This window comes from Medicago truncatula, chromosome 4 (assembly GCF_003473485.1).
Source record: "Medicago truncatula cultivar Jemalong A17 chromosome 4, MtrunA17r5.0-ANR, whole genome shotgun sequence".
Taxonomy (NCBI): domain Eukaryota; kingdom Viridiplantae; phylum Streptophyta; class Magnoliopsida; order Fabales; family Fabaceae; genus Medicago; species Medicago truncatula.
The window spans coordinates 49,571,111-49,858,674 of record NC_053045.1 but is presented as its reverse complement, the minus strand read 5'-3'; the positions used below and the strand labels follow the sequence as shown (position 1 = coordinate 49,858,674).

Sequence of the window (287,564 nt, the reverse complement as noted above, 5' to 3'; positions counted from 1 at the left end):
AATTGACATGCATAATTCTTTTATGGACCGGGATTAGATCTGTCCTTCCTCTAGTCCCTAAACATGTCCATATGTTAGACTTAAGAATTTGGAATATGCATATGATATATTATATAAAATAAAGATAAAGGACTAATTAAAAAGCCACTTTTATCCCCTTCAAAACAACTCAACTCTTATTATCTTCTACTTGTCAAGAAAAAAAAAACTCTTATAACTCGTAGAAATCTTCCTTATTCGACCAACTTGTTTTTTCTATAACCATAAGTTCAAATACTACTAATTAACTTCCAAAATCATATGATACTTCCTATTTCCACTACCTTGGTGTATGTGCATATGAACAAGGTGTATATTAATATTAATAAGCCAAGTTTTTGGCCACTTACCCAATGTGGCACTAATTCTTGGAAAACTTAATCAGTTTGGTCTAAAAGAAGAATGCTACTCTATATACTCTAGCGTAGAAAGGACTCGGCGCTAGTATAACTAATCACAAGAAATTGTTGGTATTAGTAAAACTAATCACAAGGTGTATACATATATACTATAGGAGAAGCGGTATTTATACAACAATTTGATGATAACTTTTTAATAATTTTCTCTCTCATACTTACGTAATGTTCTTATTAGATCATCTCCCTTCTTTTTTCTTTTTTCATTATTTTTGACCAATAAAAAAAGATAAAAACAAGTTTGTCATCAAAATTATCGTTAGGTGGATATACAAATATCATTGCTCATACTATAGTATAACTAATCACCAAGGTCTACAGCTAGAGGCTCCGTCAAAAAAAAAAAAGAAGCTATGGCTAGAGGTTATTAATTTGCATTAATAAATTGCTGGTAATTGCTCAAAAACAAATGTTGTTATTAGTACGATGAGCTTCTTTGAAAATTTTGTATGCAGATCATTATATTTGAATTGATATAAATTGGTAATATAGTAGGAGGAACTTCTTTTGTATACTTTTGAGGTCTTTTTGACATATCTTATACTCATTAGGAGCTTATTGTTTTTTAATATATTTTATTTTGGTTTGTTCAAAAAATATATTAAAAATATATTTTTTTAATATATTTTAGGAGCTTCTTTGAGAAATTTTGCGTATGTGAAATATAAATTTGATTATAATCAAATAATTAGATTAAATTATTTGACTTAAAAAAAATTTCGTTTTGTAAAAAAAAATTGATTAGTCCAAAAAAATTTGGATTCAAGTGGCAGATTATGATATTTTTTTTATAAGGCAAGAGTATAATGACATAAAAAATAATGGAAGATAGTCCAACGAAGGGATGTCTTGAAGATTTCAGTCATTGTGAGGTGCTCGTATATATTATTAAAAAAAGAAAAAGAAATAAAAAAATTGAGGGACATAAACCTAACCCAGAAATAACAAAAAAAATTGAGTAACATAAACCTAACCCAGTAAATCCACACAAAGTGTAGGTTTACCCAATCAGGTGATACGAAAGAATGAAAACAACACTAGTGGATGTCTAAAGTGCGACGTATGGACCAACCGTCAACACAAAACGAATTCAAGAACCAACAACTTCTTGCAGCAACAACAAGCATAACATCTCTTTCGAGCTAAACTATCCAACATCAAATAGATTTATGAGGGTTTTTCCTAGCGTATGAATCGTCTGCCAACACAGAGGTGATCCAAGATCATCTGCTCCCTGTAAAAAAACAACAAACCTTTAATGCCCTTTCGGAACAAAACCGTCCATTTAAACGCAGTGTCGCGACCCCAAACTGAGTCAACACACACCGAAACTTGGACCTTCGTACAAGCAACATAAAACAAATTGTAGTCTAACTGCGGCGGAGCCTGAAACAAATGCAACACCTACCCATCAACACAGAGGCGGTAAATCTGAAAACAGATCGCCAGCAACCATCTAGAAACTGGATACAACACCATATCACAACCCTTGGAAAACCTTTCAGTCAACGGCATCGAAGAGGACAACCGGAGAATGTTGGGAGGCAATTGAGGCTTATACCACCGATAGAAAGGTGAACATAACAGAGAAAGAACATACGCATAATGTTGCCATAGAAAGCAGCAACACCGCCATAATAACAAAAAAAATGTCATCTTCATCCAACCACTGGCTTCAATCCAACAACGATGAACGACGTCGACAAAAGCGGATTCAATGATGGATTAAAACAAACTGACCCATTCCAAAACCACCGGCTGCAAACTGCCGGAGTTCGGGAACCAGGGTGGTGCGGAGGGCCATCACTACTCCTCGCACCACCGATGTTGAAAGCTACATCGAGAGATAAGTGAGAGGTGGATTTGTTTATGTGGGGGGAGAGGCGGCGCGGAGGTGTTGAGATTAGGTGAGAGAAGAGATAAAAACCTTTTTCCTCTTTTGCTTTGCCTCGAGAAAATATTTGAATTATGAATTTCAATTGAAGAAGAATCATTCAAAAATACTCAAATTTAAATAATTATTAAAATATTTTTTAACTAAAATTTACTTACTTTACACTCAAACTCAAAGAAAAATAATTCCAACAATTGCAGTTACAGGTTATTTTATTTTATTCATTTTTTGCATCCAAGACGTTCCATGATTTTATGTAACAAAAACATATAATAGAAAATGATGGTTGTGTAATATGTATGCAAAAAAATGTAATATATATGCGTAAATATGAATTAAAAAAACCAAGGACTATTTTTTTTTCTGCAAAAATAAATTCGTTTATGAAAAAAGGAAAATAGAAGACTAGAGGAATATAAACTAAAACCAATAAAATAACAAAGAAAGAAAGAAAAGAGAAAATAAAAAGATAATCATATTACATAAGGGTGTCATTTTTGTATTCTTGAATATAGTCATTTCCTAGAACCACATCATTGTAATAACCAACAAACACAATCGGAAAATGTATTACTTGTTGGTCCTTGGTTTGTTTCCTGACTTGATTTTCCACTAAATATGTAGAATTGATTTTAACCGGACACATGACAATGAGATCACTCTTAACCCCATGTCTAGCATCCATTTTTACATACCTTAAAATTAAATAAGGCTCAAACTACAAATTTCAACCTTCAAATTTATTGCGTGCCCTAGTTTGACATGACAGTTAAGACTAACTTCATAAGCTTGCAAATTGTCATTCTTTTAAACTCACCAAGCTTTGATGTGGGCACGTCCCTTGATGGAATTTTTTGTGCAATACGTGAATCACCCACTCCCATAATCTTTATTTACAAAGGCATCATCGATATTAATAAATTTACATGGATTTACCTCATGTTTTTTTCCATCCGTGTCTTCAAGGTTTTATTTGCTTTTGAAGAGAAATTAAGAATAAATTTACAAAATCATTCTTCATTAGTTGCATGAGAAAAATAAATTAAAGGAATTAGGAAAAAAAGTGATAAATAGTAAATGACATGATAAACAAAAACATTGATAATTAATCGATATTGTATAGTAACTTATTATTTAGGACACCATTTTTTACAACGATATATCTAATTTGGGGCTGATAAGGAGTAGGTAAATATGTTGAATACTCCCATCATCTCAAAATATCATGTCTTGCATTTGCGAAACAAAATATTGTCCTCCAATAGCTGTTGTCTCGCATTTTTTACAATGATTTAGTTTCCTTGTGATGTCTCAATCTTCAAATCTATAGTCTTTTACCCATATTTGCATATGCATATTAGATTTTAAACTTGAAAATCCATATGAAAATGGATCAAAAGGGCAAAAATGACGTGAAAAAAAAATACACCCTTCGGTCACAAATATAAGCAAAAATTCATGTTTTAGGTTCATTCAATAAATGATTTGTATTGTGTAGCAAATGGGAGGTAAGTCACACTTTGCATGAAAAATTGAATCTTAAACAACATATCAAAGATATGGTCGATTAATCCAATACCTGAATATTTTTGATAAAAATGTGATATTAATTTTTATTTTTTTTGCTTTTATTGGTCAAATGTGAATGATTCTATGGGTAGCTCTTGTGATCCGGTGATAGTAGTGAATGATAAGCAACATATTATTAGTTAAGATGTTGTGTCAAATTTTCTTTGTGTGATCGTTATTGATCCAATGTGGATGATCTTTTGGATTTCTTTCGTGATCCAACAGTTCGAACTCAAATGAATGTGTCCAACTTAGCACTATTGATATTCTCAGTTGAGTTAGACCTCAAAGACTTTACCATGTTTTCTTGATTTGTGTGAAATTGTTAAATGTGACAGATATTGCATGAGTTCTACTTTTCGTGGTTATTTCATGTAACCACAATTTTGAAAATTGCCTACAATGAAACCGGTGTAATATTATGACTCATATTTTATAACAAATTGTTTCTTCTGCGGCTGGTAATGTTCTTTTCGTTGTACATAAACATAAAAATATCAACTAACGTATGTGCAGAAAAATATATCAACTAAAATGAAACGGAGAAAAAAATTGCATGTCCAAAGTATACAATTTATATTTGGATCATGTTAACTTGTACCCCTAAATTAAGAGCACAAATTAATTAGAATATAATAGAAGAACTAAAACATAAACTTTCTATTGAAAATATAATTTTTTAAGCTTTTAAAATATTAAATGCACAATTTTTAAAATTATATGTTCATATTTGCCTTCTCAATTTAGGATTGAGATTAAGAGACTTTACGGCAGAACAAACATGATGAGTTTAAATTTTCGTATATTTTATGAGAAAAATAAAAATGAAAGATAAATGATAAACAAGATAAAAGAAGGTAATATAAGTGAGAGATGAACATAAAATCATCGTAACTCTTATGGTTTGAAGTCATTCAATCACAATCTCTTCACCTGCCCTCAAAGCATTTCGCTATGAGTAAATAGTCAATTTCCCTTCTGAAATTTTAGATTTCGTCAATTACTTCCCTGAAATTAACAAATCTTCAATTACCCCCTTGAAATTGCATAACGTTAATCAATTTACCCCCTCCGTCAAATTTTTCTGTTAACTGTTTACGGTTATGATCAAATACCCCCCTGGAATTTTGCACTTATGTGCAAAATGCCCCCTAAACTTGAAAATTTATATATTTTTTTTATCCTTGACTCAAAAGATATTAAAGGCAAACAAATTAACAATTATTGATCATATAAATATATACGGAATGTATGTTTATGCAGCTATTGGTCATATAAATCTTTATGGAAGGTATGTTACTCTCATGTGTTTTAAATATATACATATATAGAAGACTTTTTTTTACACAAGTTGGTAATTATGTTAGAGTATGTAGTCATAAAGTGCACAAGTCTTTGATAATTGTGTGTCCATATGTTAATATCTGCAGAAGGAAGAAGAAACAAGGCTTGTTGATAAATATGAAATATGAATGAAAAGGCTGCACATGACAAAACCATGATTTCTTTGGCATATATTCATTCATTTTCTTGTGAATAGAATTTTTATGACAATAGGGACAATATACTACTTGAAGAACTAAATGTATGATTTTTGGTAAGAAAAAAATCTAAATTTTTAAGTTTATGGGGGCATTTTGCACATAAGTGTAAAATTTCAGGGGAAAATTTGATCATAACCGTAAACAGAAAAATTTGACGGAGGGGTAAATTGATTAACGTTATGCAATTTCATAGGGTAATTGAAGTTTTGTTAATTTCAGGGGGGTAATTAACGAAACTTACAATTTCAGGAGAAAAATTGACTACTTACTCATTTTACTATATTTTTTTCTTTCAATTTTAATAGTGCATTCCCCCTTATGAATTTGAAGAGCCAAAAGGTTTTACCTCGTAGACTGAAAATGTAGAAAAATATAAAATCAAATATTAGTGGGGGGGCGTGGGAAATGCACAAAAGAAAGAAACTAGGAAAAAAAAATACATATATCCTAGACAAAGTTGGAGTGTAAAGTAGTTATCTAATCTTTATCTTATGTCATTCCTATATATATATGAAGCTTTTTCATGTTTAGGAATAGTAACTATGTTTTCTTTATTACAATTGGTTAATTTTGCGAGATATTGTGAGTTACCGTTGTTGAAGGCAAAATTCTCATTTGATATTTTATAGATAACAAATATATTTATAATCATTATGTTGTTATCTATTAATGTTTTTTTTAGATTGTTTCAGTGCTGAACTCACAAAGATAACAAAGCATCTTCATCAAAACAATAAACAAAGCAAAGGATCAAGAATAAACTTTATTCTTCTTGTCTCACCAAAATAAGGAATAAATGATCATAATAATCAAGATTCTTTAAAAGCATTAAAAGGCAAGTCAATCAAGGTAAATCAAGACATTATTTGTACATCGGCCACAAAGCCTAGAAAGGAATTAAATCGGTTAAAAAGGCATCCTTATGATTTCGACCCATTAAGGAATAAAGTGAAAAGATTCTTCAAAGAAATATCTCAAAGTTGTTCCTTGAGAAAAAAAACATATGGTATCATCATATGACATCAACACATCTTATCGGTGATCAACAAGATTACAACTAATAACAACTTGCAAAACGTGTTACTTTGTGCCCAAGCATGTTTTTCATCCAAAACGTGTTATCTGGAGAACGTTCACACTGAATGCTTTTCATGCTTTATCTCCAAGCATGTTTGGAGTGTTTTTTCTTCATTTGAATTAAGTTTTAGCAACTCTTTTTCAGGTTGACCTCCAAGGCTCGTCGGTTTCTATAAATAGAGGAGACTATGAAGATTTATTGCAAGAGTTTGAAAAACAAAATAACCATTTCTCAAGTGAAATCATCACTATTCTCACAAGCTCTTCACAAAACAGCATAAGCTCCGACTCTCTCACTATATATGGATCATAATCATTTGAGTTTATTTTGTCATAATCTCAAACATGTGTTGAGAAATCGTGATCCAACAAAACCCTTCACAATACAAAGTGTAATCTAGTTCTCAAGTCTATTTGTTACAATAGTTTGAGAAAGAACTGTTCCAACCTTTCCTGTGCAAAAGCAAAGAATTGTATAAGCATGTTGAAGTTGATAATAGAGTGTAACTGACTGATCTGGTGTGATAATATAGAAGTTTCTGATAGTTGGATACTATAGTGGATAATCTCACAAGGAGCCTGGGGACTGGAAGTAACTTGCTTCGAGTGAACCAGGATAAATCTCTTGTGTGATCTTCTTACCCTTACTCTTTTATTATTTGCTTTGAACACCATTTACACACTATCATGATATTTTTAATCATCCTCCATAATATTATGGTCTTATTTTAATCCAACTGCTCAACTTTATCCAGAGTACTCTGGTCCATAATTAATCATTAATATTATTTTATAATCACTATATAACCAATATCTAGAATATTTATCTTCCTGGTAGAAGTATTGATTAAATTTCATACTTAATTTGTTTAATCGTTCTAATATTCATTCTCTATAATATTATGGTCCTATTACCTAATATCAAAATATTGTATAATTTTTTTTTAACTAACCACTACCAAGAATTTTCTTGAGTACATAAACTTTGTTTAAGTTTCAGAATTAAATTAAAAAAGGTCACAGTTCAAACCCCTTCTTTTTTGTGATGTTTATTGCTACTTCAATCGTTGTTGTCTTAATGGCTAGGCTCAACTTACGGGTAGACTTCTAGGGGCAGGAACCAGGGTACCTGCGAATCACATACATCCTACTTCACCACCACTTACAATTTTTGTTCATCCATGCATTGTAACATTGTGTGCATATGTTGTTTATTTCTTATACTATCTTTATTATTATCTTTGGAATGATTGTTTGGAATTGTTTTACATATAATTTATAGGTTTGTTATAGTTTGAATCTTCATTTGCGTGGGCTGTTTAGTTTTCATTGTCATTTGTTCCATTTTTCTTGTTGAATTCACAACAAGTGAGTTCGTTTTTGGGAAAAGGAACAAATATTTCAACCGTGAACCATCAATGGTAAATGGGATATTGAGAAATTTTATGGAAACAACGATTTAGGCCTATGCAAAGTTAAGATGAAAACAATTTTGATTCAACTGAAGTTTGTGAGGTCTTAAAGAGAAAGACGTTGATGTCGATCACTCTAACATAGTCGGAGAAGACAAAAATGATAGATAAGGAAATAAGTGCAATTATTTTGTACCTTCGAGATAAAATGTTTAGGAAAGTTACGAAGGAGATGACCGTGACGAGGATGTGAACAAAGTTGAAATTGTTGCACACATGACCAAATCATTGACTTATAGGTGTCTAAAACAACAATTATGTTCTTTCATAATGGTAAAGTTAAAATTTATTATGGAAAAATTAACATAATTTAAATTTACTCTTACTAAGTTAATCATCTGGATCTTTTGAGCACTCAAGGATGCACTCCTTTATGGAAAGAAAGCTGCTCTCATCTTAGACGAGGTCCAATCGGCCATCAGGACCAAGGAGCTAACCAAACTCAAAGAGTTAAAGATTTAAGATATTACGGAATGCTTGAATGTAAAGGAAAACAACAAAAGGAAGAAATATATGTCTAAATACAAATCAAGGAGAAGCAAAAAATCAAAGTTGAAATTCTTCGATTATCAAAAAAATGGTTGCTTCAAGAAGGAATGTTTCGATAAATGGGGCAATGATAGTTTCATGCAAACTGCAGTTTCTCAGTGGATGGTTATGAGAGTACATGTGCACTAGTATTGACTAGTTGGGAAACTGAAAAGTTTTTGGTCATGAACTTTGGATCCTCTTATAAAATGTGTCATGGGAATGAATACTTTGAGATTCTAGATGCAAAAAAAGGTGGAGTTGTTTTCCATCAGAATTATAAAGCTTACAAGGTTCAAGGTATAAATTCCATTTACAAGACGCGAGGTATGTTTCCGAACTTAAGTGAAATTTGTTATCTATAGACATGTTTAATGGGTTATGATATTGCACTAGGATTGACCATGGCATTATAAAAATTTTGTATGGTGCATTGATAGTTGCTAAACGTAACGAAATGTGTGCTTAATACATATTAGATGGTTCTATTGTTATTGCTCATGCATGTGTAGCTAAGCAAGATTATCATGTTAAGACCAAATTATGGCATTTGAGGTTATGGCATGTTAGTGAAAGAGTTTTAGTTGAGATAGTTACACAATTTTTGCTAGGCAATTAATAATAAAAAAACTATAATGTTGTGATAATTGCATACTAGACCAACACCATAAGTAGATTTTGAGAGTGACATGTCTCATTCTAATTGACTGCTTGAGTATGTTCACTCGAATATTTGGGATCTAGAGAGAGTAACTAACTACTCATGGGGATGGTTTTAATTTTCTAATTATAATCTATGATTTTTTCAGAAGAGTACAAGTTCACATTTTGAAAAATAACAATGACACCTTTGAAAAAGTTCTAGAAATGACATACTTTTACATAAAATCAAACATGAACTGGACTAAAAGTGTTAAGAACTCACAATGACTTATAGTTTGTTTCATTGTTGTTTAATGAATTTTACATGAAGCAAGGTATAAAGAGGCATAAAATGGTGGCAAGATCACCACAACAAAATGACTTAGTTGAACTTATTAATACAACTTTTTTAAAGCGTAAGAGATGTATGTTTCTTGCGAGTTGTGCAAAATTCTTAGGGTGGCTTTGTGAGCACTAAAGCTTACTTAATCAACAAACTCAAGATTCATATTGAAGTTTTGGAGTGGAAATCCGACATACTACTCTAGTTTTAATGGTTTCAGAGCTTTGACGTTTACACTTATTAAACAAGACAAACTTAATGCTAGAGCTATGACACATGTCTTCATTAGTTATCTTGAAGGTGTAAAGGGTTACAAGTTGTTCAAGATGGAACCTTAAGGATGATTAGGTATCATAAATAAGTATTAATGCTACTTTTAGCGAAACCCGCATGGGGATGAAGTGCAAAGACCTATAGAACTTAGACTAAAAAACAAGGTTGAAGAAAACTCAATTTGTGGTGGATTCTTCCACTAATGAGACAAGAGATGAAGATGGGGATGAGACTCCAACATCAAATTATTGAGGAGGACAACGAACAAGGACTCTTGACTAGCAGTTAGCTAGAGATATGGAAATGGTGGATATTGGTCTATAATGGAGATATGACTTTGCTGATACGATTGTTTGTGATATAAGTGTGGCTGAAGAGTTGCATGTCTTAGGAAGAAAAAGAACTTTCAAGAAGACAATTGAGAGCAAGGAAAGCCATAAATAGTTAAAGGCGATGGATGAGGGTAATTCACTGGAGAAGAACCAAAACTTCAAAGTTTGTGGAACTACCTAAAAATCATAGAATAGTTAGATGTGAGTGGATCTACAAGAGGATAAAAGAGATTCCTGGATCGAACTTCAAAGTAAAGTCGAACATATGATTGACTTTGATGCAGATGTAATTTCTTTTTTCAAATTGACACGCAAGAAAACTAAACTTTTCCATTATCAGGAAATAAAAAAAGGGTTTTGTTAACAAGTATTCTTAGGGCACTTTTTAAGAATACACGAATAGAAATAATTGATGAATTTTAAGTAGAAAAAGTTACATTTTAAAGTTTCAATGCATTGAATGCACCATTTCCAAGACAATATTTCTTCTTTAGTCTTCTTATCAAGTGTCTTGAGGGCACTTCTTAACATTTCCCATAAAAGAAAAGCAAACTCTTATTAGTTATTTTGAACATTTAAAATTGAAATAGAAATAAATAAATAGAATGAAGATAAAAAACTCGCTTTCATTTAAGGATAATTATTTTTTTTGGGTACACATTTAAGGATAAATTTAGAAATATGATATAAACTATTCATAAATTTAAACAACTGTCATAACAAAATCGGTTATATTTCTTTTCCTATGAATTAGTCAATATATGAACCTATCTATATAGAGGGACTAAGACATTATTTGTAAAATTTCCAAAATTTAGGATGAGAATGAAAACGAAAGTTTTTTATTTTGTTCTTAAGAATCAAAATATAGTTTACATTTCATAAAAAAGATGTAGTTTACATTTCTTTCTTTTTTCCTTATCCTCCAAATTTTGGTTAAGCATCATCACACGGCAACTATTTACCACAAAAACATAAGAAAAATGTAAGTGGTCATAGTATATCATGTACGCGTATTCATTTGCAATAATTCATACAGTACAAAAATTAATAATTTTTTTTGTAAGAAAATAATAGGCCAAATACCTTCCCGATTCCTTTAAATTTCATGTTTGTTTCATATAGATTCTTTCAGTTTCTAAGGTTTCAGATAGGTCCTTTAAGTTTCAAGTTTGTTTCAGATAGATCATTTAAGTTTCTAAGGTTTCAGATATGTCCTTTAAGTTTCGAGTTTGTTTTAGATATGTCCTTTCTATCAACCTTCGTTAAGCCAAAGTTTATTTGATATAAAAGACCTATCTGAAACAAACTCGAAACTTAAAGGATCTATCTGAAACCTTAGAAACTTAAAGGATCTATCCGAAACAAACTCGAAACTTAAAAACCTATCTGAAACCTTAGAAACTTAAAGGACCCATCTGAAACAAACGTGAAACTTAAAGGACCCAAGGAGGTATTTGGCTAAAATAATAATTAAACTTTTTTTTGACAATATAGTACTACAATTAATAAATTGTCCTTTTCTCCCGATAAAAAAATAGTCCTTTTCAAAGAAAAATAATTACTAGTAAATAGTCTTTAATTAAATGTCCATTAAGTAGTCATCGTGAGCAGCTCAGTTGGCTGAGAAAATACGTAATATATGTAAAGTTGGGATTCAAACCCCGACCACCACAAAAAAAATGACACCTTCATCTAATTCGAATGCGCGGCTTGCGTTTGAGTTTAGGTAAAAAGAAAAATTAGTAGTAAAAAATAATTTTGTGGGGAAAAATTACACAAGATACAAAAATGAAAGATTAAAAAATGAATGATTACCCGGTAAATAACATTTATAACACGCATAAGTTTTTCACTCATCCTTGTCCACTACAATCCTCTTTTGATTTCAAACTCGTTATTAGACATAACAACATTAGACAAAACAACACATGATAAACTTTTATGGTATTATTGGTCCTTGTGAGATTAACTTAGTTGGTAGGGATATTGCATAATATATGCACGGGCCGAGGTTCGAACCCTGTACACCCCACTTCTCCACATTTAATTGTGGTGTGAGATTCAGCCACTAGGCTTCTAAACCAAAAAAAAAACTCTTATGGTATTGAATAATTTTTGATTGTATACAATTTTTTGTGGATAAAAAACTATTTTTGTATTTTATATAACTTTTACGTAGGATAAAAAGTTGTGCTGTTGTTTATCGAGGGACACAAATTTTTGTTTTTGTCCTGTCCTTTTACCCGTTTGTCTTGTGTCTTGTCCGAGAAACAGTTTTACAAATTAAATATTATACAACTAAAATTGTCATATCATTTATTTTTTTAACAAATCAAACACACTCGTTGTGTTCTCCTTCACGATTCACCTTTCACCTAAGATATTTTGTCACTAATTAAGTTTAAAAATTGAAAAAGAAAACTTTTGAATTTAAAAAATAAAAGAAAAGGAACTAGCTGAAGTAGTTAAGATTTAAGAAGAAGAAGTAATAAGAAACCTCAACTCAAACGGAAAGCTATGTTGATGCTTCAAGTTTCATCATGCTTCAAGTTTCAACCTTGAAAAAACCATACTTAATTCCAAGCTAATTACCATTCTACCCATTCCTTTATTACTACCTACCTTCATTACCCTTTTGTTCTACTTCCACATCTCTCTCTATATATCAATCTCCATGATGTTATTGTCTCCCACTCTCCCAAACAAAATTTCATTCACAAGCAAACCTTCTATTTTTTATACCATAAACAAATAAAAACCCTTTTTTTATTTATTCAATCAATAAACTCATTCTCATTTTTTCTTTATATTTATTATTCAACCATCTTAATTAATTATCCTCCTTCTTCGATCTACTCTACTTGTTTCTCACTTTCAGAGCTCTACACTTATTTTTTTCTTCTTCTCTGAACCCTAAATTATTATTCAATGGTTACCATTACGAACTAGTAAGAAAAATTAAGAAGAATAGAGAGATAAATTTTTTGTGATTGAAAAAATGCGTGTGAAGGAAATGCACCCGTTGTGCTGCATCTCATTGGAGAGTCCAGGGATCGGAAGTAATTCACCAGAGTCATACACGGCGGCGCTTTCGAGGGCGAGGAGTTTACCGGCGAGTGGATCTGACTGCATTGTTCGCCGTGGAGGATCAGAAGCCACGGTTGCCGGAGTTCTTTACAAATGGACTAATTACGGCAAAGGATGGAGATCCCGATGGTTCCTCCTCCGCAATGGCGTACTTTCTTACTCCAAGATCCGTTCACCGGAGAATCTCAATCTGTTCTCTTCAATCGACGACGTTCACTTAATCGGAGATGTTACCACGTCTCGTCTCGCCAGAATGGATAGAGACGCCGGAAATGCTCTTCGCCGTCAGAAGAGTCATAAACCTTCTTCATCTTCTTCTCCTTCAGTTGTTCATCTAAAGGTATAAGCTAAATCATCATTATCATTATAATTAACTACTATTAATTTCGTTTTTTGATTTGTTAATTGAAAATTAATTAATTAATTAATTTTGATTATGATTATGATAATGGAAATTAATATGAAGATTGATGATATTTGAGTTTATGAATATGTGATCTGAATCACTCGTTATAGTGTGGGTCAGGACAATACTTGGTCTTGCTTTAGCAGTGTCATGTTCAACATTTTGGCGCTACCTCAATGCTATTACCTGTATAAGAGAAACAAATTTTAATTTCAAAACATTAAAATAGTATTTTTTAATATGCGTGGAGTGTAATTAATTACAACTTTACAAAGAAAAGATTTTCATTGATTTCCGGCCATGAAAAATAATCAAACCATGATTCAGATTCAGATTGAGATTGTTCTTCTGGCAGTGTAAAAATAATTAAAAAAAATGGTAACAAAACTTTGGTTACCGAGCAACAATGTGGAAATCCAACGGTTTATAATTTGGGTGAATTTGATTTGAAAATGGTGATTTATGTTCTTGAAATGTTACAGTTTTAACTGGTTGTTAATGTAGAGTGGGTCACATCAACAGGTGGCTGTGGAGGGTAGGGATAGCCTACACAATTGTGAGAGTGCATAGCCCTATCCTATGCCATTTACTTCCGGTCACGTCAACTCTCTCTGCTTTTCTTCATTGGCATTACTTCTTAAATTGGATTTTCTTCTTTCTCCCTCTTACTTTTTCATCATCTCACCATTTTTTCTGCATTTCCAACCTTATCTCTTGCTATTTTAAGCCTTAGAAATCTTCAACCTTACAAATTTGGAGTATGTGTAAATTTCTTTAAGCTTAAGCTTCTTTTTATATTAATTGTGAAATGTAAAATAATTTTTAATAAAAAATAATTATATTTAGAGATAGATAGAAAAGTGAAAGCATAGGAGTATATGGATTTGGAAATGGAAAGGGCCATCTTCTCTTTTGTCTTTGTCAACAGAAATATATATACGTGGGACTTTCCATCTTGTTGGTGGGGTATATTATCCAGGTCAATATAGTTTTTTTTCTTTAAAATAATTCAAATGGGGTGCTCTTATATACTGTTTAAGGTCAAAATTAAAAAAACCATTCTTCTTTAGTTGAAGCCAGTAATATTTATATTTTTACATCATTATCTTCAAACTGGAATCAAATTCGAATGATTCTAGTCAAACAATGGTAGAGTCATTTCATGATATCCGGTTGATAAGGTAAACTTCATTTTCAAACTTTATTGATAGCGTTGTATGTATTGTCAACAAGGTGACATGTTCAATAATCTTCTACTTCTCCAGTTTTTCATTTATAGTTGCTACAGTGTTTCACTAATTTACTCTAAATTAATAAATTAATAAACTTTTTCTTGTCAATAAATCATATACTCAGTATATACCTTGCTTTTGTTTTACAGATCTCATCTTTTAGAGAGAGCAAATCAGATGACAGAAAATTCTACATATTCACAGCAACAAAGACACTTCATTTGAGAACTGATTCAAGGAAAGACCGTGTAGCGTGGATACAAGCTTTGGTTTCAACTCGAAGCTTGTATCCACTAAACGGTCATCATCTATCTCTTGCACCCTATCATATATCTGTATCAACCGAGAGGCTGAAGAAACGTTTGCTTGAAGAGGGTAGCAGTGAAAATCTTGTGAAGGAGTGTGAGCAAATCATGCTTGCAGAGTTTTCAGATTTACAAGAGAAGCTTCAAATTCTTTGTCAAGAACGATCTGGTTTGTTTGATACCATTAGGCAATTAGAGGTAATTTTGTTTTCATTACTTGTTTGTATGCTTTTTTTTACCTTTTTGAATGCTTCTTAGTTCTGAAATTTTCTTCTTTTGCTTCATATAAAATCATAAAATACTAACTTGTTAGTTTACTCTTCATACAACAACTTTACCATTTCAAATTTTGAAGAACGGAACATGTGGATTCTATAAATGATGAACAGTAAATGGGTCCAGTGAATATTTTTATATATATTTTCAATAATATCTTTTCATGAGGTAGAGAACTTGGGTGGATCAATAATTCAATACTGAACCAGCTTGACAAAATCATTCACCGAAATTATTACAAGAAAAATATCCCAAACATTTCTTGTGAAGCATATGCTTTGTTATTTTATTGAAGTAATGAGACATTTTTCCCTAATGCATGAGCTTTCATTGAAGTAATGGTTATATTTCCAACGTTTTGTAGCTCCCCAAAATGTATTTTAAACTAATAACTTTTTTATTATATTTTGTTTTCTATGCTAAATGTAATGAGCTTTCTAGTAATGGTTCCATCACTTCTATGACATGCCAAAACTTGTATAAAATAATTATTTTTTGGAGTTAAAGTTTCAACTTTTCAATTGATAATTGTATATTTGCTCGAACAGTTGTGGTTTTTATTTATGGACTGCTAGCTATTGTTTTCAACTTACTGTAATACCATGTGTGTGTTTGTGTGAACATTTGTCAAAAGTGATGTGAATGAACTATTATAATTGATTTAAAATAAAATTATTTATATTTAGTTGTTTCTATCAAAGATATTTTTAAAGCAAATTTGATGCAAAACTTAGGGTTATAAACACTGTAATCAATCTAACACAAACTATAACTTCTTGATTCTAAACTTCCGAACAGGATCCAAAACATACTATAACTTCATCACATGAAATAAGCTACTAAAGCCATGTTGCAATTAAAATTAAAGTTGCATTGTTGTTTGATAGAACATGAATTGGGTCAAATACATCTCACATCACATGATGTGTTTGGTTCATTTGGTCATGCAATTTTGAAATGGTGTTTTTTGCTAGAAGTCATGTCATTATTTTACACCTCTGGTGGTGATATTATTTGTTTTCTGGCCCTCTCTCCCATCCAAAGAAATGGTCTAAATCATGATTCTCAGCATAAATTACCACTTTCTAGCATCACCTAAAATATTTATTCTTCTTTTGCTTTAATATTTGAATTTTACCATCTCTCCAGTTTGCTGCTTTCTGTATGTTTGCCTGTGTTTAATTTTCTGGATGTGGGAGCTCTTGTTCCTTTATATATGACTTACTAAACAAATATTTTGTTGCTCATCATGAACAGGCAGCTAACCTTGAACCCGAGGGATCTGCTTTGCATGACAGCGAATACCAATTAACAAAGAATGGATTTTCCAGTCTAGGGCGTGGAAAATATAGCGGTACCACTTTTATATGTTTCTTATGCTTGTCACTATAATTTATATCTACTGTATGCCATGACGTTTATGTTCTCTTTTGATGTGATGAGCATATACTTGCATCCAGAATCTCTGTTGCCTTGATAGTGATTATAGGGGCCTATTGTTCTGTCTTATATGAACATGAAAAATATTGCTAACATCATATTGTCCCCAAAATCGTTTTGAATTATTGAAAGTTTCTACTAATTGTTGGACTATTACAGTGATTCTGAGCAAATTCTTCTTGCTCTTATCGTCTCTAATCTCTACAATTTATTTTGTTACTTTTAACTATAGTAGAAATATCAAGAAACACTTAAATAGTTTGGCTAGAGATATAATTTATGATAGAGTATTATGTTCTCGTTTGATCTATGTAGCCAAATCCACGTAGTAAGATAAAGCCTGGTTGTTATTGTATTTTAACTATCTTCTAGATTTAAATTCACATGTATTTCAGAAATCCAATTGATGGGCTGTGAATGTTGGTTTCTTCTGTAAAATTATAGTCTACATGTAACTCAATTAATGTCGGAACCAAAATTTTGTTAATGGCAACTGAAAGTAAATACTTCCTATGTCCTATATCCCTATATCAAATGTCACTTTAGAATCATTGTCATGAATACTGATTGGAATATAAATTACTTGAAACTGGTGCACATAATAGTATTAATTTGGAGGTATAATTAAAATAAAATAATTGATGATGGTACATCGAAATATTTTGGGAGGTATAACTAAAGTGACATATTTTGGGACATTTTTCTTTTGTTAAAATGATACTTAATATTGGAATGAGGGAGTGGTTAACTCAATTTTAATTCATTCAAAGATCAGAAAAATATTTGAAAAATCTATGTTCATTGATGTTTCCTCTTATGTATGCATCTTTTAGTATCCTTTCAGTATTTATTATTTAGTATTGTCGTTCACATATACTATTGGCTATCAGAATGCAGTACAACGGAATCATCCGATGATATTGAAAAACACGAGGTAGAGGAAGTGTCAGAAGAAGATGAAATCTCATATTATGATACTAGAGACTATTTTTCAGACTCTGGTTTTAGGTGTGGGTCAAAAGGAGCACCAAATCGAGTGAACATGTCTGCGGAAGCTGTTAAACAAGGCATTGATATGGAAAATAGTCATGTTGAGACAATGATGTATGATGATTATGGGTATCCTCAGATAGTAAGGCGGAAAAAGCTTCCGGATCCTGTTGAGAAGGAGAAGGGCGTTAGTCTTTGGTCCATGATCAAAGACAATGTGGGCAAAGATCTCACACGCGTTTGCCTTCCAGTATACTTTAATGAGCCAATATCATCCCTTCAGAAATGTTTTGAGGATTTGGAGTACTCCTATCTTCTGGATAGAGCATATGAGCATGGGAAAAAGGTAATATATACAACATTGCTCCATATTATCATTATTCATTGACTTCCAATGCAAGCAAAACAAATTTCGGTACTCAATAGTGCTGAATGGAATACATGCATTGTCCTTCAACTTACAATGTTTTTTTAGCCATTTGATTGGAAATATTGGTATTTATACCTGAGTATCTTGAAAAGTTTTGTTTATGCTGTTACATTTGTGAGTTTAATATGATACATGTAACTATATTTGAACGTTATATCTAACGGAAGAATGATAGCTGTGGTAAAAACATTCATTTGTTTTCTATTTGTTTTGGCTGCAGGAGTTGGACTCATCAGTGAATTTCATTCACATAACTCAAACTGAATTCCAGTTAATAGGTTTTTAAATAGACTATACCTCAATAATTTATTTGTAAACTTGTTTACTCTCTGAGTATTGATCAATTGCCTCATAGTCAACTGGTGCAGTTGCCCACTTTAATGGACTTAGTTCATTTAATATGAATCCATAGAGTTTTGTGAGTGAGAGTTTGTTTGTACTAATCATTTGGCAACATTTAAGAAATATTTCAAGTTTTTCCTTAATGACATATCATTTAATGCTATTGATTGTGACACTTCAACCCTTGAATTGTATTTTCAGGGAAACAGTCTCCTTCGGGCATTGAACGTTGCTGCCTTTGCTGTTTCTGGATATGCATCATCAGAAGGTCGTCATTGTAAGCCCTTTAATCCCTTGTTAGGGGAAACTTACGAAGCCGACTTTCCTGACAAAGGAGTTCGCTTCTTTTCTGAGAAGGTTAGTGCCTTATGATTTTATGAAGAGATTTGGCTGAGATATGCCAGTAGGGTTGTTAACATCGGATAAAAAGTGGTTTCATACGAGTGAATTATTATCTAGTTTTGATTTGGATAACTATGATTAAATCTTGAGGGTGAGTGTTGGCACAGCTGTAGGATTGGTACCTAGTGTACTTTGGGATAAAAAGTGGTTCATTATATAACTGGATTGTTATTTATTTTTTTAAACGATCAATGTTAATAGTTAGTTGTTAAGTTAATATATTTTTCTTTTCACTAAGGATTGGACCCGGATCCTCCTACTCCTTTAACCCTTAACTCATACCTCTTAACCTACCTAAGTAGATTGTTATCTTGTTTTGCTTTGATATATGTGATAAAATCTTGAGGGTGAGCGGTGTAACAAGTTAAGACTGATACCTTGTGGCAACCTCTGCGAAAATAAGGCTGCATATATCTACTTTTCCGGACCCCGTCTGATTGGAGCAACGGTGAGAATAGGTTAGGTTGCTTGGTAGGTACTATGGACTATCTAACATAAGGTTAAGTTTATGCTTTTCTAAAAGCCTGTCAAAATTAAAAGGTCAGACTTGAGCTGATAAAAAAGTCCATTAATGAAATTTCCAACACATTTGGTTTTATAAGACATTTCTTGCAAGTTACAAGCTTTAGAAAAAACAAATTATTTATAGACTTGTTAATTTGTGTGAAACAGGTTAGTCACCATCCAACAGTGGTTGCCTGCCATTGTGAAGGTAGAGGATGGAGGTTTTGGGCAGACAGTAACATTCATTCAAAGTTTTGGGGAAGGTCAATTCAACTTGACCCAGTTGGAGTTCTGACCCTAGAGTTTGATGATGGTGAAATATTTCAGTGGAGCAAGGTATAAATCGTCTAATGACTCTGCTTGGGCGGGGACTATATCATATCACATACAATTGCCATAATAACTGCTGTTGTTTTATAGGTTACTACTACAATATATAACCTTATCCTTGGCAAACTATATTGTGATCATCATGGGAATATGGAAATCCGTGGTAATCGCCAGTATTCCTGCAGGCTCAAGTTCAAAGAGCAGACGCTTCTTGACCGAAATCCTCGCCAGGTAGGAGGTTCTACCGGTACTTTATGACAACTTTAGAGCATGGTCTTTTGTTTCCAATCCATATATTTATTACAAACCCAATTTCTCATTTAGTTTTATTTTTTGTTCAATTTACTGCAACATTTGTTTTTAGGGTAAATTGCACTCCCGGCACTTTGTGAGAAACTTCAGTTAAAATAATTTCATGTGTCAAAATTTACACTTCTACACTTTTACTTTTTTTGAGATACAATATTTAAGTATGAATTATATTTTATATTCTGATTGTAATTTATTTTAAGCGAGACATTTAATGGCAGTGAATGATTTTAAACAATGCTTTCAATAATTTTTTGTTGAACACTTCCACTCCCTAGAGCTTGGTTGGATATAGCATGCAACATCCATCACATTACTTTTTATGTTAAATTATTTTTTATTTTATGTGAATTTGAATTTCTGAGTAATTTTACCGGCACCAAACTTTTACCATGGATATCAAAGAGTTCTAATTTTTTCCTCACTTTTTAGAATTTCTAATTTGATTGATAACTAATTTCCAACACTATATATTTTATTTTAAGACTTTGGACAGTAAACAGAAACTTCAAGTACCCATGTTATCGATTTTGAAGAAACATTTTTATTTTATCTTTTATAATTTTATTGTATTATGGATAATAGAAAAAAATCATATGTCAATGATATTAAGAGCTAAAAATAAAGATAAAAGAGGATAAAATGTTTGATTATATTTAAATAAAAGTGCAATGTGTATTTTTTTTCTCAAGAAAGGTTTTAAACGTCTTTCAGAAGACACATGTGTAAATTTCTAGCATTTAGCTTATTTTGGATCATCTGTTGGCAATTGCATGTGGGCACATTCCAAATTTCTGGAGGAAACTTATCTTTATACGCCCTTTCTTCTAATTAGGTGACTGGATTTGTTGAAGATACAATGGGAAAAAAAGCAGCCACATTATTTGGCAAATGGGATGACAGCATTTATTATTTTGATGGTGATGTGAATGTCAAACCTAAAGATTACACTTCGTCAAATGGAACATTGTTGTGGAAAAGGACTAGGCCACCACCAAATCTGACTCGGTACAACTTGACATCATTTGCCATCACACTGAATGAGCTTACCCCAGGACTAAAGGTATAATGAGGTATTGAATAATCATTCGATATAGAGTTTCTTTTTCCTTATGCATCTCCAATCCATCATATCGCCTTTCAACCGTTATAAAATATGATTCAGTTGGTAGTTCATTTCAATAAATTCTGATATATTTGATCACAAATTAAAGGAGAAGCTTCCACCCACGGATTCCAGGCTGAGACCTGATCAACGACACTTAGAGAACGGGGAATTCGAGAAGGCAAATATGGAGAAACAAAGATTGGAAAAGAGACAAAGAATGGTATGTTAGTTTAATGATTTGTGTGTTTTTGTAACATACCTGCATGCATTCATTCTCTTGTATTTTTTTCTTTTCTCTTCTATTTGAAGTAGTTGTTTGATTAGGAACTTGTATGATGATTAATTTATGCACCTTGCACCAGCGGTAAGGTTGGAGAATCATGAAATGCCACCGTGACTTTGATAAAAGTTGCATTTAGAAGTTAATCAAATTAGAATGACACTCTGATTATGTCAAACTCACGGGCAATTTAAACATGTTGTCCACATTGAACTTTTTTATTCATATAAGATTATGAACTGTCATGCTTCAATGTACTTGTTTGATTATTCATTCATATTCAAACATGCTGTACACATTGAACTTACTTTTTATTTATATAAGATTATAAAATTATGAACTGTCATGTTTCACTGTACTTGTTCGATTATTAATTAACTTATGGATTTTTCTAACATGTGCAAATTTGCACATGTTAAGGATACTAAAAGAAGCAACTTTTTATTGAAAATCACACTTGTTATAAAAAAGAATATATATTTAATGTAAAATACACAAGTTCCAATATAAACTTACTACTTTAGTATCCTTAACATGTGCAAATTTGCACATGTTAGAAAAATCCTTAACTTATTTATCAACCCTAGTTAATGATACGTGGCTTGGTGACCACACATGTGAGAGCGTGTATACATATTTTTTCTGGCCCTTCCAAAACTTTCAATTAGTAACGTGTTGGACATGTTGTCTCTACTATAACCAGATGGTGACATCATTGCTCTTTTGTTCAAAAGATATTAGTTTGACCTATAGTCAGTATCGAACCTTTTTCTTGTGTACCTTTATATTTTACTCATTTGTACTTGTATTTATAGTTGATACCCTTCATACAATTTTTTTAACTGCTGCATATTTTGCCAATGTAGATTTGACCTTTTTATTAAAAATGTAGAATTTACATTATTTTTTCAGTGATAACCGTTGCCCACAATTTGTTATATATAAAAGAAACTTCTTTAACCAAGTATTAATTTGGATGGTTTTGCTTTGCATACAGTCAAGGAAAATGCAAGAAAATGGTTGGGAACCTAAGTGGTTTCGCAAAGAAGGTGAAAATGGAACGTTTAGATATACCGGTGGATATTGGGAAGCAAGAGCTGTAGGATCATGGGATGGATGCCCAAATATATTTGGTGAATTTCAAGAAAGCATAATTGATCCTTTTGATGCATCTTGATTTTTGTTCAGGTAAAATAATTTACATACCAAAGCATGTTGCTCACCTTAAAAATGTTAGATTCTGTTCCCTACGCAACTTATACTCCACACGTGAGGGTACCTCCTTAATTCTTTCAAGTCTTAAATAATGAACATGTTCACAATGGATAAAGATTCTCTTCATTGGAATTTCTTTTCTCTTTTTGAGAAAATAATGGGAAGCTCCTGACTACTCATCTCCACATTATCAATAATAGGACTAATAGTAGATATTGATAATTTATAGTAATATGTATCAATGACCAAGATCTCCACATTATTTTGTTTTTTTCAATTTTTAGACTAATGTTAGTACATTAAACAACCACGTTTATTAATTCTGTTGCAGATGGATGACAGTGAATGCATGCAAATTAATTAGTCGGTGGAGGGTTTATCTTAAACCTTCTTGCATGGCAACAACTTTTTTTTATTGAATGGAAGAGATATATAGCAGCCATTTGGTATCTTTGAAAATGAGGATTTTTGCAGCTATGGTTGGAAAGGTTTTGTGAATTGAGATTGTACTGTGACAAAAACAATAAGGAAGGGAGTACCAGAAATAACTTCAAGCAATTCTATCTCAAAGTTGCTTTTCTAAAATTAAATGACTTCAATCGTCTATGGCTGCTGAAGTTGTAAATTTCTTAAACAAAAGGACCACCTAGCTTTGCACGTGCACAACTCTTTGCTCTGGTCCCAATGAAAACCACAAACCGAGGCTGCAATTACTCCACTAAATGAGAATATATATGAGCAAAGAATTAAGCTTAGCAAAAAACAGTTTTTAGATTAGGATGTTTTCTGTGTTTATTGTGATAGTCTTATTCTTGTTTTTTAAGTTTTGTTAGTATGTAATTATTTGGGCTATTAATTTATGTAATATTATCTTCTCTTTAATCTTGATATAACTACTGACATGGCCGAAAGGCTATATATCGATTTATTTTATATTTGTTTGCATTTTCTCATCAATAAATCATTACAAGATTTCTAATCAATAAAATCATTTGATTTTATGTAACTCTACTCTTTCACGTGTATATTTTTCATTTCACTTGTATACAAAAAAAGAACACACTATAGTGATATTGTGAGGCCTAAAGTTGTCTGTGGCACAAATAATACTTAGCTAAACCTAATTAAAAAGGTATTGGAGAAGAATATATATTCAAAGGTATAGGATAAAACCAAAAGAAAATAAAACTCCCCAAAGTAAACACTTTTCTACAAATGATATGCCCGATATGTAGTTGTGAGGTAGAGAAGTCTCCCAATTAATCTTCTATACTAGGACCCATCCTTGTATAAAACAGAATTAGGAGACTGAAGCTTCAAAGAATGTGTCGTTATCAAGTTGTTGTCTGGATTTTACAGTATTTAAAATTTTCTTTTGCTAAAGTTTTTATTCTTCTTCATCATACTTACATTTATCTGGCTTTGCAGACTCAAATTGGGAAACTTACCCAAGTGCAAGAAATTTTACAACCGGTTTGGTTGTGTTTCTAGGATCATACCCCATTTCAAGAAAATTTAAGAAATAAACTACAATAACCATATAAAGTTCTGAAGAGAAATGTCAGAGGACAAAGGGCATAAATACTTTGATCTTAGCTATGAGATGGTTAAAAACAGTTGAACAACTGACTAACACCATATTTGTGTTAGCACAACACTTGATGCTTGTTCAACAAGCAATGAAAACCAGAAGAAATTTTGTAGTTTCTAGGGTTTATAGATTTGTGAATTAGAGAGAAAATTGAGAGAAGGGAAGGTTATAGAATTGAAGAATGTAATTGTATTATTGAAATTGTAACATATGTACAAGAGTTTAGTTTATATACACAAGTTTGGTTAGGTTGCTTGAAGTACAAGCTAAGTAACAAACCCTAATCTTATGAGCTAATCTCTAACTAACTTGTAACAAATTCATAACAAACTGAATCTAAATGTGATTAACCACTAATTGTGATTATCACTAAACTAAACTTGAATTAAAACAAACCAACAATTTGATCATCCTAATGGATGAGAGAGAATCACTCTCAACGATGATCTACTGAAAATTACGCTGCCTGGCTAAAGAAAGGTATGATAAATACCCCATGGCTCAACACAATTAATAGAAAATCTACCTAAACCGCATGAGAAAACCACAATGAAAACACCATGAGAATCACAAAGAACACCTCCATAAGAAGTTTGACCCAGAGATTGGGCAACCACACCATCAAAATTGATATTAATCCAATTATTAGGAGGAAGAGACTATCTCACAGACTAAATATCATTTGTAACAAGATTTTGTAGGGCACGCAAGGACAAAATATTGTTATCTAGAGTTTCATCAGACACGACCTGTGCTCGAATAATTAAAGCACCATTTGTCCAGGGCGTCTGATTAAAGATAAAATCATTCCTCCTAAACCAAAAAATATCCACTTCCACTGCAAATATCACATATCAACCACTAAAAGAGGAATAGACTCCAAGAAGGTTGCCATTCATTCAAATTTATTTGAGTAAAAGAGTCAGAATAAGTATTGGTCATTCTATGCCAAACAACTTTAGCATGAATACAATCTCCAACAACATGAGATAACGAATCAACTTCCAGACTACAGATAGGAAACAAAGTATATTGAGATATGTGACGTTTTTGACGAATCTCATTTGTCAAAAGAAATTATCGTGTGCTACTTGCGAAAGGAGCAACCTTAGCCTCTCCCAACCTCGCGAGCGCCAAATTTGTTTAATAACTCCCAAAGATGAAGGAAGATGATAGTGAATAAGACTAATATAAGCTCCTCTAAAAAAAAGACTAATATAAGCTGACTTCATGGAAAATCTACTATCATTAGTAATTTAGTACATACCCAAACAAGTTCATCAGATGCCTTCAAATGAAGGAGTAGGAAATAGCAATGACAAATGTCTAAAGGTAACCTGTGACGTAAAATCTAAAAATTTCAATCACATATGAAGAAGATAAAAAATCTTTTACCCGTAAGCACTCACTATTCACTAACTTCATTCTAAAGATGGATGTATACCAACCCCCCTAACTTATTGTATTTTACTATTAACTTATCACAATAACTCACCTGCAATTACTAATAAGAATAATTTTATGTTTAAATGTGTAATATTACACTGTACTAATAAGAATAATTTTATGTCGAAATGTGTAATATTACACATGTACTAATAAGAATAATTTTGTGACTTTAACATGAAGGAAAGGAGCCATCAGGTTTGGTAACAACTTGAATTTCAGAAATTAAGCTAGAATTTCAATGGCAACAGCAATGGGAAGTGACAGATGGAAAGCCCATTTGGCTATGGCAATGGTGCGGTTATTCAATGGTGGTTACCATGTTATTATCACATGGACAAGATGAATGTTGTAGGTGGTACCTGCAAAATTCACTACTGCCGCAACAGTCAGGTGCTTCTTCTCTGGCCTATGGATTAAATTTGATTTCGGCACTTAACTACCCTTGCATTTGAGTAATTTAAGAGTGTATTGTAGCCTTCTTTAATGTGTCAACATCAATTTTCAAAGAAGAGATACTAAACATTACGGCCCAGATCCAAAAAGGATCGGCCAACAATATGAAAATTGTTGTTGACATATCACTGTTGGCTGATACTAGAGCTGTCAAAACGGGCAGGCCCGTTTAGCCCGATTAATTATAGGGTTTGGGCCTTAAATATTGAGCTCGAATTTTAATAGGGCTTTTTAGCCCGGACCTAAAAAGCCCGCTATCCGTTAGGGCCAGCCCGAACGGGCCGAGGGTAGCACGCTAGCCCGCATAATAAAAAAAATCCTATAAATTATATATATTTGTCAAATAATTCTTTACTTAGTTGATTATCAAATAATAAATAAAAGTGAAAATTCAATGAATTGACACAAATATACATGTAATATAAAATTATATTTACTTGTTTCGTTATTTATAATTTTAAAGATCGAATATATAAATATCTATAACCATAACGTATCTAATTTATTTAAAATTGTTTTCCTCGCCGTTTTAGTTTACGACGTTTGTACGAAAATGTTTACAATTTATTTTTGTTCTAGACATTATTTATAAAAAAAAATAAAATTATAGGAGTATTTTATAGTACTTTTTAAAAAAAATATATATATATAATTTTTAATACGGGCCGGCCCGTTAAGCCCGCGGTCCGTGTAGGGCCGGGCTCGGGTAGTATATTTCAAGCTCATTTTTCAACCGAGCTTTTTGGCCCGGCCCGATAAAGCCCGAAGCCCGTTAGGGCCGGCCCTAAACGGGCCGGGCCGCCCGTTTTGACAGCTCTAGCTGAAACACACCAATAAACTAGTTAACTGCCGCAGAAATTCAATTTATTCCATCGATACTTAAGTACCGTGGAAATCTTCCTATGAATTGAGGAACATCTGTATAATACGCTCACACTTATCTGTTCCTTTTTTTCCATTTTATCCTTTTCTTTTTGTTTTGTAGATCATGATTTTGTTTGTCAACACAGGCTCACACAAAATTAGAAAAAAATAATATTGAAACCACATGCATTTTCAGATCTACAAGCCTCATGCGAGGAAGATTTGTGATTATCTTTTGCCCATCCTTTTTCATGGCTCCCAAACTTCAGATGCATCTCACTTAGATTCCAATTCTCCTCTTCTTTTTCAATTGTTTTGGTCCTAATTTACCCAAGGTTTTGCGATGGTAATTTGATCTTCATAACAAATTTTAATTGTCTTTTTTTGTTCGATGAATTTGGGAACTTCCCTCAAAGAAAAAATATTAAATTTGATAGGAAAAGGAAATTTGGGTGAAGATAAAAAATAGTTTGATTGTTCAGGAACATGAAGTGATTGAGAAAAGGAAATTTGATGGGAAAAATTGTTTGGGTGAATACAGAACACGAAGTGATTCCACGATACTTAAGCGCCGATGAAATAAATTGAATTTCGACAGTTAACTGCCGTCGGTTAATTTTTGCGGCAGTTAACTGTCGAGTGACATTTGAGTAATTTATTGGTGTGTTTCAGTCAACAGTGATGTGTCAAGAGCAATTTTCCAACAATATAACAGAGTTCTTTCAACTTGACTCTATGGTGCAAAAAAAGAGGTTTTTCTTTAGGTATCTAACAATTGCTCACAAACATTTAGTAAGTGATAGGTAATTGTCTTTTATTGTCGAATAGTAGTTAACTACAATTTATCACTTTTTAAATTGGCTTAACACATTTAAAAAGTTATTAAACCGATTTAAATGTGGTGTGAATGGTAATTAATTGTCGTTTGTGGTATTTTGTGTAATTTGATGTGATTGTGAGCAATTCTCCTAAAAAATAGCATGGCAAATAGAGGTGGAAATATGTTAAATTGACATACCATGGTCTATAATATAACCTACTTCAAGCTCAAATTAGATTAGATATTTATTTATTTTAAATAGAGAAGGTTAATAATTTTTTTTAAAGTATTCCTTCACAAAAAAATAAAAATAAAGTATATTTTGTTAAAAGTAAGGGGGGTGTATTGGATCATGATTTTAAGGGATTTTAAAAGACTTTTTTTATCATGAAAAAGTCTTGTGGTATTCAATCAAGACTCTTTCCAATTTTAAAAAAGTCTTGTGTTATTCAATCAAGATTCTTTGTCATTTAAAAAAAGTCTTGTGGTATTCAATCAAGACTCTTAATCACTTAAAAAAAAGTTTAGTGGTATTCAAAATCATTCAAATTTCGAAGGATTGTTTAATAAATCAGATTTTGATGGATTTTGTGGGATTTTCTAGTGAAATTTTAGCATGAAAAAGTCTTTCATGAAAACATGAGATTTCTTAGGATTGTTTTTTTTTCTTTTAAGATTTTACTATCTCTCCCTCTCTCTCCTCCCTTCTCTCTTACTCTCTCTTTTCCTCTCTCTCTCTCTCTCTCTCTCTCTCTCTCTCTCTCTCTCTCTCTAGCTATCCCGTAAAAAACCTCTCTCTAGCTCTCCCGTAAAAAACCTCTCTCTCTCTCTCTGATTCCTTCACTCTCTCTCTCTCTCTCTCTCTCTAGCTCTCCCGTAAAAAATAAAATAAAATAAATAAAAGAGTCTTTATTGAGATTTTGTGAAAGAGAGTGTGTTATGATATTTTTTTTCAATAAAATTCATAAAATCAGTTGAAATCCATAAAATCATTTCAAATTTTTTAAAATCTTATGAATTAAATCCATTGAAATCCTTAATAGTCTTTTAAAATCATCAAAGTCATCAAAATCTTGCAAAGTCTTTTAAAATCCTCATGACTTTTTTAAACAAAAATTGTCCTTTAAAATCCTAATCCAATACACCATCCTAAGACTATGAGCCATAAAAGTAATCTTTTAAAGCCATAAAAGCAATTTATTTAAGTAAATACTAATAATAATTTGGGTTTGTAGCATCTAAAATAACATAAACATAGCATAAATTTGCACATGATATAAGAAACATTGTCAATATATAGCCGACATAAACAAAATTTCTTTATTTGATATGAGTTTTTTTTCTTTGATTCGCCAATTCATACATCCATATATGTTTAACATAAAAGTGAGACGATAGAGCAGATCATTTATCTTGTGCACCTCCCCTGAATAATTTATTCAACATTATTTGTCAATTTACTAATAAAGAAGGCCCTACTATATTTAAACAAATTTTATTGATTCATTATTGAAGTTTGACATGAATAGATTATTGGACATTATTTATGGACACATGGCATCATAAATATGGCTCGAGGAACCTTTCAATAGTCACAATGATGATCCCCATGGTTGAGGCAAGATCCTATTATCCCAAATTTGGAGGATTTTCATGTGCATGCTTATAGCTAACTTCAATCTTCAGATACATATATTGATTCTAGCTATATGCGTACCATCTTGTTAAGAAAAAGCTATGTACGCTGGATCAAATGAAATAAACATGGGTTTATAAGTATATATAGTGTTTTATCAAAAAAAAATAAAAAAAAATAAAAAAAAATATATATATATATATATATATATATATATATATATATATAGTTTTCTGTTTCAACAAATAAAAAGTATATATAGAGTTTCCTTAAAAAAAAAGAGTATATATAGAGTCATCACTTTACAAACTGATTTTGTAAAGTTAAGTAATCGTTTTTTTAAGTCTCGCGAATTATTTTGTCATTGTTTTGGTCTCTTTTTTTTTGAAGAAATCAAAATGGATTAATATTAACAACGGTGTTGGAAACTCCTTAGTACAAGGTGTACTAAAGGATCCAACCAGACAAACAACCTGTCACAAAGTATATTTACAAGAGAAAAGTCAGTCGATACCTAGACAAAGTAAAGGGTTCGACCACCAGTTTTGAGAACCGTACATAAAAGTGGTTTTATTAGCTTTTAATCACCACAACGAGTGAAATTTAACTTTATCTAAGAGTTGCTCAATAGATGTTTCAGTGTTATTGAACAGTCTGTTGTTTCGTTCATTCCACACCAGCCAGATGCAAAGAAGTCATAATAGTTGTAAGAACGAACGACGAGTCTTTGAGTGACCTGTATAATGAATAAATTGTTGAAATTGTTCACTAATATTTTCAGTATCTACTCCAGACATGTCAATCCAAGACCAGATATGATACCAAAGCGATCCAAAAACATGACAATGAAGGAACAAATGTGTTGCCGACTCTGCATTGACGCACCCTTAAACACACATGTTGTCTGCGGCCTGAATAATCTCTCGCCTTTGGAGGATAAGTTTAGTTGGTAACCTGTCTTTCAGCAGACGCCACGCGACCATAGACACCTTCAAAGGGACCTGCTTATGCCAAACAAGATGCTCTGATGCGTCAGTAGTAAGAAGTGCCATAGATGTCAAAACGCGATAAGCGTCTCTGATTATGATAAACGTCATTGTTTTGGTCTTAATATCGATTTGACTCAGTTTTTTTAACAAATATCTTTAATTCTCTAAAACAAACAAATATCTTTAATGTCTTAAGGATATTAAAAGGAGTAGTTTACAACATCCTTTTTTTTTTCTTAAAAGAAACATAAAAGATATTGGATCAATTGTCCTATCACACAATATCCTTAGATAACATATGCGTAAAAAAACGTTAAAAATATCTTTGTTTCCTTTTAATAAAAAAATAAAAATAAAAGCGCAATAGTACAATAGATAAACGCGCAATAGTACAATGAAAATGCTATTTATTTAGAAAAATAGCATCAAGAATTTTTCAAGACATAACTGACAAGTTTTAATTGCATGATTTATTTGTTTACTTCCTATTTTTCAGCCACACCTTATTGAATTGTGGCAAGAGTGGTGATACATGTACCACCTGAATACACTCTTTACACCAACACAAAATTCTGACACGTGACAATCTGGACCCCACACAAATAGAAGAGAAGGTTTGGTTGTGAGATGAACTTATCAAAATATCCCTAATGGATAGGGTGTACAATGAGGTGTATGAATAAAGAGTGTTCATGTAACATTTTCATTGTAGCAAATAGTGCATTGTGATTGGCTGATCTTTATTCATGAAGAATTCATGATGTTATTTTTCTATAGATACAACATTGCTCTAGTAGAATATAGGCTAAATTACTTTTTTGGTCCTCTAACTATATAATTGGAATCAGATTAGTCCTCTAACTAAAAATTGATTTATTGCGGTCCTCTAAGTTTCTCACTGTTACTACATTAGTCCTTTCTGCTAGTTTTATTCAAATAAATGTTAGGGTTTATGTTATGTGGGTCCTCCAACTTTATTTATTAGTATCATTTTGGTCATATTATTTGTTAAGGTATTATGATTAAATATTGACTGATATTATTGGTAACTGTTATGGTTCATATGTATGTGTGAAACAGGATGTCAGGTACCTACATAACACAAACCCTAACATTTATTTGAATAAAACTAACAGAAAGGACTAAATGTAGTAACAGTGAGAACTTAGAGGACCGAAATAAATCAATTTTTAGTTAGATGACCAATCTGATACCAACTAAATAATTAGATGACCAAAAAGGTAACTAAGCCTAGAATATATAAACAAAAGCAACAAAAACGTTAAAAAGGATCTTGGACCAAAAAAAAAAACGTTAAAAAGGATCTTGGACCAAAAAAAGATCACGCAATAGCTACAACAAATCAAACAAATCAAGAGAGATGAGAAAAGGATGAACATCGTCTTTTGTTACAGACCACTTATTGTGCGAGGACCATTGAACTACTCTTTATCCCAACTCGCTAAAATACTTCAAATTTTGTTTTGTAGTGGCAAGCAAAAATGTGAAGAGTATGGAGATAAATGTGTGTTTTAGAAACCTTAATCATCTCCCGTAAACTTAGCTTAGTTGGTAGCGACATTACATATTATATGCATGGGGGTTGGAGTTCGAATTGGGACATATCACTTCTCGATATTTAAAATGTATGAGCGTTGACCACTAGACAACTTGACAAAAAAAACTTCAACCCTAAATTTAGGGACTAAAAAAGAAAAAAAAATTATAAGAATCACCTCTTATTTTTAGTCATTCAATACAGCGTCGAATTTAATTTATTTTAGGCTAAACTTCACTTTTCGCCCTCTAAGTTTCAAAATGTTGCGATTTTGGCTCCCTATTAAAAAATGGCAAAAGTGACCCCCTATGTTTAGGGAAATATGCTCTTTTGACCTCCTAACATAAGGGAAATATGCTTTTTGACCCCTTATCTTTACAAAGTTGCGATTATGACCCCTTTTTTAGGACACGTGGCGTCTTTTCAGCAATTTTTTGATGAAAGGGGCCAAAATTACTATTTTTTTTAATAGAGGACAAAACTGCAACATTTTAAAACATAAGGGGCGAAAAGTGCAGTTTAGCAAGAAGGAACCAAATTTGTTCTAGAAGTAAAATACAATCCTTATTTTTTTTTTTTTAAATGTGTACTAATCTCAAGCACACAAGATCAACATGATTAAATTAGTAAGAAAACAACATTGTCAAACAAATAAATAATCGAAACACCCAGCAAATCTGACTCGCCTAATCACCACAAGCACCAAAATTAGGCTACATGATTAAATTAGTTTGACTATGTTTCGTCCCTTCCATCGTGTATGGTAATTGGTCCTTAATTATTTATTCGTTAATAATACATTCTAACACACACTTATCAATATATTTTTTTATTATTCAATTTTTTAAAAAAAAATTAAATTAACCCACCTAATTTGGTACTACGAAGAATCGATTCTGAGACCTTGATGAATTAGTCAAAATATTAATATATAAGTTCCACCAAATTTTCAGAAGATCAACATAATTTGGTGGAATTCATGTTAATTTCAACAAATAGAAAAGAATATGCTGTGTGTTAGCATTCGTCTTTTTCATTATTCACATTATTGAATCGATGGTTGGTATAGTGAATTCGGATAACACTTGTGTAATATTGGGATACCAATGTTATATAACATTGACCAATTAAGGTGTGTCACATGACCAATGTAAGAAAAGGTTAAAGAGGAAAGAGAAAAAATATACATGTGAAGTGCTATCTATACTAATTCATCATAGTCAATAGTAGCAATAAACAATAATAATTTCTTGAGTAAAAAAAACATTTATCTTTTCAAATTAACAACACATTGTCAATAAAAATTATAATACTTAAATGGAAACTTAAAGGTGTATATTAATATTATTAGTTGTTATTACAAAGTAACAAGGAAACCTATGCATGGCAAGCTGTATCTGCTTCCTCTAATTCTATGCCTTCCTCAGCAAGCCTTTTATCCTTATAAACATACCAATTAGCACAAAGCAAGTATATGACCAAATTTAAAACACTCAACAAAGCCAAAAGCCAATAAAAGTTATAAAGCTTTGCCTCATTAAGATTATCAGCAAGCCAGGGCTTATGCTGACTTGTCACCTTGTGGACCAAAGTAACCAATAAAGAGCTAAAGAAAAATCCCAAAGACAATGTACTCAAAAACAAACCCGTGCTCATAGTCTTCATCCCTTTAGGACATTCCCTTAAGAAAAAATCCAATTGTCCTATATAAGTAAATGCTTCACCTGACCCCACAAAGAAGAATTGTGGGATCAACCAAAACACACTCATTGGAATCTCCGAATTTGGATTGTGTGTCAAATTATGCAAATGTGCCATTCTCATACGTTTTAATTCCGTGAGTGCTGCTGCAACCATTGCAAAAATTGAGAAAACCAAACCAACACCAATGCGTTGTAAAGGTGTTAGTCCTTGTGGGTTTTTGAAGATTTTTCTTGTTATGGGAACAATGACACGATCATAAATTGGGATTGTTAAGAGGATGCTACCAATGAAGAAAGCAGTTAGAGATGCTGGTGGGATTTGAAATGATTTTCCTATGTGACGGTTTAATGTTGTTGCTTGTGATACTGAGAATGTGGTCATTTGTGCATATACTGTCCAAAACATTATCGTTGTGGCCCATATTGGTAACATTCTTAAAACCAATTTTACTTCTTCAACATCTGTTAAGGTTGATAGATACCATTTCCTTACCACATTAATTTCATTACCATCTGTTTTTGGGTCCTTGATTGCTGCCTTGTCCAAGAACCTGTGTCACACATTCAATAAAATGTCCAATTAATTCAATAACTATTGAAAAAATATTAAATTTTGTAGAAATAATAGCTGTATGAATATAAATATAGATAATATAATAGACTAGAATCAACTACTATATGGTAAGAAAATTACTCTTTCTTGCTACAGAAAGAGTATATTTTGTTTGTTTCTACAGAAAGATTATATACTTATTATAGTGTGGATTGTGGAACTTTTCTATGTGCGTTGCACAAACCACAAACCATGTCCGTGACAGAGGAAACTTTCTGAGAGAGACAAATTAAGGGGGATTAGAGAATCTATATAATGGAGGACAAATATTGAAATGTGAAAATCCATTGGATACAGCCTTGCCATTGGCCTGCCCCTCGTGATTCTATGGATTCTGATTCCTCTCAGTTTTACAACCGACATTACAGCAATTAATATTGGTATTAAAATCAACACAAACAAGAACATGAGAGCTGTGATCAGGTGGTTAGAGACGCGCGTCGGTAGATTTACCGAGACAAAGTTGTCGTGATTCCAAGAAGCTACAAAACAGAGATTTTACCTTACTTACTGAGACAAATACGTTGAATCTCACACGCACAATTGTGAGATTCTGAATTTAAACCCGAGTGAAAATGTTAAACTAAGCAACATCGACTGCGACAGTTGAGTTAGATTTTATAGGTAATAAAGAGAGAGAAAGTGGATTGCCAATCAAGTTGATATGATTAAGACTTCATGTGTTGGATCTGTTGGCAAAGTCAAATACATGTCATTTGATTAAGATTGATCGGCTAACTAAGAACATGTGCTCGTTAGAAAATATGATGAATTTGAGAAAGGGGGGATATATTGCTATTGGTATGCAGAAAATGACATATATCTAATGGTATGATTAATTACGCCCACCCTCAACTATAGGTTTCCGGTTTTGGGTAGCTAGCCATCATCTCACCATTGAACTTTTTGCATATTCTAGTCTTTTCTCTTCGGAAGATGTCACACTTCCTTCAATTATTTATGTTCCTACCAAATCAAATGACATTTCTAAAAGTATCCAATTCAAAGATTATATTTAGGTATCATAACAAGAAACAAACTCACATGTATATGTTTAGTTTGGTACCATAATAACTTTGTCATAATCATGATATTGTGATTTTGCAAAAACTATAAAATATAACTTTATAAAATTACTATAACTCACTATGATTATGACAAATCTGATGTGATACCAAAATGCATTTATATAGAAGTTGACATAGGTTCAATTCTCTGAATCGGGCACAATAATTTATTTGCCCATTACAAGTTACTTTTCAATGCTAACTTGTCTAAATATGAAAGGAAAATAATGCAAAAAGCTATAGACTCTCAATGTGAAAAAGACATGAAAGGAAAGTAATTTAAATTTGCTGACTCAAGGAGAAGAATTTAGATCAACTTTGTAGAAAAGAATCTTTTGATTGCCCAATTAAGTATTTAACCTATACCTGGAAGTAAGAACAAAATAGTATTATTTTATTTTTAAATGAAATTTCATGCGAATCCTTATTAAATAACTTGAGTTAGTGATTCTATCTTTTTTATTAATGAGGTTAACATCAGAGTTTACCTAAAGGTGTATAATTAGTGTTAAAAAATCTTGTCAGCAGTTAATTCCATGACCCTACTTGATTCTTGAATAATTGTTATAAAGGTAATACTTAGCCGCAGTATCTTAGTTCAAACGGTTCTTCAAGTAGTACCTTAGTTTTCGGTGATTGAGATCTTGAGGTGAAACACACTCTCAGATCCTAGACCAGCGTAAATGAATTAACAATGTTAATATTTTATTTTATTGATACTACAAAACGACATACTACATGTCAAAAAACAATTTACTTGCTAAATCATTTATATTATGGGACCGAAGAACATCAAATAAGTGAATTTGACTCCAACTAGTAACCATATATATTCCAAAAACGTATATAGAACCATATAAAATCATCCAAACAAAACAATAAAAATTATATATTAAAAAAAATGTCACTAGGTTATCAGCAAAAATGTCATCACAAAGAACGCTATAGTAAATTTAAATTCTTACCGAAATTGCTTGCTATGTGGCAACACCTGCTTCTTCTTCCTCAACATTTCATCTTCAATATCATCAACATTAAACAACAACGAGGAATCATATGGCAGTTCCATGTTCCTCTTCCTCCAAGCAGCCACATAAACCACTGCAATCTGAGTCAAAGGACTACCAGCAAGTTTCTTAAACCGATACCTCTTTGTTCCATATAAGAACACACAAAGAGCAACAACAATAGCACAAACACACATTCCATAACCCCAATCTCTTCCAACATGATCTTGAATGTAAACAAGAATTGTCACTGCTGTTAATGAACCTATGCTTATGAAAAAGAAGAACCAGTTGAAGAATTTAACCATGTGATTTTTTTCGACTTCGTTTGTTTCGTCGAATTGGTCTGAACCAAAGCCGGAGACACTTGATTTCAATCCACCTATTCCAAGTGCAGTCACGTATAGAGCTATGTATAGAACCGTTAGTTGAATGTTGTTTGCTGGTTCACAAGATTTGAGATTGCTTTTTGTGCATTTTGGTGGATGTAGGCTTGGAATTATTGTTGATATTGTCAAGATTGTAACACCCTAGTATGAACAAATTTTATATTAAGATCCAAGAGTGAAATTTTAATATAAAGAAAATGAAAAGGGGTCACTTTGAGAAAGCAAATCAAAGATATTTCTAATTTGATTGTAGAAAAAATGGTTGCCCGTAATCGATAATTTATCTTAGAGATAAGTAAAGTCTGATAAATATTATTTTATTTTTTTGAGGGAGAATAATTTTTAATTTAGAGACAGAGAAAACAAATATTTCTAATTTAATTATTTTTTTATTCTAATTGTATAGGAAGAAATGTCTTACAATTGCTTCAACAGTTGCAAATATGGCTATGGTGAGGTATCTGTCAAAGAAGGTATTGAAAAATATTACTAGTGAATACTATAAAACATAGTATAATAAATTATACATCTTCAATAATGAATATAGTAATTCATTTTCTTTCTAGTATTGGTTGAACACAAACCTTCCAATAAAAGTGTCGGCTACAAAACCACCAAGCAAACAAAGCATAAAACATGTTCCCATGAAGTTGGTGACTATGTTAGCAGAGGAAGCATTTCCTAAATGCATAGTTCCAGTCAAATATGTCACCAAATTTACAGCTATGCCCATTGTTGTTAACCTCTCACATGCTTCTACTCCTGAAATATATTATACATTACACAGCACAAAACTAGTAAACACCAAAATTTGAATAAAACAATTATAAAAAATAAAATTGAACAAGATTATATGAAGAAAAAATAAAAATAAAGTACCTAAGATCATTGCAGATGATGTCCAACCACCAGTTTTGGACCTTTCTGCAGGGTGACCCTTGCAGTCCCATGCATCTTGAATTGTTTGCCCCTGAGTTTGAGGGAGAGTACTCATTTGGATATAAGTCGTGAAGTAAAATGGCACTAATAGGAAGAAGTGGGGAGGTATGGCACAAAGGGGATAAATGACTTGTGGCTTTTTATATACTACTTAGGAAAGAGACCATTGATGACTAGGATTTTAAAAAATGTTACACAACAGATACAGCCTACCTATGCCTAACCAATCAATCCCTTATAAAAAATTTATGAAATTTTGGAACAACATGGCAATTATAGGAGGTAGAATAATACACATTATTAATTATGACAATAATTTCAATTTGAATTTGTTATCTACTCTTCGAATCAGCAAGATTCTATTCAACTCTCGTTAGGAGTGTGTAAAATACTCATATTAAATTCAACCTTATCTACACATAGTATATTTTAAGATTCAAGACTAGTATTTTTTTTTTGTCAATTGGTTTAGTGGCTAGAGCTCACACAATTTAATTATGGAGAAGTAAAGTGTCAGAAGTTCGAACTCCGACTACTGCATATAATATGTAATATCTCTACCAACTAAGTTAAACCCCAAATGTATTTTTTGGTTCCCCAAATGAGACCAACTCTTAACACACACTCTTAACACCAACTCTTTTATTGGATGAAACTCATGTGAATCTCACGCTTTGAAAATGACTCTCACATGAAATGGTAAAACCCACATGAGTTTCACCCAATAAGACAGTGAATGTCAAAGAAAGTATTTAGAAATAGAGTGTTCATATCATTTCTCGTAACAACAATATTTGACACTGTTTAAAAAAAACTTATTTTAATCTTATTTTGAAAATAATAATAATAATTGATATAACAAAATTGAAACATAAATCTGACATTGATGGCTAGCTCTTTTAGGTTGTTAGAAGATTTATAATGATATTAGGTTTAAGTTTTATTTTGATGTTATTGATTAGAAACTGACACTTTTTTTTACATTAGTAACAAGTACAGTATTTGGTATGCCATCAGTGTTACTTATAATTTAAGTAGATGATGATTTTTTCTAAAAAATTTATTTTTTACTTATTAAATACAGTTTATTTTTAATATTTTAACGGAGTCCTTAATTTGGTATGGTCAATCCTATCTGAAATCGAACCTAGACACCCACATAAAATGTCCTAACAACTAGCCACTATGGGGACGTCCCTAAGATATATCTAATGTCAAAATTAACTTGTGTGGTACACAGTCAAAAGTGCATACAATTATTTGACAGCGGCTGAATAGGTTGTTACTGATGGGCGTAATCATGTTTTATGGATTAAAACTATTCCGCTCAAAGTCAACATTTTATACGGATGCTATTTCTAAATAGACTTGCAACTTATGACAACTTGCTTAGGCGCCATATTTTGACGGATACATAGGTTTCTTGTTCAGCTGGATGTGACTATGTGGAAGACCGGGATCACTTATTTTTTTCAATGCAATTTTTATGGAAGACTTTGGTATACAATTTGAGATTGACCTGGTGTTTCTTTTGTTTCGCATGAGAATTTACGGAATCATTCTTTTCAGTTCGGTGGGTAAGGAGAGATTTTCCAAAAATTCTCACTCAACATTTAATATTGTTTGTGTAACATCCCAGCTTTTAGGATTACCGACTAACCCCACAAATAAACACGAGTCTTTTCAGCGTGTTCTGTCATCCCTTACACGCTTTTCGAAAAACTTTTCAGAAGGTCTTCCATCCCAAAATTGCTCTATGTCAAACATGCATAATTGTGAAGTTCTTATGATTTGGGTTACTGAAAAGAAGATGCGTCTTGTTGATATAGGTAGTATCATACAATTCTTATAAGTCTTCCTTCAATCATGCAGTCCCATATATGTACAGTCTCAGGATCCCTCTCACTCCGATGTGATTTAGTTTTGCCTAGAAGCTTACAGGAGACGTACCACTCCCCCCGTCACCAGCCTTGAGCGTTACATGTCCACCAAGCGGAGGCGTTACAATTTGGGTTTATGCGCTTTTCACTATTTGGAAGGATCACAGTGACATGATTTTTAATAATAAGTTCTCTCATTGTAACATCTCGAATTTTGGTCAAAGACATTACTTAAAAATACTTTTGCTGAGAAAATATGAGGCCATTTATTTTTTTAAAATAACTATTAGAAGGAAAGTAATAGAAAGATAAACTATAAAAATGAATTAATAAAAAATTACTCTTTAAAATTGATTCTTTCTCAACAGAGACAATAATAGAGTTCAAAAATATTTTAAAAATTATAATATGATAAAATCCAATTTTTGTCTCCGAGTACGCTTCCATCACAAAACAACTTCATATTTCATTCCTTCGTACCTACAACATTATATTAATTATCCAAATTAGTTCATACTCAAAGCACAAGAAATAATGTCACGAAATAGATAATATCAAAACTTCTCAATCAAAAAGAAATAAGAGAGATACAACCAAGTCACACACTTTTTTAAAAAAATTCACGCACTTTAAGAAAAAGTTCACGCACATTTCTTTTGGAATAAAAGAGTTTACTCAATTATCAATCACAAATATATAAAAGATTCAATGCAATTATGCGTAACATGCATGCTCTTGTAACTATATAAATCGGATATAATCAACCTACCACTAAGGCACCACAAAGAGATATGATTTTAACCAGCCACTAAGGCACCACACTTATATGCATATGCAATGTCATGATGATGAAAATGAAAGTTAAATCCCACCACTTAGGTAATTACAAAGTCAAATAAGATACCCGCCACTTAGGCAACACACAATCAAATATTAACACATCATTATTTAACTTATAAAATTTAACTTATATTATCTATTTAACTTATAACACATCAAAACTTCTCAATCAAATAAACTCACATTTTCATCTTCCTCTTTTCTTTTTAATTCATAAAAAATGTAACATTTCTTTTTCCAACAACACATAAACATATAAATCAGAATGAAATAAAATAAAATATATCATTCCACATCACATTCTCATATACAACCATCATATAAAACATAAATAAAGATAATCACTTTTATAGATGATTAAAGTTTACAGACACCTCACTTCTCCATGAGCTCCAACCACTATGCTATTTGACAAAAAAAATAAAAACTTTACCATGTAAATATATATTTGAATTGTTTATCTTTTCAAGAGACAAGAATTTCTACTTCTAATTCACAACATCATCCTAATACTTAGTATGGACGTATGGGAAAAAGCACTTACCTTGTGTGCTTTCATTCCTAAGTCGCCACAACTCTAAGCCTCAACTCATAGCTATGATGCAGACACGATTTCTCTTGCTTCAGACATCATTTTGATGATTGGACCATTGAAAATGAAGAATCATCTGTTGTGATCATGCTTTCCAAAAAATAGCGTGATCGAACGATGAATGAAGGTGCAGTCGTAATTCTATGGTGGCAAGTTTGATAAAAACGAAAATGTTTTCTTTCTTTTGTTCTTCTATTATTTTCTACAAAAGGCAGGGAATGTTAAATTAGGAGAGGATCAGAGGAGGGGACTGAGACGTGACCAACATATAGGTGCAGGTTACATATTTGACCGAGCAATTAGGCTAAAAAACGTGCAGCTTTAACTAATATGACCATGTCAAAATAAAATAAAAAACTAATAAATATAAGACAAAAAGGAGCTTTAGAATAAATTACAAATAAAAATGCAATAGATGGAATAACATTCTAGTTCATTTAACAAAAGTAGAGTAATGTTAAGATTTTCTTAAAATTTTCACACATAAAATAAATTGTTGAGAAATATTTATTTAAAATTATATGTATAAAATATCGGGGCGTTACACTCGTCTTGTCGCCTTATCAGAGAAGATCAACATTCAAACTTTCTTGTGGTTAAAATCACAATATATTTTGTTTGATTTCGACTATCATATTTGAAGGTTGAATATGATGAGCGGGTGTGACAATATTCATGAATCACGTAAGTATTAATTAACAATCATAGTTGAAAGAGTAGTGCTATATTGCGACAACCATTCTCGTCATAGTTTTAAAACCCGGACCGGACTGGCCGGTCGAACCGGTGGCATATCCGGTTCGAGTTGCATGATGGATCGGACATGCACTCAAACCGGTGTGAACCGGTATGACTCGGTCTAAACCGGTCAGAATCGGTGACTTGGTCGGTTTTCTGAACCAGACTGGGTCAATGCGTAAATCTTAGATTTGAAATTAAAAATGAAGAAAGTGAGACAGGAAAGATGGTCTGCTGTAGATCTGAAGAAGGGATAAAACAAAGAAGCAGTTGTGTAAATTTGTTTAATAACACCAGAAATTTAATGGGTGGAACTTAGTCCAAAATATTAGAGGAGGTGAGATGGGTTAGACTAGTTTAAGTGAAACTTAAAAAATGACAAATAATCAACATATGAGATGGGAGGAAGAGATGGACAGTGGCGCTGCAAATGTTATAAGAAAAAGTAGGGTTTTCTCAGTTGCTTCCCTTTTATATTGGCTTTTGTTATGTTTTTTTTTTTTGTTTACTCTTATTTTGACCTTCTTTATTTCATTATTATATATTTTTTGACAAATGCCTTTTTATTTTATTTTATTTTATTTTTGAAAACACAAAAGACCTTTTTTTTAAAATGAATGTTGGTCTTTTTCATAGTAGTGGCCTTGCCAATTTTTATTTATACAAAGTGTTTGGCTTTTGTTTCTATTAATAATTTAATAGTCTTATAAAAACATTAAATAATAATCTAAAAATTATATTTTTACACTTATAAACTCCAAACTAGAATACTCGTCATTCATTTTTAAATTAGAATACTTTTTTGAAAGTTTTTATTTAAAATATTTAATATCAATATGATCTTCTTACTCTAAACTCCAAACTTATTTTCTCCTTTAAATAAAATTATGTTATTTGTCTAGTAATTTTTTTGAATTTTTATAAATGTTATATGTTTTTTTACGCCGAGTCATCTAGTTCAATCTGGTTTAATATTTATATGTATTTTTTTTAAAGTCGAGTCATATGAACGAGTCAACCGATTTAATCTGATTCACTCATGCGGTTCAACCATTGACCTGGTTCGACCAATGATCCAGTGACCCAATGACCTTACCGAGTCGATGACCGGTCCGATTTTTAAAACTATGATTCTCGTGAATATATCACGAAGGACCCTTTCATATCTTTTTTTTCTTTTACAATCACAATTTCATTCTTTTTTTTTTTGGGGACCTTCTCCACTAATTTAGTATTTCAAGTATTTTGTAAATTTTTATGTTAATTCAATCACCCCTGAATTGGTTCATCTTTATTATTTGATATTTGAATGTCTCATGTAATTTCTATTTAACACGTTATTTCGTGGGTTTTTTCGGATCATACTCTCGCGACATTAATCATTTCCCTAATTGGAACTTTTATTTAGATGATCATAGTTGGACTATATGGCACACATCATGATCGATACATGACAAATTGCTTACACTCCTTAAGTAAAATGCTCACATGTCATAGGTGTAGTGTGTGTTTGGTTTGGCGGTGGCGATAATTGATTTTGATAAAATTGAGTTTGAGGGAATTGAGTTTAGTTAAAAGTGAGTTGGATGTGAATTGATTTATGTTTGGATGCATTACCATTAAGTGATTTTTACTAATTTATGTTGTTTGGATAGTTTGTGCCAAAATTAATTTTGCATGTATAATTACCAAAATGGGTTTTCATGTATGTATTTAAATACTTGTTTAAAAAATGTATGTATTAAATAAAAAATATCTTTTCTGTTTTATAATTTATCTTTTGTATCTTTGATATTTTAATGTTAATTTATTAAATAAAATATTGCCTAATAAAATTAGAAGAGACGTTTGTACCAAAAACAAATATTTAGAAATTTAGAAGAGATGTTTTTATGTTAATATTTATTTTAAATTTAAAATATTTTGTTTTGAATAATTTATTTTTTATGTTGGATATTTTTAGAAGGGGAAAATGTATATTATCTTTTCTGGTAAAGAAACCTATGTCATTTAAAACCTAATAATTATGTTGGGCTTTCTGATCCGGAGATCTGCAGGAAATTATAGACATGAAGTGAGGGCAATTAAGGAAGAAAATTAGTTCTTTAATTTACAACCTACTAAAAATGTGATATTTAACCTACACAAGTAACTCTTTTTGTGTATCATACTAAAATGGTTTTTTCACCATTGATTTATTCTTATTTTATTCAATGGCCAAGATTAAAGAAGGGTTACCTCTTTAGTAGGTTATGTGATACAATGTGTGTATTTGCAACATCACCCCCAAATAATATGCAATTATATTTACGGCTTTTTGAATATGAATTAAAATTTTGCTGAATTGTTACTCATTTGATGGCAAAATTTACTCCAAATAGATTTTGATATCTTGCAATTTATTAATTAATAAATGTCATGTATTTGGACATTAATTTACCATCTTTCATTTCAATTTTTTACTTCATCCATTGAAATTTAGGCATTAATTCTGAGCATTATTCTCCTTAAAAAAATTCTGGGCATTATTTTCCACATAAATTTGCCTTCAATACTATGCATTTTACTATATTTTTGCTAAATAAAAATAAAATAAATATCAACAGCGAAGATGAGCTGGGAAGTGAACTTAATAGTATCCTTTTATTGTTTGAATCGAAAATAAAAATAAGTTCACAACCTACAGGCTAAAACAGAAATCCTTTCCAAAAAATAATAATAACATAGTCGATTTGCAATTTTTTACTTATAAGTAAAATAATCAGATGGATCTCTTAACACTTTTGTTTCTTTCCATTACATTCCAAGACAAATTGATATTGTAACAAACTAAACAAATTCCAGATCTCAAAAAGGAATAGAAAGAATTGCAGATCCAGATGCAAAATCAAAAGAAATGAGAGAGAGAGGGGTAGATTCAGTGGAAAATCAAATGATGGTGTGAGTGAAACCAGAGAAAGAAGAAACTCAAAACCTAATAATGGTGGATGCTAGTGAACTAGTGAGAGAGAAAAAAGAAACTCAGTTTTAGTGTTCATGGTGACTTGTTCTTGTTCTTGTTTGGTGAAAAACTAATGAAGAGTGTAAATGATAACAGCTGATAAAAAATATATTGGAGAAATTAATTTGGTTAAAATATAATATTGGGTTGTTTTAGGGAGGTACTTTGAATTAAACAACAATTGGGGCCAATTTAGAATTACACTTAAAACTGATTCACCTCAATTGGGGCCAATTTAGAATTACACTTAAAACTGATTCACCTGCTGCTAAAGGTTAAAAAAAACTTTTTGTATGGTACACAAAAAGAAGAACTTGTGTATGCTAACCTTCACCTACTAAAAAGGTAGGATTGATTTGGACTGGTTGCAAAAGCTAGGATCTTGAGCTTCTCGTAGAATTGAGTTTGGAAGGCAAAAGCAATTTTGAAAAAGGAAACCAAACATGAAGGAAAATGAAGGAACGACGTTCAAGGCTGCCAAACGTGCGTTTATGAGTTGGAAAAGCTCAACCAAACAGACACGTAGTGGAGTTGTGGGGTCTGTTTGGTAAGCTCACTAAATGAGCTTATAACTTATAAGCTCGTTTGACAAAAAAAAACTCTGTTTGATAACGGTTTTTTACAACGGACCTATAGCTTATTTTACGAACTTATAAGCTATTTTTAAGAAGCTATTCCAAATAGCGTTTAAGTTTATAGCTTCTCATCTTTTCTTCCATTTTTACCCTTATTATTTTATCTAAAATCCAATTTTACCCATTATAATTTATTACTATTCTTATAATTTGGAATAACACATTAGTATAATAAATATGCTTATGACCTTAAAAAACAAATATGCCTCGTTAGTACATGTGCAATCACTATATACCAATTCACTGTGTTTTTATTTTTCCTATGTAAGAAATTTTACTTCGTCTACTGTTTACTTGTTATATTCGTTTTGTTATTCAATGCAAATATATCACCTTGATTTTGAACTAAATATACCTATAAAAAAATTGTTTTACGTCTATTTAACACTTACCTTAATAATAATAATACATTTAATTGTTTTATAAAGCAAAAACACTTAAATGAAAATAATTGTAAAATTTAATTTATAATATAAAAGGTATATTAGGTTAATAAATTTAAATAACTTAAAAAAAGTAATTTAAATTACAAAATTCTAAATATTTGAATATAAATTGATATAAATTTTATTATGAATTAAGAATACCCTTTTATGTCATTTTACATTTATCAGTTAGTTGAACCGCTAGTTTTACAACACTTCAACTAACCTGTCAGCTATCAGTCATCAGCTATAAGCTATCAGCCATCAGATATAAGCTATCAGTCATAATCTATCAGCTATAATCTATCAACTCATTTATCAGCTATCCGCTATTTTTACCAAACAGAACTGTGGAAGAATCAAATGACTCTTTTCGAATAAAACTGTTTGTACCTGAGCTCAATTGTTCACGTGGCAGTGTCAATTTAGATATCTTCTTATTCCTAAACAAAGCTTTGTTGCCCTAATTTTAACATAATATTTTAGCAACTTTTCCCTCCATCAAAACCTAACCATATTTCCTAATTTCCCTCCTCCAAACCCTAACCATGATTTCCTAACTTCACTCCTCCTAAAACCTATCTAATTGATTTCCATAAACCATATCTCCTAACTCCCCTCCTCCAAACCCTCACCAATATATTTTAATCCTTTCTCCTAAACCGAAATCTCTTTTTAAAACCATACCTTTCACTTAAACCGAAATTTCTACCTATCTAATTGATTTCGATAAACCATATTTCCTAACTTCCCTCCTCCAAACCCTCATCAATATATTTTAATCCTTTCTCCTAAACCAAAATCTCTTTTTAAAACCATACCTTTCTCTTAAACCGAAATTTCAACCTATCTAATTGATTTCGATAAACCATATTTCCTAACTCCCCTCCTCCAAACCCTCACCAATATATTTTAATCCTTTCTCCTAAACCGAAATCTCTTTTTAAAACCGTACCTTTCTCTTAAACCGAAATTTCTACCTATCTAATTGATTTCGATAAACCATATTTCCCAACTCACCTCCTCCAAACCCTCACCAATATATTTTAATCCTTTCTCCTAAACCGAAGTCTCTTTTTAAAACCATAACTTTCTCTTAAACGTTCCTAAACAAAGCTTTGTTGCCCTAATTTTAACCTAATATTTTAGCAACTTTTCCCTCCTTCAAAACCAAACCATTTTTTTATTTATAAACCTAACATTGTTGCCCTAATATTTAACCTAAAAAATTATAGCCACTTTACCCTCTTTCAAAACCTAACCATATTTTCTATTTCCCCTCCTCCAAACCCTAACCATGATTTCCTAATTTCCCTCCTCCTAAAACCTAATTCCCCTCCTTCAAAACCTAACCATATTTCTTTTTATTTATAAACCTAACATTGTTGCCCTAATTCCACCTAATATTTAACCTAAAAAATTATAGCCACTTTTCCGTCCTTCAAAACCTAACCATATTTCCTAATTCCCCTCCTCCAAACCCTAACCATGATTTCCTAATTTCCCTCCTCCTAAAACCTAATTCCCCTCCTTCAAAACCTAACCATATTTCCTAATTCCCCTCCTCCAAACCCTAACCATGATTTCCTAATTTCCCTCCTCCTAAAACCTATCTAATTGATTTCCATATTTTCTGTTGACATATTTTTTTTCCTCACTTCCTCAACTCATTTACCCTAATATATTATCTTTTATCTTTTATTTATTAAAGTTAACCCGAATGCTAATTGTTGCCCTAATTTAACTTAAATTCAGTGCTTGCTTTTACTGTATTACCCATGTTTAAAATATCAAATTGCAGAAATCTCCTATTTTTAAAAAAAAAATAAAATTGTTTCCTACTAAACAGATAAACTTAAAAAAAAGAATAACAAATTGTTCCTATTTTATTGCAGAAATTCCCAATTATTTTGAACGAAACAAATCCCTCCTATTCTTTTGAACAAAACAAATCACTCCTATTTTTTTTTTAACAAAACAAATCATTATTTCCTGCTGCTTCTACTAATAGATTTTGTTACTCGCATCCTTGGAGGTTGACTGGTCTAAACTCCCATAGAATTTCTGAATCTGCTAATATCATTTGTGTAAGATGATGATATATGCAATGATTTTCAATGTTTTTTCTTTCTCCACCATGTTTTGATCTGTAGCTTTATTTTACAAATTGCAGATTTTGTTGATAGAAATGTGGATTTGGGGATATGCAGGTATGTTTGTTTATTTCACTTTCATTATGTAATTGTTTCATTCTAATTTTTTTTTCTTCCCTTTTTTTGAGTTTGTATAGAAGTTTTTTTTTTTTTTTTTTATAAAATTGCCTCACTTTCTCTGATGGTTCCCACTATGTCGTTGGATTTATCACCAAGAAGCTGTAAGGGTTGGTTCTATCCAGAAAGTTGCAGATAGGCTTCGTTGTTACACTTGGTCATGACTTCTTCATCTCACTTCAAAATTGCAAGTGCGTTTTCTCTCTCCATGCGAAAATTATTAGCTTATCTTACAATGGAATTGATTTAATTAATTAATTCATTAAGTATGTAACAAACAGAGCTCCACAATGATTTAATTGTTTCATTCTAATTTAATTTTTGTGTTTATATAGAAGCATTGTTATTGTGTTAACATTGAGAAGAAAAATCAAATGGATTTTTAGCTGCTCCTCCTCTTTTCTGTGACTAAGGTTAACCACACATCTTTCTTTCCATTCAATTCCTCTATTGTACAAAATAGCTTGCAATAGCTTTTTAGGCTTCTTACAAAATCAAAGTAATTGTTATATGATTGGTGTGGGGTTTGGTTTGTTGATTTTGCAGTTCAGGAATTTTCAAATTCGGGGTTGGAATAAGAGTAGGAGCATTTGTTTAGTTTGATTTTTGGTTATTTGTAATCCAATGACTTTTTGAATTGCATTGCTATCTAATTTATTATCATCTCTTTTTTTGTTTGTTATATTCTAGAAGGAGGTTTATGCGGTGGTGGTTGTTGCAAGAAGGCCCTCGCGGTGATAATTTATACGGTGGTGGTTGATTATACTGATGTGACTGTGTCTTAGATATCCCCTGAGCTATGCAAACTACAAATTAAGTTGTAAACCATGATTCATATCATTGTTTTAATAAGGATTGGCCCAATGCTTCATGTGATATTCTATTGGCTCAATAAGGATCTATCTAAGCATATGATTGTGTCTTCAAAATATGCTTAACTTACCATTAACTATAAGCATGATCATTGCAAAGCATTAATTGTAAATCATACCTTACCTACATAATATAGCTATATATTTCATGTTATTTTAATTTACGGTTTTTATATGATGTTGAACTCCTAAATTACTAATATATTGTGCTCATCATTGACCCGTGTGGTAGCACGGGTTAGCAAATTATGAGGTTTTGCTTGACATGAAGGCAATTTCCGTTATCTGTCGTCTCATTTGCAATGACTATTAACAAGAGTCAGGGTCAGTCGTTGAAACATGTTGGTGTTTATCTACCGTCTCCTGTTTTTTCACATGATATTCTATTGGCTGAATAAGGATCTATCTAAGCATATGACTGTGTCTTCAAAATATGCTTAACTTACCATTAACTATAAGCATGATCATTGCAAAACATTAATTGTAAATCATACCTTACCTACATAATATAGCTATATATTTCATGTTATTTTAATTTACGGTTTTTATGTGATGTTGAACTCCTAAATTACTAATATATTGTGCTCATCATTGACCCGTGTGGTAGCACGGGTTAGCAAATTATGAGGTTTTGCTTGACATGAAGGCAATTTCCGTTATCTGTCGTCTCATTTGCAATGACTATTAACAAGAGTCAGGGTCAGTCGTTGAAACATGTTGGTGTTTATCTACCGTCTCCTGTTTTTTCACATGGACAGTTGTACGTCGTAATATCACGGGTTACTTCGAGAGGTGGTTTAAAAATATTGATTAATGACGACGACGGCGATGATATCGATGTTGCATCAAATGTGGTCTACAGTGAAGTTTTTCGTAATGTGTAAGACTTTTTTGTGTACTGTTCATTTTCTTACTTATTGAAACTATTTGCATGTCAACGAACTTCAATTTCCCTTTCAAAATTATATGTTATTTTAAAGTAACAGGAACTATGTACTAGAATTATGGAACAATAACAAAGTCTTTGATATTGACATTATGCTTTGATTCACGACAATTTTTAGATTCACGCGAACGACAGTGTCTTATTTTTTCAGTGAATATTATCTTTTTTAAATGACACGTGCGTTAGCACGGGTCAATGATCTAGTTAATAAAATATAAAATTGTCTTTTGTGTAGGAACAAAAATCATGAAAATATAGTAAGCGACCTTATGATACTTAAGAAAATTATTTCTCATGCCTCAAATTGTACTCCTACCTCTACAAAGCATATGAAACCCCCTGTAAAGAAAAAAGATATGAAGTCGCCCTTTAAAAAAAGCATACGAAATCCCCATTATACTCATAACAACTTTTAAGGGTGTGTTTGTTTCAAGTTTACCAAATTTATTCCTAGGAATAACATTCCTTGGAATATAAAGATGAGAATTTTATTTCAAGGAATTTAGGAAAAATATGTTTGGTTAGCTTTATAATATTCCTAGGAACCATAAAAATAGGGATTATAATAGGTAAACTATTTATGAATTTATTCCCATCTCCATGGGAACTTTATTCCCACCCTTTTCCTTGGGAAATTTTTCTATTCCCAGGAACATTTTATACCTGGGAATAAAATAAAGTAAACTTGTAACAAACATAGGCATATACATTCCAATCATTTTATTCCCGGAAATCAACAATTATAACTTGAAACAAACACACCCTAAGTGTTTGAGGGCAGGAGGTTATTCATTTATACAGTATATAAGAAAATACTCCCTCCGTCCCAAATTGTATGACGTTTTGGACATTTCACACATATTAAGAAATGTAATTAATATTGTGTAGGAAAAAGATATTATGAGTTGTTTTACAAAATTGTCCTCAATAAATGATATGGGAAAGATAAATGAAGGAATTAAAAGAAGAGAGAGTAATAAATAGTTAAGGATATAATAGGAAAAGTAACATTAATTTTTCATTGATATTGTAAAGCGACATATAATTTGAGAAAAATATTTTTTTTAAAGTGACATACAATTTGGGACGGAGGGAGTATGAGTCTTTTCGCTTTGTGTAAGACTTATCCAAACTAGCATGATCCATAGGTATGTTTTCTGATGAGAGAGTGTTGAAAATAATGTTTTAAAGTGAGTGTTATTAACTCTCCTCACTTTGAATAATTGAATTTTTCGACGTTTCCAAAAACTCAAATTTGTCTTCTTTAAAATGAAAATTATTCCCAAAATATACTAATTTTAAATTTTTAGAAAATATATTAAAAAAATTGTGAAAAATGAAAACAAAAAAGGTGAAATATATATTTTTTTTTAAAATGAAATTAATTTGGTGGGTTGGAGTACAATTTGTGGAGTAGGAGGGAGAGTTTTCAAAATCATTATAGGCCCATTATAATAGGATGACGCTAGCCCATTCTTTTTGGGCTCTAAATAGGGCCACATAAACCTCCTAAGGACATTACTTTTTCACTCTAAGTTTCTTGCGCGCCCTAAATTGTTCGGATTCTAAAATTCGAAATCTTTCAACGTGTTTTAGAGGATTTTATGGGGTATTTATGTCATTCTGCATAGTGCATAGCCTCAACTTGTAAAAAACATTATGATATAATTTTTGTTCATTTATTTCCTACATTTTATTTTAAATATTGGAAATTAAGTGGTTTAATAATACCTAATTTTTCATTTTGAACGTTTTTTTTATTAATATTATATATCCATTGATTACTAAGTTGTATGAATTGTTTTTTATAAAGTTGTATTAAATTGTGAGATTGACAAAGCCACGTGAAACTATGTTATTTTGACAGAAAGTATAATTTAAAGCTTCAATAAAATTTAGTATTACCTTCCTTAAAACAATTTTAGTATTTCCGTAATATTGCTAAAGTCTCTGCTCATTCAAATATATTCACTTAAACTTAAAAATTTATCATAATTCAAAGTTTTTTTTTTTTTTTTAGGATGCAAACAACTCAATGGAGCTGAGCGTCCCCAAAATATGAGCCTCTACAAAAAATATTGTCCAATAAACAAGTAATAAATATATGGCACGTGACTTATATTTAAGGATAATTGCAGCGGCTTGGGTTCAACACTCATCACCCCATAATTTTTGTTTTTCTTTCTTCCTTTTTTGCTTCTTTAATTAATATTTTTAGTATGAGAGGACTTTGATTTATTAAGGGCTTATTTTTACATGAGAGCCGAGCCTCCGAATACGCAAGAACGATCCTGTTAATCAATGAAATACTTTTTTGTACAAAATTGAATTGTACTAATCAAAATGTTTAACTAACATTCCCTAAAAAAAAAAAAATTTTATCTAACATGCACGGGGAAGGGATAGGCCCAAGCCCCCTCCCTATATTGACTATGTATATGTAAAGCTCCCACTTATCCAATATTTTAAATATAGTTAAACTAGATAAAACTAAATTATGTTTTAACATGAATACTAAACATAAAAATATATAATATGTGTCGGTTCATGACCCAAACTAGTCCAATTATATATACCTCAAATTCAGTTCGTTAAGTTAACAAACTTAATCTTCAGCTTAAGTTCAGTTCATTTGGTTCATGAACCAAATACAACGAATCAATTCTCAAATTATGTCTCGAACTTTTTTCAAGTTAGCTCAGCTCATTGTCAGCCCTAGTCATAACTGATTCATTATTTAAACCACGTATTTATCTTTGAGAACTTCCAAGTCTCTTTTTTTCACTACTTTCCTAAATTGCTATTGTCTTTACTATTTACTTTTATTGTTGTGACATCAAATGATTTGTTTTATTTTCTTGCTGAAAACCCAAAGAAAGTTATAATGTCTTAGTCCATGTGTGTTTTTAGAACTAACAGTGGCCTTATACTTGTGACCGCCTTTTGTAGCAGTTTGATCTAATAAACCTGAAATGGTCTTCTTCATTTTGGTTCTGTTAACCTAGAAGGGTCTATTTGGTTACTAACATATTAGACTCATCCATTGATTTGGATTCTTACACATTGATTGAAACTTGTCGTATTTGGTGGTTTGTACCCATTAATTCATTGATGCTCTGGATTTGTTGAGATCTGCAGGTCTCAAGACGTCAGACCTGCCTCCATTTTGATACTGGTATTTATATGTTCAGTCTTTGTGGCTGCTCTCAAATTTGTTCGAAAGAGATTTTATGCTTGCAAATTTATTCAAGAAGTTTTTGGCATGTGAATTTTGATTCCTTGTTGGTGGTCAATCCATTCACCAGTTATGTACCTTAACTACTTGTGATGAGTGATTGTTTGTTATGATATATTAGAGTTGTTCCACTATGTATGATTTTTCACTCTGTATTTCCGCTTGGGTTGTAGCTGGGACAAGTTTAATGCCCCTATCTTTATATCTTTTTGTTTTTGTTTATTTCACTTGTCTTTATTATAAGCAAAAAATCAACATTTTAGATTCATTTATTTAATGATATATGTGGTTTATAATAAATACCAAATTCATAATTAATTGAGTGAATCTATAGTGTAAACTTTTGATTATATAGTGATTGGAAGGTGTATATATTATCTCTTGTCTAAAATAAATATTTGTAAGTTAAAATAAATAATATTCTTGAAAATGAAAAAAAAAAAAAAAAGGTTTAAGACCATTTTACAGATGGATGTGGAAAAGTGGCGGTGGAGTCTGTTTTGGTGAAGCTAATTAGGCCCGTGTAGAGCTGTTAAAACGGGCGGTCCGGCCCGTTTAGGGGCGGCCCTAACGGGTTTCGGGTTTTATCGGGCCGGGCCAAAAAGTCCGATTGAAAAACGGGCTTGAAATATACTACCTGAGTCTGGCCCTACACGGGCCGCGGGCTTAACGGGCCGGCCCGTATTAAAAATTATATATATATTTTTTTTAAAAGTACTATAAAATACTCCTATAATTTTTTTTATAAATAATATTTTTAATATGTTTAAATAATGCCTAGAACAAAAAAAATTGTAAATATTTTCGTACAAACTAAAACGGCGAGGAAAACAATTTAAAATAAATTAGATACGTTATGGTTATAGATATTTATATATTCAATCTTTAAAATAATAAATAACGAAACGAGTAAATATAATTTTATATTACATGTATATTTGTGTTAATTCATTGAATTTTCACTTTTATTTATTACTTTGATAATCAACTAAGTAAAGAATTATTTAAAAAATATATCTAATTTATAGGTTTTTTTTTGTTATGCGGGCTACCCTCGGCCCGCCCCGTTTTGACAGCTCTAAGCCCGTGACTCTCTCTAATTTGCCAAAACTTCAAAAAAAAATAAAAAATACTACTAAGTGGTGATTTCAATTATTAGAATGGCATATATGAAAAAAATATCATTCGTCAACAAATTGAATATACCTCTCTCTACTATAGGATATTTTTTGACAATATACAAATATTAATAAATATAGCTGTACTATTAAATTTATTGATAAATAATACTTCATCTGTCCCAAATTATACGATGTTTTGGGTGTTTCACACATATTAAAAATATAATTAATTTTGTATTAAAAATAAATATTGTGAGTTGTTTTATAAAATTGTCTTTAGTAAATTTTATGAGAAAAATAAATTAAAGAATTGAAAGAAGAGAGAGTAATTAATATTAAATAGTTAATAACTTAATGTTATAATAGAAAAAATAACATTAATGTTTCATTTATATTGTAAAACGACTTATAATTTATGACAATTTTTTCTCAAAAAAAACATATAATTTGAGACCGAGTAAATATTATATTTATTTTCCTTATTACCCTTCTAATAATTGAAATCACCACTTATAATCTTTCTATAATTAATAGCTCACTTACTCAATTGATTATTGCAGTGAAGCCAATTTTATTAATGCAGCAAATCATTTTCCTTTTATTAATTACCGAAAAAAAAAAAAAGTGCATTAGTGGATATAGATTTTAAACTTTGGAATGAAGATGGACTTTTTTTTTTTTTTTGAAAGTGGAATGAAGATAGACTTGTGTAGTGGAAAGATCATGCTCTTAAACACACATTGAAATCATCTTTTTTTTTTTTATTAATATTTTGTTTTCCCACGTTAGAATTTATTGTTGTTCTTTTATCAAAGAAAAAATAATTTACTTCTTTCAAAAAAAATGTAAAATGTAAAATGAATAGGTGTAGTTTTGTAAAGAAATATTTAATGTAGTTGATAATTGTAAAAATATTTTATAAAAAGAGGAATGCTTGCAACACTCAATGTTTGTCCCACCATTTTCTATGATTTAATTTTAAAAGTATAAATCCATGATGATTCAAACCAATAAAAAAGTGAGTATCGGAGAAAGAGTTTAAAGAAAGTATTGCTAGCATTACTCTTATAAAAATGGACAAAACAAATTCTTAAAGGGTTTTATAAAAAAGATAAGTGGTAGTACTGCAATTTTATGTCTTAATACCGTGTTTTGTCAAAAAGTCCTAGACGGATGCAGTATAATGATTTTTTTTGTCAAGTAGTCTAGTGGCTGGAGCTCACACAATTTAATTGTGGAGAAGTTGAGTGTCCAGGGTTCGATCCTCAGCTCCTACATATCATATGCAATATCCCTACCAATTGAAGCTCGGGCCGATAATATAATGATTTTTTTTAACATATAAAATGGCTGATTAGCTTCGTTTACTATATCATCGTAAAATGATTTTGCAAGAGTTTCCATGTGATTTTGTCAAAAAAGAGTTTCATGTGATTTGCTAAGATTTTCCATGTGATTCATGAATAAACCGTGGCGCAACCAAAACGCGTGGAAAATTTTAATTTGCTTTTAATCGTAAATTAACAGTCACGTAGGCTAATCTGGAATCGGTTATCTTGATAAGCTTTAATTATAGACTTGACCATGAAGGGATTAAAGATTTTTCCATCATTAGCGTGAGATGTGTGTATAATTTAAGGACGTACAATATAATAAATCAACGCAACAAATTAAGGTGAGTTGTTATGTAAATACACCCTCTAGCAAGAGTTATAAGCAAAATCAATATTTTAAATTTATCTAATAAATGATGTATCTTAGAAATTGTGGTTGAGTCTAACACAATGTCACAAAACTGACTTTTGAGGTGAGGATTTCCCTCATTCAAAAACACCTATTCATGCCATCTCTCAACTAATGTGAGACCCTAAAACACACTCCATCACGCTCATCACTATTGGGCTTGGTGCGAGGATATAAATGATGGGTGGTCCGATAACGGCAACTCGAAAGCAGGTGGCCCAACGGATCTTGAGTGGGGCTCAGATACCATTTTAAAAATCGTGATTGAGCCTAACACAACCTCACAAAACTAGCTTGTGAGGTGAAGATTGCCTCCACTTATGACACTTATTCAGCCATCTCTCAACCAACATGAGACTCTTTAACAATGTATGTGGTATATATTATAGATCATGTACATAATTTATTCAATGAATCTAAAAAAAAATACATTTTTTCTTATAATAGTGATGGATGGTGTACAACTCAATTGATAGTTGTAAGAGTAATAATATATAAAGGTCGAGGTTCGAACCTTGCATTCCTCACTTCTCTACACATAAAAGTGTGTGAGTGCAACTATTAGATTACTTGACAAAGAGAAAATCACTCTGAGTTCTGTTTGGGCTTAAGTTGTTTAGGCTTCTACACTCCTCCTAACACTCCTAGGCTCAAATGACAACAAATTGACGAGGTAAAACAATACGACTGTTTCTTTTCCCACGCGGACTTCTCAACGTTAGAATCCAAACATGTAGAAAGGGCTTTTTTGAACCTCTTTTTTTTCTCCCACACATTTGTGTTCTAAAATCCAAACAAATAAATGTGGTATGAGAAGTGCGGGGGTATGAAAAGAAATTCACAAAATACTCCACAATGTTGAAATTAGAATAGTGTAATGAACACTCTATCTTTAGATTATTAGACAAAAAAAATTACGGTGGATTCTGTTTAGGCTTCTACACTCGGCTTTTAGCACTCTTAGATATTAGAAACACTCTCTTTTAATGAGTGGAACATATCTAAATGCTACTATTTTATGTGAAATTTATTTTTAAAATACCGAGTCTTAAAACGATAGGGTTATTAGTATTTATCTTGAAATTATAATTCCACATGGTCATATATATTGCTATTATATATAATAATAGCACATAGATAAGCTTATTTGTCTTCTATGAATATTGATATTTTTTTAAGGATAAATATTGATTATACTATATATAATTATAATTAATATATTATAATATTATTTTTACATCTTGATTAATTTTATCAAAAAAAATATTGATATTGTGGTTCGATTCTTTGATTTTTTTGTTAAATTAAAAATATTTAAAATTTTGATAACTGCTTATGTAGTGTCACATCCAAACACTTCAATTTATGTAAGTACTTTTTTGTGTACATATCCAAACATAAATAGCTTATCAAGTATAAGAGCTTATGACGTAAGCTCTAATGTTATAAGCCCTAATGCTATAAGCATCTATATAAGCTTTTTATCCAAACGGGGCAATCTAATTTTTTTTTTTCCGCTCATTAGGTTTGCAATTATTTAACCTAACAAATTTCATCTAAAAAAAATGCATTCGCACCAATTTCATTCCTATCCTCTTGCCTTTTTTTTCAAGGAAATATTTTCTACACTTATTTGATGCTCCACGTTTGTTCTAGAAACTATGAGCATATCAATGGTCACGTTTGACGCCTCCTATTTATACTTTTTTTCTTTACAATTTTTTGTACACTTTCTTTTTTAAGGAAATATTTTGTACACTTATTTAATACTATTAAAAAAATGCGTCACACCAATTTCATTCATATCCTCTTGCCTTTTTTTTTTTTACAATATTTTGTACACAATACTAGAAAAATTCGTCGCATTAATTTCATGCCCCCTTTTTTTTTTATCCAATTTCATGCCTTTATTTCATTCCTATCATGTTTGCCTTTTTTTTTTCACAATATTTTCTACATTTATTGACAACAAAAAATTCCATAATCGAGAATATCAACGACTATATGTTGGACATGGTTCGAGGTGAGGAGAAGGTTTATTTGAGTTATGCTTCACCTATTCATCGTAACTTAAACGGTGATCATATTGACGATGTTCATACACCTGAATTCCTCAACACCATCAGTGCTTTTGGACTACCTAATCACAAATAAGGTTAAAGGTTGGTGTGCCAGTTATGTTGTTGAGAAATATAGATACACGATATGGATTATGCAATGGAACCAGATTGGTTATCACTAGGATGGGAAGATACGTCATTGAGGGGAAGGTCATTTCCGGAAGTAATGTTGGTGATCAGATTTTTGTATTCAGGCTATCTATATCGCCTTCAGATGTCAAGATTCCCTTTAAGTTTCAACGAAGACAATTTCCTTTGACTGTATCATTTGCAATGATAATTAACAAAAGTTAGGGGTAGTCGCTTAAACATGTTGGGTGTATATCTACTAACACCTGTATTTTCTCACGGACAGTTGTATGTTGATGTTTCAAGAGTTACATCTAGAGAAGGACTAAAGATATGATCACTGATGAAGATGGTGAAGATAACCAATGTAACGTCTAATGTCATATATTGGGAAGTATTTCGCAATGTGTGATGAAACTGCATGCCAATGTACTAAAAATTTCATATTTCTTTTACCGAATTATTGATAATATTACCGAATTTTCTTTTATAATATTTTCAGATTTAATATATTTTATGAAATGTTTTATTTTGTATACTATGGATTATAACATGTTATTTTTCTCACCGTTATCAATTATATATTGCATTTTATTATTCGTATGTCAATTCCTTTACGATAAAACCGAGTGAAACACGAGTTAAAAATCTAGTATCATCGTAAAATGATTTGTTATGACTTTCGATGTGATTTGTAAGAGTTTCCATGTGATTCATGACCAAGCCATGGCCCAACCAAAACGCGTGGAAAACTTTAATTTGCTTTTAATCGTAATCAGTAGTAGACACGCAGGCTAATCTGGAATTGGCTATCTTAATAAGCTTTAATTATAGAGTTGACCATGCAGGGATTAATGAAGCTTTTTCTATCATTAGCGTGAGATGTGTGTATAATTTAAGGACGTAGAATATAACAAATCAACCCAACAAATTACGGTGAGTTGTTATGTAAGTATAATAACTAAATAACTAATTTGCTAAAAAAAAAAAAAAAACTAAATGACTAAATTGTTAGCTGCAAGAGCAATAATACGTAAAAATTAAGGTTCGAAACTTGTATTTCTCACTTTTCTACACATAAAAGTGTACGAAGCAACAATTAAATTACTTGACAAAAGAAGATACAGAGGGTTTGGTTTAGGCTTAAGTTGTTTAGCCTTCTACACTCGGCTCCTTGCACTCTTAGGCCTAAATGACAACAAATTGACGACGTAAAACAATACAACTGTTTCTTTTCCTACCCTCACATCTAAGACGTTCGAATCCAAACAAATAAAGGTCGTATGAGAAGTGCAGGGGTAGTAAAAGAAATTCACAAAATACTCCACAATTTTGAAATTATAAAAGTGTTAAGAACACTCTCTCTTTAGATTAATTGACAAAAAAAATTAGGTTTGATTTTTTTTGGGTTTAAATTGTTTAGGCTTCTACACTCGGCTCCTAGCACTCCTAGTCCAAAATGACAACAAATTGGCGAGGTAAAACAATATGACCATTTCTTTTTCTACCTCCACTTCTCATGCATTAGAATCCAAACATGTAAAAAAGGAGTTTTTTGAATTGTTTTCTTTCACATTTGTGTTCTAAAATCCAAACAATTAAAGGTCGTCTGAGAAGCGTGGGGTAGGAACTGAATTCAAAAAAGAGTTGTGTGATTTGAACAACCATTTTAATGACAATTTTTTTACAATCATAAATTTACAAAGAAAAAGAAATATTGACACAAAAAACCAAAGCAATAGAGGAAGAAAGTAAAAACATAATGTGAGTATGAAAGAGAAAGTTGTCACATAATTGTAAAAAGATAGTTGTACAAATATCATTTCTCTTCGCAAAATACTTCACAATGCTGAAATTGAAAGGATGTTAGGAACACTCTTTCATTAAGTGAAACATATATGGATGCTGGATGTACAATGAAATACTAACAAACTATGCACTCATTTGTGATACTGGATTCCTTTTTATTTGTTATATTAATTTCAATTGTAAAAGTTTACTACAACTTCAATTTTTTTTTTTTTATAAAGCATTAGAAAGAAAAAAAAACTTAAATTTAATGTTTCAATTATCTTGTACCAAAAAAAAAATGTTTCAATTATCTTTTTTCATAATTTTGGCTGAACGAAATATTGCAAAATTATATTTTATATTAGTTCCAAATATTTTTAACACAGAAAAATACACTTGCTTATATATATTATTGTAATTAATAGCATATTTTTTTTGTAAAGAATAAAAATAGCTTAATTTATTTTTATGAAAATCAGTTTTATGCTTAAAATTATTTTTTGTATTTGATTGGTAATTGTATCATAGTCGATGGATTAAATTTAAAAAATAAACAAATTATGTTACTGTTTACAAGTGTAATAATATTTTTTAGAGAACAGAATCATATAATGTAATACAAGATACAAGATTTTCATTATAAAAACCGAGCCGAGTCAACCGATTTAATCCGATTCTTTCATGCAATTCGACCAGTGACCCAATAATTCGACCATTGACCCAGTGACCCAGTACCCTTACCGAGTCGATCACCGGTTCGAATTTTAAAACTATGATAATTCCACCTTTCCATATATATTGCTATTATAATAATAGCACATAGATGAGCTTATTTGCATTTTGTATTTTTAATCAAAGAGATAGTAGTATAGTTGATATTGATTACCTAAACCTTGTCTATCTTGAAAATACATGGTGAACAGTGTCAAGTGTATTTATGGTGAACAATAAAAAATAATTTGTCATTTTTTTTTAACAGAGAGGAATTTTGTAACACAAATTTTGAGTTGTGTCGTTAATCTATTTTACAATTTTTTTAAACATATACGTCATTAACCACTTTGACTGTTTTTTATTCTCTCAAGTATTAATTTTAACGGACTAGTTTGTCTTCTTAAAAAAGAAAACTACTCCGACTACTTCATTAAAAACAAAAGTGATTAACCGCATAATGTTGGTTTGATTGTTAAGTTTCTTAAATAAAGAAGGAGGTTAAAAAATATTAGCTATTGGAGAAGTTAAACACCGCTTAGTGTGGTGAAGCAAGGGGAAAAACCAATGCTATATATTCGACTTTGGTTCTTTGTTTTTAGATGCATCAGTCAGTAGCATTTTTAGCTTATATCTGATTTAGTTTAAATATTTGTTTTATGAAAGTGTGGTTGTACTGGAACATTGGGGCTAGAGTGAGAGAAGTCTATGTGTTGTAAGAATTTTCACATAATAATAATTATATATGAACATAGCAAAAAGCAGCTGAAAAAACACTCTTCACCGTATAAATACAGTGGACATAGCCCGTATTGTTGTCAAAATGGTCTGTTTCAATAGAATAGCTGTTTTTTAAGAGTGATACATGTACACCCCCATGTGGCAATACACCCCTTACATCCACGCAAAATTCTGACATGTGACAATCTGAACCCCACACAAATAGAAGAGAAAGTGTGGTTGTGCGATGAATTTGCCAAAATGTCTCTAATGCATGGGGTGTACAATGAGGTGTGTGAAAAAAGGATGTTCTTGTAACATTTTCCGTTTTTTAATATGCAACTTACATGATTATTGGTGTAAAAAAGGTACATTACTCACAAATTTTATATTCTAAATATTTTTTTTTTATTCTTATAAACTCCCATCTTACATGGTTTCAGAAATATTTTTCACTTACACTATATGATAATTTTGAAATAGGAAACCAATTGATGTCAGTCCCTATGGGCTATGTCACTTGCGCTCACAAACATCCAAAACCTAAACATAATTCTAGGGTTATCAATGCCAGCTAAAACTCACTCTTTCACATGTTGCTTCATTTGCTCAATTTCTCCAATATTAGCATTTCAAATTTATAATCGATATATATTTTGTCCATTACTTCTTACACAACTCACCCCACATGGTATACTGCAAAAACCCCACCAGCACTATATAAACCCCTATTCGTCACAAGCATAACTCACACTCTCCTCTCTTAACCTCTAGTAGCTTACTAGTATTTGCAATATACAATACTAGCTATTACTACAAGAGAGTAACTAAGATGGCTTCCAAAACTTGTTCCTCCCTTGCTATTTTCCTCACAATCAACATTCTCTTCTTTACACTTGTATCTTCTTGTGGAACTTGTGGCTCAGGTCCAAACCCAAACCCTAAGCCAAAGCATAAGCCAAGCCCAAACCATTCTGGAGGCTCGAGCCATTCAGGTGGATCTAGCCCCTATGGTGGCTCGACCCCTTCTGGAGGCTCAAGCCCCTCAGGTGGCTCTAGCCCTTCAGGGGGAAGTGGCACCGCCTCGTGCCCACGTGATGCACTCAAACTAGGTGTATGTGCCAATGTACTAAATGGATTGTTGAATGTTACTCTGGGTCAGCCACCAGTGACACCATGCTGCACCCTCCTAAATGGCCTTGTTGATCTTGAAGCTGCTGTGTGTCTTTGCACTGCCCTTAAAGCTAACATTTTGGGGATCAATCTCAACCTTCCTATCTCACTTAGCTTGCTTCTCAATGTTTGCTCAAAGCAAGCACCACGTGATTTCCAATGCTACTAATTAATTCATCATCATGCACGGTGATCATATCAACGTATCTACTATAGTTTGCTTCTTATTGTTTTAATTTTCGTTGCTTTTCTCAATTATCCATTTGATCAAGATTTCTTCATTGTATACTTGCATGGATAATTAACCTCTCGTTATTATTCCTTGGATTCAGTACTATTTGTTTTATTTGGTCAGATTGTAATGATAAATGTATTAATATTCCCGATGCAATTTGCTAGGGAAATTAAAGAAGATGAATAACTAGTGTTATTTTTTATTCATTGAGAAATTACTTATTAGTATATTTTTGCATTGCTTTTTGGGTTTTTGGTCTGTCTAATTTACGTTCAATGCCCGACATGAGAAAAAACAAATATCTGGAAAAAAAAATATAATACTGATGGGAAAAGCAAACAGACATGTAAACGCTGCAATGAGTCCGTGACTAATATGAAAATAAGCAGACATTATAAAAAAATATGCTACATATTATTATGCAACTAATTAAGCATTATTTTTATATTCTAAAAAACATGAAAAACACTCTGACTAATATCTTTTTTCTAATTAAGAATGCATTGATGAAGGGAGTAAAGGGATCATTCAATCTGTGTGCAAAACTAATTAAGCTGTACGGCTTAAACCATTAAGACAGATTTTATTTTTTTTAAATAAATCCCAATTAAACCACAAAATGCAGCAACCATCCAAAGCAAGATATAATTTTGATCACAACTAATATTAAATAGAAATAAATAAAAAATGTCGTTCATAAGACCTAGCTCAACTGAAAATGTCAATATTACTAGGTTAAACACATTCACTTGGGTTCGAACCCGACATCTCGTAGTTATGTGTTTTTAGGTTGTGTTTGTCAAATCGTCTACATACAAAAAATCAAATCAAATCAAAACTAGCAAATTTTAAAACATCCTCCCTTTTGTCTTTAAATATAAGACTCGTAAATTAAATCATGAGAAATAAAAAAATTGATAATAGGATTAAATTTATTAACAATTGATATTATTTTTTAGGCTTAAATGCTCTTTTGGTCCCTTAACTATTTAATTGATATCGCTTTGGTCCCTTAACTAAAAAAAAGATTGTTTGAGGATTTTAAGTTTTTTTTTAGTCTCGTTTTGGTCCCTTCTGTTAGGTTTCCGTTCGGGTTTTAAAAAAAGTTAGCTCCTGGACACGTGTCACCTTGTCATTGGCTCAGAGTTTTTTTTTTTTTTACAAAAAAAATATTTTTTTTTAAAATATATTTTTTTTTGTAAAAAAAAAATCTCAGAGCCAATGACAAGGTGACACATGTCCATATTTAACATTTTTTATTAAAACTAACAGAAGGGACCAAAACGAGACTAAAAAAAACTTAAAATCCTCAAACAATCTTTTTTTTTAGTTAAGGGACCAAAGCGATACCAATTAATTAGTTAAGGGACCAAAAGAGCATTTAAGCCTATTTTTTTACAATTTTACCCTTCATATCAATTAGTTAACGTTTCCATCATGGTGTCCATGAGTGCCAACTCAATGGTAAAAATTTAACTTTGTAATTTTGAGTGCATGTCTCTTACGAGAGAACTGTAAAATTATTATTAATGTCACTAATATTAATACAATTAAAAAATATTTTTTAAAAGAAACAACAGTTAATTTTGTTTTAAATTATTTATGAAAATGGGACAAAGAAATTTATTATATTTAGGTTCTGACAAAAAAAAAACTTGTACTTAGGGAGAGACGAATTCTTTAATAACCACAAATATGCTCTGAATAAATGCACCACTAGAGGGGGTGGAAATGCATTTTTTGGGCATTTCACCTCGGTTTTGGAATCAGTGATAAATATATATTACGCTGGTGTTCTTACATAAGTGGTGTTAAAGGTGTTTTTAACCCTAAATTTGATGATTTTACACTAATTTGTCTCTATAATAGGAGTAAAAGGGGACGTTTCATTCATGTTTTCCTATATAACTGGTGTTAAAAAGGGTTATTTAAACACTAATTTTCCGTTAAAAAGTGGCATATTGAGAAGCTAGAATTAAGGCTGAGAAAACAACCATATTTTAGCTATAGCGAGGCTTATTACTTGATGAAGGAGGAATATGGTATACATTTGGAGGTTATTGCACCATTGAAATAGCAAGTTGTTGTACCAATGTTGACCTTCTTTAAGAAAGTTCAGCTTCTCCAAGAAAGTATGTTTCTTAACATGAGCTATTCTTCCATGGTAACAAGACCAAATAAATAACTTTTAGGCTTTGTTTGGGAGTTTGGAGGGGAAGGGAGGGGAGGACTTTGGGGGGTTGGAAACATATAGAAAAATGGACAAAAAATTCACATTTTTTGAAAGAACAATTTTTTAGAGAATGATAAATTAATACTTATGATTAATATACTTTTAATTTTAAGAATATTATAACAAGATAGATTGGATTTGAAAAATTCATATAAACCCTCCATAACCCCCAAAACCCTCCCCTAATACAATTTTTGAGTTCCCCCAAATGAGGGAGATTTTTTATTATGAGTAAAAAATTAACCTCCAAAGCCCTCTCCTCCCAATGTCTTCTATTTCTTAAATGCTCCTTCCTTTTTTCCAAAACCCTCCCCTCCCCTCCAAACTCCCAAACAAAGCCTTAGACACACTCACATAAAGAGATATCTTCAAAATATTTAATTATTTTTTTATCAATTTTCTTTCTATCATTAAAAAAAAATACTTGTTTATGTGTGTGTGACCAAATACTTTTTGTCGGGTCTTGTGAACATGTTAGAATTTCTCTCGTAACATTAACACTTAATTTCTCATCGAGTTTAAGCTTGAGCCCATAAATTGCAAAACTTTCTTAGTGAATGATCCTCCAGCCACGATTGAAGCAAGATATGTTTTGCAATTTGAAAATGAGTAGTTAGAGAAGAAAAGTGGTATTTAATATAAAAAATGAACATTTAGAGTCTAATTACTAGTTGTCTTTTATGATAGTTTAGAGACTAAACAAATATATTTTCACAGTTTGGAGTCAACTAATGGTCGCCTTAAGGAAAGAGTTAACCTGGTGGACTAAATAGTTGGACAAGAGAATAATATATGACCTTTTAAGTTGATCTTAATAGTGGTATGAAATAAATTAGCGAGAAAAAATAGTTTTTGGACAAATTTGTATGTTTTTTCTGAAAACTAACTTTTACGGTTCACATCAGTTTCCGCTAGAGTGATATGAATTGTTTGTTCAATTATTTTTCTTTTGAAAAAATTATACAAATTACACCAGTTCAAAACCGATTTAAAATGTATAGTTCATTATTTCCATTTTAAAACAGGGGCACATTAAAAACGAGATTTTCCTCAACGAGTGTAACATGTAACATATGTTAATTTCTCTAAAAAAAAAAAATGTAACATATGTTAACACATTTTGCTAAAGCATTTACCAAATTTTTCGCATCCTCTTCCCTTTGACCAACCCTTTGTAATAAGAATTGTACATTCAAAGAAGATAGAAGGAATGACAATTTCAAAACCAACATAAAAATTGGACCAAATTAAAGTTTTAGAAATTTTGACATGTAATACTACAATAAATATAAAGGTTTTAGAAGCCAACAAACCCTAACAAAAATAGAGCAAATACATCGCAAACACTTCCATTCTGAGAGATGTGTGGGCATCGAGGAAAAGCTACTCAAAACATGTTTTTAACGAAAAAATCACTTAAAAATCATTTCAGACTAACCATTTCACTCATAAATATTAATACTTTCGATAGAAGAATTACTCGGATCATTGTTCTGAATTCTGATGTGCTAGCCCTTGAGAGTTTAAAATTCAAATATTAAAAAGTTTCTGATGGATATGTCCATTGAAAAGTGTTTATTAAAACAATTAGATTATTTCCCTAAAAAAAAATTGATTATTAACTTCAAGGAGTGATTTCTCTACTTTATGTGAAGTGATATTTGTTAGAATGATGATACATGTACTTGAAGATCAAAACTGAAAATTAAAAACTTATTTGCTAAACTATTTTTAAAATTACAGTTTTGGAAACTGTTTTGAATTTTTTAGTTTTGGAGACTAAAAAACTAAAACATGTAAAAGATAACAATTGTGAGAAAAGGATTTGTATATTTCAAAAACCGAAAACAAAAACTATTTCAAACATGTCCAAATACTTTTCTTTTCATTTTGTGTATTTGTAATCTATATTTTCTTTTCTTTTCTTTTTTGACCGGTCTGTGTAAATATATTTATGCTTGTGCAAAAATTCAGTATCACGTGGTACCAACATCTCGTGTTGCAAACTATTTCAGCAAGGGTATACAACTCTCTATTTACCACGTCACAATATTTTTGGCCTGAGAAATGACGTCAAGGACAAAGAATATAGAGGAATTTTAAATTCACGGACTTAAATTAGTTTCCGCTCATAATTCATATTACTGCACCAAAAAAACTATTTATCAAAATATATAGTACTATCTGTTTCAAATATCGAAATAATTTCACTTTATTATGCTGGATGTCTCAAGATTAATTAAGGTCCATTATTCCTTGAATTGTGCCAATTTGATTTCTACATAAGTGAGTCATTATTTGAATTTAAAAAAATTATAGAAACATTCCATCAAATAATTAAAATTAGAAATTAGAAATTCATTCAAGACTTGAACTAGAAATTACAGTTACAAAATACAACTGCATTTGCAGTAAATGATGAGTTACTACTTAATTACCAAGTAACAAACAACACTTCATCAGTCATCAATCATAATATAAAAAAAAAAAAAAAAAACAATTAACAAACACAATTAATCAAGAGTAACACTTAATTAAGAGCACTGGAAATCGGTGGGTGGAGTCTTCTCACAAGCATTAAGGATCAAACTTAGTGAAATAGGAATATTAATGTCAATTCCAAGAATGTTAGCTTTGATGGCAGTGCAAAGACAAACTGCAACTTCAAGATCAACTAGCCCTTCTAAAATAGAGCAACATGGATGTTCTGGTGGTGACCCAATCACTGCACCAATTGGTCCATTAAGCAAATTAGCACACACTCCTAATTTGAGTGCATCTCTTGGACAACTCTTAGTGGAAGGACTAGGGTTTGGGTAAGGGAATGGATTTGGATTAGGGTTAGGTTTTGGACAAAAAAAACAACCATTTGCCATTGCAAAGAAAAGCATATTGATGATGGAAAAGAGAACAAGAGTTGAAGATTTAGAAGAATTCATAATTAATTAGTAATAAAATATATGAAGATTGAAATGGCTAATTAAAACTGTAATTGTGTGAAGGAGGAGTGACTGATGCTGTTATTTATAGTGTAAAAAGGTAATTGTATTTTATGATGGTAACAAAAAACATGTGAACTAACCAAGCTGTCTTGGGTTTTAACTGGTAGTGAAAACGAATCACATAAAAGAATAAAATATTCCCACTTTCCAATAGTAAATATTATTTGTTTAATTGATTATGATATGAACCAATTGGCATGTGAGTATAGCACTCCCGTGAACTTCATAGTACATGATATGATGTGCGAGGAACGACCTGTTAATTGATTCTCATACCTTTGATATCTCATATTTTATATTCAACATATAGTAGTATAGTACTATCCCTAAAAAAAAAATATAGTAGTATAGTACTATCCCTAAAAAAATAGTAGTATAGTACTACAATACTGCTAAGAACAATTTATTGTAAAATAAAAGTATTTTTAAGTTTAAAGTTTGTATTAGACTAGTCTCTTTAATTTTTTTTAGTTTTAAACTGATTTTATGTTAGTAAAAATGTGTATCTTGTTCTTTAAAATATAAAATATATGTCAATGTTTATTTTTCATAAAACTCAGTTAAAAAAAAATTATTTGGATGATTTTTTTATAAAAAATATTTTATTTGGATGTTTATTGCTAAGCTAAGTTGATAGGTTAAAATTTATTTCAATATTAGAATTCATAATTGTACCAAAATCGATCGGTTATTTGATTTATAATATTGTTGATGACATACTCATATGTGAAATTAAGTTTGAATTGAAAAATATTAAAAGTAAAATTTATATAAATAAATAATCATGTTTAGGCATAAAAAATAAAAATCACGACAAGACAACTTTCTCTCTCATACACACCCACACTTACATGGAAGTAATATGGTTACAAAAACTAAGCTTTTGAGAATTGAACAATATATGTACCAAGGAATGCTAGCAACACATATTGTTCAACACACTCTATTTGATTGGTTAAAATTCACATGAGTTCCACTAAATTAAGCGATGACATATAAATTTGGTGGAACCCATGTAAATTTTAATCAATCAAAGAGAGTGTGTTGAAAAATATGTGTTAAAATGTATGTTGCTAACATTTCTCATATCTCATATGTAATACTCTAAATTATATGGGTCATACTCATACCACAAATTTTTTGTTAAGGAAATAAAAAATAATAGTTTTGTATTCAAAACAACAACTTTTAAAAAGTTAAATTCATTATTTTTCATCAAAATACACAAACCGACTTAGCCATCTTCCTCCTCAATCCAAAACTTCTTTTCACCATGTAACCTGCTTAGATGGTGGTGCGATGGGTTTCTTGCTCCGCACCACCGACGCTTCCTCTCCTTCTTTACGCTTTAGCCTTGTTACCGTCAGATCCGCGATTTGGTGTTCTTCACATCAGATCTTGTGCTTGGGTCGTTGTTTGCTTTTCTGTTTCGAGGTGGCGGCGCTAGGAGGCTGTGGTTCGTGAAGGTGGTCGGCAGCGGCACCATTGTTCTGCCTTGCTTTCTCACTTTATCCGGTTGGTGGTTGCGGATTCCTTGGTGGTGGGTCGTTGCTGAACCGTTTTTGGCTTCTTCTTCTTCACCTTTGGACGGTCTTGGAGCTCTGGTTGGTTTCAGATCTGTTGAGATCTGCAGTGTCCATGGTTGTTGCTCCGCTGTCACCACGCCGGAGTGTTTGGAAGCTGCTTTTGTTTCGTGTTTTTTTTTTTGTTTTGTGTTGTGTTTTTTTATGTTATTTCGTTGCTGATCATAGACTGGTGGGATTGGATTTGATTTTTTTGCTGTTGAGTGTTTTCGTAAACCCTCAAGGGTTTGGTGTGTTCTAAAACCCGAAAGGGTCTGGTGGTTCGTTTAACCTGAAAGGGTCTTGTTACTGACGTATTGGACTCATCCCTCGATCTGAGTTCTTATGCGTTGTTTGGCTCGAAAGAGCCTTTTAGCTTGTTGTTGATCAGGGAGCTATTGACACTTGGATTTTGTTACCGTGTTGGCGGTCGATCCATTCGTCATTTTTATACTCTAAGTGTCTGGTGCGGAGGTTCACTTTTCATTCTTTTTTTGTAACCTTGTTTTGCGCCCATACGCGGGTTCGCTGGATTGCGCCCGTAGAGTTGATCCACTTGGACTGATTTTTCAAGTTGTATTCCCGTTTGGGTTTTCATTGGTCATGTCTCATGCCCCCCCCCCCCCCCCCCCCCCTCGTTTTATTTTTTTATTTACTATTTGGCCTAAAAAAAAAAAAATTGTACTTTTGTTAAAAAGAGTATAATTTTATTTTATACTTTTAACCAATATCATGAAGCCGTTTTTTTAGCATTTTCTTAATTATATACACAAATTTTAAAATGATTTAAGCCGTGTAACTTTTTCATAATATAAATTTTTTTTGGTTAGATTTCATAATATAAATTTGAACGTTGGATTGTAAATTTATATTGGTTAAAAAATAGTTTTTACTGTTTTTTTATTTGTACAAAAAAAAGTGTTTTTACATATCTTAACCAATATCATTTTTTTTTTTGAGAGAATCTTAACCAATATCATATATAAAATGCTCTTTTAACCAAATATTTCTTTGTTTGACTAAGTCAGAACTTAGAATCTAAATAATAATCTGTTATACTCTTTCATTTAGAATTTATGAAATCATATTCATTAATGTTAATTTAAGTTATTATTATTAAGCATGAGCAAGTGTGCACATTCTATTAATTGAAATTGTTTAGTGATATGGTTATATGACAAACCCTTGTTATTAGTAATAAAAAAAAAAGTTGGGATAATTTTTCTTGCTTTTCTTCATTCGTCATACCTCATGGGATAATTTAAACTGTTATTACAAACAAAAAATGATTGGCTGCCCAATTGGTTGAAGGAAACAAAATATAGCAGATTGTCAATAACAGAATACAGTAATTATTAATTAATCATAATAGAATATGAGGGCTAACAAACTATTCTGTGACTCAACAACATGACTCATCTTCTAATTCTTCAAGCAACAGCCGAAGGCCTTCTAGTAATCCTTCTGACAAGAAATTAAATCAACCAATTGGTTTTTTTTTTTTTTTTTTTCCTTTTCCTCTAAAAAAACCATAGCTCTTTTTTTTTACAAGAAATCAACAACAGCTCTTAATCGCTTGAATGATAAAGTTGAATTTGTTCTTTAAACTAAGTGAGATGTCTCTCTTAGAGAACCATTCCTTTTTATGAAGACAATTTTAAGTGAATGGATGTTAATATACATCTTAGGGCTCCTAACACTTATAAAATGATTTACAAAGGGAATCAAGTTCTTTGTACTTGAGTTTTCTTTTCAATTTTATTACTTCATCCGTTAGTTGATTTTAGTAAAAAAAAAAGTTTCAATTTTGCGTAAATATTCCAATTTTTCTATCACAAAATTTTCATTCTAACTATCGTTCTCTTCTAAAGTAAGAGTAATTTTGTAAAAATATTAATGTCTATCGCAAAAAGGTTAAAGTATTAGAGTACGCTATGCTTAACAAAGCAATGGCATGTTTATATATGCTTGTCAATTTTTTTGTTTTGTTTAGATGATGATAATCATCATAATAATAATAAAATTATGTCTCGTTTTTGAGAGGATAATAATACGTCTCTTGAGGAACTATTATTTGCTATATATGGGGTGTCACGATTTTTTCTATAGGTTAATGTTTCTGAAAAATGGGATTGAAATAGAAAAAGGAATAATTTACAAAGACTTTAATGAAAATGCATTGACAATCACACTGTCTTTCAATTATAATCGCTGGTTTATGAAAAATATTTGAATTTTATCATATCTAATATTAAAATTCATTTTGTCAAAAAAAAATATTAAAATTCATGTGGGTAATGATTTTTTTTTTTACAAAAATAAACGATAATTATTCATTCAAATTGATAGAGTACATCAATACACTACAAATTCAAAGTCGTTAAAAACAAAGAGAATGAATCTCCGAACAAACTCACAGCATCTATGTTAATATATAACTAACAGAGTACTTATGCCTACAAATGTGACTATATTCAAGTCTTCGGAATACTCATGTCTCTAGATCTACAACGTTGACGACGCCAAAATCATTGATTGAATATCCACTTGCTAAAAGCTAACATTTTAACCTGAATCAAATAAACATCGAAATAAAATTGAAAATCATAAACATATCGCACAAAGACGAGAAATCATAAACATATTACCGAGGGAAGTTTTTTTGTCACCAATCCGCCATTAATGTGTATTACTGAAGGATTTGTTTTGAGGGATTAATTCCGATAATAATAACCAAAATTGAAAGAAGGTTAAATGACTAAATATAGGCAATCTTTTGTTTTTTGGGCAGAAAACAAAGACAAACTCAAGTCTTAATTTCGTAATTAATTAATTATGTAGATTTGTGTTCACACAAATTATTTTAAGATCGAGATCTTCAGCCAGATGTTTAAGAGCTGATTAAAAGTACAGATGGAGCCCATTTTTGTTAAACGATGCCCGTGACTCTAATTTGTCCATACTTCAGCTTTTTTTTTTTTTTGAGGGAGTTTTGTCCATACTTCATAAAATGATTACCATTATCATCAATCATATTATAAGAAAAATGGATACCAAAACGCGTTGAAAACTTTTATTTGCTTTTAAAAGTAAGGAAAAAGTAATTAGCACTCAAGGTCACATGCTAATCTGAAAAAATGGATCTATTTTAAGATAAATGTCAAGTCAATAATAATTGACATGTCTAGAAAGGGTTAAAAGGAATATAACGTGAATGGGTTAGATGAATGAAAATGAGTGGGGTAGGTTCTCATAAGTGTTATAATGTATTTGATTTGATTTGATATCCCGTGGTTATATCAGAATGACTTGTGATCCAATACACTAAATTTTTGTTAAATAAAGGTACATCATCCATATTTTAATATACTCGTCGTGATATCAAATATATAGATAATATCCGTCTCTATACATTCATGGTTTGGAAAAATCCGTCTCTACATTCATGGTTTGGAAAAATAATTGTAGTTTGATTTATATCTACATTTAGAGTAACTTTAATATTTATGCACGTATCTATATCGTATCTATTATCCGTATTTTTTTTTTGTTTTAAAAAAAGATAATATAAAATATATTAACCAAAGATTAGTCTCTACTATCCGTATTTTAACCAACATATATATCATTTTAACATAATAAAAATAATATTATAGTATTGATTATTTTTAGGGGGGAAAAATATGAAACATTTTTAGCATTGATTATTAAGATATAAACTAATATATTAAATTTAGTCAAAACATTTTAAATGAGTAGTAAGTTGTATTATGGAATATATTCTACTACTTGGTGGTCTATGTTTAAATTGTGCTTGTGCTATTGAAAAGCTTCAAATGCAAAAAAAAAAATCAATAAAATGAGTTGTGATGATGATATTGTTTTTTTTTTTTTTTTTTTTTTTATATATAAAAGTTTTCATGATATTGTTGTTACTTAAAAAAAATATGACATCGTTATTAAATCCATTAAACTATTGTTATGGCAGTGTGTTAAAACAAATTTAAAAACTTCAAGGTTAAGTTACATTAATGATGAACAAAATTTTATTACGTGTGTTTGATTTGAGTCTTTGAGAGTTGGAGTTTATCCATATTTAAATGAATTAACAAAATTAACCAAACTAAAACAAAGCATACCAAAGAACAAACTAATTTCACACCAAAATAAAACTTATTATATGGATACACACCAACTCTCAAACCAAACTCTAAAAAAACGTTATTTAATTTTTAATCTCTCATCTCTCAAGTATTACATATTTGTGCAATTCTGCTTCCATATTTTTAAACATATTAGTCTCTAATGTTCTCCCCTTAATTTTACTTCCATTTTTGCACACTTCATTTTAGTCTTCAAAATATTGTGATTTAGCAATTTTGTTTTTTTAGCTGCTTTTAAATTATGTAAAATCACAAGATTCGGGGACAAAAGTGAGAAACTAATCTAAAACCGAATAAACACAATATTTGGGAGAAATCGAGCGAGACGTGGTTGAAGTGCAATGTGGATGCCACGTTCCTTGAACGTAACCATATTACAACTTTTGCGTGTTGTGTTAGAGACTCTCGCAGACAATTTATTCGGGCTCAAACAAAATGACAGCTGGCAAATATGACAGTTTTGGAGGGGGATGCAGTAGCCTTACTCGAGACCCTTCATTTTGCGGATGCAAACAGATGGGACCGGGTTGTCTTCGAGTTCGATTCATCTACTCTAGTGCAAACGCTATCGTCTCCGGGCCATGGTGATTCGGAATCCTATGCTATTGTTTCTAGTATTATTTATCAGTTATCTTTACATTCCAATTTCGAGATGAAGTTTGTTAGGAGACAAGCGAACATGGTTCCTCATAGTTTAGATAGGGCGGCCTGTTCTTGGGCTAGTCACTATATTTTTTATTCTTATCTTTCTTGTATTGACATTGGTTGATTAATGATAATAGTTAACTTTGTTTAAAAAAAAAACAGAAGAGAATATAGAAACTATTAATGAGACCTATTTTATCGCATAAGGATAAAAGATGGGGCCACAATTGAAAAATAAAAACGGGTGCGCACAATAGGAACATTTCATGGGACTAAAAATACGATTAGCTCAAAAAAGTAGAACATACACACTATACACATTTAAATATTAGTTTTTCTTCTTCTTCTTCTTAATCTTACAATTTTTAAAATAAAATGGTGCTACAGTAATTCGGAGCTAGACCATAAGGTAAGTAAAAGTGTAAACCTTGTCAAAATATCATTAGAAATTTACAATCAAAATTTGATAGACTCTAGTTAAGTAGGCTTATCTGGTTTTTAATTTTTTTTCAACCCTTAAGATTTTGTGACGCAAACGACAACGAATTGGCGAGAACAAACAAACAACAAAGGTTATATAGCAACGACAACGAGAACCAACTAGATAGTACTAAAACTATAATAATATCACCAATATGCATAGTCATAAACATAGACTAACTGAGGATTTTGTGAAATGGTCGTGTTTTCATGTTATTATAAAGAAGTATTTAAATTTCTTATTGGTACAGAAATAAGTATTTATTTATTAAAGGTATATTTTTACATACTAAAATGTTCATTTTATGTGGGCTCCAAGCCTCCAATATCTATTTTTCTTTCCGTGTTTTCAGTTTTCACATTCATCAAACTGAGAAAGATCTTTTAGAAAACGAGTTTTCATCCTCAATTTTCCATTTTCACTGCACTTGGTGCCTTCCAAATGATACATATTAAAATTCAAAACTATCAACTCATGTCATGTGATACATATACATATCTGAATTATAAATGTGGATATTTCTCACAATCGTAATTTAAAGATTTACCCTCTACATTCAATATGTATCCTTTCTGTGGGAAACCATAATCTGTATTTATCTCTCTCAATAAAATAATCTGTTAATCCTTAATTTAGATTGTATGTGTGTATGAAAAGTGAATATAGTTCAAAACATTTATAATAGACACTTTAATGTAAGTTGCACATCAACACACAAGTATCCAAAACCTATTCTAAGGGTATATACTATACTATATACACTGCCAGCTAAAGCTCATTGTTTTTTTCCTTCTAACATGACTACATCATAAGCTTAACTTATCTCAACCACATTTAATTTTTTTAATACGGCTATTATTGCTTAGGGTTAGTTCCTACTCAACTCACCCCACTTGGCGTTCCAAAACACTATATAAACCCCCATTACCTCTAAATCATATTCACAACCACTCTTCTTCTCTTAATTAAGCTCTAATAGCAACTTAGCTAGTACAAGAATAATTTAATTAAGATGGCTTCCAAAACTTGTTCCTCCCTTGCTATTTTCCTCACAATCAACCTCCTCTTTTTTTCACTTGTTTCAGCTTGTGGTTCCTATTCATGCAACCCTACTCCAAACCCAACCCCAAAACCAAAGCCAAGGCCAAACCCAAACCCTAACCCTAACCCAACCCCTTCAAGTGGCACATGCCCACGTGATGCTCTCAAACTTGGTGTATGTGCCAATGTCCTAAGTGGGTTGTTGAATTTAACTTTGGGTAAACCACCAGTAACCCCTTGTTGCTCACTCCTAAATGGCCTTGTTGATCTCGAGGCTGCAGCATGCCTTTGCACTGCCCTTAAAGCTAACATTTTGGGCATTAATCTCAACCTTCCAATTTCACTAAGCTTGCTTCTCAATGTTTGCTCAAGGAAAGTCCCACATGATTTTCAATGTGCTTAAATGTGCATATGGCGTACACACAAAAAATAATATCATATCAATGTATGGTTGTGCTATTTGTCGTTTTTTGTTGGTTTTTTTAATTCCTTTGATGAGTGTTTGATTCTTGTACGTGCATGGATGGTTATTAACGGCTCGTTATATAATCTTTCCATCCAAAATTTATTTTGTCTTGTAAGAATATTACAAAAAATAAAATCTCTATGCTTGCTTATATATGTATATCGCAAGAAATCTAATATTGTGAAGTGGTGTGATTTATTTGATTGACAAATTAATTATAAAATATTTGTGTGTTATATATCTCATTGAAATATGTCAATTATCTTATTGTTTTTTTTCTTCAAGAAATTAAGAGGAAAGAGGAAAATGGAAATCAAGAAATTAAAGAAAAGAGGAAAAATTGTACCATAAAAAAAGAGGAAAAGAAAACCAGGCGGGTGCATGAAACAGTAAATAAGGTCTTTGACTTAATTACATCATGTAAAAACACAATCAAATTAATGTCCCAAGCCAAAATATAATAGGAGTAATAAATAGACCAAGGGAAATGCTAATTGGTCGTGTTGACATGGAAACCTTTGAAATAGAGAGCCATGGTGTCAGTGGTGGAGCCAGAAAAAAATGTTAGGATGGGCCACTAAAATTAACTTTTGAAAAATTGTTTAAAGTTTCGCAAATTAGACCTATAATTGAATTATTTAAATTTTTCGGGTGGGCCACTACACCAATTTGCGAGAATTGGGATCAACCGAAACCTAAAACCGACATAAAATTGTATAAAATCTCGCAAAATAGACCTATAATTGAATTATTTAAAAGTTTTGGGTGGGCCACTACACCACTTTGCAGGAATTTGGATCAACCAAAACATAAAACCGACATAAAATTGCATAAAATCTTGCAAAATAGACATATAATCGTTAATTTTTTAATTTTTTCGGCCCACCCCAACCCATGAAGGGCTCTGCCACTGCATGGTGTATAACTAGAGATACACTATTAATTAATAGTATTTCAGAGATTATCTCATCTTTATAGGGATATGTCTTTCCAAGACAAAAGAAATGAATATGATTTGAAATGTTCATTGTATAGTGATGAACTCCAATGATTTTAAGACGTTTTTAATCATTTAAAAATGATATATTTAATACATTAAAAATTTAAAAAGTAATTTTCTCTATATAAAACTTAAAAGCTATTTTCATTTTTGAATCTTTAATAAATACCATATGACATTTGTTAGTAAGACCCATAAACTAAAACTCACACTATATATTATATATTGACACCAAGACAATGAAAAGGTTGCATATACCATTGATAGAAAGTCATAATTGAAACCTTTAACCTATGATTCAATCATTTCCTACGTGAGAAGTATATAGGTATCCAAGAATCTGACTTACATTGTTTTCTTTTTGACGTTAATCACATGGTTTTGTGATTTCTCGCACGTCCACAAGTGGACGGAAATGTCATTGTAATAAAAGAGTATTGAATCCATATGAACTTGTGAATTTTTAGGTTGTCTTTTTTTTCTTTCTTTCTAAATATGCAACTAAAAAATGTTTTTAGATTTTTGCAAGATGAATGATTGAAGATTGATTTAAAATATGCAAATGATTGAAAACATCTCGAAATCATTGGAGTTCATCACTACGATAAACATTTCAAATCTTATTTATTTCATTTGTCTTGAGAAGACAAATCTAAGGATGAGATAATATCTTAAGTAGAGTTGTTAAAACGGGCGGCCCGATCCGTTTAGGGCCGGCCTTAATGGGCTTCGGGCTTTATCGGGCCGAACCAAAAAGCCCGGTTGAAAAACGAGCTTGAAATATACCACCTGAGCCCGGCCCTACACGGGCCGGCCCGTATTAAAAATTATTTATAGCCTAGAATTAGATACGTTATGGTTATAGATATTTATATATTCGATCTTTAAAATTATAAATAACTAAGTACAGAATTATTTAAAAAATATATCTAATTATATGATTTTTTTTGTTATGCGGGTTAGCGGGTTACCCTCGACCCGTTCGGGCTAGCCCTAACGGGTAGCGGGCTTTTTAGGACCGGATTAAAAAGTCCTATTAATATTCGGGTTCAATATTTAAGATCCAAACCTTATATTTAATCGGGATAAACGGGCCGACCCATACGGCTCGGCCCGTTTTGACAACTCTAATCTTAAGTATTAATTAATCTATCTCTAGTTATAAAAGAAGTTCCTCGTAGACAAGGCTCCCTATTCTCAAGGTTTCCATGTCAACACGACCCATTAAGCCTGATCAGCCATTTCATCCCAAAAGTTCCTATCATGTTCTCATGTTTCAAAACCATTGCCTAGCCTTATATTTCAACCAACCATTTTCGTTTTTTAGTTTATCGGTAGTTGCTTAATTTTTCTCTTAGGCACACTAAGATTATATTAGTTTTTGAATTCACTTAACAAAATAAAAGAATGAGATTATGAAAAAGTTGTCATATGACTACTTTCCATGATCTCAAGATAAAGAAGACTACTTAGTCATCATCATAGTGATAAGCTTACCTAAATAAAATAAAATAAAAACAAGAAACGTTATTGAATAAAAAATGCAAAGTTACAATAGTTATATGGTGAAGAGTGGTACCAAATCAAGGCAAACTAATCTTATTTATAGCCTAGGCTCTACCGAACTTGTGTATTACTCATTGATTACAAGGCTTATGAATGTCATATACATATGATCATCCAAGTGCTCAAAGAAAAACAACAATTGCATTCCATAGGCTATTACAACCGTAACCTAGGGTTACAGACAACTATAATAGCCACTGCTATTATATCCTTGATCTTTTGGCTTCCTTGAGTGATTGGTGACAATTCTTGTCATTATTTTCCATCATTCTTGTATTGAAAAGGTTTTCCATCATCATCACTTCAGGCTTGGTCAACAAGACTTCAATATTTGAAGGGTAAATGGTTAGAACGAATTATATATTGGGATACTATATAAAGTCTTCTTATATAGGGAGGTGCAGGTTGTCGATATTTTGGCGTTTGTAGCCGTTTGGTCAATGATTACGGAAGGTGGAATATGTAATCGTTGAGCGTTATGGAATGTCAATGTTGGAAGCAGTTACAATTATGTGGTTTGAGTCATTGCCCCGTATTTCTAAGTGCATCCCCTCGTGGAGAGAGGGTGTGTGAAGAAGTATCGGTCCAATGCATAATGAAGCATGCTTGTTGGGCCTAGGACTTCAAGCATAGGCTTTTGAGGACTCCAAAACAGCATCCACCCAAGTCGTCATTCTTGGAGTAAAGAATGATGACTTCGAGAAATTTGATATTCTATGTAATGACAAAGATCATGCTTATGGAGATTTTTATGTTGTATGCACTTCGAGGAGTTTTTAGTTCGTAGGGAATTGAGTTGTAAGCTTGTGATGAGCTCGTGGATCGCAAGGAATCTTAAACGTTTAAGGATGTAGGATAGCACCATGCTTGTATGATACTTAAAATTTGTGTAATAATTTTAAGTTTGGGATGGATGCGTTGTAGATTGGTAGGAACTTGAAAAATATGTTGCTTGAAGAGAGATGGTGGTTCGTAAAGAACTTGATAGTATTATATTGTTTACGCTCATGGGAATCAATTTGTCTTAAGGACGATGTCTGCGAAGAACTGAGTAGTTCGAAAAGAACTTTACTTGCGGGGAGCTAACGGGGTTAACTTAAGAATGGTGCTCACAGAGAGGTTTCCTTTCTGCTCGTTAGTGGATAGTGTCCGTGTTGTAAAATGAGTGTGTGTTATTTCCTCACAAAAGACCTGGTCATCTTTCAATCTCAACATTCAATGTAAGCATCTTAGAGATGAGATTGAGGGGTTGTTGGTTGTCATGTGTAAAGACTAGTAATGTACTTGATTACTTAGGTCATTGAGTGGTTTATCAGTGTTAGCTTTTTTGGGAAATATATTAGTCGTAAGATTGTTCTTATCGTTTGGGTGTCTGATGGACTCTTCGCTAAACTATCGAATTGGTCAGATGCTTTGATATGGACCATTGTTTCGTTTCAATATTGTGGGATCTCTAATTGAACGGTTGATCGAATAATTGACCCATGGGCTTTCAAACGTTTTAGAGGGGGAAGTATAAAAGGTTTTGGTAATTCTTTAAAACACTTTTTACTCTCATCTCCAAATTTTGTTGTCTCTTCTGATTCATGAAGCTCTTGCAGCCACATCGATTTAATGATTATAATGAGTCATGCATTGAGAGACTATATAAAATCTTCATATCTATGGAGGTGCCAGTTGTCGATATTTTGCCGTTCAAAGTCGTTGGTCGACAATTACGGATGACAAAATCCATAATCGTCGAGCGTTATCGAATGACAATGCAGAATTGAGCTTGTTTGTTGTGCCTATGACTACCAACATAGGCATTTGAGCTGTCAAGAACATTATGGTACAATTCCACCAATTGAAAATACAAAATTTTTGCCTCTACCTTCCCAAGTAATTAACGACACCCAAGATAATTTCTTAATGCTATCTAATTTAAGGCCGCAATAGTAAGCACCAGCTTTGGTCCAAATTGTGCACTACAGATAAAATCTAATTTCATCAATCTCCTCGTGAGAATAATTGATCGATCTCAAACAGTGAAACATGATGCGTATATTCACAAAAGCTGGTTTGGGAAGTTCAGGCTAGGTTGTCTTTATTTTGTTATGCAATTCTACAAGATAGAATACGGTGAAAACTCGGGGGTCATAATCACATGATGGAAATTGAATGAAGTGAAGGTTAACAGTAATCCAGCTAGTGTGCTATCAATTCATGGTTGATGTCTTAGTTTCCTAGTTAGGTTTGGTTTGGTTTGGTTTGATAACACCAATTTTCTATCTGTTTTCTCTTTTGTCCGAGGAAACTACCCTTTTGAAACGAGCCTATGAGACGTCAAGAACATGTGTAATTAGAGTTTCACATCATCCATTTGAAAATAAGTATAGACAAGCACTTTTATGAAAACAAAAGAATCTTTCCATGTTTAACCAAGAAACAAACAAATCATGCAAAAGACAAGGAGGTATAGGGATGATATTTTAGTATTTTTTATTTATTTATCCGACATATTGAATAGATCTTCGTTTTGGATTAAGGTCTTGTTTATCCTCCCTTTAGACTTAGTTATAGAGATAATATTCTAGTATTATTTTTTTATCGGACATATTGAATAGATCTTCGTTTTGGATTAAGGTCTTGTTTATGGATTTATTCTCCCTAATTAGTCAGGGTCGTCTTAAATAAGTCCATGTTCTAATCATACAAATTGATCTCCTAATAAAAAGAAGGATAAATAACTCAAAATGAATCATCTTTTATTTAAATACTTTATACACTCGATTTCAAATTAAGAAATTATTTTAGTGTATTTATTTAAAAAGTTAAAGATTTCAGTTTTCAAAGCATTGCATAATGCATACACATATTTTTATTTATATATAAAACTTTATTATTATTTTAAACTCATAAAGAGTGTCTTTATGGCTCTCGCTCATTAACATTTCTTTTTAAATTATAAATGGTTAAATATGTTTTGATTATTATAAATATTCTTATTGTTTCTTTTAGTCTCTTTAAAAAAATTCTTCGACTTTTAGTCCTCTAAAAATCTTCCGCCCACACTTTTGGTTCTTCTTTTTTTCCTTTTAGTTTCCAAAAAGCTTCAGTCAACACGTTTGGTTTTGCTTTTAAGTCATATCTTCTGTGCCCTTTATAGAATATCTCCAAAAAAAATAGAATTTTATAACAAAACATGAATTAAATATGAATTTTTAAAATCCAAAAACATAAAAATTTATGTTTAATTCATCGTAAATTTGTTAAAAAAAATTAAACTTTGGCAAGAGAGAATTGTATAATGTACTAATTACACATGATTGCGAAAAAATTCAAATTTTCGAATGATACACATGAATTAATTTAAAACAGAACCAAAAGTGGTGATAAAAACTTTTGAAAAATTAATAGTCAAGGAAATTTTTTAGAGGAGCTGAAACATTTATAGGGCCAAAAATATATTTATACCAATTATAAATAACATAAAAAATTTGTAAATAACATAATAATATCAAAAGGAGTCATCTATCTAAATCAATTATTTTAGACTCAAGAGCTTTCGGATTTATTGGATCAAATATATATCATCACATTCGTCATTAACAATATATATCCTCAATATTATCATCTTCATTATCAAGTGAATTATTAAAAAAACATGAATATTTTCGTATCATGTTATGATAATCCGTATTTTTATTTTTATTTTAAAGTATTTTCTATTCTCTAGCTCTCCTCCTTTGTGTTTCTTTAGTTTTTACTTAGACTTGTTCATCTCTCAATTGTTGACATGAACTACAAATTACACACTTTTTTTTTTTTGAAGGAGAATTACACACGTTTTAGTTCCTAAGCCCAGAGTAGATAATTAAATGTTTGGTAATAAGCCCAAATTATACATTTGCCTCTAGCAAATGTATGTTGACTACTCAGTGTTCACTCTAATATGGAATATAAACAATAAAAAAAAAATTAAAATATAAAGATAAAAAAAAATAAAAAATTAACCTCTATTATTTTTATGTTATGTTATTATTCTCTAATTACTTTTTAATTAATTTGGATTTCATTTTTCAATTCTATTTCTATGTTGCAAGTTCACATGAGCTGTAATTTAAAAAAATACAACTATTTTTTAATGAATGTAAAAGTAGTATTTTTGCTTATATATTAATACAATTTATAATTTAGACTTCATTAGACAAAAATTACAATTTAAGATATAGCCAATTGTTCCTTGTGGCCTCCATCGGTGAACTTCGAGGATTTTAAGAACAAGTTATTAATCTTCTTAGCATTGAAGTTGAGTGTAATAAGTAGAGTTTTCATAGAAGAACATGTTCTTAAGCTAAAAATTGGTAAATTTGGAACCTGGAAAATTTGGAACTTGTTAAAGTAAAATAAAAGCGCAACTTTTATTTAATGACAAATACTAGTAATTACATGTTAGATTAATATTTATTATTTACTAATTCCTTCGGGTTTAAATCTAAGTTCTTTAATTTCTTCAACGTTAACTCAATGAGTCATTCAACCCTCTAAAAACACAACTATTATTCCTACATCGGAGTAAATATTCTTAGATGGCAACCTTGGAGCCATTACAACAACTAACGAGTATTAACCATATTGTTTTTAATCCCATTGCATTAGAGATGCTTGTGTCAAATCTGAAACTGTAAACATGCATATTGTACAGGAAAATTATATTAATTTTCTCATCTTTTACAACCACTTTCTCATGTTTTCCTTGGATATGGATTCAATCAGATGCACCGGACAACACAGCAAAATTTAGGCCAGTCTAGTTATGTTAAAACTGAAATGGTAGTTTACAAAAGCTTGTAAGTGGTTGACTATTTTAATTTTAACAAAAAAAAAAAAAAAAAAAAAAAAGACAGATTGATAGGAGGAGATATATAATACACTAACTAGAAAGCATAACTCAGTTGACATGGATATTGTATAGTATATGTAGAGGCGAGGGTTCAAACTCTGAACACCCCACATTATATTACATCAACACCAAAACTCTAATTAGAAGAGAAAATTACACATAATTTAGTAGAGTAATTAACTAGAAATAAACTTTAACTTAATTAGCCATGAGCTTTAGAGAGGTGGACAAACAAAACCAGGAGGAGGAGTCTTCCCACAAGTGATTAAAACTTGAAGAGCAAGTGGAAGAAAAATATTAAGATTAAGAACCTTAGCCCTAATAGCAGTACAAAGACAAATTGCAGCTTCAAGATCAACCAATCCTTGTATAACAGGACAACACACATTCTTAAGAGGGTTTCCAATTACAACATGAACAACTCCTCCAAGAACATCCAAACAAAGTCCAAGCTTGAGTGCATCAATTGGACAAGTCCTTGGACTCGGAGGAGGAAAAACAGGAGGGGTTGTTGGCGGTGGATATATGATCGTCGGAGGTGGTTGCAGTGGTGGTGTGACGATAATGGGTGGCACAACAACCACTGGAGGAGGTAACACTATTGGCCTTCCTCCTCCTCCGCCGTGATGTGGTGGATGTTTTGGTTTTGGATGGCTCGGTGGTTTGTGGTAAGGTGGTGGATTTGGCTGAGTGCATGGACCACATGCATGTATCATTGGTGTTATGAAATTCAACATCAATATTTTAAAGATGAAGAATAGAGCTTTTGATTTTGATAATGACATGGTGAATGGTGTGAACCTGACACACACTTTCGTTGTTTTTCTTTGATTTTGGTACTACACTGATATACTAGTATGCTGCTTATATAGTTCAAGCTTGTGAAAACAATGAAGCGGTGACGGTTTTGAATATGAGCATTTTTATTTTTATTTTGAATATGAGTATTTATATTTATACACATTTTCCTTTTATACTTCCATTCAAAATTTCATTTTTTTTTTTTCATCTTTCTCTTCTTACCACTCTACCTATGACATTATTGTTTTAAGAGAAATGTTGTGCCCTAAGAGCACTAGATAAAAAATTTAAAGTGAAAGTTTTATCATGAAAGTTGTATAGTCAACACATTATAACATTAAAAAATAACTTTCTTGATATAAAATTTATCATTTGTTTCATTTTCTGAATTTTTAACAAATATTTTAAAAACACTTGTTGGTAAGACCTTTGTTTTAAAATTGCCTCTATAAGATTCGATCTAAGTATATTGAAATTACAATGCTAAACTCTAACCTCTTATAAAGGTGTATACACTCCTATAGAGTCCTAATTGAACATTTTTCTTTTGATTTATCACCTTAATTTTATGGTGGAAACTCCTTAACTTGGAGTTGTTAATGTTTACGTCCAATATTCAATTATTATGATATATCATCATTTTTATATTTAATCATTTCAAAATGAATTTAAACTTTGAAATAATTTTGTACCAACACCTGACAAAATTCCAAATTATCGAACAAGAAAAAAATATCTAATTTATTCATAATGGAAAAGCTAATATCAAATTTTCAACTTAGTAACATATCCCTAGGCTTCTAAATGGCAGAGATATAATTAGAGATTTTGGAGTTTTGTTAGTGGATTTCTGATTTCGAGAGTGAACCCGTGACTCTTCTTCAGAACAATCCGTGAAAATACTTGCATGGTGTTCTGAAACTAGCTGAACAAGGTGTAATAATATCAAAGTGTTAAATAAGTTTTTCTTCCTTATAAATATGGAAAATGTTACATAGACACCATTTATTCTCATACACCTTTGTACACCTCATGCATTAGGAAGAGAGAAGAAGAGAGAAAAGAGAAAGTGTGCTTGTGCGGGGTCCATGTGACTACGTGTCAGATTTTTGTGTGGGTGTTAAAGGATATCTATGTATCATTACTAATATAGCAAATTTTGATTTTAGTCTTTAAAAAATAAAATAGAATGTTTTTAAAAAATAAAATAGGATGTTTTCATCCTTATAAAAAAAAATTATTTTGTTTTTGATCCTTAATGACCAAGTTATGTTCATATGAATCTCAAGATTATAACACTTTTATGATCAAGATGTATCCATTTTATATTTGTTTATTATGTTCAATTTTTATATATTTATATTATGTTAAAAAGATGACAAAGTTATATCCATTAGGGATCAAAACTAAAACAAAAAAATTTATGAGGATAAAAACATCTCATTTTATCTTTTAAGGATTAAAATCAAAATTTGATATATTTATGAGGATGAAAAACTTATTTAACCCTAACATGAATGATTTCGTTTGCACTGTATCCATTGGTTTTTTTTTCACATAATTGCAATATTCTGCTTTTGACACATCACGATTCCTTTTTGACACGTTAATGAGAATGAAAGAAACGTATAAGCCAAGAGGAGACATGAGTGTTTGGACAATATAAACAAGAGAAATGTCATTGTAGATGTTGAAATAACTTTGCTCTATAAACAATGTTACATTGTATTAGATGTTGCTTACACAAGAAACCATAGTTTTTGTTTAAAGGGTGAAAATAGTTAGCGTCGAGTTAAGCTTTCGAGTCATCAAAAAATTCAATGCTCAAGTATAATTTATTACCTCTCGTGAGCTTGTTTTCAAGTTTGAACTTGGCCATTCTGAAAATCTGCTATGGACAGTAAACCTACTTAAAGCCAAGTTCATATTAACATAGTCAAATAAAGTAATCGGAAATATATTTTAAAATACTAACGAGCTAATTAATAAATAAATGAGATTAAACAATATTTTAAGATTTAACACGATATTTAGAGAGTATGATTTTATTGTTTAAAAAAAAGAGAGTATGATTTTATATGACAAAAGATACCCATTCAATTTTCTTTTGTATGGTTTAGGTTAGGTCAAAAACCTTATTTATTTTCAACTAAATACATAATCCCATGAATTGCTTTCTACTATGCTCGACCTCTTTTCTTGAAACACAATGGCCTCACTTTTCAAAGAGCAGTCATAATTGAACAATTATTTAAGATAATTTTTGTGATAACTTCTTTTTTGTCTTTTTTTATTGGTAAAAATAATCGAGAGAGAAAAAAAAGAATAATAACATAATATGAGTATTAGAGATAAAGTTGACACAAGTTGTACAAATATATTATTTCTCCTTATCAAATCTATCGGAAAGATATTTGGATGAGACATTCATTCTTAGTTTCTACACTTCCTTTGAAACACTCCAAAATAAAAATTTCATTTCAAAGATTTATTGATATTGTGGTGAACACCCTAACGAGTGAAATTATCCTTGTGATCCTTAAAATTAGTAATTAGAGGATTAAAAAGCCTTGAGGTAAGAGAAAATATTTTTTTCTAATCCACTCATGTGCACGAATCGTGAAGTCGCATATGCAGAGTTTTCGTATTTTGTGGCATCCGCAGAAAGTTTCTTGTTACGAATTCCACATGCACAAATTTAGTGTTTCTCTAAGCCCTTTGTTAAGTGACTTCGCATGCGCAAAATCGAAGATCTACATGAATCAAAATTTAGTTTTATGAAGTTCTACGATAGATTCAACCCTATTCTCTCAGACAAAGTTTGGAATTCGACTTGAGAAAGTTTGAAATTCGACTCGAGAATTAACTTATTGAACTTAATACATGAACCAAATGAGTTGAAAATTAAGTTTGTTAACTAAATGAGCTGAACTTAAACTATATATATAGTTCGATTCGTTTGGTTCATTTGTGTGTGTATGTGGCAAGCGTGGTGCGTGTCAAAATTACATGTGCTAGTTTTAGCGCACTTTCTTGTATTATTGTTTTTAGTTTTTTGTAGCTTGTTTTTCTATATTTATTTGTATATTTATGCATGCATAAAATTTGTATTTGTGTCTATCATTTAAACAATATATGTTTGTGTAAGGCTCATTTACCCCCACTATTTTTGGATAGTTGAGCTGAAGTTTTGAATTCGTCCTCTTTGGTTGATTGGTCCCGTTTAACTCTTTAAAAAATATAATGGACGCGGGATGGGTCGATTCGTTTAGCCTACTATTTTTAAGTTGATTGATGACTTACTAGAAAAAATATGTAGTTGATTTATTTAGAAACTTATTTTATGCTTTTGGGTTTATTTTGGTTGGTGGATTTATTTTGAGATTTGTTTTATATTGGTGGATTTTTAATTTTATTTTAAGACTTAATGTTGTTGGATTTATAGTAGTGGCATTGTTGTTATTAATTATGTCGTTGATTTTTTTTAGTTTGTTTGTTAATTCAAGTTAATCAAGTGATATAATCATACTTAGTTGGTTAATCACATTAGAGATTTAGTTTTTTATGGATTAGTTACAAATTTCCTAAAATATAGTTTATATTTGTTAGGGTTTGTTACTTATAGCTTATATTTGAAGTGAGTCTTGGAGTAAATCTTAAAGATTTTCTTAATATATATTAAATATGTCATTATGAGTTAATTCAACTGTCAATATCGAAATTGTTAATCTTGACATGTTATATGGTTACCCATATTCAACCATGAAATTCACTTTTTGTATGTATGAGTTTTCAGGTGGTGTTTATTATTTCTTTTACATATTATTTACAAAACAAATGCTAAATCTTTTTGTCATTGTATAGCTCATAAACTTCACAAAAACTAGTGGCGAATATTGTTTTTCTTTTGCAGGTAAACCGAAAGTTCTTTTCCTAACAAACAAAGAAGTTAATTCTAAAAAGGAGTACAAGGCATATAATAGGCCAAAAGACACCCCAATTTAGATTGTATAGAGACAACAATCTAGAGAATCAACACACCATAGAATTTTCGCTTAATCATAGAAATTTTATTAATACAAGAAATTTCACTTAGATGGAATACAAATTACTTGTCACTATAGTGAGACCATGAATAAGAAGACAAAGATGCTTCAATTTCAAACCATCACAATAATAATGATAATAATAAATAATAACAATCAAGTATGAACGAAATGTTCATAGGCAAAAACAAATAGCAAGTGCTAGAGAGAATATACCAAAAAGTACAAAATCCACACACCACATGAAGAATAAAAAATATATTGTGACACAACCATATTAAGTAGCAGTGTCTATTTAAGCGCACACGAAACCCTTTGGAACTCCCTTTCCACAATAGTTAAGTACCAAGCTCAAATTAATTGGAAGATTAAGGTTAATGCCTAAGACATTAGCCTTAAGAGCAGTGCAAAGGCACACAGCAGCTTCAAGATTAGCAAGACCATCAATGAGAGAGCAGCATGGTGTCTTTGGTGGCTTACCAAGCTCAACATTAATCAAACCCAATACATCAGCACACACACCAAACTTGATTGTGTCTCTAGGGCATGTTGGGTTTTTGGAGGAAGGTGGATGATGAGGGTGTGAGTGGCCGTGATCTTTGTGAGGTGGTGGGGGACATGGAACATATGTGGAGCTTACCACAGTGAAAAATATGATGTTGAGGCAAAGGAGCATAGCAACCTTGGAAGCCATTTGGATTAATGATTAAGATTAAGGTGCTAATACTCTTAGTTTGATTTGGTGTGTGAGTGAGTGATGATGTTTGAGAGAATAAGAGGGGATTTTATAGGGAAGGATTGGTGAATTTGTTGATTATAATAACTGGTTTATTTGGAGGCCCATGTGAGTTACTGAGGGAGCCCATTGAGTGGAAACTTGATTAGTCATCAGCACAAGCTGGCATATCAACATGGATGAGGAAATATGCTCTTCATTTGAGGGAGTACGAATATATATTTTATGGTTAAGTTTGGAACTATCTGCTATATAAATTGCAATTTGTGATTTGTGATTTGTCATTTTGTGATCATATCAACTCAATGAAATCATTTCATACGTATAAGTTGTTGTCAAGTAATTTTCATTAGTTTGATTAATTGAAACTAAATCAATGATAAGGATATTTCAAGAATTTGATTTAACAGTAAAAAGACAAACATTAGATCTAAAGTAGTTTTTTGAGCCCTAAGATCTTAAGACCTTCCTTGGACCTTAGATTGGGGAATTATTCATCAAATAAATTCTTATTATAAAAGAAATGATAGAGAAGAAATATGTTGAAATAATAAGTTTGGAGAAAGGCTAACATATGCCTTTAATGTTAAGGATCCACAAATTGGAAATTGTGTCGATTTATTTATTAAAATGTTGAAAATTAAAAAAAAATCACAATAAATGTACTTTTTTTAGGGATTCTCAATAAATACTTCTTATTTGTGTGGGAATAGGTTAGGCCGAGCTATGCTTTGTAAGGCTTGAGCCTGGCCTGCCAAATTTGTTGAAGGCATAAGTCTGGCATGCTGTCTGTCATATGCTTACTTTTAAGGTCTGAGTCTGGCTTTCTAAAAGTCTGATACGACATGCTAGCCTGTTTAAAGACCTATTTCATATGAACATCTTTAAAAACAATGCGATCTAAGTTTAAATAGACTAGCAAACTAATATATCAATTAGATTAAACTTTCTTTTGATAATCTACATGAGTTTTTAGGGAATTTGACTATATATTGTATCATATTTCAATTCTAGTTTATAATAATACATTTAAATATACAAAAAAAAAAAAAAAAATTAATGTATACTAATAAGCTTAAATTACTGAAAAAGTTAACAAATTTTTATTTTAATTCAAAGTACAAAATATAATATAATAATAAATAATATTATTCATTTTTACTTAAATAGGCCGACCTAATAGACCTAAGAGTCTTTTTGAATGGCTCGTGGCTTGGCCTTTTAAGCTAAATAAGCTTTTAAAAAAACATAGGCCTTCTCTGTTTAAGAAAAAAGCCTAACCTGACATGGCCTGTCGTAGGCTAGATCGTAGGCCGGCTTAGCCTATTCCCATTCCTATGTATGATCCTTAACCTATATTCTTAGAGCATAAGTTAGTATTACCCAAAATTTATAGTAGTAATAAATTTATCAGCAATTGTTTTTGTTTTACAATTGCATGCTCTTTAGATAATTAATTTATGTTTTCAAGTAGTATTTATTGCAAGTTAAAAAAAACATGTAACATAATTCTATTATTTTGTGATGAGTTTTACTAAAGAATATGTTAGTAAAAATTTAAGGAAAAAATGACAAGAAAAAATCTCAAGAGGGTTTTATATTTATAGACCGATGTATAGTTATTATGAATGCATTGAAGGTGTTATTTTTTATACATTCAATTGAATTATACCACAGTATCACTTTGTTATGCTAGTTTTGAAAATATCTACAAATACATATATATTGAATGAGAGAAGTTATTAGATGCATGTTGAAAGAAGAAGAAAAAAATCTCAATAATAGAATATACAAGTTAAATCCTATATGATATCATTGTTTGTGTTTGTCATTTTTCATTTATTATTGAAAATGAACTGACGAGGCCTCAAGATTGTTCTTATTACCCTGTATTTGTCTATTACAACTCAAATCCCGTTGTCAAATATGTAAGAAATTAAATCATATACGTACATTATCAATGTTTTCTATTGTGTCCTACCTTATCTATATCATATTAATTATCTCCTTAAGTAATAATTTTAACAATGTATCATATAAGTATACACCTGTCAGCCTATAAAACATCACTGATCCCAGTTAAAGAAGGTGATTTTAATTTGTTTATGTTGGTTTCAAATTAAACTTTTAGAACTAAAAGTGATTAATTAACAATGTAGCTGATTTCTAAAAAACATGTACGCTGATCATGTGAAAACTGCAAAACATTTGTCACTTAACCTGAAAAATACATACATATTTGAAAGTTGATATGGATGGTAATAGATAGTTGTTGGAAGATGTGGAAATTGAGTAATTGATTAAACACAAATTCCTACAATGGGTAGAATTAATGTAGTGTGAATTGAAAAAAGTGGAAGTTCCACATCGGATGGATCACATATTAGTAGTGTTTATATAGTGGGGGTGTATCTCTAATAGGGGTACATAATTATGTGAACGAAGTAAGCACTAGAGAAAAATATATATTGATATATATTTTATTATTTGAAAATGATAAATTAAATAATTAATTTAATCATTATTAGAAAGTGTTTTCTTAGTCCCTAAGTTTTGCTAAATATATTTTGGAACACAATCTAGAATATTTTGGAACATAATCTGAAATATTTTGGTAGGCAATCTAGTGCATGATCTGAAATATATTTTGATACTCGATAATATATTTCTTTACTGAATAATATATTTTTGTACTCAATATGATATATTTTGAGACTCGATTTGAGATGTTTTTGTACTAGATCTAATATGAGAATTACTTGCTCCCAAAGTTTCTCACTTATTAGTTGTGAACTTTCTCTAGAGAGCTTCTCTGTAAATAGAGAGCTCACACAGTGCATTCTACACACCGAAATTCACAGTTGATGCTTCTTGTGTTTTTCCTCTCTTCTCCCTCCTTCGACTTGTGTTGACAAGTCCTTCCCCTTTTTCTACTCCTTTCTGTCCCTTCGGAATTAAGAGTGTTCTTAAGACCATAGTCCATCTTCGGTTTATTATCCTTTCGAAAATAAGAATGGTCTTAAGAGCATAGTCCTTCAATTGTTTATGTCTCTTTAGAATAAATAATATTTTAAGATCATAGTCCTTTCAGTACAATAAGAATGATCTTAAACATATATATTCTTCTTCTATTCATGGAGAAGTTTGATATTAGAATGGTTGTAGCACCATATTTGAGTGGTTGAAGTACCATATTGATACTTGGAGAAGTTAAAAATTGAATGATGGTAACATCATATTTTAATGGTCTCAACACCATAATAGAGTGGTAATAACACCACATTGGTTTCAACATTAAAGAGTGGTCTTAGTACCATATTAGAGGGTGTTATTTCTCGAACGATTATTTATGGTGCAGTATCTAATCGAACAGGTAAATTGGACTGTTTTATCCTAGAGGCTCACGGTTGTTAGCCTACCTTGCACAATTTCGGGTAGTGCCGTGGTTTGTCTTAAAGAAAGCAACCTGATCGTGACTCAACCCGGTAGGACTTCAAGAAGACTCAACATGGTAATATCTTCGGTGGTGATTTTGATTTTATCAAAAAGGTGTTTCTGAATATGAAATACAACAATTTTAAGACAAATCAAGCTATAGAAATACATCTCTATATTGAACAGGATGAAGTGCTTGTTGTTATTACAACAACACTAACGAAATTCACATATGCTTCTTTAAATCTGTTTGAAATTTATTTTCAAAAATCAGAACCGCACTGTGAATTAATAATTCTAATTGCCAAGAGAATAGGCACCCCAAAAAAGGTCCTAAGTGAAAATCAGCAGCCACCATCAAGAATTGACATTGGTTTACAATTTATTTTTAATACAATTGTGAGAAACCATGTCATATGTCCTGCAATTATATGAACATGTCAAGTGTTGCTTTGTAGCATAACATGACTAAAGAGAAATTCACTAATATGACTAGTTGAATCATTCTAGTTGGTGAATTAAGTGGATGATGGATAAACATTAGCGCATCACGTCATGTTTTCTATGATTATGTTATGTTCAAAAACATATGTTATTGCTGAGAATAAGAAAGTGTTGTTAGAATCTTCTTACACCACTAAAGTAGTTGGCATTGGAGATATGCAATTCATGTTCGAAAAGAAAAATAATTCTCTAGGGCGTGATGTATGCTTCAAAAATAAGAAAGAATTTGAATTTCAGATTTCTACTGAATAAGATTAAGTTGAATCAAACTTAAAGAGAGACTTGTGTACCATGCATTCTTGTGAGAAAAGATTGCACCTTTGATGGTATGTTCAAAATTAAATTCTCCTTATATTTTATAAGTTGTGTGTTTTTAATATTTGACATATCGAAATTTATTATGAGAACAAACTTTTAATTTTATAATTGAGTAACTTAGACTTAATTCCAAAGTTATATGATTGTACAATTTTATTTTTCATAGTCAAGTTTAATGAACCAAAAGTTCATACAAATCATTGTTTAGAGAATTTGAATCTCTAAACTTAATAAATTATGATATGTGCGAACTTGATGGCACATAACCTAGAAATGATAAAATGATATTTTATCATATTTATTGATGACTGCGAATTTTGAAAAATAAAATTGATATGCTTGATATTTATGTTGGTTAGAGTACCCAAGTCTATGAACAAAAATTCTAATTAAGAAATTTTTGAAGAAAATACGATCCAACTTGTCTTTTTTTTTTTTTTTTAACTTGGGTGGGATTGTTTGACATAAGTTCGAATTTCGATCCCAAGAGAGTTAAACTCACTAGTAGAGCCTATGAATGTGAATTCATTGGGTATAATTAGGGAAGCTTATAGGTTTTATGACCTAAATGCTAAAGTGATCATAAAGTCAAGCGATGCTGATTTTTATGAAGTAAGTACCCCTTTAAATTAAGAATAGTGGGGGTGGGGACACTATATCTGATCATATTTCAGTAATCATTTCAGTAATCAGAAATAGTTATGAAAACATCGAGAAATAGTAATACGAGATGTTATAGAACCTCGAAGAGGTAAGAAAGCAAGAATTGTTAAAGAGTATGGACCTTATGGGTTATAGAACCTCGAAGAGGTAAGAAAGCAAGAATTGCTAAAGAGTATGGACCTTATGGGTTATACATTTGAAGAAGATCCATTAAAGCCTTAAAGAAGCTATATCCTCATTGGATGCTGAATTATGGCAAGAAATAATAAACGATGAAATGGATTCTCTAGAGTCTAACGAAACATGAGACTTAGGTGACTTGCCTCATGGTTGCAAACTAATCGGTTGTATTTGGATTTTGGAAAAGAACTAAAACCTGATAGTACGGTTGATGAATACAAGGCTCTTCTTGTAATCGAAGGTTTTAGAGAGAGAAAAATATATTCATAAGAGTACTAGTCCCTTTAGCCGCCGTTCATAACTCGATAGTACTCCAAATGGATGTGAAAGTTGTTTTTTTTTATGGTGAACTAAAAAAAGAAATCTATATGGAACAACCTGAATGTTTTGTGGTTCATGGACAAGAAAACAAAGTTTGTAAGTTAGATAATTCTTTGTGAGGTCTAAAATAATCTTCTAAGGAATGACATGATAAATTTGACATTCTAATATGTAGATTAAAATCTTAAAGGTTTTCTTTTGGGATCAAACCATCAACTTTCTTCATAAACTTTGTTCAACTTTGAATCCATACCTGATACCTCACTAAATTTTTAGTTGATCATGCAAGAATAGCTTATTAGGTTTTTAGTGCAATATAAATCATTCAATTTGTCAAAAACAAAACTAGTGATGATGATGATGATGCAATAAGATTGGAAAGCATGTGCCATGTTTCCGTATTGCATTATTTCATGTATTCCAATAAAATTTGTGAAGAAGTTCCCGTTTTTGGGTCTGTCATTGTAATACGTATGAATTTCATTATAGTTAAAAAAGATAAATATATATTTTATTAAAAATGATAATGATCAACCTATAAGTATTATTATTTTTTAATTAGCAGAGGAAGATGCAAAAAAGGACTGGTGCAAGAAGACTCCACATTCAGATAGAGACAGAGAGAGGAGTAAGAAAGGACGGGCTTAGGTTACACCTAATGGAATTAGGCAATAATCATTTTCACATATTATATCGGAAAACTTTTACGATATACTCGTAAATTGAAGTGTATCTATACTTTTATATTTTAAATTTATAAATCATTTTTCTTGATCATTTTTATAAAATAAAGAGTTATTTATCAAATTATTCGTATTATCATTTTTCTTAATACTTATAATTCATGTGTTACCTCTTATGTTTCAATTTGGATTACGAAGTTTAAATAGGTCGGTCAAGGTTATTCTCACCTCCAACTCCAACTCAAATTACCATATACTCCATCCGTTCCTTTTTAATTGTCACTTTTGAGTTTTTTACACAAACCAAGGCAAAAAATACTTTTTATACTACTTTTGATATAACAATTCATCTTTTTCCTATAATAACCTTCATCATTTAATATATTATTTCATACACTTATCTCTCTACAATAAATAATCAAGGGTAATAAAAGGTAAAACAACATTTAATATTGCATTGAACTTTGAAAGTGACACTTAATTAGAAACAAAAATTTTATGCAAAAGTAACAATTAAAAAGGAACGGAGGTAGTATATGACGTTACTCCCTCTTGCCACCCACTTTGTGATTGCCATCAAAAGCCACATTATGTCCCTCTAGTCTCATGGTTAACTAGAACTTTTACCCGTGCTACCGCCCGGATCATAAACAATGGAGAAGCTAATATATTTATAATAATTTCTTATGCCTACAAATTTTGGAAAATTTCTTTAAACACTATGATTTTAATATTTCTACAATAAGAAAAATTGTTTAAACTTTTTAACTTAACATTAAATAAAATTATTATATTGTAAACAAAAAAAAAAAGATAGTTGCAATTTCGGTCTCCCTAAAAGGCAAGACACAAAAAACAATTGCGGATAAAGTCAATAAGGCAAAATACAAATAAGGTGCCGTATATAGCGGATCACCGGACAAAAGCAAACAAACCTTCCAACATCCCAAAGAAAAAGCTGCCAAAAAATCCAAGCAAAACAGCAACCCAGCCAAAGACAAAATAACATGATGTTGAGGTATAAATGAGAACAAAAGGCCAAACATGACAACAACTATATAGTCATCAAAACAATAGCAAACCCACGAATACTCCTGCATCACAGCCAGCACTATAACAGAAAGGACATGGAGGCATAGCAGAACCGATAGGGAGATCTCACCACCAAAAGGAAAGCAAAAGGAAGCCACCACAGCCGCTGAAACTGCAGTAGCACCTAAACCCAAACATGCCAACCAACAACACCCACCAATCCACATACACAATGGCCTCTCTTAAAATATTGTTCTGTCTAAAAAAGAGGTTTGAATACTCCATTTCCTGTAGGTGTGACTAATCTAGTTCACAGACCAAATTGTGGGGCAGTCCTCACATGCATGTATGACATTGTTATTAGATGCTTCCAAACTTGATAGACAATCCTTCAAAGAACCTTCGTTGTTTGCAAAAATTAGTCCACTCTCCAAAAATTGTGCAAGTCATCTTTGAATCATGGAGAAACTTCAATACACATTTCCAGCTATAGCCAAAGTAATCCACCAAAATCAGTTAGGTGTCATTATTTAGCAGAGCAGTTCGACAAAATCCAAACCAAGTCTAAGTTTATTTTCATATGAATTAAAAGCAAGTGTTAGAACATACGACAATTTACAAATTTAAAAAAAAAAAATTTGAAACTAAGTGCATACCAGAATTCTAGAAGTTACATCAATCATCAGATGCAGTCAATTAGTTGTTGGTAACTTTATGAGTCATCTTATAGTTCTCACTCAAGTCATGCCATGTCAATCATCCTTGAAGTATAACTTACCATTATTCTTTTTGACCATCAATTAGGAAGTTTCAATTTCATTTGAATCCGCAATGTTACATATGTAGCATAAGCAATTTACAACCGAAACTCTCTTGCAGAGCATGCCGATAACTTTGCTTTTCTCTGTTTATAAGTTAAACAAAAAAGTTTTACCACCAGATCGCATAGCATACATTAATTTTTAGCATTACCATATATTTCAAAGTGCACAACACAATTTGTAGCAGTCTACAGTAACATGAAAAGACAATGCAAAAACATGGGTATACGGACACTTGTTAGTCTCCATGTAATATTGAAATTTTAAATGTGGAAAGAAAATGACATACAGCCTGCCTTTTTTATTCCTTTGATTTGCTAATCAAACCACAATTCACGTCACATGTAGAATTAGAAACTTTCTCAACCGCTGTTCAAATGATTACCAAATTTGCATGTTCAAGTAATGTGTATTGTACCATATTACATATATCGAAATCTTCAAATAGAAAACCCAAAAATCAGAAATTGAACAAAAAAGAAACAATGTCAAAGCTTGTGTAAAATAAAACCTTTGTCTGATGGTTGCCTAATGGATTGATCATCTCAGATCCAGAATTTAATGTTGCATGATGCCTTTCACATAAAAAGCTTGGTCCATGAATCTGAACAATAACAAAAAAAAAACAGTGTCTTCATTTGAAGTTTCACAAATCCTATTAAACCATGTAAATGACCAACTGATCAACAGTTAAGAAAGAGGTAAGATGTATACATGTGAAAACAACTCTAATATGTACTACTGTCAACATAATTTCCAGCGTGCTTATTTTATCATCTGATTTGAGTTATTTCCTACTACTCAAAAACTGAAATGAAGTTCTAAATAATTTAAAATATATATATTGACATATCAAAAACAATAATCAGGCACAAAAGTCTTCATAAGAAGTTTCAAAATCCTATTTATTTTCCACCGACTTCATTCTTCCTTTAAGTGAAATATGATATATGGAATGAAGTCTTAGTTTCTTATTAAAATACCCATTTCAATAGGAGTAGTCATAGCCTCTTTTATCTCATTCTTAATAAAAAAAAAAAACATACTTTAACTCATACCAGGAACATTATCATATTTCCATAGCAGTCATCCTTCGTTCAAGGTTCTACCCTTGTCACTTTGTATTAGTTCCATATATGAAACTTATAGAAGATGATAAACAAACAAAGATTACTATTATAACTTAATGTCTACTATAGCAACGACATGTATAGGTAGTTTAAAACTAACCACACTATGAGTTGTGACATATCACAAATCCAATTTGACCAGATGAATTTAATCGATCATCTCCAGGCATGTATGTCTCAATAAATCTATACCAAAGCAAGTAAGCAACGATGAAGATGCCCAAGTTCTTAAATAGAGAAAAATGTTTTGCAAAGATAAAGTGGTGTTAGAGATTTCTAAACCTTAACAAATTGATAGAAATTAGAGAAAAATAGTGAGAGAGTGAGTACCTAAAACTGATGCAAAATATTCAATCTGAACCATCGTACTCCAATCCTCACACTCTGATACTTACAATTTCACCGAATTCCAATTGAATATCACCAATTTACTCTAGAAAGTTATTCAGAAATTAAAATCCTAAAAATAAAAAAACAACGCAATACCAAAAACATCAAGGTTCCACCGTTACGAAGACTTCAATGGCAACGAAATCGGAAAAGTTCAATGCGAAGAAGAAATGGATGGAGCGAACCTTGTATCGAAGGTGCTGGTAAGAAAAAACCAAAAAAACAACATCAGGAAGATATACAGTACAGAAATTACAGCAACAAAAAAATGGGAGACTCATACCCGTCAAAGCATGGTAGAAAAGCAATATATCTACAATACTTCTCATTTGAAGATGTATAATCAAAAGTGACAGAGGGAGAAGAAGAGGGAAGCATGGGGCACTGTAGAGTTTGCATGGGTATTGAACAATAATGGAGAGGTGTGATAATAACATCAGTTTTCCGACGCGCGTGTTACAATTTTCAAGGAGTGAGATTTGATCAATGGTTGATATGCTAACCGCCCCTACTTACAATGATCTAACGGTCTGGATTGATTGGCGCTTAAAAATCTTAAAATTAGGGTTTTAAGTGGTAATTGGAGTGTTAACTAGGATTAGAAATAAGTTAGATTAGATTAGCTGAAGGTTATTATACACTTATACTTAATACTTTGTTACTCCAATCATATAATCTTGGCTTCGCTCACATATGAGGTTCATATCCATTAGACTATGTTTCGATTGGTGGTATGTGATGGAATGGAATGGAGTGGGATAGAGTCATGTTCCATTGTTTGGTTTTGTAAAAAAATAGTGGAATTGAATGGAATGGAATGTGATGGAACCCATTCCATGATATACCACTCATTCATCCAATTTTCCATTCCCCCAATTTGGGATGTATTCAATGGAATGGAACGCATTAATAAGACAATTACAATTTTGCCCCTTTTATTTCTTTTTTTTTTTTTTCATTACTCGTGCTTGGCTCCATTGTTTCATTACATTCTGAATGCAAAAACCTGGTTGGAATCCTAAACGAAGATGATTAGTTACCTGTGACTTATGTTGGTAGCTTAGTTAATGACATGTAATTAATCTTGTCAATTTTGGGGAGTTTAGTTTTAGCCATATCAATAGAGCAGGCAATACAGTATTGTTACATGATATTATTCATTAGAATATTTTGGCTTCATTAAAAGAAAAATATCATAAATGCACCCAATAATTTTTAGAGGTTTCAATCAAAACAATATATGTTTGTTACTCCAATTGTTTCCTGAATGCACCTAACCATGAATAGCTTCTGAAAAAACAATTTAGGCTTGTTTATCTTTCAAAAAAAAAAATTAGGCTTGTTTACAAATCTCATGTTAATATATTCTCAAATGGTTGTTATGAACATGTGACTTTGACTGTGAATGAAGGTAATCGTTTAAAATAACCATGTATATTGGCACTACTAACATGTCAAAATAACCAAATATTGATTGAATTGAGTTGAAAATTCTATTTATTGACGTTTTTTAAATAAAGGGTAAAATTGGAATAAAATATTTATAACTCATTCTGTCGTAAAGTATCCAAATAGTGGAATGGAATCTTTATTCCGTTCCATTCCATTCTGTTCTATTCCGCTCCGTTAGTTTTAAGTTATCCAAACAGAGCCTTAGAGTTTTTTTCTCTTGTGTGAAAGAAAAAAAATAACCACGTGAGTTTTTTATATTATTTTTGACAAATTATCTAGCTGTGTCTTTGGTTGATAGATAGAAATGGGATATGAATTTACATACGCCTAGTTCAACACACAACATGTGAACATCGAGTATTATAATAACCACAATCAGTCCATTAACTGATTAATTACTTAAATCATCATTAGTCGGTAAATTTCAATAAAGACTGCATGCATAGTATATTTTGCCTTTTACACGTGAACATTAAAATAAGGGTATATTACATATTGTAATTGGCAAAGTCGCACTCTTTGGCGCATTATTAGCAATAAGAATGAAACACATGAGGTTATAACTTTGAAAAAGGAAATAGTTATTGTTCACCGTTCTGATTCATCCCCTACTAATATTTGTATGAATTTAACCGTTTCATCCAATGCAACCTTGCAGCTAACAAAAGTGAAAATATATTTGAAGTAAATGTTCATCACTTTCCTAAGATTTGAAGTGAAAATATATTTTAGAAGTAATTATTACAAATATCACTACTCTACTACAACATGTATTTTCCTTATCTATTTACAATTTTCCTTATCTACTCTGTTGCAGCTACATGTCAACAAAAAGACAGAAATAAAAGGTTTGAGAGCAGTAATGGTTCGACACAAGATTGGTATGAACCTATCTTAATTTTATTCTTTCTGGCCATTTAAGTGACTTATTTTGTACTATTTGAACGGTGTCACACTTCAAAAAGAAAGAAAGAAATATCAAGCAAGGCAAGAAAGAGGCAGAAAATGCCAAAAAGGAACTCTCTCAAAAGAGCTACACATTGTTGATTATAAAATCTCAAGATGACATTAAATCATCATGTTGGCTGTTGAGGTTTGTCCTACTTGCTCCTAGTTAAGAGATGATTTTGAGTAGATCCTCTGCATTATTGTTCCCTTTTTCCTTTTATAGATTTTCTGAAAATGTGTACTTAAACTGGTTCTGATGTTTGGTTATTTTCACACGAATCACCAAACATCAAAACTAGTTTAAGTACATAGTTTTCAGAAAATCTATAAAAGGAAAAAGTGAACAATAATGCAGAGGATCTACTCAAAATCATCTCTTAACTAGGAGCAAGTAGGACAAACCTCAACAGCCAACAGAATGATTTAATGTCATCTTGAGATTTTATAATCAACAATGTGTAGCTCTTTTGGGAGTTCCTTTTTGACATTTTCTGCCTCTTTCTTGCCTTGTTTGATATTTCTTTCTTTCTTTTTGAAGTGTGGCACCGTTCAAATAGTACAAAATAAGTCACTTAAATGGCCAGAAAGAATAAAATTAAGATAGGTTCGTACCAATCTTGTGTCGAACCATTACTGCTCCCAAACCTTTTATTTCTTTCTCTTTGTTGACATGTAGCTGCAACAGAGTAGATAAGGAAAATTGTAAATAGATAAGGAAAATACATGTTGTAATAGAGTAGTGATATTTGTAATAATTACTTCCAAAATATATTTTCACTTCAAATCTCAGGAAAGTGATGAGCATTTACTTCCTCACCACCAAAATGTAAATGTGAAGCATTCTTATATATATATATATATATAGCAACATGTTTGGTTTCTTTAGGGCTTGTTTGGATGTTAAAAGGGGAAAAATAATCCATGTAAATTGGGGGAAATTAGAAAATATCATAAAACTGATGTTGGTAATTACAGTAATATTTATCTAATTGTTTCCTAGTCTATCCCTTGTTCTCCCTTTAATATTACATTCGTATCCAAGATGAATCATGAGTGTCTTGAAATACAAATCATTAGTTTTCTCATTTGATAGTTGAGATTACTTTCAAAATTTGATCCGTAAAGAAACCATCACTTTCCCAAGGTTTGGCAAGTTTATTCTAGAAGGTGTAAGAAACCTGCTAAGGGTTAGTTATAGAATTTGGTGACGTGGAGAGCTTAGAAAGGACTAGCAATCATTTCCACTATATTAGGAGTGGGTGGGGTTGAGAGTAGGTACCTTGGATATTTTCAGTGAGATATAGAATGAATAGGCAGCTGTGAGCTGGCCTATAGGAGCTTAGCTCTTGTCAGATCTAGGGATTCATACATTCCCCCATTTCTGTAAATCTCCAATTTCCATCAATGAAGTCCTATTTCATTTCATTTGTCTCTGAATATTGTATTGCGGTTTCTGTTCTTATTTTTGGTTCCTAACAGAGACAGTGCTACTTAACAAAGTAGTGTAAAGGTTATTTAGTAGATGTTGAGTGAAAATCCATTTTCTAGGAGTTGTAAGGTCTGGTAAAAGCATGGTCCCAAAAGTGTAAAGGTTATTTGGCATGTGCTAGAAGTGTCAAGTCAGTTTACACAATATGTCTATGCTTTCTTTCAACAGATCCATTTTGGTGGTGAGTGTGTGGGCAGGTCAACCTAGATTATTCAAATATGTAATAAAAGGGCGAAACTCACCCCCTCAAACAGTTTGAACAGACTTGATGGAGGAGTTTATATTGTAATTCAACAATTCTTTTGAAGTTTTGAAAGATTGTAAAGTGTGAGACTTCAGTTTTAAAGGAAATATCCAATTAAAAGGAGAATAGGCATCCACACAGGTTAAAAAAGACTCTACTGGAGTAGTCCCCACAAATCACAAAAAATGAGTTCAAGAGGCTTAGTGTAAGATACAGTGGATGAAAAGAAGGTAATCTATGTGCTTTACCCAAACAACAAAAAGAACAAAAATCAGAGAGTTTTATTTGGTAAACTAGGTGCAGTTTTAGAACTGTCAACATTATGAGTATGTACATATGTATTACTTGAAATCCTTAAATGATATTTTATGCTTATATTCTATTATGTGAAATATTACCTAACCACATTTGTATGAATGGTGTACACGACGTGCAGGTTTGAGTGTTTGTTGCTAGCGAGTGCTCGAGGATTAGCTTAGAGTCTAGTTTATGGCCTTGATTAGGAGTATCGGGACTTTTGCATTTTATGCTATGCATTTATATTACTGCCGAGACTTGTTATCTATTATGTCTGAGATTTGAGATATTATTGGTGTTGTATTATGAGACCAGATTTGTAATATGTTGCTGAGATATTTTATAATGTTTTCCGCTGCGAGTTTTTATGAAGATCAGGTCATGCATGTTTTGAGAAAATGATGATGCAACATCTTGAATATATGATTTAGGGAAAATTACACTCACCTCCCTTGAAATATGTTATTATGTCACTTACACCCCCTCTGTTTTCACCAATAACACTAACCTCCCTTTAATGTAACAGTGTTAAGCTGGCGTTATTAGAAAATAAAAAGAAAAGCTCAAACTTTTATATTTTGCACTATCTTCCACCAAACAGATTTCATCAAACAAATTTGTTCTACTCTCTGTATGCCTCGTTTGTGAAAGTGACCTCTTTTGGTAGAAATCTTCCAACTCAAACTTTTATGTTTTGCACTGTATAACTTCCACAAAAACGACATCACCAAAACATAGAATTTGGGTAAAATCTGACAGCACAATTTCTTTAGGTTCTAAGGCACCCACTTTTATGATATGTACTCTTATCAAAATTTACACCCAATTTCTTTATACAATGAATTACACGACAACACTAATTGTTTTACATAACTTTGAAAGGGAAGGAAATCCTGCAACTAAAGACTTCTCAACCATAAAAGGGTTTGATATTCACACATTGCCCATCACTAAAGACTTGTTTTTCTTGTTTAAAATCATAAAATCTGTATTGTGAGGTTTGCTGTTTATATAGTTCAGAGGGGAGAATTTTTATCCCTTTTAGTTATATAAATTAAAAACAAACGGTGTTAAGTTGCTGTTAAGTTCCAAAGGGAGGTGAATGTATATTTTAAAAGATCTTAGGGGAGGTTTATGTCTATTATAAAACTAGAGGAGGTGTTTGTGTTATTTAAAGAGACCTTGGGGGAGGTCTGTGTAATTTTCCCAATGATTTATTGTATACGGGGTTTAGGGTGTTATATCTTCTATGTTTGATATTATTAATTATTGATGGTAAATAATTTAAATTAACATTAAACAGTTCAATAAATTATTGACAGGGTCCCAAAAGTTGATTTAATAGAAACTAAGAAAAGCAGTGAGAATACCTCATCTTCAACTGAAGTCGAAATTGATTGAATGATTTGCTGATTTCATAGTTGTTAAATTGGAATACCCAATCTTTGGGCATTCTTCCTAGTTTGAAAAAGTATGATACATTGCTGTCAGCAATATAGTCCAAAGACAATAACCAGCTAGTGAATAATAAATAATCTAAACACAACCGTTAACTAAGGGAGCAGAGAACCAAGTTTCTCAAGCATCAGTTAAATACTTAAATGTAAAGTGCAATCAAGAAATTAGGATTAAGTTTTTTTAGAAAGAAAAAAAAAAATAGAGCTTGATACCATTGATGAACAAAGAAAATTGATTTTGGATAAGAAAATGGCATGTCTTCTTCAACTTAATCCTCTTATAAATAGGTAATATAACAATCTAATTCGTATTGCAAAGAAAATGAAAGAAAAGTCAAAATGTGCAAAACTGTTTCTATCAACTAGGAATAAATAAATTCATTCACTGGAGAGAGAATTTGCTTTAATAGACACAGAAGAGTCGCACCTAATTTCCACAGAAAAATTATATCATAAAATACATCATAGTAGTCACATGGCCCCCTATTATATCCTATTCAAGCTACCCGAAACAATGACATTTTGAATCCTCAAAAATCAGAGAAAAGGCATACTAAAATGGCATAGCATGAAGCTTTTTCTTCCACTTCTGTTCGATTTTTCTTATTATCGTATTTTAATAGTAATATGTACGCTTTGAACGATTTCAAAAGTTTTAAAAATAAAATTACCAATCAAACATTCTATTAAGCATTAACTCGGAGAAGATTGTCTTCCAAATAAAAAACTCAGAAGATTGACAAGAGAGGCCGCCATACATAGAATAGCTACAGCCTGGATTCTAAACTTCCTTATGACATAAAACAAAATGTTACAATTAATAAGAGGATAGCTGCCAAGGACTTCATTACTGAAGAAGATTTCCCCAAAAGTAGTTCAGAAACAAAACAAAACAATAATTGGTAAAATTGTCATTTTTCACAGCCAAAAATTACCAATAAAGATTATAAAAAGGTAACTCATCAGCAATAATAATAAGAAACATCAAGCAGATAAACACCTTTGAGGAGGAAACGCTGAAAAAGTCCCATACTTCATGTTGTTCAGCAACATTAGCTATTGACAGGAGATCCTGAAGTAAGACATCATAATTTAACCAAAGAGATAATTAAAAAGTATAAAAGGAAATTATCAATTTAATTTATTTATTCTTGCAACAAGGAATAAAATACCTGGAGATATTTATCAAGCTGAGCACAGCATTGATGTACAAAGGCATCATAAGTGTTCGAAGAAAATATCCTTTTAGGAGGCAAATGCAACGTGTAATTTGGAATAACTCTAAGATGCCGATGAAATCGCTCAAAATTCCAGTATCTGTGTACCGCCAAAAGATATTATGGTGAGTAAAGTCAAATATAAAGACGGCGAGACTTGATGATATTTAAACTGTTTAATGAGCAGATTAAACTCAAAACAGGGGGAAAAAATTAGAAAACCAATTAAATCATTAAAACCAAAGCAATTTTGAGATTAGAAAACCCCCGATTTATTCTTTTTCCCTTTATTTATTCTGTTTGATACCATATTTTTGTGATCCTGGCATTTTGTTTTGTAATTGTAATTAGAAAACCAAAGAAATTATGCCAGTCACTTAAGATAAAGTCAAAGTACATAGATAAAGACACAGCAGGCAGTTTTGAGATTTGAACCTTTTTATTACGTACGATGGAGCAGTTTAAACTCAAAATAGTAAGGCTGGACAAGATTTCCAGACCCGCCCGAAAACCGAGCACCCCGTAAATACCAAGGCAAACGGGCGGGCCGGTTTCTGTCAACGGGTCAACAAATAGTTACAACTCGGTTTTCCCGGATAAAAACGGACGAATCCGGTGAAAAGAATTGAACCGTCAGAACCCGTAAACCGACCGAAGCTGCAACCACTTACTGTTTATTTTTTTTACTATACGCTAAAAGACTTATCAATCCTAATAAAAAATTACAAATACCTATACATCTAGTTGCTTTTCCTTGAGACCAACAAACCAATGTCAGATTATTAACTTTATTTCTTTTGAACTGTCATCTACTAAGCCTTTCTTTTTTTCTTTATTTTTTTTAACAGCCCTACCAAGCCTTTCACTTCCAGTTGTTAGTAAAATTTACATATGCAAGAAAAAGTCTGTACCTAAAAAAAGCAAACCAAAAAGCTCAAGATGTGGACACTTATTATAGAAAAAGTCTTTATTTACAGCCTTGTATAAATCCAGTTCATACCAAATTGTTTGTGAAATTTGAATCAAATATAATTTGTGCACACTTATTACTAAAAAAATATAAGAAAGAAGTAAACCTTCTTTTTACAAACCAAGTTCTATTATGTGCATCAGTCACTGCAATTGAGTAGACAGCAAAAGATGTGGACCCAATTTTCTCAAAATATGATCCCACAACCTGCAATGTTTTAGTAGACAAAAACAACAGATAACAAGTAAAGAGAGTAAATTATAAACCAATGTGCTTTTTAGAATATTGTTCTTAGATATTTAACTTTAAGCCAAAATTGCATACCCAGCACAGGTGCTTTGGAGCTAATTGCCCCTCTCTCCTAACTATCATGTCAGAAGAACTCTTCCATGAAAATCTTTCACAGCGCGTCTCAAATTCCGGGTTGAAAATTTCTGAAAAAATGGAGCCACCTTCTTGATTAGGTTGGATTCCCAAGGCAGAAGCATTGCTGGACCTCTTTAGCGAACTTTTATACCCTTCAGAAGCAAGGGAATAGAATACTAATATAAACACATCGTACCAACCTAAAATTGATGGGCAGACGGAAGTACTCAATCACTGCTTCGAAACTTACCTGCAATGTTTTGTCAGTGACAACCCACAACAGTGGACATGCTTCCTTTCACTTGCTTAATTATATAATACCTCGTATCACTCTGCCCTGCATTTGAAGACCTGTATGGCCATGCTCCCTCATTTCCCACTTCTTATGTTACTGGATCATAGACAATTGCAACCATTGATTAGAATTTTCTAAACGAAGCACCACACTTCGGCTGTTAAATCACAGTCTCGAACGAGCAAGGCCCAGAATGGTTCAGCAAGCAAATTCAAAGAGACAGGACAAGGAATTTTTAGAAGGGGACTGGGTTTACCTGAAACTTCAACCCTATTTGCAAGTACCCGTCCACCATCATTGCAAAAGCTCGCAAAAAGTATTACGGCCCAATCCAATTATTCAAACGCATCGAATTTTTAGCATATGAACTCGATTTACCGGCGTCCTCCCAAATCCATCTTGTATTTCACGTTTCCTTGCCGAAATCCTGCTTGGGAAGACCAGATATTCAACGCGTTCTGTCTCAAATGTTGATCTTGAGGACAAAATCCGGGCCAACATCTATCACAATCCTACAAAACTGAATCATTTTTTGGATATTGTTTCATTACTGGTGAAAATGTCAAACAGAAAATCAACAATCAACGATCCTACAAAGAATCTTACAAACAGAAAATCATACAACAACAAAATTAATTAGAAATAGAAGGGGAGAATAAAAATTCTAACTTAACTTTGTAGAAGTAAAAACTGAATCAGATGAAAAGGAGAATCTTTTTGGATATTGTTTCGTTCACAAATAAAAATGTCAAATAGAAGATCAACGATACTACAAGTAAAAATTGAATCGAATGAACAAGATAAATTTTTTGGTTACAGAAAATCAACAGTCCTGCAATCAGAAAATCAACAAAAATCCAATTAAAAATAGAGGGATGGAATAAAAATTCTAACTTTATACAAGTAAAAACTGAATCAGATAAAAAAAATCCAATTTTTATTCGATATTGTTTCATTCAACAATAAAAAAAAGAGAATTGCTGTTCCCACATATAGTATGGCTGTGTCACACGAGTAAAATATTAAAATGTCATTCGGCAGTTTGCTACCGAAGTTTTAAGGAAACCGGCGGCAGTTAGCTGCCGAAGAAAACCTCGGTAGTTAACTGCCGAGGAAATCTGAACATAACCAGAACGCAGAAACTCAGTTTTCTTCATTCTTCAAACATCTTCCAAACCATCCAACTTCTCCAAATTCGTTTTTTCAGCAAAATCAAGTGCATCATCTTCATTTAAACACAACTAAGTATGTTGACTCATTTTTAATCATAATGTTAGTTTGGGTAGGTTTTTTTTTTAAAAAAAATGGTAGTTTTCATGTGGTTAGGGTTGATGTAGGAATTGAATTTTTTATGAGTGTGTAACACCCCGTTTCCCAAAATCAATTTAATTATAATTATAAAATCAGAGTTCCACGTTAAACGGCATGTCACACTACAAAATATAAATTCTTAAATAGATTAAAACTATTTAACAACATCCTTCATTAAACTGCAGCGGAATAATCTTTAAATTAAACTCCATTATCCAAAATAATCTTGGCATTAAGCCTCAACATAAAATATTCCATCAATCATAGGGCTACAACAACATTAACCAAAATTTGATACATAGAATGAATTTAAACAATAAAATCCCATCCCACGTATCAGAGCCCTAGACACTTGAGCCACCACCAACTACTCAGGATCACCTGCAAGTTACCCATAGGAAGGGCAACATTTTCAAGCAGAAGGGGTGAGATTCACAACAAAATATAGATAAAGAATACATCAATTGAATCTAACACCCTATCATAAATCATCAACATTATTATTGTTTATATAACATCATTTTCGCATCTTATCTCAATATTAATTCATACACCTCTCAACAATATATACAACTTATCACCACTCCACTAAGACTCCTCTAAACACCCATGCATGTGGTACCAAAAATCAGGGCCGTGACCCACACCGCTGTCGAATGGTTAAAGCATTCTCAACAGGACATAAGTCCTCACCACTACACCACTTTGAGTAACTAGTACTCCACCACTTTGAACGACTAAGCATTCCAGAGCCGAAGCTCTCCCACTGTTATGTTAATGCAACTAATCCCCATAGAGTATATCTACATACCAACCAACCTAGACATATACGTATATATGATTCACCAACCAACTTATACCTTTAAGGGAATTTAATTAAATACAACATTCATTCAGTCAGCATCCATTCATCAAAACCAACCAAAACGTCCAGGGAAATATATATCAGCATACAAGCCATGCAATAATTCAACCAAATACACAATCCAAACAACAACAGAAATTAACCAACCAAATACTGGGCAGCTCGCCTCGCGAGCTCATCTACTCGCTATGGCGAGCTCAGAAAAACAGGTACTCGCCATGGCGAGTTGGAGGCGAACTCGAGGCGAACAGAAATATGGTGCTCTCGGGAAAAAATGACATTTTTCTCACTCAAACCTTAATTCTAAGCTCCCTAATCATCTTTTACACTTAAAACTTGCTCTAGTCCTCTTAAGAATCATCTAGGTACACGAAACTACCCAAAATACGGCTTATAACAACTTTTTCAAAATCCAGATTTTTACAAGGTTACTCGCCATGGCGAGCTGTATCACTCGCGAGGCGAGCGATGAAGTTGTTCACTCGCTATGGCGAGTAATGGCTACTCGCGAGGCGAGCGATGAACTTCTGTACGGGCAGAATGCAGGTTTTTCCCAAAAATCCCATTTTTCCTCAAATCACTCCCCAAATTAGTTTACAGATATGAAATGAAAGGTTTTATGCACCCAGAACCCATTTCTACCATCAATTCTATGATTCCTACACCCAAAACTCCTTAATCAACAAAAACCCAATTTCTCCCAAATCCTCACATAAACCTGTTAGAACACAATCAACATTCAGAATCTATATAATTGCGGTAAACCTCACCCTTACCTTAGAATTGCAGAAAAAATACAGCAGCAATGATTCCTAAGCTTCTCTCCCTTGCACTAGCTTTTCTCCCAAAACCAGACTGTTTTCACGTAAAACTGTTTTCTCTCTTTTTCTTTCCTTTTCTCAACTCCCAAAATGTAACCTCCCACTCCCTAATTAGCAATTAACTCCCTACTAATTATGTTAATTATTTCATAACCCCCAAGATAATAATTAATCCTATTCTTATATTACTTTAATTATTTAATAAAATAATCATATAATAAATAAATATACACTACATAAATCACCAAAAATCACATAAATGACACCACACAATTAAAAATAATTAAATAAAAATTAGAGTGTTACAACTCTCCCCAAATTACTGAATTTCGTCCTCGAAATCTTACCTCAAACAAACAACTCAGGATAAGAGTCCCTCATCTTACTTTCCAGCTCCCAAGTCAAACTTTCACCAGTTGCTCCGCCCCAAACGACTCTCACCAAGGGTATTTCCTTGCCCCTCAATGCCTTTACTTTCCGATCATCGATCCTCAACGGCAAAGTCTCAACTGTGAGATTGTCCCGAACCTGTACATCATCTCTCGGAATAACATGTGAAGGATCTGCTACATACTTCCGAAGTTGTGACACGTGAAACACATCATGCAAGTTCGATAGATGTGGTGGCAAGCCAACTCTATATGCCACCGTTCCGATTCTCTCTGAAATCTGATACGGACCAATGAACTTCGGAGTCAACTTTCTCGATTTCAAAGCACGTCCTACACCCGTCATCGGAGTCACTCTTATAAATACATGATCACCCTCTTGAAACTCAAGGGCCTTTCTCCGTTTGTCATGGTAACTCTTCTGTCGACTCTGTGACGCTTTCATCTTCTCTCTGATCATCTTGACTTTTTCTGTAGTCTCCTGAACCAAATCCGGTCCCAGCACAACACTTTCTCCTGACTCAAACCAACACAACGGAGTCCTGCACCTTCGACCATACAAAGCTTCGAATGGTGCCATTCCTATACTCGAGTGATAACTGTTGTTGTAGGTGAACTCTATCAATGGTAGGTGACTATCCCAAGCTCCACCCTGTTCAAGCACACACACTCTCAACAAGTCTTCCAATGATTGGATCGTTCTCTCCGACTGACCATCTGTCTGAGGATGATAAGCCGAACTCAGCCTCAACTTCGAACCCAAAGCGTCCTGTAAACTCTTCCAGAACCTAGAAGTGAACCTCGGATCCCTATCCGACACAATACTCGAAGGAACTCCATGTAGCTTCACAACACTATGTATATAAATCTCAGCCAACTGAGCTACCGGATAACTAATGTTGATAGGAATAAAATGTGCCGACTTCGTCAACCTATCAACCACAACCCAAATCGAATCATGTCCCCTCGGAGTGTTTGGTAAACTCGTCACAAAATCCATAGAAATGCTATCCCATTTCCACTCCGGTACATCCAATGGTGTCAACAATCCTGCAGGTTTCTGGTGTTCAACCTTAGACTTCTGACAAGTTAAACATGCATACACAAAATGAGCAACATCTCGCTTCAACCCAGACCACCAAAACAGCTTTTTCAAATCATGATACATCTTCGTAGCTCCCGGATGAATGCTTAAGCTACTCTTATGACTTTCCTCTAGGATTAACTTTTTCATTTCTTCATTATCAGGAATACAAATTCTACCTCTGAATCTCAACACACCCTGATCGTCAACCTTGAAGTCACTATCTTCAATACTATTACCAGTAACCATTAGATCAACCAACTTGACATCCACTTGCTGTGCTTCTCGAATACTATTCAGGAAATCGCTGTTAATCTTTAGCATCCCCAACTGTATGCTTTGAGGCGACAACTCACACACCAAACTCATGTCTCTAAACTGTTCCAATAAATCAAATTCTTTCATCATCATAGCAGACATATGGAGTGTCTTCCTACTCAACGCATCCGCGACTACATTAGCTTTTCCCGGATGGTAATTCAACCCAAAATCATAATCTTTTAACAGCTCAAGCCATCTCCTCTGCCTCATATTCAATTCCTTCTGGTCAAACAAATATTTCAAGCTCTTGTGGTCACTGAACACTTCAAATCTGGAACCATACAAGTAGTGTCTCCAAATTTTCAAAACAAAAACCACCGCAGCTAACTCCAAATCATGAGTGGGATAATTCTTTTCGTGCACCCTCAGTTGCCTAGAAGCATATGCTACCACCTTGCCATCTTGCATCAAAACACCTCCTAAACCCAGCTTAGACGCATCACAGTAAACAACGAATGGCTCTTCCGGCTTAGGTAAGATCAAAATAGGAGCAGTTGTCAATCTTTTCTTTAATTCATTGAAACTACTCTCACACCGAGCATCCCACACAAAGGACTTACCCTTACAGGTTAACTGAGTCAACGGCAATGCTAACTTTGAAAATCCTTCTATAAATCTGCGGTAATAACCAGCCAAACCCAAGAAGCTTCTGATTTCAGTCACCGACTTCGGAGTCTCCCATTGCGATACTGCATCAACTTTTGATGGATCAACCGCTATACCATCACCATAAATAATATGACCAAGGAAACTCACTTCACTTAGCCAAAACTCACATTTCGACAATTTGGCATACAACTTCTTCTCTTTCAAAACTTGCAGCACAATTCTCAGATGTTCTGCATGCTCTTCTTCAGTCTTCGAATAAATCAGAATATCATCAATAAATACCACCACGAATTTATCCAGAAAAGCATGAAAAATTCGATTCATATACTCCATGAACACACCGGGCGCGTTAGTAACACCGAAAGGCATCACTTTGTATTCGTAATGACCGTATCGTGTCCTAAAAGCCGTCTTCTGCATATCTTCATCTTTCACCTTAATTTGATGGTAACCTGACCTCAAGTCAATCTTACTGAACACCTTTGCACCCACTAGCTGGTCCATCAAGTCATCAATCCTCGGAAGCGGATATCTATTCTTAATTGTAACTTTGTTCAATTGACGATAGTCAATGCACAACCTCATACTACCATCCTTTTTCTTCACCAACAACACAGGTGCTCCCCACGGCGAAACGCTGGGTCTTACAAACTTCTTATCAAGTAAATCTTCCAACTGTTTCTTCAATTCAGCTAACTCAGAAGCTGACATACGGTACGGTGCCATCGACACCGGCTTTGTTCCGGGAACAAGGTCAATTGAAAACTCCACCTCCCTTTCTGGCGGCACATCAGGAATCTCATCAGGGAACACCTCCGGAAACTCATTCACCACTGCTAGCTTGTCAATCACAGCTTGGTTTTCTAACGACAGATATGCCATTAGAGAAAACATCAGAATTCCATCACGTTCTAACTGCTTCATCTGCTTTGTAGATAAAATTTCAACTCCACTCTCTTCTTCAGCAGAAGAAAAATGCACAGTCTTACTAAAACAATTGATATGAACTCGGTTATACTCTAACCAGTTCATACCAAGGACACAACAACAACAACAAAGACAACATTAAAGTTGACACTCTATCCTAGGTGGCTCAACACGACTCTACTACTTGGCCGGACGGACCAACCTGCTCTGATACCAATTTGTAACACCCCGTTTCCCAAAATCAATTTAATTATAATTATAAAATCAGAGTTCCACGTTAAACGGCATGTCACACTACAAAATATAAATTCTTAAATAGATTAAAACTATTTAACAACATCCTTCATTAAACTGCAGCGGAATAATCTTTAAATTAAACTCCATTATCCAAAATAATCTTGGCATTAAGCCTCAACATAAAATATTCCATCAATCATAGGGCTACAACAACATTAACCAAAATTTGATACATAGAATGAATTTAAACAATAAAATCCCATCCCACGTATCAGAGCCCTAGACACTTGAGCCACCACCAACTACTCAGGATCACCTGCAAGTTACCCATAGGAAGGGCAACATTTTCAAGCAGAAGGGGTGAGATTCACAACAAAATATAGATAAAGAATACATCAATTGAATCTAACACCCTATCATAAATCATCAACATTATTATTGTTTATATAACATCATTTTCGCATCTTATCTCAATATTAATTCATACACCTCTCAACAATATATACAACTTATCACCACTCCACTAAGACTCCTCTAAACACCCATGCATGTGGTACCAAAAATCAGGGCCGTGACCCACACCGCTGTCGAATGGTTAAAGCATTCTCAACAGGACATAAGTCCTCACCACTACACCACTTTGAGTAACTAGTACTCCACCACTTTGAACGACTAAGCATTCCAGAGCCGAAGCTCTCCCACTGTTATGTTAATGCAACTAATCCCCATAGAGTATATCTACATACCAACCAACCTAGACATATACGTATATATGATTCACCAACCAACTTACACCTTTAAGGGAATTTAATTAAATACAACATTCATTCAGTCAGCATCCATTCATCAAAACCAACCAAAACGTCCAGGGAAATATATATCAGCATACAAGCCATGCAATAATTCAACCAAATACACAATCCAAACAACAACAGAAATTAACCAACCAAATACTGGGCAGCTCGCCTCGCGAGCTCATCTACTCGCTATGGCGAGCTCAGAAAAACAGGTACTCGCCATGGCGAGTTGGAGGCGAACTCGAGGCGAACAGAAATATGGTGCTCTCGGGAAAAAATGACATTTTTCTCACTCAAACCTCAATTCTAAGCTCCCTAATCATCTTTTACACTTAAAACTTGCTCTAGTCCTCTTAAGAATCATCTAGGTACACGAAACTACCCAAAATACGGCTTATAACAACTTTTTCAAAATCCAGATTTTTACAAGGTTACTCGCCATGGCGAGCTGTATCACTCGCGAGGCGAGCGATGAAGTTGTTCACTCGCTATGGCGAGTAATGGCTACTCGCGAGGCGAGCGATGAACTTCTGTACGGACAGAATGCAGGTTTTTCCCAAAAATCCCATTTTTCCTCAAATCACTCCCCAAATTAGTTTACAGATATGAAATGAAAGGTTTTATGCACCCAGAACCCATTTCTACCATCAATTCTATGATTCCTACACCCAAAACTCCTTAATCAACAAAAACCCAATTTCTCCCAAATCCTCACATAAACCTGTTAGAACACAATCAACATTCAGAATCTATATAATTGCGGTAAACCTCACCCTTACCTTAGAATTGCAGAAAAAATACAGCAGCAATGATTCCTAAGCTTCTCTCCCTTGCACTAGCTTTTCTCCCAAAACCAGACTGTTTTCACGTAAAACTGTTTTCTCTCTTTTTCTTTCCTTTTCTCAACTCCCAAAATGTAACCTCCCACTCCCTAATTAGCAATTAACTCCCTACTAATTATGTTAATTATTTCATAACCCCCAAGATAATAATTAATCCTATTCTTATATTACTTTAATTATTTAATAAAATAATCATATAATAAATAAATATACACTACATAAATCACCAAAAATCACATAAATGACACCACACAATTAAAAATAATTAAATAAAAATTAGAGTGTTACAGAGTGCATGTAGTTTATAATTGAATGTAGTTGGTTTAATTGATGATTGAATGATGTTAGGGTATAATGTGGGTTTGAATGGTAGCAAATGAACACAATTTGAATATGTTTTATACTTTGCACACAAAGTGTTTGATAAAATGTGTCAACGACAAATTTATTGATTATTTAGTTAGTTTAGGTATTGGATACAATCTTGATTGTAATTTGAAAAAATGTATGTTGAATTAAGTTGAATGCATATTGAAAAAGTGTATATTGAATTAGGTTGAATGTGTATATTGAATTATGTTTAGTTTAGGTTGAATGTGTATGATAATGCATTTGATTTTTTACGTTTGAATGTTAATGATAATGTGTATGATAATGTTTAGGTTTAATCAATGTCTTTATTTTGGTAAAGTGGTTTAATGTGAAAGCGGTTAAGTTTAGGTTATGTTTAGGTTGAATGTGAAAGTCTAGGTTTTGTTTAGGTTTAGTGTTTGTTGATAAAGTGGTTGAATGATATAAATTTTTTATTTTTATTTTTTGTAGATATGGCCGATCAGGACCCCATTGATCCATCGAAGATGATTGGTGGTAGGCGTGCCATGACTCAGAGCCACCGCAGGGAGAGGCAGGGCGGCCACATCCCAAAGAGGGGTAGAGGTCGAAGAGGAGATGGCTCAGGAAGCTCTCAGGCTACACAGCCTGAGGAGTCACAGGTTGTTGACCCGTCACAGCCTGTTGACCAGACTGGGGTGGAGTACCTGAACTATCAGGATCAGGTACATTATGATGTGACGGATGGTGGATATGACCAGGATCATATACCACAGCAGCAGGATGCAGTAGACGAGGATGACATTGTAGCAGCTGCTGCACCGGAGGTGTTACCTACGGACCCTCCATTTCCTGGTGGACCGGAGGACCTGTCATTGCTCCACTCTTATGCCGATCATGTGGCTTTGTCACTCTGGTATAATTCAAATAATGTAAGTGTATTTATTTTAAATGTTTTTTCTTTATGTTAAAATATTTTCTTTAATTTAAATGTGTGTTTGTTTAATTATTATATCCAGCTTTATATGTGTTTTTTTTAATTATATTTTGTATGTTTAATTATTATATCAACCTTTATATGTGTTTTTTTTTTAATTATTTTTCTTTATGTTTAATTATTTTCTTTAAATGTGTGTTTGTTTTAATTATTATATACACTGTTATATGTTTATTTTTTTAATTCTATTTTTTATGTTTAATTGTTTTGTTTATATGTGTTTTTGTTTAAACCATATTTATTTTTCTATTATTTCAGGTTCGTAAGACCCGCGTGCTTAAACCGATTAATCATGGGGCCAAGATTCTCACTCTCGGACGCCCTAACGCGAATGAGAATTGGTTTTGGGATGCGCTTCAGCAGAGCGGGCTACATGATTTGGTATACTTGGGGTACTCCACCGTGCCTCATGCACTGCTGCTGACTTTATGCGAGAGGTGGCATCCGGAGACCAGCACCTTCCACATGCCGATGGGGGAGATGACTGTGACATTGGATGATGTCGCATGTCTGACGCATCTTCCTATTGAGGGGCGGATGTTGGCTCATGGGAAGAAGATGCCCAAGCATGAGGGAGCGGAACTGCTGATGACGTATCTGGGTGTGTCCCAGAATGAGGCTCAGAAGATCTGCAACCAGGAGTACGGCGGGTACATTAGCTACCCGAGGCTGAGGGAGTTCTATACCTCGTACCTTGGTAGGGCCAACGTATTGGCGGGTACGGAGGATGCTGAGGAGCTTGAGGAGCTGGCGAGGGTCAGGACATACTGCGTCCGATGTTACCTTCTGTACTTGGTCGGATGCTTGTTGTTTGGCGATAGAAGCAACAAGCGCATCGAGCTGATATATTTAACGACCATGGCGGACGGGTACGCAGGGATGCGTAATTATTCCTGGGGAGCTATGACCCTCGCCTACCTATACGGCGAGTTGGCGGATGCATGTAGGCCTGGACACAGAGCGCTTGGGGGGAGCGTGACACTGCTGACTGTAAGAAAACTTAAATTTTATATTTATGTTAACTTTATTTTTTTGTTAACTTTTATTTTTTTGTTATATTTTTCCATGCGTAATAATTTATAAATGTTATTTGTTTGCTTTGTGCAGGCATGGTTTTTGGCGCATTTTCCAGGGTTTTTTTAGTGTTGATCTCAACACTGACTACCTGGAAAACTATCCGGTTGCAGCGAGGTGGAAGCTCCAGAAGGGTCATGGGGAGGGGATCACGTATCGGTCACTGCTCGATCGTATACAGTTAGATGATGTATGCTGGAGGTCGTACGAGGAGCACAGAGAGATCCAGGACTTCGAGGAGGTTTTCTGGTATTCTGGATGGATTATGTGCGGCGTCCGTAGGGTGTACTGTCACTTGCCCGAGAGGGTTTTGAGGCAATACGGATACGTGCAGACCATCCCCAGACATCCGACTGATGTTAGGGACCTCCCACCGCCTTCCATTGTGCAGATGTTCGTCGACTTCGGCACTCACACGCTTAAGGCGGACGCCTGGGGTGAGCAGGTAGGAGAGGAGACATGGCGGGCGGGGGATGGCTATGTCTTGTGGTACGCTAGGGTGTCTCACCCTCAGATCTTGCCACCTATTCCAGGAGATCTTCCGAGGCCTGCAAATGAAGAGCAGATCATTGCAGAGCAGTGGCAGCGGTATGAGGCGAGAAGCTCGCCTGACACCTATGACATGGTTAGTGGCGCTGTTGCCTACGCTGATGCGCAGTTAGGCCAAGAGGAGGTCATGAGCATGACCCCTCAACAGTGGTTTGAGGCCATGACCCATATGAGGGAGCAGATCGCGCCGATTCTGACCAGGAGGAGAGCCCAGAGGCCGAGGCGGAGGCACCATCAGCAGGATCAGGACCAGTAGTATTATTTTCCTTTTTTAGTCTTATTTTTTAGTTTTAGTCTTTTGATGACATTGAGTTATGTATATATGTATATTTGTATATTTGTATATTTCTACTTTGATGACATTATTTTTAATTTCATGGGTTTTTTTTACTTTGTTTAATGTGCAAAAATAGGTTGCTTTAATGTGCAAATATAGGTTGCTTTATGAACATAAAACATAAAAATAAGTTGAGAGTAGGAAAAATAGGGACGAGAGAGAACTTGACAGAATATAATATAAGTGTCCCGTTGATTTGCTCGCAATTCGTGAAAGAAGAATTGGCGAAGATTTGAGAGAACTTGAGAACTTTGTGAAGTATGTTCAGTTTTCCTCGGCAGTTAACTACCGAGGTTTTCTTCGACAGTTTTCTTCGGCAGTTAACTGCCGAAATTTTCTCAAATCCGGCTGCAGTTAACTGCCGAGGAAAACCTCGTTAGTTAACTGCCGAGGATCTTCTGCACTACAAAATCTGGCAGAATCTCCTCTCATCCATTATTGATATTATCTTCCAAAATTTCTTCAAATGTCTCTCAAATTCTCTCTAACAAACACAACCAAATCCAACAAACTTTATTCAACAAAATCACAAGTAAGTAATTATAATGCTATTAACTTACATTTTAGTTGTTATAAATGTTATTATTTTTTAGTTTTTGAGTACATTTATTATTTTTTAGTAGATTTACATGTTATAATTAAATTTTAGGGTATATGTTAGTTGATTAATGTTGTTAAAATATTTGCATGATGTTTATGTATATGATATAAATTTTTTTATTTTAGTAAGAGTATATGATTTATAATTTTAGGGTTATTTTTATGAATTTTAGAGTGTATGTATAATGTGTTTTTGATTGATTGTTTTTAGTTTCTTATTGTGTAGATTTAAAACAATGGCGGGGTGGATCGACGTTCATGCGCAATTCAACGGCGGAGAACCTCAGAGGTTGAAGGTTCGGTGCCTTGGTGTAACGTTAAGAGGTCTCAAGGATACACTGACTGAATTCAACCAAGGAGTCAACCCCAGAGACACAAGGATGGTGGAACACATTTGGTATAAACGTCCAACACTCGACGAGGGGAGAGTATCATTCAGTTGGGTGGAATTAACGAACGACGAAAACGTGACGACCATGTTTTGGGAGCACAACATGTTCCAGTGGATCGATATGCGGGTGAAGTTGCTTAGATCAACTGAAGATATCATCAAAAGTTTGATTCCGCCACAAGATCGTCATTAGTTAGGGTAAGGTGCATTCCAACTACAACATTTGTATTCCTTTGAATGAGGTAATTCAAACTTGTCAAACAACAGGACTCAAGCATTTCGCAAGCACCTCATGTTTCTCCTTTGAAAATATTAAATTTTTTTTATGCTGGTTTAGATGAAGGTATTAAGTGTCAAGGATTGAACCTCAATTCGGTGGCACTTGAATACCATCATCTAAAGCAAGCCTCACAAAAATTTATTATTTTCAAAGGGAAAACATGAGGTGTTTGGCGAAATGCTTGAGTCCTGTTGTTTTGCAGGTTTGAATTTATCCCATTCAAAGGTAACACAATTGTTGTGGTTGGAATGCACATTCCAACTGCAACAATTGTCTTACCCTGGATGGGGCAATTCAAACTTGCCAATCTGCAGGACTCCAGTATTCGATGAGCATCTTGAATAATGGTATTCAAGTGTCAAGGAATGCACATCATTCTGTTGACACTTGAATACCAGAGTTCAAGATGCTGATCGAATGCTGGTGTCCTGCTGCTTGGCAAGTTTGAATTTGCCCCATTCAGTGGTAAGATGATTGTTGCAGCTGGAAGGTAAATTTCGGAATGTAATGTAAAATGCAATGTAATGTGATAACATATATTTTGTTTTGAATGGAACAATAATTATCTTATTTTGTTTTCAAATTTATTTATTCCAAATGCAATTTTATTCTAAGTACCATAATGTCAAACAAAATGTGCGCGACACAAAAATAAAACATAAAAAAATCCAAAACAATTAGGCATTAAAAGCCATTACATTCATTCTTCCTCGTCACACAAATCGATTGGCTTGTCCGCTACAGTCCCTGCGGTACCTTGTTTTGGTTGAGGACCAAAATAGCATGTCCTCCCGCTCCTCCTCAACCTCGAGTGATTGTACACCGGCACCTTCGAACCCTTCTTTTTTTCGGAACCATCGCAAACAATTCCATGCCATGTCATAGGTGACTTTTCTTTTTTCGTCTCATCATCGTGAACGTTACCCTGATTTTGATTCTGAGACATATCTACATTTAAAAAAATATGGCGATCAATTCAACCTACACTAACCTAAACTATCCTAACAATTCTAACCATTCTAACCTAAACTATCCTAACATATCATAAAATCAACAAATCAATATAATCGAACCTATATAATCGAAATTTAACAAAAAATAACATACAATTCGACCACAAAGCAACAATGCAATAGGATTCAAAAAACTTACTTGTTTTTGTGATTAAAATTGGCTTCTAATGGCTTCAAATGACTCAAAATCGCACCTTGAAAAATTAAAAACGCAACAATGGAGTTTTGGAAACTCCTATGAAGTTCTGTTCTTATAACATTCTCCTCGGCAGTTAACTACCGAGGTTTTCCTCGGCACTTAACTGCCGCCGGTGTCCTAAAAACTTCGGCAGTTAATTGCCGCCGGTTTCTAAAAACCTCGGTAGCAAACTGCCGAGGGGCATTTTGGTATTTTACTCGTATGGCACAGCCAAACTATATGTGGGAACAGCAATTCTCTAAAAAAAATGGAGATCTACCGATCTGTTGGTTGTTCAAGAGGAGATTGAGAAACCGCGAGTTGAGTTGCCAGATCTAGGGTGCGTTTTGGCCCTACTTTGTTTTTAGGTCTAAAAGTTACTTTTAGAATAAAGTTGAAAATTAAAACTTTGAAGTTGAAGTTAAAGTTGCATGGTATTTGTTGTTTTTTTAACTTAATTAGTATTTTAAGTTAAAATCTGATTGGTAAAGTAATTTTATATTTTTTTATGGTATTTAAATTTTCTGATCATTGTTCAATCTTTCTTCTGTGATTTAAATCGCAACTTTGCCGTCATCGTATTAATGACCACGTTTGATAATATGTGTAACGCCCCAATTTTATTTAATTATTTTTAGTTATTTAAAGTCTTTTATATGATTTTTAAATCATTTATGTTGATTTGTGGTGTGGTGTATTTTATTAAATGGCTATTTTTAGTATTTAATAGAATAAGGGAGAATTAGGATTTATTTTGGAGTTTGGGGGTTAAATTGGAATTTAATAGAATTAAGAGGAGTTAAGGAATAATGGGAGGTTATATTTATTAAAGAATTAGAAAAATAGAAGGCAGAGGCAGTTTTCATGTACAACAGAGAAAAGGGAGAAAAGTCAAGAAAAGGGAAGAGGACCTAGAAGGGCTGCGATTTCGATTACCTAAGGTAAGGGTGAGGCTAACTTGCAATGATTTTAGTTTATATAATTCTGATTCTGTTTGACAAAAGTTATGAATAAATTTGGAGGATTGGGAATTAGGGTTAAGGAGAGAATTGATGATTAAATGATGGAATTAGGGTGAATTGATGTAGAAATGCTGAACAGACCTTAGATGTTTCATATATTGATGTTTAGAATCAGTTTTAAGGTTAGAACAATGGGTTTGGGTGAATTTTTGAGAAAAACTGTAATCTGCCCGTACTGTTATTCATCGCTCGCCTCCCGAGTGATGATCCTCGCCGTAGCGAGTGATGAAGATCATCGCTCGCCTCGCGAGCAGGAGTTACTCGCCTCGTGAGTTGCACCTCGCAGCTCGCCATGGCGAACAAGTTTACTCGCCGTAGCGAGTGTGGGCAGAGAGCTTGCAAGATTCTGTGTTTTTGAGCTGTGAGTTTAACCTTGGGTGTTTATGAGGGCCTGAACATGTACCTTAATGATTAGGCAAAGTTTTAGAATGAGATTGAACTTGGAATGGTGTCAGAATGGAATGGTGAGTATTTTACCCTAACTCGCCATGGCGAGTAGAGCCTCTCGCCTCGCGATTTGTCCCATTTCAGAAGCCTTGTTTAGGATTTTGCGATCTTTTGTCGCACGTGATGATATGAGTAGACCCTTGAGGTAGGAGAGAAGTTATTCTTGATTATACGGAGATTCAGAGAGGATGTTTGTAATGTTTAATGACGTCGACTTAGGTTGATGAACAAATGAGGAGATAGTTATATATTATGAAAGATGTTGATATGAGTCCTACTCGTTGTATATGATGGTTATTATTGTTGTTGTCTCGCTGCTTATTATTATATGTTGTTGTTGAATTGAATATGATTTGCTGCTGATTGTTGGTTTATGCATAAATGCATTCAATTGGATTATACAAGATGTTGGTTCAGGTTGTAAGGTTGCAAGTTGTCGTTCTAAGTAACGGAGTCATAGGTTGTTGATGTTGACCAGGTTGGGGAGTAAGTCATAAGTTATTATGCACAGTCGTTGTCGTTGTTGTTGCCTATGTTGTCGTTGTCGTAGTTGAGTTGTATGTTGATATACACAAGTCGAGTCCTTTCATGATTAGGAAACCGTTGAGGGCTCATGCCTTGGAACGCTCGTCATTCAACCGATGAGGGCTTATGCCCTGGAATGCCTTGTCATTCAAATTGTTGAGGGCTCATGCCCTGGAATGTTAATCATTCAACCGTTGAGGGCTTATGCCCTGGAATTGCCTTGTCATTCAATCTGTTGAGGGCTCATGCCCTGGAATGTTCATCATTCAAATTGTTGGGGGCTTATGCCCCGGAATGCTTAGTCATTCAATGTGTTGAAAACAGTACCACATCGTCGTTGTCGTTGATGGTGATATTGTCGTTGTTGTAGGGTGTGTTGTGGTCGTTGTTGTTGATGGAGATATTGTTGTTGTGGTCGAGTTGTTGTTGTCGTTGTTGGTTGATTTAGTAAGAGTTATTAAAATTGAAGAAGTATGAATATTATTGTTGGAATATATGTTGCTTATTACGTTATTTAATTAAGTTGATGATTTATATATCTATTATTATTGTTTTGTGAATCTCACCCCTTCTGCTTGGAAATGTTGCCCTTCGTATGGGTAACTTGCAGGTATTGAAGCTTATTAGAAGTGGTGGCTCAAGTGTCTTAGGGCTCTTATACGTAACGGGACGGGAAATTGTTGTCATGTTCTCATTCCTTGTGTATCATTATGAACCTGTTGATGTTGATTTTAATCTTTAAAGATATTTTTGTTGAGGCCATGTGCCAAGGATTTATTGGAAGTTGCTTAATGTTGAAAAATACTTTCCGCTGCAATGAACTGATATTTTATCAAAGTTGATTTTAATAAATAGTACTTTATTCTATTTATGGAATTTTGAAAATGAAGTGTGACATGCCCGTTTGGGAATCACTCTGATGCATGTTTTATTAATTAATTGATTTTTTGGAAAACGGGGTGTTACAATATGCATTATTGTTTTATATATTTTGACTATATTTTTCTACCAACATACAAAGATAAATAATATATATAAGATGTTGGATTTGTCTCGATAAATATTTTCAAAATACTACATTTTCATAATTTTTTTAATAGATAATTAAAGATATTAAAAATAAAAAATATGCATACCTATGTGTGAAAGAGTCAAATGCATCATTTGACATGGGATTGAGGTAGTATAATCCAACTTGCAAAACTCATTCAAACATGAGATATAGTTGCAGAAATGAGTAAATAGTCGATTTCCCCCCTGAAATTGTAAGTTTCATCAATTACCCTCTTGAAATTAACAAAACTTCAATTATCCCCTGAAATTTCACAACGTTAGTCAATTTACCCTCTCCGTCAAATTTTTCTGTTAGTGAACATGACGTTTTGCAAATACCCCCCTGAAGTTTTGCACTTATGTGCAAAATGCCCCCCAAACTTAAAAATTTATATTATTTTTTTCTTAAAAACAAACAATTAATAGTTAAATATTAAAGCTAACTATTAATTTTAAAGTTTGGAAAAACTACATACATATATACATCAAAATAGGGAAAAATGTGTATTTTTAAAGTGACAATAATGTTTATTTCTAATAGACAAATTATTATTTTTAGAGGTTTATAAACAAATTAATAATCAGATTTAAATTTATATTTTCTCCTTCACCATCTTAGTCTTTTAACTCCTCCAACTCCTTCAACAATTTGCTCAAACCATTTAAACTACACAACCCCCAATATTAATCCACAAATCATCCCATTATTGTCACTTTAAAAAATACATATTTTTCCCCATTTTGGAGCCTATTTTGATGTATATATGCATGTAGTTTTCCCAAATTCCAAAATTAATAGTTAGTTTTAATATTTAACTATTAATTGTTTGTTTTTAAGAAAAAAATAATATAAATTTTTAAGTTTGGGGTCATTTTGCACATAAGTGCAAAACTTCAGGGGGGTATTTGCAAAACGTCATGTTCACTAACAGAAAAATTTGACGGAGGGGGTAAATTGACTAACGTTGTGAAATTTCAGGGGGGTAATTGAAGTTTTGTTAATTTCAAATGAGTAATTAATGAAACTTACAATTTCAGGAGGGAAATTAACTGTTTACTCTTGCAGAAATTGAGATGGTATTTATTTTATATATTATTATTGTTGTTGGTTGCTTAAGGAGTTGGTGCTATTTTTGTTAGTGTGTTTTACAATTCTAAGTCTACCAAACGTTTTTATTATGGTACTCCTTCCGTTCTAAAATATAAGTAAATTTGATTTTTTAAGTTTATTCAATTAATGATGTATGTGGTTCATATTATGGACCACATACATCATTAATTGAATGAACCTAAAAAATAAAATTTGCTTATATTTAGAAACGGAAGGAGTAGGCTGCAAATATGATTGTCTACAATTGTGTTGTAGCTAACTCAAATAAAATCAATGCTGAAATTGCAAAAAAAAACTTATATAATTTGTGTGAGTTTAATTTCAGCGGATTAGCACTTAATCAAAGACAAAAAAAAAAAAAAAAAAAAAAAAAACTTATACAAAATCAAATAAATATTTATTTTTAAGTGTGTAAGACGTCTTGGTTTATTGGTGGTGATAGTAGGGATGGCAAAGCGGGTCGGCCCGCCCTGTCTAATCCCGCTTAAAACGGGACGAGACGAGCCGAGTCAAATTAGGTGGCCGAGTTCAAAATCTCACCCCGCCCCGTTTAGTGGCGGACAAATGAGTTGGCGGGTCGGCCCGCCAAACTGAAAACTTTGTTATTTAGAGGAAAAAACAACTATTTTTATGCATTTTTTTTACAACTTAATTTTTACAAAAAAACTATGTTGCTTTTATCATTTTTTTTAAATATATGTTGCTTTTATCATAAAAAAAGAATAAAAGAATATGCAACGAATAAATTTATGATTAATAGGCTTAATTGCAGTGTTGAACCTCTATCTTTTCAAAAGTTGCGGTTATGGCCCTCTAACTAATTTAAATACAAAACATTCCCCTATGTTTTGATTCTTTGGCAGTTTTGGACCCCAATCCATTGTTGACTTGGTCGTTGCTGACGTGGCACTCACATCCCATTAGTGAGGTGCCACGTGTATTATTATTATTATTATTTACTTTTTTTAATTCATCCTGTTATTTTTAAATTGGAAAAAAAATTTAAAAAAAAAAGGAAAAGAAAATAGAAAGCACGCGAACTAATGCTTTTCAAGCCTTCAAAGTGCACAACAAGGCAATGTTACTAGTATGTTTAAACATGGTCTGTTTAATGCTTTTTCCTTTTTTCTTTCTTTTGCTGCCGCTACCAACGCTAGTGCTAGGATTTTTCATCCCATTTCCAGATTTGGGGGATAGGCTTTCTGTTGCATTCTTTAACCACTCGACAAATTCTTCCTCAGTCATGGTTTCTTCAAAATTAGGTGTTGGCATATTAGGAGTTGGCACCCGCCCACCCCTTTGAGTTGAAGAGCTAGTTCCTTTGCCAGGATTTTGTTTCGACATTATACTGGTGTTCACATGAAAACTTGGTTTATGTGTATTTGTTGGACATCTCATACCCTGCAATAAAATATACTAATGTTAATATCTATGGATCTTTTAATCTCCAGAGAAGGCTCAAAGTGCAAGCTATGAAGTGTTACGTGTGAACAAACCTATGGATCTGTTAATTTTTAAACATTCAATGGTTGTAAATTGTGCTTCAATGTTGACCCACTAACCGGTGAAGATGAATATTCAACCATTTTTGGTTTCCAGCAAAAACTGAGCTTCTTGTGTAGTATGCGAGTCAGATGAACAAACAGAAGGCCAGAATGAAATCGAAATCGATTTGAGAAGAAAGAAACAAGGACAACGATTGGAGAAGAAGGAGGAGGAAATCGAACTTGATTTTGAGGAGGAAATCGAACAAGTACAACGATTGGAGAAGAAGGTGGATTGAGGTCGATTTGCATATTTGGGAAATTGGGGGTTTTTAAACCCTAATTGTTTTTCCTTTTTTTTTTAATTTCTTCCAATTTTAAAATGTCTGCATGAATTTTTAAAAATAATAATAATAAAATAATACACGTGGCACCTCACTAATGGAATGTGGGTGCCACGTCAGCAACGACCAAGTCAACAATGGACTGGGGGTCCAAAACTGCTAAAGAATCAAAACATAGGGGGCTGTTTTGTATTTAAATTAGTTAGAGGGCCATAACCGCAATTTTTTGAAAGATAGGGGTCCAAAAGTGCAATTAAGCCTAATTAATAAATTTCAAACTCAACATCATACTTAATAACAAAATAATGAAAATCTACTTACATAAAAACAAATCCAACAACTAAAATAAATCCAAAAGGAAAAAATAAGTCTAAAAGAAAAAAGAAAAACGAGTTGAGCGGGCTGGCCTGCCCCACCACGAGTCGGCCCGTTTTTTTAACGAGTTAAGCGGGACTAGCCAACTATAGAAAGCGAGTTCAAAACTTCGGCTCAGCCCGCTAAAAATAGCGGGCTATACGGACCGGTCCGACGGGTTGGACCCGTTTTGCCACCCCTAGGTGATAGTGGCAAGTTTACATGTGAATTCTGCTCTTCTCCCAACAAATTTTGCTCACTCCCAATCAAAGTTTCGAAAATACCCCTACGTGACTTAAATCACACTGATAAAAATTCTGTTAAGAGTATGCTTTGTTTTTCTTCATGTTGGTTAAAGCTATGACTGAAGACTATGTAGGGTATTTCTTGATTTTGTGTGCATCTCTTTAGTGATGCTGTTTTACTAGTTTTTCTTCTTCATGGTTGTCTGTTTATGAGGATTTGAAGAAGTTTACCTAAGGTATCTCTTTAGATTTTATGTGTTGACCGTTTCTTCATGTGTGTGTGTTCATGATGACTGAAGAAGTGAATTTTATGTATCCATCTACTTTATATAAGTGGCTTCAATTTGTTTTAGCCAAAAATTTGCTAAAGGGGAAGATTGTTGGATATTTGTATTGGCTGCATTATTGCTAAAACAAATATCCATGTATGTGATAATGGATATCATGTTTTAGGCATTTTCACAAGATGTTGGATATGATGTTCCAACATCCTGGCACGGTTCAGTATGTCTTGTTTTATGCCTTGCACTACGCGCGCTTTATCTTATTAAGGAATCCATGTCCTCATATCTTGTTGATCAAGCAACGCGCATATCTGTTCAGAATCAGTTGTTTTTGTATTTCCAAAGGAGTAACAATATTTTAGGGAATCTTTGGATATGTTTGCAAGTTCCTAAATTTGTTCCTACATTTTATAACTTTCTATATTTGTTACTGATTCTTGTTACATAGATCATCTGAAGGATCTTCATTGTTCTGAAGCCCAGCAAAGTTATTTAGCCCATGTTGCTTCAGAATATAAGGAAGACTTCAAGACCTAATTAGGTATTGAAGCTGTCATTCTAAAGAATAGTTTTTTAGGGTTTTAAGTCGTGTTCTTTGTGTGTTCTTCTCTTATATCGTTTTGATGCAAGTCTAGAAATATTTGTTATTTGCGAGCCTTTCTTGTATCACCTTGATACATGTTAAAGATTGTTTATTGAATTGTAACTCGTTGTGCTACATCAAAGCTTTAAAGCAAGGTAGTAGTTTGTGTTTGAAGGTAACTTCACCATATTGTATTTTTAAATATGATAATCATAGGGGCTGTGATTGATTGTAAGATAGTGAGATGGGATATCAGATATAAGAGTTCCTAGGTTGAAATCTAAACAGGTAGGTTCTATATCTTAAGTTGTAAACGTGGTTTGCTGAGAACTTTAGAATAGGGACTACACTAGTGGATTTCCTTCTTGGCTTGGTAGCCCCCGTAGTATGTGTGTTTGTCACAGAACTGGGTCAACAAACTCTCTATGCATTTTACTTTCTTGTCATTTATTTTCTTGCGTAATTATTATTTGTTAGCATGATGTTGGAACATTGAACGCAACATCCATTTTCTGTGTGCTTGGTGTTGAAACATCGCATAGAACATCTTAATACCAGTGTACTAGAATTTCACAGAAATACGCTGGTAATGACCCGTAATCACTTAATCACAATTAATGACACGTAAACGATCCAAATTACATGAATTTGTCCTTAAAGTCCCAAAATCACATAACGATCCAAATTACCCAAATTCATCGTTTTTCTCAAAATCACATAATCACACATAAACGATCCAAATTACACAAATTCGTCAGTAATGACCCGTAATCACATAATCACACTTAATGACACATAAATGATCTAAATTACATCAATTTGTCCTTAAATTCTCAAAATCACATAATCTCACATAAACGATCCAAGTTACACATAACACAAATTCATTTAAATTCAACATTAAGGACACAAATTCGAACACATTACACTATTACACGTTCATAAATATTACACTTCAATGGATCAGACATAAAGATGTAAAATGTTATTTTCAACCATTAAACTAAACATGTAATCAACGTCTCTATCATATTCGATAAGTGTTGGAAAATACATTGTCTTCTAAAAGTCCTCTTCCTTTCCTTATCCTCCGTCAAGTCCACGCATGGCACATATGCTACTACATGAGATGTTCTTTGATTTTCACCAATATCGACAAAGTATTTGTTGAGTTGTGCCTTCAACTCGTCCAACTTGTCGGTGGGGGTTAAAAAGACCTTAATCTTCTTTCCCGCGGCTTCGTATTGGACATGAGCTTTAATTGGAATCTGTGCATCTTGAGAGATGTTTCACTTTGCAAAATATAATGGAATAACAAGTACGAGAATAAAATCAAATGAAAGATAAAATAAATAGTTGAATAATTAGAAACCAAAAAATGCGAGCAATAATTGGTGTGACATAACCGGCCACAAAAAAAAAATCACTTCATATATTTATATAATATTAGTTACATATTGATCACAAATATCCAAATTACATAATTGGCCACCAAAAAAATACGTCGGTGTAAATATCAACAAAAAATAGGACAAATATCGACTAAAAAGTCTCATAACCTATCTAAGTAGTATAGTGATAGCGTGTAATATTCGTCTTCTTCCATGTCTTCAAATTCTTGTTTTTTTTTTCCGGAGTGGGAGTATCACAAATAATTGGATTATACTCATTTGTTGGTTTCTTTGGCGGCTTCGGCTCCTTAGACACGAGGTCATTGAAGGCGGCTTGTCTATCCGTAAAAGCAAAATGTAATTTCTCCATCTCACCAATCTTGTTGTTGTTCCATTCCCACAAGGCAGTGGTAACGTACAACCTTTAAAAAAAAACATGAAGAAAGTGGTCGAGAATTAAGCAAAGACACATGGTGTTGGAATGTGGGTTAAGTGGTGGAGCACCTCGGAGGGGGAAAAATGTCTGACATATACATATTTCGGGCAAAGTAAAATGAACAACAGCTCTATTGTAGCAAGTTGCAATAATGTGACTCATATCCGGTAATGTCAACCACTTATCTTCAAGCGTAATTCCACTTAGAGGGTGTAAACCATTTAAGATATATTTATAACGCTCGTGCGTAACATATATTGGCAATGTAGTCACTCTTATGGTTTTTCGTACGTACTATGTTCTTTTTGACTTTTTCGGTAAAAATATTTTTGTTAAAAATTGTGTATCATAAAAAAGTAATTTTATTTAGCTCAAAAAAAAAAAGTAATTTTATATTTTTTTATGGTATCTAAATTTTCCAGTCATTGTTCAACCTTTCTTCTGTCATTCCAATCGCAACTTCGCCGTCGCCGTATTGTCACTTTGCCACCCTATCACAACCGTATGCTTCTCTCTTCGCCACTGTATCTAATCCACCCTTTCTTTGTTGTTGAATAGCTATCTATCTGTTGCACATCGTTCTTTTCCTTTCTCCTCTTTCCATCACCCTCGACAATGTTTCCTCTTTTTCTGAAGAATCTCTCCTTTCTCCCTTCTTGTCTTTCTCGCAAGGTTTTTACCAGAATTCAAGTGGGTCAGTTCTCATCATCTTCTTCTTTTCCTGAGGTTTCAGTATGGTGGCACCTTGACAGCTGTGTCGTGCCTTCTGGGATTAGCTATTCGAAGGTAGCACCTTCAACTACGGTTGCCCTTAGAGCGAACGGGATTATGGGTAATACTTATGGCGATTTTAATTCTTCTGAGGTCGACAAAGAGGCTCTTAATTCAACCAACTTTTCTCTACACGGATCCATTACCGATTCCTCTTCTGTCAAACATAAATTAAATACCGGTGAGTTTTCCTTACCCTTCATTTTCTTTATTATTAGAACAAATTAACCTGAATCCATGTTTTAATTTGTCTGTTGCAGTTGGAAAGAACAATAGGTATAAGCATTTTCTTATGGATCTTAATGATTGGGTTTCCGCAAATCCTCCACCCGTACACCTCTTTTTGATATTTGCTAGTGAAGAATTCTCTAGTAGTGGCATATTGCACCGGTTAAGAATGTGCAACTACAATATCTTGCTTGCATGTCCAGGAATGCCTCATGTTGCTCTTTGCCATGCACCAACTATAATGTGGGACTAGTCTTCGTTGCTCGAGGGGGAAGACCTTACAGGAAAACATTTCAACCATCCTCCTGATGGTCCAACTAATTCACGGTATGGAAACTCAAATGTGCCTCTTGAAAACCCCTTCTCACATGTTGATTTGCACACATCTTCCGACATTAGCTTTTTGAATGTAGCACCTTCAATTATGGGAGTTCTTATAGCTAACGGGATTAAGGGGCCTATTCATATTGATGCTTATGGCGATATTTCTCAACTTTCAAAGATCAAACAAGAAGCACTTTTCTTATCCGGCATTGATCTCCACCACATTCTGGGTCCTTGAATTATATGCATATCCATCATATCAATCCTCAAATTAGTGAAAATATCATCAAATTGGTCCTTGATTTTTCACAACAGATATCACCGTGATCCTTGGTGCATACATTTGCTAAACAAAGTAAAAAGTAAAAGACAGACACTTTGATTATAAAAAGACAGACATATGCACACTATCATAAGTCATATATTTGATGTTCATAAGTCATTACATAGCCAAAAAAATAACATTACGTAGCCATCAAGTCATCAAATTATTTGATGTTCTTAAGTTATTACATATCCAAAAAAGCATAAACTAAACAAGTCTAAAAAGCAATAATTAAACTTGTCCAAAAGCATAATTTAAACAAGCATCAATGCTTTGGAAATCCTGGAGTTAGGATAAACTCCATGTATTAGGGTTGAGTAGAAGTGGATGACCCGTAATTTGGATTTGGAACTCTAATAACTCCAGGAGCAGTTGAATTTTGTGGAGCAGGACCCCTCAGTGGTGTTTGTTTATGCCTGTCATTTGAAATCACTGGTCATCTCATAAAATAAAATCAATCAAATCATACCTTAAATTATAAAACTATCCATCAAATCAGTCCTTAAATTATCACAATAAGTATCAAATCGATCCTTATCATAGAGGGGTATAATTGGAAACATAGAAAAAATGACATTGAAAAGTTAAATCTCGAAGTTTTACCATTTCCATCAATTTAGTTCTTGTACACATGGCTGCTTTGTTGACACACGTACATGACAACACATCATGCAAGAGGACACATCATCATCACTAACGGAGCTTTTGGACGGAGGGACCATTTTGATGGATGTCTGTAAAATTCAGGGACTAAATAAATATTTTGCAAAATTCAGGGACAAATTTGACCGATTTTTTAAAATTCAAGAACAAATTTGAGGTATTAGTCATTATTATATAGTCCACTTAACTTCTCTACATTTGTTACATTTTCATCATATAAGGGATACGGAGAAGATGCCAAATTCCCACCTCAAAAAGCTTTTGTATGAATAAAGACAAGGCATCTTGATCTTTGCTTTAAACTTTTTGATTACTTGGAATCCTTAAAGTGTTACTAACTATATAAAATCCCACTTAGATGAAGCCAGATGAAAAGTTACTTTTTCTCCACTAACTAATGGTGATGAAATTTTGTTCATGCTCAAACACTTTACTAATCAATATCTCTCCTCAATACTTTACTTTACATATAGGACATATAGGGATAACAATTGGACCCAAATTCTATGGGTATCTGCAAAAAAATATCCGTTATGGGTAGGGTAAAACTTCGTTTTTATGGGTCCGGATTTGGGTACGGGTAATTACCCGCCAATTTGAATGGGTACGGACACAGGTATGGACACTGTACTACTCAGCCCCGCAACCCGCATATATGTATTTATATAATATGATAAATAATTTATTTATTTTTTGTGTACAATTAATTAATTAATTTAACTATTTAAGCCTAACCTTAAAACAGCTTAATACAACTTAATAAAAACTTTAGTGACAATTTATTATGACTATAACATGCAATTGCAACTTTTTAACGTATAACTTATGTAAAGTATCTATTTTTTCTTTCTTTCTAGTGATATTTTGGATGTTTTTTTATTTGGCTAAATACTAAGATTCATACTATTTTATGAGTTGATTTGAAATTTTTTGGATCATTGTTTTATTTCAATTGTGGTGTTTTTTATTGTAAAGTGCATGTAATGGGTGCGGGTATGGACACTTAAGTGCCCATAAGATATAGGGAAGGGCACTAAAGTTGTTGCTCATGAGGGTTCGGGCTCGGATACGAGCATTTTTTACAAACGCGAACATAGAGATGGGTACTATAGTACTCTGCCTATTGGATATCTATTGTCATCCCTATTTACACACAAGCTTTTAACTAGCTTTCTAGCACAAATCAACAAAAGCTCTTCTCTGACGTGAAAATGAGTCACCCGGTTAGATATTGAAAAGGAAGCATGCTTTGCATACGTAATATCCTTTAACCATCAGCTTAGTTCAAAGAAAAGAATCAAATAAGGGTGCTTCAAAGTAAACCATTATTAGCCTAGTAGGTCATTGAACTAGCAGAAATTCGGGTGCTACAAAGTAAACCATTATTAGCGAGTAAACCCTCATTTGGGTCTCTGAAAGTGTACCTCGCTATCAACCACGTTCCTGAATCAAGAAAACGCAAAAAAAACTCCTCGAAAGTGTCTTCCGTTAGTCATTCCGATCCAAAACGTTAACTGAGCGTTAACACTGCTGATCTGGCCATTTTTTCTCCACATCATGGGCTTACGTGGCAAAAGAGGATATAAAGAGACAGGACTGGAATGAAAGTATTGGAAAACATCAGTAGAAGCTCATATAAAAGGGAAATAACGTCATTTCCCCCCTCAAAAGTTAATGTTTGTTTCTTCAGCTTCTCTAAAAGTAAAAAAAGTGAACCTTGTCTTTGAGCTTCAGCTGGAACTGTCGCTGTGCTTCTTCTCCGGATTCTTGCTTCAACTTGTTTAAGGTAATAAAAACATCATCTTTAAGCTCTTTGCATGCTTGTTGTTGTGGTAGTTTTGTGTATAAACTTGTAAGATATGATTAATATGTAAAATGTGTAAAATAAAGTGGTAATATGAAGATGATTAGCTTTGAACATTATTTATTGTAGTTTATTGTACCAAACAATAATATAATGTTGACATTTTTCATAAAAAAACACTTAGGGTTTGATTTGTGTATAACCGTGAGTGTCTAATGGTATTTAATGGTGTTTATGGTTATGTTTTGATCAGATGGAAGCAAAGGCAACTTTGATTTTGCATCATGGTGGACATTTCATTGCTACTGATGATGATGAATTGGATTATGTTGGAGGGCAGTTTTGTGTGTGGGAAGACATATTTACCGATTACATGAACCGTTTTATGCTTGCTGATCTCGTGAAGAGTTGTGCTTGCTATTTTAAGGTATCAAACATTTGGTGTTTGGATTCTGAGTTAGGGTTCAGAAAAGGATTGTTTGAAGTGGTGAGTGACACTGATGTTATTGGGATGGTGAACATTGCTATTAGATCCAACAATGAAGTTCACTTGTATTATGATCATGATGTAGATGATCCTATCATTGTTGATGAAGCTCCAGTAGCATTACTAACTGGTGGTGAAGAAGTTGTTGGTGAGGCTGAGTCTAAAGATATTCAAGAGCAACATGTTGTGCATGAAGAAAATGGTGGTGAGGACCAAGCTAATGGTGAAGATGTTGTTGGTGAGACTGAGAAAGAAGATATTCAAGAGCAACATGTTGTGCATGAAGAAAATGGTAGTGTGGACCAAGCTAATGGTGAAGATGTTGTTGATGAGACTGAGAAAGAAGATATTCAAGACCAACCTAATGTTGAAGAGATACCTGATTTAAATGCTGCTACAACTGATGTTATGTTTGGTGATGACACTGAGGATTCAATGTATTTTCCTTCTAAAACACACACTGAGGATGATGAGTTTGATGATGATTATGATGCTGAGTTTGATTATTATGATGCTGCTGTGGATGATGAAAATTCTGGTGATGAGCTTGAGGATGTGGCAGAAAATGATGTTAATGTGCCTATGGATGATGGTAATGTTTATGCTGAGAATGTTCCTATGGTAGAAAATTATGCTAATGTGAATGTTAATGATGCAAGTGAGAATGATGATATCAACTCATACAAGTCTGAAGAACTAAATAGTCCAATTAGTAGTGATGAAGAGGGGAATGGGAGAGAAGTATTCCCTCAGTTTAATCCAGCTGCACAGTTTGGTCAAATACAATTTGAAGTAGGCATGGAGTTTGATATGTTGATGACATTCAAGAATGCTGTGAAAGATTACAACATCTTTTATGGAAGGAACATAAAGTGGGCTAAGAATGACAAAGACAGAGCAAGAGCTAAGTGTGCCCAAGATGAATGCAAATGGGAAATCTATTGTTCATGGAGCAAGGTTAATCAAAGCTTTCAAGTGAAGACTTATTATTCTGAGCATACATGTTGCAGAGGTTTTAAGAACAAGCAAGCAACTAGAAAGTGGGTTGTAAACAAGCTCCAACATCAAATTAAGATTCAACCAACCATTACATATAGTGAGTGTTTTGATTACTTGAAGAGGGAGTTTGGTATACATGTCAATGACTCAAAGTTGTTTAGGGCAATTAAAGAGGCTAGAGAATTGGTGGAAGGCAGTCTGAGGGAACAATATGGTAGGGTATGGGATTATTCTCATGAAATAAAGAGGAGCAATCCAAGTTCATCATGCTTCATAGACACAATACCTATCCCTAATGCCCCTCCTCAATTTCAAAGGATTTATATATGTTTGGATGCTTGTAAAAAAGGTTTCAAGGCTGGGTGTAGGCCCTTTATTGGGCTTGATGGGTGTTTTTTGAAAGGATATTATGGTGGGCAGTTGCTTGCAACAGTTGGACAAGATGCTAACAACCAAATTTTTGTTATTGCATATGCAATAGTTGATGTTGAAAACAAGGACAATTGGAAGTGGTTTCTGACATTGCTGCATGATGACTTGGGTAATTACAGGGAGCATGGATGGAATTTTATGAGTGACATGCAAAAGGTACGTACTTATCCTATTATATACTGTTTTGAATATTTTAAGTAACTTATAGGGATGCAATTAACAGTAAGTGACTACTTTAGGGGACCACGAGTGAAAATTTATAATTTCTGACTGTGTGTTTTCATGGCAGGGTTTAATACCAGCTATGCAAGAGGTTATGCCTGGTGTTCATCACAGATATTGTGCTATGCATCTTTGGAGAAATTTCACAAAACAATGGAAGGACAAAGAGCTTAGGGGAGCTGTGTGGGCATGTGCAAAAGCAACTACACCTGCACAGTTCAACTTACATATGGAGAGGGTTAAGAGAAAGTCTGTTAAGGCATGGGAGTATCTGAACAAATGGCCTGTGACATCATGGACAAAATCTCACTTTAGTGAATGGCCCAAAGTTGACAACATAACAAACAACACATGTGAAGTGTTTAATGCTAAGATCTTGAAGTTTAGAGCTCATCCTATTCTTACAATGGCTAAAGAGATTAGGTGCTACATCATGAAGACAATGGCCACAAACAAGTTGAAACTTGAAAGTCGTCCTGGCCCATTGTGTCCAATGCAACAGTCAAGATTGGATAAGGAGAAGCTTGAAAGTAACAAATGGACACCAATCTGGTGTGGGGACAATGATGGTTATAGGTTTGAGGTCCAAAATTGGCAAGAAAAGATGGATGTTAATTTAAGCACTCGTACTTGCACTTGTAGGTTTTGGCAATTGACAGGTATGTTTCTGAACACACACTTATATGTTTCTGATTTGGAAATTGTAGATTTCTTAGTATGTTAATAAATGTGTTAACTTAAGCAATCTTTAATGTGTTAGGTATGCCATGTGCCCATGCTATTGCTGCCATAGCATATAAAAATCAAAAACCTGAAGATTATTGTCATGGATGGTTAACCATAGGAGCTTATAAAGCATCTTATAACTATTTCATTTAGCCATTACAAGGGCAAGAGTTTTGGGAAGTAACTCAGTTTATCAAGCCAGTCCCCCCACCAATAAGAAGGCGCACAGGGAGACCTAAGAAACAAAGAAGGAAAGATGGGAATGAAGATGGTGCTAGTTCAAGCAAGCTCAAGAGAAAGTACCCTGCAATAACTTGTGCAAGGTGTGGTATCCAAGGTCACAATAGCAAAGGGTGTAGCAACTATGGTGTCCCAATTAGGCCTAGAGGTTGGAAATCAAATGATGGTGCAAGTGAGATGGAATACACTGGCTCACAACCAGAAGCTGATTCTCAGGTATTAACTCCCCCAAATAGGCAATTATGTTAATGCATTTGCTTGATTTTGTGCATGACAGTTCTGGTTTTAGGAATTAGGAATGACATTTGCTTGATTTATAGTGTTTTAGTGTTCCATCTTATAGTGTTTCAAATGATTGATAGTGTTTATTTCACTTATATAGGAAATGCATATCCTTGAAGGACCACAAGCTGTACCATTTGTAGCTGGCAATGTGTGGCCATTTGCTGGACCAACTGGAGTTAGGGCTCCACCAATTAGAGGTTCGAGTTCAACATCAAATATGACTTTCATCCCAACACCTGGGCTTACGCTGAGACAGAGGCAATATGGACCTAATGTGCCCATGTTTGTGCCACCAAGGAATGGAAACTATCAACCTCCTAGGCACCCTTGAAGAAATGAAGCTTTCTATGTTTTCAAAGGAGATATTATGTGCATTCAATGATTGTTGCTCCTTATGTATTTTGGCATGATGAACATGTAGTTTACTTTGATGAATCTTAAATTAGTTTTTTGATGAATCTACAATGAGATAGCTTTCAAAACAAGATATTAGGCAATGCTGGTTATGTGAGCTATCTTCTTTTTGGTTATGTAATGTCTATGACAATGGCTAGCACTTCTATGACAATGGCAACATCTTTTTGGTTATGTAATGTCTATGACAATGGCTAGCACTTCTACTTTGATAATGTATTGTTCCTCTTATTTCACTATCATGTTAAAATATAAGTGCTAATATTATGACTATGACTAGCTTCTTTTGTGCAATTGATTTATGTTGTTGAATTCATTCCGAGTATATTGATAATCATTCATGTTGACAAGGTCATGCACAATTGATTCCAAAAATAAACAAACCTTCATTTCATAATATAGTGTTACATAATTTGGTTTCTAAACCTTCATTTCATTACACAATTTATTCCAAGAACCATTGCAAACCTTCATTCTTTATACAAGGTTTTACATACTAATGAAACTACATAAACTAAAGCAAAATACATTGTTCCTCTCATTTCACTTGTTTTGCATTATGTTGAAGAATTGCATGATAATAGATGCAAAGACCAAGTACTTCAGCATCCTTAAATCAATAGCCATAAGTTCCAATTTAGAGTTGAGTCTTGTCTTCCATTTTGCATCAATTGCATTTCCCTTGCCAACCTCTCTCCCATCAAGTAGTCTTTCATTTACAGGCTCTCTTCCACCATTTCTACCTAAATTTTTCTCCTCTGCATTTACAACTTCTTCTGCCCCAAGGATTTCTTCCCATTCATCAAACCAAATAAAATACCCACAATTTCGAGGATCATTCTGCAATTGCATAAATGGAGAAATCAGAAACAACAATGGAATATAAGGTGTATGATGTATAGATGCAATTTTAGAGGATAATTTTTCTTTCAAATATACCTTGTGAAATGGACATGTGTAGAATGGTCTCCCAGGATTCTTTGTCGTGTTTGCCTTAAACATGGTTGTCCTCAAGCCACAGTTACAATCAGGTACTGGAATTGTGGATCGATTTGAATCTATTCTTGAGGAAGATGACATACTCCATGAACCAGATGGTGATTTGTTACTAATGTTGTTGTTCTTGTGCGTCTTGTGCATCCCCCCACCTCCCATCATGTTCAATCTCAATTTGGGTAAGGAATTTCGAAAAACAATGAAAGAAATTGAGTGAGAATATGGTTTTAGGGTTTGAAATTGGGAACAGAATGAGAAATGGAGATGAGGGGAAAGATGAAGATGAAATGGGAGAGGAGGGACGAAAATGACCGTTGCAAACTATCTACTAACCCTTCATATTCGTCCCTGCCAGTGTGGAAAGCATCCTTTGCAGGTGACATGGCAAGACCGGCGTCCAGATCAGCAGTGTTAACGCTCAGTTAACGTTTTGGATCGGAATGACTAACGGAAGACACTTTCGGGGAGTTTTTTTTGCGTTTTCTTGATTCAGGGACGTGGTTGATAGCGAGGTACACTTTCAGGGACCCAAATGAGAGTTTACTCCATTATTAGCCTAGTAGGTCATTGAACTAACAGAAATTCTCCAACATATATATCCTTCCCTAGATAAAGTAATTGTTGCCAAAACCACAAGCTTTGTTGTCTAATGAAACATCATTTTCATCCATATACCTGGACAGAAGGTAATAGGACAATAGGGTGGCCAGCACATACGCGTTTGAGTGATATAAAAGTTGACGGAAATTATATATGAAAAAAAAACTTTGTACCAAAAAAATATATGGGAAAAAACATATTTGATTAGCATTTTAAGTAATGGAAAATGCTTAATTAATATATAACAATAAGAATTTGTTATGTCGGGGGATACAGAGAAGGAGAGGTAAATTTGAGTATAACATTGACCATATGATTTTTATTTGTTTGGTACAACTTTGTCAGCTGATTCGATAATCGTGATGGAATTGGATCCTTTCTTGTCCTTTTTATTAGATCATCCTTCATTTTTCAAATTCAATGGTTGATTGACTCACAAAGAAAAAAATAAAACAAGAGAGAGAAAAAAAACATGTGGACTGAATGGTTGAGATTAGTTCAGCACCAACAACGTAAGAGAAATTGTATGAGAGGATCCAAATCATTTGCACTCGTGATGAAAATTTAGCGTCAATCAAATGATAGCTACGCATCTATGGCCACAAAGGCAAACCAGCAAATGAAAACCTTTATTGAGAAAAGTAAAGTGTATTGTATGTTGATTTTCATTTTGAGAATAGTCAAAATTGATTATAGAGTTGTAAAATTGATTCTGACATGCTGACATACTTAAGTAACATCGAGTAGAATTGATTTTGCTTATAAAATTAATTTTAACCACAAACTCAACCGTTGTAAAAAGATTTAAATACAAAGCTTATAAAATAGTCGCATAGATGTATTCATGAATTGTTCTTTTCCCGTTCTAACTCCACGGAACCTCTTCATCAAATAAGTTTCAACCAGCATGAGTAAGAGCTATGGAATTTAATAAAAAAGAAAAGAAATATAGATAGTGTAAACTTAATTTGGTTGTTTTCTAGAGAAGAAAATTGGAAATATTTTTCATAAAAGATTTAAAACACCTCAATTATATTATTGTTTGAATTAGTTTAGAAAATGTCCAGGCATTCTGCGTAGAAAAATATATATTGCATAACATGAAAAAAAAGAAAAAAGCCCAAGCATTAAAAGAACTTTTCTAGTATTACATTGTAACACAACAATAACTATTTTTCTAGTAATTGTCATTTGATTTTTCTAGTAATCATTTGGTGGTTTTTCTGGATGCATACTTCCAAAGTAATATTGGGAGGTTTATTTTTTGATCTTGATAGATTATCCTCAGTTCCATAAAGATTAGATAAATTGAACAGAATAATGGCCAAGTCCAACTCACTATAGCCACCAGAAGCATGAGAATGATGAAAAAAAGAAATAAACCAGATTCGGCTCTTCGATTCCTGTACTTGGTTTCAGCAAGTCTTTCACAATCTATTATTTCAAACAACACAAAAGTACAAATGAACGGAAAAGAACAAGATATAAAACAAGTTCAAATCCCATTATTGCCTTAGATCTACTTATGGTTCACCACCAAGCTCCACTCGCAGATTGTCATATGGATAAACTTTGGGTGCCTGACACAAAATAATATAAAAATCTATCAGTATTAATTGCAAAATATTTGGAGAAAGTAGCAATGCATGTAAAGCTTCAAAACATGAAGGAAAAAAAAAAATCATAGACAGTATAGAGTTGAGTATAAGCATGAGTTCAATTGGGAATCATGGAGGTTATATGGACCATGACGAGGATACAAGGAGCAGAAAAAGTTTATGTAATCCATAAACAATATACACTTAAAACCGATATTGCCATACAATGGTTGAGAAACCAGAACTAGACTACGATTATCTGAAGGTAAAGATTTGCGGCATGATCAACTGGATGGAAGAGAGCCAAGAATGAACAACATTACTGAGGCTGCTATGCCAAATTGCCAACACACCATATATAAAAGCAAACAATATGCAATAGATCCAACACAAATCCATGTTAAATTTTTTGATTAATTGCTTATGGCAGAAATAATAAGAATCCAAGCATCAAACCTTTTAGATATAATAATCATACATGGGAAAAATATGCGACTTAATGAGACATCTAAATTTATGTTGCAGGTCAGTTGTAATTCTGCCAGGCAAAGTTGGATACAATCAGCAGCTATGTTTCAGGCTTCCAGCTTGTTACTGAATTGAACACAGTTGCAATGAACACTACCATATGGTAGTTGTCGATAATATTTAAATGCAAGGATGAAGAATGAAGAGAAATATGCTATCATTCAATCGAGCCAGGGATTTAATGTAGCTGGGTCAGGCCAGTTCAGGTTTGGTAAATTATTTTTTGCAGCCTGAAGGAGTTGGTTTGAATAAGGTTGATGGTCTGATGACATCCTTATATTTTTAAACAGATTGCTGTTCAAAATCAAAAGATACATAAAAATTAAGTAACTAAGAAATTTTGTCAGGTTTTGTGGATTTCAGTTTCCCTGACTCTTAAAGTCAATGCTGCCTGTGACAGGTTTATTTTCTTTTCGACCAAAGCGAGAAGGTGCCTAGAGCAGACCTAACCAAACCCAAATACATAAACATAGAATAAAAGTTCATAATTTGATAGCCATATGGCTTATTCCCTAGAAAATATTTATAAAACTTTTCTTAATTCAAAGCATCCAATCACATCTTCAATGTGAAGTACGGATCCGATGGCAATTATGATGTAGTTGCAGTATAAATATGTGATTCTGCTAGTGTTTTGCCATCTTGAATGATCCTTATCCCAATTCAAAACTTGTTTTGCAGGGATCTCAAAATCCCAACAATCCTGGCTGATGCACAAAATCTGGCAATAACCCAGCTGAAACCCAGAAAACCTATCAGAATAAACCCTTCAAGTTTCAACTATGCTATAGAGAGACTGAACCGACAAAACAAAATATCTGCCTTTGGTTGCTACGTATTGCAATGAGCTCGACTGAAAGTTTGAAATTTAGTTTTACAATTCCCAGGTCAATGTCCAGATTGTAGAGCTGCTACTTAGGTGCTGGGAGGACTGGATGTTGCAATTCTCTTGCTTACAGGGCCTTGCGCTTCTCAGTGCTGCAATAATACATTTCTTACCTGGGCTGGTGGATGCTTTAAGGGACACGTTATTTGGAATTATGGTTGTCAAACTTCATTTGGGTATAAAAAGAGCGTAGGTTGTAGGATCGTAAGATCCCATCAAAGAGACAAAATTATAGAAATAACTAAGAAAAATAAACTTAACATAATTATCCTAAAAAAAAGACAATTTTTTTATTGACTTAATCATAAAGAAAAGATGAGAGTTTGACCTAAACATCAACAATAGAATTTTTTTTATTAATTCCCACCACGGAATGATAATTGCAAAGATGACAGTTGCATTGCATAGATGAGAAGTTCCCAAATTGGGAAGTAATTACTCAATTAAAACCCACACTGTCCCAAAAAAAGTGTATGTTCAGTGTATCCCTCTTTGCAATGAGAACCGGGTCAACTTCTGAATCAAAAACGTGTGGAACCGGGTTGTAAATGTGCATGTTGTTGCGGGTCAAAAACTGTTCACTCGGGTCACCACGTGAGAATCGGGTCGAGAATGTGTGAAACCAGCATGAGAGAAAGCATTGCTCCCTCGATTCCACGATCTTCCTCTGCGCGCTCACTGCTCCGGCCTCTCTAACAATTTTTATGCCGCTCCCAATGGAGGGAGAAAAACACATTAAATCTTACAATCTCACAATCTAGATCACACTCTTAACAACCAATGGTTGAAATGGTAGTTGAGAAAAGATTATCATTCACTATCACAGCAAGTCACTTTAAGTTCTACAGCATAAATTCAGGTGCCATTGTGAGGCATGATTACGACATAAGAGTGCGCTCACCTACTACTTAGAATAAATAAATATGCAAATCGTTATATAAATAATATGTATCTCTCATTTTCATTGATTACAATCTCCAGCTTGAAACTCTTATTCTTACAAACTCTTGTGTATGATAGGCTAGATTGCACCTTCTACGTTAAGAATTAAGATATCCTATTTTACATGTCTACTGTTTTTCCAGTCAGTCCTAGGTAAAACCTAGGAATTTGACAACCTTGGGATGCATTTGATTTTCTAAATAATGAAGATAAAACAATAATACTTGTTCCATGTTTTATTTTAGGATTAGTCAGGAGACAGAAGAAAACAAAAGATGAAACACATGACAAAATAAAATAAAATTTGTTACTTGATTATTCAGGGGACAAGGTTTTGTCTCACACAAAATATTATCTTAGAAAAATCCTTATCTTAATTGCTCACTTTCTTAAGTCTCCTTCACTCCCCCAAACCCTTATTCCTCAATCCATTCTACCTTTTCCCTCACCTGAAACAACAATCATGTGCATTGTGCATCAACCACCAAATAGTGAACAAATTAAAAAGTTGTGTTGTAACTCAACATATTGAACTTCTATGAGTGTGCATCAAACAAGGTGCCCCACCTACAAGATAAAAGACTAGTTAATGGCACCCATGGAATCCACTATAGTGCTGGAGTGGAAACCCCAACCTACCCAAGGCCAATGTAAGGTGTCCATCGCATTGTAGCGCAAAATTGAACACAAGTAAAAATACATATATTTCAACTACTATCTGAGTTTCCCAATCCTAATTTTACACTTTATTGATATCCCTCGATTTTAGGCACCAGAAACATAAGAGTTTGAAACCCTTCAACCCAACCATTCACCCATCCTTTGTGCTAAGCTGAGCTGACCTTTGTTTCAAACCAACCAATAACCAACTACTCATCGGCATCGCTTCTAGCCAAGCAGTGTTTTCCACCAAAGGTCTCTGTTCATTCATTCCCCCTGTTTCAGCACACCTATTACTTGTGGAACACTACTTACTCATTATTCACCCATAAACCTCCACTCACACATGTCTCTGTTAAATTCAGTGTTGTTAAATGGTGGCCATGGAGGAATCGCATGGTGATGGTGGATTTTTTGTCAACCTCCATAAGCAAATATGTGAAGCCAGTGAAGGGGTGCCCGTCATGATGGTGCCAACGGCCGCAATGGCATGCTTATATGGCAGGTTTTTGACATTCTTCCGTTGACAATATTGGTTAAATTTTTGTTTCTAAGTTGTGTTAAGTTCTTCAAACTTGCACCCTCTTTTTTAACTCCATCATTTTCCTTTTACTTTTGGTATATGGAAATTGTGCCTTTAGGCCATGACTTTGATAACTTTTATAAAACTCATTAATTTAACATTATATTTTTTACTTGGGAGCATGTCTATATGTCTAGCACAAATTCTATCTCTTATATCATATTCATTAATAAAGCTTTTCGATGTCAATCACTTCATACCAATGCCACTATCAGAGAATGATAACAAATTAACCATATACAGTGCACCCAAAGGATCTAAATAGAATAAGAAAATACATAACAAAATGGAACCAAATCCCAAAAATCAAGAGCGAGCAAGTTAACTTACAAATGGTGTCTTGGAAGCTTTATCATTCCACACAGCCAATAATCCCAAACCCGCAAAACAGCTCAATCCTCCACAAAGCCACGCCAATGCTTCATACTAATTTCAAACCAAAAATTCATCAACTTGATGCATATTTCACATTACAACACTTATATCCTAAATGGTGAAAAGTAGTTACCTTTCCAACAGTATCAGCAATGCGATCTATACAAGGTTCAGGAAATGGAGTACCATTGTCCCATGTAAGTTCTTCATTCATCGGAAGCTGAAAAAACATCACCAGAATTCGAAAATTGAGGTTAATTTTCGTGATTCTAAGAAAATTGAATTGAATAGGTTAGGTTAAGAGAAACGAACGGGTTTGTTAGGGACGTAGTGTTTGCCGACGGGGAGACCCATGCCGGAGCGAAGGCGGAGAGATGAAGCTACAGATCGGTGAACGACGCCGTTTCCGCCTAAGATTTGTGATGCTACGTTTGTCAATCTACCTGCCATGGTTATTGCTTCGATTCTTCTTCTTTTTCCTCTTCCTTCTTTGTTTAATTTCTGTTTGATTATTGCGTAATGTTTATGTTACTGCAATCACAGGCCAAACGACTTCGTTTTGGAAAAAAATATCCCTTTTCTTATTTTATTTTTTTTATAATTAAAGTGGGTTGGATTTTCTACCCTTTATTGTAAGTTGGGCTTGCTACTACATTTTTTGATTTCTTTCTACACCCCTTCTCCTTTGTAAAGTATCTTTTTCTTACCGTGAACGAGAAAATGAAGTGTTTAATGACTAGATTTATTGTGTAAATAAATAAATTTGATAGTGCATACATTTAATTATTTAATGTTCAAGAATGCGGAGAACTACGACAATTCTACATACGAACAAGTAACGGCATAATTTATACAATTAATCAATCAATCAAAATGGATAGTAAAAGGACAAATATTGCACTACAAAAATTTGAAAATTATAAAATGCCAAATTTGTGCTATATCTCATTTTTTTTTCACCCTCTTTGTAACACCATGATATCATTAGATTAAAATTACTTCGTGGTGCAAGATGAAAACAAAGGTCTGGTTTTAATTATTCTAGCAATGACGTGTCTGCAGGGAGGACAATGGAGAGTGATAGGGAGTAAATTATGGTTTTCTGTCTGCTTTTAATAGTTTGAGTTGCTGTCTGGTTTTTCTCTTATGTTTAGGCAGCTTGATTTGGCTAGTTGTTACAATCATTTAGAGGAAGTAGCATGAGATTGAAGGAATGTATGAGGAAAAATAATAATAGGGTCTATGTGGCTTAGGCAACTTGTACGGAGTTTATGGAATCTACACAGCTGCTATTAAAAAAAAATAGAAACTAGTGTTCCTGGTTTTGGCTCAATCAATTATTTGTATTTAGTCAATTATTCTCCTAATTCAATTGGATGGTGGCATATGTGTGCTATGGTTAATTTTGTTTGTGTTCTCGTGTCTTGGGCAGCTTGATTGGTGTAGAAGACACTGATATGCATAACTCTCGTTTTACTCTTGGCATTACTTAAGCTTGGAACAGTGATATATTTAACCATTTCCAAAATAAACTTTATGGCTGTCAAAAATAAAATACCACACTCTCTTTACCAATAGAGAAAACATAGTTTACATTTTTCACTCTATTCCATAACGAGACAATATGGTAAAATATACTTCAAATGAGTAATCAGAATTGGAACATTATCATCCTTTTTTCTTTTTGGATAAGCGTAATATTGCCATCCATATTTTCATCTATAATAAATTATTGAAATTACTCTAGTTTATTTATGTTCATTAATAAATATAATTCCTTTCTTTACCTTAACGATATTGTAGAAGTCAAGTCCAACGAACAAAATTTATGTTTCACTCTTGCATTAAACTACCCTGCGTGGTGAACTAACAAGAGGAACAAAGAGTAATATTATTACAAAGAACTTGAAATTTGACTGGTAAAATCATATACTACAAAGCACACACATATTACAAGATCTGAATTCAGCGACCATTTTGGATGCAAGCAAGTACTAAGCAAAAAACACTTGCAGTGGAAGAACACCATGGGAAATGTAAAAGACTAACAAAACCATAGTTAGTGAGTCTGTTGGATGGACACAATTAAATACCCAACTGAGTCTGAACCTCTAAGATAGTTTTAGCAGAATCCCTAAGCCTTTGTTCCTCCTCTTTATTCATGTGCACATTCGTTACACCAAGCACCCCTCCTCTTCCAAGCTGTGCTGGCAAGCTCAAAAACACTTCAACATCACCTATGCCATAAAAGCCCTTAGCTAAAACAGACACAGGGTGAATCTTCCTTTGATCCCTGATAATGGACCGCGCCAAGCTAGCAACCGAGTACCCAATGGCCCATGAAGTGTAGCCTTTTAGACTGATGACTTCATAAGCGCTGTTTATCACAGTCTTGTGTATATTCTCCAGTGTTTCTTTCTCATATGCAATCTGTTGTTTCTCCAAAAAACTCAGCACGGGAATACCACCAATGCTGATACTAGACCACAATGCTACTGAACTATCCCCATGCTCCCCTACTATGCATGCCTGCACCAATAACACTTTATTTCACACTTCAAACTTTCTCCCTTTCTATAGTGACCACAGAAATCATCAAAAAGTCATCACTTTTATTTTTCATTCCAAACAACATTGAATTAATAAACATTTAGATCATCCTCAAAATTGTAAATACTAGACAATTGGTCCCAAATTACACGAAATGAAAATTAGTCCTTGAACTTAAAGATCGTCAATCAATTCAGTCATTCTGTCGTTTAATAGATCAGAAATATTGAGTTAACATGTTATGACATTTAGCTCCAGCATGTATCTAATAATTTGTTTATAACTTATATTGATCTCTATTCAGCAATTTATAGTGTTGTTTAATTTCATGAACTGGCAAGTTCTATGTCCCCAATGGACCATTACTTAAAAATCATTTGAAACTACTCTAATGAAGATTGAAGACATCATTCGGAAGTTAAACTTTGCAGTCCTTCTCGTTCTTATGGCTGAGACGCTAATCTAATTGGTCTAAGCATACTTCTTTTCCCTTGTTTTTATGTCAAACTGACACCAATTAAGTCATCGTCTCAATGAGAACAAAGAATTCTAAAAATTTCTACTCCAAAAGGCAACATATGTTGGTGTTTGTGTTAGTTTCAAACAATTTTCATGTCTGATTCGGTGTCACCGGAACTAATTTGTTATTTGACACTAATTGTTTGATCCCTAGAGGTCGAAAATAGTAATTCACTCCTTTAAATAACTCCAAATCATCTAACATGTCATCATGAAAATAATGCAAGATCACAACAGAATCTAGTACTTCACGACAATGTAAAAAAAAAAAAATAGAGAGAAAAAAGAAAATGAGAATGACCTGAACATCCTGAGCGTTGACCTGGAGGTGATCAGCAATGAGGAAGCAAAACCGAGATGAATCCAAATTGGTACCCGACCCGATGACCCGATTAGAAGGAAACCCAGAAAGCTTCCATGCGATATAGGTAAGAACATCAACGGGGTTAGACACGATGATCAGAACCGTTTCCGGCGAGTAACGAGCCAAAGGAGGTATAATCGCCTTGAACAGAGAAAGATTCCTCTGAAGAAGATTAAGCCTAGACTCGCCACCGATCTGTCTTGCACCGGCGGTGACAATACAGAGATCGGAGCCAGCAGTGACAGAATATTCAACGGAGGAGTTGATCTTAACGCGGGGGAGGAAAGCAGCAGCGTGTTGAAGATCAAGCATTTCGCCGCGGAGTTTGTCGGGTTTGTTGTCGACGATGACGAGCTCGTCTGTGAGGTCTTGAGTTAGGATGGTCTGAGCAATGGCCATGCCGACGTTGCCGGCGCCGATGACGGAGATCTTGTTGTGACGCTTAGTGGGTGATGGTGGTGCTGCGTTTGAGATGGGTTTGAAGAAAGCTTGGGTTAAATCTAGGCCGTCTGGGCCTAACGTCGAACCAGAACCGCTCTTGTGCATGATGATGATTTGTTAGATGCAGGTATATGAATAGCAAATGTATGTGGTCTGTGAGACGAAAAGAAGAAAAAGAGACGTGTGTGTGAACTGTGAAGTAACACACTGGACTGTGAAGGGAAGAAAAGAAAAAGATACTGGTTTGGAAAACAGTAGGACCGAATAACACTGAAACAGTGGGCTATATACGTGTGCTTTTGTCATTTGATCTTGCAATTTGGAATTTAGATATTTGTGCACCGGTGCTAGTCACACCAAAAAAAAAATGTTATATTTAAATTTATTTAAAATTTTACAATAATATCAAAATTGTCTCTTCATGTAAATTTTTAAAAACTTATCTTTTATGATCATTCTGAACTCTTACCTCCTTTTATCCACAAATCACCATAGATGTGCAACCAATATCTGAATCAACATCTTTGTTATTGATCTGTACTATATTCATAAAGGTTAGCGAATTTCATGAATTTCATTTTCGATGAATTTCTATTTGTTTATTGTTTGTTTTGGTATGAGATATGCCTCTCAATTTGATTTTAAGTGAGAGGTTAGTGTAAATTAAGTTTACGTGTATGTATATAAAAGGGGTTAGTGTAGTTTACGTATGTAAGTTAATGTAAATTCAAGTTTACGTATGTTCAATTTAGGTTAGTGTAAATTCAGTTTACTTACGTTCAATTTAGGTTAATATAAATTAAGTTTACTTATGTTCAAGGTTAATGTAAATTAAGTTTTCTTATGTTCAATTTACGTTAATGTAAATTAAGTTAATTTGAAATTTTTATTTTAGTTAACAGGAATGATAAATGGACACAAATTTTCAAACACAATACAGACACCATATTAGAATACGGTATTTTTTTGTTTTTTATTTGTCTTTTTCCTCTTTCTCTTTCTTCTCTCCCTCCCCCCACTGCTTCCTTTCTTTCATCTCCCACCATCACCAACCAACCGCTGCTCCTCTCTCCGGCCATTGCTCTGATTTTCGTTCATAGCCCCACCACCACCACCTCTCAACCTTCTTCTAAGATCCATCTCACCCACCGCAACCACGGTCATCACTATTCTCACTGTCGCCGCCTGAGCACTCGCCAGTCACAGTCTCTTCTCCTCCGATGCTCTCAGATCCGACCACCACCGCCTCCTGCGACCATCACACGTATCTCCTCCTTCGATAGTTTCATATCTGACCACCACCACCAGCGAGCTTGTTCACCGTCGCTGCTGTCTCCTACAATAACAACCTCCTTCATCGTCATCCTTTCCATCTTGTTTCACCACCGCAATCAAACCTCTCATTTCCTCCGCCTTCATTGCAACTAGACCAGGGAGAGAGAGAAGTCAGGGAACCATAAAGAAGAACAATGAAGGAGAGAAGAGAGTTACGCGTTCCTGCTACTGGAAAACTGAAAAATAGAGAGATAAAATTACGATTTTGTCCTTGCATTTTTATTACAATTACAATAATGCCATTGATGTCGTATCTGTGTCTAAACTAATGTGTTTGTTTATCATTTTTCTTTAGTTAAAGGGTATATTAGTCATTCTGGGGTGTAACTTGTTTTTTTTTTGTGTGACTAGCACCAGTCTTAATTTAATCTTAGAAATGTTAATTTGTGCCTTTAGAACAAATTAATGATTCAAATATATAAATAATTTATTGAGTTTGTGTACATTATATATTCGCATTATTCACTCAATACTTTTTTAATATATATTTGGAATATTTTAATTCTTTTTCAAACCTAATAGTAGGAATGGTATGGATTAAGACATTTTTTTGATTTACACACAAATCCAGGTCTTGATAAACTTCCAGAGATCGCCAAAAATATTACAATAAAGTATTAAATGATATATTGTTTCTTGTTGATCGCGTCTTGAAACACATAATTGATTGTCACTAGAAATTATGCCTCGACGCACCAAATTGTCCTTTGTCGGCCATCTATTGCGGAAGAGACGCCAAGTACAAATAGAGACTTTCAAAGGAACCTTATTATGCCATGGTGCATCCGAAGCAACATCGTGAGCATGTATCTCCTGCCTCATAAGCATTTGATACACTCCACAGACCGTGTAGCCAACTGTAGTATCCAGTCCCCATAGCCAAATATCTCTCTGAGAATCATGCAAAGTACTGTTAGACAACAAGTTCCTAATCTCCACCACTAACTCCTCCTCCCAGACAAACAAACGTCGTCTCCACCTCTAAGCCTCCCCATCCTCACCCCAACCTAAGGCATGCATCGCGCCTACCGTCAACTTCTGGTGAACCGATAAATCAAATAACCTCCTAAATGTCTCCATCAACGACATCGTCCCCACCCAACAATCCGACCAAAAATAAGTGTTAAGATCGTTGTCAAGACGTTTAGAAATTTCTTCGAACCAACTTCCACCTTCGACACCTATCCCCTCTTGGATTTTAACATTTTCCCTCCACCACGCCGACCCCATCCTACCACCCTCTCTAGGCCGCCCTCTCTCCTCACCATAACGAGACAACAAGACCTTAAACCACAACCCTTCCCCATCCACTAAACACCTCCAATACCATTAGTTTACGAGAATGAAATTATAGGAAGCCTCACAATCCACCAACATTATTTCGGCGAAGGTTCTAACTGTATAGACTGGAAGCTTTCTTCATCATAACAAAGTAACAAACGACCTTGCTAAACTAATGAGAAATCGAATCTCGTTGGATAGTACTGAAAAGAAAATTGTGAAAGTCTCTCAAAGCCTCACAATTTGTTGTGAGATTGTTGAATAAGTATTGTGTTCACATTTTTAACTAAAAAATTTCACAAAATCCACTCCATAAAAGAATTCATCAATATCCATAAAATTTTAAATACCAAAAGACATTTTATAAGTTGTGAGAAATCCTAATTGAATACCAACGATTTCGTTGTATTCAAAAAAAGTCTTGATTGTCTTAGTTGAATACCACAAGACTTATTTATATTTTATAAAAAGTCTTGATTCAATACCACAAGACTTTTTTATAATCACAAAGTCTTTTAAAATCCTTTAAAATCTCAATCCAATACACCCCTAAAACATATTTATGATTTTTTTTTTTTTTTAGGAAAATATTTATGATTGATATTTATTTTTATGTTTATGTTTAAAAATATTTTTGGATTTTGAAAACTTCATAATGATTAATACCTCAAATTCGTCCTTGAATTTTCAAAAATCGGCCAAATTCGTCCCGAAATTTTGCGAAATATCTATTTAGTCCCTGAATTTTACAGACGTCCATCAAAATGGTCCCTCCGTCCAAAAGCTTCGTTAGTGGTGATGATGTGTCCTCTTGCATGCTGTGTTCTCATGTACACGTGTCAACAAGGCAGTCACGTGTACAAGGACTAAATCGATGGAAATGGTAAAAATTCAAGATTTAACTTTTCAATGTAATTTTTCCTGTGTTTCCAATTATACCCCTCTATTACATGTGTTGTCCTAGATCGATTTGAGTCTTACTGTCATAATTTGAGGACTAATTTGAAGGATTTTGTTATAATTTAAGGGCTGATATGATTGATTTTATTTGCAGAGAATGAGTACAAGGAGATATGACATGACATGACCAGTGATTTCAAATAACATGCATAAACAAACACCACTGAGGGGTCCTGCTCCACAAATCCAACTGCTCCTGAAGTTATTAGAGTTCCAAATCCAAATTACGGACCATCCGCTTCTACTCAACCCCAATACATGGAGTTTATCCCAACTCCTGGATTTCCAAAGCATTGATGCATGTTTAAATTATGCTTTTGGACTAGTTTAATTAATGTTTTTTGGACTTGTTTTGTTTATGCTTTTTTGCATATGTAATCACTTGAGAACATCAAATGATTTGATGACTTGATAGCTATGTAATGTTATTTTTTTGATTATGTAATGACTTATGAACATCAAATATATGACTTATGATGGTATGCAAATGTCTGTCTTTTTATAATCAAAGTGTTTGTCTTTTACTTTTTACTTTGTTCAGCAAATGTATGCACCAAGGATCACAGTGATATCTGGTATGAAAATTCAAGGACCTATTTGATGGTATTTTCACTAATTTGAGGATCGATATGATGAATATGTATATAATTCAAGGACCAATTTGATTGAAATTTTTTGCCAGAAAGGTTTGATTCATTCATTGACAACCTCTTTTCATTACAACATTACATGGACTTGGCACAATACAATAGCATTTTCAACAACTCAATCAAACAAAATACTCATATCAATATCTTAATCAACCTAAGCTCACTTCCTACACAATCAACTTTATCCATCAACCTTGCCCTCCAAACCTCTTCTCTCCCCCTATCCTTTGGCTTCTCCATCAACCTTGCATTTCTTCCATGACCAGCACCATTGTTTTTAACCTAAGCTCACTTCCTACCCAATCAACTTTATGCATCAACCTTGCCCTCCAAACCTCTTCTCTCCCCTATCCTTTGGCTTCTCCATCAACCTTGCATTTCTTCCATGACCAGCACCATTGTTTTTAAAATAGCTCAGTTCTTCAGCTTCATCAACCCACACAAAAAATTTACAATTTTCACCATCATCCTATACAATCAAAAGACAAAATCAGTACTATTTAAACAAATCATTCACACATCACATAACCATTGTTGACAGTGTTGGATTTTCTTACAACACAAATTCTAGGACACCAACATTGAAGCTCTCTCACCTCATCATTGTACATAGAGGTTGAAGATGAAGACCGACTGCTGTAGTTGTTTTTTCCTATACGTCTACCTCCCATCATTTCTGAACATCGAATCTTCAACAATGACCACTGATTTTTGAATTTCGAATTGAATAAAAAAAATTAGGGTTTTAATTTTTTTGAATTGGGGAAGAACATTGACAACAATTCATGGAAGAAATTTTGGGGAATTTTGAACTCTATGTGACAAATTATAACAATAGGGTTTCAAATTTGGCAAATTCTATGGTACATCCAACAATTTGAGTGTATTGGTACACCAAATCCTTAAATTAATAGTTAAATGAGTTATTTTTTGTAGTAAAAAATATATTTTCTATCACCTATAATTATAATAACTAAATCTTATTTACCAAAAACGTCAACACAATAAAAATTGATTTTTTCTAAATTCCTATTTACTCATCATAGAGAATTTTGATTATTTTTTACAATAAAATGTAGAAAAATTTAGTATGATTTTTCTACAAAATGAAATGATGTTTTTTCTTATAAAATGATATTTTCTAAAATATATATGTCAACAAACACCTATTTCTTTCATAAAAAATGATAGTTAATTTATAAAAATGTAAGCGAGAGTACCGGTACACTTTAATTTACGGGTGTACCGTAGAAGTTCCTTTCAAATTTATATATTTGGGAAAGAAAGAGCCGTTAACGAGAAAGAGGAGAAAGACTCGTTGCCAATTTTCTGAAAATCCATCAATTTGGTCCTTTGACAATTACACGTCACCTCTGTTGACAGACCAACTTAACGGAGTGACTGATTTGATTGACATTTTGTAAATAACTATTTCACAAAATTCAGACGAATTTGACCGATTTTTGAAAATTAAGGAGGTCTGTAAATTTTCGCAAAATAGGACGAATTTGAGGTATATAACTGAAAACTGATCGATTTTAGAACATCCTTGAAGAAAATGGAAGAAGCCCTTGGAGAATTGGAACGAGTCCAAACCCAGCTCCTCCAACGCATATCAAAACTAGAACAAGATTCTCATTTTCCACCTAACCCCCCTCTCATCAACGACCCTCACACTGACACTGACACTGAAACTGAAACTGAAACAGAAACAGTTTCTCGCCTCTCTTCCATTCTACACACCAACAACGTTAACGACTTCTCCTTCAAAAGGGTCGCTTCCGATTACTACGATTGGCCTCTCGAATCTCGTCGCGATGCTCTTAACGCCGCTTCGATTCACCATCTTTGTAAAAGCATAGTTTTGGTTAACACGCAAGCACCTGCAAATGTTGTTGATTGTTCTGATCGAAATAATTCTAAGTACTATGTTGTCGTTGTTCAGGTTCTGTGTTTTTTAATTTTAATTTTTTTTTTGTTAATTCTTGTGTGGCTTTGTTTGGATTGTAATGTAATTTGTTTTTGTTTTCAGTATACTGCTCGGTTCAATGCTGAGGCTGTGAGAAACTTTTTGTACTCTCTCAACAATGGAACTATAGCCAAAAAGAAATTCAACTGTAAGCTTACTTTATTTTACTCATAACATCAATTTTAGGTTGGGGTAGCTGATGGCTATAGCTTGTAGCAGATAAACTAACAAATTGAATTTGTAGTGTTCGGTAAAATTAGCAGTTGAACTAACGTATAAATATGAAATACATAAAATATGTTTTTTTTTTTAAGGCCATATGAAAATTATGATGACATGGGTAAAATTGAGAGAGAAAATGATAAGCTATAAGCTACTTGAATTAGCTTATAACACTTTAAGTTAGTAAAAATAAGCCATAAGCTTGTGAGAAAATGACTTTTACTAAATTGGTCTTTTAGACCGAGTATCTTTGGGCCTAACACAAGGTGTAGTGCATTTTATAACAGTCCAACTTGTAACCAATAATAGTAGCATATAGTATATGTGGATTTTGCTATGCTTATTATGAGTCCTTTACTAAGTTTTTCTCAATTGGGTCGGCAGAGTTTGGTATTTGATTTTCATCGTCCCTTTCTATTTTGTTATAGTGTCACTGATTTTGTTGAGCTGGAAAGGCAGTGGAGTCTGTTAGAATTTTTTCTCAGACAGTGATGTTAGAGTAGCTGTTAGGTTATATTGGAATTGTGAGGAGAACCTTCTCACTATAAACACTACCCAGTTGGTATATTTGAGAAACTGGCATGTGTCTATGTGGCCTCCAGTGTGTTGGTTTCTATGGTAGATTGACGTCTCACCAGACGTCCACTGAATGCTACAAATGCTAGCTTCGTATCTACTGTGCATTGAGAAGAGAACCGTCGTGAATCCAAACTCATTGTTAGTTGTTGTTATTTACAATTTTAGTGAAGGAGAGTTCAATGCGTAAGGTTATGGTTGTCCATGGGTCTCTGTTGGTGCACAATGGCTATTGAGTTCAATGCACAGAAGTGTAAATTTTGGATTACCACAACTGTAAATATTCACTGGCAAGTGGCAAGAGATGATAAAGTGAATATTTGCATTCATTGAATTAGTTTTTAATGCACTGCATTGTCTCATTTCCGATCTCTCTACCTTGAACTTTTGCAATGCAATTGCAGGGGATGAGACCATAAGCCCCTCGACCGTGTAATGGTTTTGCGATAACCAAACATTCTGATTGGCATAAATGAAGAAAATTTGCTAGATAGATAAAGTGAGTGAAAGTTAGGAGGTTTGTATTTGTTGACACCCATCACTTTATAGAACCACTTATTGGAACTCAGTATATTCACCAATGGAAAATGCTTTTTACATTTTGTAATCAATTTTCAGTGATTCTGCAAACTGCAGCAGATAAGATTGTGGGGAAACTGTGATCATAAACCCTGGACTACGTAATTGTTTTTGCATGAAAATTCTAAGTGTCAGATATATGAAAGAAATTTATGATCAGGTGAAATTTTGGGAGATCCATGCTTGCTGAAATCGATCACTCTAGGTTATTCATCATGTAAAAATGTTTTTTATATGCTGTAGTCAATGCTTGTCTGATCATCGTGGTTCTCCTTGTGAATCTTTTATGCCTTTTGTTTTATATGTGCAACCTGTTATTGCTTGGAATGTAATAATATTGTTATTAATTACAGTGAGGCTGGCTCCTGAGGAAATATCAATGGAGTTAACTGGATATGGGCACAATGCTGTGACTTGTATCGGAATGAAAACAGACATTCCGGTAAAGATGGACCTATCTGAATCTTAATTCTTATCATATTTGTGTATAATAATATGTTCGACCTCTTTCTTTTACTTGTTGCAATGATTACATGCGTTAATAACTAAGACTTTTCTTGACATTTCTTTGGCATGTTTTGTCTTGGGATACAACTGCTTTTTCTCTGCTGTAAGCATGTTTACGGAGGGTTCATCATTCTTATGAGAATGCCTCCTATGTAGGATCCTTGTTCTCATGGAACATCTGTATAAAAGCCAAATTGTTCCAATCTTTCTTACAGCTGTTAAGCCAGTCCATATATATAAGTTGTCTGTTTGTCCCTCTTAAATCCGGTCTAAAGGGACAAAAGAAGGCATGCCATTTTTTGTGTGTGGTAACAATTGACCCTTTGCGTTGAATTCTACATGTTTGGTTTTGTTAGTCTTTAGACTCTCACCTTGTACATGTAAAAAAACTGAAAGAATGTAGCTTGCTGTCAAGCACCTTCTTTTCTTGTTTCCTACTTATTGTGGAACCATGATGCTCATCTTAAGTTGAATTCTTGTAAGATCTTTGAGCATATACCTTCACTAGAATCAAATGAATCCAAAGCCAGACTCCTCAGAGTGTATGGGGTTCAAATTTTAGACCTACTTTAGCACATCTCTTTTCCTATGAATAATGTCCGAAGGCACGTGGTCTGCTAATTAATTGAAACAGTTGTTTTGTTGTTGCATTACATTCAAATGATAATTCAGTCTCTTTTCCAGTTAGATATTGTGATGCCTGGTCTATAGAATAATAGCCTTTGACTTCTTCCTTTACTGATTGAATATTATGGGTTGATTTCAGGTGATTTTGGATGAAGCTATTGTAAAACTGACTCCAGATTTCTTTTGGTTGGGTGGTGGTGAGGTGGATCTGAAGCTAGGGATCCGGACATCCGAACTACTCAGATTTATCAACCCATTCATCGTCAGCTGTAGCAGTAGTTGATTTTGTTGGTTAGGAATAGGGGTCAGGATAAATCAAGGATACATGGATAGCTGTCATCTTCAGCTTTCCATTTTTGTTTTTTATCTGATTTGAATTGTTGTCCACCGAGAAATCCATATTCATTTTTATAGCGAATTTTGTACGCTGAAGAAGATATTATCCTTTGAGATTTAAATCCAGCCAACATCATGGCTTTATATTTCATTTTTTATTTGGTGAAAATTAAATAGCATCATCATCAGAAAGAAAAGGGTAAGTTTTGCCTTTTGATTTTAATTGACTCTCTTATAAGTTTGACACATGAAGTGAAAAGCTTAGTTTTAGACAGGTCTAAGAGCATCTCAAATAGGAGTGTGCATTATTTTATCCTTAAAGATTGGTCCTCACTTAGTGTTAGAGTTGGTACCTATGATGTCACAATAACGTGTAAGATTTGCCCAGTCCTTAAATGGCTGTATTATTGTAGTCCTTAAGCAATAATACCGTGATTGTATTTTGTATTATTGGAAATGGTACGAGCATTCGAGGTCAAAATAAGATGCGAGGTCTCTTAAAAACTGTTGTACTTGGTATACCCATCACGTTAAATTTCCTTTCTCTCAGCACATAAGATTATACAAGAAATCACTACTAACACAAATTGAATCTATGACAATTATGCAATCAAGATGATAACAATTCTAATTGAGTGATTGAACAAAGATTAAATCAAACTTGTTGACTAAATCAATTTGTTAAACTTCAATCACAAGAAGACAATTGGGATTTTGAATCAATTCACAGCATTGATGAATGGATCTATTATTCATCCCAATTAGGTTATTTTCAAATGAACCCAAAATTGCTTTTGAACTTGTGAATCTATTCACTAAATGATCGAATCAATTCACAAGGTATTTTTTCACCATTTTTCAGCTTTCAATTGTTCTAAAAATCTCCAACTATAAATATATCTTCCTATAGATATTCAATTCATTGAAAACACCGTCTCTCTACACTCTCTTACTATCAAACACTATGAAAAATCTTTCTAAAGAACTGAGATTTCAATATTTGCTAGAGGGATACAATTAGGATATTGCTTGAATTGTTTTCATTCAAGGATTTCGATAGTGGGTTGAAGATCTAAAGACGAAAGGAATGAAAGTTCTTTTCTCCTCCAAGGGAACCATAAATCCTTAAACCATCTCCTATGTCTCCACCACTGTTATGCATGTGATTGTTACAAACCAGTTCATTGATTTCACAAATTTGGAGAGGAAAATCTTCTACAACTTTTTCTGTTCTGATTGAAACAATAAAAAACTACTTGAAAGTATCTATTTGCAATTAACAAATTACATCATGGATCTGCATGATGAACAATCAATAAAAGAGTTGAAAGACTGAACCAGGAAACTTTTCAACATTAAACATGTTCTTAGAATATAATTTACATGCAGCTGTACATGGCAATTGAGAACAATGTCTGTTGTTATTAAGTACCATTGTGAATTTATGAACAAGCCAATGAGGGAGCGACATATCATATACTGTAAATCTATGATATGCTAATGGGAAATCAGATCTCCAAAGGTGTTCTCCCCACTGTAAGTAACATAAAGAAACCCATCTTCATCCTTCTTCTCATCATATATGGCTGACATTATTGCTCCTGCAAAAATTGAGGAATCCCATCAATTGATCGGCTAATACTGCTCTAATTAAAAGACTAGAGGATCATAGGAAAAAAGTGTTTAACTTGCTGAAGTTTACCTGTAGGTGGAAGGACATTGTCTACAAATATAAAGATGGCCTTTTCTGCACTTAGTTTAATTCTTTTACGGATAACATAGACAAACTGTCCAACTGTGAGATCAGCAGGGACAAGGTACCTACAATAATTCAATCAGTTTGATAGCTATGACAGATGACATACGAATGATAAATGCCAATTATACACCTTGAAAATTTATACACCAGCTGGCAGAAATAACTTCACAATGAAAATTTTACAAGAAATAATCCCTAGTCCACCATAAAATCTATAGTTATCTAACCGAAGCAAATACAAATCCATGATTGTCAAGCTATACAAAAACCACACACACACACATAAATAAAATTCTTATAGAAATAGACACCAATTTAAATTCTGTTTATCTAATTCAAAGTTCAGGACCTCATAAACAGAAAAAGTATACACAATAGAAATTGCACGAAAAATTCTTAAAAATCTAAACAGGAACGCCGTGCACAGTTTGAAATATCTTTCCTTTAAAAAAATAAAAAGCATGTTGTACGCTAATTATAAAGCAACGGATGAAAACAATTTTAATTTATGTGAAGCTTTATGAGCATGGCTTTCATGATACACAACTCTAATCCATTGTCGATTATGGGAAAAGTTCATCTGCTAAGCTTCTAAATCAACAAACTCTAAGTTGTAAATTTGTAATGATTAAACCATTACAAAAAGAGATAAAAATCTAAATTCAGAAATATTGCTCAAGAAACCATGATTTGTCTCCTTCCTCTTGTTCTGGCCATCAATCTCACTTATAAAGTATATGTTCATTATGTTATTATATAATATAATACAAACAATATCAAATCTGCTATAACACTTTTCTTTCCTTCTGAAGAGACATACATATGATTAGAAACAGTTAATGTGACATTTCCAGATTACATGAAAAATGTTAACAAAATCTTACTTCTTCTTGTCAATACTTGGGATATCACTTCTTTCTGCCTTCTCCACAATCACCTTCAGGAAGATCAAGATACAGTTTAGCATAATAACAATAGTATACCATCTATCAGGAATGTACATTTTCAAGTATCATGAGTGCAGTGGACATATCTAGTAGAACCATAAGTCAACATGAATTGCCTCTAATTGGTATTTAATAATACATGTCTCTTCCCAAAAACTAAAAGTTATCTCATCTCTAAAACTCAATATTCCTTCTAATTAAATTTCACAAGTCAACATCAACAACAATAAATCCCAAACATCAAATATGTAATCATCCAATATACATTTATCAAGAATCAAGATTAACCTAGTTTCTCTTCATGGACAGTTATTTTTGGTTCATCAAAGATCACACACGTTAATCAGCCATATATACCCGCCAAATCATGGCATGATCAAATGAACGATACAACAAATAAAATAAAAACATAATTTAAACAGAAAAATATATTTATAGGTGCAGATAAAAATCATAAAAATTGAAAAGCATAGTCTCTCACCGGGATTCGGTCAGGGTATTTTTCCCTAATCCTAGCAGCCTCAGCTCTTCTCTTCTCTGTACACAAAACAAATCATTTATTTTCATATTAATCAACCTTCCACAAACACAATCAAATTAACCAAATCACCAACAAACAAACAAAAAAAAGCAATTTTTTTTTTTTACCAAGATCATGCTCTTGTTTGAAGTAACTCTTTGCCATTCTTCCTGCAAATAGCATCAAACAAAAGGTCAAATTAGAAATAGGATTTCATCAATCTCTCAAATTATCAAACAAGAACTGAAAAATAATCATGAAAAGCAAGAACAAAACTGAAAATTGACTAAAAAGAACCGTAAATTTCAGATAATTTTGTATGCAGTTTTCGATCATCTTAAAGGAAAAGAGAAAAACCTCTAATAATTGAAAATTTGATGTACAAGTTTGATTGAAAATCGAAAAACGTAAAAGTTGAAAAATTGAAGGAAATGAATTGAACCTCGTGAATCGTGAAGGAGATCGAGAAATAGAAGGAAATCAACGCTGTGTCTTATCTGTTTTATTGTTGAACGGAACTCCAAGAAGGGAGTGCTTTGCTTCACGAAAAGATAAACTTCGCTGCTTTGCTTGCTTTAATACTTTTTTTCACAACTATTTTTTTTTTTTTGCTAAATTACCTTTTGGTCCTCTAACTATTTAATTGGTATCGGATTGGTCCTCTAACTAAAAATTCATTTATTTTGGTCCTCTAAGTTTCTCACTGTTACTACATGTAGTCCTTTCTGTTAGTTTTATTCAAATAAACGTTAGGGTTTGTGTTATGTGGGTCCTCTAATTTTATTTATTAATATCATTTTGATCATATGCCTTGTTAAGGTATTATGATTAAATAGTGACTGATATTATTGGTAACTGTTATGATTCATATGTATTTGTGAAACAGGATGTCAGGTACCCACATAACACAAACCCTAACATTTATTTGAATAAAACTAACAGTAAAGACTAAATGTAGTAACAGTGAGAAACTTAAAGACCAAAATAAATCAATTTTTAGTTAGAGGACCAATCCGATACCAATTAAATAGTTAAAGGACAAAAAGGTAATTAAGCCTTTTTTTTATAACATAATAATGGAGCATTAAAGTAATTAATTGATTAATTTAATTTTTGATAAAATTCATTATTTTAAGGAAATTAATTAACTACTCATTAACTAACTTTGTACTTCTTGTAAAAAAAAAAAAAACTAACTTTGTACTATGTACTTTTTGTAATAAAAAAAAAACTAACTTTGAACTTTTTTTCTTCATAAAATACTTTAGGGGTGATGTCCGATTAAAAAGATCTTAGGATTAAGAGAGCACTTCTTGAATGTTTACATCACACCAAGAGCACTGATAGAGCTCAAACCAAAGAACTTTTGGATTTAAGATTTGTTTTTTTTATTACAAGTTTAAATCTTTGAAGTGTATGTTTGATTTCATTTTTGCAAGAGCCAAAATTAATTTCAGACGTGAGAAATGTATTTTAACATGTTTAGTTGTTTTTCAATAGAATTTTATTTTGTTTATATAATTGATTTTCCTTCTATAATTTGTATATTTTGATTCTAGAATTGATTTTTAAACTTAAATTTATTGTTTAATTCAGTTTTACATGAATGTATTCAAACATTAATCACTTTATCTTGAACTCACTTTTAAACAAAATAAATTCACTCAAAATCAATTGTTATTATCATCGGCGTCAAACATACGCATGATTAACTTTGGATTTATTTAAGCCAATCGAACTTATTTGAAAAAGTGAAAAAAAAAACTTTTGATTTAATTGGATAAGTTGTGTTGTAAAGAAAATTTTAAATTTTATTTCTTTTTTATAAATCAAGTATGCTTTAACTAAGATACTAATTTTTCAAATGGTTTCGATATGACCTTGGTTGTGCAAATGCACAAAACTTTCTCTTAGCCTTTGTAAAAAAATATTTTTTTTGTAGTCCTTGCAACAAAATTTAATCATTGTAAAATTTGTTTACTTTGAAATTTATTTTTCTGTAATACGTAAAACATTTGATTTTTCGTCCCTTCAATACTAAGTAAATAAGGAATAAAATTGACATCATACACATTTTACTGGGAGTAATTTTAACATGAACAAATTTTACAAAGATTAAACAAATAGCAAGGATAAAAGACAAATTTTGTTATATTTATAAAGACTAAAATATTTTTTGCAGTGACAAAAATCAAAATGACTCTTATTTATGGAAATCAAAAGTATATTCAAGCCTTTTCAAAATTGTCCAAGACAATAATATGCAAAATAGTTTGTGTTTAAATAAGAGTGTAAACAATTCTACATTTACAAAATCATACTCTTTAACATTTATAATTTTTGATAAAAATATTATATCATTGTCTAATGTCTGTGATAAATTTACTCTTTCTCTCTCTCATAATTTCCATGTTATTTTTCTATACAAATGAATGATCTCTTGCAATTTTTTGGCATATCCGTGTGTAGATATGGAAAATTGAAATGAAGCTGGTTGGAGGTGGTTAGTACTTCACCAGGATCTATACTATATCTAGTTATATCCGTGAATATTTATGCGATTTTCGGAATGGAGTGATGGAGACGGATTGGAGTTTCAGAATAAGGGTATATTCTTCTTGGAAACACATAGGAGTTTTGAAATATCTGTCCAAAAAAGAAAAAGAAAATAAGAGTTTTGGAATAGAATAATGGGTATATTCCTTTTGGAGATTTTTGCTTTTGATAGAAAGAAAACCACCGAGTAGTCGTGAACATAATTTAGTTTGTAAGGATAGTGTAATGTTATATACGATATTTGGGGTTCAAATCTCATATATCTCACTTAACCATCTTAAAATGTGAACTAGGTCATTACTCTATTTGATAAAAAAGAAAACCACTTATAATTAAAAACATAAAAATATAGAAGAGAAGACCTTTTATCCCTCAAAAAAAAAAAAAGAGAAAATTTTATATTTTTTTTTGTGAATAGCCTAATGGTTGAGATTCACACAATTTAAATGTGGAGAAATGAGGATTCTCGAGTTCAATCCCTAACCTCTGTATAATATTATTCTTACAACTATCAATTGAGTTGTACTTACAGAACAAAGAAAACTTTTTTTTTTTTTTTTTTTTGTGGTGGCCGAAGTTCAAACCTTAAATTTTATATATTTTATACATTGTTCATATCAACTAAATTAAACTCACATGGACATAACGAAAACCTTTTAATTTGGAGATTATTATTCTTTAGTCATGGAGATTTATTTTCTCTATTTGTGTGTATCATGAAAATGGAGCCAAAACAACCTTTTATTTTTTGATAGAAGAGTTTTGTGAAAATTATATTTCAGATTATATAGAAATGAGCAAGATAAACTTCAATATTAGAGAAGTTGACTATCATAGAATCTAGCACATGTGATTAGTATATATTTTAATTTTAGAAAGACAACGAGAAAAAAAGACATATAAATAAGGTCTAGTTTGGGGTATCAAGTCTCATCACCGGCTCTAATTTAATGGGAGAGATTGTCAAAAGGTTACATTTATCTTTGAAGAGCGTTCAAGATTGGCCAAAAAATCTGCGCAACAAATGATCCGTTAAATCAAAAATCTTCACCAACAAAAAATGTATACATGCATATGATGCATATGAGAGTGCTCCCGATGTTGAAGAAGATGGGGAACTTTTTAAGAATTTGTCTCGCAAATAACGAGTTGAATAGAGTTGTTAATTACCAACACGAACCCATGATAAACCCCAAGAAGCTCAACAAAAAGCGCATGTCCTTACCCCCCTCTCATTAGAATAGAAACCTCTATCCAATCCCTTGTTGTTACGAAGTAAACTGCGAGAATCAATGTCACCGGAGTCCGAAAGTACCACAACTTCCATCAATATTCAACTTAATACATCCATTTTGAGGTGTGGTCCACTTAACAATGTGATGTCTAGAAGAGTGAATACTAACATAAGTTAGATTTGGTACGCATGATTTCTATAAAATGAAGGATATTTCAGATTTTCCATTGTTTGTCGCCAAGAGTATTGTTATTTCTAAAGTGCCAGATCTACTAAATAGTTATTACAATCATGTTACCAAAAGCTCCTTTAGACATTGTTTGTAACATAGTATGTGATTAGTATACATGATATGATATATGAGTGTTATAAATTTTGGAGTATTGAGTTTGGTTCTTACATATAAAAACGGTAGAGTTTTATAATATGATAAAACCGCTTAATTTAAAGTAGTTGTTGTGAACGGAGTAAAATTTTTTGTTAGTCCAAATTTCTAGTCAAAATCGGAAATTAATCCTCCCTATGGAGATTAATTTAATTAATTACATCATGTGCTCTTCTATATACACTCCTAAGAGATATTACCACAGTTGTGAATGGAGTTGATAGTATAAAACATTTGCTCACAGAAAAAAAGAAAAAGAAAAAAAAAAAGAAAGAGATTCATGACTTGTGTTATTGCTTATCAAATGATACGCTATAAACTACAAGTTGAAACCCTACATGTATAGGCTAGTGAAAAAATGTTTTAAGCTCGAGAATTAATATTATTACTGAACAGCTCTATTTTGATGGCACAAGTTGACCTGGTATAAGTTATACGTATTTGAGTTAATCAATCATTCAAGGGTTCAACTTCGAATGTAGAAAACAAATTGTACCCAAAGTTTGCAAGATGAAAAGCTCATATGATGGTTGATATATGAATCAAGATAACTTCCATGGTGAAGGGATATATAGGGCAAAGAGGAAGTTTAGTATGGATAACTTTAATCACAGTGAACAAATACCTTTTTGAATTAAAGCAACTTGTGCTTTTTGCCTTATTGAACTAAAGAAACACAATAAAGTGCTTAAGGCATAGCATGAATGTGTTCAACACACTAAAAAAAATGGTGTTTTGGCAACAACTAATGATTTAGAATACAATTTTTATGATCTTTTGGTTACTCACAAGTTCTTATACAGGTTGACATATTGGTGTGGAATTGTGGATCTTGCCTCATATTAACTTTATAACTCTATAAACTGCATATATACATCAAGCAAAAACTAAAAGGTTTTTCAACAATCTGTGAACAAAATTGTAAGATTACAAGTACCTCTAGCTTTTTTAGTCAATATCTAGGCAAATGTCCCTTAATTTAGGAGGAACGATGCAAATGTCATTCTCCTCAAGTGAAGATAGTACAGAGGGACAACTGAACATGTTTTGCTTAAGCATTAAACGCCAATCTTCGATGTTAGTCCCACGGCAACAATCCACTTTAGGAAAAGCTCTCTTTTCAAGCATTTCTATAATCTTCATAGTTTTACCAAGAACATAAACTGCTTCTCTAACACTATCCTCCCTCTCTTCAATAGCACAATGCAAACCCTTAACAGATATAACATGAGGCAAGTTAGTTAAACATGCCCCCAATATATCAGCAATCATAACTATCACAACTTCAAACAGCCTCTGACTAGTATTATTGTCTTTTACAACATCTTGATTCAACAGAAGAATGGTTTTGCTTATTCTGTACATTGCATTGGATGCCAATACTTTAATAGGCCATGCTGAAGGACTTACCTTAATACACACAAGATAATATTTTGATTTATATTTCTCATACCTTGTTTTTGCAAACTCAGCTAATGTCTCAAGTGTCTCTTTTGGAGTCTTGTTTTGAAGGGAGAGTTTATAAAGATCAACATCTAGCCACTTTCCATAGAGATCAGCTCCATGCCAAACAATTTCAGATGTTTTTCTAAGTTTGATCAATTTCCCTTCTTTGTCAATGTTATTTTCGATGAACTTCACATAAGGTAGTGCTTCATTTACGGTACTAATCAAAATTTTCACCAAACACTTTTCCATATTTGGAAGTGCAACTATAATGCTCGCTAGTGTCACAATAGGAAGTGACCAATTATAAGGAGGTTCTACACCATGCAAAGGAAGAATTTGGTCACAATCAAATTCTCCAACTCCTTTAAATCCATGTAACATTGAACATTTTTGCTCTAACAATTCAATAACAAGTTTTGGCTGCTTCTTTTCACCTTGTTCAATCCAATGAGCAGTTGCATCACAATTATGTTTCATCATCACCTCAACCAACTCTTCCTCACCTTCGAGATGAAGAATAAACCGTTTTAGGTCCTGCTTTCTGCCTGTTCCTAAACCCGAATCTATACCACCGAATTTTGATTTCCAATTCTTGAAAAACTCACAAAATCCCAAGATCCACAACATAGGGTAAATTGAAACAAATTGTGCAGCTTTACACACTCTAACCATCCCCATCTGTAGTTTAATACAGAAACACAACATAATCAGTTTGACATCATGAGCCAACTTCCTAAACCACCGGTTACCAATCCGAAAACTAATCGGACTCTCTCGAAACACCACTAAACTATCAGTCCAGTAACCTTCTACTTGAAAAATTCTCTTGCGACTCCTTTCCCTCACATTTGGACACCTATATTTAACAGCAGCAAACCACCTAAAAGCAGGAGCAATAGTACCAACGCCAACAGCAGCAACTTGAACTATAAGAATCAAGATTATAGACCATTTGTAATCACTTTCACCAGCACAAAATTTAACCGACCAAGACATCAAGTAAGATCGAAGCATCGCTTCAAGTAACGTCAAAGTACTCAAAACACAAAAAGCACCAGAAGCAGTACATGAAACTGACCTTCCAAGTAGAAATTGAGGACCGCTAGTATGAGCCATCATCCAGAATTTCATCAATTCATCTCTTAACTTATCAGTAACTTTGTTATACTCATGTCGTTTTTGTTTTGATTCTTCTCTCAAAGCATCTTCATTGACCTTATACTTCAACTCCATGTAATGTTTCATCTTTGGTAAACACAAAGCAGAAGAAATCATGATCATCAACAAAATAACCATAAGAAACATAATAACACCATGTTCAATCCAAAACTCATAGATAACCCCAGTTCCAAATTGAATACAGATATTAACAATCATAGTAACTACTAAAATAGCCATAGCCAAAACATTCAACATGGTTTCATTGTTCGGTGTGACACCAAGAGATGGCATGGAATTAGCCATGATTGTGCAGATTAAAGCACTGCTAGCTAGTTTCGCTAGCTGATCATGACGGTGAGGCATAGGAGTGTTGAGATCAACCGAGAGTTTTAAAGAAACAGCGATTATGGTTAAGGAAGTTGCGTTGAGACAAAAGTATTTGCAAGGGAACCATAGTTTGCGGGTTTTGATGCCTTTAATGAGGTCTGCAGACATAGAAATGAGACATAAAAGTGATGCTGTTGCTATGTAGATTCCAATCCATGGCATTGGTTTGCTGAATTGTGCATCGTCTAACTGTCCTTCACTGTTGCACATATTTTTTGTCATCCTCATTCTTCACTGCTTCTTTCTGTTGCTAAGGTGTTTTGCTTATATGTCTAAGTCAACTAAACCACTAATGTTGATTTTTTCCCCAAAGTTATATGGACTAGAACATTGTAATAATTAGATTTCTATGGAGAATTATTAAGGGGTGTAAATATGAATTATTATGTATATTATAATGTGTTAATGATCTTTTGGACGGTGTAAATTTTGGAATGTCACCGTAAGAAAATAAGAGGAAGAGGCTACAATACAACATCTGCAGACAGCGAAGAAGACAAGGTTAGGTGTATTATTAAACGTCAATGATTTTGATGCGAATGGTCTGTATGATTTTTTTATTGAATGAGATGTTGTAGTCTAGCAACAACGTTCATGAAGGAGTGTGTGACGTAAGGCTGAGTTTCAACAAGAGTTAGTCTTGGTCAATTTAGACATCGAGGAATAATTGAGGAATTTAGGCTTGAATCCGGCCCTTTCTATTCCAAAAGGAGTAAATAGTCAATTTTTCCTCTCTGAAATTGTAAGTTTCATCAATTACTTCTTTGAAATTAACAAAACTTCAATTACCCCCCTGAAATTTCACAACGTTAGTCAATTTACCCCCTCCATCAAATTTTTCTGTTAGTGAACATGACGTTTTGCAAATACCCCCTGAAGTTTTGCACTTATGTGCAAAATGCCCTCCAAACTTAAAAATTTATATTATTTTTTTCTTAAAAATAAACAATTAATAGTTAAATATTAAAGCTAACTATTAATTTTGGAGTTTGGAAAAACTACATACATATATACATCAAAATAGGGAAAAATGTGTATTTTTAAAGTGACAATAATAGATCTTTTGATGAATGTTATTCCAAGGAATTTAGGAATTTATTATAATGTTATTCCTAGAAATGAATGTTAACCTAAGGTGTGTTTGTTTCAAGTTTACCAAATTTATTTCTAGGAATAACATTCATTGGAATATAAAGATGAGAATTTTATTCCAAGGAATTTAGGAAAAATATGTTTGGTTAGCTTTATAATATTCCTAGGAACCATAAAAATAGGGATTATAATAGGTAAACTAATTATGAATTTATTCTCATCTCCATAGGAACTTTATTCCCACCCTTTTCCTTGGGAAATTTTTTCTATTCCCAGGAACATTTTATACCAAAGAAATAAATTTTAGTAAACTTGTAACAAACATAGGCATATACATTTCTATCATTTTATTCCCGGAAATCAACAATTATAACTTGAAATAAACACACTCTTAGACTTAACTCTGTTGGTATGAACAATGCATGATAATAGATAAGGTTCAGGTTTAAACCCCGACCATTCATTTTAAGGATGACATCTCTATGATATGATGCAGGTATTGTACACTAACAACCATAAATGATTTAGATTAGGAGCACGTGTAAGTGATAAAAAGTAGAAGAAAAAAAATTACTATTTATTTATTATTATTGAAATAAAAAACTTTCCTCTTTTAACTTGTTTTTATCAACCACTTTTAACTTCTTATCGTTTGTGTTTAAATCTAAATATATTTGGTTATGACTATAAAAGTTTTACTCCTTTCTAATGTGTTCTTTTATATACACGTGTAAAAGATATTACCAGTACCACATCTATGAACGGAGTTTGTTCTTGTAAACTAAAAAGATTCATGCTAATCGTCATGGCAAAGTACCTCAAACTCGCAAAGGGAAGAGATTTGTGAAGCCAACGAAAGTTACGAAGGATATGGATGCTGATCGTGAGGTGAGCAAATTCATTAACCATTGCAATGAAGTTAAAGCAGCGACTGTAGCTACAAAGGACGGTGATTATCTATAATGAAATTGGAGGCCTAACTCATCCTTAAAAACCGGTTCATAAGGTGAGGATTGCCTCCTCTATATAAACTCTTATCAAGAGTCTTATCTATCTAATGTGACAACATCAGAGTCTGCAAGTGGTGCAGATAAATAGTTAATGATGGTAGGGATAGTTGCGATAACTAAATATATCTTATGAGACAATTGTGTATTTGTAAAAGTAGTTTTGATGATCCCTTCTTTATTTACCTTTCCATAGTATTTTGTAGTGTTATTTATCGCTATGAATTGCATATTTTTTCTCATTTCTTTTGGATACATGGTATTACTAGAGCTTATCGAATTCAAGGGTGATCTACCTATTCAAGCACCAAGTCCAAAGAGTGTTGGGCGTGATGTGGATGTATTGGGAAAAACTTAAGTCTCACATCGGATAGATACAACTTTTGAGAAGAGTATATAAAGAGGAGACACTCCTCGCCTTACAAACCGATTTTGTGAGGTTGTATTAGGTCCAACCACCATTTCTAATATGGTATCAGATATAAAGGTCGGAATTGCTCAAAGAAAGAAAGAAGAGATCCGATATTATTAGCCAGAGGTTTTAGAGTATGTGTAGAACACCAATTACAGATATTCTTCAATTGTCCCAAAGAAAAAGTTCTTCGATTCTTATTAATCCTTCATTCAAATGAATCTGCTAGTATTCTGAAATTGGTTATCAAAGCTTGGAGTAAAATTTTGTTTGTCTTTGAACGTGACACACAGTGCAACAATAGTCCCTAAAAGAAAACATTTAAATCTCTCTAATATTTTACTTTGACACTGTTTATGTTCGTCCCTAACTTCAATGAATTCGGTTCTCTATACATACCAACGCTCTCTGCACACCCTCTTCACACTATATCTCACTCATCAATTCTGATCACTTCAATACTGTTTTGTTTTTCTTTCTTTAACGAGGGTTACATTACAATCTATCTCCTAATCAAAACTTCATATAAGAATATTGCAACGTGCCATACAAGTCATGTTATTTTTTGTTTGAAAGAATACAAGTCATGTTATTATAATAAGCTAGAATATTGCAACGTGCCATACAAGTCATGTTATTATAAGCTAAAGTAAAGACGGACCTATCAAAATCATGATGAGAATTCGTATAAAGTAAGTTATGAATTTATGAAAAGTTGATTATGATCCTCTAAAAAAAAAATTATGATATACTTATCCAAAGTTATGTGTTGTTTTCTCAAAATATTTTAATTTGTATACACTGTCATGTCACTGTAAAATTGCATTTAATTTTGTGCCGTTGTATCATATAGTGCATTTTTCTTAAGATCAAATATTGCATTTTAAAAGAATCATATATTGCATTTGAAAACACGTAAACTTGTAATATTCATTAAAGAGATTAATAATTGTGGGTTGATGGTCCAAAACAACATTGCACACACAAATAATCAAAATATTTAAAATCTCTTCATTAAATTATGTAACAACATGTAATTAGATGTGTGTAAAATAATTTTACAACAACAATGTGTAGAAATTAAAGTTTTGTCAAAATAAATACTAATTGTGATATTTTTTATTAATACTGCAATTTATAAGAGTCAAAAGCCTGTAGACATTAGTCAAAATAATATGTAGTAGCATATGGAGCCATCAATTTAATGTGTTTTCATTTGGCTTGCCTTCTCCTTGTTGTAAACATTGAGTATATTTTTAAATTCTAAAACAAAAGAATATATTTTTAAGGTTTTAAATATATATTTTTAGGGAATTTTTTTTTAAATAATTTGTATCAGTTTAAGTGAGAAATATGAAAAAATAGTTTTATTAAAAATATATTGTATTTTCTCTTATTTGAGGTAATATTGATTTGGTCTTATCACAAACCATTTTATTTTCTCTCTCTTTTAGTTGAACTACTACTACTTGTTAATTGGACCAATGGTTGGTAAGAAAGTTGAAGGAAGGAAAATACTATAACATGGTGTTTACACCTAACAAAATAACTTGTTAGCCAAAATCTAACATACAATCAATAATTTTCTGGTTAACAACGCAATGATGACTTATACACGCATAGTAACTATTATTTACGTTGCATCATCTCGCAACTCAAAGCTAACGGCTAATGCAACACATGGTGACATTTGTTTACACCTAATAATAAATAATTTGTTTGTCGAATTGGTAAATAGGCGATTTAGGGTCAGGCAAATCCTCTTAGGCGGATTGGAGGTTAGGTGACCGCAAATACAGTCAAATGGAAGTTAGTCGAATCTTTCTCAATTCTATTGAGATCTACGAAGGTCACAAAAGTGTTAGAATCAGTCAAAACTCATCAAAATTTGTTGAGTAATTTACCCATGCTCTATGTATATAGAGCCATTATCCGAAGAAAGCTAAGAGTAAGGAACCAGGGAGTTGGGCAGGCGTGGATAAAACCAACGAAAAATACTGCGAAAGTGTGGAATTTAGCCAAAAGTTGGATGCCACATATCCCCAACAACCGGAGGATTTACACATTGCCCATGTAAATCGTCGAGCAAGGTTAATCATTGTATGTCACGTCGTTTTGACCAATAAAACTATTGTTTGTCTATAAATACTAGACTTAGTAGCTCAAACACGCAAAAATAAACACTATACTACTTGACACTTTTTGGAGAGTTAAGTAGTCACGGCCGACTAGCAGACTTAGACGTAATCCTTTGAAGAAAAGAAATTATTGTTGAAAAGCATTATTAACTTCTTTTCACTTTTGTTTTTCTCATAATTCTCTCTACCTCAATCATGATTTAATTGAAGGTTGAAAAAAGACCAAGTCGAGTTGAAAATTCCGCTTTACTGTCTCTGTCTGTAGAGTGTAGAAGTTCCAGTCTCTTCTGTCAAACAGAAGGTTTTTCATTCATATTTTTCTCTGTGTAACTTACAGAGTATATAGATATTACAGGAGGAATTTCATGACGTGTCAACCTATACAACTAGAAATCAGGGATTATACAACTAATTATAATAAATACTAATGATTTTAATGACTCAGCTAATAATTACATTTAATATTGGTGATTCTAGTGACTCACGCCAACATCTTCCTCTTATTATTTTCTTACCATCGCATTCACATTCAATTTCATCTTAACAATTTTCAACACCGTCTAAAACATCATCAATCAACAGACACAAATGAATACATCACAACATAATCATATTTACAACCCTTAATAATTCCACATAAAAATCTTATTATACTATTACTATATTGTGGTCTATATAACTTGGAAAAAAGAACATGTGGCTAGAAACACAAACATTTTTCCTAAACAAGTAACAACATTAATCGTTTTGCAGCAGAAGCATTGAAGAATAAAGATGGCAAAAAACATGTGCAACAGTGAAGGACACTTAGATGACACAAATTTCAGCAAGCCAATGCCATGGATAGGAGTCTACATAGCAACAGCATCACTTTTATCTCTTATTTCAATGTCTGCAGATCTCATTAAAGGCATCAAAACCCGAAAACTATGGTTCCCTTGCAAATACTTTTGTCTCAATGCAACTTCCTTAACCATAATCGCTGTTTCCGTCAAACTCTCCGTTGATCTCAACACTCCTATGCCTCACCGTCATGATCAGCTAGCAAAGCTAGCTAGCAGTGCTATCATTTGCACTATCATGGCTAATTCTATGCCTTCTCTTGGTGTGACGCAGAACAGTGAAACCATGATGAATGTTTTGGCTATGGCTATTTTAGTGATTACTATGATTGTTAATATTTGTATTCAATTTGGAACTGGGGTTATCTATGAGTTTTGGATTGAACACGGTGTTATTATGTTTCTTATGGTTATTTTGTTGATGATCATGACTTCTTCTGTTTTGTGTTTACAAAAGATAAAACATTACATGGAATTGAAGTATAAGATCAATGAAGAAGCTTTGAGAGAAGAATCAAACTCAAAGGAAAAACAACAAGAGTTTGAGAAGGTTACTGATAGGCTAAGAGATGAATTGATGAAATTTTGGATGATGGCTCATACAAGCAGTCCTCAATTTATACTTGGAAGGTCAGTTTCATGTACTGCTTCTGGTGCTTTTTGTATTTTGAGTACTTTGACGTTAATAGAAGCGATGCTTCGATCTTATTTGATGTCTTGGACGGTTAAATTTTGCACTGGTGAATGTGATTACAAATGGTCTACAATCTTTATTCTTATAGTTCAAGTAGCTGCTGTTGGTGTTGGGACTATTGCTCCTGCTTTGAGATGGTTTGTTGCTGTTAGATATAGGTGTCCAAATGTGAGGAAAAGGAGCTGTAAGAGAATTTTTCAAGTGGAAGGGTATTGGACTGATAGGCTAGTGGTGATTCGAGAAAGTCCTATAAGTTTTCGGATCCGTAATCGGTGGTTTCGGAAGTTGGCTCATGATGCCAAACAGATGCTGTTGTGTTTGTGTATTAAACTACAGATAGGGATGGTTATATTGTGTAAAGCTGTACAATATATTTCAATTTACCCTATGTGTTGGATCTTGGGATTTTGTGAGTTTTGCAGGACTTGGAAATTTGGTTCTAGCGCTTCGAGTTTAGGATCAAGCACAAAGCAAGATCTACGACGGTATATTCTGCATCTCGAAGGCGAGGAAGAGTTGGTTGAGGTGATGATAAAAGACAATTGGGATGCAACTATCCATTGGGTTCAACAAGGTGAAAAAAAGCAGCCAAAACTTTTTATTGAGTTATTGGAGAAAAAATGTTCAATCCTGCAAGGATTTAAAGGAGTTGGAGAATTTGATTGTGACCGAATTCCTCCTTTGCATGGTGTAGAACCTCCATATAATTGGTCACTCCCCATTGTGACACTAGCAAGCATTATAGTTGCACTTCCAAATATTGAGAAGTGTTTGCTGAAAAAATTGATTAGTACTCTAAATGAAGCACTGCCTTATGTGAAGTTCATCGAAAATAACATTGACAAAGACGGGAAATTAATTAAAGCTCGGAAAGCAGCAGAAATTGTGTGGCTTGGAGCTGATCTCTATGGAAAGTGGCTAGATGTGGATCTTTATAAACTCTCTCTTCAAAACAAGAGCATCGAAGAGACACTCGAGACCTTAGCTGAGATTGCAAAAACAAGATATGAGAAATATAAAGCAAAATACCATCATGTGTGTATTAAGGTCAGTCCTTCAGCATGGCCTATAAAAGTATTGGCTTCAAATGCAATGTATAGAATAAGCAAAACCATTCTTCTGTTGAATCAAGATGTCATAAAAGGCCACCATACTACTAGTGAGATGCTTTTTGAAGCAGTAACAGTGATAATTGCTGATATATTGGGTGCATGTTTAACTAACTTACCTTATGTTATATCTGTTAAGTGTTTGAATACTGGCATTGAAGAGAGAGAGGATAGTGTTAGACAAGCAGTTTATGTTCTTGGTAAAACAAAGAAGATTATAGAAATGCTTGAAAATAGAGCATTTCCTAGGGTGGATTTCTGCCGTGGGACTAATATTGAAGATTGGTGTTTAATGCATAAGCAGAAGAGGTTCTGTTGTTCCTCTGTACTATCTTCACTGGAGGAGAACACAGCTCCTACTAAATTAAGGGATCTTTGCCTAAATATTGACTAAAAGCTAGAGGTACTTGTAATTTTACAATTTTGTACACAGATTGTTGAAAAATCTTATAGTTTTTGCTTGATGTATGTATATATGAAGTTTATAGATTTATAAAGTTAATATTAGGCAAGATCCACAATTCCACGCCAATATGTCAACCTGTGTAAGAATTTGTGAGTAACCAAAAGATTAGAAAATGTGAAACACCATTTTATAGTGTGCTGAATACATTCATGCCATGCCTTAAACACCTTATTCTTATTGTGTTCCTTTAGTTCAATAAGGCAAAAAGAATTTAATAAATCTTGTTCATTTAAGTGAAGGGTACAAGAATGGAAAAACATCTTTAATTGGTGTGATTAAACTACAATTCTACACCAATATGTGAGCCTGCAATAAGAACTTGTTAGAAAAAATGTTCCTTTTGGATTTCATTCTGTACCAAAGAGAACTACCACATTATCATCACAATTACGGCTTTTATCACTTCTGATCTTTATAAAGATATACTAGAATTTTTTTTATTACTGCAACAAAATTGTCACCAACATAAGCATAATGCCGATTACTATCTCCTGTGATTTGAATACACATCTATTATCGGGTACACCAGTCCTAGCATTGCATAGTAAATCAATAGTTATTGGTAAAATGAATGGATTAGATGGATTTGGATTTATATGATAATGGATGGATTCAATTCAGTTCATTAACTATTTTTTTGTTGGGTGGATAGATTGAATGGATGAAATTGTTACCTTCATATTTATCAGTAAAATGATTATGCGTGCGAGGGTATGAGAGCTAGGATACAATAAAGTAAGGTTGTACACCAAATGTAGTAATTTACCACAAATGGTCTTGTGAGAGATTTGCATATGGACTGATTAGGAAAGGATCAAAGAAGGTAAGGGAAAGCGAAATTGTCCATTTGAACGTCAAAATAGTATCCTCTCACATGAAAGTCAAACTTTTGAATGTCATATTTGACAGCAAGAGCTTCCTATTGGTTGTGTGGTAGTGCATTTCAAATTCTTTGAATTGTCCAATAACATCACCACAATGGTGTCTGACATATATTTTTATTTTGATAAAAGAAGAAAAAGAAAAAAAAAAAGAGTTATGGAACGATTTAAGAGGAACATGCTTCATCAAGTCCTTGTTAAGAAGTAAATTAATCATGGGTTAATCGATTTCTCGAACACTACTTAAAATCTAAAACTAAAAAGAAAAGTCAAGTTTTATATTTAAAAAACACTTTTTTGTCTTTCAAAAAGTACAATACAGAATTTCTAAAAAAATATATTTCCTTTTACAATTCCTTAACTAATGTCGCTGGATTAACAAGTATCATTGAGATACTTGTTAGGGTTTAGGACCCTAAACCCTTTCGATGACAATATTTCCTTTAATGGAAAATTTAACATTAGACATCATGACCTCTAAGAGCTAGAGCATCATCAACACAAGAGTTTGCTTCATAATGGACGTAATTTCTTTGAATAGTCCAACCTAAAAGGTTGACAAGAGAAAGGATCTCATGAAAAAGAGTTTGAAGATGAAAGGTGGAAGTAAATCGATTTTGAGTCATTTTGGCAGCACGACTTAAATTAGTTTCATAAATAACATGATTTAGATGCAAATCTCTAACCATTTGACAATCAGAGAAAATACCCCATATACCATAACTTAGCGAGTAAAGCATATATGCTCTTCAAAGTTTTGAATCATTCGCCAATCTAATGACATGTTTCAATGAAAATAATTATAGAAATATGTTAAAAACAAACATGATGACAGCAAAGTGTCTTTTAGAAATACTTTTCTTTCTATAAAGCATTCCCATGATTTATAGAAAGAAGTGTTTTTTACAAATATGTTATTTCTAAAAAGTGTTTGTCAAAAAGTTTGAGTTAAAGCATATATTTGGTATTTACACTTTATTAAACTCAAACTTTTTGACAGCAAAACTTCTATAAAACCACAATATTTTATGTTTATGTTTAATTTAGGCCAAATACCACTTTTGATCCTTTTAGTTTGACAGAATTCCCAAGTTAGTACTTTAAATGACTAATTTGGGACACAAATAGGTCCTTTTAGTTTGAAATTTAAAGGACTGACTTGGAAATTCTGTCAAACTAAAAGGACCTATTTGAAACTTTTGAAACTTAAAGGACTAACTTGGGAATTATGTTAAACTAAAAGGACCAGTTGAAACTTTCAAAACTAAAAGAACTAACTTGAGAATCTTGTTAAACTAAAAGGACCAAAAGTGGTATTTAACCTTTAATTTATATATAAATTTTATAGAGAATGCTATGGAGTGTCGTAAGAGTAGTGATTTGCTTTTAAGAAGTTAAACTAGTCATAGAAATTAGCATCAAGAGAAATCGAATCTGAGACTTTGAGAGTGAGTGGTGATTAAGATACCAAAAGAAGCAACTTTATATTAAAAAAAGGAAAATGCTAACAAGTAAGGGCATTGTTTAAGCATCTAAAAGTAGCAATTTTTGTATTGGAAATTGTACGATTATGACTTTAACAAGTGTTTGACTTGTATTTTCAAGACATAATTTCTTTTTGTGAGTTTCTTAAACAATATTCTTAGGGCACTTGTTAACAAGACCCTTAAAAAAAATGGTCTTTTTAAAAAATAAAATAAAAATGGTGTACTCGTTACCTTAACAAAAGTAACACCTTGTGTTTTCAAGACAATTTTTTTATGGATTATGTGACCAATGCCCTTAAAGAACTTGTTACATCGATCTGAAACGCATGTCATTGATCTGGAACGCATGATTAATTCAACAGTTGAGACTGAGCCAAAGTTATGGTAACTTTGGCGCACTAAAGTCTGCTAATCTAGATCCCAAAAATTGATAGATGAATTTGAGAGAAAAAATCAGGGTTGTCAGTGTGTGAGAAGGAGAACCATCCAGGAATGTAACACCCCAAAAACAAAGAATTAAGATTTCATGTACACTTTTTAATGAGTCGTTTAATCTCTGATGTGTACTTCTCAATCCTACGGTCACCATGTAATCCTCTCACTTCTCACAATAAATATTTTTCTTACTTTTTATTAACAATGATATTTGTACTTGTACTATCATTTTGAGACAACTTAACTTATAAACATCTCTCCCATACACTCGTTGTATCTTACTCTCTCTCTTATTTTTTTCTCTATTGTTTTTTATCAATAAAGATAGAGAAAAGAAATGTTGTCACAACTCAATAATTATGCAAATATTATCATTACTCTTCTCACTTCTTAAATTGGACCAAAACATACTCCAGCAGCATATAGTTCCGCTTGTCGACACTTTTTAAATTGGTTTATGAAGTGTCTAACATCACTGAAAAGTTGAATGGCATTTGAGCTTCCGTTAAGCCAACAACAATCGGAAGAAAAAAAGAAGAGCAAAACGAGCAATTTGAAAAGCGACAAGAGTAGTTTTCTTGTGGATGTTCTATTAAAATAACGAACCCCTCTCCTTCCTTCGCGAGTTTTTTCCAGGACTGGTTTGGTGAATTTTATTTCTTCTCGAAATATTTCGGGAAATGTCAAATCGAACAAATTTCTACAAGAATCCTTCAATCTCATATAACAGAAACTTAAGTCTATCCTCCGTTCTTCAGAATCTCCATGGTTTATTTCCCATATCTCTTTCCTCATTCCAATTCCAATTCCATCTCTCTCTATCTATCTTTCACTCACCGATTTTATATTCTTCAGCTTACAACATCGCCACCGGTAACATTACTTCCGACGACCAACCACCTCCGGCTCCGGCTCCCACTGCTTCCCTCAAACGCCGACGCCATCCCCGTCCACCGCAATCCCGTCACAATCACCATAAGAATGACGTTGATGATGATCCTTCCTCTATGTCGCACACTGATTACATTCTAAAGAGAAGGTAAAATCAATTTCATGCATTATGCAATTTTCGACTTTTTTTTTTTTTGTAGCTTTTGTGGATTCAAACATGATGATGATGATAAGTTGTTATTGATCAGGAAAGAAGTTGATTCAGCTAAGAACTGTGATCGTGTTGAATTGACTGAAGATGTCTTGGTACTTTGAAATTGGATTCATTTTATCTTATTTTTGAAGGTTGCTCTTCTGTTATTCCTTTTCACGTTTTGCTTTTTTTGTGCCAGGGAAAATCTAATTCTGCTCTATCCTTGGTGGATTATGCAAGTGAGTTTTCTGATAATTTATGTATAACTTTAGTTTACTGTTACTGTTTTGAGTTTTTAAAATATTTTTTATATTCTTGTCGCAGATAAAAAAAACTAAAATTCATAGTTATATAATCTAATGGATGTTATTGTAAAACAAATTTGCACTGACAATTTATGCTCATTAAACTCTGATTTATTAGTTGACGTTATGATATGGAAAATTTTGGATTTGATCTGACCTGTTTAGAATATTCAAACCAAAAGTTTGTTTGTTAAAAAAAAACGTTCAACCCGAAGAGAAAGTATTTGATGGAGAAAATGGTTAAAATCTTCTATAATATTGTATGCATATGAAGCTTGGAGCCGATATTCTCGATTCTTTTAGTAATTTTGCTACTCATTGTTACTTCATCTTGTTTTTGCTCCTTTAATTAATTTTCAGTTATTTTTAGTTTTTGGGAATGAAACATGCCTATTAGTTATTAGTTTTTCCTGGGATAAAGAGTAGTTTCATATACTGGTACACAGTTGCTTCCTGTCTAAGAAAGTTTTGATAAAAACCTGTTATTAGTTGACAAGCTGTATATGCTTCTAATAATTTTCAATCATATTTATGGATACTTAGGTGATGAAAGTGATTCTTCGGAATGTGAGGAAACTCGTACTCTTCCAAATTCTGGTTTGTTTAGTAATCTGCAAGTTTAAGCTTCTGCTTTTGCACCTTTTGAAATTTTTGTTTGTTGTTTCCATTTTACCATTTATGAAGCAATGTATGTATTTGTCTCATTGAATTTGAATGCTTTCTTAAGGGCACAAAGAAGAATCCATCAATGGAGTCAAAAGTAGAAATGAGCAGCGTTTTCCTGTATCTGGAGAACCTGTTTGTCTTATATGTGGAAGATATGGTGAATATATATGCAATGAGGTAAGTTATATGATGTAAATATTCACTTCAACTTTTACTTTACAAGTTTTGCTGTGCATTATATTTGTTGGCTTTTATAGACAGATGATGATGTCTGTAGCATGGAGTGCAAAAATGAACTTTTGGAAGTTCTTAAACTCAATGAGGTATTTCTCCTTAAAAAAATTGTCTAGAGGTACTAGCCATTCTAAGTCCTAAATATTCACTTCTTCATTCATAATAATTTTAGGGAACCTCCCATAACCAAGCTGAAGATTTCTCCCATGACCAAGCTAAAGATTTCTCCTCATCTGGAATTAGAGATGCCTTACCAGCTCCTGTCTTTAGCGATGATACCTGGGATTATAATCGGCACCGCTGGTCAAAAACGAGATCTAGTCTTTCTACTTATGAATGGTATATCTCTCCCTCGAACACCATTCTCTGCTTATAGAATTTTGACACGTCACTAGTTTTTCAACTGTCATGACAAATAAAGAAAATGGTTTAATATTTTACTTTCTGCATACTTCCCTCTTTCTGATTTGGTCTTTTGTTATGTGGGTTTTGTTTTACTGTAGTTGGAAATGTCAAAGACCTGGCCACTTAGCTGAAGATTGTCTAGTGAAGAGTTGCAGTGAGGTTTGTCATCAATGCTATATTTGCATAGGAGTTCACCTTCTTTCTTTTTTGGTAATGATTTGTTTTTATAAAACAGATTACTGTGGGAAGAAGTAATAGATCCAGTTCCATTCCAAAGGATCTTCTTGGGCTGTATAGAAGGTTTGTAAATTTCTTTTTAATTGCCTTGGCAATTCTATGTTCCTCGCGCTCTATTTTTATTTTATCATTCTCTAGCTTGATACCAAGACAAGTACTAAATCACTCTTTGTTTACTATCAAGTTTTCTACAGTATTGTTTACCTTTTTGTCCAGTCTTTCTTCTTGGTCAATTGATATTATGAAGTGTGCATGTTGCGTTGTTGGGTTATTAGGAATGTGAATGATAAATATATGTTATTGTTGAGAAGTCCACATGCTCAATGCTTATTGGTGAATTTGTGTATGGCCCTAGAGAAAATAATTTTTTCCTGAGTGCTCCTTGAGCATAAAGGGAGATGTGTTTTAGCCTTTTAGGTAGAATGGCTTAAATATTTTCTTTTCAAATTTTATTTTCAACTGTGGAAACTAATTCATTGTTCGTAGTTGTACTACTGTTTAATGTATATGTGTATGCTTTAATGCTTTTCATTGAATTCTCTGAAGAAAATATGTTGTTGAATGAATGTACTTCTTAAGTGGGTCAACATTTATCTGCTCTTATGTGAAGATCGCCATAGAAGTGAAGCAAACTCAGCAGATTTGATTGATTTTTTTGTGCAGATGCCACCAGCTTGGTAAAGACTTGTTGGCTGCAAACTGTAATACATGCCGCAGCTCATTGAATCTGGCCACATGCATCGACTGTAGTATTGTTCTTTGTGATGGGTAAGCTTAAAATTTATACTCTGACTAGGCGCCATGTCTCAGATATACAAGTGACTATGTAAAGCAGCATCTAAGAGTTTTTGTATCTACCCTCTCTTTTCAAGTGTATTAATTCAGATGATTATCGGCATGGAAACTATCAATGTATAATGACAATCGGGCAAAGATTGTATCCGTAAGAATGCTGGTTATTGATGCTATGCACCAATAAATAATAGATGTTTTTAATGCCCATTCTTAAACAGCAATGCACTTTTGATTGATATAATAAGCAGCTTTTTCTGTCAAATTATTATGTGCTTATAGCTGGTGCTGTTGTTGGTGCTGATTTGTAAATGTGGAACATAAACTAAAGCACGAAAACAATGCACGGATGCAATCATAGATGTAGATATTACTATGCATTCCTTCGTGATCTTTCTGAACTCCCACAGGTGATATTTTCACTCTGTTTTTGCATTCTAATGAATTCTAATATTCCTATTTTCCAGGGCAGGTCACTTGGATGATCATATAAGAACACACCCTTCGCATCAAAAATATTACTCACACAAGCTAAAACGTCTGGTGAGTTTTCTCCTTTAAAATGCATTACTTGAATAAAGGCTAAATTTTCACTTTATATATATGAATGCAGTTTAACGTGAGTATCTATCATATTTGAAGTTAAATATTGTATTAATCTTGACCATAAAATATTTCATCTACCAATACACAACAAAAATAACAATAATCAAGATTTTCCCCACTAGATGTAAGTTAAACATTTATTAAGTTATAAACTATGTAGTATATAAACTTAATGCCTTCTTTGTTCGTTCCTTAATTTGCTGCCTTTGTTCATGTTATTGATACTAGCGTGCGGATGGGCACGGTCCGCTTTTTCTATTGCGCTAACGCATATATATACACTAATCCATCCACAAAGAAAACATTGTTTATAAATTATGTAAGTTAAACATTGTATCTATCATATTAGCGCCAAAGATAGACCATTATTTCTAAACCTCTCAACTGTTTGGCCTATAATTTTTTCTTGCTTTCCCTCTATAACCTTGTCAAGTCTATATGGCATGGATCAATGGCGGTAGTTATTGTTGTCTGCTTTTTCCTAGTGATTTTCGCAAGTCTTTGCATACGTAGTCTGGTCACGCATATTTAATTAATCTCTCTCCCTCCATTTGCGCTACTGATTTCTGCTTGTTGAGATCCATGTTGGTTAGAGATATGTTCAAATTAATTAATTCTTACTAAGACATGGGCAATCCTCATTTCTTGAGCTAGCTTTGGGATTGAGTTCGACTTACAGCTCAAATTTTAAGATGGTATTAGAGTCTATCTTAGATCAATTATTTGACCAGCTGTAGTTGTCTATGAGAGAGAGAGATTCCCTATAAACCACTTTACCCAAGGTACGTGGGTCTTGCAACTCAAGAGATATGATCAAGTAGGTATCATGTATGTATAAACGTGTTATGTGTAACACATCTTTGAATGACTCGAATTAGCACCCTACTGCTTATGAACTCATGTTAAGCTGTGTTGCTATAAGTTGGATGCCTATACATGTTTAACGTGACATCTTTGATTGGCAGCCTCTTTTCATCCAACAGCTAATCAGCTCATGTCAATTTATGTTGCTATAGGTTAAATGCTGCAAGTCAACTTGCAAGGTCACTGACATCAAAGATCTCTTGGTTTGTCACTATTGCTTCGATAAAGCCTTTGAAAAGTTCTATGACATGTATACTGCAACATGGTAGGTATCTTCAGTTTCTTATATCATAGTCCTCGTCAATTTACTTTCAAACAATGTGGTTTTATAAAATGTTTTCTGCATTGAGCTCCGCTAAGCGGGAGCTTTATAGCACAAGGTTCCCCCTTTTTATTCAATGAGTTGGATCCAAATATGGTTTATGATAGAACACTATGGCGTAGTTTGATCCAAATATGTTGTTGTTGTTGTACTATAAAGGCAGACTTTTGGTTAATAGGGTCAGAAGAATATCAGTTCAATATTTAACTGTGATATCTGCTGTCATGCATACATACATGTACAGAATACAGATATGTTAGTCTTTAGTGTTTATGTTTTATGTGATGTCAACTTTTATCCCATTTTCTTCTTTTTTTATTAGCTTAATACAAACATGTTTTACTTGTCTTGTGAAGGAAAGGCGCCGGGTTTTCAATTATATCGGGTTCTATATGCTGTGAAGACCACTTCACATGGTAAGTATTTTCTCTACTCCTTAACATTAGGTGTTTGGTTTGTAGGTATCTTAAATGTCCTGGAATTTAAATGTTTCGGCACAAAATGCTAAAATATTTGCAGCGGCCATGTTTGGTTACATGCCTGGGGATATATAAGCGGGTAATTATGCTACCATTTCCTATTTTTTATATTTAATAAATGGGAAATGTTAACATGTGCCCTATACCAAAAATTGAAATTATCTATTGGAAATTGTGTCAATTTATTTCTCAAAAATTTGAAAATAAATTTTTCCCGATAAATACTTGTTATTTGTGGAATCCTTAACAGGACACATGTTAGTATGACCCTTAATAAATAAAATCATAATTGGTTTTTAAAATGTAATTTTTTCTGTTGATTATATAATTAAGGTTTTTTTTAATATTTATTTATTATCTTTTTGGTTTGAGGAATTTTTATTCTTATTTTTCGACATTAATAATTAGAAAATTATCGCCTTCATTTTTGCTTTTTGTTTTCAAATATTACTATGGAAAATGGTGAAACAGTATAATTTCATTTCATGTTTTCTGCTCATTATTTCAGTCTTCTTTGTTTCGCTCAAATATTTTTTATTTTTTTTGCCTTGGGTCAGGCACAGGATGAATTGTTTGAATGCAGGTGCAGAAGAAAGTGCATATATCGTACAAAGGAATGGCCACAAAGGCAAACGTACACAACTTAGTGATTTCATTTTTTGATGGTTGAGCCACTTTGGTCCTGAGTCTTGATCTACATTTTCGAATTACTCTTCAACATAATCAATGGATATTGGGGTGAATGTCTTGCTCAGTTCCTCGTTCTTTGAGGCTTGTGACTGGTGGAATTTATAAATGAGGCATTGTTGAAACTTGAAAGCATAGACTTGTTGAGATAGAGGTTGGGCCTCTTCTCCGCTGTAGTCAAAGGCATGGGTCTTGTTCAGGTTGGTGAATATTGTTGAAGGCTTGTTACGTCCAAAAATTAGAAGATAATATTATCAGATTTGGAAGTTTCACCTGGGTTTTTGGCTTACTTGGATATGGTATTTTATCATTATTCCTTTGAATGGTGACCATACTTTTGTCATGAATGAGAATATATTTTACATCAAATGTGACACTCAGTGTCTATTTGTGAGCGAAAAGTGTCATAACCCAAGGCAGATTCAGTGTATTATGTTTGAAATAAAGTTATGTTTTATGGTGCCTTCTAGGGTGAGTGAGTGACCTTGATAGGTCTCTCACGGTGAGAGAGTATTATTAACTATTAGATTGTAAGCTTTTAAGATTGTTATGATGCACTACCAACACTTTATCAATTTCCATTCTTACTCTTCTCTTTCTCCTTCAACTACTTTCGTTTTCAGAACAAATCTTTCTCTCTTGCGATAATCAATCCATAATTGATTGTGAAAATTGACAAGGAATTGGAAAACAAAGGAAGGGGAATGTCCCAGTTCAAGATTAATATAATGAAAGGAAATTGTTAAAGAAAAAATAAATAACCTAACTAATTAACTTGTGTTCCTTTATTAATATCCAAACAATGGATTTTCTGTTTGTTCAATAATTTGCTTGCATCTTCTGCAAAAAAGAAAAATGGTATTTGCTTGCGGTTCCTAAAAGCCCCAAAAGGTGGTTGAGAGGTTTGAAAGATGTGTGAAGCTTTCGAAAAATCAAAATTTTGTCACTAAATTTCATTTTTGTTCTTTTTTAAACTATTAAAACTTGAATCTTCCACACTTAAATTGGTTAAATAAATTCATTAAGTTTTTTTAAAAAAATTATCTCATTACTCTTTCATGGAAGCACGATGGTATTTCAAAGAAAAATATATTGGTTTCAATGGCAAAGCTTCATATCAACGGAAGATGCGTTCGACCAAACTTATATGTCAACTCTATTTGAAACTTATGTTGCTGCCAATCTGAATTTTTGGGTGAGAAACAGAGAAAGCAGGTTGAAGATGGAGAAGAGAGAACAAAGCGAGAATTAAAAAGTATATGGTGTTGTTGGTGTATGTTAACAATCATAGAATTTTAATATCTGACCGTCAAAAGTTATTTTTTTCGCTTGCTCACGGTGGGAGACCTATAGCCTGAGCCATGTTTTATTGAACAAGTGAATTAAAGTTATGTTTAATTGTAAATTGTACAAAATTGCTACTGTACCCCAACCGTTTTTAATGTAGTTTAACACACATTTGTCTTTGAAAGCTTGTTATATAATGGAGACTAGACTACTATTATGCAAGGGATTGGGGCATAGTTTACTGCTGCAGGTGAATAGGGGGAGAGAGTTGAGAAAGGTGAGGGCTCTGAACTCAGCACTCCTCCACTCAACCATTTTATTTACAAGCTCACTTGAACTTGCCCGGGAATAATGCTTGATCCCTTTTCTTCTTCCCCTTCTCTCTCGTATTCACCCTATCATTCCAAACCAAACTTCCGCAGCTTCCAGTCATGACTCGTAAGCAATGGTGAGCTTGTAGTGCGATTTTCTAGTGAATCCTCTCGATACAATAAAAGTTTAAAAATACAAAATAGCATTGACCAAATTTAAAATACTTCGTAAGAAAAGGAATAGATAGATTTCGGTCATGACAACTCCAAGTCCTTCAATTTTACAAGGTAAAAAAATCTAGATCAACATTCATTCTCTACTTTTTTTTTTTTGGTCCAGATTCATTATCTACTTTATTATCCACATATTTGAGTTGTCTCTTTCAAATCTACCATATTAGAGAGAGATGATTTATTATTTATTTTTTTTTGCGGGCAAAAGAAATGGATATGATATTTTATTTTATTTTAAAATAATAGTTATGATATTTTAGAGAAGAGAAGTTATAGAAGAAAGATTAAAAAAAATATACTATCTTGAGAACAAATATGAACAAATTCTTAGTAAAAGAAAATTTCATCAATTTTAGATTAAATAAGCTTAGATCCCAAAAAATCTTAAATTATGTTTTCAGTCATTCAAAAAAAATTCAGCAATTAGAGGTGTATTGGATTATGATTTTAAAAGACTATTTTAATAAAAAATGTCTTTAAGATTTTAAAAGATTGTTTGAGATTGTATTGATTATGTGAGATTTTAAAAGACTTTTTATGTAAAAGACTTTATACATTCAAGATTTTAAAGGATTTATCACACTGACTTTTAAGGATTTCAAAGGATTTTATGTGATTTTAAAATTTTAAAGGATTCAATGAATTTTAGGGGAAAAAGAACAAACTTACAAGCGTGAATGATATAAATAATGAATAAATAAATTCTAGCGTTTGAATAAAGAAAAATAAAACCAACAAAAAATTCTTTTACTATTGATTTTCAAATTTTAAGAATTTTATGGATTTTATAAGATTTTAAAGGGCAAAAAAACACTCTAACACATTATTCTCAATACACATTTGTTATTTGTTAAAAATGTTATTCCCACAAAATTCAATTGTACATATTTAAAATTATGCCAGCACTTACAAATCTTTCAAAAAAAAATTATTGTGTCAGCCATTACAAATCGGTCGAGTTTACCGAGTGTTAACTCAGTCAAACTCGTTAAACCTTCCGATTTTACCAGAAATCGAGTTTACCTCAGAGTTAACACGATTTTTGTACCTAAAAACGTAAACTAGGTAATCACGGAGAGTTAACACTCGATTTGAAGAACATTGATTACGACATACTCTCTATCATAATATTCTCAATACAATTTTTTATTTTTTTATGAGATAGAGAGAGGGAGAGAGGGGGGATGAGAGATGAGAGAGAGAATGGAGAGACAGAGAAACAAAGAGAGAAATGAGAGAATAAGGAGGGGGAGGGAGAGAGAGAAAAGAGAAGAAAAAGATAGTAACTTTTAAAATAAAACCAACAAGAAATCTCATCTTTTCATGAAAGATTTTTTCTTGTTAAAATTACACTATAAAATCCCACAAAATTCATCAAAATCCAATTTAAACAATCCTTCAAAATTTGAATGATTTTGAATATCACAAGACTTTTTTTAGGTGATGAAAAGTCTTGATTGCATACATCAAGACTTTTTTAAAATGACAAAGAGTATTGATTGAATACCACAATATTTTTTTTAAGTTGCAAAAAATCTTGATTGAATATCACAAGACTTTTTTATAATTAAAAAATCTTTTAAAATTTTATAGAATCCTAATTCAATACATCGCCTTAATCTCTTTAAAAAAAAATCGTCATGATTTTTGGTCGTTTACGTAACCGTCACATTTTTAATAAATTCTCACATAAAAGTTTAGAATTTTTTTTCTTCTATAATGTATCAAACGTACTTCAAAATTACACGTGAGTTTACCTAAAATCAAAGATAAAAGCGTGACTTGATGACAATATTTCCTTCAAAAAAAAAAAACTTACTAATCCAAAAAAAAAAAAGTATTTAAACAATCTAAAAAATAATCACTATTTTCTCATTAGAGGCCATCATCTTGTTCCTTCATCAAGTTAGGGTTCGCAGAGCTTTCACTGATACACAACATATATCGGAAATTCGTCCCTTTTCAATCCATCTACTACAAAATCGAAATCGAAACTCTTCGCTCTTCAAATTTCCCAATCCATTCGTTCCCGTATTAGGTGCAAATCGTAAAATAATCAAAAAATGGGTGGCCATGGCGGTTTGAATATCCTCCCTCAAAAACGCTGGAACGTTTACAATTTCGATAACAGAGAAAAAGTCCGCAAAGATGAAGAAGCCGCCGCCAAAGAAGAACAGCTCAAACGCGAACAATCTCGTAAACGTGACACGGAAGTCCGTCTTGAACAACTCCGTGTCGCTAAAGGTTTAGCACCGACAATTCCGCCACCTGAATCCGAACCTGAAGCCAAACCTAAATCAGAAGCTAACCCTGAAATTGAAGCCGAAGCCGGTGATTTAGGTCATATTAATCTTTTTAAAGGAATTAAGATTTTTGATCCAATTCGAGTACCGAAAAGAGAGATTGTTGATGAAAAGGAGGAATTGAAGAAGAATTATAAGAAGTTGAAGATGAGGAAAGAGCCTGGAGAGACGGTTCGTGCTGTTGGACCAGAAGATGAGAAATATAAATTAGGTTATGGTGTTGCTGGGAAAGGGGTTGAATTGCCTTGGTATGTTCAAAAGAAGAAATTCAATCATCATGATGATGTTGGTGGTGGTGGAAATGGTGGTGGTGATAGGAAGGGTGAGAAAAGGAAGAAGACATTGGAGGAGTTGAGGGAAGAGAGATTGAAAAGGGAGAAGAAAGAGAAGGAGAGGGAGAGGGCCTTGAGGCGGCATCCAATGGAACAAAGTCGTCGAGATGCTGTTGCAAGTGATAGATACTACAGGTGAAAATCATCTTTTGTTTGAAGTTATTCGTTATAGTTTATGATGTTTGATTTGATCGAAAATTTGAAAATTGAAACCAGTAAGATATGTAATGTTGGTTCAGTAGTCTAGCTATAAGGGAAGATAGATGAATCTTATCAATCAAAGTTGTTTTGTTTTCTTATATATAGGCTATTAAAGATTTGATTTATATTGGTTTTGAATTTGTTTTCTTCAATATGTTTTGAGTTCTATCTTTGGCTGTTATCTATACTAGGATTTGTTTGATTGTTTATTAGGTTGCTTTCTTATATATATGATATTGGGACTAGCCTGTGACAATGTATCATAAAGTATGGTTTATTCTGATTCAGAGGGATCAATACGATCCAACTTTAAGCTCTCCTTAGATTAAATATGTGATTATAATTTGAGTTGCATAAGTTATAACTCAGCCCTTACAAGTTTCTAGTTCACCAGTTGCAGTAATCTCATGTAGGCTAGTTGATTATGGAAATTTAGTACCCTCTAATGATTAGTTATAGAAGATTCTGTTGTGAGTTTAAATGCTTGTTTGTGATATGGTGTATTGGTCAAAATTTCTTTTAGATTAGTGCCATTGAATATTAGAAAGTTATTGTTTAAAATATTTAAATACTAGGTATTTTCTCTCTGGTGTCACTTTGACACCATTTTTAAATGCTAGTCTTACTAAGAAATAATGGTATTGAATGAGATGGATGCTTTGTTGTTTTTGAAAGGAGTAATGACCACTTCAGTTACTGTTTGCATTGCTGATTTTTCAAATAAGAATGAATTAGTCTATTGCTTGTTCAGCTGCAAGTTGGTTAAACTTGAACATGAAACAACGAACATTACCAATTAGAGTGAATATATTTTATGCACTGATATCACTGAATAGATACGGTTAAATCTTTATTACATTCAATTAATTAATTTGGAAAACATACATGAGAAGGGAAACATAGTGTGCTAGGCTCTCACTTAATTTTTATATTATTATTGCAGAAAGTAATTCATATTGATCGTGATATTCTTTGTAAGTAGCTGTTGTGTTGGTACTGGTATATGTTTTTTTCCAGTTAGACCCTGTTTGAGAGTTCGGAGGGAGGGGATGAGAATGAAAAGTGAATGTTTGTGATTGTTATATTTTTAATTTGAACAGACAGAACAGTATTATAAAACGATGTTTGAAGCCCTCCAAAATCTTTCTTCAATACATTGTTGGAATTCCCCCATACTTATGTACTACGAAGAAAAATATATCCCCCTTCAAGTTGGGAGACTATCCTTTCTTCTCTTTACCTTTCTTCCATTCCCCCCCCCCCCCCCCCCCCAAGCTCTCTCCTAAACTCCCAAACGTAGCTTTAGTGACTGCCATACTGGCCACTATTTTATTGCAGTTATTTATTCTCAAAGATTGATTTGTTGACACTGCTCCAAGTTGAAGATTTGTGTTTTATTATTCTTATGTAAAAATGTAATTTACACACACACATTTTTAACCTTTTTTTTTTACTCTTCATTTTGAGTATAACCAGCTTTTTCTAGTAAAAGGACTGTGTTAGGAAGCAAAATTGATCAAATTTCTCTTGATGTTGTAACAAGTAGTTTTTTGTATTAATGTTAGGTTCTGCTGCAGTGTTATAGTTTTACTGCAGAGTGGCAATATAAAGCTTTTTTTTATGCATAATGCTTGAATTAGAAGACAAAGGGTGGCAATTTTGCCGAAAGAACTAATGCAACTATTGATAGACTAAGTAGTTATGCATACACACATGTCAATGAGTACAAAGCTGGTTTACTACTTGCCCTAATAAGAATAATAGAAGTTAATAAAAATTAAGATGTTGGCACCAGATTGGTGATACTCAAAAAATGCATGCTATAGCTGATTTTTTAATTAATAGTTGTATTTGATTTCTTTGTATTCATTACTTTGTTTGATGAAAGCATATTCTACGACTTTACAGGAGATGATCGAGTAGGGTTCTGCACTGAGATCTCCCAAGATTTTCCCTTCCTCACATGGAAATCCTGCTAGCTTCACTCTTGAGAAACCTATAGCAAATTGTCGCAAGCATTTTCACCCAAGCTTCCTCTGGTTCTTCAGAATATTGTGACCTTGTGAAATACAGGATCGGCTTGAGTGCTGGATGAGTCTGCCTCAGTTCATAACTTTGATTTAAGTCTTTATAATATTATGGTCTATCAAATGCTTTACCTAATGAAAATGAAGAGTTAATTTTCATTTTTTTAACTTGTTATTTCTGGTTTGGAGTTTCTTAAAGCTTGTACCGGGAGAATTGAATACTGAACAAAGTTTTAATCGTTGCCTTGTACATAAAAAAATCATTTTTATTAGACTTTGTTGATACAAATGCTTTAAATACAATGCATTAACGACTTCTTGTTGTGTTTGGCATATACAAAACTTCCTCCTTGTTTATTTTTTTTGACCAATCTTCCTACATGTTTAAGGACTGAAAGATTCGCATCCTGCTCCAGATTTAGGAAAAAATATCATTTAATGTGACAATTTTTGTGTGACATAGTAAGCACTGCTATGGACTCAAATATAAACGTCGTTTAAAATTTAAATGAATTTTTGGTTTCCATATTTGTATAGATTAAAATTTTAGTCCTTGACCAAAAAAAAATTAGCCCTTCCATTTCCAAAATCGAGGTTTTGAATCCTATGTTTCACAACTTTCATTGATTAAGAAAAATTCTTAACTTCATATTATAAGGGAGTATTCCGTAGCTTCTTGAAAGGAGTTTTGAGGGATTGCTCCCTTCAAAAGTCATATAAGAAAATTAAATGAGATTAACTATTTTTACTTGAGTTTGAAGGGAGTATTCCATTGCAAGGTCATTTTTGTGCTAAAAAATTACCGACTAGTCAGGATATAACTTTTTGTCCCACGTACAAATTATCTAAAATACAAAAATAATTTTTTGTCCACAAAAAATAGTATAAGACTAAAAATTATACAATATCATTAAAGTTTGTCATGTGTTGTTCTACTTTGTGTTATGTTGTTCTGTCTTATGATGTTTTTAGCAAATCAAACGCACTCATTGTCTTGGATAAAGTGGTCAATACCATATAAAATGTGAGGTTTGAGAGAGTAAATGTGTGTAAATAAAATATAAACTTATATTTGTTTATCGTATAACTAGTATTTTAAGACTACCATTAGTTGCCTTAAAAAAAATTACATACATCTCTCGTTTAAATTATCTATATAATTTAAAATCATAAAACACATTTATTCGTCAGAAGACCAAGCAATATCAAACCTTAAAGTCTGCTAGTTGAATTTGGTAGTTGCTTAAACGTGCCAAGTAGGGAGGCAAATCTCATGTTTTAGTTTATTTAAATGCTTTGCAAATTTGCTTGTTATGCAAAGTTTTGCATAGAAAATTTGAGGAATAATTCAAACAAGATCAATTTGACGATTGTTTAACAAAACATGACATAGTCAAACTTTTGATCAATTCCTAATACAGCAAGTTTAAAAACGAGATGAGAGAAGCAAAGCTTAAGGATACACCATATGGGCTATGGCCTCTAGAAATGAAAATGATAATCGTTCTCTTTTATACTTGGAGAACTTGACACTCCCTTCGGTAGGTTTACTAACACTATTTTCTCTTCAATTCAATCTCCATATATATGTTTTAACTTTTAATCCAAAAACAAATATCAATATCTATCATCCCTTGCCATTTAATTTTTTGTTATTTGCTGTGCTGAATGAATGATTGTTAATACAAAACTCAATATGAAAACTTTTGTTTCCTGTTTTTTTCTTCCCATCTTTTCTAGCTTGCGAAGCTAAATATTTTCAGAAATCATGCAAACAAACAATTGTTGTAATTCTTACGATGATCCGTTATTGTTATTAATATCATAAATTATATCATTGTAGTTGTGTTAAGTTCAATGCTTATTTTGTAATGTTTTGTAAGCAGTTTCAAGTTGTGGTGATAGAAGCAACTACTGGATGTAATGGTTGCCAAGAAAGAGTTTCCAGAATTGTCTCAAAAATGATTGGTGAGTTACAAACTTCTCTTTGTCTTTTAAATCGTTAAAAAATGTGAACTTGTTTGTTTAAATAGCCTAGGTCTAATGTAGATTAGATCAAAGGTCCCTTTTGAGCAGCCAATTTTATTTCCCCTTTATGTTTAATAGATAGATAGATAAATAGATATTCGAAGCTTATAATCACTCCGCCAGTCAGTGTCGTGTTAGGATTTAGAAGAAACATGTCATTTTTTTTCTTCGTATAAATCGAGTATTGCAAGGTAGATGAAGTGGACAACCAATCTCTCCCTCTCACGAGTTTAACGTTGTTGTATTTTCAAAGTTCAAACTCAAGAGCTTTGACTAAACTCGAAAAAACTCTACTATCTCAAAAGCTCTTGGGTATATCACAAGTTTTTGTTTAGGCACTTTAATATGTTTGAGCTTTGAATCCTGGTAATGGGAATAGAGGCACGTCTATTGAGAGAGAAGTTGTCCCTTAACTGGTATGTCCTCAAGGTATAGCCCAACTCTTATCAACGGTGGAAGCATTAGTTCCGAGGCTGTGCAGATTTGTTTACTCGTCGTATTAAAAAAATGGTTTGATTCAAACAATTAGAATTGCATGGTTCTGATATTACAGGAATAAGAAACCTTTTTTTTTCAATTTTAATAAACCACCAAAAGTTGTAGGATAGAGAGAGAAAGGTGGGGAATGGAAGGAATACGAAAATTTTCGGAAGGACACTTGGGTGGGGAGTGCATCTCTAAGCATTTCTTTCCCACAGCTTTTTTCAATCTCAGCCCAAAAGGATGCGAATGTCGGTGATTTGTTGGGGGTGATTGCAGGGGTTGGAGGTTGGTATTTTCTGTGGCGTAGACCACTTTTTGTGTGGGAATTTAATTTGCTTAATAATTTGAAGGAGGTAATCCGGAGTGGAGGGGTTCGGATTTTAAGGATGGGTGGTCGTGGAGAGCAGCCGAAACAGGATTTTTCACGGTCAAGTTGGCGTATAAGTTGCTTGAAGAATCATTATTATTGGAAGGTCATTTGAGTCGATGAAAGAAAAGGGTGTTTGAGTCAATTTAAAGAGTCTAGTGCCATCTAAAGTAGTGGCTTTTTCTTGGAAGTTACTTCATGATCTTCATTCATATTGCAAAACTAAATATGCAGGGTTGACGGAGTACACAATAGATGTTCGCAAGAATGAAGTATCTGTGAAGGGAGATTTCATGGCACGTTGCGACTTCCAGTCTAAATCATTTAGAAGCAGGGCCCTGAAGAGTTCCACCGATCAACCCAAGTCATTGTTTGCCTGTTTAACTCAATTTGACAAGCATAAATGTAACAAAAAGTAGATCAAAAGCAGCTACAAGCTTCAAACTATAAGGCTCACTTTGTTCTTTCTTTCTTGCATACTACAAAACTAAACTAACCGCGTGAAATCAATAGAGGCTGCAAAACCATATTTGAAAACAGGCGGGTACGGGAACTATATGCATAAGATGAAAGGAAACAATAAGTCAATATTTGCCATTATTTGATTCAGTTATGAAGCAAAAACTCATTTGTTCCTAAGGTTTCTGATTATTCTAAAAAAAAAAACAAAATCAACCCAACCTAATCCAATTTAAAGAGGCTTTGATTGGATTGATTTTTGGTAATCCAAATTACAATTTTCTATCAATAAAGTCAAATTTTTTTGATGGGAAAAAATATATGTACAATATATTCAAAATAATATTACCAATTAACAATTATGTTTGAAATAGATAAAATAGTAAAAAAAAAAATTGAATTGTAGTAACTATCATTGAAAAAATAAGAAAAAACTAATAACAGATTTTTCGCAATACCACATACTCCAAAATTAAATAGATATTTGATTTTATGTATGCGATTTGGGTTGGTTTGATTTAGTTTTGAAAAATGGATTTAAAATCCGATCTGATCAGTTTTCATAAAAGATCCAAAGAAATTTAATAAATATTCAATTATGTGTAGTTTTCGGGATTTTTGGATTGGTTTGTGGTTTTTATTTGGATCAATTTAGACTTGAACACAGCTACTTCCCACATTCAAAGACAAAAAAAAAAAAAAAAAAAAAAAAAAGGTTACAGCAAGAAAAAGCCAGAGAGTCCCGGAAGTGTGGTCGTTTCGACCAACTTGATGTTACCATAGTCACTAAATGAACCACAAAAGAAACAACAATCTTTTCCTCTTAAGTTACAAAAAGAATGCATGTCACCCAAAGCATGAGTCAGTTCATATTAAGAGTAACAACAGACCCACAACTTCCCCTAAAGTCTTCTACTTCCAAAATGTTATCCACCCAAAAATACAAGGGAAAATAAAAAGAAAAACCAACACCAGATGAATTGATCTACATTACTTTCGCCACAATTGCTTGAACAGTCAGGAACAAAGTAAAAATCTATGGTGAAATCAAATCGTGCAAATGCTTATGCCTTCTTCATGAGATACCCCATGATTAAGCCAAGTAAGCCGATTAATATGACGATGATAAATGACACTCCACCACGATTTCTGTTGCCTTCGCGCTTCAGCAGCTCCTGCAAATAATAAATTCATTCATTTGATAAGTGTTTCATGTCCATATCTAATGTTGAAAGAATCATTTGATGGTTGTAGCAAAAATTGAAGTGCACATCTCCCCTAAAAGAAAACAAATGGCAGATACTAGGTATTTCTATTTCCACTCCATAAAATAGTAGCAGTACATAAAAGTAACTTGCTTTTAATACAAATGAGATAAGACTATATTATTCAATCACCATAAACTTTTCTATCAAAAACACATTTCATCCCCATTCAGACTGAAAATCCTGGTAGACTGCAGACTCAATATGAAATGATGAAACAACAAACTATATAGTATCTTTCAACAACAAAGAAATATATAGCATTTGTATAGCGAATCCTCACCAGTTCCTGGCGGAGCCTGCTAGTTTGTTGAATTGCATTATTCTTTTCTTCAGTCAGCCTTGAGATAAGAGCTCTTGCCTGCAACAAAGCAACTATAGTCAAAACACAGTTGCTATACATTACTAACTCTAAAATTACAGGCTCCATAAAAACTACAGCAAGCGGAGAAAAAAGAAAACAGATCACCACAATTGTTTCTCCCTTTTATGCCGTTACGTTTTTCCTACTAATACATGATCGATAAGTCATAAATAAAGTAAACAACCCTTGTGGGTATTTAAAGCATGAAATCATCCATCAGCTTTGATCCCACAAGAAAACATGAAATGCTTAAATATGTATTGGGTCCTTTAACATGTGAGTTTTTAAAATTGGTCCCAATTTCAAATTAAGTTTGAGTCCTCACTATTTTAATAGAATGTAAATATTACGAAGGAATCAAATTCAAATGAAGACTAATTTCAAAAGGCAACTTTTTAGAGACTAAACATGATTAGGCAAATCACTAGACCTAAGTTTGAACAAACAAATTATACAAACTCAGAAAGCACCTTTTAGAGTTGGGAGCTAAAAAAAAAAGATATCAAGGCATCTAGGGGTTACTACACAAACCTTTTGTAGATTGAAAATAAAATTCTAAAATTCATATTTGGAAGTTGGAACAACTATTTTTTCTCATGCTATGGGTACATATGCAATTAGAATACACACCGCAACTGTAGACTTGTATAAGGAAGTTCATAGTCTCACAGTTTTGCAACACAAGAAAGCTGTATACGTTCTAAAGCTAGCTATATATATCGAGTTACTAAAAAACAGCTATAGCGCTTTAAGTCCAACAAACAGTTATATAAATTGGTGTAAAGCTAAGAAACTATTCAAAGAGCTACTCTTCTAGCTCAGAATTCTAATTGCCCCCAATCATGGGATCATGGATTGAAGGTACGACTTGAGGGGTTAGCTAACATATGAGACTGTTTGGTTGGGGAAAATGGAGGGGTGGAAGGACTTATTTTAAAATTAAGTTGTTTTGTTCAATTTCTAGGAATGGAGGAGAGTGAAATCTCTCCTTAATCAGTTTTAACTCACTCCAATATTGGGGGATTTGAAGAGAGACAAGATGTGTTTATATAATCCTAGAGGCATTGCCTAAAATACCCTTACATTAAGTGTCACAAATTGTTAAAAGCGTTTAAATTGTAAATTAGCACTTTCCCTCCCTTGAAGTGCTCCCCTCCACCAAACAGGATATCTCATTTCATCTTTCCTGCCCCTCCCCTTGTTTGAACCAAACATACTATTTACGGGTGTGGTAGGATGGAGGATTTTTTAGGGGAGTTCTTATTTAGCTTTTTTAAATTAAGAAAGCTATAAAATGTTATTCTTTCAACAAAACAAAAAACTCAAATATATACCAAAATATAGACTTGGCCCTACAAAACTCTCCATCCAAACATACCCATGATATTTGAGAGAGCGGTACTCTTCCAAGATAACGATCACACTCGATGTCTTCTCTCGCCCCGGTCGTCTTTTAATTCTCTTCCCTACTAATTATCACAGCTAAATATGAAAAGTACAGCCCTTAGTATTTGAGAAAGCCAGAGCTCTTTTTATTTCTGTTCCCTACGAACGGTACAACTTGTGGAATTCAAGAAACCAGTACTCCTCTACAACAATGATCACACTTGATGCCTTATCTCCCCACTCTCATCTCACTTTAATTCTCTTCCCTGCCAACTAACAGTTGATTAGTTGTTCTGTTATACTTTGCAACTGTCTTACTCTTAACTAACTAAAAGGCCGGGATCTGTGCTGTCCTTCTATTTCTCCCCACAATACCCTCCCAATTGGCCACTGCTGCCTGTCAATACCACCCACCCACCTCCGCCCACACACAAAAAAAAAAAAAGTGTTCTCAAGGTGAACACCAGGGAATGTTCTGTGAAGAATTTTCTCTTAGGCTTGTACTGTTCATTGTAACTTCTATCCTATCCTTTCTGTTACACCCACTGGTACAGAATTCGGGAATTACGTCATAAGAACCCAGAAATAACAGTGCAAATTCATGGTAAAAATAATAAATCAGTGATGAACAAGAAGTGTGAATATTAAATAAATGAAGAAATTACAGCGGAATGAGTATTGCTACTGCCCAGAACTAAACTCTTTCAGAGAACAAAATGCTCTAACCTACCTAATGATTCTCCAAGATGCCCCGTGATTCTACCATTCACCCTATATAACAAACTCAACTTTTTCTCTCCCGATAACTAACTCTCCCCTTTCTTTAATTTCCCTCTTCGGGTGACTCTAAGAGGGCTATGGACAATGTGGACTACAAAAAAGCCAAAAAGGAGTATGACATAATGATTTTAGTGATGGATTTGTTTTATACAGGCGATGTATGGATGTGATAGGGTCTTTTTAGAAGTGATCCAATTCCAAACTATGTCAGCATTACAGTCTTGCCTTTGTTCTATACCACTGTTTTTAAGGGTATTTTTGTGTTTGAAATATGGCTGCATATGTATTGACACTGTAGTATATGAGCATTGCAGATACTTAATGTAGTGATTATGAAACTCCAGAATAAGGCAAGTGAATATTTCATAGAAATTTCATACAATTACTATCAACATTGTATTTTAAAGAAGTGTTTACTTTATAAAAGTTAATCATGTAAAAGAGCAACTCTTGTACGGGTGCATGTTCGTTACCAAATAATGCATGATAGACACCGGAAATCACAACTTTTTTTCACATTTATATCAGGTAACAGAAATACGAGACAATAAGATCAAATGTACCTAGGCTTCCAAGTAGGAAAAAAGAAAGAAAAATAACACCCAAAAGTTGCAAAGCAATTTGATATGCAAATTGATAATATCTTTAAAATATTGAACAAGATAATTAAATTTTATATTATTTATTCCTACAAAAATTCATGTGTGTAATCTATAGTAGCAATATACAGAAGTCAATTAGTACAACTGGTGAGCACAGATCAACATACATTATAACAAACAACAAGTACATAAAACAGAAGTTGTTTTACAATACCTCTGCAGATTTGTCTTGAGCCTCAGGTCGTTCAGCAGATCCTCTTGTTACCTGAAATATCCCAAAAAGAAAAGGCATCTCAATAGATATCCTTGGATGAAAAATATAGGTTAAACTAAAACAGGACAAGTTAAGGACCCACTTGTGCGAATTCAGGACCATTGGCATTTCCATTTTCTGAAAAAGAACCTCTAGGTGATGACCCTTCCTCAGAACCTTCTGGGACTGGAGATGGTGGTTGCGGCGGAGAGACATACACCACTCTCAATTTGCACTCCTCGACCACATGCCCTGCCTCCTTGTTGAACTAAGCAATCCCGAATGGCACAAATCTTGTAACTTAACACATCATAATCGTAAACAAAAATCAAATGAAAACTCAACAGCAACTAGCATGATAATCATACCATCTCCGCAGAGATATCTTTTGGACTGACACCATCGTTGGTTTTTACGCTCTGAAGAAGAAACTTATCCTTGCATTGCATATCGGCTGGAGCTTCTTTTTGCGCTTGCATGGTAACTATACAAAAACAGAGAAACACACTTATATCGATTAACATTTAAACACAAGTGAAAAGAAACGATGCATTCAGAATAACCGTATCCGTACCCATAACATCGCAGGTAGATCTTGGCAAGACAATTCCAGTGTTAGGACGAACACAATACTTCCTGGGATTGGTTGTTTTCACCTAAACAAAATCAAAAAAACAATAATAATCACTCAAATTTTGCATTTTCACCGCAAAAATGATAAAAATCATTTGTTGCAATCCAACATTGCGAAAAAAAACTAAGAGGGGGATCAAATTAACAATAACACTAATCACTAAACTCAAATTAACAGATCTTACAAGAAACAAATAACTAAAACTAAAACTCAACATCAAATCTTTATCAAAATTAACGAAAATTCAGAAGCAGAAAATTATCGTTACCTTGAAAGCTACATAGCTATCAGTCTTATTAGACAATTGAAGAGAACACGAGATCTGCTTCTTCAGCTCAACTGCAACAGAAAAGAGAGATTAAATCAAAACGCGCGTTTCAAAATTTTGAAACCCTAGAAAAATGGAAAGAGATCAAAGGAAATGGAAACTTACAGGGGAACTTGAGTTCGAGAGGTTCGATACTGAGGAGATCACCATCGGGACTCATCTCTTGGTAATTGAAGCAGAAAAAAGTGATTATTTGAAAAAGTGCGTTTTGATGTGAAGAAGATGAAATTGGAGGGAGAGAGATCTGAGATCGTATCGAGAAGAAAATGAAAATGAAAATAATTGGAGTTAGGGAAAACGCGATTATGATTATGATTATGATGACAGGGATTCAGTTTTTTTTTTTCTTTTCTTCTTTTGGTTTTCTATTTTTCTATGTGGTGGAGAAAGTGGTACTATCAACGTGCGTTGAAACTTATGGAAATAAAATACAGATATGGAAAGGACTTGGGATTTAATAAACTACACCTAAAGTGGTCCTAAAAATGAATTATGCCACCCTAAAAACGCACCAACCCAGCAATAATGAAATTATAATCAAATAAAAATGCCAACTCGCGTGTAATAATTGTTGGTTGTTTTCTTAAAATAAAATAAAAAAATTGTTGGTTCTTTGTCAATCAAATTGACTCAATTGATAAGGAGTTGATTCATCTCAAAAATGGTAAGTTTAACTTTCGTTGTCAATGTGGAAATCTCTTTAATGTGTGATCGGATGCGTTTGATTTACTAAAAAATGAATGATAGAACAGAACAACTCTAGTTGTCCAGTGTTTGATTTGTAAAGCTGTTTCAGGTACAGGACAAACTGAAGGCAAGGGACAGGACAAAGACTCATATTTTTGTCCCTCACCAAACCACAGTACAACTTTTTGTCTCACGTACAGGTTGTCTAAAATACCAAAATAGCATTTCGTCCCCCAAATATCGTATAAAACAAAAAATTATTCAATAGCATAAAAATTTGTGTGTTGTTTTGTCTTGTACTGTTCTGTCCATTATTTACTATTTTGCAAATCAAACACACTCGTCTTAGGGAGTCATCGGAGTCCAACTTGCATAAATTTTTTATATAAAAAAGTTGTTCATCCGTCTCAAAATAATTGTCTATTTAGTATTTTTTATTTTTCTCAAAATAATTGTCATATTAGAATATAAATAGAGCATTTATTATTTTTTTTCCACTATTGTATCCTTATTTATTGAATTTCATAAAACTTAACAACTCCGCTAAATAAAATTAAAAATGATATTTTAAAAAATGATATTAATTTTACCATTAAAATCAACATAATTAATCATTTCCATAAAAATTGTGCACAAACCTTAAACAACTATTGTTTTGAGATTGAGAGAGTAGAAATTGTTGATTTCCTAATAAATGTAAGGTTTAGTATGTGTCAAGAGAGTTTATGAAGATGACTTGTAATTTTTTAAATTGTAGTGAAGGTTTTGTTTTGTTCAAGTATTTGAGTTTATCTGTTGGAACAAATTTGAGGAAACTTTTGACTTGAGTTCCATTACTAGATCAACTTCGATGTAGATTAAATACATGAGGGGAGTAAGTATGTTAATTTTAGTCTCTTGACAAAATAGAGATGGATGTTGCTCCAAGATGAGAGACCACTTTGGAAATATGTTCTTGTGCGGTAGTATGAGCGACGGATTTCGCATGAGGTGGATTTGAGTATCTTAAATAGGTCTTATTATACCTTAACTTGTGGAAGAATTTGATGGGGTTTAAGTGGTTCAAAGATGGAGTTTTTGCATGCAAGATTTGAGAAGTTGGCGAGATGGCTGATGGGACAAAGGTGTTATTGTGGAGGTGGTTGTTAAATAGAATGAAAGTTCCCCATACATGTTTTATGAATGGCGTTAGGGTTCCAGCGATTGCTTGAATCGGTAAAGTTTCGGTTCATGTTGGGGTCTTTTAGTGAAGGCTATAGGATTTAGGTGTTTGTCGGCCGGTCAAGTGCAACTTGTGTTTTAGTACGAGTTTTTGTTGATCTTCAAGCGAATGTTATTTTTAACGATGTTTCTATTGTGCATTGCCTCTTTTCATCCTTTTTTCCGGGTCTGTCATGGGTTGTTAGTCTAATTGTCGAGTTTTAACATATGAGTTTTTCGGTTCTATTTTCATTTGGGGTTGTCTGATCATGTTGTTTGGGTGGATAGTACTAGCTTGTTTTCTCATACGTGGTTGTAGAGAAGTATGTGAAAATTAGAGTAAATTCGTCAACAAAGATTGGTCTAGCTGTTAAGAAGTAGACTCGTGCTGCACAAGATTGTGGGTTCAACTTTCATTGTGAGCTTAAAATATCGTTGGTGGAATTTTTTATATCTTTCAACACATCTTAAATCTTGAGGTCTACTCTAATTATAGTGAGTCCCTAGGATCCAACTCGGTTAAACTCTGTTACTCCATCCGTCTCATAATAACTGAGTCATTTTCAATAAAAAAGTGTCCCAAAATAAGTGAGCTATTTCACTTTTCAATACATCATTAATTACTTTTTTCCCTTTATAACTCTAATTAATATTACTTTCATCACTCCCAATTCAATATATTCCACTTTGCATTTATGATAGTGGAAAATAGACCAATAATTAACAAGAGCACTTAAAACCATTTTTTTCTCTGCTTCATTTATACATTTGTCTTAATATGTGTGATTTGAGCAAATGGCTCGGTTAATCCGGGACGAAGGGAGTATTTAAAAAAAAAATAGAGCAGGTTTGATAATTTGTTTGAAACAAGAGAAGTATGAGAGAAATAAAAGAAAAAGAAATTCATTTATTTTGAAAGTCTTTTTTAATGATAAATGTTAGTATGTTAGTTGTTATATTAATATTTTCTCCTTTGTCATAAATCGAACTCTTGATCTTAACTCCTTTAATCCCTTAACTCAATTTGATTTAGATATTCATCCCCCCTTATTTTGAGTAAAATTGTGTATAATATTATAAGATAATTAATTGGTTGACCTTTAGTAAAAAAAAGCTTAGTGGCCTAAATCAATTTAATTATTGTTTAAATATATAATATAATTAGATAAGCTTAAATCAATTTTGGGGAAAAGTTTGTAAGTTTGATTTGATTGCAAAAAACAGTTGGATTGAATTGCAGAGATATAAAAGGAAGTTGATTTAAATTATTAACGACGATTATGATTCTTTGAATCCCCTGTACATTTTTGTCAGAATTAATACACATATGATTACCAATTATGAACTAAGGAACATATCTTAGTAGTTAGGTTCACGAGATATTATCCCTCCGTATGTCATGTTGTTCTTCATCACCCTAAAGGTTATATGTGCAATACGATAAAGGGTCGTCAATCCTTTAGGTGCTCGTACACATTGGTACTATTATTAAAATGGGGACTTACACTCCCACAAGTAATTGAAACAAGAAAAATGTTGAAATTCCTAATTTGTAATCTAAGGTTTTGTCTGCGAGTTTGCAGGGGAAGAGAGGGGAAGGCTTGGGAAAAAAGGAACGAGCAAGTGGAAGAAATAGAGGAAAATGAGATGGGAGAGTTTTGGGGGTTAACTTTTCTTCGTAATATTAAACCCTCTTCATTCTGGGGAACTAAAAATTTGCATTGGAGAGGATTTTGGGGGGCTTGGGAGGGTTTATATGAAATTCTTCAAATTTAATACATGTTGTTATATTATTTTTAAAATTAAAAATATAGCAATCATACACACTAATTTATCATTCTCCAAAAAACTACTCTTTGAATTTTTTTGAAAGATTTCTCCATTCTACCTCATATTTTTCAATCCTCAAAGTCTTCCCTTCCCCTTCCCTCCAAACTCGCAAAGAAAGCCTAAATGAACCACAACACACACAAATCTTAGAACCTAAAAACATAACCTAAAGTTCTTTAGTTAAAATAAAGACATTAGAATAAAATTCATATGAAATTATTTTGATCAAAGCAAGACTCAAATCTTAACCCAGTTTTAAGTTCAATCATACGGGCCATGTATGTCACACTCCACAGTACACGAAGGTCATGAGCTCGTTGCATTAACAAAATCCAATGAAGGAATATAAGTTCATTTTAGAACCTTAATCAAAAGATATTTAGTTATTTATGGTAACAAAAGACGTAATGCAAAAAAAAAAAAAAAAAACTCTAAGAATAAAAATCGAGGAGATGTGAGACTTCTCCTTGATGCTCCTAACGCTTTGTGAGACTTCTCTTTGATGCTCTAACGCTTGCATTTCTCTTGAACCGTTTGAATGAATATTTTTGAGCAGAAAAAGTTGCATTTATATAATTATTTCCTTCCTTTAAAAAAAAAAATACATTTCCTATCGGGTTTGTGTTGGAATTATCTGGGCTTTTCCCCTAACTAGCAGAGGAAATACAACAAAAATCTGTATTTAATTTTTCAGCTTCCAATATGAAAATTGCCTTTTCTTCTTCTTTGTGAGTGTTTTCCTTCTCCGACTTGGTCTCGAGACCTGAGACATAATTTCCCCAGCTCTCCAGCTTATATAATATCTTCATAACCTTCTTGAACATTGATAATCTTCATTTCATGTGGATAAAGTGCTTTCCAATTTACTCACCAACTAAACCATCATTCTCGATTCACTTTGAATAATTGACACTTTTGTGGTAAACATGGTCAGCCATGCAGGATTACTGGTGCCTGAAATTTTCATATTGCTTGAGATTTTAGACCGATGGTAATTTATAAATAGCAAACGCTATTCAACTCTACAAGACATCGTTGTTCATAAAGAGAATCTTAAAGGCTTAATTGCACTTTTGGATCCCTAACTAATTTAAATACAAAACAGCCCCCTATGTTTTGATTCTTTGTCAGTTTTGGACCCTCAAGGCAAAAAAATAAATAAAAATTCACGTGGCATCTCACTTAGGGTGTCACGTCAGCGTTGACCGAGTCAACAATGGACTGGGGGTCCAAAACTGCCAAAGAATCAAAACATAGGGGGCTGTTTTGTATTTAAATTAGTTAGGGGTCCATAACCGCAACTTTTGAAAAGATAGGGGTCCAAAAGTGCAATTAAGTCAATCTTAAAACACTCTTGCAACCACTTTTGTTCTTCTTAATAACAACAATATAACAAGAAATTTTTTTTTTTTTTAAAAAACCACTCTATTGTTGTGTACAAGTGTGAGTTATATGTCCCACATCGGATAAAAGAGTAAAGGTTGAACACCATATAAGTAAAAGAACCCATAAACTCATTGTCTTAAGGTTTTGGTAAGAGTGTGGTGTCTCTCTCACTAGCGTGGTTCCTCGAGCTCCCCTCGTGATCCAGCAGTGGTATCAGAGACGAAGGGTACGACCAAGGCATCCGGTTCATTTGCTGCAGAAAGCAGCAAGGGCGATACAAGTAAGAGCTTCCCCTTGAAGGGGGAGCATGATGAATTGATGGACTCACACTCACCTTATAAGTAAGATGACCCATTACCTTAAGGTTTTGGGTAAAAGTGTGGTATCTCTCTCACTAGCGTGGTTCCCCGAACTCCCCTCATGATCCAACACACTTTTAATAACAACATTGACAATTTTAAAAGAAATTGCACCTCTCAGTGGAAGGACAAACATACTTAGAGGTTAAACAAGTACTAGTACTACATGAACTAAAACAGCAAAGAATCTTTTAGTTCTGTCCAAAATCATACAATAGCAATGGTCCCCTATCCCCAACTCCCTAGGCATGGCTCAAACTGAGTTAAGAGAATTTAACTCATCATCTTGGAATTTCATTCCATACCTTGGATTGTGTACCTGGTTCATTCCACACAACTGAAAAATATTGGGGCTAGATTTTCTCATGTCATCATCTTAACAGTGACAACATCCTCATTCAAACAATAAAAATATGTACATTCATGCATACGTAAGATTATTATAATTAATTAACAAAAAAATATACATGCATATAAATACATAGTTACAGTCATTCACCACTCAAGAGCACACGAGTGTATGAACCATGCATAAGCAATTTTATTTCTCACAGAAGAAAAATAAGACCCGACCCGTGTCTGAAACGGGAAAGAATCCAATTATCCAAATGCACCCGTGCAGGTGCAGGTATATACGCTAGTTTTTGTCGCGATTGAGTCTATCCCAAAGCGACGCGCACTTTCTCCTAGCAAAACCCACGCGCTTCTTTTCAAGATCATATTCAACTTCAAACCCTTGCTGTTGATAATTCCCAAGTACTCCTCCGGGCCCACCGCTCATTTCAGCTTCATCTCCACCGTTCATAAACATCAAACACCCCACTCTCTCTTTCCTCCTCACTCCATCTCCACCGTCCATAAATTCGTAAAAATAATTCTTCCTAGGCAACACCACACTCGAATTCATCCCAACAAAACGCAGCGTCACCGCCGGCACTATCGCCGCCGTGTTCAAATAATAACATGGTGAAAGCCCAGTTTTCTGTTCAATCTCAGGCGCCCTCCGGTTAGATTTCCTAGCACGACGGTCAAACCCTTCCACCACCGAGTTATAAAATTTCTCCGGTAACATCGTAAATGTCGTGCCGGAATCCACTACTACACCGCCGTCACCTTTCTTATTCACCCTCCGTAAAATCTTTGGTGCTGGAACGGTCTTTTTTCCGACAGAGATTCCTTTCAAGCCAACAGTGTAAAAATAAGAATGTTTTGGATTTTCAAGCATTGAAGTATAAACAAACTCAACAACTTCATCACCATTGCTCTGTTTTTCATCATTGTAACGACCTAATATGAGTGGACTTGGTTTTCGAATTCGTTCAGAACGAAAAGAATGAGAAACCAAACAATAAGAAAAACGGTTTCCAAGTTGAGGAGAGTGAGTAGCTAACTGAGCTGGGAGAGAAAGTAATCCACGACCGAAGCCAGCGACTCCGGTGGGTTCGGAGAAAGTTGTATGAGCACAACCGAATGTGAAGTTTGTAAGTTGAAGAGTAGAAAGAGAAAGTGTATCGCGATAGAGAGAAGCTATTAAGCTTCCATCGCCGTAAGCGTAGTAGAATGGTGGACAGTGAAATGAACCGCAGTCTTTGGTTTCAATGGAGTCTAAAGGGCAATGAGCCATTGTGCATAGATCGGAAGAGGGGGTGGAACTGTGTGCTACAGAGCATGCATGGGAGTTGCATGAAATGGGGGTGCTGTGGGAGATGTTGGTAGGGGGAGAGGGATCCGAGGTAAGCTTGGGTTTTAATTCACAGAGGATGCAGTTGAACGGTGTGCATGGGAACCAAACAAGGTCACTTCCTGTGTCCATGTAGAGAGTTATGGGTTGGGAGTGGGGTCCGAGGTTGAAGGAGAGAGTGTAATCGGAGCCTGGTGAGAGTGGGAGAGAGAGTTGGTTGTGGTGGTGGTGTTTATGGCGGTGGAAGCGTGATAATGAGTGAGTTGAGGTGGATTTAAGGAGGTGGTGGGTTGTGTTGAATTCTATCATGGAGAGTGAGTGTGTTAGAGGTAATAGTAGCATTTGAGATGAAGAATGTGAAATGAAGAGTGTGATGAGGAGGAGAAATAACAGGGGAGAAGCCATTTGGTTAAACAGGGTATTTGTTTTTTTGTGTTGGAACTTGAATACAGAGAGGAGAAGAGTTTTTGAATTTGTAGATGGAGTGGTGTGTGATGATATGAGTGAGAATGAGAGTGTTTTGTTTGTTGTTTATAAAGGGGAAAAAGAAGAGTGAGGCACAGGTTTTGAAGTTTCCAGCTGGTGAATTTGTAACCTTGTGGGCGCATCCTCACACGTGTACACAATATCCATACAAAATTCAGTTGGAAAATGCAATGCAGGCGATGCAGCCATTCTATCTATATCTGGTACAATACCATAAGTTTAGATTAAAAGATTACATAAAAATTTGTTTGGGACTTTTGAAACGGATCACTTTAGTAAAAATGAAAAATTTAAAAATGATGTTTTTGACCTAATCAATATGTATGTCTCAACTTATGTCATATTTGTTTTTCAATGGTTTCATCAAATGGACACCCATGTAATCACCATCTCAATCATAAATGAAGATTGTGAACTTCTAAAGAACATCGTCAATTTTCGATAGAATATCTGATATTTTTTAAGCAGTGATGCATCATGGACCACTTGATAAGTAATTCACTTGTTAAAGGGACCCCAAAGGTTAATTGTTTCTGAAGAAACAAAGTACAAAACATTTTACACTGAACCGCAACCTAGTGGACGGGACTCTAGTCCTTCCAATTAGTATGTCTCGTAAGGTTCTGTATATAGTTATTCTTTTCTAAACTTTTAATTATAATGCTTATTTGAGTTGTAGGGCAGGACCAAAAATAAGATAAATACAATATTGGTTGTGCAGCTAAGCTAACATTGACAATTCAGAAGCTCTTACACGTTTATCCGACTCTTATTGAGACCATTCCTGTCGTTTGGAAGTTATTTTAAGTCACACAATAAATTTTGTGGACCTGGACCAAATCATTTTTGTGTTGTTGCTCGATCGTTTCATTCTTTTGTTTGTATATGAAAATTATCACACCTGATATAAGACGTTTAATCTACTAAATTTGAGACTGTGCATCAATCTGTGTTTCTGGTTTTTTACTTCTCTCTCAATCATAGTATTTGACAAACTTTGGTACTAGTTTTGTTTTACTTTTTGTTTTGTTTATTCAAGTTGTCTTTCTTGTGGATTCAAATTGTTTTACTTTTTGTTTGTTCATGTTCTCTTTCTCGTGAATTCAAAACCTGTCACAGTCCTTGCTTACAACCCTTTTCTGTGTGGAAATAGTAGTGAAATTCTGATGCTAAAAGGCTTGGCTAACAACCATTACAAAATATACTGTGCATGTTTAACCAAATAGCAAAGCTATTGATTAGGGGACCCCAATTTCAAACCCACCAATAGTGTTTTTTTTATCTCAAGTAGTCAGTTTCATTTACGTCTCTAAAACAATTAATTTCTCCTAATTCTAACTTTATGGTTTTCACTTTTATAAATCATCAACCAAAAAGAAGTTAGATATTGTGACACAGAAGAATATTACCATAACTTCCATATCCTTTTGAAAGTCCTATGAATAGAGTATTTTATATTAACAAATTCACATGGAGTGGAGTCATATTACTCTTAGAACTGTACTGATAAATATATTAACGGGGAAGGTCTCATTGAAGGGAATAATCTTGAGACAACTGATAAGAGCAAGGAGAAACTAGAGCAATTAAAGATAAATATTCCTTATCTTCAAAAGTTGTAAATTGAACCGCATGATGAGCAATTTGTTAGAATTCTTATAGTAATTTTTAAGAAAATGAATATCAACATTTCTTTTGCTCAAATTATAACTGTTAATCTAATAAAAAGGAGTATTTTTAGATTGTTGACTAATGAATGCTTTGATGCAAAAATTGCCAGCTAACTCCTAAGCTTGGCTTAGGGAGTTTTACTATCTGATGTAATATAACTTTACTTTGATAAGGTCTGGATTGATCCAATAAGTTTTATTTGTAGGTGATGCCTAAAACAAATTTTAATATATGAGGTCTTTTTGTTTATAAAATCTAATAAAAAATGTTTTTTTTAGGTTTAAAGCGAATATTTTAGTAGCCTTATACTTGAGTCGTCCCTAGACAAGGTACTCCAAAATTTAGAAGATAATATTAACTTAGTTTTAGGGATTAACCTCCATGTTTGCATAAACACACAAAGCTACAAAATCTAACGAACCTCACTGTGACATACATTAACAAAATAGACAAAGTATAGTTTGGACCACTAAATACATTGTTCCAACTTACACCACCTCAATATAAGCCATTGACATATTATAAATTTATTCTAACGATCTGGATCTTATGATAAAAAAGCTGTTACAAGGTGTTATTTTAGTGGTGTAGTGTAAGTTGAGGCATTCTATTCGGTGGTGTAAACTAAATGACACCAACAAAACAAGTGTACTTTGTCATGATTTGAGAACAAACTCCTTCTTCCCTCTTCTTTTAGGATAAAACAATAGAAAGATGAACATAGATAGTAAGAATACAATGAGAATGAAACACTTGAGAAAAACTGGATTGTTTTGCCATTCACTAAAGAACAACCCAATTTTTTGAATTAAGTATATATATTTTCTCAAAGGTTTTTTCTAGATTACCTTTGAAGAATGGTGGGTAACTTACCCACCAACCAATGAAAATGAACAATTTGTTGGTGGGGTTAAGATAGTTCATGGATACCACTTAAAAATGTGCTTATGTGGCTAATGTGTATTGGTTGGGGTAAATTACCCACCATTCTTCCATGGATACCCTAGTTGTCATCTTTCTCAAATAGGAAAATAACACTTTATCCACAAAATATGATATAAGATAAAAAAAACTTGTCCAATAACATCAAAGTTAGTCATGTTTTGTGTTGGCTGAGGTTTACTTTTAGCACTTGAAACACTAACCGCTACTTCTATGTTTCCTTAAACCCTAACCGCCACCATGAGTTCAAGCTCCTCACAGCGCATGTTCCAGCTCAAGTTCGATCCTTTAACCGGTAACTCCGAATGGGTCATCATCGACGAAGACGACGACGACGAACAAACCTTCCAGTTCCACCAACCCCTTCTCGCCACAACATCATACCTAGACATGCTCAACGATTCCACCAGAAACACTGCATTTCGTGAAGCCATTGAGAAAACCATCACAGAACCTTGTCACGTTCTCGATATCGGGTACTCATTGCGCAAAATTCGATTTTAATTGCTTTGTTTTTTCTTATAATATAATGTGACTGTTATGTGTAATTGTGCAGTGCTGGAACTGGGTTGCTTTCTATGATGGCTTCACGAGCTATGGGTGGGAAAGGAACGGTGACGGCGTGTGAGTCTTATCTTCCTATGGTGAAGTTGATGAAGAAGGTTATGCGGATTAATGGGTTGGAAGGAAGAATTAAAGTTATTAATAAGCGTTCTGATGAACTTGAAGTTGGTGTTGATTTATCTTCATGTGCTGATGTTCTTGTAAGTCATATTTCACTCATTCAACTTGTGTTTCAGCACTAGCACTTTTTAGATTCTCACTTATTGATTGGTAAGCCCTGTTTGGATAAACAACTTAGTTAATTAAGTGCTTATGCTTATGTATAAACTATTTTTATAGCGAAAGATAATTTTGTATATTAAGTGCTTTCTATAACAAAATACAACTTTGTACAAGTGCTTATCAGCTATTTATATAACAAAAGATAAAATAAAGTCAAATCGTTTTCATATAAGCTGTTTTAATAAGCTATACAGGAGAGCATATGGAAATGAGCTGAAAACAAACATGTCATGAGCTATTTCCATTAACTCTTCGAACAGTCTCACTAGTGCTTATGCTGGCAGATAAACACAAATAAGTCAATCCAAGTAGGCCCTAATATACTAGTAAAGTTCCCGTGTTAGATTGCATGGATGTAAGGGAAAAACGGCCGAAATAGAAGTGACAAATTCCTTCATGTGTTATGTGTGGAAGACTTAGTTTTGTTAAAATAGGTATATAGATAGACTAATGAATTGGTGATTCTGAGAGCCCAATTTATAGCTAACTTCTGGCATCTCATAAGACGTTGCTCTTTGAAGCAAGGCCTTCATTGATCAGTTGGGAAATTAATGTCATTATTGCAGGTGAGCGAGATATTAGATTCAGAATTATTGGGTGAGGGGCTTATACCAACCCTACAACATGCACATGACAATTTGTTGGTGGAAAACCCTCTTACTGTACCTTATCGAGCAACTACTTACGGACAGGTTAACATAAAGATCCTTTTCGTTGTATTATTCCTCTTTTGAGTTTTAAAGAAGTTTCTGCCTCTTACCCTCTGATCTCCTTTTTCAGCTAGTTGAAAGCACATTTTTATGGCGATTACATGATTTGCATAGTAATGAGGCTGGTGCATCTGATGGCATTCGACTTACCCCTCCTGGACTTGAAAGTGTTTTAAGTGTTAAACGTCAGCAATATGCCATGCATGTTGATCCAATAGGAGAAGAACTGAAACCGGTGCGTTTGAAAAGAATTTTGTAACTCACTTCATTAAAAGTTATTAGCAGTAACTTTCCTACTTAAATTAAGATCCATCCAGCTTTCAGAACCCTTCAAAATTTTTGAATTTGATTTTTGGAAACGGCCAGAGAGTTATGGAGAAACTGAGTTGTGCATAAATGCAACCGATGATGGCAGAGTTCATGCTGTTGTCTCCTGGTAATCATATATCCGTTTTATTACAACTATCAGAGCATTGATTTCCTTTCAGTTTACAATGTTCCTTATGTCCTTCAGGTGGGTACTTCAACTTGATCGTGAAGGAACAATTTATTATTCCACTGCTCCTAGGTGGATAAGATCACCAACAACTACAAGTGAGGATTTGTTATTTTCATTTAATTTGTTGGTTATGGTGTGTAGACTTGAGTGTAGTAGTTGTACCAATACATTGCATTACTATGATTTCCTTGTTACTGTTTGGAAGCTAAGTTACATGAAACTGAGTTATATGAAAATGTATCATGGCATGCTGTTCTTATATCATAGTTTTTAATGTTTTAGAACCTTAACGCTGAGGCTGCATTTCATGCTTCTCCAGGTCCTGTTGATTGGTGTGACCACTGGAAACAGTGTGTTTGGTTTGTTCCAGGAAGTGGTATATCCGTATCTAAAGGGGAAGAAATTCATTTACATGCTACTCATAATGATACCAGTATCTCGTATAATCTAGATACCCAAGTGTCAACAAATGAGGATTTGCATCGTGGTTTAACAACCGGAGATTTTCAGCTTGTACTTCCACCAGAAAGGGCTGCAATCTATGGAGACAAAGGATGGAGGCTTTCGATGTTGAAAGCAGTAGAAAGTGTGGTAAGCTATTCCTCCCTCCACCTCATGACATAAGATATGATCTTTTCACTCGTATAAGGAACAAATTGTGAACAAAAACACTTTTTGCTCTTCATCTAAGTCTACTTATCCTATATGATTACAATAACTATTATTTTTTACAGTTGCAGGGAAGACGTCCCTCATTATGCTTGGTTGCAGATGATAGTGTGTTTTTACCTCTTCTTGTAGCAAAGATTTCAGAAGCATCACATGTAATATCATCTTTTCCCAGGCTGAAGGAAAATGGCCTACGATATTTGCAAGCCGCTGCCTGTGCAAATAATATTTCACCTAATTCCATAGAAGTTGTTGGAAAAGGGGTGAAAAAGTTAACCATGCATGATACAAACCAGAAAAAGGTTGAACTTTACTAATTCCACTTGCTTGGTGTGGCTTTGCTTTGTATGTATGCATATGAATTTCAAGCCCCGTTAGAAATGTAGCATAGATAACTTCATTCATGCCTGTGCAGCATAAATGCAAAATGTAAATGACTTTGCCCATGAACAGAGAGGCCTAGAAATTAAGAATTGAACTGATTAATCATGCAAATCTAGAGTTACTTTGATATGTTTTTTATGAAACATGATTGCATATGAAATAATAATTTAAATTTTATTTTCAAATGCTTTATCAGACTATTGCACACGAGCAAATTTGATTATGTTTCTTGCTAGTAATAAACCTGTGTAAATTAGATTATTAGATTTATTTCCTTAGGGTCATTGGTTTCATACTTATGTTTTCTATTTGCAATTATTTATTTTTATTTATTACTTCGAGTTTGTGATTTTAGTCTTTATTAAAAATTATCTTACCCTGGCGTAGAATAGAAATCACTTATTAGGGTGTTAAGCGATGTTCAGTTTTCACCAAAAAAAAAAAACTATGTTCAGTTCCATAAAGAGACTTTGAATGCAAACATTTGAAATGCTTTTGATTTTTTCTTTCATACAAAGAGTGTTTGATATTTGAGTCAGGATGCATTTTTCCCCAAAGGAGCACTATTTGGTGGTCCTAATCAAGACTCAACCTTTTCTATTTTTTTAATATCACCTGGACTAGAAGTTAGAAATTAAAATGTATTAGCTGCACTGTAAGGTTGTCTCATGTTCAGCTTTTTGTTGGATACAGTAGTAAATAACATGTAAGTTGTATATGTGATAGCAATTCCTTTTCAGGATATTTTCCCCTTTTTTATTTGCTATGATTTCTGAATATTTATGCTTATATGTTTGATCTGTAGGTTGACCTCTTAATAGCAGAACCTTTCTATTTTGGACATGATAGCATGCTTCCATGGCAGAACCTGCGGTTTTGGTATATATTTCATGAGCTAATGTTGTAATCATGAACTTGATTTTCTAGGTCATATATGACATGCTTTAATAAGTCTGAAGCATCCATATTATGGTAGTTTTATTTTGGGTGCCACCTCCACATTATGTTGCTTACTTTTACTCAATTGTTTTAGGAAGGATCGTACAACACTCGATTATATCCTCTCGGAAGATGCTATAATAATTCCGAGTAAAGGAATTTTGAGGGCTTGTGCCATCCATCTTCCTGTAAGTTAAAATATACACATACTGTGAATTGAGAAAAGCTTCATTTTTATAAATCTTGGGAAAGCATTTATTTTTGTTTATGTTAATGAGTAAGGAATAAGAGAACATTGAAAGTGGATTGATGGGACAAACAATTTGCAGGATCTTTGGAAAAGTCGCTGCTGCTTGAATAAGATAGAAGGTTTTGACCATTCTGGTGTAAACGCTACATTGGGAGCTTGTGGTCATCTACCTAAATCGGAAGAGGGTCCTTGTCTGCCGTTTTTCCCTTGGCAGTCTGGAGAATTTGATGTAATTAATCTACTAAAAAACTCACGTTTTTGTAATAAGCTGTTTCCGTCATTGGAACAACGAAATAAAACTCCATTTGTTTAATAATAATAGTGCGCTAGTATCAATATTCAGTTCACCCTTATTGTGTATAATGTTTCAGGTGCTTAGTGAGACTTTTGATGTGATGGAGTTTGATTTCACAAAACAAATATGCAAATGTCAAGGAAAATCCCAGGTACTATGATAAACCATCATGTAAGTTTTGGATGCATTTGCATGATTAGCAATTTAGCATAGCAGGTTTGGTACCTAGTGTCGTAAAGGACTAAGGTATCAAATGTCTTTTTGCTCCACAGGTTGTTTGTGTTGTAGCCTACTAACTGATTTGATTTAGTAATTAGCTAGCCGAGGGCATCATTGCAAGGAAATACTTGACCTAACTATTTGGCAGTTATAAACAGATGATGATTCAATAACGTTTTAGAATAGAAGGGAAGGCAGCGGTTAGATTAGTTAATTAGGAAATGTATTTTTTTTTACATGTAATCGAAAAAATTAAATGCACTTGAGTTCCATCCTTGATAACTGTGAAAATATGTATTTTTGCTTATAAAAGACTCCATAGGGAGTAGGTAGTTTGGGACAATATCAGTTAGATTACCAGGGGGAATAAGAATGGAAGGAATCATTCAGGGACTTGAGAGAGCTGTATGAAAAGGGAAAACTTTTGTTTAAGGGGAAACCCATGGAAAAAGTTCTTTCTCCTTTTCTGTTCAGATGTCATTTTTCTATAAAAGATTAATCATCATTCTTCTCATCTTTCATTGCATTCGTCAATCCTGGTATGTTTGTTCATATCACATAAGCAGTTATCTTTCATTACCTTTTAATATACAGAACTGTAATTTGAAAATGCAATTTCCTTCATAGAATGCTATATTACAGGATCATTAAAAAATTTTGGAGAACTAAAATGGTGCTCAACTGCTGTAATAAATGTGTAATGCTCGATGTTACCATTGTTTTGCCTAAATAATACTGTGCATTGTCTGTTGCAGGTTAAATTCACCAAAACCGGAGTATGCCATGGGTTTGTGCTTTGGATTGACTGGGTGATGGATTTGCAAAATTCTGTTGTTATATCAACTGGTCCAGGTCACTCTCAGTTCCCTTTTAAAAAATTCACTGGCTAACACCCGTTGGAGACTGCATGCATGTTTGGAATGACAGTGAGTTTAACGAAATCACGATGACAATGTGATTTTGTTGATGCTTCAAAGTGTAGTTTTTTGCCAACATTGCAGGGTACACCGTAATTCTGTCAAACTTGCTATCAATCCAAACATCACATCTGCAAACGAACAATATTATAAATAAAAAACTAAATCAAGGCCTGAGATATGACATATATCTTATAAAGGATCTTGTACAACACCATGAGCTATTGCTTATTCTTTTCATTACAAAATTGCAGATAAAAGATATTGGAAGCAGGGGATAAAGCTTCTTGCAACACCAAGAACTGTAGGACCCCAAGTATCTACAAGTGTTCAAGGATGTTGCTCTGCAGCAGCACTTGAAGCATTTTTTAATCCATCAAATGGGGAACTCAAAATCATACTTGATTTCTTATGATACTTTTATACAGAAAAGTTTCCATCTAGCATCCAAACTACATGTATGTTGGATTCCATTTTGGAGGTAAAATTAATTCTAAAAGGTGTAGTAGAATTAACCGTGACATGTTTGAATTTTTTTTTAGTAGAATTGATTGATTTCACCTTCATAATTGATTTTTGCTTCAAACTTGTTATCAACACCATTTTTACATAATTATATTGAAACATGGGATAGGATCAAATGATACCAAGGTGTCAAATTAAATTTGACACCAAATCTTAGCTATTAATACGGTTTTAATCTAACGGCTCCCATCAATTCATTAAGTGCTCACATGCTTGATCAAGTGACCCATCCTTTATTTTTTAAAATAATTTATTCTTTCTTCTTTTGATTAATTCCTTTCCAAAAATAATTTACTCACAACATTTGCATAAAGAACTTAAATTAGAGAATTAGTCATTATATTCATTATGTTCATGTTTTTAGCATCCCTGGCCCTTCTTTTAAAAAAAATTCTTTTAAGGCTCCTCAAAAAAATAGTTAATAGAAATAAACTCAATAAATTAAGAAATAAGGTTGTTATAGGATGAGCAAAACGATAATTAAGTTATGGACAGCAGCCACAAAATTAAGTTTTCGACTAGTATAGAAAAAGAGAAGATGGAAGATGTAATGGTGAATAGCTAGGGAGGTGAAGCATAAAACCTTGGTATAGCAAAAAAAAATGGCAATTAGGTTTTGGAGTAATGAAATAGGGGTAAATTATGTGCAAGAGAGCCCTAAGAATAAACGATATAGAATCCTTCATAAAAAAAAATATAGAACATTAGAATTTTTGGAAAGAAATTAACCAAAAGAAAAAAGAATAAATTATTTCTAAAAATAAAAAATGGGCCACTTGATCAAACATGTGAACACTTAATGAATTGATGGAAGCCGTTAGATTAAAACCGTATTAATAATTAGGATTTGGTGTCAAATTTAATTTGACACCTTGGTGTCATTTGATCCTATCCCTTGAAACATTAATCATTTTATTTTTATATGCAATTCACTTAAATCAATTTTGCTAAATCAATTCATTTAAATTAATGTCACACTCACACACTACGTCTATTTCCCTCGAACCAAACACTCACACGCAATGTCTATTTTTCTCTTTTTCAATTGAAAATTATTGTTAATTCTGTCCATGTCATAGTTTACTACCTTTTTCTTTTATGAAAGCATAGTTTTACTAGTATCTTTTAATCAAGGTAAGATATAGACACTCGCAAGTTGTGAATGCTACAAAGTATACCAACATATAAAATAAAGATCCGTTAAAAAATCAACAACTTGAATAATTAATAAGAACCGTTACAAGTTCGTTCTTTCTTTTTTTTGGGTCAAAACCGTTACAAGTTCTATCCATAGAATACTTGGATTAGGTAATTAATTTCACATTTTTGGTATATGACTTATATGACGGCTGAAAATTATTGAGACATCGTGTTCGTGTCATGCATTTCTTACCTATATAATATAAGGCCATACTAGTATTATTTGCTTTATCTAATTTTCTGAGGAACCTTAAACTTATCCGAATTGACTAGATCTTGTTAAACCATATTAATTTGACTAGCAGAAAGTTTGTCTATTTTTTTTTAACTGTAATTCGTTAACTATACTATGTTTTATTGTATAAGATGTATTTTAATTTAATTTATTTGTTTCTATTTTATAATATCTATATTATTCAAATTTGAGTTTTAATATTCAATTTCAATTTTTTAAATCTGATTTTTTTTTTTTCAGGGAAATTTGTAAACAGAAAAATGTTCAACTAAAATCTATACTAATTAAGTTTTGAGATCTCTACTAATTATGTAAACAGACAAGGACCACCACTAAGTTTACATATGAGTTGCTTTTATACGACGCTATAGATACTTAATCTGTTTCAAATTCTAAATCGTTTTGGAGCAAAAATTGTCATAAATTATAAATTATTTTACGATACTAGTGAAATATTATCGTTATTTTTTCGTGTTATACTTTCAACTATTTATTACAAAATTTTTATTCAATTCTTTAATTTATTATTTTCACCATACTGTTAATGAAGGATAATTTTGCAAAACATCTTGTAGTAAATATCTTACGTGTGAGATTTCAAGTGGTGTTTGCTATGGGACGAAAACAAATTTAAAGCAATTTTATATGTTGGTAGTGCTGCTAGTGCTAGTGCATAAATAAAAAAATTCCATGTGCAACTAAATGCCAATCGCGTTTTGGTTTAGTCTTTTGTCAATCATAGACACAAGATATTTCATAAGAAACAACGGTAGGGAGTGACAATAAAGTACATATTTATCTCAAGTTGCCCTTTCAAACATCATTAAAATAAAAAACCACGGGTATAGAACAAAAAAAAAAACACATTAATTATTATTAGACAATAGAGTGCTTTGAAAGGTTCCTCCCAAAAAAATGGATAAGTCCTAACAAAACTTGATTCCTTCACTCCACATATCCTCAAAGATGGTTTTGCACGCAGCAACTCTACTCAAACTTCATCTGCAATTAGCAAAACCTGCAGTAGCTGGTTTTTCAACTACCATATGTGTGCTCAAGCTGTTGATGGGTTTTAGATTCTTCAAAGATGAAGCACTTTACCAATCAAAATTGTTTCTTTTCAGATTGAGTCAAATAGCTTTCAATAATGAACCTCAAGTTTCAACTGTACAAAGAATGGAACGTGCTTTAAGATTAATCTTCCCAACACATGCTACTGTCACTCCTTCAATTAATTCAACTTCTTCACAGGAAGAGCAAGACTTGCAAAATGATCAAGAGGAAATGTTCTACTCGCTTTCAATGCTCGCACTTTGATCATGTGATTATCACTCACTTTGCTTGGTTATTATTTTTTTCATCTCTTTCTTTTGTATTTACTTAGCTTAAGTTTGGCATCTCCGTTGGTATGCCAAATCACGGTGAGCCACCGTGATTTCCAGGCTACACTCTGCAGGCTAACGTCAAAATCATGGTGGATCACGTGATTATGATATATTGATCTGTGATACAAACACATATTTAATTTCTTGTTATACTTATTATTACTACTACCAGTTTATGCTTTCTTTCCCTTTGCTTTTTTTTTTCACCGTTGTTCAATTATCATTGAACTTGGTGTTTATTGTATCTTATTTTTATCTTATTCGTGTGTGTACTATAGTAGTAGTATTTGATTTGGTTTGGTTTCTGTTTGGACTTGATTCTATGATTTCGATCATTTTCATGACATATTTATCAATTTATGAGACTTTAATTATTTAGTAGTTGTATGAATTGTTTGTTTAATTCGATTTGTATGATGAGAAATTTGTCATAATAAAGAGGAAAGTATTGTGATGATTTGGTTTTGGATCTCAGTTCATGTTCAATTCGATGTTGTTGATGTGGTTGATTTGATGCCACGAATATTGACGTGCTCAAATAGAAATTGCAATATTATGCAGATCATAGATATTGAGAGAGTGAGTGATGATTTGCTGGCTGGTCCCTTTTTGTTGGTCACCTAAATAATTTTTAGTAAAACAAAACTTATTTTCAACTATATTTGTATTTTCTCTAAAAATATTTGTTGCAAGTTTTATTTTTATTTTTTCATTGTAGACTTGTAGCGTTTTTTCCCACATAATGTATAGGATTATAGTCACATAATCGATTTTCTTTACGCAACAAAAAAAAAAAGATTTTCCCCCTAATTTTTTTTTTCAACCGAATAAGAGCCCGTTTGTTATAGTTTTATAAAAAAATTAGAATCTAAAAAAAGCTTTAAATGAGAAGCTGTTAAGAGCATCTTCTCAAAAAATATATTTTTTTTAGAGGAGAGAGAAAATATGATTTAAAAGATTGAATTAATTTTGTAACAAAAAATCCTTTTTATATAATTGTATCCAAACAAACTAAATTATTAGTTTAAAAAAAATGATTTTTATTACGGTAAAAAAACGCAAAATAAATTTTAATTTTTCATAAAATTACTAAAATATAATCTTTAAAGTATTTTATGTCAAAATCACTTTTATTTTAATCTGTAACAAACGGGCCATAAAACATCCATTAATAATAGTTTGGGAAAAAAATAATCACGGACCAAGTCAAAGTACACATACACACATAGAGAGATTAACCCAAATTCTACAAAAGAGCATCTTTTTTTGTTGGCCGGGGTTCGAATTTTTTGGTGGCCGGAGTTCGAACCCATACGTTACATATATTATACATTTTCGATATCAACTGAGTTAAACTCACGAGGACATAAATAACATCTACCACAAATCAATAAAACTTGAAGGAAAAAAATACATAAATAAATAAAGACACCAACACAATCGAGGGACCACTATGAACAAACACATGCTTAATCAATGTTTTTTGGAAAATGCTCTTAAACACAAGTTAACAAAATTAAAATAGAAACATTTTATTATAAATTGAGTAATCAATATTTTTAAAAATTTAAAATCTTATCATTTCATGATAACATTTATATTTTAATTCCATTTTAAACTTGTTAACTTAAGGCACAAGTTAACATGACCGTGATTTTATTTATTTAAAGGGGATTAAAGTAAAGTTAGCATGACTTCTTTTTTATTTATTTAAAGGGGATTGGTTTGAATTTGATATATAGAGCTTGCCATTATAAAACTCGAGCAACTCGTGTCTATCCAGACGTGAATATTATAAAGAGCATTGTTATTTCTTATGAATAACAATGAAAATATGCAATCCACCAATGAAAGTTATTCGGTTGTATTCATGAAAATTCTTTTCATAAGATTGAGTATTTTCCTTTTTAAAAAAACTTCAACTTTAGTAGACATGTTCCTATATATGATCTGTGTCTCACTCCATCTCATTCTATTTGTATCCCATTTTTCTGAATGTGTTGTGACATAGTGGGGACGTTGTTGGACTTGTTGCTACTTGGCCACACATATATTCTGGCGACTATAGATCATAACAATGGTGCTTGAATGGTAACCGTGTGGATGATGATCCTCTCCTTTGCTTTAGAAATATCCACAAAACAATTGATTTAGTATAAAACTTATGATCCAAAAAAATTACAATTCACAAATTCTTTTTTATTTGATCACGGTAATTTCAAGTTCTGGTGTTTTTTTTCCTAGACAACCTAACACGTTCTTGATTGAGTTTTTTAATGAATTGGAAAGGAAAAACAAAAACAAAGAAAACAAGGAAAAATAAATGAAACTAGGCTCACGAACAAGCAACACCTACAACATCAGCAGACAACACGAGATTGAGCTAAGGAGGACAACTGATCTAAATCTTCAAGATGTTATTGAAAGAGGCTCAATACTTTGTATCTCAGACATCACATTCATTGTCTTCTCTAAGAGTGTGTTGAAAGAAGATGTTTCAATCCCCAATTTTAAGGTGACGAATTTGTTCGATGAGGGGGACATTGGGATGAAAAGTGGTAGTTCCCATTTAAAGTGATCCTAATCGCTATAGTGGAATCATATTCAATGATAATATTTTGAAACTTTTATTATGAGTAACTTTAGACCTTTTTAAAATGATATAGAGTGTTGCACAAGATAAGGTAGTAATTCCGATAAATCCAAAGAACCGAAAAAGTCATTATCCATTACCTTTGTGCATAGCATCACTGAAATCTGATATGTATTATTGGTTATGAAAAGAGTTGTCATACACATTCACTCTTATTGTATCGTCCAGAGGAGGACTATACATGCAGCCTCTCACATTGATTTTTGGATGAAGGGAGTACATAGGACCTATAAAAAGAGGGTTATTTTTTTATTTTTTTTTACTTTTACTAAGACATTGTCGGTTAGTCCAATTCTCTTCATTAAAACACTAAATGGTTTTGAGCTTGCCAGATAACCTAACAAATAACAATAAACATAATCTCGTCAAAGAGCGTAACATGATGAACAAACCAATCCAATAACTACTAAGAGTTTCCAACATAAACATAAATGACATCCTAAATACCCACAAAAGACACTAATGGGAAGACTTTCATGCAAAAGAAGCCACTTAATATTCTCATAAATTTATATTGAGTCTTGTTAATGAGTGCGCTAAAAGCACTTTTTAAGGATTCCTAATAAAGAAATTATTCTTTAAAAAAAATCAAAAAATTCTAATTTCCAATGCATTGATTTTATAAACTTTGATAAAAATCAGGTTTAATACATGCTTTAGTCCCTCAACTTATTTTTGAATTTTATTTTGGTCCCTTAACTTTAAACCGTCTCAATTTGGTCCCATAACTTTACCTATGTTTACCTAAGTGGTCCCTTAACTTTAAACTAACAGAAGGGACCACTTAGATAAACGTAGGTAAAGTTATCGGACCAAATTGAGACGGTTTAAAGTTAAGGGACCAAAATAAAATTAAAAAATAAGTTAAAGTTACTAAACAATACCCTAAGGACACTTGTTAACATTTCCTATTTATATTTTCTACAACCAATTAAAGCTATGATAATGTAGATGAAAGATTTTACTCGAGACATCTAATGGTATCCAACCTTTGCCGAATAGGCTCATTTTTTTTTTTATAGAAATCTGTTTTGTTGCTATATAAAAAATTTTGTTTTGAAAAATAAAGATAAAATTACACAATTAGCCCCTTAACTTTATTTTAAGTAATATTTTCGTCCTTTATCTTTTTTTTGTTACAATTTTGTCCTTTATGTTATAAAATAACAACATAGTTATCCTTTTTTATGAAAAAAATAATCAAAAATTCCAAAAAAAAATCATCAAACTCATAGGCAAACGTAAATCTTCATCATACAAGCCTAGAAAATCAAATTTCTTTGAAAAAAAAATTCATAAAAAATGATAAGATATTGTCATTTTATAACATAAAGGACTAAATCGTGAAAAAAAAAAAAGATAAAGGACGAAAGTGTTACCTAAAATAAAGTTAAGGGACTAATTGTGTAATTTTGCCAAAAATAAAATAAGATAGAGGAACTAAAATGTCTCTTTAAGATACCTTCACATGACATGTAGGTGCATTTAGAAATGTCTCAATTATTAGGGAATAAGCCCAGGCCCGTGAGCTTAGCCCAATTTTCTTTTATACACGTTTTCGCTCACACGTAATCATTCATACTAATCTTCTCTTTCTTTCTTTCTTCCTTTCTTCAATCACCGGAAAACAAAGTCGGTGACAGAAAGCGTCGCAACCTCGATCCGATGACGACCGCCGCTAGACCAACCTGGGCACCTGCCAAAGGTGGAAACGAACAAGGCGGTACTCGAATTTTCGGTCCTTCCCAAAAGTACTCTTCAAGAGATATCGCATCGCACACCACTCTCAAACCTAGGTAAGTTTTTTCCCCCAATTTTTTTGCTAATTGAACCTTTTATCTATGTAATACCATGCACGATTCGAATTTATCTGTGCTTGCTTATCATGTTATGGGTAATTAAAATTAATTGGTTTGTGTTGATTATGTTAAGTCAATTTGATCTTAAGGTATAGTTACTGTAATTTCTGTTCATAAGTTAGTTTTTTCATTGAAATTTTTCTCTGGTGATGTATTGTCATATGGATTAGGCTACACAATTGATGCATGAAGTTATTGTAATGATGATATGATATATATTTATCTTATTGAAAACCTGTACTTGAGTAACTGGATACAAAATGTTATCATTTTAATTTGCTCCCTGAAATTGTTTGCGTTGGGCATTCACCCCCTTGAAAATTGTGAATAAGCAAAAAGACGTTGATTTTGAATTATGTCGAGCAACTTGGTTCTTCTATTAACTTGTATCTAATTTACTGTCAAATTAGCCCCCAAATTATATTACTTACTAGCAAATTAGTCCCTCCCTGAATTATATCAATTACTAGCAAATCAGTCCATGAATTATATCAATTACTAGCAAATTATATCACTTAATGTCAAACTAGTTCCTACAAGAACAGAAGGACCAAGTTACCCAGTGTCATTCGAAATAAGGGTCTTTTTTTTGCCTATTCGCAAATTTCAAGCGGGTAAATGCTCTGACCCCTGCAATTTCAGGTGACGAATTGGTGATTTTCTCTCACTTTTCTTCCCCCACCCCCCTCAATTGCAAAGGGTAAACAACCATTTTAGTCCCTTAATGTGTGAGGTGATGCCACTATAGTCATTGAAATGGTTTCTTTACAGTTCCCTTTTTGTAACCCTCCGCTCTCTTTTAAATGATTAAGAAGCTACACTGTTTTTTACATGTTGTCAGTTTTCCATGTTATCATGTTAGTATGAGGTTTTGGTGATGTTGCATTTATACCTTTTATAGGAAAGACGGGCAGGATACACAGGATGAGTTGAAGAGAAGGAACCTTCGCGATGAACTTGATGAACGTGAAAGGAGGCACTTCTCATCAAAAAATAAATCTTATAATGGTAAGTACTAAGAACTGCATCAATGTCTGATGCTTTGCAAGTTTGTACATGTAGTATTTGAATATTCTATAATTCCTGTGAGACCAGTTTTCATTTTTATCGCAAATTGTGAATGTTTAATTAATTTTATTCCATGCTCTGACAGACGACAGGGATCATGGAAGGAGTGGCCATCTATTTTTGGAAGGTATTCTTTTAGTAAAATTAACTGATTTCTTTACTTTTCACATTGACACGATTTTCCAATTACTACCCAAGGAAAGGAGAAGAAAAGAAGCCATGAAATATTTATATTCAGTCTTTTAATTTGATGAGTTTTTATCTTAACAGGAACAAAAAGAGATATTGAAGACAACATCATTCCACGCAGTGTTGATGCAGATGATTCTGACGTTGAAGTCAACAGTGATGATGAAAGGTTGATAATTTGGCATAAACTTCATGTGAACAATATCAATTGTGTATATGATGTATCTTTGATGTGTATATATATAATCGAGTTAAATTGAACCATGTGTGTGATTAAAGTTCTTGTTTATATGCATGTATCATTTAGGATTTGTAGAACAATCAAGGGTTGTTATCTTATTTAGACAAGCTTTCAAGCATGCATGCATGAGCATATCTGCATCAATATGCATGCTATTTCTATTGGCCAGTTTCCCATAGGTCATTTGGTTGCAGAATCTACTCTTCAACCTTGTGGTCCTCGGTTCAAGACTTGGCATCATAAAAAAAAACGAACATATTATCACACGAGGGATACTTTTTTCCCTTAAAAGAAGACATGATTTTTGCATGTTTTTTGTGAGCCAATCAACTCTGGATAAATTTAGATAATCTTCGTCGGTATTTGAATTGAAGTCAAATTTCTTGCATCAACGCTTGAAATGCAACAAGTTCCTTGTGTTTGTAAATAGTAGTATACACTAATGTTATTTACTGTCTATCAGTGATGACGACGACGATGAGGATGACACTGAAGCTTTGCTGGCTGAGCTCGAACAAATAAAGAAGGAAAGGGCACAGGAAAAGCTGCGCAAGGTAACATCATTCTTTTAGTTTTTTGAAGTGTTGCCATTGAACCTCTTTAGATGAACATGTGGTCATAACACCTTTCTTAGGATAGAAGTAAGGAGTACTATTAGAGAAGCTAGTTTATTTTTTATTTTTTTCGAGTAAGAGAAGCTAATTAGAATGTACATCAGTTGGGAATAGTTAGAGTGGTTAGGAAATTATAAGGGAGATCATTTAGATAAATAGAGGACTTGAGGGTTCATTTTGAAAAACAGATAGTTTTTGTTAAAGGGGAAATCCTTTTTAGGAGAGTTTTCTTTGTTATGTCAACCATTCTATTCTTCAATTCTTACTTGTGGGTTGTAAAATCTATCTTAGTAAGTAGTAACTAATACCTTTTGCATGCTAATTGATTGTAAATTTGTAATGATGTTTATAAGTTATGAACTAATGTAAATCACCCTTTATTTAAAATGTAAATTTTCTGTGTGCAGGAACAACAACAACAAGAGGAAGATCTTAAAGTAAAGGAGGCAGAGCTTATGCGTGGAAATCCATTGATAAATAATCCGACATCTTTCAGTGTCAAAAGAAGGTTTGAATCTTGATATTTATCGAACTGCCCACTTAACGAAAAGGACTTATTTAACTGAAACCCTAATCCCTAATGGTTTGGCATTTCTCTTCTTTAAAGTGAGGGACTCAATTCATGTGGAAAACTAAAAAAATTATAACCGTTGATTGAAAAGTCAATGATTGATATTGTGATTGTATGCACTTGTATTACAAATTATAAAGCTATTTGAATCTTAACTATTGATTTTCCAATCAATGGTTATAATTTGAATTTTGATATTAGGTGGATTCACCATTTGACCATTGCACTACTGTTGTATGCATTTCTATCTATCTTTTACGGCAAATAGGTCTTCACATTTTCCGTTTTTTCAAGCGTTATTTGTGTGCTCGAACAGTAGTGCACAATTGGAATTAGTAATATGCAAATGGTCCATAACTGGACCAATCACTTTAAAGTTTTAAGTGGACAAATTTTTTAGATCTAAATTCCATTAATCTGCTATTATGATCTCATTTTTTTAAAAATTTGTTTTGTTTAGGTGGGATGATGATGTGGTGTTCAAAAATCAAGCCCGTGGAGAAACAAAGCTCGCAAAGCGATTCATCAATGACACCATCAGGAATGATTTCCATAGGAAATTCCTGCACAAATACATGAAGTAAGAACTTATGTCAGAAGCATGGGTTGTTTGGGGCCTGAAGAAACTTTTGGTTTGTACCTTAAAATGTAAAATATTGTGTTGGTTGATACATTTCACTTATTTGTATTTGAACACAATACTCTGTTGTAATAACTTTGTCCAATTTATGATTTGGATCTAAAAATGTTTGAATAGTTTTTAAATCAACTCGTTAGCATTTCCCTATTTGTGAAAGCAATTAAAAAAATTACAAATGTACTTGGGTACTTAGTTAGCGGGTTAGAGTACGAGTGTCAAAAATAAACTGTCACTTGTTTGTTCCAACCAAGGTTTTAAAGATAGTAGCATTAGAGATCGAATCTCCGTGAGACCTCCAAAATAAGTCAGTTGAATCAATTAATATCAGTTCAACACAGTTTTACTTCATTCTTTTAAAATCTGATTTGATCCCTCAAAACATATTATATAAAAATAAGGTTAAGTGCAGTTTTACCCCCTTTATTTTGATTTTGATTGAATTTGGATTTTGCTTCCTCTATTTTAAAACTCGGAGGAATTTTACCTCCCTTGTTTTGATTGATTTTGGATTTTGCCTTCTCTGTTTTAAAACTTGAAATTCAAGCGAAAGAGGGGATGAGAGTGTAATTCAAGCATTTTTTAAGGGAGGGGAGTGTAATTTACTTAATATTTTTTGGTGGGAGGGGTCTTAGGGAAAGAGCAAAGTAACGAATAAAGGTATAATTTAGTTCTTGGATTATTATTCTTTCTCTAATTTGAACCTTAAACTATTAAAATGAATTTTAAGATCCTTAAATTATACTTTCACCTTCAATTTAGTCTCTCAATCAGGACCAAATGATGAATAATGGTATAGTTTAAGGACTTTTTTTTGTTGATTTTAATAGTTTAGAGACTAAATTCACGAAAGAGCAATATTTCATAAAATAAATTGACGGGTCATCGTAAAGTAAGGAAATTGATTCTATGTCAAAGTCAAATATCCTTGCAGTTATCTCGCACAGTTCGTGCACCTCAGCATGTGGATGTGGTGTTACTTCTTTGCTATTTTTCAAAAATATCATACTATACTCACAAAATAAAAATATATCAATAGATATAATTTTTATTTTTATTTTTATATAACCTCCGAAAGAAAGAAAAAAAAACACAGCTTAGTTCAATATGTTTTCTGAACACAAGTTGAGGTTGAGTTTTAGGCGAAAGTTTTTATATCCAAATGAAGCTGTAATTCGAAAACTTTCTTCAAATGTTTGAATGACCATCAAGGAAAAATAATTGTCGTACAAAACTTTCCTTTCTTATATATGTAGTACTAGTATTTCATTAGTTTAATTTTTGTATTAAAACTATTTCATTAGTTTAATGCGTGAGCAACTGATCATGCTATAGCCAATCAAGATACGGGGAAATACAAAAGATGGTATAAAACTGCGCAATTGTATGTAAGAATCCATTCAACTATTTTAGATATTTGGACATCCGTTAGCTATTTAGAAGAAAACAGGTAGAAAAATAAAATGTTTCAAAAAGTAAAGTAGAAAAATAAAATTCAAATGAATTAAGAGTCATACTTGGAATAAAAATACTTTTTAAAATTGCTAATTCGTTTGATTTTTTTCATCTTACTGGGAAAAATGGCTCATAAATAGAAAACAAAATATATTTTTATGAATGATAAAAGGTTAGTTTAACCTCAATTCTTGTCCTGGAGTTGCCCAAGTTTTACAAATATAAGATAAGATTAGAAGATCATGGTTTGTATCTTAAAATATTTATTGAAATAAATATTTATTTTATTTATTTTATATTTTTTTTTTAAGAAACTAAATTAACCCACCTAAATTGGCACTAGAAAGAATTGAACGTGAAACTTTGAGAAGGAGCACACTCTCAGGTTCCAAGCCAATACCACTAGGTCAACCCAAGTGGTATTGTAGATAATTGCAGACATTTTTTGAAATTAACATGACAAAAATGAGAATAAAAGTGAATTGAATTACATCAGATTCGAAGACGTCCATTTCAACTCCAATATGAAAGAATAAATAAAACGTTCAAATTAGAAAATGAAACATGAAAGAAAAGAAAACTTAAAATAATCCATTGAATATCAACACTATTTTGAACGTGAATCCAAGTTTTTAAATTTTGTATTTTTATGTCATATATTCTTTGGCATTTCTCATTCTTCTTGAGGCACAAGTTAGCATTTTTTATTCTTTAGTAGCATTTACAAGATTTCCACTTTGGATAAACGAGTATACCTTGACTCAAGATTGGTTGGAACAAAGAGGGGAGCATACAACTGCAACTAAGGGTAAACATAGAGGAGCAAATTTTTCGTTAAAAATGGAGGAGCAAATTTGTTTTTAAAAACGGGGTATTGAAATCACCAAATTGCGATACTTGAAGGGTAAAATTGCAGTTAAATCGATAATAATTGACGAGGGAATAGTGGTGTGCTACATACGGAAAGCAAATGATCACCAATAACATTAACCCTATAGCTTTTTTTTTAGGACATTAACCCTATAGCTTAGTACACGTTAGATGAAAACAAGGTAAGGTTTTTTAAAACAGGTTTTTGAAAAGTTTATTTAACTGAAAGTAACACGTCATATACCAATTCAAAAGCTTCTTCAAACCTAACATCCAAGCCTATTTAAGTATATTGACCTACGAAAAATACTTTGATCTAAAAATTTAGGTGGTAACGAACTTTTAAAATTTTATCATACATAAATGCTGCCATCTTTTATATCCTAATCGTCATTTAGCTTACTTTGAGATAGGTTGATTGAAATTAATTTAAAGTTAAGATATATTCTCCAATAGGGTCCGGCGAACTTGATAAAACACTTTAACAAATAACAAATCATTTTGTCAAAAAATAAATAATAACAAATCATATTTGAGTCTTGAATTTTCATAACATGTTGAATCTATTTAATAAAAGTCTTGTGGCCGTGCTCACTCTATATCCGTTCAAACGAAGGAAAAAAAAAACACCATTTTGTTTAGATTTATTCATCCAAACGTGAGAAAAAAGGTGCATTTTTTTTTTTCTATCTCAATTGATAAGAGGGATGTTGTTTTTTTAAGAAAAAAGTGTGAAGGAAGTAAAAGTAGCTCTAGACTTTTTTCACGAAACAAATCAAATAACCCGCGCCACTTAATCTGCATTTGCCCTGTTTATACTTGCCCGGCCTATTTAAGGATCTAGTGTGTAAATTTTGACTTTGTAATGAGCATAAAACGACACGAACATCCACATATTTAGGTGTAAACTTTTTTAAGGATCTGGTGTGTAAACTTATTATTCTCTATTTAAACTATATTATTATGAAATAGACATCTAGATTAAGCCAACTTTTATAAAGAAAAAAGAGAGTCGTGTTATGCCTTGAAAAAAACCCTACTCCAAATGAACAACACACGATAGAACTTTTAAGTTCAAGAAATGGGTCGTAATTATTTAAAATAAGAGTTACGTTAGTAAATGTCTAAACACCACTATCGGTTCCAACATATGACAAGTTGTACCTCCTACTCATGGCAAGAGCAAGAGCTAGTAGGGAACTTCGCCAAGAACCACTTATAGAGAAGGAATTTCACCCCATCCATCAAGGGTTCAATAGGGGTCGTTACTCCAACAAAGATTAAATTATTACGAACGATCCATATAGATCACACAACATCGCGTATTATTTATGTTCCCCCTCCCCTAAAAAAAAGAATGAAAAAATAAATAAAATTGATCTTACTCTTAGATATTGATAAATTAAAAATTCTTATGAGACGATCAATGTTAAATACCTTGTACTGCATTTTGTGAAATTTTAATTATTTTGACAACGTGTGACAACGGATAAAGGTACTAATTTGTCCAATATCATGACAAACATATTAATTTGTACCACTGAGAAAAAGAACATGTTACAATATCATGTTAAAATGTCAATTAAACAAAACACATTATTTTATTTAGATTGAACTAGAAACTAAAGTGTCAGATTTAATTGATTGATTGTTGTCAATTGATTGATAAACGTTATTTAAGGTTGAATCGATAAAGACCTCATAGTTGTCGTCTTCCATTCTCTTAGACATTGAAAGATCTCTTTATCATGTGGTTGCTGAGTTGAGTTCTACATGTGCTTAGATTCAGTTGTTACTGCTCCCCCGTTGCACATTTCATGTAGATGGTTTCACCAAGTTAGTTGATTGTGTATTGTGGAGAAAGTCAAACAGATGGACAATAACACCAGACAACGCCTCCGTAAGGTTGCAGATGGACACATGATAGAGGTTGTGAAGGTGTTGTGGCAAGAGATCTTTTATGTTATATCACTTCAGTGGCCGACTTACGACAAAGAAGAAGATGCCTAGTGAGTTTGGCATAGTTTGTAGCTTCAGCATCCTTGACACCATATTAAAGCCTGATGGCGCGATTCACCTATTGTGGTAGGTACTATTTGGAGGTGCATGGTATCCAAGGTTGATATGGAAAGAGTCGATAAAGATGTGGCAAAATATCTCAATGACTTTCAGTTTGGTGTCAGGGTATTAGGTGGTGCAAATGCCAATTTTCACAATGCCAACAAGATGTTGATCAAGTGAAATGGAGGTGGTTTTTTGGCTATGTTCAGTGTATAGACAAGTCAACACTGTTCTGCAAAGTGAGGGTAGGATGCCCATCTATTTTTTTGTGGTTTCAATTTATTTATGGTTAGGCAGCGAGGTTATACCTTACGGATGGACATTATGTAAGTCACTGGAGTGCAGCAAGTTGACTTGAAGGGGACTCTCCTTTTTGCTCTTGTGTTACACATTCTTATTAATTAAATTAAATACAATTGCAAGTTTTTTCTTCATACTTGGTATCTTGATGATGGGATTATCATAGGGGGATTCAGATGATGAGTCTAAAACACTTGGCACCATTTGGAAGTTGTCCCTATTACTAGACATGGAATTGAATATTTGTAGGACTGAGATCTTTTGACCTTCGTGTGATGATAATAAGCATCGTTGGGGTTGTTCCTTCGCACATTGGGAGGCCAATGTTGGGGGTGAAGCTGCTCGAGGGGATGTTAGTCAGGATAGAGATTTTATCGAGGGGTTGGCCATGAAGAGAGTTGTAAGGGTTGTTGAGTTAAAACATCTTCTTCCAAAATTAAGGGATCCTAGTGAGCTTCTTCTACTTTGATCGTGCATAAGTATTATTGAAATATTTTTAGGCCTAAGGGCATGTCAGCCAATGCACATGGAGGAGACAACTATTTTGTTTGATAAAGAGTTACAAATGATGGTGGAAGACATTAGGGTTGGTAGAGTTCCTTTCTTTGGGAACCTTCAATGGAGGATCCTTCTTTACCTATTATAGTTGGGGGTTGGGCTTATACTCAACATCATTGGTTTCCTCTTGCATTTTTGTGGCTTCTAGGGCCCACTCATGCGTTTCACAAGATCACATATTGAGAGACAGTGGTATAGACACCAGTTTTGATAATATTTTGGATGGCCTTCATTTTACAATTTTAGATTTTGATTTTAGCATTTTTATTAGCTAAGGATATTGTCTCTCTCGAAACCCAACATGTTTTGGTGCGTGACATAATATAAAAGTCACAAAAATTTATATCTTCTTACTTATAATTTTAATAAAAATTTCATATAAAATACTATCATTTATAATTAACACACATTAGCGTAATAGAAAGAAAAAAAAAAAGGGTTTGCTAGCATGTATAATGAGTTGATGGGTTGATTTCGTTCTCTATTTAAATTCTGAATTATTAGGTGCTCGATTTGTTTCCACATTGAAACAATTTTGAAACGAATAAATAGCAAGAAACTAGGAACTCTAGAGTTATAAAATCACGATAATATTATGTTAGGACATGAGGAAAAAGAGAGAAATGTGTATCAATGCATACACCAAAGTAATTTTCTCTAAAAATCCCGTTTTCGAAAGTGGCCAATTTATTTTTGTTTGTGATTAAAAAACTCTTATACCAAAATGGGTTTGTGTCTTTTTATCGTAAAAAAAGAATTATGTCTTGTTTACAATAAACTAGATAAAACATGTGTTTTTTGATTGAGAAGTAAAAGTAAGTGTGGGGTCCAAAACTTTACTTAAACCATAGAGGAAGGCGAAGTAGATATATATTTTTTGTTTTAAATAAAGTGGTAAGTCACTGAAATTACACTCACACACAACTGTGAAGTTGTAGATTTGAACTCGAGTCACGACGTCCGACCTTGTAATTTCAGCATTTGTCAGTTGAGCTAGAACTTTTAGATAGAGATTTTAATAGATAAACAAAACAAACGAAATGACAAAGTAATTATTAAAATTCACACGTACAAGTAGAGGGGGTCGGTAAAGTAGATATTTGGATAAATAGTTATTATGATTCTTGAATATGTAACTAGTAGTCACAATAATTTTCAATATATCAAAATTTTAAAATAATTTTTGACTGGGCACTGCACTTCGTTAGCAAAATAGTCTTTAACCTTAAAATAGTTTTTTAATGCCGACGTTAGCTCTTTTCATATGTGAATTGATATGACACTAAATAAGCACTTATTAACATGACAATATTAATAAAATATATTTTTTAAATAACTAACATAATATACAATAAAAAAAATATTTTAAAATTTTGATAGTTTAGGGACTATTATGCTGCTCATTCACATTCAAAGAACAAAATTACTTATCGAGATATTTTAAGAAGAAATGATATTTGCAGGATTATTTTATGACAAATTTTTTTTTTTCATATTCACATTATATTCTTATTTTATCTCTCTATATTATATTGGACCAATAAGAAGATAACAAATAAAAATTGTCATCAAAATTGTGATAGATAGTTGTATCACTGCTCATAAATAAATAAGGGTATGCTATAAAATAATGATCGGAGCGCTAAAAAAAAAAAACCCAAATAAAAGCTGTTTTTTCCTTCCTTCTTCCTCCTTTCTTTGTCCTCCTCTCCTCGGTTTATGTTTTTTCTTTATCCTATTAAATTCTAAAACTCTCTATCTACTTTTTCTTTCTTCCGTTACTTTTCCTCAGAAAACCCAAAACGGAAGAAAAAACTCTATACCCCACTCACGCAAAGGAACACGTTGAGAGCGTGAAAAAGTACACAGTACGAGAAGATTGAATAAATATTCTACTCATATCAATATCAATCAAACAAACACTTGATGGGTTTGGCAGAGCAGCAACGTGAGCACAACAACAATGTCATGAAATGGTGGTTGCTGGTGTTATTATTATTGGGGTTTTGGAGCTTAGTTGTTAAAGCTCAACACAAAAATGCATATGCTACTATGATGTATGTGGGTACACCAAGGGACTATGAGTTCTACATAGCAATAAGAGTTCTGTTTAAATCTCTTGCTCTTCTTAATGTTCAAGCCGATCTTGTTGTCATTGCTTCTGTTGATGTTCCTCTTCGTTGGATTCGAGCTCTGTAAGTCCATTTTCTCATTCATTGCACTTCATTTTCCCCCATTATTTTACACTTGTTTTGGGTTTATTACAACTTCTGGTAACATGAAAGAAAAAAATGAATGTTATTATAGTTTTGAATAAGACCAATTTTTGGTCTTTTTGATTGTCTACGATGCTTATGGATTTGGGGGCATGGATGAGGAGGATGACCACCGTCGTTGTCCGGTTACGATGGTATCTTATGTAAGATACTCGTAAAATCTTGTTCTGGGTCCACACGCGCTTCCAAGTATACTTTTTTAGGTTAAAAGTCTCATTATTTTTTACTTTTTTGTCTGAATCGGATTATTTTTACTAGTATATAGTGTAATTGAATTTCAATTTATTAAATTTTAATATATCATCAATTAATTTTATAAGAAATAAAACTACCATTAAAATAGAGACTATTTTTACAAACTACAATATTACAAATAACTTAAACTTGTAGAGACTAAACTTAATAATTTTATAAAGAATAAAAACATATTTAACCTAATAATAAATGACATAATTTCCTCCCTTTTAGATGAAAATTAAAATAAAATATTGATCAAGAAAAATATCAAAAATAAAATAAAATGATGTTTTCCCTTTTTAAATGTATATATGGTTACTTTCCTTTTTTAAGTCACAACTAGCTGCGAAAAGTTGTCACATGCGTTGTGAGTTTGTGAGTGGCGGTGGTGTTGTAAACGCTCTGGAGTTGCGCGTATAGTCCAACACTTTTCCAACCGTCCTTCTTCTGTACATACCATTGGTTTTTCTGCTTCCTTCGTCTCTTGTCTTTATTGTTGTTTTCTCTTTCTTTAAGATAAAATTTATCTTTAAAATATTTTAAGACTAAAACTGGTATGTTTCTTATGATTACGGGACTGATTTAATTTTCTAAATATTGTTCAGTGATAATGATATGAATCAATTCAAAATCAGGTTTGGTAAGATGATGTAGAAGGTAAATAATAAGTATTGCTAGCTGTCCATATTTCCTCTTGGAAAAATTATTTGTTAACTATGGATTAGAGATTGATCGTTAATTATCTAAATTTTTGTCCTACGCATAATTTAATTTATAAAAAAGGATCTACACATACACATCTCGTCAAAAAGGAATACACTTGTCATGTTTAAACGAAACTTTAATAATAGTGTTGAGCTAAGGGTTTGACTAAAGGTGGCCGACTTATTGTATGAAATATCTTCTTGACAAAGTGATTATCAAACAGTGTGTTTCGTTGATGTGTGAGTATATGACGATGCAAGTGTATGTGGATGAAAAAGCTTCCAATAATAAGAGAGCATCCTGTGTGCATAGAACTCAACTTGAGGGAAAGATAGTTGGTGTCTCTGGTTAAAGGAGTAAAAGATTTAATGAAAATGTGAGAGAATTATGATGTCCAAAGCACGTCAGTGATTGTTTTTAGCTCAATGTGATGAACCTCTTGAGTTTTAGGCTCCCTGCCCGACTCGTTAAGCACGATTAACATTTTTAGGATTATCTGCATATCTACAGATAATAAATTAATTAAATTCGAATAGCAAAAATTGAACTCAATGTTTCTTTATTATACTTATCAACACCTCTTTCATATTTTGATGCAAATTAAAACTATACGTTCATAATTAGGATATATGAACTTAAATTTGTTCTGCTCTGTCAAATTAAAAAAAAAATATTCATGTTTTCAAGAAAATAATCTTCAATAATATAATTCTCAACTACAGCGTATCCTTGCCAATAATGTACGTACTATTTATTGAAGCTTCTTTATGTGTAGTTGTGACAGGAGTATTGAAATTGATAGGAAGGATTTAGATTGTGCAATGTGGTGGTCCATACAGCCATACCATTATACGATAGAGAACAAAATTTGTAGGGGAAGTGGAGACCCACATGTGAAATTAAGAACATCCTTTTGATTTCTGGCTAGGGATGGAAGTAGGTCGGCATGTAACCTGTCAATTTTTTTTTTTAGATTTGATCTAATCCTTTTGAAAGTATAATCTAACTTGTTTCGTAAATGTAACTCATATGATAAAAAGTTACAGAGACATTTGAATCATGGGTCTAAATTTGAACATGCAATGTCCCTCTTTTCTTCACTTAGTGTGCGTGAGTTTTACTATCAGGCTCTTTGAATTGTATTTTTTTTTTATTTTTTAGTCTAATAAAATGTAAACTATATCGAAGTAAGTTAAAGGATTAATATGTCAAAGAGAGAAAAAAAATGCATAATGTAACCTTTAAAGTTTGTGACTACATAGATTTATATGCTAAAGTCTTTGAATACCGACATCTAGTATTTCACTTGTTTAATTTTCAAGTCAATATACACCACTCATCAGAGCAATTGATCACTAAAGTTTAATTTCTTTTCATGCTCTTCTTTTTCCCAAAGACTAATTAGATAAAGTGAATACATATACATCAGGGTTTGGCGTTATATGAAATAAAAGGACATTGTTTGGTCCACCAAATTACCAAGATAACCAATTTGATGGAGTATTGGAGTACTTTTTTTATGTATTGCACAAGTTCAGTTACGTGCATGCACGTATTAATTATTTTAGTTGATAATTGAGTTGGAAAATTTACCTTAGTGTTTTTTTTTTTGTGTGGATTGTTCAGTGAAAAAGAAGATGGTGTGAAAGTAGTGAGAGTGGAAAATATGGATAATCCTTACAAGCATCAAGATAATTTTGACAAGAGATTTAAATTATCATTGAACAAACTCTATGCTTGGAGCTTATTGGATTATGACAGGGTAGTGATGTTGGATGCTGACAACCTCTTCTTACAAAATACAGACGAGTTGTTTCAATGTGGACAGTTTTGTGCTGTCTTTATCAATCCTTGCGTTTTCCATACAGGTCTTTTCGTATTGCAGGTATATTTGTCCAAAATAGTCCTATAAAATTAAATTGGCACGAAAGTGCAGGTGCAGCATAACACCAAAAGTAACATGTTTTTTACTGCCTTTAAATTCTTTCATTTTCATGTTTTATTGACAATTGTAATGCATAATGGTCTCTTTGCTAGGAAGCAGTATCGAATAAAGGAATTCAAATTTAAGAGGACCATGATCACAGTTTTAATGTTTATATAATATATTTTGTATGTTGCATAATGAAACAACGGTTTGGCACAGTAGTTTGTTGGTTTTTTGAGCCTTTTGCTATGTAAAATACAAAATAGATTCAAAATTCAAATTATACAACTCTAAATCTTAAATTTCATCTCTCGAATCTCATTAGTGTAGTTAGCAGCAAACATGTATCCACATCTTCCGCTACACATCACACTCGTGCATCAGACTTTTTATATCTAATATCTTCATGCAAAAATTGCTTCGTAGTTAGCCATTCACGGACATAGTGTAATTGATAGTGTAACTATAAAAAATAGATTATAAAACCCGAGGGGGACCATAACACCTGCCTGTCCCTCTTCTCCCTCCGCCCCTAAATGAAAGGGAAGGCATAGAAGAGGAGGGGAAGGGAGCGAAGCTAAATCTCTCCCAAGTCAATCGTAGCTCCCCTTCACAAGTAGGGATATTTGAAAAGGAGAGGATATTTATTCAAAATTTATATTCAAATATCATTTTTTTAATGTGGCCTATAATAGTTTAAATGGAAAACTAATGGCTAATTTTCAAATGGGTCGTGGAATTTGCATTTTATGCGTTCCACTTGTTAGAATCTCACATTGGATGAGATAATGAATGAGTTAGACTCGATTCAAAATATAAGATGGTGTCCGAGTCTGTTATTGATTTTGTTTTTAGACCACTCGGAACACATTCCAAATGTCTAGTCTTTAGCATGAAGGAAGGAGGTGTTGAGAGAGAAACTAGTTGATAACCCAACGTAATTAGGACTTTTTGACTCCTTGTCAAATCCCCACCCCGGTATTTCCCCATAGCTTTGTCGTTTTGAGCCAACTATGAGACTAATCGTTGGTCCAAAGGTGTGTATTGTGGACGATCCCTTACTCACAAGCTCAAATGTTTTGCTAAGTGCCAACTGAGTCACATCTATTGGGTAACCAAAAACTGTACAAAAGTTGCAGGAAATTTTATATGAAAAAGATACAAATTTACTTGAAAGTAATCATCTTAGTTGATCTATATTACATGGGTTCTAATTATATGATACTTGCAGCCGTCAATGGTGGTGTTCAAGGACATGGTTCATGAATTACAGAATGGGAGAGAAAATCCAGATGGTGCAGACCAGGGTTTCATAGCTAGCTACTTCCCAGATTTGCTTGATAAAACATTGTTTCATCCACCTCCAAATGGCACCAAACTTGATGGAACATATAGACTTCCTTTAGGCTATCAAATGGATGCTTCGTACTACTGTAAGTTAAAAGGAAAAAAATGTACCTTTTTTAGCTTTTTGAAACTGCACTTTCTTATTTGCTTAGTTAGTGCAATCTGAATTCATGCTAACACATTGATCCTGACTTCCAGATCTTAAACTTCGCTGGAGCATACCATGCGGACCAAATAGTGTGATTACGTTCCCGGGGGCACCATGGTTGAAGCCATGGTATTGGTGGGCGTGGCCTGTCCTGCCATTAGGCCTCCAGTGGCATGAAAAGCGTCTTCAAACTTTAGGGTAAGTTCCAAAATAAGCGTATTGACTTATTGTGTCAATGAATTGTGCTTCATTTTAATGAAAAGTCACAAAGTTAGTTATTTCGTTCTGGTTAAGTATGTTTTTGGTCTCTGCATAATACTCAAGTTTGGTTCCACTAAACTTTTTTCTCACAAGTTTAGTCCACTTATTCCATGTTTTAATTTAAGAATTGGTTCTTAAAATTTGTTTTCAGCTGATTGGAAATGCATAAATTTAGGCGAGCGTGTGCCACGTGATGCCACATCAATTTAAAAGTTCATGTAGCATATATAGACCTTGTATTTTTGTCTGTTCAATCAATAGAAATCATAAAACAAGTGGTGAGGTCGATTCTTGAACCCTGGAATAAGTGAGACACCAAACGTAGGATAAAAATTTAATAGAACTAAACTTGAATGTAAGGTACTTTGTAAGAATTAAAAACATATTTAACCTTTTCATTTTTAACATATTGGATGTTAAAAACAATGGATTTCTTAAACAGACTAGTGAGATCTCAGAGTATTATGTTCATATTCTTTATGGTACCATTTTCCCCACAAATATGCAAGTTATAGTAAGAATTGGTTCATTCTTTTTGTCAGGTATGGTACAGATATGGCTGTGATACTTATTCAATCAGCAATATATCTTGGAATAATAGCACTGACTCGTTTGGCAAGGCCAAGCCTCTCAAAATTATGCTACCGCCGCTCTGATAAGAGCATCACATTGGTACAAAACATCCTCAAACTAGTAGCTCTATGGAGTATCCTTGCTGCATATATAACACCCTTCTTCGTCATTCCTCCGACAATTCACCCAATGCTAGGCTGGCCTTTGTATTTCCTCGGCTCTTTGTCTCTATGTTTGGTTGCAATCAACGCTTTTCTTCTTCCAGTGTTACCGGTTCTGATGCCGTGGTTTGGTATTATTGGAGTTTTAATTGTCATGGCGTTTCCTTGGTATCCGGATGGGGTAGTAAGAGCTTTATGTGTGTTTGGTTATGCATTTTGTGCCGCGCCGTTTTTGTGGACATCTATTACAAGGATAATGGCTGGACTTCAGGTTTCCTTAGAAAGGGAAGGTTTTATGCCTAGATTAGGTGACTCTTCACCACCTTCTTGGTTCAACAAATTATATTGAGGTGTCTAATTGGGCAATATTTGCAGGAAAAAAGTCAGGCAAGGTTATTGAAAATTGAAAGGGGAATACCCTACAAAAGTTTATGTTAGAATTATTCACTGATTTTTGGAGTGGGAGGGACACTTGCACTCATCAGTAGGAGGAAGTTAAGAAGCTATTGGTGTATATATAAGATTGTTTTGCCGTTGATTAGATAGGTGTATGATATGCCTGATTTGTTCATGTATTAAACTTTGTAAGCCTATTAGACAGTTACATAGGATCAAAGAAATAGACATCATTAAACCTTTAAACAACTCTTAACTCTTTTTAATAGACGAACTTATTTGATTTAATTCAAAAAAGCATGAATATCATCTGCAAAATCTTTTCACCACTTGATAAAACTAACCTCAAACTTTCAATGGAATTTCAAGATATCTATACACTTCAAGAATAACTATCCAGCTAAAAATGGTGGGAGATTTTCAAGGACACCCTTGTCATTCCAGAGGCATATGCCCAATCCAAAGCACCTTTGATTCTCTAAATGTTATGTCTACGTTGCACTTTAACACTCCATGCCCCGGTTTTAACCATCTATTGCCGAGCCCCTTCCTTCTACAAGCTCGCTCACAAGCACGAGTAATTCTTGCACCATGCCACCATGGTGACCGATATGTGTTGGCCTTTCTATCACATCCAATATTGTTTCTACCTCCATATCATCGTCTATTTGTCTGGCTTTCTTTACGTCAGTGTTGTCTACAATGGATTCTTTCAGAAGGTCATATGCAGAATGCACAGTATATTTGCCATCGTGGCTATTGTTCCAAATCAACTTCTCATTTGTATGTTCCAACATCAGCAACATGCGCATTGATCTATCAAATACCGGAGCGTATTGGTGATAAAATTGTGGCTCTACTCCTCTGCCTCACGTTCAACAAGGTCATAAACTGTAAGATTTTCATGGCGTATAAGTTAGGTTTATCCCTCGACCAAGGGTAGTCCTAAACTTTAATGCTCCTACCCTTCCCAACTTCTCATGTGCAAAACTTAGGTAATGACCAAACCACCCTTCGACAAAATCCTCTCTTGAGAAATAAATATGTTAGATTTGAAGACGCGGTAAGTACAGCATCATGATCGGTTTGATTCTGTAACATTGTTAAATCTAAGCCATATAGACATAGATGAAAGGCACTTTTGGCATTTTAAAGCAAGTTCTCAAAAGTCAAAAGGCACCTTATAAGTTTCCATACGTCCCCGATATTCTTTATATAGTTCACACTTCCCTTTCGTTCACTTTTGTTTGCTCTACAAACACAGCTTCATTTTCAAAGCTCAACTGTCATAATGCCTGACATGACATCATTCTTCAATTATATTTATGCTTTCTCTTCAAACCCTTAGTTTTTTTTTTTTTTTTGACAAATTCTTTGCTGAAGACTAGAACAAGTTCCTATTTGAAAGACATGAAAAAAAATGGAGAATTTTCTCCTATTTTAATGTCAAAGTCAGTCTCCTAAAAAAAAGGCATAATGCAGAACGACACATACTACTTATAAATTACAAAAAGTATCTTGAAACCCACCTTTATGTCATCCTGTGTTTTACCTTTACACCAGCGCCCCACCCTCTACGCAATACACGCCCTCTCTCCCATTCCCTCCCCGTTGTGGTAATTCACTTAAAACATATTTTTAACAACGATCCAACTCATATCATGTACAAACAGTTTTGCTTGGTCATCAAATGGTTCTTTTCAGACTTGCATATAGCTCATCATGTTTCACAACAGAAATCTAATTCAAGGACCTCGAGATTAAATGAGAATTTATTTCAAATTACCATAAAGTAAATTTTGTTTGCAATTAGCAGTTCGTCGTACTATCATTGGTATCATAAAATGTGAAAAGACGAATCCTTGGATCATATACAATCTTGAAGGAGGCTATAAAAAGTGTGAGATCCTGTAACCTTATAGTAAGCAGGAAAAGAACAATTGTAACCAATAAAACTATATTATTCTGACAAGTGAAAAATAAATATTCCTGAGAATCTGCAAAGCAGCAGCTGCCACATAATAAAGAGGGAGGAAACAATTTCACATTATACAACAATTTGGCTGAGAACCGTCAAGCATTTCTGGAGATCTGCAGAAGAAAATGTTCATATCAGCTGATGTCACGCATAATATGTAGGTTGACAATTACAAGATAAAAACTATGAAAAGATATAGCAACTAAGTTATCAGAAGAGCACAAAGGTATAAATCAACAATGGATGCTGCCGGGTGCCTAGGATCACAGGCTAAGGCCTAGTAGCTTCAATATAAAACCATATATTTTCAGGATATTCTGATACCAGTTAGATCACATAATTCCACCAGTGTTCTATTTGATACGCAAAGTAACTATCCCTCTCAATAAAAATAAATAAATAAACAAGAATTATTTTTATATATCATAAGTTGCCAATATATTTAAGCGAGTATGGAGTATCAGGCATCAACCAAAAACATGAACTGAAATATTAAGCAACTCTACAGTCAACTTATACAACCTATTAGTCAAATTCCATGACAAATCACTCAGTGAATATTTATCCATGACAAATCCCTCATTGAGTATTTAGGAAGCTGAAACTATATAAATGCATGTTCATGCATGAATATGTGATTATGAAATGAGCAAAAAGACAATAAAGATAACAGCAATAATTACATACTGTGATAAAATCAAGAAGGAACTTACAACTGGCCAAGGCTGGCTAAATCGAAATCGGGAGCAAGCTCTTGAACAATATCATTTGGAGGTTGTCCACATTCTTGCATTTTCTGCATGAGCTCAACAATCTTGTTGAAGTTTCCAGAATCTTTTTCATATACTTCATTAAGGTTCCGTATAAGTTCATATTGGTGTGAATACCGGTCATATTCTTCTTTGCTTAAGTTGGCTTTATGCTCTTCCAACCACTTAGGATACCTTTCCCCTATTTCCTTCATTGGTTCAGCAAGTATCTCCTTGGACAGAAGTTGTTGCATCATGGTCTCCACAATAGATTCCATGTCCTAAAAAATGATAGACATTATCATCACTAATTCTAACAAAGAAAATCATACATTATTCATTAATTAATACATCAAACAGCAGCTGCTTTTGTTATTGGACGTCTAGGCCATCCTGAAAACTACAAAACTTAAGTAATCAGTATATCCAATACCGAGTAACTCATCAACTTGAGTTCTGAAGCAACACTGTGATCTAAGATATTTGTTGAAGCAGCGAGTGAAATATTCAAATTCTAAGGCAGGAACTACGTGTAAGGCATTAGGTAGAGGACTAAAGCCAGGGCCGTATCTGAGGCAGGGCGAAGAGGGAGACCGCCCTAGGCCCCAAAAAATAAGTAGAAAATTTGGGCCCTAATTTTTTTTAGGGGTCTATTAGGCCCTAAAAAAATTGCTTAGTTTTTTGTATCAAGTTTGATGTTTATATATATTTATTAGTTAGGACCCAAATTATAGGTTCGCCCTAGGCCACCAAAATCTCAGAAAAGGCCCTGACTAAAGCATTAGTCACAATTGAAAACAGTACTTGAGAATCACGGTAACAAAAACTAGTTTCGTTCACAGTGCAAGTAGTATCTTAGTTAAGTAAAATCTCCATCCAATTGACACATAAGAACCCAAGGTGTTGCATACAGTAAAACCACTGCATTTGGTTACAATGAACAGTAAACATTAGCACATGTACCTCTCTAAACTGTAGGTGTGTCAGCCAGGTTTCAGACAGCGATACTTCTCCAACACTTGTTGGACACATGTCAAACACTTCTTAACAGTTTCCAATTAAAAATGAAATTTTTGGTTCAGACACATATTATACACGCCCAAGCCAACACCTGCTCTTAACTAGACACTTCTTTGGCACTCCTAACCTACTACATCTTCTACTTTTTGAGACAAGTAGCAAAATTATGTATGTTTTCATTTGGTTATTGCTCAGTGTCATGGGATTAACTGGTTGTCATAAAAGACATGGGATTGCGTTATAAACGATACCTCCTAGTCTCTTTTTTTGTTCATGGTCATTATCATAACTTTTTTTTTAAAAAATAATAATGATTGGGGAGGGGAACTTTTTTTATTAATTAAAATGGTAACAATGATCATTTTACCACCATCCGGAATTTGAACATTGTACATTGAGGTTACAAAAAAATAAGCTTTAACCATTGAGCTAGCGCCTCAAGTGTATCATTGCCATAAGTTTATTCTTAGAAGATTAATACAAAATCTTAATTCTCATTTAGATTTATGTCGCGTTAATTATATACTATATGCATAAAGGAAATATGTATGTGGTGTCTATCTCTGTATCGTGTCTGATTTTCGTACCGGGGACATGTTACAAAGATAGACGCAATGAATGTCCAAAATATAGTATACCGGGACACCACTTACATATTTCTTTTATGCAAATTCCAAAGCACATTAACTATGATTATACCAAATGCAGCAAATCGCTGATATAGATTTCTAAAGCCATCTAATTTTTCTTTTAAACTAAACAATAACAGGCAAAAAGCATGAAAGCAATATATTTCTATATCCTAGAGTATTCAAATTACATATCGAGCACATTAAGATCATAACGAATTAGAATTAATACCTGAGAGCCAGCAAGCTCTTCAAACTGTTTAACCCAATCTTCCATCATCCCATCTTTACCTAAATCATCAACACCAGCACCGGCACCGGGTGGGTTAATGAATTCAAGGCCTTTAACAGCCTCTTTAGTTTGCTCCCTGAGCTTGTTGAGAGCTTCGGAGACATGAGCATCCTTGGAAACCTTCTGTTTCCCCTTTTTCTTGCTTTTCAAATCAGGTAAACCTAATCCCAATCCTTGAACCCCTGAGGGTAAAGAAGGTGACTCCTTTTTGTTCCCAGTTTGTTCACCGGTTCTGATAAATAAATAAACAAACAACGTATGAGATTGAGTTAAAGAAGAAATGAAAATAATGAATATATAGTGAGTGAAAGAGGGACCTTGGAAGGGAAGAATTTAGGTTGAGGGTCTGAAAATCATCCAAAGCACCTGAAAAAAGAGTTAGAGATAAGAGAGAGAGAGAGAGAGAGAGAGAGAGAGAGAGAGAGAGAGAGAGATAGAGCGGTTAGGAGAGAGAGTGAGCGTGTATTACTGTCGAGAAGTTGGTCGAGGTCGTCGGAGTGGTCGGTCATGGTTGTCTTGTCTGTCTGTCACCGCCAAACTACTAGTTGTTGTAATCGTCAAAAACTACAACAACCAATGCTGCCTCCCGATAGATACAATTCTCTTTTCATCCACTTCCAATTATCACCATTCCCAAACCCTTTTTTTAATTTATTTATTGTCATTTTTATAATATAGTATTTATAAAATGGATACATTTTGTGGTCTTTATTAAAATAATGTATTTATTTTATTTTTTAATGAATTGGAAAATAAAAGGTAATAAGAAAAAGAAACTAAGTTTGCGGACGAATGACGCCTATAAAATCAGCCATCAATGAGAGATTGAGTTTCGAATGATATTTATTTCAAATTTTCAAGGTATCGTTGAAGAAAGCTCTAATCCTCGTCTTCACAGGTCAACCAACATATTTATTTTCCTTTCTAAGAATATGTTGAAGAGAGATGTTCCAACCTCTGTGCGAAGATGATGAATTTTTTGGTGAAGAAATCTTAAGGATGGGGTTGACGAAATCAACTATTAGATTGAAATCTGATTCGAACATTTATGTGCAAATAGCATGAGGTTCAACACATAAGGAAGTAGAAATTTCAATAAAGCCAGAGAATCTGAATAGTTGATCACCATTGTTGTTGCGAAAGATGTCAACAAATCACGATTTTCCAAAATTATTGCAGGATTTGCCATCATATTAACTTTCATGGTGTCTTGAGGAGGAGGAGTTCAAGTCACCTCACATAGTTTTTTAATGGTAGGAGTGACCTGCTGGAAAAAGGCAAGTTGTATATTTTACAATCGTGTTCAATCATATTCAAAACTACATTTGGGTTCTTTTAAGTTTTTATAATATTTTAGGATTTACCCTTAATTTTTTTCTCTCCATAAATTGATCATTTATGTTGGGTTGCTTCTTTTAAATAACATTATATTATATATGCACAATTAACCTTTAAATTGTGATCTTCATGTCGTGTCTTCTTTTATGTTGATTTTACTTATTTAAATGTATATAATATTATGTTAGGAAAGACTTGTACAAATATGTACACACACAAAAAAGTAAACATTAAAACAATAAATATTTGTCATTAGAAAAATTGTGTTTTTTTGCATGGAAGGAATTCAAAAGTGATAAAGAAATTAAACTCCTAATCATACAATTAAGAAACTTAATTATCTTACCACTTGAGACAACTCATTATTTACACGTTGGTGTCTAGTCGATGAGTTGAACTAAATAAAACAACTCATTATTTAATTTATTTATTGTCATCAATAATAACTAATGTTCCATTGTTATAAATTATTTTTAATAATTAGTAATGCATAAGAAAGAAATATAATTTTACCAAAGAACATTTAAGTAAGATAAAAAAAAAACTTTCAATTTAATAAGATGTTATGAGTTCGAATTCAATTATATGTTAAATACTTTAAAGAGAGTTTTATTAATTATGATGATCCCATCCGACTCGAATTTAATCTTTATGGTCGCGAATTCCTATTTCATACAAAAGAAATATATATTTACTTCGGTCCCATCCTAATTTAATTTTTAAAATACATGCTCAAAAGTCAAAAACTCTGATATGAAGAAATATAGTTTTACTAGAAGAAAAATAAATAGAAAATGATTTCTTTTTTGACAAGAAAGAAATATAATTGAAAATAAATTACCGGATATAGGAGTTGTGAAGAGTGAAAGGAGAAGTGAGCAGAAGAAGCAAATGAGTGTTGCAATGGCAACAAGGCCGTTACGCATAGTTAAACCATTCAGTTACGTAGCTTTTGCTTATCTCAATGCTTCTTCAACACTTAAACCTTCCTTTCTCCTCCGTTCTCATCCTCTTCCTTCTTCTCCCTTCTCCTCCTCCCACCGCCGCCGTATCTTCTGCACCGCTACTCTCCCTTCCGACGCCACCAACAAGGTTCCACAGTTCCGGAAGAAGCTCAAAGTCTCTGATGTAAAAGACGGTCAATTCGATTCCCTCGGCAACACTCTCGTCCTTCAGGGATGGGTTCGTACTCTTCGTCTTCAGAGCAGCGTCACTTTCCTCGAGGTCACTTCAACTCAATTCGATTCATCGTTGATTAAACTTGTCAATTTTATTTCAATTCCTTCTAATTTACCTAATGTGCATTGCATTTTAGTTCAATTTGATTTTTCAACTGTATAACTGATTCAGGACATTTTTGTTTTTTTGTTGTGTTTAGATTAATGATGGTTCGTGTCTTTCTAATATGCAATGTGTATTGGACACTGAGGTTGAAGGCTACGATCAGGTTAGTATGCTTCATTTTTTGTAATGCCAATAAGCTAGCTTATAGCTTATTTATATCTCAATTTTACCAAACAGAGCCTTACTTGTTGTGGAAATAGATCATGTGTTTGTGTTTTTAACAGAAGGAGCTTATTTATATTATTATTAGGTAGAATCTGGCTTGATTACCACTGGTGCATCTGTGTGGGTGCAAGGAATTGTGGTTAAGAGCCAAGGAACAAAACAGAAAGTCGAATTGAAGCTCAACAAAATAGTACTGGTTAGTTAGTTCTCTATTTTAGACCAAATCACATTTTTGACCTATATTGTTCTTTTTATTCTTTATGCTTATACTTGGTTTTTTGTTACGTTAATACGACTGAAAGAAACAGTAGTGCTGCAAATGAAATGATTTTGCTAGATTTCATTTTCTATGTATAAACCTGTTAATAGACTCATTTAAAACTTTAATTTCAAGTTTGCAATATCATGAAAATCTTTGGTCTTGCATGTTCAGGTTGGCAAGAGCGATCCCTCCTTTCCCATCCAAAAGAAAAGAGTCAGCAGAGAATTTTTAAGAACAAAAGCACATCTTCGTGCAAGGACAAATACTTTTGGTGCTGTATGGTTTCCTTTTCTTTAGCATGTTTACCTTCCTGCTTATGTCATTTCCTCAGTATGCAAAAAGGAACATTTCCTTCATCTTTACTGCAATTCTTTTTTTTTTTTTTTTAAATACTTTTATTCTTGTTTTTCATCCATCCAATTATGAAATGCAATTTATAGATGATTGAACATGCACCTTTTTTCTCGTATTCATAATGAAGAATTTCTTTAACGTGCAATAATTGGGGGAATATGCATCTACAAAATTTGATGCATCAGTTTACTGGTGGACGTGGCTGGTATGAATGTGATTTGCAATCTGTGGACTGCAAAAAAAAATGATTTTTGAATGTTTCGATTCTTCACGTTACCCCAAATTCTTGTGACAGATCAAAATTTAAGTCATGTATATGTGTAACATAATAACAGAATATGTATAAATACGCCAAACTAACAATTACTAGAAATGGGTTTAGTGCCAGTCTAAATTCCTCCCATGGACATTATTTTTTGCTCTGCTGCAAGTGGCTATTCAAGTAGTTGGAGTTCTATATTGGATTATATGCTCAAAACCATACATTGGCAATTTTTGAAATATCAGCTTGTCAATTAACTCTGGTGCAGCTATGTTGTAGCTTTTGCTACTTGTCATCCTAGTGGACAGTGAACCAGTTTGTATCATCTTTGTAGGTTGAACATCTAATTATGTCATTTTTCAATGCATGCCAAATATTCGTATAGAATGCTTTGGCAATAATTCTTTTTAACTGGTGTTAGTTTCCTCATCTTTTTTTGGACTATACGATGTTTTGATGTATTTTCAATGCATTAATGTCTGTCAGGGGGTTAATTAAACTTGGAGTTAGGTTAGAAGAGTAGAATAAAAGGGAATCAAACTAGTTAAGACAGACTCAAATAAAAAACGGGGGAAGGGAAATGGTAGATGGGGATTCTGATGCTTTGGTTTGGGAAAATATAGCAGTGGCTCAATTGTAGAAGGGGGTAACTCTTGAAGGAGAGTTCTCTCCTTGTTCAGTTCATTTTCAGTTGGTTGATAAATCCATTATTTCCTTTTTTCGATTCCCGTTGCGGATTCTTAACATTCGGTTGCTATTTTCTATTAGAAGATAATCTTATGTTTGTTTTCACTATTATTTTCTTTTGATTTTGATGGTGTAAAATGATTTCAGGTTGCAAGGGTTAGGAATGCATTGGCATATGCTACACACAAGTTCTTCCAAGAAAATGGGTTCGTATGGGTCTCAAGTCCTATTATCACAGCTTCAGATTGTGAGGGAGCGGGTGAACAGTTTTGCGTTACTACCTTGGTATTCACAGTTTCATTAGATACTACTTTGTATGTATTTTTATCAGATTTTATGTTATTGGTTCACTTTGAATGCTCAGGGGCACAATTATCCTACCAATCTTCTCCGCCGCTCTGACAATCTGATAATTAGAATATTTATTACAAAGCCCTGCTTGTGGTGGAAGCTGTCCTGCACCCCAAAGTACTTTTAAATAGACATGAAAATATCTATGTAATTCACACTAGTAGAGCAAACTAAAAACTTAGTAGAGAATAGATATGTTACATCATCCTTTACTTTATAGCCTTTGTGCAGAAGGTTCAGTTGTAGTTTGGATTCCTTGATAGTCACTCATATTATGCAGACAACATTCATTTGAATTCTTTATTCATATCCTTTTTCTGCCATGCATCTTGAAATTCCACAATACATCTGCAGAGTTTATTACTTGTTTGTTACTGTTCATAGCAGCTCTTTGATAAATTTCTTCCCTTAGTAAAGGAAGTTAGTTTCCATAACTTAAAAATGGCGCCAAGAGAGTGTTACAAGTCTGCCATAGATATTTGCACTTGTCTTTTGTCATCTTATATACTCAGTTTATTTCTCTGTTAAATTTACAGATACCGAATTCTCATGAAACAGCTGATTCTCCAGTTGATGCTATTCCAAAAAATGATAAATTAATTGACTGGTCACAAGTGAGTCAAATGCATATCTCTACTCTTGATATCCGTTGTCAACAGCCAATTTGAGTGCAATGCGGTCACTGTATTTTACATATTCTAATTGGGATCATTCTGTGCATCAGGACTTTTTCGGAAAACCGGCATTTTTGACTGTTTCTGGCCAACTTAATGCGGAAACTTATGCTACTGCTCTTTCTGATGTACACACATCACCTTCTCTCCTTTTCAATTTTCTTTTTTGTAGTTGTTTATGTCTTCATCTAAATTTAGCATTTAAGAACCAGGAATTGAAATAAACCGAGTCTTTACCCATGCAGGTGTATACATTTGGTCCCACATTTCGAGCAGAGAATTCTAACACTTCCAGGCACTTGGCTGAATTTTGGGTCAGTGGTTTCTGTTTCTAATGTTTTGAGTCTTATTTGTCATTCCTATGCATGTCTTATGAAATAAAAATCAAAGAGTAGGTATCTTCTTGCTTCTTCAGATGATTGAGCCGGAGCTTGCGTTTGCTGATCTAAATGATGACATGGCTTGTGCAACTGCATATCTCCAGTTTGTAGTATGTAGCCTTTCACATTTACTACAAAGTAGCCATATTCTTTAGATTTTTTTTGAAGCTCAATTTATGTTATTTCTCATATCAAAGCTTGTGTTCTTCTTGTGTTTGTTTCTTGAAGATAAGACACATTCTGGATAACTGCAAGGAAGACATGGAGTTTTTTAATACATGGATTGATAAAGGAATCATTGATCGACTGAGTGTATGAGCTCTCAGTGTAACCATCATATTGCTGGTTTTTATTTGATTCATACCTCTAAATGTCAATTCTAATCACTAGTGTGCACTTTGTGTAATCTTTTATTGCATTGTGAATAGGATGTAGCAGAAAAAGACGTTTTGCAGATAACTTACACTGAAGCAGTAGATCTGCTGTCACGAGCAAATAAGAAATTTGAATTCCCGGTAACTCAATAGTTGATTTTTTTTTTCTTTCTCATCTGTAACAAATCTATTCAATATGCAGCCACTTTTGTCTTATTGTTTCTTTTTTATCTCATCTTTTTTTTGCATTTATTTATTGCCTTTTTCTTCCCTAACTTCATGATGGTTGTTTGTATTACATTCTAAATCACGAGTAATAAACACGGATAGCAAAAGAAAAGATAATCATTTAGAGAAGTTTGTCATGGTAATTGGGCAAAACCAAATCACTAAGTTTTTTAACTAATGTGCTGTGTTAAAATTTAACCATTTCTGACCAGTTAGGGCATGTGCTCTTACTGTTATGCTTTCAGATATTCTTGACTCGAGTTGGCAACTAGAGGCACGTGATGTCAACTCTATTAGGTTTTATTTGAGCTAAAGTAGTCTGAAAAAGCTTTAGCCTGTGGTCCATTGAACCAGAGGATGTCGTTTTATTTCTTGTGGGTCGGACATTCGCTGTCCAATTTTAGCCTGTGATTGGTTGACAATTTAACTCCTGCTACCTTATTTAAAATAGTATTTCCAATATGTGTCACCATCCCCGTCTAATGGACACAAGGCTTGTTATTGTTGTATTAGCTGTATAATTTTATATTTGTGTGGTGTTTCCAAATTGTTTGTATTTGACATTCTTTTTTTACTTGGCTGCGTAGGTGAAATGGGGTTGTGATTTGCAGAGTGAACACGAGCGTTATATAACTGAAGAGGCATTTGGTGGATGCCCTGTTATAATTAGAGACTATCCAAAGGCATGCTACTTTTCCCCCTCATTTTCTGTTCACACTATTGTTCAAGCTGCAGTATATGGAAGACAGTAGAAGATGTCATTGTAAATATCATTTAAAATGGATGACAATGTCCTCGAGGCAATCTGTAGAATCCCCAAAAAGTTAAGTGAAATATTTTCAACTTTTTCAATTCAACTCTTTCAGGATATCAAGGCATTTTATATGCGACAGAATGATGATGGAAAAACAGTTGCTGCGATGGACATGTTGGTTCCAAAGGTAATTTATAAGATATCTCTTGTATATAATCACTATCAGTAGTGTTTGTAAATAACAAATTCTCGATACTATCCAAAAGAGTAGAAATATAGGTTCAGGAATAATACTTAAAAAAGGAGCACCTACCTTGTGTGTCTGATTTATTTTATTCAGCTGGGGGCTCTGATTGTTTGTCAATGCTGGGCTGGTGAACCTCGTGATTATATAACGGTAGATGGTAGTATGTTTTTTTCTTGGGTTAGCGGAACTATATGCACATTGTTATGATTTAATTTCATTCTCTCCTTGTTAGATTGGTGAACTTATTGGTGGAAGCCAAAGAGAAGAACGACTTGAGCATTTAGAAGCTCGTTTAGATGATTTAAAGCTGAATAAGGATGCATATTGGTGGTATCTTGATTTGCGTCGTTATGGTTCAGGTCAGATGTCTTTCTCTTTAAGCCTTTTTTCTCGAGTTCCCTATTATCAGTGTTCTATCTACTTTATTTGAACTGTCTCATTCTATCTTTTGGGTCAACTGGTCATCGTTGTAACATTGCCATCCCTACCCCACACAATCAAACAAATTGTTATCAAAGAAACTTTTTCTCTACCTTATTGTAATGTAAAACTTTTTTTGATAAAGTAATATCAAAATTTAGTCACGAGTTCCCGCATATATGCATTGTTCTTGGACAGAAACTGATCTCGTTTTGAAGCAAATGTAAAGTAATGTAGACTCTATTGAAGACACACCAATGTTGTAAATACACCCCAGCTCCGTCTCTACTCATAAATTTCACTTTTTCAGTTTTTTGGGTTATAAAAAAAGGTTTTAATTAAGGTAAAAAGAGGAAATACAAGAAAACAGATGGAAAGCCACATATTGGTGATGAATCTTTCTGTTTTTGTTTGATTCTTACAAGGAATTTATGCACATTGTCGCAATATATTCCCTGCTAGTACATGGATGGAAAATGCCCAAACACGATTTGTGCAAGCTGATTGTACTTATCTTTGTTTAAGCTTTAGCTAATGAATAATGTTGTGTACTTTATAAAAATTGCGAGCTCTATGCAATCATCTGGCTTCATTCTTTGTAAATTAAACTTCGATTTGTCTTTCTACAGATCTGTGTGATCACTTTAGTAAAAAATAGAATTACCAAATTTATATGGTGTCATTATTTTAGTCGTTAATCAGAAAAGTATTGATTTAAGAGATTATTAATTTAAGTTAGGAGTTTACTACCTTTCTATTTTTTTAACTCATGATAGTGACTTATATAGTGTGTCTTCTTGGTATGCATGCAGTTCCTCATGCAGGCTTTGGTTTAGGATTTGAAAGACTTGTCCAGTTTGCAACAGGAATGGATAATATAAGAGACGTGATTCCTTTTCCTCGAACACCTGGCTCGGCTGAGTTCTAGCATTTTTATTTAGAAATTGCAGGTTTATTTGGAATCTGCATCTGTTAATTGTATTCATTTTTTTACATAGCTATTCTATATAATGTTTTTAAAATTTTTAAACAAAAATAATTAATTATTTAGCGATTTAATTAAAAAATGATTTGAGTGAGAATAAAATCTGTATTGCAAAATATAATTTCAATTTACTGTAATTTAGTTAAATTATTTTTGTCTGTAATAATTATGCTGCCTTATTCTTTTATTAATTTTTTTAGTTTTAATATTTTGTTTACCAATATTTTTAGGAATTTTTTTTAAACAAACATTTATGCAGAAGCATGACATCCCAAATAAATCTTATATCATTTGCAGCACCCGAATAAATGATTACATTTATTGATGAATAGGATAACGAGATATAGAATAATACATTGGAGAGATTGCCAAAATTCAAGAAGACAACAAAAAGTTTGTACAAGTATCTCATTAATTTTTTTATCATAAAACTCAATGAGATAAAATCTGGTGTAGGACAAAAGAGTGCAATTCAACAGCACAACTAGCAATAAAAACTTAAAATATAAGCAATCAACCATAATCTATATATGTAATTAGAACGACCTAAAAAGTCGTCTTTGATGCACCTTGATAACACATCTACCAAATGAAGTGAAAAATTTGAAAGTCATAATTAGGTGATTTATCAACAAAGGTATTGACTTCCCTATAAATGCATGAGTTAAGTCATAGACACTGTTTGTGGAGTCATATCCCTAGCTGCCGCTCATTCCATAGGAACCATATTTTCCTCTCCAAGAGTTCAAAATTTGATTTGAAACATTAATACAGTATGTTGTTGAGTGCCTTCCTCTCGCTGCTCTTGTCATCATCAAGGTTGATTGGATTTCTCCACCTAACTATCAGCTAAAATGTAATATTGATGGTGTTGCTAGGGGTTCCCCAAGTATCTTTGTCTGTGGAGGAATTTGTAGAGACGATAGAGGTATTTTTATCGGTTGTTTTGCTGCAAATTCCTTTATAACATGATTACAAAAAAGGAAGGGATCCGTTGACTCCAGGAGTAAGTGTAAAGACTTACTTCTAGAGTCAACGCATCCCTTCTCTCGAAAAAATACATCTAGTAGATAAGAGTAAATGTTGAAGTTTTTGATCATGCAATAATAAGCATGGTTACTTCATGTAAATAAGTCTTCTCTTATGTCCTTGTGCCATTACTTTTTTATAGAGTTTTTCTTGTTAGTGCCGCAAGCAATACTAATACAACTTGAGGAGGTTGAGCTAGGTTGGCAGCTGTAAGAATTGTTGTCCTGAAAGAACAAGCGTTTGCAGAAATTCTATAGAAGGAAGTGCCTCTTTTTGCAGAGTCCTCGTGTCATCAAAGAGTGTGTGTTAAAATATGTATTGCTAGCATTCCTCTATTACCGATGGTCTTAAACATAACATGACAATATGACATTATTAACTCTACATAGTAACTTTCGACGCAATTTGTGATCAATGGTTGGATGCTAGCATATCATGTTTAAGAAAATAGATGTTAATAAATTATTGTATCACTAGGTATGATTTGAATTTAATTCAATTTCTCTCATAATTGGATTTAATCCAGTTACTCTCATAGGTGGACTCACTTCTAGCATCCTGTGTTTTGTATTTTCAGTTTCACATCATCAAGCACTCTGAAGCAGGTGCGTGCGGGCATGAACCTTTACCCACAACACGAGTATGAAATAATGATCTTAAGGTTGAAATGCAAACCTAAGCATTGGACGGTGACAACACAAGATGTTTATGGTATGAGGTTATTATGAGGAAGTTGGATTTGATATGCAGATGATAAAGTGGAACATCAGTTCTCACTCAATCAATCTACCCTTGGAAGAGTGACAATACAGTGTATAACAAGTCAAGTTCCTCATCAAAACATGAGTAAAACACGATTCGTTGCGAGGAAAAAAGGCATTTGCCACTGCCCAATGTCTTGTGAAGCTGCATCTACCATTACATTTTCAACAAGGGTGATTATTTCAGGCACCAATTTGAAATGCTCATGAAAGATTGGTCAACTTGATGATATAGTATCACATACTAGTGATAGGGGTGAGGCTTGATTGAAAGGTGTTTGGAATTAGGGGTCTTTAGCTACATAGCCATAGTTCTTTTCTTTTGTGCCTAGCTTACTTTCCAACACTGATTGTGATTATCCCACAATATGGCAATTCATTTGGATTTGAGAAAATTTGTCCATGTCCTAAATTCTAGCAATGGAGAAAACTGATTTGTCTCTGGACTATGCAGCAAAGCTAACACAATTATTTAATGTTCTAAGCCCGCTTTTGGCATGGAAGAGGTTGTAAAGTATGAATCAGTGGTTTTTGGATATGGATCTATGACAAGCCATGGATTCATGATTTCAGACCAAGTTGTGCAAGTTGAAGCAAGTGCAACAATTAAGGTATATCGCTCTTTCTATTATACCTTATAGGATCATGGCAAAGGAAGGATAGCAACTAGTGTTGGGAAAATAATACCACCCCACAATTCCTAATTATACAACACAGATTTGAAGGAAAAGGAGTCACCAGGTATAAGACCCTTAAAACATAACAAGATAAATTTACTACTCTAAATCAAAATATAAACCTCATAGAATCCAGCTTTCTTTTTTTGTTTGAAGGAAAACCTAGAATCCAGCTTTGTAATATCCATTTATGAGAGAATTGAACACAAGAGATATTAGTGGGACACATTTTCTAAACTAGATCCAATCCTCCAAAATCACAACTCGTTCAAATCCTGAATCTATTTCCCATGTACCGAGGGTACAAAGGCCAACTATAATAGGACTTCACATATCAATTTGCAACATTGTTCCGGTGATCTAGAATTCTTAAGTTGGCTATCTTTCGCACAAGTCATTCACTCAGCAACAGCTATTAGAATGCAATTACTATAGTATATGAACACTGAAGGCTACCACAAACCTATCACTGCATACTCCAAAACCTATGAAGCACCGATACGGACCCGGACACAACATAGCTTAAAACAGCGAATGCACTTCACAGCATAGCTTAAAACACATTAATCCCACATACAATTGTGCAAAAACACCAGAATGTCTTAAACCAAAGAAGCTTAAAAAATTCATCAAAATTATTAGCAAACTGCAAAATCTACCAAGTAGATGGCATTGAATTTAATCGATTAAGTAAACTACTAAACTATTTCCACACCGACTTGTAATCAAACAAACTCTTCCAAAATTAACTACGACAACAAAACTCTTTCATTTAACATAGTCAGAAATTTCATAGTTCCACAATTCATGAATCAAATAAAAAAAAAGTAACACTTCATCAAACTAATTAAAAAAACTTCCACTAAGCATCATCCTCACTTCTCAGATGAGTTAGGTCCACGCTTCTTTCCGAATCCAACCACTACAATAATAATCATAAAAAACCAAAATCAGAACAAAAAAAAACTACCATCATGAAATTTACAAGCTCTACAGATCTAACAAAACAAATCGTAAAGCGAAAAGTTAAAAAAGAATGATAAATTACCGGCGGTGACGAAACGGCGATTGTATTGCATACGCTTGTGAGCACGTCCACGTGGCTGCTTCTTCTTGTCTTGCTTTGCAACTTTTGGGGTTTGTCCTCTAACTTTTCCAGCACGAGCAAGGGAACCGTGAACTTTACCTGCATTTCAAATTTGGATTCATCGAATTCATTCACTTTTCACAACCACTGAAATTGAAACCAATTTTGAAGAAACCAACTCACCCATGGTGAAGACGAATTTGTCAGATTTTCTCTTTCTCGCTTCGATTCGATTTGCAGCAGCAGCGCTCGGATTAAACCCTAGAAACTCCAACAAGAAATGCTCGCTCTATTTGTATTGGAAGGGTTAAAGGTTGACGTGGGCTTATTCATTGTGAACTCATATTTTGGGCCCTCTTATGAAAATTCAGCCCATTTTCTTCACAATTTTTTTATTTATTGGAGAATTAAATACTTGTTTAGTTTTTTTTAAAGCAATAAATACTTCCTTTTTCTAAGGAAAAATAAATACTTGTACAGTTAAATTAGTTTTCCTTTTTAATTAAAATAGTTAAATTAGTTCTATTGCAAATGAAGTGGAAAACATTACATGAAACATCCAACCAAAAAAATTCAAAGGTTGTATCATTTGAATTTAAACATGGTACACCAATAGATATATAAATGTGCACCACCAACAAAATAGTGATTAGTTATGAAAAAATTTTGGTCATTATTATAAGCAAATTTTACATTTTAGATTCATTAACGTAATGATGTATATGATATTTATTATAGACCATATACATCAATTAATTAATTAATCTAAAATGTTGATTTTTGCTTTTAATAGTGACCGGGAAGTGTATTGTCTAAAATTTTGAAAGATGTATGCAGTTCATTCAAAAACAAATAGAACTACCATAAAAACAAACTATTTTAGTGTTATTAAGGTTGTGTTGGGATAGAAAAGAGAAAAAGAGGGGAGAAAGAGTGTAACAAGAGGGTTAGGTTAGGAATAGTCTTTCAAAAAAAAAAACAAAAAGAGGGTTAGGGATAGAATAAATTTAAAATATTGTTTGGTATAGGATAGATATAATAGAGAAATAGTATAGCTTTTTTTTAATGAGAAAATATACTCGTATTACATAATAGTTTAAATTTTATTTTTTTGACAAAATAGTCTAAATTTTATTATTTGCTTCATTTAGAATCTTAAGAATGAATTTTAGGCGGACTCTAGATGTTTCTTAGTCTTTCTTTGTAAAGATTTTTTAAACTTATTTTTATTAGAAAGATATATTTTACACCGTCAATCAATCATAACCATACAAAGATTTAATTAGATATAACTACAAAGATGTTGTTCTTAAATGGTTGTAGCCAAGGTGCAAAATCTTTCTAGCTGTAACTAATTTAAAACCTGAAAATTGTTCTATATGCATTTTAGAATACACCTAAAACTTAACATCAACAATATTAAATTCTCACAAGGGTCACAGGATATAGATGTCGTCACAAATGCAAGTCTCTAGCACAAATTAATGTCAAACCATTTTAAGCAACTTTTAGATGAAGCATTATTGCACGGTAAACTTAATCAGAGCTTTATGGGAATCAACATATATATATATTTTTTCCTTTTTTCCTTCCATTACATGCAAATTCTTATACTCTCCATGGTCTCAATATTTGTGTGTTAGGTACTAGAGGTTTAGAAAAGGATTCAAGACATTTGACAGGCTCTGAAGAAGAGAAGCAAATTGAAGAAAAATGCACCAAACGATTTTTCATTTCAGTTTTAGTATTTTACAGATTACAATTGCATTCAGATAAAACAATTTATGTGGCAGATAAATGAGTCTCCATCTATATCCTTAATTGTAACTGAACACAGAGATGCACACGTGGGCATTTTCAAAGACAAGAGTCTGGAGTTATGTAAATTAAAATGACAGAAAGTGAATCTGTAAGATGGCAATCTTTGAACATTTGATGCCGTTTAGTCAGACAGAAGTCTGACTAAACAATCATCTACCAGGGTCACGATTGTATCCACCATGCAGCTGATTTCTGTGCTCTCATCCTCTTTCCATTAATTGTCCATGCGAATACGGTTGTTCTCCATCTGTTATATGACAAAAAAACAGTTACACAATTTACAACCATGCATGATAATTACTTATGAAAAACATACACCACAAATCTATTGTGAGTTAATCCGTATCACTTGATGGAGACCTCAATCATAAGGCTACCACTTAACATAATAATCGACACCACTTGTTGATTCTCAAGTATGAATTCAGTGTTAGTTTGGCTAGCAATAAATCACAAGAAGTCATTAAGATGCAAAAGTAGTGAAATCTGTTATTTCTGCAGAATAAACTACTTCAAACATTAGCCATAATGATGAGTCCACTAATTACTCTCTTTCCCTCTCACTTCCCCCTTTTAAAGTTGGAGAATTGCTATAATATGTTTTTGTGGACAACACAACAAAATGATATATTTTATATTTCATTCAACAGTAAACTTTTATTGACTTATCCTAGAACAGAAAAGTTGATTTCAATTTACAAGTTGAGTTTCAATATACAATATTTACAAGTTGTAATGTTGCAACAGTCACTAGACATCTAATTGTTACCACTTTCACCATCAGATGCATCTGCAATCCTTGAAATTATGTCGACAAGAGCCTGCTCATGCTCCTATACAACTTTACAATCAATAATCAGAAAATATGAACGATAAAATTGACAATAAGTAAATTCAGGATGGTTAGTGACTGTACTTTCAGCATCGGCTTTGCTTTCTCAAGCTCCACAGAATCTGGATGACTTGCAGCGAAAACCCTTTCCACATGTTATAACATAAGCGCCATTAAAAACTAAAGAACTTCCTTATCTTTTCTCCCATTCTCAATAATAAGATTGCTTAGGCAAGTCATATCTACCTGCTTAACTAATGAATCTGTGTTCAGCAACTTAATTCCGTTCGGAACTCTATTTCCAATACCATCTTGTGGCGGCATAAGTTCTTTTCTAGAGTGAAATCTTGGATGCCCTTTCCCTCTTCCAGCACCTAGCCAAAGAATTTCTTAGCTCCACGGCCTTGCCCGCTGTGTCAACCTCTATGTAGTGTGCCCGGATCTTCACCTTCCCATCGTATATCCTCAGGTGATATCTGCAATCAAAAAGCTTTTAACTTATTTGAACCAGAAACTTATAGCATAATAAAAACAAACATGATTTATTTTGCACAAATATTTTTAATATTCAGAGTGTATGGTTTACTTTAAAAAACATTAAAAAGAACTCTGTTTGCAAAAGAAGGAGAAAACAGAGCCATGTGTTTGCAGAAGGAGAGAACAATTTGCACTTGAGAAGAATTAAGGTTACCTAACATACATCAAAATGACCAATAGTCCCTTAAAAATGAAGCAGAATGGTTAAACTAGAGAGGTCATTTAGGGCTTGATTGCAAACACGGAAACGCAAAGTGTGAGCAATTGTGCTGTGATTCTCGGCCGCAACTGGTGCTCCTATTGAACACACATCACCGGCTGAACATATCATGGTGGACGACAGCACCAGACCCTTTTTTGCAATAGCACACTAGCGGGGCAATAGAAAGGGAGCAACCTAAGATTTGAAGTCCCAAAAATTCTCATTAGGAGTGAAACTATTAGACTGGCCACAACTTGATTATGATCAGTAGAAAACTGCACATAAATTATAGCTCTAGACTAGAGACTGAATATCCTAAGCACATCGATCGATATAGTAATAAATTACTTCCTCCGGACTTTTTTATAAGAGACAAATTCAACAAAAGTTGATGTATTTGATCTATGTTATGAACCAAAATAGGGTTCAACTGTACCTAATCTCAAAAGGCGTGTCATTAGCGATTCTGAACGCAATCATATAGCAATTCTTTTTCTTAACTGTTCCGTGTCATTATTGATTCTGAATTAATATCTTAATTTCTTGCTTTATTTATTCAATGATATTTGCTCTATTCCCTATGCTACAAAGATAGGGAATAAATACCTCATTGAGATCAAAGGTGTGTCCGGTGTCGTCGACGCATAGCGTCATGTCCCCGTGTCCACTATCCATGTATTTGTCTGTGCTTCATAGGTAAAAGTTCCCATAGAAGTTATTAATTTTTCTTTGAGATGATTAAGATACATTGCGCTTCGAGGTTCAAACCTTATTCACGTATGAGTTTTTTCATTCCATCTAGGTAAAAGGGGGATGGCTTTCTATACTTGAACATTAGAAAAAAGGCATGCTAAATAAGAAAACAAATTAGACCAATCCACATAATTATCCCTAAACACAATACTATATCAACCCAGTGAAACCTCTAACAAGGAATACTAACCTTGTAATATATGCACATGTTAATAATGGATTTTGACAGTTCTTAAAGACCTAAACACACCTCATCAGGGTTGTAATCAGTTATGACAGCTTCATAAAAGTGGCTGTCTTCAGGCCATCTAGTCCAAACTTTCTTCCCAATCAATGGATCAAACTGTGCTTCTTCAGCAGGTGCGTTCAGATTACTAGAAGAATTGTGATTTGAAAAATGCCTAGCCCCGGTGGGTCCAGTAGAAGCACATTGTACAGGCTTCACTGAAGACAAACCAGGCAGTGACTGACCCTGGTGCAAAATTTGGTAGAAAATTCAAAACCAAATGGACATCAATAATTTACTTTTCTTTGTAATACTTGAGTAAATAATTGAAGTAAGATGGAACTAGTCGCCTTTTAGCCACTGGTTATTAAAACCACCTCCTACAACTGCAGCATGAATACAAAGATACTTACAGTTTTGTTAATGCTCACATCACGTATAAAACAAGAGAGGGTGGTACTGAATGTGATGTCTTCGGTTTTTTGTTCGAAGCTGAAACGGTAGGACTGGGTAAAATGTCATGAACAGGCTGAGATGTGGTGCACCCTGGAGGTTGGTAAATGCCAGTTTCTCTCCAATCCCTTATCGCGTTTCGCATCAGATAACATTGTGAAAGAAAAAAAAATCTGAAACTTATGATATTTTTTAGCTGTCATTACAATTTACAACTGCTCAAATAACTACAGATACAATACCTTGTGCGGTGGATTATTTAATCGGAATTAACCCTGCCAAGAAGCTCCCTATGTTCTTCATCTGAAACCCTTAACTCTATTCCAAGCTCAGTTATCAAACTTTCTTTTTCCTGATTAATAAATAAAAATAAAACACAGGTTATAATTCTTCAAAACAAGACCAATATAAAAGATATAGAGGGAACATACTAAATATACACACCCAAGTAAGAGCATCGGACTGAGCTTTAAAAGCACACAAGACAGCAGAGTATGCATCTTCCAAGTTGATGACTTTGAACCTCCATGTCAGTTTCCCTCGAGGAAGAAAGGTCATCATCAGTACTTGAATTTTTTCATATCCCACAACACTACTACCTCTCAGAACTGAATTTTAACTGGAGGGAGAAAGGTCATCATCAGTACTTGAATTTTTTTATGAATTTAACTTTGCTCAAATGTATCGATTCGTCCATTCTTGGTAGAAAAGCTCTTTTGTGAATACTGATAACACTATTTCTAAGATTTAATTAGATATAGCTACAAAGATTTTGTTCATTTAATCCTAACTACTTCTAAAGTCCCACATGTTTGATTGCAATTTGCTGAAATTTTAAAATAACTAAATTCAATCAGAAAACCACTTAGGTTTAAATGACAAAAAACTTGATTTCTCTTCAATAAAGTGAGTTTGAAATGAATAGAAAATAAAGTTATAAAGATACATTTCTCTTATTTAAAAAATTTAGCTTTGGATTTTATGAGTCGAAAAACTAAAATAGAAGAGAAATAATCCTTTTAAATGGATCCACCATAATTGAAAAAGTCGTTGCATTGGGGCACCCATGATTGAAAATTGTACCTATGGGAGCATTCTTGGTGTTATGGGATAGGGCACAGTAGAATCTCAGTCCAAAAGTTTGAATTTTGGTGATTGTTGTTTAGTCCCTTAGGCTGGTATATCACAAACAGTATCATCCAATGGATCAACCTCTATTGGCAATCAAGCAAGCATATTAAGCAGTTATGATAACTTCCAACCAGATATAAATTACACTGTGTGTATAGGTAAAATAACGTATATGTAAGCTATCACTTCAAATCAAGGAGGGCTATAATTTGTAAATTAAATTCCATTTCATAACTGAAACAATTACAAGTGGGGCAAAACTTATATTTCACATTCCCTATACTACTCTTTTGTCCTTGATATGTCGAGGCCTCTTTTTCTCGAGGAACATGGTGTCTCCTTGTTTAATAGAATGAACAAATGAGTGGTACTACTCCGCTACGTGGTATATCCTTGCTAAAAAGACACAAGTTCATTCCTTGACCTTGAGCCTTAGATGGTGGTCAGTGCCAACTCCCTTAGCATTTTAAGCAAAACAAGAGGTGGGGCGAAAAGACGGCCAGGGGAATATGGCTTTTCCTTCTTCATGAACTTCACCAGATGTACACCGGCATTTGGGGCATCAGAATGCAGCAGGACGTCCCAACTACTCTGATGATTGATGACCATGAACAAAATTTGATATTTACAGCTTAATTATGTGTTGAAAGATCAACCTCGTGAAGATCTTCTCCGAAATTCCCACTCTTCATAGATGTCCGCATTGAAGAAATGTCGTCAGACATATATGTCGATGGTGGCATTCCCAAAGCTTCCCCCAGAGGCATAATTTCACGCATTTTTGTGGGACTATATGTAACATCAGTACTCCCACCCCATGAAACTGTCCGCCGTGAGTGAGGAGAACGAGAGTTACTGCCACTCACCACTGCTTCATGGTTTGCAAAGTTGCCCATACTTGGACACCTTTGCCAGGTCGATGCTGATGCGTGTTTAGGGGATTGAAATGACCAATCATTCCTATATGATGTTGAAGGATTTTCATAAGCTAAATCATCTTCCTGATTGTTTTCTTCTATCGCCTCCATTGTTTGCTCATTTGATGATGGTGCGGGAGTAGGAATAAAAAACTTGGCATTGGCAGCAACAACTGGTTTGGCAGATGGTACAGATGGTGACTGAAACAGGTTTGCAGAATTTCCACCACCTTGGTTGAAGGTGTCAACGTACCTGTACAGTCGATAAAAGTTGGTCAATTTAATCTGCTTTTTGAATGTTCTTGATAGTCAATAGAATGAATTATCACTAAAAAAAGGTATCCTCTTGTTCAAGGAAGGTAATCTGGCTGCATGTAAGTGCCAGTACCGGTCTTTCCTAATTCAATATTTCCACAATGCATACTTTTATGATGCCTAGAAACAAGACTTAGTCTCCACTCAGTCCTGACAAAGGTAAATTATGCCTCTCAAGGCTGTGCTAGTTATAACTTTTGAGCACAACTATTTTTGCAGCTTTATAATGGAGTGTATGGCAGGCAGAGTATTTTTATTCAGTACTTTATAATCAAGATAACTAGAAATGTATAAAAATGAATTTGGTATACCAAAAATATTCCTCGGAATATTAGACAATGTTTACAGGAAGAATTTTTATGTGAAGTTTCCTACCTTCATGGGAATCTTGGGTTCATATCCCCCTTGTGGAAATTATTTGTCATAAAACATAATTAAATAAACATTTATAGGAATGTTAGCTTTCTAGGAACATTTTTTAAAGTATTCATACCAATCATGTAAATCTAAGATTAACAAATTAAGATTCCTAAGAAACTTATAGAAGGTCCACTACTCAATGTTTGAACACTGACAACTACTTCGCTTACCAAGTTCAAACAACAACATGGTCTTCATAAAAATTACAAAGTAACTGCTTACCTTGACCGAATACCAACGCGGCCACGAGCGGAGAAATGATTTGTACCAGGTGGTATAGGTGGGATCCCTGGAGTAAGTTCAGGATTTGATGTTTTTAAATCAGACCCCTCTTTCGAAGGTGGTCCTTCTGTCTTCAATGCAGATTGCAAGTTGTATTCAGTTAAACCATTCTGGAAAGCTGCAGTTGTTGGAGGTGGTGGCAGTGCAGTTTCTTCGGCTGGAGGTGCAGCACCTTCCTCTACCCATCTTTTTAGGTTTTCATCATAATAGAACTTGTTCTTTTCACCCAATTTAGCCTTTATATAGGACAACATAAGAACCTTTGAATTGGCACAGTTGAAATTAAAATGGAAATAAAACATGGAATTCAAAGGAACTAATAATACCTGTTTTCCAGGGCGAGGTTTCAAGACTAGACCCATTGTCTTTTGCAAAAGTTGTGAGCCAAAACTAAAACGAGAAAAGCGCGATGTGCCCTCTGACGCTTTTCCTTGTGCATCATGTGAGGTTTCCTGTCATGAATCAACCAAATTTTATTTTCTCAACAAATCAAATATACTAAAACTTAACCAAATGCACGAGTATGTAAAATTTTAAAGAACACTAAACCCTTAAGGCCTTAATAAATCACATACCTGTCGAGGGCTTCTACCAAAGTCTGGCTCTGAAACACTTCTATTAGATTTTGTCATTCTATTATTGTCAGCTGTCCACTCACCGTTGGGTTCCATAGAACCAGATGGAACTAAGGAAGACATGGCCATTGTTGATTGGCTATTGGACACTCTATGTGCCCCAGACTGATAATTTTGTTCATTTCCATGGACATTTCCTTGTGACGATGGAGCGGGTGGTGGTAAACCACCAACGACTCGATGAGCAGTACTATCAAAAAAGTTCAGCAATTTGCCAACTAATTTGCCAGGGGCCAAATTTGCAGCATACCCACCCTGAACATATATTGTTTAAAAGAGGATAAATAAGGAGACTAACAAAAAAAAAGACTCGATAATGACAAGGAAGAACCTGTTGGTGGGTTCTAATCCTCTCCTCAAGAGATGATAGCCTTTGCTTCCATGTTTCAACTTCTGGTGCGCGGCCAGTTTTTAAGGATTTCAGCACTGCTTGGCAGTACCTGAAGTCACATAACAACAATAAGGCGGATTACATAAAGCATAATATCACAAAATAATATTCGATTAACTTACTTCAACGAGTCTGAAACCTTTCCCACTTCGGCTAGCATATATGCATATATAAGCTTATATGGCTGAAACGGAAGCAGAATAAACTGAGAGTTCCCAAGCACCTTCGAATATTCGTACAACTCGGTTCTCTGTCCAACAAACAATCGGATATGATAAGTTTTGACTGCTTCCAAATACACATCTTTCAAAAACTGAATTATATTGGACATAATATTTAATCAGATAAAATTGAGAGATTTAAAAACCTTACGGAACACAATACACCAAAAAATCTCACATCATATGTTGATAAACATAGGATCATATACAAGATAACCCTGTTCCGGGTGGTATCAAGATAGAACTGTGTCAGGATATCTTATCCCTCTCTCCGGAAAAATGGATATTTCCAGAAAATATTTTTAATTCGATTTTTTTTTCTTTTCTAATCGGACCAATCCGCCTACTCGACTTCTTATATAGAAAGTGATTGGTGTTCCTATTCCAACGAGAATATTATTTTGTACCATTATGGAAGAAGATTCGGGTAAAATATGCACTTCTTCGGGAATAAAAAAATCGATCTACTTTGATTTGGTATTTTGGCTTTAATTCTTTGATTCCTCGATACTCAATGAAATCTTCTTTGTGAAAAATGGAATGAAACGAGGGAGTACATGTCATCTTCTTAAGTATATCTACTGTTAAAGTAGAAAGTAAGAAAGATTCAAATTTGAACCCAGAAAATTAAGAATCCAGGAACCAGAAAATTGCCAAATTAAGAGTCAGAGAGAGGCATTCACAACAAGTAGAACAGTGTAGTACACTACATTTTGTAAGAACTGATACACAAGCAATAGAGAAATCGACTTATATGGAAGGGAAGAAGAGGTTGAGAAATTTCAATGAACCTGGATAGCCTCTGGACTAGCATAAGTTCGAGGAAATTTCCAGTGATCAGCTCCTATTAAACAAAGCCTTGCACTGTCTGAGTATGACTCAAAGTTTGCTTCAGCAATTAAATAGCAGATGTGTGCAGCAGTGATCTAAAATATGAGTCTCAAATCAGAAGGGGAATATAAATGTACAAAGACTATTTAAAAGCAGAAAATATAGATGGAGAACTATACCTCACTTCTTTCCTTCCACAAGCAATCACCAAGGTGAATAATTACAAGCTCGTCATCTTTAGTTCTGTTCGAAGTTATTACAGCCAAATTCTCCTCCCAATCATCGAGCATGCCACTAGATCCAAACTGAAGCTGTAAAGCAACAGTAAAGGAATGAGCTTCCAAGTAGAATAAAAAACCATAACCTTTGCAATTATTGAAACTTAAAAGTAAGAAAACGAATAAATTGCATATCCCTTGCATCATTGCATGGCTTGTTAGTTTTTCCTACTAAAATCACCTGTGCAGGATTCTGAGGCATATTAAAAGCACTAGGGTCCCCACTATTTGAGCTGTCAGAAGAGAAAACTTCAGCTGGTTGCCCCGCAATTAGAAGGCATAATGTGCGCAGAGGAGACCCTGCAACCAGTTGACGAAGTGCCATTTGCTTCACTGTATCAACATAAAACTGCAGTGCAAACATGTACCAAATTCATTCCCCCAGTAAAGGCAGGATGAAAAAGGACTGTAAGACTTATAAGAGACTGTCTAACTTAGGCATTTCAGGATCAGTAACTAAGTATAGTCTTCAACACTGAAAAATTTGACAGCATACCTTTTCACCAAGCTGTGAAGCAAGAACAAGTGCAGGTCCCCACAATTGACCTTCTTGTGCATATTGCAAAGCTTCCTTCTTTTTGCCAGAAACAAGAAGATTTTGTACCTCGGAAGCCGTTGCCTATCTCAAAACAAAAACCGGTAAGGGTGCAAAATACAAATTCATAATCTGAGAGGCAGGGGGAGTGACACACACCCGCATTTGTGCTTCAGAAGGCAAATTTTGCAGGCAGTGGCTCAGTACACCATACTCCTTACCACTCATCTTGGCAGATGCAAAAAGCTTGGCAACTGCTGACCCAGGAGTATCATTGTCCTGTATACAATCCAAAGCCAGTATGTTACCAATCTGGAAGTATCCCACGAGGAATAGTATTAAGGAGCAATATGAGGATCATAATCAATAAAGTAGGTGAACCAAATATTTACAAATCAGCCTGAATAACTCCATGAAGTTACAGCAACCAAATGACTTTTCGTCTTGCAGTTTGTCCGAATACATCCTAGGACCTATTTTGGAACCCTTAAATCAATAAAACTATTGTTCCGGTGTTAATGATGGTAGATAACTGATAGACACTGGTACCAAATGTAATTATTTATGAATAGCAACAGAATATTATTGTTCTATCTCTAGAGAAGGACTCTTAATCATAGATTCAAATCTCTAGAGAAGGATTCTCAATCATAGATTCAAACATACACATGTACAATGTTTACAACAGAATTAGAGAAATTGGCCTCTCCCTCCCAATAACCAATTCTCCAGTATTTCCCTCTTTATTCTAAAAGAGAAACAAACATAACTCTCACACATAACTGAGACAGCTAATAATAAAAACATAAATGCATAATAACTAACTTTGCACTCTCCTCTTATATTGTTCTTTAATAAGAGGTATAACAATAACACATCAATAAATGCAATTACGTTTTTATAAACTGCTCCATAAAAGATGTAATTTAAAAATGCCGGGAAACTAGGGTACATATGTAATTTACATCAACATCAGTAGTACTTACAAAAAATAAAAAGATTGAGTACTAGAGATCCAAGATATGAAATGATAAAAGATAACAATATAAATCAGCATATAATAATATTCCTGTGGATCTAATGCAGTGTAAATCACCTCTATCAATCTTGCTGATTATGGAAAATTAAATGAACTATCACATAGAGAGAAAATACAAAATGATTTGGAGAACAATAGATATAACTTACTTTTAATATGGTGTCTGTACCAAAAGGAGAACGTAGTTTTCCATAATATTGACAAGCTATTTTAAGCAAAGAGAGAAGGAGCCTCATCCTTTCACTTTTCTTATAATCCATATCAGGGGATCCACAGTGTGCAATCCTCTCATCTATCCATTTGTTCAACTCTTTACTTCCAACACTCCCACCAACCAATGGACCTGGGATAGATTGCTGGCCGAGAGCACGAAAATAATCACCAGCACCATTTCCAATACTGGAAGAACCAATACTTCCCGAGACAGCTTCCATCAAGTTTAACACAGAAACAGAGCCTTGTGCGGCACCCTTCAGATAAAAACATATGCATATGCACATTGTTAATCATTGTAGAAACCAAAAGAAGCATATATCAAAATTGAAACAGGAATCAAGAATTAACCTGACTTCCATATGTTGAGCTCGAAAGACTAGAATCTTTCAATATAATGAGTTTTCCACCAAATCCAAAGGTTACCAAGGCATGAGGAGGACGCCCAGCCGATGATCTTCCAACATTAGGGGCATAAGATTGCTGATGTCCACTCTGATATGATTGATTGGAGTAACCAAAGGGCTGGTGACTTTCAGCATAATCATTTGAGATATTTTTTTGTTCATCAAACTGTGTATTTGAATAATTATAATGTTGACCAAAGTTCCCACTAGGGGCAAAACGTTGCACTTCCACAGTTCCATTAACCAAACCATGACCATGGTTAACTTTATTGTACAATGGAACTGATCCAAAGGAGCTAGAAGCATTTTGTTGATTTTTGTTGACAGAATTACTAGAACCAAAAGAATGATCAAACTGTTGGTTTCCACCATAAGCACTACCCCCACTTTTAGTAGCAGTGTCAGTTGTGTGTCTGTCCAAATCCTGTTGGTGATTAATACCATATGAACCACTCCAATTGTTATTTGCAGCTTGGCTACCAACACCCTGCGACTCATAATAGCCGACTTGGCCATAATCTCTATACAAACTGTTATCATTATGCGAAAAAGTGCCAGAAGACGCATGTCCATTTCCATGTCCCTGAACAGCATATTGAATAGATGAATGGTAAGTCTCTAAAGAACGCCATTCTTGAGCAATTGTGTCATAATACCAACCAGGATACTGAGGATCAAAAATCATATGTTCTGGATACCCATTATTCCCTTGTGACACCTGATTCCAGCTTGGTACAGTTTCAGTTGCGGCAGATTCAGCTAAAGTTCCAGCAACAGCTGACTGAGCGGTTTGCTGCATATAAGAGACCTCTGCTGTATTGACTTCTGAGCTTCCTTGAGTAGCGGCTGTTGCGTTATGTTCATCCACTTGATACCATTGCCCGGTATTGTAATCATACTTCCAGCCAGGATAAAGACTCTCCCAATACTGACTGCTATTTACATCCTCCCCACTTGTGCTATTTCTCGCAGATGCATCATAACTTTGACCCTCTTGATATTGCACATAATCAACCGAAGCATTCATTCCATCACTCGGAATTTCATTACCAAGTTTCACCTCAGTATTAGAATCACGATTATACGTTTGCGCATATTGATCTCCCGGAATTTCATTAGCATGTTTCACCTCAGTATTCAAATCATGATCATATCCTTTCCCATTTTGATCTCCGAATTCACTAAAAAAATCCGAATAAGATTCAGACCCAGCACCTCCATTTGAATCAACATTAAATGCATTCCAATCCTTCTCCTTAACATCTAAACTAGATCTTCTATTGCTCTTATCCGCACTCGAACCCGACGAATTCCTCGATTCCATCCCATGATCACTGCGATCCATCATACCATCACATCCAGACGAACTCCCCTCTTGTACATTTCCACCATCCAATTTCACATCACCCTCTTCCTTTCTCTCTTTCCCCTCCCCACCACTTCCTCCACCACTCGAATTCTCAAATGCAGAAGCATTAACATCAGCATCATCACCACCGATACTTAGATTCGAAAACGCTTTAACGTCATCAGAATCATTTGCTTCATCATTAACATTTCCCACATCATCTTCAACAAGTTTATCAAAGAAATCCTCATCATCCTGATCCTCCACATGAAATGGAGGATTCGAAGCCATTACAATAAACCCTAATCCTTCTCAATCACACCACAAATAATTCACCGATAAACACAAAAAATCAACATAAGCAAAAACACGTAAAAATAATCTCTGATTTCACCACCGACAATTCCTAACCGTCGAGATCCAAATCAAAATCATCCACAGTTGAATACACAATTAAGATCCAGAAAATGTAAATTTCACACAGTACAATAACCAGAAATCAGAAAATGAATATAGAAAAAGCATTACCCGGAAAATGCAGAGTTTCTGTTTGAACTAAACGCAGCGTTTTATGCCGCGTAACAGAAAAACAGAGAGAGAGAGAGAGAGAGAAGGGAAAAAAAACAAAAAATGGATGAAGATGCGTTAGAGATCCATTTTCAGAAACAGAGAGAGAATGAAAGAGAGTAAACAGAGGAAAGCCTTCGATTTCGCACCGCTACCAAAAACAAAGAAACTCAAACTACGACGTTTTTCCTTTTTTAGATTTTTTATTCATTTCTTTTACATTTATTGATTAGTTTTGTTTTTTATTTACGTTTTACCGCCATTGGAATATAACGGTACGTGTATTTTACATGTAACTGAAATTTCCATATCTGCTACTACTACTACTCTACTAGTATTTTGCTTCCTACTTCCGAATGCTAATTATGGTAGAGTCATACTAAGGTCAAACTAGTACTTTTCTTTCTAAGTAAAGAAAAAATTTAGTACTATAACTAGTAGGTGAAAATACACTTTGGTTTAAACAAACCAGGAGATAATTTTGGAAGCTTGCCAATTTCTTTTCTTTATATTTTCAATCATCTGAATCTCAAGGATTGTTCAGTTTAGAAATTAAATTCGAATCTTCCTAAATAATTTATCTTTTAGTGAAGTTCATTAACCATTTAAACTTAATTGCTTGGTTAAAGCTTACAACTTATGTATGGTGTAAATTTTTTTATAGAAATCAATCAAACAACTGTTTTTCGATGAGACGATAAACGCAACTCTACCACTAATAAAATAATGATATGATTGGAATAACTTTTACCTTACATGATTTTATGATAAATGTTGGCATAAGAAAATCAATTTTTTCTTGTAAAAAAAAAAAAATCATCTATAGTTATTTTATGAATGCTAGTTTTTTTCCAAGGAAATTTATGAATGCTAGTTGAAAGTTTGAAATGACACGATTAACGCACAATTTCATTTGGTTTTTATTTTCTGCTTTAAAATATTTTAATACAAAATTTAGTTTTAATTTTGACTTTTGGGTTTCGCTTCTAAATTGAGTTTCAGTTTATCTTTTTGTTAAATCACTATTTTTATATGGATCTATTATTATTTATTTTAATTAAAAATTTGGTATCGATCCAATAATTGATAAGTTTTGGTATCAATCCCACCGCCACTAATGGAGACCCAACTGAATTCATAGCAATGCTCTGTGTTGTGAATTCAGACTCAAATTTCACATCAATACAAACTATGATGTGTGGAGCAAGTATCAATGGCAACCAATAACCAAATGTAAACCACAAGCAACAACAAATGATATATAGACCTAGTCTATAATCAAGTGCATAGCAAAACCACAATTCAACCAAAGGATAAACAAGATAAAGAGAGTAAAGAAACGATAACAACACCAAGAAATGTTCACTCAGTTCGGTCCAACTTGACCTACTCTGGAGGAGAGATTGATCTCTCCAATCCACTATCGATGAGTTCTTACAAATAGATACAAATGGGTTACAAGAAATTAGCTTCAAAAAGTTCACAAAGAACAACCCTAATTTCTACCCATTTTCCCAATCTTACCAATAAACAAGACACTCGTGATTTTCACTCTCCTAAGGTGTTTACAATTGTTTCCCAACTCTAGAATCTAACCCCCAAAAGAGATACAAATGGGTTACAAGAAATTAGCTTCAAAAAGTTTACAAAGAACAACCCTAATTTCTACCCATTTTCCCAATCTTACCAATAAACAAGACACTCGTGATTTTCACTCTCCTAAGGTGTTTACAATTGTTACCCAACAAATGGGTCATGAAGTGCTTACATAGTGTTCAGATCCAGACAAAATCGTGTCATGGTTTCCCAAATCGTGACACAGTTGATGCGTACGACCCAAGGTACGACCAACCTTATCCTGAAAACGTGCCCAACAAGTTGAAAATCGTGTCACGTTTTTCCAAAATCGTGTCACGATTGAACACTTTAAGGAACCATGTTCACTGCCTGCCAAATCGTGACACGGTCCACAAATCGTGTCACGATCCTGAATTTTGCTAAAATCATTTTTGAGGCACTTTGCAACACTCTGTATGGAATGACTCAACATAAAAATTGTTGACACCTGAAAGATTCAGAAACGAGACAGAGATACGAGCACACTTGTACCACCCCGGTTTATATATCTATATAAGGCACCAAAAAACTTCCCATGTCCATACCACCTAACATGCAACACAACAGGCATGACACAAACTAACAAAACGAACATCTTACAGGATATTAATACAACAACAAAGTGAAGGCAGAGAAGACCCATATAACAAGCGACAAAAGAAAGGCAACAAGTCAACCAAGGCCACTGAGATCCATCTCCACCACCCCCACAACACTAACAATTTCAGCACAATGCGATTTCCACTTCCCACTCGTAGGAGGTGCAGGGGTGCCCATGTTTTTTTTTTACCAAGAAACCATTTCAACGAAGAAAATGCAACCTTCTCCACCATACTCTCGCAATACAAAGCCCTCCTGAAAAATATAAAATAATTACAGGAGGTCCATATAGACCATAAAACATCATGTTAAACTAAGGAAAAACCTAAACAAACTCTCTTACCCACCCTTAGCCATGTAAAGTACTAAAATAAGACCCAACATACACGGGGGCACAATTTCTTCCTTACTCCCAATTTGGAAGTATAAGTCGTATATCCTCAAACCTCTTCTACAACTTCTCCACATTAACGACCACCTAAACTCATGAAGTCAAAAATAATCCTCCATCTATCTACCTTGCTATGAACAAAGACTTTTCCTACCCCTCCAAATTTTTATGAAAGTTCTTCTTAACTCAAGTACAATAACTTGTTGACAAGTGGGAAATTAGTGAAGTAGGAGTTGGAGTTTTGATAGATGTATCCCACCCATTGTGATTTTATCATCCTTTGTATTTTTCAAATTTCGTCATCGTTGTGTACTCTCCTACCATCCATCTTTCTGAGCAAATTCTCTCTCTTACTTTTTCTCTCCCTCCTTGTCCTCTTTTGATTTTAACTTTTCATTTCTGTGCAACCGCATGAACTATAATTAATATTAATTTGTAAGAACTATACTTAATTTTGATTGGAAAATTTGTATATTCAAGACTATGAAATGAAGAGATGGAAAGTGAATTGTGGGATAGAAAGAATACCTTTAATTTTCACCTAGGAGTATTTGGTTTTATAGTTTTTTTACCATTCTTAAAGATGAGTAAAACACATATGATCATTCAAAATAATACGTATACCTTGGCTCTTCAAGATATGAATGAGAGTTTAAGTTATGAAATCTTACAAACAAAAATAATTGTTTGATGTAAAGATGTGAAATTATTTTAAGCCTAAATGATTCTGTCACGGCCTAATTTTAGGTCATGATCGGTGCACAAGCTAATACTAAATCAACATGAATTTAGCCTGACAAGATTAATACTCTATAAAATACACACTTTTATAAAACATAAATTGTTGGAGTTTTGTGGTATCATATATTTTCATGACATTCCAAAATGTTAATTAATTATTAAAATGATGTATACAAAAACTATATCCTCACCATTCAAGATATACATCTGCCACAAAGAATAAACTTTTGAATACAAATGAGAATCTCAAGTCATTCATACTCAGAACACTGAATCTAAAATACAACGGTTAAAATAACACCTTTTGAAAACAATAAGCTTGTCATATCTCATATCATTTATCTCATTTATGTTCACATAAACCACATTGTCTCTTCGTTGTGGTGAACGGTATCTACGAGCATATATAGCACGTGGGATGTATTATCGCTTCATTGCATCAGACGACGCCTATTTCAATTTGAATATACTACGAGTGCTTGACTCATAGGCTGCATTATCTCTTCGTTGTAGGGAATAGTAATCATATCAAATCACTACGAGCGTTTAATTCATAGGCTGCATTCTCTCTTCGTTGCAGCGAACGGTAATTATCTCTATTTTCACTATGAGCATATAACTCATAGACTGCATTATCTCTTCGTTGCAGCAAACTATTTTTTATCATAACAATCAAAATATCAAATCAACCATAATTCTCATAAATATATGATAAAGTCGTAACTGATTTTGAGAATCAACAAGTAATTTCAAACCTTTATGAATTTACTAATAATCGTGCAAAAGAAAAGATAGTACAGATTTGCCAAAATTCCCAATTCACAATTTATAAATCATATTTGTTACTGCTTTATTAAACTACCAGTACTTTTCCATATCCAAAATCATTCCTAAAACTATATGAGCTATAAACTTTACCTCAAAGAGTTCCAAGCGAATGAATGAGTTTAATTCCTTTCAACTAAAAGCACCAAGATTTGACCCTTTAGGGTTTGAATAACACACACAATTGAAAGATAAAACAAATTTTTAAGCTCACATATTCCCCATACTTCCATCTTGACCTTCTTTTAGTATTTCCTAAGCAATTCAAAAAATTTCCCACCTTTCTTCTCTCTCAACTCACGACAAAAGAAAAAGAGGAAGAGTGTTACTTATCTATCATGTTCTATGTAATTAGATGAAAGAATGTGTTAGTGTGATTTTGCTCATGACAATAAAATGGAGAATTTCTTGGCATGACTTTGAGGGAGAGGCCAAAAGTGAAAACTGAGGGAAAGAGAGTGAGCCGTCAAGTGTGAGGATGTTGTTGCTTGTTGTTCCTCTTCCCCCTTTCTATTTTATTGGACTATTGTTTTATAGCAGTATACAATATATAAATATTAAATATTAAAATATTCTAACTTCTCTTAAGTTAAGCTAAGCTAATATTTTGTTCACTAAAATATACTAAGAAAAAGCTCTATAACATAATTTCTTGTACTAATCTAATATTTAATTATATATACTAACTATTTGTTTAGTTATATTTGGCAAATTTGATATTTTTTTTTTAAAATTATTAGTTTTATAAGTTAGGTTAAATTTAAGATTTACTACTCTTAAATATGAAGTATTAACATAATTCGATTGGACTAAGACTGAACTTGACACTATGGAGATTGGGAAACAATATTAACATATCCATTTATGCTAGTTTTGGTGAATAAAACTCCACAAGAACTAGCCACAAGAGACACCGCAGATCCTTCCAGTAAAACTAGCATTATCAATTAGCACCATACTTTCTAATGGTTCAAAGAGACATTCTAATTCTTCAGCAAACAATGAGGTAGAAGTTAGGCCTCGACTCCTAATATTTGGATTTGAACTATTGTTTACCGGTGTTTTTGGAAAACCATAAGACTAGTTTTAAATTGTTACTTGAAAGATCGAACTAGAAATCCTAGGGCATGTTGTGCAATGATTTTCTAGAAAATGTATGAATGTTCATGAATTTTCTTACGAACAAGATGAAGAAAACTATTTTATGATGAAGATAATTGTCCTTTTACAGAAATCAATAATATGTTTGAAGACTAAAAGACTTGGAATTTTATAAGGAAAAGAACTTAAAGAAAGATAAATTGTATTGCATTAAGTAAAGATGGTTCAACAAATCACTGTTACATACATTCTTCACTCGTTTCTCTAAACGATGGTACTTTGAGTTTATAGAACTTTTGTTAATGATTTGTGACCCCTTTTTTCTATGAAAAACTACTGTATATTCATAAGAAAATAACTAACAAACTAACAGCTAAAAACTAAATCTTTTCGACAACTTTAGCTTGTTTTCCACGTGTCTGGAACTTTGATGTTGCCTCTTTAGCAAGGATTTGAAATTCTTTAAGTTGTAATCCAAACATCTGTCAAATTCCTTTGTTGTCGAAACCATGCTTCCTCCTTGGACTTTTTTTTTTTTTTTTGTAGTCTTGACCATCACATCTCTCTTTTAAAGGTATGATCCAAAAGCTTAACGATATGATCCAAAAGCTTGTTGATAAACTAGACGAAATAAATGATGTTGAAAGGAAGGATGAGGTCTATGACGAGATCCTACATATATACATGTGACTAACCACTCTGATCCTAAGGAAGTGAAAGCTTCATATACAAGGATCAAGGCTATGGTTGAGATGTGTCTTCGTGATTTCAATATAAATTGCAATATAACATCATATATTGTAATTTATATGGAAATCACGAAGACACGACTCAACCATAGCTTTGATCCTTGTATATGAAACTTTCACTTCCTTAGGATCAGAGTGGTTAGTTGCGTCGTATATCTGTAGGATCTCGTCATAGACCTCATCCTTCCTTTCAAGATGCTACTTGCATCACTTTTCTTGTCGAAATGAACATATGAAAATTCATGTTAACAACTACCACCACACTGTTAATAACAATACAAGTTTGGCTGAACAAAAATTGTAATTGTTAGTGGAATAAAATTAAAAACATAAATGTTCAACCTAAACCAACAATTCTCGTGAATGAGTTTGAGAAAATGACATCTCTTACTGTAACTTTTCATATTTTAAAATGTTTATTTTATACAACATCTCATTGTTTATGTTTTTTTTAAGGACTTTGCATAAATTTTCATACGAGAAAACCTACAAATTCAAATAAATAAAATAAATTGAATTCAATCATAGTAAAATCAACTAATTAAAAATAATAAACTTGAAACAATTATAAGTGTATCATCTTCCTGGCATTTAATCAAAGAATCACACTCGTAGGATGTTTACTCAGGTCCCCTTTGACCTGATCTGAAGTGAAAATCCATGAATTGAGTTTTGTTGCCTCACTCGTGGATCTGGTGGACACAAACCAAATTAAGATTAAATAGGCAAAAGGAACTGTAAAAATAGACCTAATAACAAGGTGAACAACCTAAAATTCTTCTTGTAAATAATAATAACAAATTTTTCCCTCTCGAACATAACATACTCAATTCAATCATAAAAGTAAACAACCACACATATTTTATATACGGTGAAAGATAGATAGATAATGAAAGATTCAATTTACCGATCTATTTAAATTCAGAAAAACAAGGGAAGAGAAAGAGGGAATAAAAATTGCAGTTTTTTAGAAGCGTTATTTTTGGGTGACGAATAGAGACGGTGAGGTGCTTATAAAGAGTGAAAGGGGGAGGCTGGGGTTTTGTAGCGAGAATCAAGGATGTTGGGCTATTCGGGTATTAAAACCCAAACTTGTTTCTATTTTTTCCTCCTTTTTTATTAACTCATAGGCCCAATGTTCTACTTCAATTATATTATGTAAATTATTTTGATAATATCCAACCATTCTTCAATTATGTATAAATAATAAGCTTGCAATTTTAATTTCGATAATACTAATTAGATCTAAAAAAATATTTTGTAAAAATTCATAATTCATGTTTTAGTCAACATTTGTCAATTTTACTTCTCCATTTTGATTGGTTGGTCTGATCAGTGGCTCATAGTTCAACGGAAGATCCTAAAAAATAACACAAAGGAGTAAGATTTAAATTTTAGAGAGAGGCAGTGAGATATTTCACCACATAGTTTTTTAAAGCAAGACCTTAAGGAACCTCACACTTGGGTTGGGTTTGTGCACGAACTGTGGCCATCCTCTAACAAATTTATATGGAAAATGCTATTTCTCTAGAAAAATAGCATCAAGAATTTTTCAAGACAAAGCTGACAAATTTTAATTACATATTTATTTGTTCACTTCCTATTTTTCAGCCACACCTCCTTGAATTGTGGCAAGTAGTGCATTGTGATTGGCTGCTCTTTATTCTTGAAGAATTCTTAATGTTATTTTTCTAGAGATATAACATTGCTCAATTTATATATATAGATAGATACTAATGTGGCTATTAAACTAAACTTCATCATCTAATTTTTCTACCGAGATAATCTTTATGTAGGGGTGTTAACGGGGTGTGCCCGTGCCAAAGTCACAAAAAGTTGACGGGTTAACAAATTAACTTCCCAAAAACCGGCCCCAGCAATAAAAAAATTGTATTTTTAATTAAGTAATAGTTTACCCAAATAAAAAGTTAAGTAGTACTTGACAAAAAAAAAAAAAAACTAAGTAGTTTACAGCTACACTTGAAATGATTCCTTAGACTTAATTATCTTCACCACAGCCACGTTAAAAAAAAGATGTAATTAGTATATGGTACCAAAATTCAACATGACTTCCAAAGTGTTTAAATTAGGAAATAGATATGTTGCCTTTCAGCCAGCTTAAGAAACATTGTTACGTTTTATTAAATGACAAATTAGCACATTGCAATGACAAAACAAAGGTTGTGAATAGACGACAAAATTAAATGGACAAATTTCTAACTAATTTTGTCGTTTATTTATGTTATCCAATAGCCACATTACACCCTCCAATCCAATACGGCACCCCTGGATAGAAAGCAATTCGATGGGGACGAATCTGGCTTTTGATTTGTCCTATTTTCCAAATTTATTTTGTTCAATGAATGGTTTATGTCAAGGGTTAAAACCAATGAGCCATAATCCAGATTCAACTCTCATGTTTGGGTCACGTTACTTAGAGTGGCTTGCTTGTGATGAAACAAAATGCTCTAATAAATCACAATCTGTTGAAGGGAAATGAAATTCTTGTGAAACAAGATATCACATGCACCAAAAGCCCTCTGCCTCCCTTTTTATATTCCTATTTCAGATTTTAATTTTTACTACTAACAACTCTCTCCCAATTCAAATATAAACAAAATGATAAGGCAATTTTCATGTACTCAAATACAGTTAACGGTCTCGTGTTTAATGAAATATAGTCTAAAACTTTACTTATAAGTTATAATCAGTTCCCACTTTACAATTCAATTTTTTAAGGTTTTTTCTAGATTACCTTTGAAGAATGGTGGGTAATTTACCCATCAACCAATGAAAATGAGCAATTTGTTGGTGGGTCAAGATAGTTCATGGATATCGCTTAAAAATGTACTTATATGGCTAATATGTATTGGTTGGGGTAAATTACCCATCATTCTTTCATGGGTATCCTAGTTGTCACCATTTTTTAATGATTGAGTTACGCATAACCAAAATTCTAAGAAGAACATCATATCCTATTAATAATTTGTTTGACCACCCGCTTCAAATGTGGATGGTTCTCACCTTACAAAGCGTTTGGTAAATTTAATTATATTTTTTGTTAAAAAAGTAAAATAGAGTTCTTAAATTAATACTATACTTAGTTATTTTTACTTTGTAAGAGTTTTGGTGGGTGTGTAACAAAAACAGAATTCCTCGTTGTCAGACACATTTATTATATTAATCTAATGAAATTTGATCAACATATACTTTATCATATCATAAACCTGACTGATTCTTGGACAAAATTATATGGGACCTCCTCCTTTTGCTTGGAGACTTCATTCTTTTCAAAGAAGATAAAGTCTGCTATGACAAAACAAAATATACTATTCCTAACACAAACAAAAGAAAAAATCAGATTCAGAAATTTTTGTGACTCTTAAAAATTTATAGTTTCTTAGTAAAAAATAAAATAAAAATCCTAGTTAGTTCTGTAATTTCTTCCAGAGCATCCAATCCAAACACTGAAAAAGAAACTAATAGTGCAGTCCTATTGGCTTCTTTCATCATTAACCGTTTCTGACTCCTTCTTTGGAATCATTGCTTTCATGCTTCACGCTTAAAACAATATGAACTCAACAAACCAATACAGACAGAAAAGAAGTCAATAATGAAGAGAGAGATAGTGATCAATTTATTTACATATTTATTTTGAGAGTAGATTCGCCGTGTCGATAAGGATTCAACTCAGATTTGCCAAGTTTTTGGATTCGAGTTTAGCAGCCGATGTAAAGATCTCATCGATGGTAATAGATGAGTGCTCGTTTTGATCTGCGTCCAAAATACTTCAAACATGCAAAAACGAGAAGCTACAAATTGGGGCATGTGGTGGAAATGCCTTGGGAAGTATGTGCAAACATGAGTATCCAAACACATACCAAGTGTTTTTGTGAACGTTCTTTGAGCCTTGAGATTTTATTGGACCTTAACAAGCGATTGGATCCAAATCACATGAACTTTTATTTATTAAATAAAAAACTAGGTGGAACAGAACCAAAGAGTTAAAACAGAATTGCAGAACTTTAGTACTTTTAAAAGCAAATTAGTAGGTCCACATGAAAACCAAATCTCAAATTCCCATTGCAAAAGTATGCAGAATTCTAGTACTATTATCAAGTATGAACCAAGTTGGATAGTACAATGAAGAAACTTCAACTGTTTTACCAATTCATCATGTAACTGTATAACACATAGCAGACAGTTGGTGAAAATCATAACTAATACTCATCTAACATTATAGAATCAAAAAGCATTTGATCTATCAATTAAACATAATGAAATATTCTCCATACATAAAAAAATTAAAATAAACCAATCTACCTAATTACCCAATCCCAACAAATTAACAGCTAATAATTAATTAACCAATATTAATTATTCCATTTCCATAGCCACACAATTAGGCATCAGAAACAACACTAAGATCATCTTCTTCTTCAAGTGGAGCTGGCATATTGAGATCTATGAAACTGTCTTTGAATCTAGCAGCAGTAGGATTAACATTAACATTAGCAGTGGAAGTTGATGAAGAAGGGATCATGAGATGAGATCTCTTGTGACCACCAAGTGCTTGACCAGAACCAAAAACCTTAAAACAAAATGGACATTCAAAAATCTTATCATCGTTACCATTACCATTCTTCGCTTCATCGCGACAACAAATACTTCTATGACTTCCCAATGCTCTAGAAGATCGAAATGTTTTCCCACAATTTTCGCATAAATGCTTCCCACGAACTCGTTTCAATAACTTCACCTTCGATATTTTCTCCACCGATCCCTCATCTTCTTCTTGTTCCACATTGTTGACGTTGTTCATCTTTCGACTCCATTTGTCCCTCGAAAGCATCATGAGACACATAGCAACATCTTCTTCAGGTGAAGTATCAGAAACTGAACTCACAGGTTCTTGTTCAGTGAATTGTGACGGAGTTGTTGGCACCATGAAACTCGGCTTTGGTTTCTTCTGTGGAAGAAAATTCTGGTTGTTGTTGTCGTTGTTTTGTTTTCTGTTCCGTTTAGATCGTTGTTGACGAGTCGGGTTGTTCTTTGACTCAGTCTCACTTTCTCTATCTTGAACAATAACAGACTCAGTTTCACGTACAAAAGAAAATTCAGGATCTGCAACTTTGAGACTTTTCTTAGGATTCTCTCTCAAAACATAATTAATCAAAGCTTTTTCTTCTTCTTCTTCATCTTCTTCCGATTCCGACGATGAAAAAGAACCAGGTTGAGTGAATTGTTTCTGTTGAGACTTAGCAATAGCAAGATGAGCCTTCATGTGTCCACCAAGTGCTCTTCCATTGCCAAACGTTCTTGAACAAAGCTTGCATTTGTGTCTTTCCATAGCAAACACCAACTTCAACACTTTTAGTTTCTCTTACTCTTCTTTTCTTATTCTCTCTCTCTTTTCTCTCTCAACAAGCATACTAGTAAGTTTTTAAGGAGAAAAAATGGGAACTTAAAAGGAGTAGGTGACAAGCATTCTTCCACCAAAAGACACACACCACCCCATAAGTTATGATTTTTCTGTTTTATTATATTATAATATAAAATAACTAAAAAATTGTACTTTTTTACAGAACAAATAGTACTAGTTAGTTAACTTACTAGTACTGCTACAAAATGGATTTTTTTGTCGGGTAAATACAGCTAAGCTCGTAACCGTAAATATATTTGATATGTTTGAAATACAAAGTCGATCTCATAATTCTTCATTTTTCCACACTTTATGTGTGTGATTCTAACCGCTAAATTATTTGACAAAAAAATAAACTCTGTGGTCAAATGTCATATGCGAAAGATGTCAATCATTCGATTTTAATCGGACGGCTTTTAATATACAGAATTTCCATACAGTAGAGAATCAAGGTCCCTACTACTACTACTACTCTATAGGTAGTACTATATGAGTGGTGTAAACACATTGTAACAGTGACATTTAATTATTCCGCGGCAAAAATTTAGAAAGTGTGATCTTGAATAGGAAAAGAGCTATAAGTAACATGCAAACCTTGCTGCTCAAATGGAATAACCTTTTTTCTATTTATTGCTTTCTGGGCTCTCCCAAAGTCCTAACTGGCATTGAAAAATTTTAAATTTATAAACAACATTATTTATTTTATTCAATTAAATTCGGTGTATATTTTTCTTTTTCTTTGAGGGGTCAAGTTGGAAATATTTTGCATATTCGTGTAACTAACTCTATTGGGAAAAGTTTGTATATACGTGTTGCTTGACAGGTATTATAATTACTTAAAGAAGGCTGAATATGGGACCATGAAATATATTCATTGAAATTGGAATAGAAGAAGTGATAATAATAGATAATTATTTTGTTGTGATGTGCAACTCACTAATCGTGATTGATTGTCGGTTTTATTAGATTATGATTTCAAAATGTAATGAAAAAATGGAGAGAATTATTCATAAAATGGAAAGAATTATCACCGTACGGAGACAAATTGCTGATAATCACAAGAAGACTTTTTTTATGATATAATTACAAGAAGACTTTATTAGTAATAGGTTAGCAAAAGAGGAACGATTTAGCAAGATAAAATATGATTTAGGAATTTACTTAGTAAAGAGAGAGTTGAAACGTGTACCAAACAAAAAAGAGTTGAAAAAGGTCCTATATATGGTAGAAAAATTGTAGAATGTCGTCTATTATGGTTTGAGAAAAAGTGAAAAACCTTAGAAGTGGTTGTAAAATTGGATAGTGGAGAAAAATCAAATATTGGTTACGTGCAAAGGAAGACTAAGAAAAGTTATTAGTCAAACAATTAAAAGAGATCTATAGATAAATGTATCTTTAAATTCAATTTACCGTATGCATGGTCATCGTCAACCTCATTAAAAATTTACAATGAAAATGTTTGTGAACTGAAAGTTCAACCATTTATGTCAATCATAGTTGATACATAGTACAAATTTCTTAATAAAAAGTAAAAACATTATAAATAATGTTATTTGAGCATCAACTTTAGACAACAAAATTCAATAATTTTGTAACCTAACAACTCAGTTCATACACATGGTTAATGAAGTGTTAAATTTGTTTTTTTTTACTCAAATAATTAAACTTGATTAATAGATATGTAAGATGTCATAACTTAAACATTTATGGTAAGAGAAACCATTAAGAAGATCTAGAGATTAATGATTTGGATAGATACATGATATAAATTATGGCATATTTGATCCATGTAGCCTACTCCATTTAGTTGGATAATTAAGACTTGGTTATTATTGTATTAGATATAATCAAGCCACCTAACTTGTGGTTAATAATATTCAAATCCGGTGTCGTCATGGAAAAATAGTTACTATACCACTCTCTCATTGCACAGTCGTGGTTTAGGGTTGCTA

General features: G+C 33.2%; 31 protein-coding genes, 2 long non-coding RNA genes and 1 pseudogene across 69 annotated transcripts; 15 read left to right on the top strand and 19 right to left on the bottom strand.

Moving 5' to 3' along the window:
- The first annotated feature begins 12,643 nt into the window (after positions 1-12,643).
- LOC25493614 (oxysterol-binding protein-related protein 2A) lies at positions 12,644-23,721 on the top strand. Of its 3 annotated transcripts, none has more exons than XM_013602167.3 (11): positions 12,649-13,559; positions 15,007-15,360; positions 16,696-16,792; positions 17,769-18,214; positions 18,842-18,997; positions 19,715-19,882; positions 19,967-20,107; positions 21,021-21,248; positions 21,400-21,513; positions 22,571-22,761; positions 23,120-23,721. In XM_013602167.3, exons 1-10 carry the CDS (start codon positions 13,131-13,133, stop codon positions 22,748-22,750), a joined length of 2,313 nt encoding a protein of 770 aa, XP_013457621.1. In that variant the 5' UTR covers positions 12,649-13,130; the 3' UTR covers positions 22,751-22,761; positions 23,120-23,721. The 3 variants fall into 3 exon arrangements, 2 of the variants coding, with proteins under 2 accessions (XP_013457621.1, XP_013457622.1); XM_013602168.3 differs by lacking the exon at positions 12,649-13,559 and adding an exon at positions 14,654-14,806; XR_005645730.1 differs by lacking the exon at positions 23,120-23,721 and having other exon boundaries at positions 12,644-13,559; positions 21,021-21,258; positions 22,571-22,599.
- Positions 23,722-33,446: 9,725 nt separating this feature from the next.
- On the bottom strand, positions 33,447-37,992 carry LOC11405546 (protein NRT1/ PTR FAMILY 6.3). Its single transcript, XM_003608704.4, has 5 exons — positions 37,807-37,992; positions 37,512-37,689; positions 37,349-37,388; positions 36,497-37,068; positions 33,447-34,402 (listed from the first exon to the last, which is right to left on the bottom strand). Exons 1-5 carry the CDS (start codon positions 37,919-37,921, stop codon positions 33,526-33,528), a joined length of 1,782 nt encoding a protein of 593 aa, XP_003608752.1. The 5' UTR covers positions 37,922-37,992; the 3' UTR covers positions 33,447-33,525.
- A 2,070-nt stretch (positions 37,993-40,062) lies between these two features.
- On the bottom strand, positions 40,063-42,335 carry LOC112421223 (uncharacterized). Its single transcript, XR_003011405.2, has 2 exons — positions 41,131-42,335; positions 40,063-40,226 (listed from the first exon to the last, which is right to left on the bottom strand). It is a non-coding gene; the product is annotated as an uncharacterized lncRNA (long non-coding RNA).
- A 19,978-nt stretch (positions 42,336-62,313) lies between these two features.
- LOC11407920 (14 kDa proline-rich protein DC2.15) lies at positions 62,314-63,197 on the top strand. Its single transcript, XM_003608700.4, has one exon. It carries the CDS (start codon positions 62,408-62,410, stop codon positions 62,915-62,917), a length of 510 nt encoding a protein of 169 aa, XP_003608748.1. The 5' UTR covers positions 62,314-62,407; the 3' UTR covers positions 62,918-63,197.
- Positions 63,198-67,550: 4,353 nt separating this feature from the next.
- LOC11407919 (14 kDa proline-rich protein DC2.15) lies at positions 67,551-68,229 on the bottom strand. Its single transcript, XM_003608698.4, has one exon. The coding sequence runs from the start codon at positions 68,153-68,155 to the stop codon at positions 67,751-67,753; it is 405 nt and encodes a 134-aa protein (XP_003608746.1). The 5' UTR covers positions 68,156-68,229; the 3' UTR covers positions 67,551-67,750.
- A 7,769-nt stretch (positions 68,230-75,998) lies between these two features.
- On the top strand, positions 75,999-76,816 carry LOC11426343 (14 kDa proline-rich protein DC2.15). Its single transcript, XM_003608695.4, has one exon. It carries the CDS (start codon positions 76,082-76,084, stop codon positions 76,511-76,513), a length of 432 nt encoding a protein of 143 aa, XP_003608743.1. The 5' UTR covers positions 75,999-76,081; the 3' UTR covers positions 76,514-76,816.
- Positions 76,817-84,032: 7,216 nt separating this feature from the next.
- Positions 84,033-84,904, bottom strand: LOC11426342 (36.4 kDa proline-rich protein). The gene has a single exon (XM_003608694.3). It carries the CDS (start codon positions 84,810-84,812, stop codon positions 84,243-84,245), a length of 570 nt encoding a protein of 189 aa, XP_003608742.1. The 5' UTR covers positions 84,813-84,904; the 3' UTR covers positions 84,033-84,242.
- Positions 84,905-88,853: 3,949 nt separating this feature from the next.
- Positions 88,854-89,752, bottom strand: LOC11410680 (14 kDa proline-rich protein DC2.15). The gene has a single exon (XM_003608693.3). The coding sequence runs from the start codon at positions 89,566-89,568 to the stop codon at positions 89,170-89,172; it is 399 nt and encodes a 132-aa protein (XP_003608741.1). The 5' UTR covers positions 89,569-89,752; the 3' UTR covers positions 88,854-89,169.
- A 6,779-nt stretch (positions 89,753-96,531) lies between these two features.
- Positions 96,532-108,748, bottom strand: LOC11416605 (sorting nexin-16). 27 transcript variants are annotated; one of them, XR_005645782.1, is made up of 13 exons: positions 108,079-108,482; positions 107,778-107,918; positions 107,486-107,679; positions 107,268-107,368; positions 106,147-106,291; positions 105,975-106,046; positions 104,888-104,975; positions 99,184-99,287; positions 99,028-99,087; positions 98,798-98,924; positions 98,079-98,171; positions 97,403-97,650; positions 96,532-97,233 (listed from the first exon to the last, which is right to left on the bottom strand). XR_005645782.1 is itself a non-coding variant. In XM_024781611.2 (7 exons), the coding sequence occupies exons 3-7, from the start codon at positions 107,531-107,533 to the stop codon at positions 105,822-105,824; spliced, it is 369 nt and encodes a 122-aa protein (XP_024637379.1). In that variant the 5' UTR covers positions 107,534-107,679; positions 107,778-107,918; positions 108,079-108,482; the 3' UTR covers positions 105,730-105,821. The 27 variants fall into 27 exon arrangements, 1 of the variants encoding a protein (XP_024637379.1); XR_005645780.1 differs by having other exon boundaries at positions 98,798-98,883; XR_005645779.1 differs by having other exon boundaries at positions 99,028-99,081.
- Positions 108,749-117,617: 8,869 nt separating this feature from the next.
- LOC120580138 (protein MAINTENANCE OF MERISTEMS-like) lies at positions 117,618-118,850 on the top strand. Its single transcript, XM_039833292.1, has 2 exons — positions 117,618-118,342; positions 118,460-118,850. The coding sequence occupies exons 1-2, from the start codon at positions 117,818-117,820 to the stop codon at positions 118,493-118,495; spliced, it is 561 nt and encodes a 186-aa protein (XP_039689226.1). The 5' UTR covers positions 117,618-117,817; the 3' UTR covers positions 118,496-118,850.
- A 12,614-nt stretch (positions 118,851-131,464) lies between these two features.
- LOC120580232 (uncharacterized) lies at positions 131,465-132,416 on the top strand. Its single transcript, XM_039833772.1, has 2 exons — positions 131,465-132,005; positions 132,085-132,416. Exons 1-2 carry the CDS (start codon positions 131,669-131,671, stop codon positions 132,303-132,305), a joined length of 558 nt encoding a protein of 185 aa, XP_039689706.1. The 5' UTR covers positions 131,465-131,668; the 3' UTR covers positions 132,306-132,416.
- Positions 132,417-139,516: 7,100 nt separating this feature from the next.
- LOC11405542 (uncharacterized) lies at positions 139,517-140,128 on the bottom strand. The gene is made up of 2 exons (XM_003608686.4): positions 139,913-140,128; positions 139,517-139,813 (listed from the first exon to the last, which is right to left on the bottom strand). The coding sequence occupies exons 1-2, from the start codon at positions 140,126-140,128 to the stop codon at positions 139,517-139,519; spliced, it is 513 nt and encodes a 170-aa protein (XP_003608734.4).
- Positions 140,129-141,857: 1,729 nt separating this feature from the next.
- LOC11406366 (NADH dehydrogenase [ubiquinone] 1 beta subcomplex subunit 8, mitochondrial) lies at positions 141,858-146,673 on the bottom strand. The gene is made up of 4 exons (XM_003608684.3): positions 146,454-146,673; positions 146,275-146,361; positions 146,097-146,192; positions 141,858-142,149 (listed from the first exon to the last, which is right to left on the bottom strand). The coding sequence occupies exons 1-4, from the start codon at positions 146,589-146,591 to the stop codon at positions 142,093-142,095; spliced, it is 378 nt and encodes a 125-aa protein (XP_003608732.1). The 5' UTR covers positions 146,592-146,673; the 3' UTR covers positions 141,858-142,092.
- Positions 146,674-147,952: 1,279 nt separating this feature from the next.
- On the bottom strand, positions 147,953-150,279 carry LOC11406365 (L-lactate dehydrogenase A). The gene is made up of 2 exons (XM_003608683.4): positions 149,512-150,279; positions 147,953-148,670 (listed from the first exon to the last, which is right to left on the bottom strand). Exons 1-2 carry the CDS (start codon positions 150,118-150,120, stop codon positions 148,227-148,229), a joined length of 1,053 nt encoding a protein of 350 aa, XP_003608731.1. The 5' UTR covers positions 150,121-150,279; the 3' UTR covers positions 147,953-148,226.
- A 5,467-nt stretch (positions 150,280-155,746) lies between these two features.
- LOC11407917 (uncharacterized) lies at positions 155,747-159,226 on the top strand. Its single transcript, XM_003608681.4, has 4 exons — positions 155,747-156,186; positions 156,274-156,358; positions 157,941-158,029; positions 158,861-159,226. The coding sequence occupies exons 1-4, from the start codon at positions 155,800-155,802 to the stop codon at positions 159,002-159,004; spliced, it is 705 nt and encodes a 234-aa protein (XP_003608729.1). The 5' UTR covers positions 155,747-155,799; the 3' UTR covers positions 159,005-159,226.
- A 1,067-nt stretch (positions 159,227-160,293) lies between these two features.
- Positions 160,294-162,871, bottom strand: LOC11410993 (autophagy-related protein 8f). Its single transcript, XM_003608680.4, has 6 exons — positions 162,726-162,871; positions 162,412-162,453; positions 162,245-162,300; positions 161,701-161,753; positions 160,760-160,878; positions 160,294-160,658 (listed from the first exon to the last, which is right to left on the bottom strand). Exons 2-6 carry the CDS (start codon positions 162,446-162,448, stop codon positions 160,555-160,557), a joined length of 369 nt encoding a protein of 122 aa, XP_003608728.1. The 5' UTR covers positions 162,449-162,453; positions 162,726-162,871; the 3' UTR covers positions 160,294-160,554.
- A 4,296-nt stretch (positions 162,872-167,167) lies between these two features.
- Positions 167,168-169,956, bottom strand: LOC11426341 (uncharacterized). Of its 2 annotated transcripts, XM_013602165.3 has the most exons (2): positions 167,912-169,956; positions 167,456-167,670 (listed from the first exon to the last, which is right to left on the bottom strand). In XM_013602165.3, exons 1-2 carry the CDS (start codon positions 169,681-169,683, stop codon positions 167,598-167,600), a joined length of 1,845 nt encoding a protein of 614 aa, XP_013457619.1. In that variant the 5' UTR covers positions 169,684-169,956; the 3' UTR covers positions 167,456-167,597. The 2 variants fall into 2 exon arrangements, with proteins under 2 accessions (XP_003608726.2, XP_013457619.1); XM_003608678.4 differs by having other exon boundaries at positions 167,168-169,954.
- Positions 169,957-174,501: 4,545 nt separating this feature from the next.
- Positions 174,502-177,379, top strand: LOC11410679 (uncharacterized). Its single transcript, XM_003608676.4, has one exon. It carries the CDS (start codon positions 174,879-174,881, stop codon positions 177,141-177,143), a length of 2,265 nt encoding a protein of 754 aa, XP_003608724.1. The 5' UTR covers positions 174,502-174,878; the 3' UTR covers positions 177,144-177,379.
- A 3,032-nt stretch (positions 177,380-180,411) lies between these two features.
- Positions 180,412-187,287, top strand: LOC112421313 (uncharacterized). Of its 6 annotated transcripts, none has more exons than XM_039833454.1 (15): positions 180,412-180,786; positions 180,874-181,057; positions 181,158-181,215; positions 181,302-181,341; positions 181,951-182,004; positions 182,135-182,250; positions 182,331-182,396; positions 182,480-182,646; positions 182,811-182,871; positions 182,948-183,012; positions 183,613-183,717; positions 184,209-184,284; positions 185,364-185,476; positions 185,895-185,949; positions 186,570-187,287. In XM_039833454.1, exons 1-14 carry the CDS (start codon positions 180,699-180,701, stop codon positions 185,932-185,934), a joined length of 1,233 nt encoding a protein of 410 aa, XP_039689388.1. In that variant the 5' UTR covers positions 180,412-180,698; the 3' UTR covers positions 185,935-185,949; positions 186,570-187,287. The 6 variants fall into 6 exon arrangements, 5 of the variants coding, with proteins under 5 accessions (XP_039689388.1, XP_039689387.1, XP_024638359.1 ...); XM_039833453.1 differs by having other exon boundaries at positions 180,414-180,786; positions 182,147-182,250; positions 185,890-185,949; XM_024782591.2 differs by having other exon boundaries at positions 180,415-180,786; positions 181,951-181,974; positions 185,890-185,949.
- Positions 187,288-190,386: 3,099 nt separating this feature from the next.
- LOC11407916 (leukocyte receptor cluster member 1 homolog) lies at positions 190,387-193,708 on the top strand. 3 transcript variants are annotated; one of them, XM_039833469.1, is made up of 2 exons: positions 190,387-191,301; positions 193,256-193,708. In XM_039833469.1, the coding sequence occupies exons 1-2, from the start codon at positions 190,595-190,597 to the stop codon at positions 193,344-193,346; spliced, it is 798 nt and encodes a 265-aa protein (XP_039689403.1). In that variant the 5' UTR covers positions 190,387-190,594; the 3' UTR covers positions 193,347-193,708. The 3 variants fall into 3 exon arrangements, with proteins under 3 accessions (XP_039689403.1, XP_039689404.1, XP_003608722.2); XM_039833470.1 differs by having other exon boundaries at positions 193,266-193,435; XM_003608674.4 differs by having other exon boundaries at positions 190,388-191,301; positions 193,276-193,708.
- A 985-nt stretch (positions 193,709-194,693) lies between these two features.
- LOC25493612 (copper transport protein CCH) lies at positions 194,694-196,881 on the top strand. Its single transcript, XM_024782113.2, has 3 exons — positions 194,694-194,935; positions 195,281-195,362; positions 196,507-196,881. Exons 1-3 carry the CDS (start codon positions 194,870-194,872, stop codon positions 196,689-196,691), a joined length of 333 nt encoding a protein of 110 aa, XP_024637881.1. The 5' UTR covers positions 194,694-194,869; the 3' UTR covers positions 196,692-196,881.
- A 590-nt stretch (positions 196,882-197,471) lies between these two features.
- Positions 197,472-202,757, bottom strand: LOC11412003 (vesicle-associated protein 1-2). The gene is made up of 8 exons (XM_003608673.4): positions 202,449-202,757; positions 202,284-202,354; positions 201,956-202,037; positions 201,750-201,865; positions 201,485-201,649; positions 201,343-201,393; positions 198,280-198,357; positions 197,472-197,906 (listed from the first exon to the last, which is right to left on the bottom strand). The coding sequence occupies exons 1-8, from the start codon at positions 202,501-202,503 to the stop codon at positions 197,796-197,798; spliced, it is 729 nt and encodes a 242-aa protein (XP_003608721.1). The 5' UTR covers positions 202,504-202,757; the 3' UTR covers positions 197,472-197,795.
- A 5,395-nt stretch (positions 202,758-208,152) lies between these two features.
- LOC11407437 (probable aspartyl protease At4g16563) lies at positions 208,153-209,979 on the bottom strand. The gene has a single exon (XM_003608670.4). It carries the CDS (start codon positions 209,889-209,891, stop codon positions 208,443-208,445), a length of 1,449 nt encoding a protein of 482 aa, XP_003608718.1. The 5' UTR covers positions 209,892-209,979; the 3' UTR covers positions 208,153-208,442.
- A 2,589-nt stretch (positions 209,980-212,568) lies between these two features.
- Positions 212,569-218,882, top strand: LOC11405541 (protein arginine N-methyltransferase 1.6). Its single transcript, XM_003608669.4, has 14 exons — positions 212,569-213,061; positions 213,142-213,349; positions 213,998-214,123; positions 214,212-214,376; positions 214,459-214,577; positions 214,656-214,735; positions 214,960-215,231; positions 215,375-215,611; positions 216,499-216,572; positions 216,727-216,820; positions 216,962-217,111; positions 217,254-217,328; positions 218,152-218,248; positions 218,568-218,882. Exons 1-14 carry the CDS (start codon positions 212,826-212,828, stop codon positions 218,726-218,728), a joined length of 2,094 nt encoding a protein of 697 aa, XP_003608717.2. The 5' UTR covers positions 212,569-212,825; the 3' UTR covers positions 218,729-218,882.
- Positions 218,883-221,108: 2,226 nt separating this feature from the next.
- LOC25493611 (uncharacterized) lies at positions 221,109-222,039 on the top strand. Its single transcript, XM_013602162.3, has one exon. It carries the CDS (start codon positions 221,240-221,242, stop codon positions 221,588-221,590), a length of 351 nt encoding a protein of 116 aa, XP_013457616.1. The 5' UTR covers positions 221,109-221,239; the 3' UTR covers positions 221,591-222,039.
- Positions 222,040-225,889: 3,850 nt separating this feature from the next.
- Positions 225,890-229,622, top strand: LOC11406364 (protein CWC15 homolog). The gene is made up of 7 exons (XM_003608667.4): positions 225,890-226,107; positions 227,072-227,178; positions 227,324-227,365; positions 227,509-227,596; positions 228,132-228,222; positions 228,690-228,790; positions 229,314-229,622. The coding sequence occupies exons 1-7, from the start codon at positions 225,977-225,979 to the stop codon at positions 229,435-229,437; spliced, it is 684 nt and encodes a 227-aa protein (XP_003608715.1). The 5' UTR covers positions 225,890-225,976; the 3' UTR covers positions 229,438-229,622.
- A 6,751-nt stretch (positions 229,623-236,373) lies between these two features.
- Positions 236,374-243,014, top strand: LOC11407436 (putative glucuronosyltransferase PGSIP8). The gene is made up of 5 exons (XM_003608665.4): positions 236,374-236,929; positions 239,579-239,837; positions 241,111-241,312; positions 241,425-241,572; positions 242,178-243,014. The coding sequence occupies exons 1-5, from the start codon at positions 236,661-236,663 to the stop codon at positions 242,716-242,718; spliced, it is 1,419 nt and encodes a 472-aa protein (XP_003608713.1). The 5' UTR covers positions 236,374-236,660; the 3' UTR covers positions 242,719-243,014.
- Positions 243,015-244,562: 1,548 nt separating this feature from the next.
- Positions 244,563-248,077, bottom strand: LOC11410991 (peroxisome biogenesis protein 19-2). The gene is made up of 5 exons (XM_003608663.4): positions 247,903-248,077; positions 247,751-247,799; positions 247,374-247,665; positions 245,457-245,773; positions 244,563-244,856 (listed from the first exon to the last, which is right to left on the bottom strand). The coding sequence occupies exons 1-5, from the start codon at positions 247,940-247,942 to the stop codon at positions 244,808-244,810; spliced, it is 747 nt and encodes a 248-aa protein (XP_003608711.1). The 5' UTR covers positions 247,943-248,077; the 3' UTR covers positions 244,563-244,807.
- A 1,527-nt stretch (positions 248,078-249,604) lies between these two features.
- On the top strand, positions 249,605-256,309 carry LOC11409968 (asparagine--tRNA ligase, chloroplastic/mitochondrial). Its single transcript, XM_003608662.4, has 15 exons — positions 249,605-249,995; positions 250,150-250,218; positions 250,366-250,476; positions 250,714-250,818; positions 251,993-252,130; positions 252,733-252,810; positions 252,921-252,998; positions 253,116-253,184; positions 253,286-253,360; positions 253,479-253,562; positions 253,679-253,765; positions 254,440-254,535; positions 254,719-254,793; positions 255,086-255,212; positions 256,086-256,309. The coding sequence occupies exons 1-15, from the start codon at positions 249,663-249,665 to the stop codon at positions 256,199-256,201; spliced, it is 1,641 nt and encodes a 546-aa protein (XP_003608710.2). The 5' UTR covers positions 249,605-249,662; the 3' UTR covers positions 256,202-256,309.
- A 3,054-nt stretch (positions 256,310-259,363) lies between these two features.
- On the bottom strand, positions 259,364-260,156 carry LOC11426339 (40S ribosomal protein S30). The gene is made up of 3 exons (XM_003608660.4): positions 259,996-260,156; positions 259,774-259,911; positions 259,364-259,647 (listed from the first exon to the last, which is right to left on the bottom strand). The coding sequence occupies exons 1-3, from the start codon at positions 259,997-259,999 to the stop codon at positions 259,601-259,603; spliced, it is 189 nt and encodes a 62-aa protein (XP_003608708.1). The 5' UTR covers positions 260,000-260,156; the 3' UTR covers positions 259,364-259,600.
- Positions 260,157-261,515: 1,359 nt separating this feature from the next.
- Positions 261,516-265,165, bottom strand: LOC11410676 (protein EMSY-LIKE 1-like; annotated as a pseudogene).
- A 666-nt stretch (positions 265,166-265,831) lies between these two features.
- LOC11410675 (protein transport protein SEC16B homolog) lies at positions 265,832-274,373 on the bottom strand. The gene is made up of 13 exons (XM_003608657.4): positions 272,196-274,373; positions 271,781-272,101; positions 270,752-270,871; positions 270,554-270,676; positions 270,239-270,406; positions 269,959-270,090; positions 269,740-269,874; positions 268,850-268,977; positions 268,668-268,776; positions 268,277-268,591; positions 268,028-268,153; positions 267,642-267,937; positions 265,832-266,937 (listed from the first exon to the last, which is right to left on the bottom strand). Exons 1-13 carry the CDS (start codon positions 273,888-273,890, stop codon positions 266,400-266,402), a joined length of 4,206 nt encoding a protein of 1,401 aa, XP_003608705.2. The 5' UTR covers positions 273,891-274,373; the 3' UTR covers positions 265,832-266,399.
- A 3,444-nt stretch (positions 274,374-277,817) lies between these two features.
- On the bottom strand, positions 277,818-278,828 carry LOC112420728 (uncharacterized). The gene is made up of 2 exons (XR_003010802.2): positions 278,434-278,828; positions 277,818-278,168 (listed from the first exon to the last, which is right to left on the bottom strand). It is a non-coding gene; the product is annotated as an uncharacterized lncRNA (long non-coding RNA).
- A 5,498-nt stretch (positions 278,829-284,326) lies between these two features.
- On the bottom strand, positions 284,327-285,703 carry LOC11412002 (zinc finger protein ZAT9). Its single transcript, XM_003608656.4, has one exon. The coding sequence runs from the start codon at positions 285,538-285,540 to the stop codon at positions 284,593-284,595; it is 948 nt and encodes a 315-aa protein (XP_003608704.2). The 5' UTR covers positions 285,541-285,703; the 3' UTR covers positions 284,327-284,592.
- Positions 285,704-287,564: the final 1,861 nt, after the last annotated feature.

Bases quoted from the DNA above. Each gene is read 5' to 3' on its own strand.
- LOC11410993 (XM_003608680.4), bottom strand. From the start codon at position 162,448: ATGGCAAAGAGTTACTTCAAACAAGAGCATGATCTTG. The intron at 162,301-162,411 runs GTAAAAAAAAAA...TTTTGTGTACAG, and splicing joins CAAACAAGAGCATGATCTTG to AGAAGAGAAGAGCTGAGGCT. The intron at 161,754-162,244 runs GTGAGAGACTAT...ATCTTCCTGAAG, and splicing joins AATACCCTGACCGAATCCCG to GTGATTGTGGAGAAGGCAGA.
- LOC11426339 (XM_003608660.4), bottom strand. The intron at 259,648-259,773 runs GTAATTTATCAT...TTATTATTGTAG, and splicing joins TCGCCGTTTCGTCACCGCCG to TGGTTGGATTCGGAAAGAAG.
- LOC11407436 (XM_003608665.4), top strand. From the start codon at position 236,661: ATGGGTTTGGCAGAGCAGCAACGTGAGCACAACAACAATGTCATGAAA. The intron at 239,838-241,110 runs GTATATTTGTCC...TGATACTTGCAG, and splicing joins CAGGTCTTTTCGTATTGCAG to CCGTCAATGGTGGTGTTCAA. The intron at 241,573-242,177 runs GTAAGTTCCAAA...TCTTTTTGTCAG, and splicing joins AAGCGTCTTCAAACTTTAGG to GTATGGTACAGATATGGCTG.
- LOC112421313 (XM_024782590.2), top strand. From the start codon at position 180,699: ATGTCAAATCGAACAAATTTCTACAAGAATCCTTCAATCTCATATAAC. The intron at 182,251-182,330 runs GTAAGTTATATG...TGGCTTTTATAG, and splicing joins GTGAATATATATGCAATGAG to ACAGATGATGATGTCTGTAG. The intron at 183,718-184,208 runs GTAAGCTTAAAA...CCTATTTTCCAG, and splicing joins AGTATTGTTCTTTGTGATGG to GGCAGGTCACTTGGATGATC.
- LOC11405541 (XM_003608669.4), top strand. From the start codon at position 212,826: ATGAGTTCAAGCTCCTCACAGCGCATGTTCCAGCTCAAGTTCGATCCT. The intron at 213,350-213,997 runs GTAAGTCATATT...TCATTATTGCAG, and splicing joins CTTCATGTGCTGATGTTCTT to GTGAGCGAGATATTAGATTC. The intron at 214,124-214,211 runs GTTAACATAAAG...CTCCTTTTTCAG, and splicing joins GAGCAACTACTTACGGACAG to CTAGTTGAAAGCACATTTTT.
- LOC11410680 (XM_003608693.3), bottom strand. From the start codon at position 89,568: ATGGCTTCCAAGGTTGCTATGCTCCTTTGCCTCAACATCATATTTTTC.
- LOC11407919 (XM_003608698.4), bottom strand. From the start codon at position 68,155: ATGAATTCTTCTAAATCTTCAACTCTTGTTCTCTTTTCCATCATCAAT.
- LOC11406365 (XM_003608683.4), bottom strand. From the start codon at position 150,120: ATGCACAAGAGCGGTTCTGGTTCGACGTTAGGCCCAGACGGCCTAGAT. The intron at 148,671-149,511 runs GTCATTCTCATT...TTATTGGTGCAG, and splicing joins TCAACGCTCAGGATGTTCAG to GCATGCATAGTAGGGGAGCA.
- LOC120580232 (XM_039833772.1), top strand. From the start codon at position 131,669: ATGTTTCCTCTTTTTCTGAAGAATCTCTCCTTTCTCCCTTCTTGTCTT. The intron at 132,006-132,084 runs GTGAGTTTTCCT...TGTCTGTTGCAG, and splicing joins CAAACATAAATTAAATACCG to TTGGAAAGAACAATAGGTAT.
- LOC11412002 (XM_003608656.4), bottom strand. From the start codon at position 285,540: ATGGAAAGACACAAATGCAAGCTTTGTTCAAGAACGTTTGGCAATGGA.
- LOC120580138 (XM_039833292.1), top strand. From the start codon at position 117,818: ATGCCGATGGGGGAGATGACTGTGACATTGGATGATGTCGCATGTCTG. The intron at 118,343-118,459 runs GTAAGAAAACTT...TGCTTTGTGCAG, and splicing joins GGAGCGTGACACTGCTGACT to GCATGGTTTTTGGCGCATTT.
- LOC11416605 (XM_024781611.2), bottom strand. From the start codon at position 107,533: ATGATAGTTAGGAGAGAGGGGCAATTAGCTCCAAAGCACCTGTGCTGG. The intron at 107,369-107,485 runs GTATGCAATTTT...AAAACATTGCAG, and splicing joins CTCCAAAGCACCTGTGCTGG to GTTGTGGGATCATATTTTGA. The intron at 106,292-107,267 runs GTTTACTTCTTT...GGCGGTACACAG, and splicing joins ACTTGGTTTGTAAAAAGAAG to ATACTGGAATTTTGAGCGAT.
- LOC25493614 (XM_013602167.3), top strand. From the start codon at position 13,131: ATGCGTGTGAAGGAAATGCACCCGTTGTGCTGCATCTCATTGGAGAGT. The intron at 16,793-17,768 runs GTACCACTTTTA...ATTGGCTATCAG, and splicing joins AGGGCGTGGAAAATATAGCG to AATGCAGTACAACGGAATCA. The intron at 21,249-21,399 runs GTATAATGAGGT...CACAAATTAAAG, and splicing joins AGCTTACCCCAGGACTAAAG to GAGAAGCTTCCACCCACGGA.
- LOC11410679 (XM_003608676.4), top strand. From the start codon at position 174,879: ATGGCAAAAAACATGTGCAACAGTGAAGGACACTTAGATGACACAAAT.
- LOC11426343 (XM_003608695.4), top strand. From the start codon at position 76,082: ATGGCTTCCAAAACTTGTTCCTCCCTTGCTATTTTCCTCACAATCAAC.
- LOC11410991 (XM_003608663.4), bottom strand. From the start codon at position 247,942: ATGACCGACCACTCCGACGACCTCGACCAACTTCTCGACA. The intron at 247,800-247,902 runs GTAATACACGCT...CTCTTTTTTCAG, and splicing joins CCTCGACCAACTTCTCGACA to GTGCTTTGGATGATTTTCAG. The intron at 245,774-247,373 runs GTATTAATTCTA...ATCATTTTTTAG, and splicing joins AAGAGCTTGCTGGCTCTCAG to GACATGGAATCTATTGTGGA.
- LOC11406364 (XM_003608667.4), top strand. From the start codon at position 225,977: ATGACGACCGCCGCTAGACCAACCTGGGCACCTGCCAAAGGTGGAAAC. The intron at 227,597-228,131 runs GTTGATAATTTG...ACTGTCTATCAG, and splicing joins GTCAACAGTGATGATGAAAG to TGATGACGACGACGATGAGG. The intron at 228,791-229,313 runs GTTTGAATCTTG...TGTTTTGTTTAG, and splicing joins TCTTTCAGTGTCAAAAGAAG to GTGGGATGATGATGTGGTGT.
- LOC25493612 (XM_024782113.2), top strand. From the start codon at position 194,870: ATGGCCTCTAGAAATGAAAATGATAATCGTTCTCTTTTATACTTGGAG. The intron at 194,936-195,280 runs GTAGGTTTACTA...TTTTGTAAGCAG, and splicing joins AGAACTTGACACTCCCTTCG to TTTCAAGTTGTGGTGATAGA. The intron at 195,363-196,506 runs GTGAGTTACAAA...CTAAATATGCAG, and splicing joins AATTGTCTCAAAAATGATTG to GGTTGACGGAGTACACAATA.
- LOC11406366 (XM_003608684.3), bottom strand. From the start codon at position 146,591: ATGGCAGGTAGATTGACAAACGTAGCATCACAAATCTTAGGCGGAAAC. The intron at 146,362-146,453 runs GTTCGTTTCTCT...ATGTTTTTTCAG, and splicing joins ACTACGTCCCTAACAAACCC to CTTCCGATGAATGAAGAACT. The intron at 142,150-146,096 runs GTAAGTTAACTT...ATTTTGTGTCAG, and splicing joins AAGCTTCCAAGACACCATTT to GCACCCAAAGTTTATCCATA.
- LOC11407437 (XM_003608670.4), bottom strand. From the start codon at position 209,891: ATGGCTTCTCCCCTGTTATTTCTCCTCCTCATCACACTCTTCATTTCA.
- LOC11409968 (XM_003608662.4), top strand. From the start codon at position 249,663: ATGAGTGTTGCAATGGCAACAAGGCCGTTACGCATAGTTAAACCATTC. The intron at 252,131-252,732 runs GTATTCACAGTT...TTAAATTTACAG, and splicing joins AGTTTTGCGTTACTACCTTG to ATACCGAATTCTCATGAAAC. The intron at 254,794-255,085 runs GTAATTTATAAG...TCTCCTTGTTAG, and splicing joins TGGACATGTTGGTTCCAAAG to ATTGGTGAACTTATTGGTGG.
- LOC11407917 (XM_003608681.4), top strand. From the start codon at position 155,800: ATGGAAGAAGCCCTTGGAGAATTGGAACGAGTCCAAACCCAGCTCCTC. The intron at 156,187-156,273 runs GTTCTGTGTTTT...TTTTGTTTTCAG, and splicing joins ACTATGTTGTCGTTGTTCAG to TATACTGCTCGGTTCAATGC. The intron at 158,030-158,860 runs GTAAAGATGGAC...GGTTGATTTCAG, and splicing joins GAATGAAAACAGACATTCCG to GTGATTTTGGATGAAGCTAT.
- LOC25493611 (XM_013602162.3), top strand. From the start codon at position 221,240: ATGGTTTTGCACGCAGCAACTCTACTCAAACTTCATCTGCAATTAGCA.
- LOC11405546 (XM_003608704.4), bottom strand. From the start codon at position 37,921: ATGAGTACTCTCCCTCAAACTCAGGGGCAAACAATTCAAGATGCATGG. The intron at 37,389-37,511 runs GTTTGTGTTCAA...CTTCTTTGACAG, and splicing joins GCCGACACTTTTATTGGAAG to ATACCTCACCATAGCCATAT. The intron at 37,069-37,348 runs GTAAGACATTTC...TGTTCATACTAG, and splicing joins TTGCAACTGTTGAAGCAATT to GGTGTTACAATCTTGACAAT.
- LOC11412003 (XM_003608673.4), bottom strand. From the start codon at position 202,503: ATGAGTCCCGATGGTGATCTCCTCAGTATCGAACCTCTCGAACTCAAG. The intron at 202,355-202,448 runs GTAAGTTTCCAT...TTTCTGTTGCAG, and splicing joins TCTCGAACTCAAGTTCCCCT to TTGAGCTGAAGAAGCAGATC. The intron at 197,907-198,279 runs GTGAGGATTCGC...TATTATTTGCAG, and splicing joins GCAGGCTCCGCCAGGAACTG to GAGCTGCTGAAGCGCGAAGG.
- LOC11426342 (XM_003608694.3), bottom strand. From the start codon at position 84,812: ATGTCATTATCAAAATCAAAAGCTCTATTCTTCATCTTTAAAATATTG.
- LOC11407916 (XM_039833469.1), top strand. From the start codon at position 190,595: ATGGGTGGCCATGGCGGTTTGAATATCCTCCCTCAAAAACGCTGGAAC. The intron at 191,302-193,255 runs GTGAAAATCATC...GTTTGATGAAAG, and splicing joins GCAAGTGATAGATACTACAG to CATATTCTACGACTTTACAG.
- LOC11410675 (XM_003608657.4), bottom strand. From the start codon at position 273,890: ATGGCTTCGAATCCTCCATTTCATGTGGAGGATCAGGATGATGAGGAT. The intron at 272,102-272,195 runs GTTAATTCTTGA...TTTTATCTGAAG, and splicing joins GCTCAACATATGGAAGTCAG to GGTGCCGCACAAGGCTCTGT. The intron at 269,875-269,958 runs GTATAGTTCTCC...CTCATATTTTAG, and splicing joins TGTGGAAGGAAAGAAGTGAG to ATCACTGCTGCACACATCTG.
- LOC11426341 (XM_003608678.4), bottom strand. From the start codon at position 169,683: ATGAGGATGACAAAAAATATGTGCAACAGTGAAGGACAGTTAGACGAT.
- LOC11407920 (XM_003608700.4), top strand. From the start codon at position 62,408: ATGGCTTCCAAAACTTGTTCCTCCCTTGCTATTTTCCTCACAATCAAC.
- LOC11405542 (XM_003608686.4), bottom strand. From the start codon at position 140,128: ATGGGAGGTGGGGGGATGCACAAGACGCACAAGAACAACAACATTAGT. The intron at 139,814-139,912 runs GTATATTTGAAA...ATGCAATTGCAG, and splicing joins ACACATGTCCATTTCACAAG to AATGATCCTCGAAATTGTGG.